This window comes from Rhinolophus sinicus, chromosome 4, assembly GCF_057876585.1.
Source record: "Rhinolophus sinicus isolate RSI-liver-muscle chromosome 4, RSI-T2T, whole genome shotgun sequence".
In the NCBI taxonomy this organism is placed as follows: Eukaryota; Metazoa; Chordata; class Mammalia; order Chiroptera; family Rhinolophidae; genus Rhinolophus; species Rhinolophus sinicus.
Window position 1 is genome coordinate 39487778 of NC_142504.1, and position 288358 is coordinate 39776135.

Here is a 288358-nt window from a genome sequence, read left to right on the forward strand (position 1 = left end):
TTATATGAATACATTCATATTTCCAAAATAAATTAGGATAAAAAGATACAATCATGCTGATTTTCTTACTAGCACACCCCTCCTCTTCTGGATGTCTAATGGATACTTCTGTTCCCTCCTCATTACACTCCAATCTTCACATCAGCTACTGCTCTCAATCCTACATTACTAAGAAAAGAGAGACAATAAGAAGATAACTTCCACAAGTGCACAGCAAAGCTTTGACTCAATGACTTGCTTGTCGGTGCACATAACTTTGCCTTCCCTCATTTTACCACAGGTAAACTGTCCTTGCTCTTATTAAGAGTAACCTTTCAACTTAGATACTGGGTCTCATCCTCTCTTACTTATGCAAGAATATCATTCCAGAAGTTCTCTCCTAGTTCTCCAGAATCATACATCTTTCTATCTCTGTAATATAATCCTCATAAGTCTAAAAACATAATGTAATTGTTTCTATGGAAAAAAAGACAAACCGTCTGGGTTTCTGTAGAATAATGGCAACCACCTCCATCAGAATTTCTCTCTATAGCCTCTAAAAACCCATATAGAACAAGAAGGGACACTCATTAAACCACTCTAACTCATGCCTAGCACTGAACTAGGAGACAGAAACTACCAGAATCTTTAACTCACATATGAGTAAGGAAATAAATATCTGAAAATGTGTAGGGCCAAATCTTGAACTGACACTGGAGCTAAGAGTGAGGAGGAGACTGAACAGAAACAAGGAGAGGGTGGTGGGGCCGAGCAAGGGCAGAAACATAAAATGACCCACAAAAGAATGAGTGTCACACTTAATACCGAGAAGAGGTCACAGCACAGACTGCTGGGGAATTATAAAGAAGAGACTTAGAAGTATATAGTATCAAAGCTAGTAGTTTTGGAAAAGTACAGTTTCTGGGGGAGAGGGAGGCATTCCTTGGGAGATTGATGCTGGTGGGAAAGAATGGAATAAATGGTGAAAACTAAGCACCCTATGGAAACAAAAGAGAATTGCAAAATCAAAAGACTTACCAATCCTCTCTTCCCCTGAAATGAAAGGAGCCATCTGTGAATAAAACTGCCTGTTACTGTACCAAAATCAGAGGATATCCTAGAACTAAGAAACTGAAATTTAACAATCCACACACCCAAATGCTCAGAAAAAATTACCTGTAATTCCCGGTCCAGAAAAATCTGTTCTTTCGAAAGGAACAGAAATTAGCAAAAAACATCCATATGTAACTCAGTGAAAAAAAAGCAGAAAAGGAGAATCAAAACATTTCAGCTAATGAAAATCAATCCCATTCAAAACAAATAGTATCAAAAAGAAAAAAAAAAAAAGGTAAAACAAAAGAAAACCAAACAATATAAAGAAAAAATTTTAAAAAATATATAACATTATATATACAGTGCATAGAGAATACAATAATATGACTGAGTTATGTCTAAATAAACTAGTCATGTTGAATGTAATTGGCTTAATCCATCTATTAAAAGATAAACATTTTCAAACTGGCTCACAAAGTAAAAGTCATTATAGGCTGAATTAATGAGATAAGCCTTAATAATGCTATTCAGAAAGCTGAAAATAAAAGCATGGGCAAAGACATATCAAGAGATGTAAATAATAAGAAACCATGGACTGGAGAGGTAGGATCCAAATTGGCGGAGTAGATAAATTCTGTGCTTGCCTTCTCCTGTGACCACATTAAAATTATAACCAAATTATAAAGCAATCAACCTGGAGAACCATCTGAAGTCTATCTGAACAAAAATTTTATAACTAAGGATATAAAGAAAAGCCACACTGAGATTGGTAGGTGGGGTGGAGACACAGAATGGGCAGCCCCACCCTTTCGTGTGGCAGTTGAAAATAAGGAGGGATATCTCAGCTGTGGAGGTCCCCTCCAGAGGAGCAAAAGACCTCAGCCTCACACCAAGCTCCCCATCCCAGGACTGGTGCCACAAAGAGGAAACCCGCACAATATCTGGCTGGGAAACACTGGGGATTCCGTCCATTCAGGTGGGATGGAAGGCTGAGGGAATACCAGGCATTTTCATAAAGGGCCCACACACAAACTTGGTTGCAGGTACTCACCCTTGGCTCTGGTGAATGGACAGTGACTTGGGAGCATCAGAGAAATATATGGAGAGAATAAGTTGTGTGGTTTCAGGGCCAGGACTGGAGGGATAGTCACCATTTTCTCAGTGTGGAAGCCTCCTGCTTTGTAGCCGGCAGGCAGGCACCTCTTCCCTGAGTTGAGCCCCACCCCACACACAAATCTAAATCTTCATTGGCCTAGTGAACTTACTTGCTGCACCTGCTTGCCCCACCCAATTTGCTAAATGCCTCAGGCAATTTCTCAGCACAAAGCTGGCCCAGCCTGCCTTGCACTCTTTCTTGGACAAGTCTTGAGAGGTCCGTGGGCTCTAGGTGGGCGGCAGCTGGCCTCAGTGTGCTCTGAGACTTTTGCTGAGTAGCTTCAGGCTCAGCACTGGCACCAAACCAAAATCTACATTAAACTGGTAAAAATTCATCCCACCCTGGTCGCTCCCTGAGACTCCTCCTCACACAATTGGCCTGCCACACAAGGCTTTATCAATGGCTGAGTATTAAGGGAGCTGGCAGGCAGCAGCAGGCCTTGGGGTGTCCTGGCCCAGTACCAGGGGCAGCCATCCTTAGTTCACAGTGTGGCCTCTCCCATATGCCTCCAGGTCCAGCACAGGCAGCAACCAACCATGGATTACTTTGTAGATCCTACCAGGTAGATCCCAGCTGGTCACAGACAGTGGCTGACCTGGGCCTGCACCAGAGCCCCTCCCAAGAGGTCCTAGAACCAATATACCTGGAGGTCGGCTTCAGAACACAGCACAGCAAAACCCAAGTAGCCCTATAAGCAGCACCCCCAAAAGGCGGTCTAAGCAGGCACCAGAATTCACTGGGGCAAATCCCACTTCGTGGGATAAGCCTGCACCACAGCCTACCCCAAACACCACAGCCAGTCAGCCTGACGGTCAATCCCACCTGCTGATGTGCCAACAGCAATCAAGGCTTTACTATAAAAAGACAGCACTTAGAACCCACACAAGGGAGATTCATGGAGAACCGGGTGCAGGTAACCAGAGAGACTGTGCCACTGGGTCCCAGAGGGCACCTACTACAGAAGACCACCCAGCCAAAACTGGGAGACATAGCAGATCTACCCAATACATAGAAACAAACACAAAGAGGCAGCCAAAATGGGAAAACAAAGAAATACGTCCCAAATAAAACAACAGTATTAAACTCCAGAAAAAGAACTCAACAAAATGCAGGCAGGCAACCTATCAAATACAGAGCTCAAAACAGTGGTTATAGGGATGCTCAAGGAACATAGTGTGAACATTAAGAAACTAACTTTATAATGTAGAAAAGTGATAAAAAAGACAGAAAACCACTAAAAATATGAGCCTACCGCCACTCTCGGTGCAATAGAAATCAAGTGTATGAAAAAGATAAGGTTAAAGAAGAATTAAGTAACATAATCTAGAGAATAGACCTATGAAAATATATAGAATAACAGAAAAATTGACTTCATTTCAAGTGCACAAAAAAATAGTCATGAAACTTGATCATATATTTGCTCCCTCACATTCCCCAAATTTCTGTAGAGATATTACAAACAACATTTTCATACAGGGATACAATAGGTTCAGAAAATAATACAATTTAAAACTAAACAATAACGTCAATAATCCTATCTCTTTTTCCTGGAAATAAAAAATAAAACTGTGAATTCAGGCAAAAAAAGAGGAATTGAGAAATAAAATTGTAAAATTCCTGAAAAATGATGATAGTTAAAACACTACACATCAGACATTATTGGCTAAAATTAGTGACAATCAGAAGAAAAGGTATTTATATTAATAAAAATCAGAGTGAAATGATTGAATTAAATTCCCAAAACGGAAGTAAAAGATAAAAGAAAACGCTAAAAATAGCAGGAAGGAAATAATTAATGCATTACAAAAAGTTAATCAATTTTAAAATATAAAACACTAAAACAAATTAATAAATGACTAAGCTGTTTTTGAAAAAATCAAAATAATTTCTAGCTTACCTAATCAAAACATAAAATAATGAAAAATAAACATAACAGAAAATTAGAACTAGTTAGAGTCATTGAAATAAAATGATTAAAAATTAAGTTATTGTTTACTCAACTCTAAGCAAATAAATTTGTAAACCAGATGAAATAGATAACATTCTCGGAAAATACATTTTACTATATTTATCTCAGTAGAGATAAAAAGGTTAAATTTCTATAGAAGAAAAAAGTTATTAAAGAGTTCCACTAAATTTTCATAGACCAGACAATAACAATTATATGATAATATTCATGAATAATACAAAATAATCCATGATAAAAGTAAGGAAACAATAAAGTAACTCAAATAATTATCAGAATATAAAATTGATGTATAGTAACCAATAGATTCTACATCTATAAACAATATCTACTTAGAAGGTATAATGAAAGATAAACCTCATTTATAATATGAGCAATAAAGTAAAATATTTAAGAATAATATTATTATAAAATTTAAGAAACCTATATAAAAAGAGCTTTGAGACATTACGGAAAAATACAGAAATAAACCTAAACCAATGGAATGATGCTCTTTATTACTGGTTTGGTAGAATGAAGATTAGAAGATGTGGTATATATACACAATGGCATACTATTCTGCCATAAGAAACGATGAAACAGTGCCATTTCTGGCAACATGGACGGATCTTGAGATTATTATGCTAAGTGAAATAAGTCAGACAGAAAAAGTCGAGAACCATACGATTTCACTGATATGTGGGATATAAAACTGAAAACAACAAAGGAACACGGTAAACAAATGAAGAAACAAAACCTCATCGACACAGACAATAGTTTAGTGGTTACCAGAGGGTAAGGGGGCAGGGGTTTGGCAGATGAGGATAAAGGGATCAAATATACGGTGGTGGAAGGAGAACTGACTATGGGTGGTGAACACAAAATGTGATATATAGATGATGTAATACAGAATTGTACACCTGAAACCTAGTTAACTTTGCTAACTATAAACTTTAATAAAGTTTAAAAATAAACTTTAATTAAAAAAAAAAAAAAGATTATAAAGTAAATTCTCCTAATTTTCACGGCTATTTTTTATATGAATTCTAGAGTCAACTTGTTTACCTCCAGGGGGAAAAAAAAAAGATTAACTATGAATCATATTATGCGGGCTTGTCACCTTTTACTTAACTATTGACTTTCCGAAATTCACATAAATGGTTGGTATAGTTGTTGTTTATTTTTATTGCTGTACAACCTTCCATTGTGTGAGTTGTCCACCATATATTATTTATTTTATTGATAAGGATAGTCTGCATGGTTTCCAAAGTGAGACCATTACAAATAATTTTGCCATGAACATTATTGTACATTTATTTTGATGACTACATCTATATATTTTTATTGGGCTCTATCTATACATCGAACTGCTGGTAATATGGTATAGGTATATATAGCATTCAGCGGATGATGATAAAGATTTTCCAAAGTGGTTGCACAAATTTATACTTCCACCCACCCACAGGGTATGAGAGTTCTGACCCTTCCATCCTTAGCAACTACTGGCATTTTGTCATTTTCAGTTTAGTCATTCTGGTGAGTATGTAGTGGAATCACATTGTGCTGTTAATTTGCATTTCCTTGATGACCATAGAAGTTATTGGCCCTTTGAATACCCTCTTTTATAAAGACTCTACTCAAGTCTTTAAGCCATTTTACTACTGGTTTGTCTGTCTTTTTCTCATTAGTTTGAATAAGTTCTTTACATATTCTGGATATGAGAGTCTGGGATATATGGATTGCATATATCTTCTCTCAACCTTGGACTTTTAATTTATTAATGGTGTATTGATGGCCAGGAAGTTTTTACCTAATACAGTCCAGTTAATCAAGTTGTTCCTCTATGGTTAACAATTGTGTGTACTGTTCAGCCCATCTTTGTCTACTCCAAGCATGAAAATGTTCTCCCATGTTCTCTGCTAAGAGATTTACTGTTTTACCTTTCATTTTCAGATCTGAAATACACCTGTAATTATTGTTGTGTAGGTGTGAAGTAGGGTTCTAGTTGCTTTTATTTTAATGCCGAATCTCCAAAATTTGTAGAACCTGTTGGTTCATTTTTATGTTTAAAATGTTAATGAAAGCATTCTATTTGGGGGGATATTGTAAAAGAAAATATGCTAAATTTTCTCAATATTTACTTAAGTATTATATTATAATAATTACTTATTATCTTTGTCTCATAATTTGAATACCATCTTTGATTTTATATAGGATATGTTTTGGGGAGAACATTTTGGGGGTACAAATTTTTTACCTCAGCAGTTCTTGGTTACCTTAGGACCATCAGTGAGTCACTAGCAATCTATGTCCTAATAGGGTCATAATTGAAAGGAAGACCTAAAGGAATGCAATGAAATAAAGAGTCAACTTCCAGCTTGAAGATTTCCAAGTAGACTTCTTAAATCTCCTAGCAGGGTTTCAAAAGGCAAGCCTTTGTATTTGCACAAAAAATTTAGGTTTGTTTTCAAGTTTGCAAATCCTGAGTACTAAAATACATGGCACTAATAAGAGATAACAAAGAGAATAGATGAAAAACCAGATTATCCCTACTCAGGAGCTATATGAAATTTGACTGTTCTGGGAAGTTGATGTTGAAAAATTCATATGATGAAGTCCTAGTACTTCTAGTACTTCATTCAGGATGTGACTGTATTTGGAGATAGTGCCTTTGCAGAAGTAATTAAGGTAAAATAAGGTCATATGGGTGGGCCCTACTCCCATATGAGAGATGCCTTATAAGAAGAGGAGATAAAGATATACACGTACACAGAGAGAAAAGACGATGTGAAGACACTGGAAGAAGATGGCCATCTACCAGCCAAGGACACAAGGAGAGAGTCCTTAAAAAAAACTAACCCTGCCAACACATCAATCTCAGATGTCTAACCTCCAGAACTATGAGAAAATAAATTTTTGTTGTTTTTCTGTTGTTTATGCTACCCATTGTGTAGTACTTGTTGTGGCAGCCCTAGCAAACTAATATTATCTTCTTTCAACTACTAGATTGATTTAAGCCCTTTCTAAATACTAACATTTGAGAGAAAGTGAAAAATTGCAGAACTCTGGAATTTAATGTTATTAGAATTTTAAATAATTGAGGAATCACTAATTCACTGAGTTTACCTGCAAACAGCTAAGTTCAATTTTCTGCTTTCAGGTAGAAATATGGGCTGATGTTGCTTATTTAACCATTATCTCTCAACCCCACAATCTGCCTTGGGCCTGGAAATCTGAAAATTATATTTCGTACTACTTTACCATCTGGCTCTTGGTTAGATTTAGTCAACAGAAGACATTTGCAGATCAATACTAAAGAGCAACAGAAAATGCTGTATGCTTTTGGCTCTCTGAATGAAGCAGATGATGGTAGTTTCTGGTAGTTTCTGGTAGTTGCAGGTAGAAAGGTAACAAGGTCAGGTGTTTCTAACTGCAGCACTGCAGAGAGATACTTTTCACTAGCCCATCCCCAAAGAATCACATTTTGGTAAACCAATATGCACTAGGACATCATGCCCAATGCAGCAGGTAAGTAAGATACAATTTGATCTATTTCAGCAGCAACTTGCTCAAGTAAAGGTGCAGACTAGGAAATGGCCCACTGGCCCACTTCATACATAAGTGGACCCAATAAATGGAAAAGTGTGTGATTTAAGTCACTTTACGTTTCTTTTTAAGTAAAATGATAATAAGGATGTTACTCATAATAATTATTATAAATGGATTAAGGATTTAGCAAACTGGCCTGTTTTAAACCTTTAACATTCACTTCATTACTAAGTTATTTAAACCATAGTTACTTGAAAGTCATTCTCTTGATCAGCAGAGGTTATTTCCCACTAAACCCATCTCATCTCCATTTTGCTGTTTTAGGAAAACATAGTTGGTATTTTTTTGTGGTATCATGAAATTAATTATATCTGCAAATCATAGGATGTAACATTTATTATATCCTCATTTCTGAATAAAATAGGGGGAAAGCAGAGAAAAAAAATATGCACAGAATGAAAATCAGCATTCTAACTGCTTTATCTTATATTTTACTTTTTAAAATGGGAAATTTAACATCATCCACAGTTAAAGAAATCATAGAGGCACAGATACAGTAGGAAAGGAAATCATGAATTTTCTTCTGTTTATGGAAACTGATGGTTTAAATCTGTCCAAAACAAACCTCACTATTTAGGAAAGAAATTCTATCTAATGCATTTATTTAGAAGGTATTTTTATAATATCTGTAAGAATTTGTGGGATATTTTGGATAATCTTCCCCTGTTTTTAGGAATACTGATTTCGTTGTGGCTAAGCAGCTGCGTATGACCTTGAACAAAGCAGAAGTCTTGGAATGCCTTCCTGCTGTCTGCATGGACCTGTTCTTTTCAGTTACTACACAAAGGAATAGTTGAATTCTACTTGGAATATAGGTATGCTTGAGTTTCAGGAAATAATAGAGTACTGTTGATTAGTTGTGAACTAGAACAAATAAGCCACAAGAGGGCATATTTTTCTTGGTTTCATCACTCTTATACAAATAAGGTTTGCCTTAATTAAGTATCATAGGAATCCCTCCCTTCCCCCATTTTCTTAGAAGAAAACATTATGTCTAAAGTGTGCTAGAAGGGTGGGGTAATGGTGGTATGCGGTATTAAGAAAAGCAAACTTTAAAATGGTACTTTTTAAATATGATGTATAGGAAAGCTGTTTATTTTTCTTTAAGATAATTCCTTGGGGATTGTTTGTTGCTATAAGAACATTGTTTTTTGTTTTCGTATTTTTTAAAGTCACTACTGGACTTTAAACTCACCATTCTGCAACAGCTATGTGGACTTCTATATCAGGCACCGAAAGCCATTCCAACCTCGAAAGAACGTTCATAGACAAGGAGGTTTTCTTTTCTGAGGTCTCAGGACTTAGGCCAAAGGGGTTGGGTTGTGTTTTTATTTTTATTTTGAAGTGCATTCCTGCTGAATTTAATTATTCACCACACCCCAACCCAGCTAAGTAAATATAACCTTAAGATTCTAGCTTGGAAAGGTTTTGAAAAATATCTGATTTTTTTTTTTTCCAAGAAAAGTTTCTATAGTAGGGTGCTGTATTGTAAATGGCATCGAGGCAAGAGGCAGAAGGAGCGGGGTGATCACGCCATCTCTTGACTTTGGTTTCATCATGCATAACATGAGGGCTAGAAGGTCTCTGAGGCTTCTCCTAACTTTGTATGTTTATGATTATTTATGGTGTTATCAGAGTTTAAAACTCAAAGACATTAAGCAAAGTTCTGACAGTTTTACATTTCGATTTACTAACCATAGACTATTTTCTGTTTTTATTTGATGATGAGAAACAGATCGGTTTAGTTGTGAGAGTTCTATGCATGTGTAGTTAATATTGAAATAAAGATAAAAGTCAGGTGTGTTCTTTTCAACCACTAAACATGATCTAATGATCTTAATATGTAATTACCTAATTATCCGGTGATGAGTGGATTGCCATAATCAAATGAAACAGATGGGAAAAAAAAAATATCTGAAGTTTGTAAGGGGAAAATACCTGATAAAAGATTAGGTGAGCTGCTTTCAACTCATGCCATCACTTTCCAATTAGACATAAACTAACATATAACATTTATCTATCGGTACTGATATATTAATGTGTGGGAAAACATTTATAAAGTAGTATTGATTATAATGCATGACCAAGGTATAACTAGTTTTATATAGGTGAACACTAAATGGCTTGGTTTTAGTGTTGTGGCTCCATTTTCCATGTACCTGTTCATGGAACTTTGCAATCTCTTCTATCTAACCTTTCTTCCCCTTTAAATTTACCAAATTACCACACACACCACCACCACCACCCCCCCTTTTTTTTTTTTTTTTTTTTTTTGAATAGCAGACTACAAGGAGAAATATGATAATAGGACTATAGATTTTGTTGGAAAAGAACTACAGGCCAGTACCTTCTGCTGCAAGTACAGCCAAATCCTCTGAGATCCTGCTAGATTTAAATTGTGCGCCCAGTAATTATCTTTCTCCTGTCTGCAGACCAGAGGTAGCTATATGTGGAGTTGGGAAAGCCTAGAATATACCCATTCTACTCTTGCACATCTGTGGGGACAGAGCCAGGAGTGCAGTTTCCAGGTTCTCGGTCTCATTGGAAAGGTGCTGGCTCAGGTAGTAAATGTCCATCCACTGTGATTGGATGGCCATCAGCTGTGGCTAGTTGGTCGTCAGCTGTAACCAGTGAGCCATTGGCCACTAATATAATTGCCATGGCTATGCTAGCAGCAAATGGGGGCTAGCAAGAAGATGGTGGCTGAGCTAGCAAGAGTGGATTGCAGTTAGCATGGCGGATTGCAGTTAGCAAGTGAGGTTGGTTGGCAGAGAAGCAGACGGGGGGTTGTGGATTGTGTGGCTCCTGTCTCCTGTGTCTCCAACCCAGCCGCCAGTGATACTATAGTGGTATGACTCCCCTATCTATGGCTCCGTGGGTGTTCCTTTTTGGCCTCACCATGTCCTGTGTTCTTATGTGGGGAGCGGGAGCAGAGACCCCGCGTGACACCCTGCATGACACCCTGCGTGACAACATCCCTGCTGACTTCCCAACATGGATTGATGATTCTTGAAATTCTACAATTAGAACTTAATTATTTGGCTTCATTTAGTATTTTAATATGATCCTTTGAGAAATAGTGTATTTCACATGATCTAACACGTAGCTACTACCATATAGTAAGAATAACCTACTCAGATTCTATATGTGAGCCCTAAGGGAGATGGGTAAAGGGTGGTATGTCACAGGGGAAGTGACTGGATCCTCAAGACAAGTTTATTTATTCAACACATTTTTCCAAGCACCTGGAAAGTTCTTTGTTTTCTTTTTTCCTTTTCTTTCTTCTTCTTCGTTTTCTCCCCCTCAAACTGAAAAAGGTATAGCAGTATTAGGTAGTTCTAACTGATTATATACACATCTCTTTCAGTGTAATTAAAGATCACTTGTTGAATCTCGACTAGTCACCCTTGGAGATAAGCTAAACTGTATAATACAGCTTACATTTTAACAAAACTTAATGTAAAACAGACTTCCCACGGGATGTTATTGTAAGGACTCAGACAAGGTACTAGTCCGACAGGACACATTACCGATTTGCTTTTGATGACAGTAAATCTCAAATTCTTAGGATGGTAAAAACCATGCTGGTGGGATCCTGAATAGTTAGTAGAAAATTCAAAATAAATTCAGTGACTGATTATCATCATCATAGTCACTGTTTCCATTAACTCGTTTAACACACAACTACTTCTTAAACACCTAACATATGCAAGACACTCATACAAGTACCCTGAGGATTACAAAGCCGTGGACACGACTGAGGCCATTCATTACAACTTTGTGCTGTGCAATTGATTCTGCCTGCTGTGTGCTCAGAGTAATTAAAAGGAAGAAAAGCACAGAACCCAGTTTCCAGATGTTGTCTCCTCACGGTATGTTCAGGATGCCCTAGGAAAGACATCTGTGAAGTCAGGGTATTTCAAGCTATATCAGTTCAATACATATTCAAAAACATTGTTTTAGGGTTTGGAGAAACAAAGACACAAAATAGCCAAACTCTTGTATGGGATACAGACACATACAAAACGATATGATATAACATGAAAAGGGCTTATAATAGTGCATTGGGAAAATAGGAGGGCATGATCGATTCTATAGGAGCTCTGTGGAAAAGGTTAAAATTTTAGCAAAAGTGTGGGGACAGAGCCAGGACTGCAGTTTCCAGGCTCTTGGCCTCATGTGGAAAGGTGCTGGCTCAGGTAGTAAATGGCCATCAACTGTGATTAGATGGCCATCAGCTGTGGCTAGTTGGCCGTCAGCTGTAACCAGTGAGCCATTGGGCACTAATATAACTGCCGTGGCTACGCTAGCAGCAGATTGTGGCTGGCAAGCGCGGATTGCAGTTAGCATGCTGGATTGCAGTTAGCTCGGAAGATTGAGGACGGTGGATTACAGATAGTAAGTGGTGTTGGTTGGTTGGCGGAGAAGCAGTTGGCAGGTTGCGGATCCTGTGGCTCTTGCTTCCTGTGCCTCCAACCCAGCCACCAGAGAGAATATAGTGGTATGATTCCCCCATCTATGGCTCCGTGGTTGTTCCTTTTTGGCCTCACTATATCCTGTGTTCTTATGCGGGGAGTGGAAGCTGAGACCCCCATGACACCCTAATGCATGACAAAAAGGGAGATGTTTGGTTTGAGTATACTGGGCTAGGAATTACACAGGAGGGAAAAAGGGAAAACCCAAAGTTTTCCCTTTTTAACAATTCTAGTTAAACAATAATCTGGGCAGTAAACTGACAAAATGATTAGAAAATTAGTAAGTAGAGAGTTAAGAAAAAAATATTCATCATGGACCCACCATGTGCAAAACCCTAAGTGATGCAGTGACAAAAGAGGTATTTTTTCACACTGAGCTTGCAATTTGGATTGAGGGGCAATGACATTAACAAATAAAAGAATATAAAAATAAGGAAATGCAATAAACACACCAAGGGTATGGTTGATTACAAAATGAGTGGTATAGTCTTGACTATAAAGCATTCAGGAAAAAAAAAAGTTGCCATAGGTGAAATAGTCTATAGGGACTTAAGTTTCCCTGTATCCAAAGAGGAAAATTATGGGGCTGGTTGGTTGACAGTCAAAACCAAGGTTATAGAGATGGGGCAGCATGAGACACAGGGAAAAAACCTTGGTCCGAGTTAGAAAACTTGAGTCTCTCCTAAGCCTGGCTCTGCCACCAAACCATCTGTAACTTAAAATGACTCATTCAGCTTCTGTGGCCCTCAGCCTTCTACTGCTGAGAGGAGGCTGAATGAAGAGTCTCCCTCCCACCCACTTTCCACTTCTTCCATTGTTGCCATTGTCTGCTCACTATTCCCAAACCAAAACACCCCTTGTCATCCCCCACGGAAGCTTTGGGACCTTACAAGCTATGCTCTTAAATCAAGCAGAGAAATGCAGTTCTCCGTGGCTACTTTCTTTTTTTTTTTTTTCTTCCTATGGCTCTATCTCAAGTCAGCTTTATATCTGGCACTAGTAAGTGCAAGGTGTGTGACTATAGATCTAGAGTTCCAATCACAGGATTTACCATGCAGTTAGCAAGGCTCAAGCTTCAGGAATCATCACTTGCACAGGCCCTTTCCATGTCCCACAGGGAAACCAGCCAATAAATTCCCATAGTCATATGTTTTGGCAAAATCTGTAGAATTATGCTATTTCTGCATTATTAAAAAAAAAAAAATCTCACCTCCAAACTGTGTTAAGTTCCAGGCTCCTCTAAATGTGGATCCCCTCCAGGTCCCCATATACTTCCATGTTTTCTGTTGTATGACCAAGATGTGTACAAATCTACAAAGAAAACCTCCTTAAATAGAAATAGGTGACATATCCCTATTGAGCTGGTATGAGGTACAGGGAAAGGAGACTTACATCTTCGTGTTTTGATTTTGGGTTTTTATTTTTTTATTTTTTATTATCTTCATCTTGGTCTATCCTGTGTATGTCACTCATCCTCAGGCCTGGTCTTTCAAGGCCAGAATCAGTGGATTGAGGTTTCACACACTGGACCATAGGTACTCTTTTGAGACTTAGAATTTTTATGACAAAGTTTGTCCTATTTCTTCCGAAGGAGGTCCTTAGAGACTTCATGGTATAGAATAAAACAGCTCCTAAGTCACGTCTCAGACGTGCAGGCTCAGACGTCAAAGGTCGTTTTACAGAGTGCCCTGTCCGGAAAAACATCCCTTAGCGCGGCGGGAGCTACATTTAATCCACGCTGCTGACAGCCCGCACGCCGGCAGGGATGGACGTCTGCCGCTGGGGAGGATTGGCGTGCGCGGAGGGCGGGGGGGCCGAGGGCTAGGGGAGGAGATCGGAAGGGGAGAGGTAATCCCCGGCGTTTTGAGCATCCCCGTTTTAGAAAGACTGAGTCTCTCCCAGGACAGCTGCTGCGGTCACACCACAAACTTAAAAGCCGTCCTTCTGCTCGGAGCGTGCCTTTCCTCACCACCCTCGCCTTCCCAAAGCTCCAACTGGTGCCTGGCCCTCCGTCGGTCCCGGCAGGCGCTCTGGGGCCAGCAGCGCCCCCTGCCTCTCGGCCTGGCCTCTGCGGCCGCAGCCTCCGCGCTCCACCAGGGCCGCCGGCGGCTCCGCGGCTCAGCCAGGGCAGCGGCTCAGAGGAGCTCGCGCCTTGGCCGGGAGTCACCGCCTCGCAAGTCCACATCCTGCATCCCCGTCCTCTCTCTCTGAAGGGACATCAGGCAAAGAGAGAGGGCGAGAAAAGGTCGTGGCAGGTAAGGCGGGTTTCGGGTCACCTGCTACTCCAGTGGGAGGGCGCGCTAGGGGCCGCGGTATTAAGCAGGGGTGACTGTATTTGGGGTTGGCTGTGGGTCCAAAGTGAGGATGCTGATCGGCCGGGACACGGAGAAAGCACTGAGAGCGGACAGGGAATGGGCGCGCGGGAGAGCCGTCGGCGAATCCGTGAGCTGAGGAGCGGACGGCCTTTGCGCGCCGCGCCTGGGACAGCGTGGCGGCGGGGCGGAGTCCCACCTCGCGGCCGTGGCGGGCGCCTCCTCAGCTTCAGCTCCTTGGGCGGCCAGCACCGCGCAAACTTTTCCTCCCCACACGCGCCCAGAAACTTCTCCTTTGCTTCCTTGCTCCTTCGCCCGCCCAGGAGGCAGGGAGCGCGTTTGAACTTGCCTGGTGGCTTCGGCCGGCTGCAGGTTCATTTGGAGACGCGTTGGTGGGGACCGTCTGGGGAGGACTAGAGCAGGGCATTTTCTCCTTTTTCCACTGGGCTGGAGGAGACGGGGAGACGGTGGTGATTGTTTTTGTTGTGGTGCTTTTGGGGAGGGATGGACGACGCCTTTTTCCTTGGGAGGGAGTCGCGATGCTCGGTGGGTCGGATGGAAGCGTGCATCCTTCTGAACCCAGAGGGAAAAGTTGGAGTCAGACCCCCGCCACAAAGCCGGCTGTCTGGGAAATGTGGTTGCGGCAAAAACACTCTTGCTAGAGCGGGACAGCCCTGGGTAGCCCTCAGCTGGACTCGCCCGAGAAAGGCCGGGTTTTAACTCCGACTGGAAATTTCACCCAGTGAATGTACGCCCCCAACCCCGGGACTTCGCTCCTGGCTCCCTACAGGCACTCCCCGAGTTGACCCGATAATGGGCTGCCCGGGCCGCGCCCGGGCCGTTTCCAGCACTGGCGGATTCCCCTTGTTCGTGACAGGCGTCCAGCCCCTTCAGCTGAATTACTCTGCTTCAGTCCCAGCGCGGAGGGGACTTGACAGGAGGAGGAGACACCGCGCTCCCGCCTGCAGGATGGTATCCAGGGGACTGGTCAGGAGCCGCACGCCCAACAGCTGGGACCGCTGAGGTCCCGGACTCCGTGTTACGGAGATCAGAGATTTAAATGGGCGAACTTTTAGCTATTTAGTGCAGCCGTAATCAAAAGCAAGAGTCCCTACAAGGACTCTTCTTTTTCCACCCCCCCTCCCCACCCCATTCCTCCTTGGCTTCTCAGTGCTGTTTGCACAAGCAAAAGAAGAGATCTGGGGTGGGGGTGAGGGGAGGGATTTAAAGTCTCATGTTTAGCAGGAAAGGATTCTCCTGTTGACAGTGAGTTTGTGTGTTTGTGTATGTGTGCCTGAGGGCGTTGGGGGGGGGGGATCCCTAACGGGGAGGAAAAGGCTGAGGGGTGGCCGAGGAGATGGGACCCTCCTGGGTCGCATGCTGCTGTTGTGTAACCGTGGCAACCGCCAGGGCAAGAGCGGTCACAGCCTTCCGGGTTCTGCACGTGGAAAGAACAAATGTGAAGGATGGGGAAGGGAGAGAGCCACTGTCATCACTCCAGTGATGCCTTTGCTTTCCCCGCTGCTCCGAGGCCAGACAGCAAGGAGGATGAGCAGCGAGGGTCGGGTTTGGAGTGCGCAGCCCCAGGCGGAAGTTGCTTTAACTCTGTCCAGCCTTGGAATCGCTTTGGCTTGTCCCAGCAGCTAAAGTTGGCCAGAGGAGCCATCGCTGACAGACTACAAAGTGATGGCCCAGGTCATGGAGATGGGAAAAGACCTTGGCCCTTGGAAGAGAAAGGCCAGGAAATACAGGAAGGTGATGTAGAAAGAGATAAGAATAGGGTCAAGAGGTAGCTGAGCTACAATAAAACGGTACTGATCTGGACTGGCAACATTTCAAGTGGAATTTGCCCATTTGTGAAATGGAAAATTGGTGAAGGAAAGGGACATTTATCAAGCACATATTGCATCCCAGGCGCTTTGCACATTATCACCATTAATATTACCACTAATACTACAGAAAGTTTCATTATTCTCCTTTTTTTTCTTTTTGATGAAAAAAGCAGCGATACAGAGTTAGAAATGGGAGGTGTCCCATTTGGCTTTTGCAATCTTAAGAAAGAATCATAATTCTTAAAAATGGTATTGATGGTTAGGAGAATAGACAAAGCAGTTATTCTCATTTTAGAGATGAGCATGATGAGATGTAAAGGTGTTAATTGATGTGTCCAAATATAAGCTAGTGAGGGGCAGAGAAGAGACTGGAACTGTATTACCTGGATGTGGGTCACCTTTCAGGGACTTCAGGCAGCTTTCTATGACCGCACTTAAAGGAAGGACCTTTATAATATCTGCATATTATAATTTACAGGGGGAGAACACCTAAGAATTTAAATGGATCCATAGTTGAGGATAGGTATGGGCCTCATCAAGTCTGCAGGCCAAGAATCATATGCACATATTAATCTATATTTATAAATGTCTTATTGTATCTTATAAGAATTATTAGTGGCTTAAATAATGTTTGTAAAGGAAAAATTAAAACAAAATAAATGTGTTTTGTCAAATAGTAACCCCATGCTACGTTGAGAAAATTTCCTGAGATTAATGAAGTTTTCCTTAGTCTACTTATTTGCCTCCATGACCCAAATACCGAAAAACTTACTTCATATTTCAGCACCACTGATTTACCTTTGTAAGAGTCTGTTGCCAATTCATTTAGGGGGAGTAATGATTTGACTTCTGTTACCTTCCTGCTGACTTTCTGAGAGGGAGGTCAAGGGAAAATGTCTGGCAATGTAAAATGTTTTGGAGTTATCAGGCAACCAGAATTAACACAAACTAAGGGTGAAAGGTACAGAAATAATTATGTGGTCTTTCTTTTGCCTTCTTGCAGAATTGCCTTTATAGGTACTTCTTAAAGAATTTGTTTTATATTTTTGCCTGTGAAAAATGCACAAAGATGAACTAAAATTTTAATCTTTTTGTATGTGTGTGTTTGTATGTTTGGTGGGGGAGGGCTGGTAGGGTTGGAGTGGGAATTATTTTTAGTGGCACGGAAGGTCTAGAATATAAACAATTACAAAGGCAGAGGAAGCACATGCACTGTTTCCAATGACAGGCTAACAGATCAACTATAGATCTGAACTTGAGTCACTGAGCTGAATTACTCTTACTTTTTTTCTTTTCTAAAAGCAGGAAATATATTGTTTGGGATTGCAGTTAAATTAAGATAGGACGTTTAATAGTACCCATTTATTATCCTCCATATTTTATTTTCATTCCATTGCATGGGCATTTGTTACCTATCAACAGATTTATCACAGACCTCAAAGTGTCTTTGAAGATATCTTCTAGAATTGGAAGGTGTTTCTGTAGCCTGGAGTTTGTTTATGCTTGTACAAAGTTACTTGGTTAATGGTCATCCCCATTTTTATGAAGTAATTGGAATATCAACTTCTCAGTCTCAAGGGGGAACACATTCCAATTGGTTCTGTTTTAATGAATGTTAGTATGTCTTCAGATTGCATGTTATAGTTCGTTATTTTGGGAAAAAACAATGTGACTCTGAATTTTACTATTCTGTTTGGGAGATATAGTGCTTTGATGACATATGTTCATTGGGAAGCATTCTTGTCAATTAATAAATGATTTATTTAATAAATAAGAGAAACCATAGCACTATTTTGAAAAGTTATTATTCTTTCCATAAATACCTGGAGCTATAGAGATTACTCAAATAAAGTAATAAGTATTTCAACACTCAATAACATATTCCGTGAAAGTAAAAAGAAATATTCACATTTGTGAAATAAGTAGTAACAACAATAATAATAATGATTGACCACGGGCAAAATTTGTTAGTCACATTCATTGTTACCTCAACACTTGGTTTAAAAAACTATTACCTTACTCCCAGCAACCTTGGTCCAAATCCCTTTTTATTTTTATATTTTCATTATGTCTTTCTAGCTGGTATTCTAATTTTCAGTCAGTTGTTTTCTTCTTTACTTTTGTCGTTTATGATTCCTGACTAGATCATAACCTTGAAGGATTCCTGACTAGATCATAACCTAGAACCTTGAAGGAAGGAATTTGTCTTCTCTAAAGTTTTATACCTTCAGATGAGTATAAGCTAAACATATCCTAGAAATTTAACACATATTGAAGTCTAATTAATTATCTAAGTAGTTAATAGAATGATTTTGAACTTATTTATTACCTATAAAAGGTCAGATTAAAGATCTTTGGTTTTATACTTTACTTTCTCTGAGATTTTAGGAAGGAGAGTTTTCTTCTATATCTGAGTTTTACCCTTTCATAGAAAAAAGTGGTGAGATGCTGAGTATTTTATCATAACGTATCACATACAGGAGCGCTGTAATGATCATGTGAAATAGAGTATATTACAATACTTAATAAAAAGTTGCATGCTACAAAAAGTTATTATTTTGTTTTTTAATTTCTTGAAGATCCAATTAACAAATGAGAATCTCTATCATATATGTCCACATTGTTCACCTTGACTAGATAATACATACCCAAATAATAATTAGGAAGAAGGATATAGTGTAAGCAAAATTCTTTATAAACAAGAAATACACTGATACGCAACTGCAACATCTTTGAGATTATTTTGAAATTTAAATAATATTGAGATATACTTAAATTATTACATATTTATAACATAAATGATGAAAACAGATAAACAGTGCATCAAAAACCTGGAATACATAATGAAATATACTGTTTCACACTTAAATTTGAAATGGTTTCAGTGATTTTATCTTCATTAATATTTGATCATTTATCTCTGTTAATAATTTTTAATAATTTCCGATAATCATCAGCTAGGATATCTTTAACCAGCTTGCTGATCTTTCACTGGTAAATTTAGTTTGCATGTCCTTTTGCAAAGCTTAATAACCTACAAATATTACCCTTGCATAGAAATGTATAAAATAAACTGAGAATTAAGTGACCAAGGGTTTTTAGAAAAGTTCTCATCTTTCTGAATATGAATCTATCGTCCCTTTAAAGATATGTCTTCTGCTTCAAAACTTAGGACTTACTTTATGTATGTGTGTTCCATAGTGTTCCAGTTTTAAAAAAACTTCAGCATTTTATATTTTTAAAACTGGTGGTTAATGTGTTCTCTTAGTGAGTTTTACTAGCAAATTATAGGCAAAATGGAAACATTTGCTATATTTTCTAATTAGAATTAAGCTCATTAACTGGGACCCTTACTATCGAAACCAAAATCAATAAAATAAGCAAAAATGTCTTCATTATTGAGTATCTTAAGAGAAATACAGTCCTATTGCTTTTATGGAAATAAAATAGTATAGCTATATGAAGGTAACATTAATCTACCATCAGATAAATGTTGAATTTATTTTTCCATTATTAATTATGAATTTTACTAAGTCTCCTCTTTAGCCAATCTTTTGCATATCTTAAGTGGATTTTAAGGATTGTAGTATCATATGTTAAGGATTTTGGTGCCTGTATTACTGGTTCCTAATCAATGAGTCAAACATATGTAGTTTCAATCATATTATAATAACAGAAATTAGACTAATAGGATTACTCAATAGAAATATTGTCTGGAGTTGCCTTAGTAAAGAGAGAAATAATATAATGCATAAATTTATTATTAGTCTGTATAGACTGCTTATAAACAATGTCCGGAAAAGAAGTAACCCTCTTAAGTGGCTTAAGTAGGCCCATTAGAAGCCTTTTATTCAACATACGGTATTGACAGCTGGGTCCATGCCTAATGGTGTCTAAATAATCTAGTTTTCTTTGATGGGATGTATAAAATCAGGTGTTTTTTTTGTTTTGTTTTGTTTTTTATCTTTATTGTAAAGACCAGTTCATACATATGAAATTCAGGCATTCTTGGGTTTTGGTATTTGTTATTGTTGTTACTTTCAGATAAATATTTGCTCTTCACATCTGAAATGATTGTTCTATGAAAGAAAGAAGTGTTTACTCAGGTGAAAAATGAATACTATTCTTATTTGGAGGAACACTTTCAATTTTGCTGAAGTGTGTGTGTGTGTGTGTGTGTGTGTGTGTGTGTGTGTGTGTTGTAGATCTTCTATTTTTGTAGTAATAATTTTCATTACAGATCTAGTTCATGATTATTACTAAAAATCTAGAAAATGCAGACAAGCATACAGTAGAAAATGTTAGTAAAAATTTATCCATAAAGCTACTACACACAAGGATATATGTTAATTCTTAGCTTAAACATGATCTTAGTTCCTAATACCACTCTCTGATGAAAAGGAATCAGGGATCTTTGGAGAAAGGGCTTGATTCTAGGACTGAGGTAGGAACTATACAAAGTGAGCCTGGATCATTTCGTAGTGCCAAAAAAATAAAGACCTGCTCAACACACACACACACACACACACACACACACACACACACTACCACAACACCACCACTACCATCACCACATACACACAATGATAGTGGTATATCAAACAGATGGGGAACCACTGAAAGAGCTCCCTGGCCATAGCTGGAACAATTTGAACCACAAAAAAATAGTAGCATTGATTATGATCCAAAGTATAAAATAAATATTCATAAGACCATGCTAATATAAATAAATGATTGAATATGACAATAAATGGGGAGATTAGACAAATCTCCCATACAGTAGAATTTAAAATAATATGTAGATACTCTGCCCTCAAGCAAGAGGAGCATAACTCCCTCCTTTTGATGTGGGAGATAAGAATGGTTACTTTCTCCAAAAAGTACATCATGGAAAGTGGGGAAAGAATACAGTGGATAAACCTGGGAATCACCATCTCAGCCAGGTCGTCAAAGTCAACATCAAGAATTATAAAACACATTGATAGTATGTGCCCTTGATAATGATGGGATGAAAATGACACTTTACCTCTGCAATGTCTCTCCCTAAAACCCATAACCCCAATAACTAAGACAAAAGTATCGAACAAATTCCGATAGAGGGGCAGTCTACAATATACATGACGATGACTCCTCAAACCTTTCAAGATCATCAAATAAAGGAAAGTCTGAGTAATTGTCCAAGGTAAGAGGAAGCCAAAGAAATACGACTAAATGTAATGTGGTATCCTGGATGGGATCCATGAAAAGAAAAATAACGTTGGATCAACTAAGGAAATCAGAATAAACTACGGACTATAGTTAATAATAATGTATCAATATTGGGTCATGATTTGTAACAAATGTCCATACTAATGTAAAAATGTAAAACTAACAGGAGAAACTGGGTGTGGGTTATATGGGAACTCTGTGCTATCTTCTCAATGTTTTTATAAATCTAAAACTGTTCTAAAAATAAAGTCTATTTTTAAAATTATATATTTCAAAGCATATAGATTAACTGGTGAGAAGCTATATAAACGGGGAACATTTCTCTGGTCAGCAAGGTTAATATCATTCGATTAAATGCTTTATTCCCCTAATTCTGCTATTTTGTCTTTTTTTTTTTTTTTACCGTTGATGCTAAATGTAATAGATCATATCATAATAAACAAATATTTTGAATTAACTTTTTCTCATAATTACTTATTTTCTAAATAAAATGTATTATTTGTATTACTAAAAAGTTCCAGATCACCATTATTATAGGTTCTCATGCAAAGAAAGCTGTGTACTAGTCATGTCCTATAAATCCATCTTAAATATTGAAAGAGAAGGCTAACACATTTTTTCTACTTCTTTCTTTACTAGTTTATTGATATTGACAAGATCTATCATCAGTGCCAGATGTCTTCAGGTCTAGATGATGGTTATGCTTCCAAAATTCTTGCCAAAATGACTCGATGACTATTCTTTTTTCCTCTCTTTGAATCTCAAGGATGTCTATTACATTAAATAATCTTTAACATAAATATTATTCACTATCAAATATTATATGTATAATACACATATCATTACTATTTTGGAAATTATAAGCATACCTAGGAGCCCCAAATTCCTAGAAGCTGAGACTTAACATGTGTTCCGGGCAGTGTAAGGTAGGCAGGGAAGATGGGCTGCCAGTTCCCTTTCTACCTATATGCTGACGTCTTATTTTTATTGCCTCATATTCATAATTATTTAGCAATTACTTGATTCTGTGCTATACAGTTAACTACAGTTTCTTCTGAATTTGTGTTCCACTGTGGTAGTTGTTGAGAAGTTTAGGCATGCTTTTTTTTCCCCCCTCTGTTTTTAGTTTATATGAGTCATAGCATTAAAAACACAATTTCAAGAACTTGTTTGGGAAAAGTCATGGAACCTAATCCCAGCATTTGTGACTAAAAGTCCTCTTTTTTGGTGATGCCCTACTGAATTTCCTGAAACAATGAAAATGTCTTTAAAAGACTCATCAAAATGACTAATACGATCTGGACTCTCATTGGAATCTTGGATTCAGGGTTTTCATTTTTGTTACATAAAATAATTTAATAACTTTTTTTAAAAAGAGACCCTGCCTGCAGTAATTTAACTCAATCAAAAAGAGGCATGAAAAAATGTAATATTCTGACCAAAAACTTTAAAAATATATACCTTGTTTGCATAATAGGAATATGGGCAATTCCACATTTTTGCATTTTTTTACTTCCTGTCAATATATTTTCAAGTAATTGATGTCTAGTGAATTTGTAATTATAAGCAGAGTGCTATTTTTTTAAAATGTCTTTGTTAATGAAAATAATCATCCCAAATCTTATCAATTTTGAGGTTTGAATTTCCATATGAGGAAAATTTCTTTAAATAGTCCAATTGTGTACTTATTAATTTTATCTTTGACATATATTCTGATTCAAAATTCACTCTTTTGGTCACATTAGCTTCTGTCGTATATTTCCATATTATAATGTAGTTACTGTGTTATAAGTTGCTCCAGAGCAGGTTATTAGAAGGTTAAGTAGCCCGATGATTCTGTCTGCAAAAGTATTTGCATGATGAAATAGTGTAAGGTGAGTTATTTGTAATTTTTAAATGGGAAGTTAATACAAATCAAGATTATCATATCAACTTTTGAAGTTAAGACTTATCACCTGTGAAGTAGCTGTTCAAAAGCATTTTTACTGGATATACAGACGAGAGAATAACATTTCCCTTTCTTTGGCTTGATTCACATTTCACAGAGCCATGGGGATTGTTGTCTCAGACTAAACTCTGATGAGGTTTGGCAGAGAGTGTTCATTGTTCAGGTTTTAAAAAAGGGCAAGTTTTTGGCAGGAGTCACTTGCATAGAGAAGGAATGCTGTGCTTACACATGTGCACTCAATAAACCCTTCAGAAAGCTTGAGCTAAGATATTACGGATTCCTCACTCTGTCCTACCCCCTGTCTCTGGATGTTGATTGTTTAGAATCCTTCTTTTGTTATGTCACTATCCATAGGCCTTTTCATATTTCAGGAAATGATACTTTTCATTCATATTTGAAAAGTTATTCAAGTACAGTGAGAAGTCATATCCTGTTAACTTTCACTTGAGATTTATTTAAAAAATAGCAATTTCATTTAATCTGCTTTCTCCTAATATTTATAAGTCACACAGCCATCATATGCATGACAGCCAACAATCATACTTTTTATATATCTGTAACCCTTGGTTATTTCTGAAATCAGAAATGAAGATTTAGAGGTTCCCTTTTTTCCCTTATGGTATACAAACAGTGTTGAAAAGTGTTTTTCTTTGAGTAGATAATGTATTAGGACGAACACAAACAAAAAGTCTTACAAATTCCCCAAATCAAGACAAAGGACAAACCAGTGTCAACCACATGGGCCAGCAATCTCTGTATTCTTTCCTCATGGAGCTTTGGCTTATCCTTTCACTTGGAATTTTTCTGTCTTTTATTGCCATCCCCTCACCTCTCCTGGCCCCCAAAGGATGCGTACTCCTCTTGCCACCCTCACATATGTTCATTAAATCCTGCTTGGAAAAGTGCTTTGCATTCAAATTCTCCTTACCTATCCTTAAGATCTTTTCCAGTCCCCAATAACTGTTACCTTTTCTCCTAGTATTATGAGACTAAGTTTCTCAAGGATAATGACCTAGCAAATGGTTGCCACTGCAACATTTTTATTCATATTCTCATAACATATGCCCAAGTATTGTACATAATAAATAATCTCTAGTGCTTTAATTGAAATGAATCCATTTGGAGTCCCAATACCTCTGTGTTTTCCTCTTGTGACTGCTTTGGATATGTAATTGATCACAAAGTTTATTTCACACGTATATTTCTTCCTCATAAAGATTATTTCACACATATTTATATTACTCTTGATGCCTTTCTATCTCTAATTCCCTTTTAATCTTTTATTTAATTCAAGAAGCATTCATTCAGTGCCTGCTTTGTGCTGGGCACTATAAAAGTCACTGAGGAAATACAGATGAAAAAACATGGTTGCTATCCTAAAGTAGACAAGTATAAAAGAATCCATTATCATCATGGGTCAAGTCAATCTCTTTGTGTTATTAAATCTAATGAACACAAGGTTCTATTCATAGTCTTGGTCTTTTCTCCCACAGCAGTTTGTTTCATTATGTCATCTTCTTCCCTAAACTCTACTTTTATCTCTGTGGAGATTATGCCCAGCGTGTTATTTCCAACCCTGACTTCTCTTTCAGGGCCCTGTTATTTACAACACCATGACAACACCTGCAGATTAGTCATCATTGCCCAATAAATTTATAAGGAGGTCAGTCTGTAGCTGAAAGCCTTAGAGTCTTTGATTAGTATAATTTTAAACTGGGGTCCTTAAAATGTGGGAGAGCATGTGGTGCAATGCTTAAGACTATGCCCTGTGAAAGCAGCAGGCTGGGTTCTGATCCTAGCCCTGTCAACTCTTGGCTGTGTGATTCAGACAAATTGCTTGACCTTTCTACATCTGTTTCCCATCTGTTAACTAGGGTGGGAGGGTTCATTAAAGTACTAACTTCATATGGTTAGTGTGAGGAATGAATGGGTTAACACAGTAAACGCAAATCCTGTACAGCATATTACACTTTCTGTGTGAGTATCTTTTCTGTATCCTTACACAGATTATGCCTTTTGCACATAGAACAGATTCTCATTCTGTCATGCAGGGTCTCAGCTCCCGCTCCCTGCACTAGAACACAGGATATGGTGAGGCCAAAGAGGAACAACAACGGAGCCATAGATAGAGGAGTCATACCATTCATTATATTCTCGCTGGTGGCTGGTCGAGACACAAAAGCAAACATCCACCAGTACCCCAACGAGGGGTCTTCCTGCACCCCTGTCTCGCTGGCGGCCAGGCGAGACACAGGAAGTAGGATCAAAATGAGCCACAATCCGCTTGCTAACCGCACTTGCTAGCTGCAACCCGCTGTCCGCTTCTCTGCCAACCAACCAACCCCCTAGTGTAGCCACTGCAGTTATATTAGTGGCTAATGGCTAACTGGTAACAGCTGATGGCCAACTAGTTACACCTGATGGCCATCTACTACTAAGCCAGCACCTTTCCACGTGAGGCCGAGAGCCTGGAAACTGCTCTCTGGGACTCTGTCCCTGCACATGCCATTTTCACACTGTTCTATGGCCTTCTTTTTCTTTCTCTGCTGAGTTCTGTTCATCTCATTCAAAGAACAGTCCTTTGGTGACCTCACTCAGTTATATTACTGGATAAGAGAATGCCATTTTAGGACTATTAACACCTCCGTTTTTTTGCACAGAAGTGTTTTTAAACAGACATAATTTGGGGAACACTGCAGCAGACCGTGATAGAGGGATATGATGGAGAATCCAGAGCAAAGGAACTCTTCATACAGAAGAAGCAACTATAGGGGCTAAGCAGCAAGTAATACAATCCTTAGGTGACCCATTTAAATTTCCAGCCTTATTTCTGGGCATCCCACCGTTCTCCTTTAGCTAACTACTGCTGAATTCGTAACATTGCATGATTCTTTGTTGAAGTGTCCTCATCTCCAAATACAGATTTGTTCACAACCTCCCCAACCCTGTCAGGTTTTTTTTTTTTTTTTTTTTGATCAACGCATAAACTTTTTTCCCCTTAACCCTCCAGCTGGGCCCTGCTGTCATTGTGATTCCCTTACCCACAGCTTACACCTCCACTGTTTGATCACTATCTTGCCCTTGTACCTCTCTTAATCACGCCATTGCCCTTGGAACCTCTCATTAAATGCTCTCACTATTCTTCAGTTTCGGAATATTCTATTTCAGTTCCCTTTTTACAAAAGTGTAGGGAAATGAGATGACCTAATTCTCTGTCTACCACTCGAGGATCTGGAAATATGCCCAGCAACATTCTCTTGCAGGACAGTCTCATGCCCGGGGACTAGACTTTTTCTAGACGATAGACCAATGCTGACCTTTTCCCACCTGAGCAGTTTAACTACTAAGAGAGCCTAAGGTCCTTACTCCCTAAAATTTAGGCTTCAGGGGACTTTGCAGAAACTGCAATATGGTTCCTGGGGAATCAAATCATCTAAGGGAAGCTAAGCTCTCATCTCTGAAGGAGGAAGTGTAGGAAGAGCCCAGAGATCAATGAGTAACTCCTGCATCTAAGTGTGAGCAACTGAATATGCAAAGAGCATCTGTATCCCGTGTTGCCCCATCTTCTTGGAAGGTCTCTGGAATATAACTAACTAATAGAAGCAGCAAGTATGTTAATCAATGATATTTTCCAGAAATTGAACTTAAAGGTCACTTTAGCTTCTGAGCAAGTGGAAGTGAAACTGAAGACTGTTCAAGTTATTTTATGGGAAAATGCTTTTCTAATGTCTTTCTTGGTAATGTTTCAGATTAGTCTTTTCCCATAATTGTCATTTTCGCTTATGAATACTCATCAATGTACTTTGTAGTAATTTATAAATTACATATCAATATTAATTATATATTTTATACATATGTTAATAATAATGTATAAAACCCTCTTTCTATTTCACAAAACATGCTATTTTTTTGGAGGTAAGATAAATAAGATTGACTTAAAATATTTTCTAAATAATCATAAACCCTGTCACTCTACAGTGTTCATCCTAGGAATATTAAATATTTTCATGGTTGCCAACAAATTGATGTAAATAGGTGTCAAATGTTTCATTTTTCTTTTCATATGCAGAGGGAAAAGAGATTGTGTGTGTGTGTGCCTTTAACATGTTTCACATTGAAAAATTCTTAAACATAATTTTTAAAATTTCTATTAAATTTATTGGGGTGACAATGGGTAATAAAATTATCTATAATACATCATCTATATATTGCATGTGTGCTCACTACCCAGAGTCAGTTCTCCTGCTACCATTATATATTTTTCCCCCTTTTCCACCCCCCCTTACCCTCTGGTAACCACTAAACTGTTGTGTGTGTGTATGAATTTTTATTTCTTCATTTGTCTTGCTCATTTGTTGCCTTCAGTTTTAAATCCCACATATGCGTGAAGTCATATGGTTCTCAACTTTATCTTACTATTTCACTCAGCGTGATAACGTCAACATCCATCCATGTTGTTTCAAATGGCAGTATTTTATCTTATCTTATGGCCGAGGAATATTCCATTGTGTATATGTACCACATCTTCTTTATCCAATCATCTATCAAAGGACACTTTGGCTGTTTCCATGTCTTGGCCACCGTGAATAATACTGCAATGAACGTAGGGGTACGTATATCTTTGTGGATAAATGTTTTATGGATAAAATATTTTTTGTGCAGATACCCAGAAGTGGGATTTCTGGGTCATATGGTAATTCTATTCTTCATTTTTTGAGGAAACTCCATACTGTTTTCCATAGTGGCTGTACCAATTTACATTCCCTCCAGCAGTATATGCGGTTCCTTCTTCTCCACAACCTCTTTAACACTTACTATTTGTCTTGTTGATGATAGCCATTCTAACAAGTGTTAGGTGCTATCTCATTGTGGTTTTGATTTGCATTTCCCTAATAGCTAGTGAAGTTGAGCATTTTTTCATATATCAGTTGGCCATTTGTATGTCTTCTTGGGAGAAGTGTCTGTTCAGGTCCTCTGCCCATTTTAAAATTGGATTGTTTGTTTTTTGGTTGCTGAGTTGTAGGAGTTTTTTATATATTTTGGATATACCCCCTTACTGAAGGTGTTGTTTGCTAATATCTTCTCCTGTTTGGTTGGTTGCCTCTTTGTTTTGTTGATCGTTTCTTTTGCTCTGCAGAAGCTTTTTGGAACAAAACAATAGAAGAAAACAGTTTTAAAGACTAGAACCATGAGCCAATTTAGTTTTTGTTTTCATAAATTCACTCTTATTCTTACCAGTTTTTTTTATTACTGTAGTGAATAAATATTTATAAATATGCTGGCTTCTCTCATGTTGGGATTTTAAGTAAAAGAGATGATTTATATTACTTTTCTGACGATTTTGCTGACGATTTTTCAAATAATTACTTCTAGTTGTCATCATGGGGACCAGCCAGGCTAGTAGTGGATTTTCTGAGTAGTTCCTGGGTCATTAAAATAAGGGTGATCTCTGTCAAGGTAACAATTCTTGTTTCAGGTTGTAGCCCAGGATTGAAGACAGGTAGGGCTTATGGGAAAATCCTGGGGCTGTCATGTATATTCTTATTTAGATTTCCTATAATTCTGGGGTTGTATCTGAATGCTCCTTATCTAACTCTTGTCACACCTTCTCCTTTCTCTTTCTTTTTCGAATTGCACTTTTCCCATAGTTCTGTTCGTTTTACAGATTTTCCTTACTGATCCATTCACTTTACTCTTTGCAGTTTTTATTTAAATGGGAAAGACACATAACCTCGGTGTGTTTCAGACACTGACCTCTCTCCTGGTCTTGATCACTCTGGCAGTGCTTTGTCCAGTAGGCACTAGTCGAAGGCAATTCATCATCTACTTAACAAGCAATTTAAGTTCTTATTGTGGAAGAGAAGGACATTTTTCTCTACCCGTCTTTCGACTGGTCTAATAATTAAACAAGACAGATTAACCAGAGAAAATTACCAAATTTATTTACATATATACATATGGGAACTCTACATACATGAGAGAATCAGAGACCCTACCTACATGACAGGTTCAGAGACAGAAAGTTAAAATGAGGTACATATGGCATCCTGAGCTAAGGAATGAGGTAAGAGCCTGGAGCTTCATTGGGGGAGAGGGCAATTCATAGGATGATAAGAAGAGCCAGTGTACAGTAATTAGAAGTTTGCTCTGCCATATAGATAGGTCATAAAAAGTTATTTCTGGTAATAAATCTTTTTATGGACAAGGCCCCCAATTTACATTTTTTAAGGGAGAGGTACTGGTTCTATTGAAGTTTTAACACAATGCACCATGTTTGTTTGTTCGTGTTTTTGTTTTGTTTAAGTCTAGTCTTGGAAATAATTAGGGTGTAAGTTTGATATACTGTTAGTCTCAGGATATCTATTTGGAAATACCTGTAATTAAGAAATAATAAATAGTAAAATAATTTTTATTTAGTTATCTTATAGACTTATGGTATCTCAGAATAAAAACAAAACAAAACAAGACAAACAAAAAACAGAAAACAAAAAACCTGAAAGACTGTCTAGTCTAATTTCTTTATTTCACAGAGAGGATTGAGGATGAAGCAATGTGAATTCTCTCTCCTCTCACGCTTTACCTTTCCCCCTCTGTTCTCCCTTCCCTCCCTCAGTCCTTAAGTTCCTTCCTTAAACGTGAGAGAACATCTTCTGTCTACTAAGACGGGTGCTGAATATTTGAATAGAAATGGCCCTAGTCTTGACTGATTCATAATCCATGTCTAAGTGACAACTCCTAGTCACAAAATGATGACCATTTCTGAAAGAACAAATTAATATTCTTATCTGATAACCAAAGACTCATGGTATTAGTGTCTAACTGCACCCCTTCCCCTCAAAAAATGCTAAGTAATGGATAGATTAGGTGGACAAAGATGGGTCCTTTTCTACATTTTTAAAGTAAGAAAGATGGTACAAAATGCTGTCAAACTATTCAACTATAGTGTAGACTTTTATCCAAAATAAATGCCTTCATCAAAAATATTCATATTAACAGTGCACAATGAGGCTATTGGTTTATTGTTTTTAGCTCTTTGTCTGTAGGAGGCATAGACTTATCTAAAATGTTGCCATTTTCCATTTATCATCTGGGTGTGAACAAAGAAAAAGAGATAACATTTTTTATACAATATCATGCTTTCTTGATGTGGTCACCTTTAATAATAGAAACCAAAAGAAACATTTCCCAAAGTATTCATCATAATTCTACCAGGAAGCAGATGTGCATGCCTATTTTTCTCTTAATCATGTATTTATTTATTGCATTATATCTTTCAGTAGTGGTTATTTTCCTGTAGAGGGAAATTCCATCCTTCCTGGAATAATAATTCCCCAAGTTTTTATATGTATTTTTTTAAGCTGGTGAGTTGATGTGAAAATATATTTTCCTTTTATATGTATATTGGCCTTTTGATTATATCTGTATACAAGTAGAACTTGAGTGCTTATAAATCTTCCTGAGGATATTTCTGGGTTATCATAAAAACAAATTGAGGGAATTTTAGGGGGAAAATAATGATATTCCTACTAAAATATAAACAAATGGATCGCCAACAATAGTATCCGCTTCTTAGAAAATTGTATCATCAAAATGATATCATTATATAATCTAAAACTGAATATTTATAATAATTCAACTTCCTATCATTTTAGCTTTTTCATTTATTTTCTTCACTCCTGCTGAAATGATTTATGTCTCCACCAGAACATCTCCACCCTTGACTGTCCTCCATATTACTGGGGACTCGTGGTTTCACTTGTCCATGTTCCAGCCTTGATTTCCAGACCAGGCATTTTATACAAAAATTGTCAGCCAATTATAACATCTCATATGCTGATGCTTTGATGTAGTTTCTTATGTAGTGATATATAATATGGCTTGAATTATTTTGTCTCAGTGTGGGTTGCTATTCACCTGTGTCTAATGTAATGCCTACTGATTCAGTAGCCACCCATGTTGGTGGATATTTCTCTAGGCCAATTCATTTGTGTTGGCTTCAGGTCATTGTTTAGCCATCTTTTGGCAAAGATGGTAATTTATACTCACCACACCTGTCATTCAGACAATGGTATGATGCGTTGCCTTGGCCATAGTTTGTTATACCCTCCAGTACAAACACTCTAACTCATTTCCTTATCTACCTTTATATCTTCCTGGCTTTGAAACACAAAATATATAAAATAAAACAGGGTTTATAAAAGTTTCATTTCCTTTACTGAACTTTTTAGCCCCTTTATGTTTATTATCATCATCCAACTAGTAATCTGAATGCAAGGTAGAACATCTGTTTTGGGCCTCATCAACCTGGATTCCCATCCTGACTCTGTCACTTATTGGCTTGTAGCTTTGGACACCTTATTTTGTCTCTCTGTTTTAGTTTCCACATCTATAAAATGTGGTAATAACATTTAATGGGTTACTGTAGGGATTAAATAAGTCAATATGAGTTCACAATTTAGAATAGTGTCTGTTCCTTAGTTATCCTTGCGTAAGTGTTAGATGCTATTATTATCATTTCCCTTTGCTCGGTATTTCCACTTAGTTCAGCAAGTTTTCTTAAATTCCCCACCTTTCTATTCTCACTGCCAACACCATGATTCAAACCTTCATGATCTTTTGCCTGAATTATTTTAATAGTTTTCTGTTAAATAGTTTCTAGTTTAATAACTCATATCCTTCTTCTCATTGAATCATAAACCCTAACTAACTGAGGATGTTGCATTCCAAAACCTTTATCTTGGTTAGGAATACTGTATTTGCAAGATCAAGGTCTTATAGAAAAATATATAATTTAAGCAAGACTAAAAATGACAGTAAGTACTATGTGTGTCTGTATGGGTATGTATATGTGTGTATGTGTGTGAAATCTGGCAGTAAATAAAAGTGAAAGCAACCTTATTCTAACCCAATTAGATAATCCAATTATCTAACCCAATTATCTAGCCCGATTATATAATCATGGTTGTTAAACCTGCTGATACTAACCATTTTCTTGGCACCTTTTTCGAATGATACAAAAACTACTGAAGCATGTAATATGCTCAGGTATATACTTATATAACTTTATATTATGGAGACTAACTGTCCTTTTGATATTTGTGAAGCAGTTTTCATTTCCTTCATATAAATGTATATGCACATACACAAAAACACATGCATGCGCACGCACACACACATACACACACGTACATTTTTCTCTACCACAACTTCTCTTCATAAATTAAAATTCCTTACATCACACACTTATTCCTATTTTATATGAGAAGGATCAGAATTAATTGATGCTCTTTTTTTGTTCAAAGGTGATGACCTGAAGTGAACTTAAATGTGAATTTTTAAAAATTGAAATACATATGCATCAACTTGTTGAAAAATAAAAAGTAGTGAAACCATTGAGGGTAAGGCATGATTTGCTCCTGGTAATATGATCCCCTCATTATCAACTGTGCTCAAATGCCACTGCTGTCATCCACTGCCTGCCCTTTGTGATGGCAGAAGCCAGTCGACATGCCTTAAGTTGGCATGATCTGGCTGTAATCTAACTTTGCTGCTTAGATCAGACTTATCTTAGACACATGAAACTATGACATCACCTCTTTTCTCATGCCATATCTTATGCGTCTCTTGAAGCATTACTCACTCTCCAATTCAAGCTTAAGTGACATCCCTACTATGAAATTTTGATTGATTCCACTCTACTCCCCTTCCATCTCAATCAAGAAATAATTTTAAACTATTTAGTTCATATGCCTATCTCTTTTATAGCACTTACCTTCTGCCTAAATTGTAGCTATTTGTATGTAGGTTTTCTTTAAGTACACTGTTATCTCCTTGAGTAAAGGATCACATTTTATTGACCAGCTGCAAACAAAATATACTAGAGTGTAATCTTATACAGATTCTAAATTCTAAAGTCAGTATTTAAAGTTGAATTGCATACTGTCAATATCATCCTGAAAAGTCACTAAAGTAATAATAAAATGTATTAGAGCATTTATGTGCCACATTAGGGGCTGATATTCAGTCTTTCAATAATATATAACACTGAAAATTTTTCCTCTGCGTTGGATTAAGTCACTGTTTCCTCACTTCAGCACAGATGAAGTAATTGGCTTGTATTTAGAGCTGCGTTGTATGAAGAAATCCATGCATCTTTAAACACGAAAATCAAAGACAGCTTGGTGAAATGCTCAGACTATGAGAACTGAGAATGACTAAGGGGACTTATTTTCCTTAAAATTATTTATTAAAAGCTAAGTAGTCCAAAAATGCTGTCTCCTTGGTTTTCACGAAATTTGGTTGCCCATATTCACAAGAGTTTGGGTAGATACATAGGCAGGTAGGAAGGTAGGGAGACGATCGATAGATACAGATTTAGGTAAAAAAATGTACTAGTTTTTCGGACTATATCAAACTTTAAAACTTCTGTGAAGCAAAGAAACAACAAAGCGATAATGCAGCCTTTGGAATGGGAGAACATAATTGCAAATCATGTGTCTGAGAAGGGTTACTATCCATAATATATAAAAAACTCCTACAACCCAATGACAACAATAAAACAAACAAGCAAACAAAATAACCCAATCTGGTTGAAAAAAAAGCAAAAGACTTGAACAGACATGTCTTCAAAGAAGATATATAAATGGTCAAAAAGCATATGAAAAGATGCTTAACATCATGATTCATTAGAGAAATGCAAATCAAAACCACAATGAGCTATCACTTTATACCAATTAAAATGGCTACCGTGCAAAGTTATAAAATACAAGGGTTGATGAGGATGTAGAGAAACTGGAACTCTTGTACACTGCTGGTGGGAATGTAAAATTACCCAGCTGCTTAGGAAAGCAGTTTGGAATTTTCATTAAAAAATTAAAAATACAATTACTACATGATTCAGCAATCCTACTTTTGCATATGTAGTAGTTCCCCTTTATCCACAGTGTCAGTTACCTGAGGTTAACTGTGGTCCAACAATATTAAATGGAAAATTCTAGAAATAAAAATTTCTTAAGTTTTAAATGACGTGCCATTCTGAGTAGCGAGATAAAATCTTGTGCCATCCTGCTCCATATCTCCTGGGATGTGAAGCAGCCTGTGTATATGCTACTCACCCATGAATCATTTAGTAGTTCTCAATTATCAGATCAACTGCTAAGGTATTGGTGTTTGTGTTTTACATAATAATGGCCCCAAAGTGCAAGTGTAGTGATGCTGACATTTCGATATGCCAAAGAGAAATTGTAAACTGCTTCCTTTAAGTGAGAAGGTATGTGTGTATAGTAAAATACATATGAGATATCACAATTAAGTTCACAAACTTGCTATCCTGAGCTTACATTGGCAGCACTGTACAAACAGCTCAGTAAGGTTTCATAACCTTCGTATATCAGTGTCTCTCAGCTGTATTCGTGTCGACAGTGTGGCCATGTCTTGCTGAGTGGCGTTCATTATTGTTGTTGCGTGTTTTTGTGTGCTGTCATGAGAATGTCTGCCCTTGAATTAGAGCAATGAAAAAACATTAAATTTCTTGTTAAAGCTGGCAGGAGTGGAAATGAAGTCAGGGATGTGTTAGTCCAAATCTATGGGGATAATGTCATGAAGAAAACGGCAGTGTACAAATGGATTAAATATTTTTCTGAGGGGAGAGAATGTGTCACTGATGAAGAGAGGTCAGGGTGGCCAGTAACAAGAGTAACTGACGAAAACATTGCAAAAATATGTCGAATTGTGTGTCAATATCATTGACTGACTGTGAGAAGCATAGCAGACCAAGTAAACATCGATAGAGAAACAGTTAGGAAAATCTTAACTGAAGATCTTGGCATGAGAAAGGTGTGCAAAACTGGTCCCAAAGGAGCTCACAGATGAACAAAAGCAAAGGAGAGTCAAAGTTTGCCAAGACCTTTGGGAGAGGCAAGATGATGTTTTGGGCTGTGTTATCACTGGTGATGAAACATGGGTGTACCAATATGACCCTAAACAAAGCATCAAAGTGCACAATGGAAGTGAGCCAATTCTGCATGACCAAACAAGTTCCGTTAGTTCAAATCAAGAATCAAAACGATGTTGCTAACCTTTGTTGATATCAGAGGGATTATTCATTATGAATTTGTACCAACTGGACAAACAGTTGACAAAGTTAACTATTTGGAAGTGCTGCAAGGGCTGCGTGAAAAAGTTAGACGATCTGAACTTTTCGCCAACAATTCATGGCTCTTGCATCATGACAATGCACCAGCACACACTGCACTGTCTGTGAGGGAGTTTTTAACCAATAAAGAAGTAACTGTATTGGAACAATCTCCCTGTTCACCTGACCTGGCCCCCAATGACTTCTTTCTTTACTGGAAGATAAAGGAAATATTGAAAGGAAGACATTTTGATGACATTCAGAACATCAAGGGTAATACAACGACAGCTCTAATGGCCATTCCAGAAAAAGAGTTCCAAAATTGCTTTGAAGGGTAGACATAGCTTCCCAAGGCGAGTACTTTGAAGGTGACCACAGAAATATTCAGCAATGAGGTATGTGCACTTTTTCTAGGATGAGTTCACAAACTTAATTGTCATATCTTGAATATATGTTTCGGTACTAGGGAATCCACTGGGTGTCTTAGAAGGGGGGAATACTGTATATTTCAAAGACTTGAAAAAGCATTTGAGATATTTGCACACCCATGTTCATTGTAGTATTATTCTTAATAACCAAGAGGTGGGAACAACCTAACTGTCGATCATTGAGTAAGTGGTATGTATGTACAATGGAAAATTATTAAGTCTTAAAAAAGAACGCAATCCTGTCACATGCTACAATATGGATAAACCTTGAAGACATTATAGTAAATGAAATGATTCTCTATCACAAAAAAAGAAAAATACTGTATGATTCCACTTACATGAGGTATCTAAAGTAGTCAAACTCATAGAAACAGAAAGTAGAATGGTGGTTTCAGGCTGGAGAGAGAGGGAAATGGGGAATTATTCAGTGTGTTTAGAGTTTCCGTTTGTAAGATGAAAACATTCTGGAGATAAGAACTCACAACAATGTGGATATGCATGAGAATACTGAGTTAATGTACATTAAAAAGTTGTTAAGATGGTAAATTTCATGTAACGTGTATTACCAAAATTAAAAATGATTTAAAAAAATAGTAGTTTAAATGACCAGTTTAAATCTAGGATGATTGGCATTGTATGATGTAGTGGTCGTACAAATTATTGTTCAAGAAAGTCTTCAATATAGAAGCACTGTTAAAAGAGTAGACCTTTACTTAGTAGATAGACTTTCATTCAAATGCTCTGCTGCTGACTGGTTATATGACCTGAAATGGTAGTTTCTCTGACCATAAATTTCATCAAAAGCTAATTTGGATTAAAAAATAATATCTACCTACAGGAGCTTGAAATGACATGTGTATGGTTTAGCACATGTTAAGCACTCAAAAATGGTTGGTTATTGTTACTATCATTATTGATGGTTCTATTTAAAAATAAATATTTATAACTTATAATGCAAGTTTAAGTCTGCTTTGTTAGAACAGGCATCTGTGACTTTACTTAATTCACTTCATATTTGGAAGATAGGCAGGAATTACTTTTTATTTTGAAAGGGAATTTAGACATGAAATGCTTGATTATTTACTTGAATCAGTATTGGAACGCTTGGCTGGTTGAAGGCAATTCTGGGAATGAGAAGAAGGGCGCCTCTCAGAATGATTGAAGCTGGATTTCTGAATTGGGTCTTTCAGAACTAAGGGGCTTCTCTGCCCATTTTCCATGAATTTTCATTTTTCATAGTAAATTGCCCTGGATCAGATACATTTTAAGTAACATCTCTCATTTTTCATTCCTTAAAAAAATGCAGCTTAGATCATTTTAATCTTTCTCAGTCTTATGTACTTTTTTTGGACATTTGATTCTTTCTTATTTCGTTTCCTGTCATGTTTACCATTTTTATAGCCTTTGTTTTTTTAGATTCCATTTCTTATTTTTCAAATAAAATAAATACTCTCATGAATTTTGGTAAAGTTAGCATTGTTTTACTGTTTACTCCCTCACCAAGTGTTCTTTGCTTTGTAAGAATTTTCTGACTGAATTACCATGATTCTGTTGTGTGGTGCGTGATATTATTTTCTACTTTTTACAGGTAAGGAAACTGAGGCACAGAGAGATTAAATAGTTTGCCCAAGTTCCCTCCCACCAAGTTGTGAAGAAACAACGTGGACCCCAGGCAGTTTGATTCCAGAGCTCAGGCTGTCAACTGCTACACAATATTAGCTTGCTTTCTTGGAGAAGGACTTTCAAAGGCGGCCTTTTCTTTTTCCTTCTTTTATTCTCTATACGTTTTACATGTCTGCGCATTTCTTTTAGGAATTTTCCTCTCCCTTTCAAAACGTAAATTAACATTTTAAAATACACTGCTTTTCCCTGTCCTATTCCTCCCCTTTAGTACCACATCTGTCCTTCCAGTTCATTAGCTCACTGCTTGGGATGTCCTCGGCCTCTAAACCTCTGCCCTGTGACAGTCAGTCGCTGACTCAGTTCCTTTACTTCTTCCAAAGAGTCTGAACATTTTAAATGTTATTTTTCTTTCAGTCAGTTCCAAAATGATGTTTGCTTCTGCTAAGTGTATTTTCCTTCAACTACTGGAACCTCCTGTTTTGCAGATTGCTCCTTGGTGCATTTAGGAGGAAGTTGCCAAGTTTCTTTTTGTCCATAAGCTTGTTTTTCAGTTCCTGGAGACTTGACAGAGCTCCCACCCTTTTTCTACATTCTTCTTCCTCAGTTTTGCCTCACTCTCCTAGTACACCTCTGCCATATTGTTTTCTCTCCACTCGCCTTCCACTTCAGAATATCTTCTTCCTCTGAATGCTTAAATCTACCTGAACCTTCCGTTGTCTTTTTTTCCTTATGGCAAGAGTTATATTTTAATCAACTATGTATGATATGTCATTCTGTGAATTCAAATGGCTATATGTTCTGGAAACTTAAGCAACTAAGTGTTTTTCTTGCTATATTTTACCTGATCTATTTCATCTGCTTTTTTCATTCCTCTTATATAATAATTGTACTTTAATGACTCCTAAAAAAGTCATGATGAAGATATGGCTTTACACAACAATCACTGTTATGGGAGCTCTGTTTCTTGGTGCTGCGATTGAGGGCATGCATCATGTAAGAAATCCAGGGCAGTAGAAAGAAAGATCACAGGGCATGTAGTCAAATGATGCCAGTGTTTGCTCTTGGTGGTTTTTCTTTTCAACTTGACGCTGGCTTCTCAGTAACAACTCTGATTCTCAGCTTTGTTATTTGTAAAATGGAGGATTAATAACACATACCACCAAAGGTGCGGTTCAAATGAGATAAAAAGCACATGTGTTTTAGAAATGGCAACAGCTACCTGACAGATACAGATTATTATTATATAATGACTCTCAAAGCACAGAGATGAAAGTTTGTCAAGCACACAAAAACTTAAATGAAAACAAACGGAAAATAGGACTAGAGCAGTATGCAAATTTCATTTATTCAGTTTTCAATTGAGCATCAAGAGTTTTCTTAAAATACTGAAATCTGCATTTTTATCTTTTATTTAATAAAAGAAAACTTCTGGGTAGCCTTGTCGATATTTGAGTGTGTGAAGCAGGTGGGTAACAGACCTGTTTTGCTAACCCAAATACATTAATCCCAAAATAATCTGTGCGTGGGTAGCTCAGTTTCTTCCTGTGATAGGATGGGTATGCCAGTGTGATTGACAGGAAAACACGTACGGCCCACGTGGGCGTGCAGCGGCCTGTGTGCTTATTGGTCACCTTCCACCTGAGAATCCTCTGCTTCCGTCTGTGAGGAGCCATCTCACTCCCACAGGAATGGTGATGTCAAGATTTTATATCTATCTACGTGTCTAATTCTGTACGTGATTCATTTACCTTTTGCCCTTTAAAAATACCACATTGTACACCAACACGTAGAGTCATTGGAGACAATATTTAAAGGAGTCATTATCCCATTTTAGTCTCTTCTGGAAACTGCTGAATTACTTTACTGTGTCAGGTCATTACTTAATGAAGACCATTGGATGAGTAAAATTTGGAGAGTAAAGCTAAATTTTTCAGTGCTTTTGAAAATAGAGCTTGAATTATTAATATTCCAGTATTTCTTTATTTTCTTCATTGTGTTGTCTTCTTGAATTATAGTAACCATCTGCATGGTTAAGTTTCTTATATCTTATACATGCAGCCTGATACCAGCTGTTTTCTGGGACAGTAACTTGTCTTCATAACCCACAGATATATCACTGTGTGTTTATACTTTCCTTTTTAATTTTAGGATTGCCTTCTTTTCTGCCTATTCCAGTTTTCTCCGTGCACCTCTCCTCCTGGTATGTGGTTAAATAATAATGTTTTTCCCCTGGATTATTTATGTCTTCTGCCTGTTTGTAGATAGCTATTTTGCCCATCAACTTGTTGCTCAGCCAAGCTGGGCTTGTTCAATGCTTTAATCTTTCATCACAAATCATTTTTCTCTACATCTTAATCATTCTTCCATCATGTCTCTGAACTCCTTCCAGCTTATCTGAACCTTTTGGATAATGAGATGCCTGGGTCTGAACACCAGGTGCAGTCCCACCAGTCCTGTCGAGGAGGGCCCACGGCCTCCACTGCTGCTAGGATGCATTGTGTTCCTCTGGGTACTCATGAGAGAGGTGATGCCTGGCTCTGCAGGCCACATCTCGCTCATTCTTTTGCAACTCTCTTCTGACTTATCCTTTTTCCACAGTAAAAATTCTTTTCTCTCTCTCTCTGTCTCTCTTTCTCTCTCTCTCACTCTCACTTTCTGCCTCTCTAGCTCTTATTAGACCTCTGTCTCTGTTCTTTCCTGTTTGAATTCTACTCTTCCTGCCTGACTCCTGATATAATTTATCCGTGTCTTTCCCTATTTCTCTTTTTTCTTGACCTAACTCAGCATCTTCCCAGTTCCACTATTTCATACTTGGTGCTAATAGCAATCTCTACCACTCTGACTGCAAGTGCATCCATCTCTTCATCATATCAACTTCATTCCCACCTCCATGGGAAAAGGTACACATTTCCCTTACATTTATCTAATGTCTTATCTTTTCCTTTTTTAAAAAAATCAAATTGATAAGTTAGTTTGGGATTCTGCTAGGCTTGAAAATTTAATTTTATCACAATTGATCAGAGAATTGAGCTATCAGTTATTTTCATACTACTACTTGCAACTTAACAAAATAATATTTAGTTCAGTTTTTATTGACAAATTATATGTATATATTGGGAAAAGATATTATACCTTTGAAATAGTTACAATGTAAATTATAGCTTACGTTTCTTAAATACTAGTTTGTCCTTTCTTTCTTCCTTCAGATCATTCCTTCCTGTGTTTCTTGCTTTCTTCCTCCAATCACATAATATTTACTGAAATCCTATCATTTGCAGGATAGTGTGAGGGAGAGAATACAGAACCTGTGTTGTAGACACTGCTCTAAGAATGATTAACTCTGCAGCTATGTCAAATCACTTACATTCTGTCATTTGTGTTCTTGTACATAACAAGTGGAGTTCAGAAATATGATGGTTAAGTAAGAATGAGACAGCATTTCATTTACAAATTATAGGAATAGTGAGAGATAGATCCCAAATAAAGTTTTGGATCAGAGTGAGGAGGACCTTGAAAACTCGAAAAGTTGTGTATAAAACAACAAAAAAGCTCCCCATTGCCTGCTAAAGAATTTTATAAAAACACCTTCAGGGTATAAATATGGTTTGTGTGTATGAATGGAGAATTGAAGTGAGGGAGTGTGTAAAAGGAACTAGGAAAATATAATAGTCCAATGAATTACATAATAAAGATAGATAAGCATTAACGTTTAGAGGAACATTTGAGTCTGATACTATGGATTTGGGAACCAACTTTAAAAATGGTGGCTGTCAAAAGTAGTTGGATTGATTGTTACCACTTGGGGTGTTTTCATGGTTAATCCAGTTTCCTGACGACCCCTCTGTGATTTGCTGAAATGGAATATTTGGAGATGGGGAGTATGGAAACTATATTTGTTAAATTCCCCTCAGTTGATTCATATGCTTATAATTGGTTACAAATTTTTCAGAAGAGACAGCAGTCATTGTCAACATATGTGAACTTTATGGTCTAGTGTGAGTAGGAAAAGAAGGGATAGCCAAAGCGGGTTCATGGACTAAGAGACTAGAATCACGGAGAGTAAAACCAGTAGTTGAAAGGAGGGAGTGATATGATTAATAAAGCAGGTAGACACGATAGACACAGTTGGTGGGAACCAATTAAAAGACATTAAAGGGATTTGTGAGAGACTTAGGAATTCTGAGCCCTTCTGCTTAGTGGAATAGCAAAACTTCTGAGTACCGCTGCAAATATCAGGATGCCTTGGGTGACTAAAGTGAAAAGTTGAGGACAGAATATTGTTGGGGAAAAGAAACTACACCTCTGGCCAGCAGAGATTTTGTTTTATTTGTTTCCTCGAAATAATAGTGGTGAACGTATAGTTATAAATTGATGTTTTTCATTTACTTATAAGTCTTGGGAATTAAAAAAATAAAGATTAAATGGCAGATTATATAAGGGCATAGTGCAAAAGACCCAGGCATAAGAATATCAGCGTGAGCACTTTAGATAATATGTGTATACAGGGTTTGGGCAATGGTCAAATAGTGGAGATAAGACACATAAATTGTATAGTGGGGAGCTGTTTAGGTATCCAAATTAACTTATTTATAGAAGCATCTTTTTAGGAACTTAGTCACACTTGGAGAAATTAGTTAAAAATCTTTCTGTTAATATTTTGAAAATAACCAGAATCTTTCATTCAAATTATTTTCATTTATACTACACCAGTATTTTAACATTAATATCAAATTGTTACCTTGTTTGATATTTACATTATTGATTTACTTACTGCCACATTTTTAGCATTGTCTGTCATTATTCATCCAAGAAAATAAGCCTGAATCTTTATTCTTATAAAATGAAGAAATAGAGTCAAAACCCAGATTTTTATTTATTTTTTATTTATTTAATCTAACTACAGATGTAGGCTTGTGTTAGGGATAATGACACTTTCTATATTTCAAAGTGGCATTAATCCCTGAAGCATTTCAGCCTCTATGCACAGTAATTTACTGTGTTTATCTTTATAAAGAGTAAAGTAAACTATTAATGCAAACTCGCTTCCATTTGGGAACTGTTGTGCTAAGTGTTAATGGCATCATTATTTCAAAATGTGTTAGAATCCTTACTTTTGGTGACAGGTTTCTTGTGGGAATTTCAATGAAATATTTGTGGTGCATTAGATATTTACATGGCATAACTACATTTTTGTTAATATCTATTATGCTAATGCTTTTCTTGGTTGAAAGGTTGATCATTTTACAAAAGTTGGTCAATTTCTTCACCTTTGCATGCTATCTTTTCATATGTATCCTCCATACTAAAGTAACATAGATGTGATAGCTTTAGAGGAAAATATAAACAACACATATGGGGATAGAGTTTGCTTATAAGTTGTTAACCATCTTAATACTTTTGAATATTTAATTAGAATGTTGTCAAGACCATAAGCCTTGAAAAGAGACTGTTTTTTTTCAGGAGAGAATTCTGGAACTTTATAGTCTTGAAAATCGATTTATTCCTTCAGGTTAGTAGTAGAATCAATGTCTAGCATTATATGAAATTGTAAAAGTTAGAGGCTGTTTTATTATATTAAGAATTACTTATGGCATAATATAAGATATAAATATATTACACCTTATTTTGTCTACATGTAACATTTCTAAGCATATATATATGTGTTACATGTAGACAAAATAAGGTATATATATATACACATATATATACACACACACATATAATATATATATGTATATATATATACATACATATATATATATATATATATATATATATATATATATATATGGTCATAAAAACTACAGATCTAAAGAAGAAAAATCAAAATAATTGAATAAATCCAGATAAATTTGGACTTAAAAGCATATCAGGTAAAAAATAAAGGGACTTGTATAAGTGTAATGATTCACATTGTTTATTCATATTTTCAACAACTCAGCATTAAATTGTTAAGATGCCTCAGATTTCTAATGAAAAATCAATGACTGCCTACTTGTTCTATGAGAGATGCAAACATCACAATATTAGACTTTTACTAATTTGCATTCTGTTGAAGAGCTAATCTACATTATAAATAAATAAATATCTAAAATAAAATAAAGCATTCATATCTGTACATAGGATACACCTACAGGGTAAATAGGCTATGATTATTTTATTATAATTTTTCAAATAGTAAATCTGTTTCACAGTCACTAACTATATAAATGAAACATTCACAAAATATCTTTAATTAGCACCATCAGTAGGATCTACTCACTGATTTGCCTATAACTTAAGATTTGTGTACTCTTGCAGGTTACTCCCTTGTTGAAAATACATTAAGTTTCAGTATTACTAAGTGTTGTTAGGAGTTTAATATGTACCTGGAAAAGCAAATTACTGATTGACCCATCAGGTCTTAAAACTAAGACCATTACCTCATAAGCACTTAATTCTAATGGACAAGTTAAATAGCCTCCCAGTGATTTTGTGCACAGTAAGAAATGTATTATGTTAAACATTATTATCTTTTAACAACGTATTTTTAAATTACAAGAGAAAACAGAAGTATTTATATCATTCTAAAGTATTTAGGGGTGAACTGATATCTTCATTTCACTTTGAAAAACTTTTTTTTTCTTAAATAGATGTATTTGGCTGGATGGATAGATGTGTGATAAAGTATATACAGAACAATGTTAATTGTAGCATCCGGGTATAGGTATATGGGTGTTTGCTGTACGCTTTATCTTTTATGGATATTTGAAACATTTTGTAATAAAATTTTGGGAAAAAAACATTTGCAACCTAAGAAAGGCTACTACATCATTTTGAAAACAATGTGATAAAGCATGAAGGTAGATGCCAATAACATGACACAATCCCCAGTAAGTATAAAGATAAGCATGCTATGTTTTGAAATGAGAAGTATATATTTTAAGTAAATGGGAACGTTAGCTAAATTCATTTCAGATTTATACAGTTTTTTGAAGAAAGATTTTACTCTAGATTTTGTGTTTAAACCTAATTATTTTTTATGGTTGTCTATTATTTAGTGCTAACCTGAAGTTATCACCTTGTGTTGTATTCTCGTCAATGGGCTTATTCACGTTTATGGTTCTCTCTGCTACATTTACAAAGTGCACTTTATACTGCACTTCTAGTTCCCTATAAACTAGAAACAATCTGTACTACTGTATTTCAAATTATTGCCATCCCGACCATTACTTCATTTGCAATAAAAAGCACAAATAAACTGAGCAAGTGTAGTTCATAGGTACTCATTTCCAAAGTGTTAATAAGTAAATGTCTGGTCAGCCTCAGCATAGAGGAAGTGGCAGACCCCCCACATGGTGGGATTTGTCTGAGGTTTGTTGGAATACCAAGGGTGTACCTCCCTGCCCATTAGCCCTTCCAGGTTTTGTTCATCTTATAAAAATAAAATTTTTAAGGGGTCTATGAAAAGGTAAATGTTATCAGCTACTATGACTTATTAATATTTGAGCTTTAATTAATGTATATGGTAGAGAGTCTTAAGATAACGGAGCATAGGGAGAGTTTGGAACTTAGATGTCTGTAACATCTGAACATTTCTCAGTTCAGTAGGCACAGAAGGGATAGCAGCTGGAAGGCTAGGCAGTCAGGCGCATCCAGTAAGGAAGGCACAGTGTGCTGCAATAGGACAAGAGAAAGGTCTGGGTTGAGCTGATAGAGAACAGATAAGTCTGCATGATACCGTGTTTCCCCGAACATAAGACCTAGCCAGACAATCAGCTCTAATACGTCTTTTGGAGCAAAGATGAATATAAGACCCAGTCTTATTTTACTATAAGACCAAGTATAATATAATTAATATCATATCATATCATATCATATCATATCATATCATATCATATCATATCATATATCATATCATATCGTACCGGGTATTACTATAAGACCGGGTCTGGAATTATATACTACAATATAAGCCTGGGTCTTATATTAATTTTTGCTCCAAAAGATGCAGTAGAGCCGATTGTCTGGCTAGGTCTTACTATTGGCGAAACAGGGTAGCTCTTTTAATAAAGAACTATAAACTTTCTGGAACTGATTTTGAAAAAACTTTATTACTGTTTGTTGAGAACATCACACTCTTTTTGTCTGTGTTTGCTGTGTTTTGTTTTAACTTGAGATTGGAAAGGATTTCCAGAAATTATTTGTATATGTGTAAACGTGGAGAAGTTTACCTAGTTTTATTGAAGATTCCCAAGTGAAGAATGAATGAAGGAAAGAAGACAAACTATGCAGAGCAAAAAAAGGAATGAGAAAATGAACAAACTTCATGAATGGCAACACTTTATTTTCTCTATTCAATTTTTATATAGGAGTTCTGTGGCAGTTCCTTTTTTATGTAGTTTGACTTGCCTTTTACTATCAGTAATGTGAGATAACCTCCCTAATTGCATAGGTGTGTGTGTGTGTGTGTGTGTGTGTGTGTGTGTGTGTGTTTTCTGTGTTGCAGGTAACAGTGCTATGTAAACATATATGTTACTTAGCATTTAAAGAAAGTTCAAGGTGATATTAAGCTTTTAAATATTATAACTGGGTTAAATTATTTCTAAAACTTTAGAAACGTTTTTGTGAAATATCATTTTGTTTATCCCACATTTGCAATGAAAGAAATTGACAGGAAACACAGAATAACACCATCACCACAGGAAGAAGTGAGTGTGAAGTAAGTCAGCCTTGGACTCTTTCCAGTGGGGATTAATTATGGTACTACAATAAAGACATTGTTATACCAGGCTTTTTCCTACCTGGTGAACACACTAAAACTACAGCAACATACAAGAGCTTCAATGACTATAATTTTCTGGCTATAAATCTAGCAAAAGCTGGAAAATATGGAAGAGTAAACACAGTATCAAAATGAAGCTTGGAGATTAAGCAGTAAATTGATTAGTAAATTGCATACACAAATTCTCCTTCAGATATGATTTGGTGGGTGATCTTCCATGCAGTAATACATTTTCAGATTTTCTAGAAAACACTTAGAATGGAAGTTTCCAAAGTTTATTGGTTCATAGTACCTTAAGAGCTCAGTAATAGTTTCTCAGCACCACTTAGGTCAACAAACAAGAACTGTGTTTATTAAATAGTTACAGCCAAATAACTTATTAGTTACAGCCAAACAATAAGTATTTATGTCCTGATAACCTAAAGTGAAAGAAAAATAGAACAGATATTTTTATTTTATTCTTAAATAACCACAGGTACTTATTAATGGGCGTGTGTGTGTGTGTGCGGGGGTGGGGGGGTGCCTGTGAGCACATGTTGGGAACTGCACAACTTCTCAAATCTTGGAAATGGATTGAATGCTACCAATTTTATTACCTGTTTCACATGAATTTTTGGCAGGTAATTGCTTTTTATCACATCACCTACTGAAAATTCAGCTTCACACATCTGTGATGTCCTTGATAGGAATGTTGCACTCTCTAATGCTGAAACTGTGAAATACCTTAACTAATAGTTTGTATTGTGTCTGACAGATGTTGAATGTTGTTGTATTTACCTGGAAATTTAAAAATATCCCACAGCAAGCCCTGTGAGTTCACTTAGCATTGCAGGGTGCCTTGCCACACAGTTATGAAATCACACATTTAAACTATTAGCTGCTAATGTGAATCATAGCCCCTGAATTTCAAAGTTGAAAAATCAGGAAGCCTCCACTATAATGAAAGTGAATGGAAAGCACTGTAAAACAACTGTAAAAGGCTCACATCTTGTTCTTCAGTCTGTGTTTTCTAGTTTTCTCAGTCCATTTATGACAAATATTTATCAGTATTCACACTATAATTTTCTGTGGCTTTAGAAATTTTATGTTAGCAAACAGTAGAAAATGGTACCATCTTCATTGCTTGAGATGTTACTTGTATACTTTTTAAGAAAACAGTATTATCAGTGTCTATTAGGACTTTTTAAATTTTGTCATGGCATTTTACGAGTTGGACTAAATGTTTTTTTCAAAGTTTCTAACTTTTTCCAACTTTTTCATTCAGAAGAGCTAGTTACTTTTTAAACAGCTCACATGAAATGTACTGAAAGCAGATGATCTATCTTCTTGTGTATCTTCTCATGTATCTTAACTGCAAATAAGTCTGGGGATTTGAATTATTAGGTTGGTGCACAAGTAATTGCGATTTGAAAGGTTAAAAATAATTGCAAAAAACGCAGTTACTTTTGCACCATCCTGATAATTTTCCATGTTATCTCATTTTTGCATTTCAGTAACTCAGTTAACTATGTAAACATGATTTTTTAAAAAAAGAAAAGTTTCTTATAGAAATATATATTGACTTTCAGCTAAGGAACTCAGTGGATCTTATCTGGATTATTGAAGGAATTAAATATGAGAATTTTAAAACTAGGTGACATACGTTTTCTGCACAATAAACTATGAGAGGTATCAGTGTCCCCAAGAGAAGGCTCAGAACAGAAAACTGAAGCAACAAAGTGAATTGTCAAGAACATAAATCAATGTTTAAGTGAAAAGAAAAACAGAGAGCTAATAGCATAGAGCTCTTCTTATATATCTCAGGCAGGGCTAATGATGGTTATTAATGGTGATACCTAGTTCCTGTTACTGACAGTCTTGAGATTTTGATTTCAAATTTTGAGTTTTCAGTTTTTTTCCCATCTCTTTATTTTTAATCCGAATTTCCTACCACTGACTTTCTTGATAAACTTCCCATACCTTTAAATAGATTAAGTCATCATAATTTCTGGCTGTGGTGACAAATTATCTGGCATTAGTAGCAGGGACAATTTGTTTAATTTTTATATTTATTATCTACTGGACAGTAGGTATTTGAGGGAATGAAACTCAGAACTAGTGCTGGGAGGGCTGGTTTGTCTGGGACCTTGTGAATTCTCTCAGCTGAGAGACTCCCAAAACTCAATAAGGAGACACAGCAGGGAGTTAGTCTTATGAATGAATGGAAACTGTAGGGAGGTAATGGAAAGGGCACTTCACCTATGATATATGAACAGGACTGACTGATTATTTCATATCCAACTGTAAAAGCAGAAAGCAATAAATTAGCTAATAATTGTGGTCTGCAATATCTAAGGAAGGGAAATATGAGGAGACAAAAATAATATGTCAGTCATAAGCTACTAAAAGACAAAATAATTTGATTTTTATCATTTCATGAATGTTATCACCTAAATGTCACAAACAGATGTGTGTGTGTGCCTGTGTGTGTACACGTGTTTCCAGATTTTGCCTTTAAATTAATTGTGGCATTATAGTTTTCATGATTGGCATTGAATTGCTTTCTAGCTAGGTAGCTAGTAGCAGGTGTACAGACAGAGGTATATTTAGATAGTTATAGATAGGGATGATTAGAAAGATGGACTGAAACTCTATCCCAATGACTGGAACTGTGAGGAAATGATGTTAACATTGTGGTTTGCAGCACCACGAACCCCATCCCTGGAGGAATGAACGGCATTTTCTTGGTTCACTTACTTCAGCCTAATTGCTATACCAAAGTGCCTTCATTTGGACTTTCTCTTCCTGAGTCTCTCTCCTTGAATTGTCCCTATAAATTTGCAACTCCCCTGAACATCCACACAGATTTATTTGCAACTTCCTTCTATAGCCAGCTTCAAAAGTTGGCTGCTGTGTTATCAGAAGTATCTGGAGATTTTTCTAGGTATTTCTCCATAAATATATACTTATAAATATATGAGAAAATTGGTTCTTTGTCCCTACTCCATTTCGTTTATCTATGATAACTGCCAATATGCTAGTATTTTTTTTAATATAACAAATTTCTTTTTACCAATATAATGGCTTGTTGTCATAAATGTAGAATTAAGTAAAGGATTTTAAAATAGCACGATACTTGAAATGTGATTGTGTGTGTATACATATATTTATAATGAAACTACAAAGTATTACACAAATATAAGCTCAATTAAGTTATTCATTTATACCAACTGTTTTTTCTTTTCGTATATATATTTTGAATCTCTCAAAGTTTTGTATTCATGTCATCCAAACTAACTTATTTTGCAAATACATTATAATTTTCCCCCAAAATAGATAATTCTTCCAACAAGATTTTTTTTCTTTTTTGTTATTAAACACATTTCATCATCTTGTTCAGTGAGAAGGGTTTCTCCTGATAATTTTCTGATCCTTTTATGGGAGTTCTTCCCTTTGAGTTAGTTGTATTTTCAGTACTCCAAGTTTCCAACAAGGCAGCTTTTGTAATGCCAAGTTCCTTAATTTGTCATACCGTTCTTAAATACCTCTAGTACTAAAAATAAAACAATAGAATAAAAATATGTCAATATCCTCTGATTGTATTATTGTTTGATTTAAGGATTGAACTTTTGTCTATAACCTTCAAAAACAATGAAACATTAAAGGCAACTCTGATATGTTCTTTAGACCATCACATCTGTGTCAATACTGCATAATTATATTTGGCTCCATTCATTCATGTACTCATTATTTCATTCACTCCATGTAAGAAATTGAACGTATCTTATGTGCCAAGGGTTATGTCACACTAGGAAATAAAATAAGTGATAAAAAGTAAAAGTATCCTCATAATTTCTATACTGAAATGGAACCATTTCAGGAAGAGGTTAAAAATTTGGGAGTTAGATTGTTGTGATGCTATCATTTATATTCAACAATTCAGAGCCTTGAAACACTCTTTTTTTTAAATTAATTTATTTTATTTAAATTTATTGGTGTGACAATTGTTAGTAAAATTGCATAGATTTCAGGTGTACAATTCTGTATTACATCATCTATAAATCCCATTGTGTGTTCACCACCCAGAGTCAGTTCTCTTTCCAACACCATATATTTGATCCCCCTTACCCTCATCTCCCAACCCCCACCCCGCTTACCCTCTGGTAACCACTAAATGATTGTCTATGTCTATGAGTTTTTGTTTCTCATTTGTTTGTCTTGTTCTTTTGTTGTTTTTGGTTTATATACCACATATCAGTGAAATCATATGGTTCTCTGCTTTTTCTGTCTGACTTATTTCGCTTAGCATCATACTCTCAAGATCCATCCATGTTGTCACAAATGTTCCTATATCCTCTTTTCTTACCACCGAACAGTATTCCATTGTGTATATATACCACAACTTCTTTAACCATTCATCTATCGAAGGGCATTTTGGTTGTTTCCATGTCTTGGCCACCATGAACAAAGCTGCAATGAACATTGGAGCATACGTGTCTTTATGTATAAATGTTTTCAGATTTTTTGGGTAGATACCCAAGAGAGGGATTGCTGGGTCATATGAGGTTTCAAGGATTATATTTTTCCTCCTTGCCTTATAAAGGAAGAAATTAAACCAAACTAAACACTAATAAAAGCCAAGCTAGGATTGTGTATATTGTCTAGGTGCTCCAAGATTTCCCTCCAAAACTTATTTGTTCTCCTTAGAAAAGTTTAGTGGCCACTAAAGCGATGCTGATTTCCAATGACAATTTCTCCCATCTTTGAAATGTTAATTAGTGGATCGACATAAAGTAGAAATCCATTACTATGGATTCCTAAACAAATCTTGTGAGATATTAATGATATCTGCTTTATGTTGATCAAATATTCAAAGCAGTGGTGAGGTGCACAGGACAGATAAGAATAAATGCAGCTTTAATTTTGAGCTTTAGACTGACTTCAAAGTGTCAGATATTGTAGGCTAGTTCTTTAAAAAAATAAAAAAAAAAATATTCTTCATATAAATGCTTGGAAACCTTGCTTAAAGATCCTCACAGAAATTCTGGTGGTTGTGTAAATTGTTCATTTTTCTGTCATGTAAAGTATAAGGCCATATATATATATATATATATATATGGGAATTCTATCTCTATCTCACATCAAAATAGATTTTCTACATCTGAGGACGAGGATGAAAGGTGCAGATTCCCACATGTTACCTAAGTTTCAATTAAATGTAAAAAGTGTTACTAGATTCAGTTATTAGAAAACTTTTAAATTTGTTTGAAACAACTTAATTGTTGGTTCAATTAAAGGAGGTTGATCTATTCAATCTCCTTTTTCATTTAAAATTTTATTAAACCTGAATAGAGACCACGTATTTCTAATGGGAATTTTGTATCCAAATAGAGAAGTGCTGAAAATAAAATGCACAGCTGATTTTGAAGACTTAGTATGAAAAAAAATAAAGTATCTGATTAATATTTTTTCTATTGATTACATGTTAAAATGATGATATTTTAATATAGTGGATTAAATAAAATCTAAATATTGTTTCATCTGTTACTTTTTACTGTTATTATGTGGCTGCAGAATTTTTTTTAAGTTACATATGTCTCACATTATATTTTAGTTAGACAGCAATAGTATATATTTTAGAACTGGATTGTACTCATATGCATTCTGCTTTTATCTTATTTTTTATCTCTAACCATCTCGAAATAACTATAATAATGAAATTATTAACATTTACTGTAGAGGTTATATTTCAGGCACTCTGTTAATTACTGTGCCCATTTAGTCTGATGATATATGTGTGCTCAGAGCATCTCATTTTTATACCCAGTTGCATGTAGCATCATGATAGGTATGTAGTAGGTGCTCATTATCATTCTTGAGAATGATTAATTTTTAAAATAATCTTTTTGGAAATAATTTTTGCCTAATGGGTAAAGGTATGAAATACAAGGTTATTGAAAAGAGGAGAAAACTTTTAGCAAACTGTCTGAAGCAGACTTGATTTTGATGTTATTTTTCCCAAGTAAGGTGTCAATCTCTTAACATTTGGCATTCCCAGAGAATTCATGATATAGCTCAAGAGAAAAATATTTAGTAAAAAATGTATAAGATGGGTGGTATTTATTTTGAGAAACCATTACTCAGCCAAAAAGAGAAAAGGTTATTACATTCACATCATATTGCTTGTCTGGGAATCTTTCTAGAGAGAAAGCAAAAGGAGTCATAAAATTAAAGAAAATATTGACAGGGTTTTCAGACATTAAGAAATGTCTTCCCCCTTTCCTTTTCCTATGAAGAACCTCTTTCTGGAATCTCTGAAACCAAACAAATATCAAAAGCCTTTATTCTTCTTTTTAAAACTTCTCTGTGTCCTGTTATGTAAGATCTATGATGAATGCAAATTGGGGAAAACACCTTATTAGCAGGGAGAACGATAAAATAAAAATAAGACCCCCATGAGATTCCTATTTCCCTGTTGTAGTCTGTCTTTTATCAATAAATTATAACATCTTCAGAAAGTTTTTATTATAGAGTTTTAAATAAGGTAGTAATTTCATGTCGAGAGAAATAAATTTTGACTTTTAAAACAATAAAATTCATATGGAATTTACTCTAGCTAATAGGGAAGTTGAAGATAAAAAAGCACTTTCTCAACATTTTACTAGGTGTTTTTTATTAAAAAATCTGTTAGATTGGTAAAGTAATGACTCCTTAAATTTTAAGTAAACAACTGAATAATTTAAAAATTGGAGGCGAAACAGCCAACAAATTATCTTTCTTTTAGTGATGTTGGTAGTATTGTAGCTTAGAAATTCTTACATACCAAAACCAACTAAAATTTGTTGCCAACTTCCATACAATGCACATAAACATATTTTTTTCTTTTCAATATTTTGGGGGGCTCTTAAATTTAAATTATTTATTAAAACTGTTTAAATGCATATTTTAAAACTCTTTTTCTGTTCTTTTTCTTTGAGTGCAAAGTGCATCCCACACATCATAAATTAATACTGAAAAGTCCAAATTTACCCCAATAGGGTCTCTCAGTGACGACTTTATAAACTCAGTCCTTGTTTATTCTGTGTGTGGCCACTTTGGTTATTAGTAGGGGTTACACTGACTGCCTTTTCCCAGATTTATGAGACTTGGCAAAAACCTTGAGAAAACAGAGCCCCGCTTCTCTTGATAGGAAACATTATTAGATACTAAATAAACATTAATTTAGGTAAACTGGTGCTACAATACGCCTTTATTTAGATTTCATGTTGCTGGGTGAAAGGAGACATCGTGGGGGGGTTGCTTCATGGACCACAAAGAAGGAACATTTAAGTGCTAGCTATGACTTTGTCCTTAGAACACCTTCATGTTCATTCATGAAGGGCAGTGCTCGTCTCCCAGGGAGGCATGCATCATGTCCTTCTCCCAGTGGAGAAAGATCAAGAGAACCCTCAATCTTTTTAAAATTAGCACAGCATCCCTGAAAGGAAAATGATTAATTTTCTCTGGATTACAACAGACGCTTTGAGAAATAGGCATGCCGTGCAGTTACTTAACACATAGTTTTCAAATAACTTATTAAGTCTTGATAACATTGAAGTTTATGAAGAGGTTGAAGCATCATTAAAAGAATAACTTGAACCTGTCTCTTGTGAACAAGTTAATGTCCTGTAAAAGAAAGGGGGGGGCAATAATTTGTGTGCTAGATTAAACGTTATAGACATGCAGCAACTAGGCACAATGTGTCACACTAAATTGGATCTTGAGTTGGACAAACCAACTATAAAGAACAGTTTGGGGACAATCCTGGAAATTTTAATACGGACTGGATATTTTAAAAAAAGAAAATTTATTGGCAAAATGGAGATATTAACAATTAAATTGCAACTAGGTTACATAATCCATATTTGTTATAATCTCATTGTGATAAAATATATTTATAAGTATGCATAGAAAAATATGGAAAGATGAACAAGATTTTAACAGTGACGATTTCTGAGTAGAGTGTGGATAGAAATATGATGCTTTTATTTTCTTCCTTTTGCCTTCCTGAGGTTTAACTATGTAGAGTGCAAACATACTACTTTTGTAATAATCTATTATTGATGAAATAACTAAACAGCAGTAAAATTGACCTTGCTGTTGACGCTAAGATATTGTGTATTGTGAAAAAATATAAAGAACCCCTATTCTTTAGTCAGTGCAGTAGGTAATGTCTTTATTTTATTGTATAGAATCCCATAGGTTTTTTGAATAATATCAAATTGGTTTTCCTGATACCAAAGTAGTTGGTACAAAGAACAACACTCAAACTTTGCTAGGAATTTCAAATCTCTTCTCTACAAAACAACCCAAAACAGACCTTTTCTTTTTTGAGAATTCTAAATGCATTTTGAATTTTGTCACTTTTAGGGTAACAAAAACCAAAATCATTGCTCTAAATAAGAGTTTTTCAAAGTGTTTTCACTTCCATCCCTAGTCATGTTATGCATTCATTCATGCAGTTTAGACCATTCCTTCAGGAAAACTTCTTGAAACTTGGATTAAATAGATTTGGCTCTTAATAGGGATCTTAATGGTGATAATCAGAAACTGTTAATAATGTGTTTGTGTCTTGCAAGTTGCAGACTATTGATTATAGGGTATAAATGAATGACAGAGTGAGGAAGTAAGAACTCAACTATAACGGGTTGGATCGAATTGTGTGCTGATGTTTGATGTGACTATGATGGAGAATACCTTCACCTTTGTTTTAAATGTAAGTGATGTTGCACACATTGAAACAGTAAGACACCTTAAAGACCACCTGCACTCGTGCTTTCATTCAAAGATGAGGAAACTATAATTTACAAAGATGGAGTCATTTGCCAAGAGTAACACTTTTTATTGGCAGATTTTAAATTAGAACTTAACTTACACGATTTCTAATACTATGCATTTTCGCTCTGACACACTAAAAAGTTTTCTGTATTGGAGGGAGAGGAGAAAATGCCGAAGTGTGATTTACTAAATCAATATGCAATCCAGAAAATCATATTGAAATTAGAAATGAAAGCATGATACTAAACTGATTTCTTTTGGGTGACCAAATAGCTCCCTTTAAAAATTCAAGAAAGAAACCTTCAACACATTCGTTGATTTCCATTGGTGCTACGAGTTTCCTCTAGCCCATTATATAATATACAGCATTAAATAATACCATTTAAGGAATTAGTCCTCCTGTTCAGAAATATGGAACTCTTGTAAGAATTGTAAGTCCAAGAAGTTACTTATTACTCATCTCAGGATTGATTATGGGTTGGCTGATTATATTTTCACTATAATTGGATTTCAAAAAGAAACCACTCTTTGCTGTGTTCTGCAAAAACTCGTTTTGCATTTCTCTTTTCAATATTCATGTCAACTGGGATATTACGGTTTTTAGCCATTTCATGAAAATACATTTGGACACTTACAATCTCACCTGCTATATCTAGAAAGGCTCAATGCTAGGTATAAAAAGAGAGGCCCAAGGCTACTTGACTTCAAAATGAAAATCATTCTAGTTACATTGAAGGAAACAAGACGTTGTTCTAATACTATAAGCCAGTAAGTACAAAGCTTCAAATGAGAATTAAGTCATTGCTTTGAAGGCAGTAATTCCGTTTAAAAGAGTATAAATGTTTTCAATGTTCAGAAGCTACTTAATGCCACTTAAATAAGTTGTCTTATTTAGATGGCAACTTCCGCATCCCAGCTTTTTGTCTTTTCCATTTTTCTCCATAGCACTTACCACATTCTAACACATTATATAATTTCCTTTGTTTTTGTTTGTTTTCTGTTCCTTCTTCTGAAATCCAAGCTTTTTGAAGAGAAATCCCTTCTTTTGTATTCACTCAGTATCTGCAATGCCTGGAAAGGTGCTTGACACTTAGAACAAGCTCAATAAATATTTCTTGAATGAGTAAATCAATTAGTAGTCATCGAGTAGTGGTTCAATTATTGTTTTAAATCAGATAAAATAGAATATTTTTCTCCTGATGTTAACAAGTATTATATATAAAAGATGCAATCATCTGTTAATAAATCATCTTATAAACTTAATTTACTAATATGTTAGCAAAAATTTTTCATATATGTACATTTAAAAATTATGGGGCACTTATTAATACTAGCTTGTAGTCATCTGTTAACTGCTTAGTAATTGATTACAGCCTACAACAAAATTATTTAATTTCACCTGTTTTGATAATTCTTCCTTGTCCTGGTATGCTGATAGTTTACAGAGTTTTGACCTTTACCTGGGGGTGTAAAAAGGAGTGATTCAGTTTATTTTTTGTTGTGTTGTGGGAATGATTTCTTATTCTGTAAAAGTACTGTGAATTATAGTGTTTACCATTTGTCTTACTTTTGATTAAAAAAATAGAATGTACCTCTTAGCATAACCAATAACCACAGAAAGGAGATGATTCTATGGCAGTTCATGAGTTCTAAGATGGGTATTTTTTTCCTATTTTAAGATCTCTGATAACAGGACGCATCTTACACTCAAAAGCATGCCATAGTTTGGCCGCATTTTTTCCTTAGTGAGACCTAATATGCGTATTGTAATAGCTTCTTAGGTTAGATTACATGAGGTATAATAAATAATAGTGGTTTAATTTTTTAAAAATGTTTTCACAATATGTTTAAAATCTTCATTCTTAAAAAAAAACACAGCTTATCTATAGACTCTGTGAGAAAGGCAGAGATATTGTCTGGTTACATTGATTTTAGGTTCTAAGCCTTAAATTTAAAGCATTTGCTCATATGAAATGGTATTTTTATTGGGAAAAGCACATAGAATAAATATCTGTTTGAATAACAGTTGATATTTTTATGTATTGCGTAACTCTTAATACCATTTATGTCCAATAGTCAGATCTCGCTTTTTGACGTATGCGTATAATGAAAATGTTAATGTGTTCAGTTGAGGATATTATTACTATAGTGTTATTTATGACAATATCAGAATAATGTACTTATGATAAGAGTATAATTGATAAATACTGTGAGCAAATATCCATTTTTAAAATGCAGTTCTGATCATTTTGCTAATGGCTTCTCAGGTTGACAAAAACAGTCAATCTAACATTAGATATCATGTCTAACTTTTTAAGAAATAAAATTCCAGTTATGTAGATCAACAATTTTCCTTCTGTTTTTCATTTTACAATTGCTTAATGTCCTTTAACACAGAAATATACCATGTTTGAGCACATGATTTTCTAGTGTTTCTATAACTGCCACTGGTGTAGTACTAAATTCATTTCATTTACAAGTTTAGGTCGAAACATACAATAATATCAAAAAAGTAAATGTATTGCCTTTTGTCACAAATAAATTTATTACAAATTCCTTTAACATTCTTGTTTATATTTATCTGTTCCTTTCCAACCAAAGCCACCCTCACTATTTAAAGATGCCCCTTTATTTTCTTTGCTACAAGTGTCCAACCATTTCAGATATGATTGGAGATTATATAATAATTTTAAAATGAATTACTGTATTTTAATTTGCATCCCATAGATATTTTTGTGAGAAAAGCAAAAATATTGTCACAATGCAAGCACAACAGGTATCTTGTTATGTTGATGTCATGTTGTTGTAGCTTTAAGTTTAAAGCATTGGAAAAATAACGTGTTTTCGTTTTTCAAAGCTTTATAGAAATGCAGTTTATTTGAATAATAGTTTTTCACATTTTGTGAATCCTTATTGAAACTTCTCATGGGGCTTTTTTCCTACCTGTCTTGAACTTCTTGAATAATTGTGTCTGTGATACACTGTGTTTTCTTGAGTAAACCTGACATTTTAAATCCTTCAAACATTTTGACAAAATCATGTTCAAACACTGCGGGCAGAATCTAAAAATAAAGGTTAGCACTTTTGTTGCTGACAAAGTTTTCTTTCAGACTGTCTGTATGGCTGTTTACTTTGGGGAAATTGGAGGCACTGCAACACGACTAGATCTGCCATATGGGGCTTTAGATTTAAAAGAGATCTTAATGTTCCAATAGTTCTAGCTTCCTCATTTTAAAGAAAAGGGCAGTAAAAACTAGAGAGGTCAATCTTACTCTGTTTAGGTTGCTATAGCAAAATACCACCAACTGGGTAGTTTACAAACAACAAAAATGTGTTGCTCACAGTTCTGGAGGATGGAAGTGGTTGCTTTTTTGAGTGAGAGCCTTCTTCCTGCTTCATAGATGACACCTTCTCACTGGGTCCTCACATGAAGGGCCCAGGGATCTCTTGGGTGTCTCTTTTCATAAGGCACTGAGCTTATTCATGGGGGTTCCACGCTCCTGACTTAAGCACCTCTCCAATGCCTACCAACCAATGCCATCACCTTTGGGGGTTAAGGATTTCAACATTAAACTTTTGGGGGACACAAACATTCAAACGATAGCAAGGTCACATAAATTATCGTAGGAGAAAAAGCTTTGGTGGCAGAACCTAGTCTTGAATTAATGTCAGGAATCCATGATGATACTGGTTTCTTGGGACTGATAGTCAAATGTTTGGTTATACCATGATGTTTTCCATTAAAGACCATTCCATCATTACAAAAAGATGTACTGATTGCTGTTAAAAGAATAGCAAATTCTAAGAGGGTGAAAATAAAATTTCCTGAGTTTACCCTTTGTGTGGGGACTATGCTGATTACACTATGTTTTAAAGTAATGGAGTTATTCAAAGAATGTGAGTGTTACCATACAGTCTCTCTCTCTCTCTCTCTCTCTCTCTCTCTCTCTCTCTCTCTCTCTCTCTCTCTCTCTCGTAATGTTATCCCAGATTAACTCATAGAGCAGTTTCATGGTGCACTTTTCACATGCATTTGTCATGTTTACAGATAAAACATGCATTGTCTTTCAGCCATGAAATGAAGTCATGTGTTATATTTGCCCATTCTTTCTTTTTAAATTTCTAATAAATTCTAAGTTGATTATCATTATCAGATTTTTGATCCACTTTTTAACACTTCATTAACTAGTACTTCCGCAGTAGCATTATCTTTGTAGTTACTATTATAGAACATGTCTGTGAAATTCCATAGCAAAAATAAAGAAAGAAAGAAGGAATAGCATCTCTGTGCTGAAAGTAAGATAGAAACATAGTAGGCTGTTGATTAAGTACTGCTGAAATATGTTTGGCCAAGAGAGCTGGAACTGTACAAAGAAGAAAGAAAATCTAATCTGCTAATTCTTAACCTCTGATCACATAAAAGAGATATTAAAACTTGACTTCTTAATAATTTTAGAGTAAATATCATTCTTTTTCTGCATTGTTTTAAAAATTATTTTATTATGAAATGTATTATAAATAATAGAGGAGAGAAAGCCTATCAATGGTTTTATATCTGTAGGTTTTAAACCAATATTTAAAATCAGTTTTAAGACAGTAAAAATGAACATTCATTGTTTTCCTGTTACATGAAGACACCCAAATGTAGTTCTCAAAGAAAACAGTGCTGTGTTTCTCTGTTTCACAGAAGGATTGATGTAATCAAGGGTTCAGGGTGGGGAAGTGGCTCTGTTATGCTCTCAAATACTTTCCGTCTCGTTGCCCTGAGTGTTGCCCTCAGCTGCAGTTTTCCCGCAGCTGCCTTTCAAGCACCTTGTCCATGTTCTAGCCTGTTTGAATAGGGAATGAAAAGAAAGGGAGGCAAGCAGTTTATTTTAAAGAAGTGTCAAGTGCATCATACACATCACTTTGAATTAGTGAGGCTATATGGACCCTGTCTCACCAGCTGTGAGAGGGGATGGGAAATGTAGCTTCTCCCATGTGCCTTTCTCAAATTCAGGGCTGATCCATTTCTGTTCCTAACATGAAGTAGGGATGTTGGTACTGGGGACAATTAATATTTTCTGCCGGACCCATGTGACCATTCCCATCATAAAACAGAAAATTTTAAAAAATAAACTTCTCAAGGAAAACACAATTCGTAATGTTAGAAGCTAATTTTTATATTTCATTATGATTTCATTACAAATTTTCAATCAAACCATACTTTACTAAAAACCACAGTAGTTGTTTTGTGGGTATACATGTAAATCATAACCATGACTGTGGTTATCTTGTCTGAAATGTGATTTATTCTTTACGGTGAATTATAAACCCACTAGATGATTTTTGAAAAATAATTTACGTAAAAATTTGTTTTAAAATAAAATCACCCTGTTAATGCCTAACATCTTATGGGAATAGATACTATTGGCATGAATTAAACAATGGTTCCACTGTACCAGACATCTTGAGAGTGTGATTTTTTTTTTATCCACACCTAAATGTTTTTTGGGTTTTTTTTGGTATTCATAAAGCATAATCTATGATTTTTCTAATTCCTTATAATAATTATTCAATTTTGTCAAGTTCTTCATCACAAATTTACATGTGATCTCCAGGTTATGAAAGAATATAATTTATTTTTCTTAGAAAATTTATAGCACCTTTCATCCCCCAAATTCAGTGTATACTACGACAGAACAGATATTTTTATTATGTTTTCCCTTTATAATTGTTTCTTATCTATCTAATAAATAATTATTAGGCTTCTAGTTTGAGCCTATTCAGCTTCTATGGGCCATTTGAGGTAGATTTAAAATAATATACATTTTCTATATTTAGCACACTTCAGTATTTTTGGAGAGGTAAGAAGTGCCTGCAATTCAGGCCACATACAAGATAATTTACTGTAAGTTAATGTGGCAGAGAAAAAATGTGCCATTTATCCTGATAGAGAGTGAATGTTTTGACCTGGAATTTATTCAGAAATGCTGTTTGGATGAGATTGGATCCGGGAGGGCAGGCCGTTATGCACAGGGAGAAGACAATGGACACGTGACTCGGATGGTATGTGTTTCATTGACCAACTTGACTGAAACATGGAATGCACATTGAGGAACAGAGAGAGGAAGTGATTTATGTAAAGAAGGAACTGGCATACCAAGCTAGAGAGTTTATCTTTTAAATTAGAGATGACATTTTGAAAGCAAACACTTTAAGAAAACAAATCTGGAAACATCAGGCACTCCCAGGGTTGGAGTCTACAGGCAGAAACCAGAATATCAATTGTAGTAACTCAAGCATGCAGTCCTCGCAAGTTGGGGCTCCATTAGTAGCCTTGAAAATGAAAATGCTAGAGATAAAATAACATGTACATTATTAAAAGGCATCATTGACACTGATGACAACCTTATTGGGTCTTTAAAAAACAGATAACCCCTCACTTTTCCCCCTGGAATACATATTATTTCTCTATTTGAGAAAGATAAATTAGAATAGATCTGAAAGTAGGCTTTTTGTTGCCTGGCTGCACTAGATAAGATCCAATGACAGTGATCCTCGAAAAAGCAAAATTGAATTAAATAAAAAAAGTTAATCTCTTTCAAGGAATAGGTTCATATACGTTGTCTATTAATCATTTTAAGAATATTTCCATGCACTTTACTGGAACTACATAATATCACTGTTAGGTTGATGACATATCAACACACTAAATTTACATAACAGAATTCTCACACTCTGAGTGGTTAATTAAATTCCTGGAGACAAAATGTCCTGTATGAGGCAAAGCGGGACTTTAGTCAGGTCTTTAGTCCCTTAACTCAAGTGCTCTTTCTGCTATAACATGATTCATCCTTGCTCATGATCTCTGCATCCTTTATAAACTAATAACTGGAGAAGCTGATGTATACTTAAAAAGTCAGATTTTAATACTTAAAGTTGTGTGACAAACTATTGTAAATAGAAACGTATTGAAAATGTCCTCTTCCAGTTGATGCAAATTCATTTTTAACAGCAATAAGGCACAATTTGCCTTCTGATGGTAATGATTTTACCTTTTTTATGGTATTTCAAGTAAAAATATATTGTCGACAATTGTATAATTTAATTGCTATAAACTTAACTAATCTTTAAATACTGTTTGTAGATTATAATTTTTCCTACAGTATATGAATTTACAAATTTGCACTGCATAGATGATATATATATTCTTCTTTTAAATGAATCAAATGCAATATTTGAAAAATCAAAATTGCATGTCTACTTAATACTGATACTTATCACAGTTCTTGGCAGTCAGCCCTTTTTGAGTGAACAAAGAAAATAATATGCAAGGTAACGTTTAAAAAGAAAACTCTTAATTTTATTAGAGTAATGCAATAGGAGAGTTTTCTTGAAGAAATGTCTGAAAAACTGATTTTTTCAAGTGCCCTGGATAAGAAGATATCTTTTTTCATTGTTTTATGATCAAGATTTTTTCAGTTTTATTGAGATATAATTTATGTACATTAGTGTACAAGTTTAAGTTGTACAATGGCCAACAACTTTTTGCTCTTCTTTGACATTCCAGAAGATGCGTGCATGCAGTATTACAATTGAACTTCACATTCTTTCTTGCCCAAGACAGCAATAATCTTTACATCTCTGTTTTTTTCTTTAAGTGGCTTGCATATTTTACCACTTAGACATTGCTCTTCTATTCCTTTTTAATCTGGATGTGCATTTACTTGGGAAAAGGTTTGTGCTGTCACTGTTCTTGGAATGTGGGAATTATAAAGACAGGATGAGTGCTTCATGAATTCTTAAATATATGCTTACTTTCTGTTAATGTTCAATTTTATGCTTCTTCTGGGGAAAAAAATCAACAGTTGACAGAGGGAGAGAAAGGGGAAGTATAAGGAGGCAGTAAGAAAGAATCACATTAAAATATAATTGTCTTATTATAAAAGTTTCTTTACTGAGACTATGGGGCTATTGGGGGGGGGGGGGAACTTAGAATTTCCCAAATGGCTAATGAGCATTTGCTCACTTCCAAATGATGGATATCAACAGGATTCTTTGGCAGACCACACCCAGCTGGGGTAATGGGACTATCCTAATTTGTAATAAAGAGTAATCACAATTGCCATTGTTTGTTTTATGCATACTATGTGGATTGGGATTTTAATATATTATTTCAAATTGTGTAACATAAAAAAAAGTTTCCATTATTTCCTAAATTTGGAAGAAATGCTTGTCCAGGAAGTGGTAAAACTGGAATTCATACCCCAAATCACCTGACTCCAAATTTCAAATTCTTCACTATGGCCCCTCTCTACATAGAGGAGTTTCCTGTAACTTTCTTAAGTGAGGTTAGAGAAAAATGTGATTCTGAAAATCCTTGAAAAAAAGAATCTAAAAATGCCAAGAATGCGCCTAACCCACTCAGTCATTTCTTATATTTTTCTTTGGGTAAGAATCTTTGTAGCGTCCATGGGTCATTCTAGTTTGATTCCCAGCATTTCCATATGTTTCTGGTACTTTTGAGGCTACACAAGTTTGTCGTGTCTTCGTGATCTCATACACAGGGATATAATACAGAGATTTTAGCTACCTCATCATCATACACCGTCAGGCTGATAATTGAAAAAAGAGATCGACTACTTTCATTTATTTAACAAATCTATGGCTCATCTCCGATGCTGTTAGGCTTGGGGGATACACTGTTGAATGTGATCGATGTCCTTGCCTTTGTGTGGCTTAAGAAAAGTATATGTGTCCATAGATGGAGATCACATTTGTTCTGGAAGGTACAAATGCAAATCTTATGAGATGTTGGCAATGATCTAAATATTATTTGGGACAGTTTTTTAAACTGTGATTTTACTGTACTATAACAGTTTATTGTTTGAATACTCTGTAAAAGTACAACGGTTATAATTAAAGCTAAAGTTTTTTATGTGTATAAATTCTTCTGACTCTTATAATATCCAAATAAGCTTTCAGAAGTAACTTTAGGTTGGCTTACTCTCAATCTGTTTCCAAATATTAATCTCAGTTCTAAAAGTTCCTTCATAGACTTTTTGTTCAAACATATTTAGTAACCTCAAATTGAATATTCTAAAATAAAAACATTTCTTTTTCACTCTTCCTTTATTTTTATTTTCTAACAATTTCCATATCCAATAAAGCAATTAAATGTGTTATTTTGTTTAGGATTTCATTTTGGCAGTGCATAGGCGCTCAACAAATTGGAAGTTCAGAGAAAATAATGTATTATTATTACTGTAATAGGGATCTTATCTAATTGTGCATTGAAAAAAATTACATTATGGAACGAATGTTAGGAACTTTAATGCCAAATTACACAAACACATTTGTAAGCGTGATAGAAGAACATGGGAGTTTCCAGGTTTCCTTTTAAATTTCATATTCACTTAATATCTTTGGAAAAATAGTTGCTATCACAGTCCATGCAAAAATGGAAGACCTTTAAGCTAACATTTTTTGAGAGCTAGCTATGTGCCAGACAAGGAACTAAGTGCTTTCCCTGAGTTATTTTATTCTCACAACCATCATATATGATAAGAACTGATAATCCTGTTTTATAGATGAAGAAACTGGATTTAGAGAAATTAAGTGAATTCTCTCAGGGCGTAAAGCTGATAAGTAGTAAAACAGGGATTACAATCCAAACCATCTCATAGCCAGGGCCTGAGCTCTTCCTAGGCTATTACCCCTGGGAGATTCAAGAATTTTATCCCAGTTGCCATAACACATGGTAAAAATAAATGAGTTCAATTATTGAGGATTTTGAGAGATTTTATCTAAGGTGAATTCTGTATTTTAAAATCCAGACTACAGTGCTAGTTTTACTCTTGAGTCAACTTCAGAGCTCATATACAATATGATATGACATTTTCTCTAAGAGGCAAATGCGTGAAAAATAAAAATGGAGAAATGTCCATCTGCAGCAGTGTGCTCAACTCAGAAATCCCCTGCTTATCTTAAGTGAGGCAGAAAGATTTGGGATGGCTGTTTCCATCCAGTTTTTTGGATATAACTGAGGATATAAAGATGGGATTAAACACAACTCAGAAACTTATTAAATTTACACAATGTTATATGTCAATTATATCTCAAAAAGGATGAAACAAATGATACTAGTAGATAGCAAACTAGATAAGGGTGATGATGAGGGTGGAAGGGGAAATTGGATAGCTACATATTCAGCACATGGCTTCAACAGAGTAATTGTGCACCCCCCCTGAAAAAAAGGGCAGGCTATGTTTACATAAGGAAGACCAGAAGGGTGTTTAGAAATATGGGGCTGCCTGATAAAGAAGGTAAAATTTCTGGTACATACATACTTTATCAGTCTCATTTCATACATCAGCATCCCGATCGATTTTTTTACACAGACATATTATTCATGCACTGTGTGGTGGCAGATTCCTTTTTAAATACAAATGTGAGTCCAGGAATTACTGTCTTGAATGTATTAAGAGTATATAAATAAAAGGGGTTAATTCAGCTCTACCCATGAGCTCTTTCACACAGTCTCCACTGTGCTTCTATACTGCATATCTAATGTGTCTTACAGTGTGTCTGAAAGAAAGTGCCATAAAATCATACTTTAAAATATAATATCTTCATATGACAATATGTATAAATAAAGTTTAAAACTTGTATTAATTATAAAACAACATTTAATTATTTTACAATAATGCTATTTGGTATTATACAACATATCATATTTATTTTTAGTTTTATTAGTTTCTGATGAACATGAATCGAGATATGCATTTTTAGAATAGTAAAGCTCATGTTATATAAACATTAAATACTTGTGCAAATATGTATATGAGTAATTATTAAATATAGAGGGAATTTTTAACATGTACTTTTAATATTCCATCGGAGGGCTAGCAGGTACATTAAAATGTTCTAAGAGGTACAATAGCTCTTCAAATCTGGGGAGAGACAGCCTCAAATGTTTGTACGTTATAAATACAGCAATTATGAAAACTGATAATTTTTTAAAGTAATGCTTGGCACGTTTACAGGTCTGGAATGGTTTAAATGTAGTTGAACATTGTTTTTTACTTACTAATAAACTAGATTGAATATTAACATAACATTTAATTTTACCCTGCTTTTAGTCATGAGCTATTGCTTCCCTGTTTTCGGGGTTAACCTGTTTCCCCAAAAATAAGACCTAGCCAGACCATTAGCTCCAATGTGTCTTTTGGAGCAAAAATTAATATAAGACCCGTTCTTATTTTACTACAATATAAGACTGGGTATAATGTAATAGAATATAATAGAATAACGGGTCTTATATTAATTTTTGCTCCAAAAGACGTATTACAGCTGATGATCCAGCTAGGTCTTATTTTTTGGGAAACACGGTATTGTAACCAATAAACTAAAAATTATTTTCGAGCTCCTGCTATATACCAAACAAAGTTTTGTGATATTATTAAAGATAATCATAGGATGTTAATAATAAAGTTAGATCAACCATGTTTTCCAAATTGGTATGAATTTAAAAACTACTTTGTAATAAAATGGCAATTTTATTGCAAATAAAAATATAAAAATACTTGTAAAAATGATCTTGAATAAAATATAACTTTTTAAATGTGATTATTTTTTCATGTGGGGAAATTATTTTAATTAATTCTTTAAATAATCCTACGCGTATATTAAAGGATGTCAGCAACATTTAAAAGTGTATAAACTTCTTAAGTGTCATCATATTTAGGCAGAGCAATTTGTTTAAAGAAAATAAAAAACAAAGAACTTTAATAAGAGTTAATGAAAGATCTTTATATCCATTTTAAAAATAAAGGGGGAGAGGTGGGAATGGAAAGTAGTACCACACTGAATTAAATAGGATAGCTGGATAGAGGCATAATAATTAAAAAAGTGTATGTGTATATATAAAATGTGTTAATATCCATTACAAAGGATATATAGAATTATAGATGTGTCATTGCTTTACTTTAAATATATCCTTCAATTCCACATAGCCCAGAAGGTTATTTAAATTCCCTATTTTTCCTCTTTAAGGCTAGTATCCTATCTGGAAAAGACACCAAGAGAAGTCTAATGCTTTTAATCTTTTTAATACAAGATAAAATTTTAATGTCAAGTATTAGACATATTCACCAATGTGTATTCTGTTTTTATTTTAAGGTTTTATATGAAGTTATTATTTTGGGGGGTATTTAGTTATTTCCCATTCTTGAAAAATTGCATGTTTCAATTACATGAGTAGCATTGGAAGCACTCCTTATACAATTATGTCTCATCCTTCATAACAAAATTGTAACTATTTCTGATCGTCTTCTCTTAAGACATAGAAATGGAGTCTATTTATTTGCTTGAATGTTCATTGGTTTGTTTGGGTGAGCTCTTGTAATTATCTTCCTCATTTGCATTCATACTCTTGCAGGTTATACAATATTTTTCTGAAACTTCTTTATTTTATGGAGCATATGTAGGCATATGTCCAGGTCATTATTAAATGCCTTTAAAACCATAATTTGCCTTTGTACTTAAAATAATTTTAAAAGACAATTAAAACAAATTGAATACAATAATTTTAAAATGGCTAATACTCATTGATCACTCACTATGTAATGGGTATGGTGTAGTGCTTTACATCATGGTGTTTAAAGCCTTAAACAAATGAGTTAAGTAACTTTCCCACTGATAAACGGGAGGCAAGTGAGAGACCTGGGCTTTGTGCCTCAGTGCTCAATTATCATGCTACTCTGCTTCTGACATGTACTGGAGGAATTACAGAAGATGTAACTGGAGACATTTAGAAAAGTATGGAGAAGTAATATAGCAATGCAGTCAAAGAAGGGTACCAAAATGAAAACTATAACGTCGGTGTTTTTTTTTTTACAAAAGTTATAACTTCATTTTAAAAATTATTTTTAGTGTTTTAATAACAGAACTAAACCAAATGTGAGAACTTTAACTGGGTTGGGGTCTTGGGGACTCTTGAATTTCTGGTAGTAGCTAGTAGATCATCTATGGCATAATTCAAAGAGCTCTGTTATGCATAATTGTCTTCCAGAGATCTAGCCCTTTTCTGGTCTAGCAGCCCCTACAACAGCATGGTCAAATTCATTTTGTAATAGTCACCTAAGAAAGACACAATTAAAAATATAAATGGTGAAATTAGCAGTAGTTATTATATAACCAAAAATTAGTCTTGTTTAGCTGATAAAAATTTGTTTCCAATGCCACTGAAATAAAATGAATAAAATGAAACAGTATCTTTGTCACCATCACACTCAAGTTTAAGAGGAAAGAAAAATGGAAAAAATTAAGGTTAATCTGTTTAGTTTTGCTTTCAGAAGTATAGAATAGGTGAATTTTGCCTTATAAACTCTTTCAATCAATGCCTATATTTTCTTACCAGGAAAAATAGGGGGGAAAAAAATTATCCACTATTTTGTTCTGTGCTTGCTTAATGTTTATGTCCCAGAACTAAGGTTACTATTGTTATTATTACGTAGTAATTACTACTTTTACTACTCTAGGACACATATTCTAGTCTATGGACCTGCACATCAGCAAGAGATGCAAAATTATTAAAAATAATAATCATAGTAATCATAAGAATAATAAGTTAAATTGTCAGAAGTTAGCAAAATTTAAATTTCAGTTTCTGGGTTGCATGCCTTTCAAGTGTTCACTTGCTACATGAGGCTCATGGTTACCATGTACACCGGGATACAGAGCATTGCCCTCATTGCAAATGTTTTATTAGGCAGTGCCAGGAGAGAGACTGGGGGGAGAGCCCATAGTCATGGCCACTAGGTTGAGAGCCTTACTCCACCTGCAAAGCATTCCCGGGACAATGTGGACCCTAGGAATGTGTCTCACCTGCCCCCGCGCCTCCATGGAGCCCCTCTCACCTGTACTGTGTTGCAGAGTTCCGTATATGTGGTCACACAACACTGTGTTTGATCCTGGCAGAGAGACCTTAGCAAGTGATGTACTTTCTCTTGGCTTTGGTTTCCTCATCTGCCAAGATCAAAACTGTTGAGTGAAAAGACACACACACACAAAAAAAGGAAGAAAAAAGAAATGCAAATAGATTGGAATAATCGCATATGAAGCATCCTGAACCAAGATGAAAACCATTACTAGATGTCATTATCACTAGAAATATAAACAACAATCTAAGTGCTGGACAATTTTTTTAATTTGTTGAAAACAGCGGCCTTATTAACAGTCATTAGTTGTTGAATTCAATATGCTAAAAATAAATAAGATAGCATTAATAATTTTTACATTTAATTAAATTCAATTGTTATTTATTTAATTTTTTGTAGCTGAGTTGGGTCAAATATCATGAAATTCAAATCTGATATGAAGATTGGGTTCCTAAATTCTACATAAGACACTAAATTCCTTTCACACACTGCCTACTCTTAATCCAGATAGGATTATATTTATGAAGTGAATTATTTAAACTCTTCTGCTTATACAGATGGAATGCCTCACCTTGCTAGAAATGTTTATTTCCCTAAGGTGTTTCATTAAATAGTGAAAAAATTAAACAAATAGTGTTAATAGGTTTAGCATATCTTTTTCCTTTAAAAACATAAGGCTACATAGGCGTCATTTAACCTATTATGTTTTTTTTATCTCAAAAGTACATACGTTCCTGGAGAACTTATGTGAATATGAAGTTCGAGGTCACATTTTTCCTGCTATACACTGTTTTTTAAATTCGTTTGCTGTTAAATATTGGAGTTACTGGGAGATTTGATTGAATTTCTTTGTCTGTTTATGAGTTTTAAAGAGAATCCTTATATTGTTCTATATCATACGTGTGTCTTAAAAACATGATTTTATTAATTCATCATTATTTGCTGATTCTCAATAGTTATAGCTTTAAGATTCTAAAATCCAGTGTGTATCCATATTATAACTTAGAGTTACTGTAGGAACTTATTTAAATACTATTTTCTATACGTAAGTGATTTTGTATAATAGGTTGATAATCAGTTTTACAAATGGCAACTAATAACCTCCGTATATTGTTTTTGAGGAGATGATGAAGTCCCTAAATCATAGTCCTATAAAGTTTCCAAGGGCACAGTTATTTCTTCTGATACAGAAACCATGGGGTCACTAAGTTATAGTTTGATGTACACTATTTTGTATATTTTATCACTGAAGAGTCAATTTTTAAAAAAAATTTAAATTCATTTATTGCCCACATTAGTAGAAATGTTAGATAGATATTATAAAATCTGGGAAAACTTTTGTTGGACATATAACTCAATGTTTAAATTAATAACTAAATGTGTATTTCAGAAAAGAAAGTTAAAATCTTTGGATATTTACCAAAACATCACTCAGTTTTGATAATAATGACGTTCCTAAGAGACATAAGGAATAAAATAAATTACAGTGAGAAACCCTTCAATAATAGACACATACTCAATTGTTATTTTATTATTCAAGAAAATATAATTGTTTTGCCTTCTTAATTTCAGTAAACCCTAATCTGCTTCATTCAACATTTTACATATAAACAAACAAAAAACAACTCTTTAAACAGTAGGCAGCACATAGATTCGTGCTGGAGGGTGTAAAGTTTTAAAAAACAATCAGGTTAAATAATACACAGTTCTATTTTGAATAGAAAAGGCAGACATTAAAATTTGACAAATTTTCTAAAATTTAAAAAATATTTGTATAGAACATAAATATTCTATAATTCTCAAAAAGCATATCAGAATACCAAAGGGTGAGGAATAAGAAAATCTTGGTCATGAAAAGGTGCATGGATTAAAATGCTCTCTACAGTGTGAGAATTTGAAAAGGAAAATCTTAAATCTTTGGATTGTGGATTAATTAAATTGAAAGAGAGACCAACTATTACTATGTTGGTGGTAAGTTCTCTCACTCACAAATTTTAATTATCAGTGCTCTGCTTTGAATACTAAATTTACATGATTTTTGAGATAAGGAGAATGATTAGTAATAAAATCATTTACAATTGTGTTTTATTTTTATTTTTTTGTAAATGTTAGTTATTTGAGCAGTTGGGACCTTAGGGACTATTGATTTGTTTAGGACCTCTTTACAATATAAATATTGATTTGTTGTTACTGTTATGTTCAGGAAAAAAAATGGAGTCCATGATATTAAATCTAGTAGGTTGCACATGTATGCTCTGAAATCTCACTATTACATTATTTTCTATTGAGATGGTTTCATTAGGGGTAAGATCTTGAATAATTTCATCTGGCTGTAAGTAGAAAGCTGTGAGGCATGCAAACAAACAACATGTAACAGTGGTGTTTTGTTGATTGGGTATTTACACAACAATACACATTCAGTGTATTTTGGAAATATAGATGTTGTGTTTAAACCACTACAAAATTAAAATTTATCTTTACTGATAAAGGGTTACTGACACCTGATTACTGATGATGTTCGTATTTAGTTTAGTATACTGTAAAATATCACTGGCTGTTATAAGGATGTGAGGAAGTAGATTAACATTTAATTAAATGTAAGTATCTTTATGATATCTGAAAAATCAGATGTCTTCCAGACTCCATGGGAATATATCAATTGATGAGGAATTCAGGACATGTGAAAGTAATGAAATCCATTAATGGACAGTTAAAATTTTTCAACCAAAAATTGCTGCCCTATAAATTCTACTCAGTGGTGACAGTACTGTACACTTGAGCAGTGATTGCATATCCGTGACTGTACTAAAGAGGTAGGATATTATGTATATTAGAAAACACACAAAGAGACATTTAGAAAGGATGAGATCAAATAAATGCATATGGACATTTTTGCATTCCAAACTGATCCCAGTGGGTGATGCAATTTGCATTCTGCTTTGACATCATTGCCCTTGATCAGTGGAATATAAAATTACCTTCTGCTAACGTGAAGCTTCTCTTTGTTTGCCTACATTTTCCCTTTGGCTCTCAAGTTTCTTCCATAATTTCTATTTGGTTTCTTGTCCATATTTGTATCATGAAGTAGTAATGTTCCTAATAATTCAGTCTTGTGTATCCTACAGGAAAACCATTTAATCAAACAATTACTTAGAAGTATGAGCTGCAATTTATTAGACAAAATTGAGTTTATAACAGGTACTAGCACTTTTAATTTGGGGGTGGTCATAGCACTTCGTTTCTCCTGAGTTCAAAAATATTCTCAGGTGAGCCCATGAACACCATAAAGGTATGAAGAATGAATAGTTCTTTATAAGTTAAAAATAAATCAAGGATATGTTTCTCCCTTTCCCAACTTAAACACACACACACACACACACACACACACACACACACACACACAGGAAAGAACCCTAAATTTAATTGTTCAAGGTTTTCATGTGAGAAGCCTATTGTGTATTTTAATTCTTCTTCTATGCATAAAATCTACTTTTTCACTATGATTATTATACATTATCTTGCCTTAATGCCTTTTAGAGCAAATGGATATAAATATATGGGGCAAATCAGTGAAGTTTGCATATAAAATTTTATATCCCTTGCTCTTCAGATAATATTTTTGACAAGTTATCATCCATTTAATAAGTTCTGGACTCTTTGTATTCCTTTGGGAAATGGCACAAGGTCTTTTTGAGTGTTAGATTATGCATTTGGATCTCTGATTTAGTGGAACAGTGTAAAAGTCTCTCATAATCAGAGCACTCCCTATTGGCTTCACATCTGAAGATCCCCAAGAGTGCTGTTTGTCCCAGTGAACATCTGGAATAGATTACATGCACTTAATTGGCTCCAGGTCGAGCTTTTTACAGACAGTAGCATGCAGTATAACCTATGCAATTCACCAAATCCACCCACTTTAGGTTAAATCACACCTACTTCTCTCTATAATTCCTCCCAGATGCAGGACACACACACACACACACACACACACACACACACACACACGCGTGCATACAGAAAACACACACACACGTACTGGAAGACAGCAAAATATCAATAGATTAGTGGAGAGGTTGGCAATACATTTAACCCATGAGTTATCGCAATTAAAAGATTAACTATTGAATTCAAAGGATTGTTGGGAAGAAAAACAAAGAATCAGGAGCAGCAGATTTTAGAGAGTGACTGTTTTATAGTAGAAAAATATTTAAAGTTTTAAAAAAGTTCCAGCAGTTTCGGGGTTTTTGTTTTATTTTGTCCCTCACCCTTAGCATATGTTTTAGCACGTGTAGGTACTTAACTGAATGTCATAGTAGAAAGGAAAGCAATGCTTTGATTTTTGACTTATTTAACAATATTAATGAGTTGGGTTACAAGGAACAGTATAACTACTGTTCATTGAAAACCAAAACATCAATCTTCTTAACTTATAGTGTTGGAGGCACAGGGCATGTCATAGCGATTAATGACCAGTTGGAGGAGTAGATATCTCAATACATAGCCAAGGGCCATTAACCCCAACTGGCCATTAATTTCCAGGAAATGTCCTGTACTGAGGTCATTATTGCTAATAAAATGCACACATGGAAAGTTTCCTCTCTTTTTTCCTCTGTACATAAACATACATCCACATTATATACATTGTTACACATCATGAAAAAAAGTAATATTTCACATAGCTAGAGGTTCAGAAAACTAAGCCTAATGAGAAATGTAGTATAGACTTATTCTCTACATTCAGTTTACCTTTCACTTTTTTTTCAGAGGGTATAGGTAGGTGGAAGAATACATGATTGTAGGTCAAGGCTGTGGATCTGCTGCAGTCAGACACCCATGTTCTGTTAATATGTGGATATAGGGGAAAGTGAAAGGGACAGGCAAATGGGATTAGAGAAATGTGATGCATGTGGATGGAAGCAGCACACATGACCTAGTACCAAAGCAGTGTGGGATAACAGCATGGTTTGCGTCATAATATATTAGGTACTAGAACAGGCCTGAGGCACATTTAAGAGTTAAGTCAAGGTTCCTCTTTGGTGTCTTCTCTTTCCCACCCTACTGGATTATGCTACACTCTCTGCCTTTGCCTCATAGCATCCTAACCAAATCCGTCCTGCTTCTTGCTTTTCAGGAACCTTTAACTAGGTTTCACTCTTTCCTTGAACTGTCACTTTGCTTTCCATGCTTCTTTATCTGTCTTCCATGAAACTATCCTTGTCTTCCTTAAAACAACGTGATACTCCTTTGAGCTGTCTTCCATAACATTGCCTTAAATATCTCAATTTTAGTAATTATTTCATGGTACTTTAATTATGTGTATATAATCAATTGCTCCTTTCTGAAAAAAAAAAAAAATCTTACCTTTTTTTTTTCACTTCAATAAATGTATGGTGTTTAGCTATGGTGTTAATGACTATTAAGAATATATGAACGCACACACACACACACACACACACACACACATATATATTATGCACTTATATATGCATAATATATGTATGTATAAGTATATATGAATGCATATATATAATATAAATATATATTTGTATATATTCTTATTTGCATACAAGCAGTATGTTTAAGGAGAAACTGAAAGTCAAAGAATGCCTCTGTTTTACTGGTATAAAAGTCAAAATGAAAAGTTACAAGGATGCATGTTTAAGAGATTAATTCAAAATTTACATAATTTAAATTTAATCCTGTTAAATTTTTCAGTAGGTCAGATACAGTGACTGTTTTGTGGCAATAGCATAAACATTTTGTCCTCCTAGATTTAAAATAATGCAATTCTTTGTTTTTTAAGTGTTTGCTTTAAATGTTATATCAATAAGGACTTTATTAGTGTTTTATATTAAAATATATGTTACTGAAATTTTAAAAACAAATTTTCATAAAGGGATCTTTATGGTCAGAAATACATTCTTGTTTTTTTATTAAATTATATCTTATTAGTTGAAACCATCAAGAAATATCATGTGTGAATAAAATATGTGATAACGTAGCATATTTAGTACAATATTCTTAAATGAATATGTAAATCAACTCTATTATTTGCATTTATAGTAACCTTCTAAATCAAAGAATTAAATATGCATAGATTACACACAAGACAATAGTTTGGTATTTCCTATAGGTATCTTTGAAGGTAATTAAAGTAATAGAAATAGAATTTAAGCATTCGTGATCAACATTTCATGAAAAAAAACGTAAAGTTTGTTGTCTATCTTTCAAATGTTCATCATGTATAAAAGTAAATTAATACATCCCTACATTTTATTTTATTTTATTTCCCTTTCCCAGATTGATTTTAACGTCTGAGATTTAAGATACTTGGAACCTTGATATAAAAAGTCTATGACACATTTTAGTAAAGAGTTGATCTTCCATAAGAAAACATCACTTGCTAGACCTTCTCTTTAAACTATCTAGACAGAAAGTATTTATTTTGATACTAAATAATTAGAAAGTTGCTTAAAATACAATCCTTTTTTTTTATATGGCCAAAGCTGTCACCAAAGAAGTACAGAAATTACTGGGATGGAAGCTATAGCTGGTATTCCATGTGGATTCCTCCTTGGAAGTAGGAATAGCAAATCCTTTCTGTGGGCATTTCTTAGAAAAATAGCAGTAACTTTGTGGTGAAGGAAGAGAAGGTGAAGGGCTGCATCAAGAGTTGAAGATCACTTGATTCTGCCTTAATGAAAAGCACCCAAAGACTTTGGGGTTTAGAAGGTCAATTTTAGCTGAAGTACAGAATAAAAAATGTTTTAATCTATTTATTGTTTTCCAAGTGATCCTTGGGAGACTTATTTAACTCGTACTTCATTTTCCTCATATGTGAAGTAATTATCTATCTTTCTTGGCTGCCATTGGCATTAACAAAAAATAAAAGGAAGCATAATACAATTTTTAAGCATCTATTTGAGCAAAACTCAATTTGAATTAGATGGCACCAAACTGGAAGAGGTTAGGAGAACTCCATCATCAAGAGTCAGGGGAAATACTTATATAAGGAAGGTGGGGAAGCAAATAAAGGAACTTATTTGATTGGCTATAGCTTAAAGGCTGTTTGTGATTGGTCATCTTTAGTGTTTTGAGTTCATAACTTTGAAGTATTCACAGGCTTAGATTTTGGCCATCATGTCATTAGAGCCACATCAGTCTAATGGCCTCCTTATTTAATTAATAGCATTATGCCATTTAATTTATGTAAAGCACTTTTTTTAAGTATCATATATAGAGATGCTCAATGAATATAACTTGTAATTATTATTATCAAGGTTAATTTGAAATATGTGAGTTTTGATTTACTCCAGATCTTAACAAAGACAATCAAGGCAGCTTATTTATGTCAACCTAGTTAATAACTTCCTCCTTCCTCTTATAATCCCTTTTATTTTACAGTTTGTTTTTCTATTCAGTGTTGCCCTGTGTAGGACAATCTAAAATGACCTGACCATATCCAATTTTCCCAAATTTAGGTAGACTATTACAATATCTTTTTAAGTCAGAAGCAAGAGAAGAATGCCCTTGAAATGCCAGATTTTATTTGTTTTTGCTTGGGAATCTTTTTTCTTTTTTTCTTTTTTTTTTTTTTTTTTTTTTGCCGGGGCTGAGGGGTGTGACAATGGGGAAAAGAGTAGGCTTCTACCAGTATTTTTATCTGACCAAAGAATTAATCAAGTTAGAGAAATAATTGGTTCCCTCTACAGTTGCATTAAAAGAAAAAAAAAGCTTGAGGAGAGGAAGGAAGAAATGCTGACTAACACAAATCGTTGATTTTAAGTTAGGTGCTCATCTCCACAACTGAGTAAAGCCAGAGCTGAATTTTAGACTCATTTCTGACTCATTTCCCTAGCAATAATTTGTAAGATCAAAATGGGAGAAGGAGCAGTTAGTTTTTAAAATCTATATACATTCATAATTTTATAATTTTGTAAGTCTAGGAAAATCTTCAAACTGCAATATTAATAGTTCCTTTCTTATTTTTAGATTAAATTACCACTGTGTCAAAGAGAACATTGTTTTCATCATGAATGCTAATAAAGATGAGCGACCGAAGCCCAGAAGCTACTATTTTTACCTTTTTCATGCCTTGATGGTGTTAAGCATGACCATGCTGTTTCTTCCGGTCATTGGAACTTCTAAGCAAAATATTCCACGACTCAAGCTAACCTACAAAGGTAAATATGTAAATGTTTTTCAGATTGTCTTTTTGATTATTGTATTTATTTTATTTAGAAATGCATATTGGTTTCATGGAAATGTTTTTAGTATTGGCATCAGTTAATAAAATTATTATTAGAGAACACAAAGCTGCATTGTTATTTTTGTGAGGAAAATAGGTGCCAAAACTGTTCACATACATACACTTTTCACCCCGTTATTCACAATAATCAACTACTGATTAGCAAAATTAGGAAATTTTGGTCTGCAAGTTGTAATCAATTTTGCGTTTAAACCAATCCATAAAAATAAAAAATAAAACGTTAATCCCATATAGTTGCCACTAATTACTTTATCACTCAAGGGGATTTTTAAAACATATTTTTATTAAAAATATAGTTAGTATATAATATTATATTAGTTTCAGGTGTACACGATAGTTATTCAAAATTTATATACCTGAGGAAGTGAACACCATGATAAGTCCAGCAACCCTCTGAATCTGTACCACGCTATCACAATAATATTGAGTATATTCCCTATGCTGTACATTACATGTGACTTAATTGTTTTATACTGAAAATTTGGACTACTTCTTGCCCTTCACCTCCCCCCCATTTAAAATTTTTCAGTTACAGTTGACCTTCAATATTCTGTATTAATTATTATTCTGTATTTTAGAAATACAGAAATACAGAAAATTAATTATTCTGTATTAATTTCAGGTGTTCAGCATAGTGGTTAGACATTTATATAATTTAAGAAGTGATTCCCTGACAAGTCTAGAACCCACCTGGCACTATACATAGTTATTACCATAATATTGCCTATATTCCCTGTGCGTTACTTTACATCTCCATGATTATTTTGTAACTACCAATTTGTACTTCTTAATCCCTTCACCTTTTTCACATATCCCCTCAACACCCCTCCCATCTGGCAACCAGATGAGTCTTTCTGTTTTGTTTGTTTATTTTGTTCTTTAGATTCTACATATAAGGGAAATCACATTGCATCTCTCTTTCTCTGCCTGACACACTCCACTCAGCACAATACCCTCCAAGTTCATCCATGCCACCAAAGATGACAAAAACCCATTCCCTTTCTTGGCTGAGCAATATTCCACTATATATACATATATATATATATATATATATATATATATATATATATATATATATATATATATATATATATATATATATATATAATCTCACCTCCTCTTTACCCATTCTTCTGTCGACAGACCACCAAGCCTGCCTCCGCTTCTTGGCCGTTGTAAAAAATGCTGCAATAAACATATGGATACACACATTCCCTCAAAGTAGCATTTTGGGTTTCTTCAGATAAATACCCAGAAGTGCGATTACTGGGTGCTTCTTTGTCTGTTGTTATAGCCTTTGTTTTAAAGTCTATTTTGTCTGTTATAAGTATTGCTACCCGAGCTTCTTTTTTTTTAAATTTCCATTTTCATGAAATAACTTTTTCCATCCCTTTACTTTTGGTCTGTGTGTGTCTCTCAACCTGAAGTGAGACTCTTGTAGGCAGCATATGTAAGGGTCTTGTTTTCTTATCCATCCAGCCACGCTATGTTTTTGATTAGAGCATTTAATCCACTTACATGAAAGCAATTATTGATAGATTTGTAGTTAATGCCGTTTTATTGTTTATATTTTTTATTTTTTCCCCCATCTTAAAGAAGTCCCTGTAACATTCCTTGTCATACTGGTTTGGTGGTGATGAACTCCTTTCTGGATAGAATACCTTTAATTGTAGGTTCTTGCTTTTCATCACTTTGAATATATTGTGCCAATCCGTTTTGGGCTGCAAAATTTCTGTTGCGAAATCAGTGACAGTCTTATAGAGGCTGCCTTCTAAGTAACGGGTTGCCTTTCTCTTGCTTCTTTTAGGATTCTTTGTCTTTAAGCTTTGCCATTTTAATTATAATGTATCTAGGTGTGGGCCTGTTTGGGTTCATCCTGTTTGGGACTCTGCACTTCCTGGGCTTGTATGTCTATTTTTTTCATCAGGTTAGGAAAGTTTTTATTTATTATTCAAATAGGTTCCCAAGCCCTTGCGCTCTCTCTTCTCCTCTGGTACCCCTATGATGTGAATGTTGTTATGCTTGATGTCCTAGCAGTCTCCTAAACTATCCTCGTTTTTTTTTTTTTTATTCCTTTTTCTTTTTGCTGTTCCTATTGGGTGTTTTCTGCAACCTTGTCTTCTAAATCTCTGGTTTGATCCTTTGCTTCATCTAGTCTTCTGGTGATTCCTTCTAGTGCATTCTTCATTTCAGTTATTGTATTCTTCACTTCTGACTGGTTCTTTTTTATGGTCTCTATTGCCTTTTTTATGCTTGCTATCTCTTTGTTGAAGTTCACACTAAGTTCCTTGAGCATCCTTATAACCACTGTTTTGAACTCTGTATCTGGTAGGTTGCTTGCCTCCATTTTGTTGAGTTCTTTTTTCTGGAGTTTAATCCTGTTCTTTCATTTGGGACACATTTCTTTGTTTTCTCATTTTGGTTGCCTCTCTGTTTGTTTCTATGTATTAGGTAGATCTGCTGTCTCCCAGTCTTGCCAAGTGGACTTATGTAGGGCCCTGTGGGGCCCAGTGGCACAGTCTCCCTGGTCATCTGAGCTGGGTGCTCCAGGAGTGTCCCTTGTATGGGTCGTGTGTGCTCTCCTATTGAGCCTCCATTGCTGTTGGCATGTCAGTGATGGGTTTGACCCTCAGGCTGACTGGCTGTGGGGTTTGGCCAGATCCATATCTTATAGGCTACTGTGCAGGGGGCTTACCCCATGGAGTGGGATTTCCCCAGCAGGCTCTGGTTCCTGTCGAGACTGCCCTTTGTGTGTGCTGTTTGTGGGAATAATTGGGCAGTACTCTGCTGTTGTCTGAAGCCAACCTCCAAGTATGTTGGTTCTGGAGACTCTTGTCAGGGGCTTGAGTCCAGCCACTGTCTGTGACTGAGGGGTTGGGGATTACCTGGTAGGAGCTACAAAGCTATCCACAGTTGGTAGCTGCCTCTGCTGGACCTGGAGGCATGTGGGAGAGGCCATGCTGTGAATGAAAGACGGCTGCCAGTAGTACCAGGCTGCCACTTGCTCCACAAAAAGCCAGGATACCCCGAGGCCTGCCGTCACCTGCCAGCTCACTTAAGGTTCAGCCACTGATAAAGCCTCGTATGGTCTTCAAGGTGGACGCGGCAACGTCTCAGTGAGTCAGAAGAGTGGAGCAGTGGAGCTCACCAGGCCAATCTGATTCAGGTTTGGCCTGTGGGGACGGGCTCATCACAGGAAATGTGGCGCCTGCCTGCTGGCTGCATGGGGGAAGGGCTCCACACAGGGCAAATGGGATGGCCTGTCCAGTCCTCGCCCTGAAGTTACACAACTCTGTCTGTCCCCATTTGTCTCTGGTGCTCACAGAGTAACCATCCCTACGCCAGAGCACAGGGAGAGTGCCTGTGTGGGCCCTTTAATAGCGTGTCTGGGTTTCCTGCAGCCTTCCATCCCACCTGGATGATCGGAGTCCTCACTGTTTTTCACAGCCAGAAGTTGTGGGGGCTCTTCTTCCCGACATCAGTACTTCGGGCTGGGGAGCCTGGTGTGGGGACTGGTGTCCCTCTCTCATTCATGGGGAACTTCTGTGGCTGAGATATCCCTCGCAATTTTCATCTGCCACATGGAAGGTTGAGGCCCGCCTGTTTTGTGTCTCTGCATGCCTTACCAGTCTTACGTGGCTTTTCTTTATGTCCTTGGTTATAAAACTTCTGTCCAGCTAGATGTCAAGTGGTTCTCCAGGTTGATTGTTCTCTAATTTAGTTGTTATTTTGATGTGTTCAAAGGATGAGGCAAACATAGCCTTTATCTATTCCACCATCTTGGATCTCCTCTGAAGAGGATTTTTTTTTTAAAACAGTAAAGTATCTTCAAAATGATTAACACAGTAAAATACTTTGACATCTCAAACAAATACATGTTTTAGTATTTTAAAAAGGCAATGTGAAAGGCTTAACTATAGAGGTGAAAAAACTACCCTGTTTCCCTGAAAATAAGACCTAGCCAGACCATCAGCTCTGATGCGTCTTTTGGAGCAAAAATTAATATATGACCCGGTCTTATTTTACTATACTATAAGACTGGGTTTATCTAACATTATATTATATAAGACTGGGGAAACATGATATTTAAGAAATGAAATCTGCTATTTGTTTGTAAGTGTTAAAAATAATATAAAGGCAAAGCTATGAGTTATATTTAATCATCTTGTGTATATGTATGTATAATATGTATTTGTACGTACGTGTATGTATGTATAATATATATATATATATATATATATATATATATATATGTATGTGTAATATCTTAGAGAGAGAGAGAGAGAGAGAGAGAGCCATTTTTGCACTCAAATATTTATTTCTTTTGTTTTCTTTTCTATGATATACGCTTGGCTTCTTTAATACTTAAATAATGAGAGGGAGGTGGGAGAATCAGACTTCTTTATTCTGAACTTGGCAGGTAAAAATTATGCTAGCAGTTTTGATATCCTCGATCTTCAAGACAACATATTTTCAGCTCAAATTGAATATCAATAATACAAGCTAATTTGATGACAAATGTAAGTGGAAGTGGAACTAACATATTATACTTACTACACATTTTCTATGTTGATGTTTGTTTGGAATTTATATCTCATGAATTAAAGAGTTAAGGACACATACTATTTTTGAGCTTTTATATTGTCTACAATTTCTCGAACAGAGAAAACTAATTTATGATTTAAAGAAATCAGAACATTGGCTTTGTCTGTTGAAGGGAAGATTGACTGGAAAGGGATGAGAGAGGAAACTTTCTGAGATTATGGAAATGTTCTCTGTCCTGATAGAGATGTGGATCACCCAAGTATATGTATTTTTCACAACCCATCATATTGCATGTCATATTTGTTTATTTTCCTGTATTCAAAATTACCTTAAGAAAAGAACAGAAAACAAATATTAAAAATCAAACAAAAAATATGGAGAGTTTGAAAATAAAGAGATTAAAGGAATAATAAGGAATGTTATCTTGTTTCTATGACATAGTGAATAACACAAGAATATTGCCTTGGTAAGGGTGAACAATGCAAAATAAATCAGACTTGCAAAGAAACTTTAATAATAGTTAATAATCAGTAAACCTAGATTCATTTTGAGTAAAGCATTGATATCAGTACTGTGTGTGAATTATGTCATTTCATCCTCATCAACACCCTGTGAGGCGTGAATTTTTATAGCATTCCCTTCTTATGTATGAGGATACTGAAGTGCTAAGAAATGGAGATATTTTTCCAAGGTCTCAAATTAGTTCATGGCTCAGCTCCTGAGTCAGTTCAGTGCTGCAAAGAACCTAGGAACCTAATCCTTATTCTTAGACCCTAGATTTAAGTAGTTCTCCCCTGAGGCATTTACCTACCAGAGTGAATTTTAAAGTTTACAGAAGCATCTTGCTGATGTTTGACTAACTGATGTTGATTTTCAATTGTCAAATTTAAATGGAGTTGAAAGACCACATGCTCTGTTTAAGATCACTTGGTGGCCAAAAGAGATTTATAGATTTCTGGGATTTTATGGCCTTTGATCAATTTATGGAAAAAAAAAAAAAGTAGATTGTCACTGTGATTATTTGTGTTCATAATCAAAATTTCATTCGATTGTAAAATATTAAATCAAGTGTGGTAAGCTGATCATTTGAAAATAACAGTTCAATCCTTAAAATAGAAAATCATGTTAATTCCTTATAGCTGCTACTGATTAGTTTATCCGTGTGTGTGTGTGTGTGTGTGTGTGTGTGTGTGTGTGTGTGTGTGTATGTGGTATTGTGTGAATATATATTTTGGACTTGTAGCCAATCCTATAAAAGTTCAAAATCTTGTTTTATTTATCTCCCCATAAAGTCTCACTGCTCTCGGCATCTAGTGCTTTTATAAAAGGAGAACTGTTACAGGTGTTGGATTAAACACAGTAAGAGCTATTCTTTTCAGGGCTCATATTCAGTATAGTTTCGAAATGTTACATTTTTTTTAGTTTTTATCTACAAGTAGGTTATCTACATATCAAAGACTGGTAAGTAGTAGCAGGGTAGGAATTATGGAAATGTCCTCCCAGCCTACCCTCAATAGACAAACACACACATGCTCATGCACATGCGTGCCCATGAAGGCATATCCAACATTTCTACTGGCTCTCCATGGCTGCTACTAGCCATTCATTTCCATAGGTATGCTAATAATAGAGGAGTCATTTTGGCTAGGAGAATTACTGACAACCCTTAGGGAAGACTCCTTTTTCTACTATAAAGAATGTGGGGTCCTCTCTTTGGAAATCATCAGTTGAGTAAGTACTATGAAGTCTACCTATCCCATCTACTTTCAAGAATTTCAACTGTTTCCTTATTCACTTCTTTTGTACCATATCTGAGAGTTTAGAAGGGAAGTAGTTCAAATCCTGACACACTACTTTTGAAAAGTGGTCTATTTCTGAATAAACAAAGTTATGGCATAAGAATTACTGCTACTTGAGGGTTTGGTGAGGAAAACTGTTTGCATTTTGACTTTTGAGGTAATAATCACAACTCTCCCTTGGCATTTTCTATCTTTCTTTCTTGTGTGACTCTAATGAATTGAGATCAGCTAGTACCACCCATTGCTTAGGTAGTTTTGAGAGAGTCTTATAAAAGTTTGTGCTTGGGTACTGAAACAGTGCCAAAATGTGAAGTAAGAAAAATCAGCCAAGATGAAAAATCAATTTTATTTTCAAAGAAACTAATTTTTATGGTCACAAAATCAGCTTTGTTTTTCTGCTTTTCACAATTCATACTTCCTTAGGTGTTAACCAAAGATACAGCCAGTACAGTATCAGAAGAGTTAGCTACTTTGAACAGCTGCAAGATTATTTTGAGGGATTTCTTAAAGGCCAACAGAAATGTAACAACCATTTTATCCAAAGAATGTTCTTTGATAAAGACTTAGCTTTGAACCTTTAAATCCACAGGAGCTTGTTTTGTTCTATTGTTGTATAAAGAGATTTCTATTCAGTTGCATATTTTGAATTCTTGCACATTTATTCATGTTAAATCTGTTTCTTGAGTAACAAGTAAGGAAACTTAGAGATCAGGATGTTTTATATTTCTGGATTTTCAGGATGCTCTATATTGCTGGATATATATATATATACATATATATATATATATATATATATATATATATATATATGTATAGCCATATATATATATATATTCCTACAAGGTGCGCTTCTCACAGTAACTTGTAAAGTTTATACTACAGATGTAGTAACAAAAATTTTTGAGATATGACCTACTTCAATCTTGTAATAGTGTTAACCTTTTCTATCTCACAATCATCAGGAAGGAACTCACATAGGTTAAAGATATTTATATGCAGGAATCATTAGTATCTGTAATGTTATTTGTTTGGAAAACTCCAGAATATAAGATAGGTGATATAGCTAAAGAGAAAATGGACAAAAACTTTGAAAAGGTAAGAGAAAATGGAAGTTAACCAATTTGCAAAGATTCATCCTTTAAAATTAATTATACTTTCGTTTTCTTTTTTATATCTTCTCTTTAGCCTTTCTTTTTCTTTCCTATTTTAGATTTTAGTATTAACTTACATTTGATTGGCTCATTATAGCTATATAGATATAATTATAAACCTGCCGTGTGTGTGTGTATGTGTGTGTAGTTTGTTTTCTTACTACATCCTTTTGGGCATAGCACAATGAGAATTCAGCTATCAATTACATGCGAATATTTTCCCCAAAAAAACTTTTGCTGTCTCAAAGAATCACAGTAAAGCTACAAAAACACCAGCTAGTCAGCATGGAACCTATGCATATGAGACATCAGGAAGGAAAAACCCACACGTACTATTTAATATATATTCACCCATTCCCCAAATATGTATTGCGCAACTACTGTGTACCTGACACTGTCTTGGTGAGGGAAGAGTCACTGTCTTCTTTGAATTTCTTTGCCAGATAGGGAGACTAATACTGAACAAGTAAACAAATAAACAATATCATTTTAAATAGTGGAAAGTTCTATGGAAATTACAAAGCAAGAGAGTGTCTGGGTGCAGGTACCCTACTTAGACTTTATCATGTCTAAGTTTTATGACTCCCTGAAAACCATTTTATGCCCATTTTATAGATAAGAAATCTGAGGCTCAGAGCCTTAAGGCCTGCCCCCAAACCAAGATGCTATTAAGTGGCAGAACTATATAGTGTATCTACATCTCTCTAGTTCAAGGCTCATGCTCTTGCCACCTTGTACCCTTGAGGGAAACTTTATATATTCAGGGACATAGTTATCAATATATTTTTAAAAAATACAAAGTTCAACTATTTTTGCTTTGGCAATATGCTGTTTTCAATAGTTACCAATAGTACTAATTCTTTTTTGCACCTCTAAAACTTTCATGTATATGCATAGAAAGGAAAAACTTGAAATCATATTTAATTTTTGTTTTTGCTACTGTATAATGAAACATTAATATATTTGATAGAGTGGTTCTTTGTTTAGTTGGAAGTTTTTGAGAAATGAGTGGGTAAGTCTATATACTTTTTCTTTATTTAAAAATTACTCTATCTGTGAAATCTGGCATGTGTCTCAATTAGAAATTCATGGCTATTTGAATCACCTAACTCATTGATTTGATTTGACTAATCTAATATTAGTTTGATTATCTCAATTAGGTATGATGTAGCAGTGGAAGAAAGCAGGTTTTGAAGTCAAACTGCTAGGTATTAACTGCTCTTACTAACTGTGAGGTATTTGGAGTTTTATTTTCTGTGCTGCAATTTTCTTGTTCATAACAGAGTAAATCTAACAGTAAATCTAAATGCATTCATTGACTTATTTCTTTTTACTTTATTTTATTTATTTTTATAACAGTTTTTTTTATTAGTTTCAGGTGCACAAAACCATGCAATAGACAGTTATCATTTATATCCCTCCCACAGTGACATCCCTCCTCCCCCCATCCACTACCCCTCTGACATTGCACACAGCCATTACATTTCCACTGTCTCTATTCCTAATGCTGTGCTCCGCTTCTTGTGTATGTATATATATATATATATATATATATATATATATATATATATATATTTTATATATATATATATATAAAATTGTAGTTGACATTCATTATTGTTCAGCTTCAGCGTCAGGTGCACAGTGCAGTGGTCAGGCATCTACATCATCAGTTTGGGGAATGCAATCAATAATGTTGTAAATATTTTGTAGGGTATCTGATGGACACTTGTCTTGTTAGGGAGACCACCTCAGGGATGATGTAGATGCCTGATCACTGCACTGTACACCTATTGCTAATGTATTTATTTCTGATAAGGTTGTTGTGAAGGTACATTGATCCATGTAAAGCACCTAAAACAGTGTTTGACATAGTAAGCATTTAATATGCTGTCAATATTTTTTTTTATGCAATGTCATTATCTTGCTAGATGTTAATGGTTGTTCCAAGACTGAAGGTTTCCCTACATAAACAAGTTTGAAAAATATTGCATAATTTCCTCTTGGAAATTTTCAACATATATTACAATTACTTTTGTTTACTCCCAAGGCATTTTCTACTACAGTTAGTTTCCCTTAATCAAATAACCATCCACAAATTGTTTATTCAAGGTACTTTCAGTATTTTTACCTTTGTTGTCTTCCAGTTGTTAACAAGCTCTTACAGTTAAAAAGTCATCATTGTTGACCTTGATTAAAGTTGTGTCTTTGAGTAGTTGGTAGTCCTCAGAGTGGGTAAAAATAAATCATAAAATCATTCAGAAGTTCAGACTACATGATGCTATCTAACGTGGGCATTTTGTGTGGTCAAATTCATGGGAAAGAAAATGGCTTGCTCTGAAAACCTCCCCCTAAAGTACTTAATGAAGAAGCATTATCAATCTCATAGTGCAAATTCCCATATTTTATATATATCAAGCCATTGATGATTTGATTTTGGTGAATGTAGTATGTTTGAATGGACTCACTTGTTTTCCCAGGCATATTTTTTCCTAAACTGAAGCTGTGCAGTTGGGCTTCCATTCGTTTGAGAGTTCAAAAATAATTTCATTTTGCATGTAATATTCAACTGTCTACAGTTTATAACAATAGCTTCTGAATGTTCACTATGTTTCTGGACTCATTCTGGCAACAAGGGGCCTATCAGTAAATAGAAGAGGAAAAATTTCCTGTCATCACGTAGTTTACATTCTGGTATAGAAAGGCAGACCATACATACGTATATTACATAGCAAGATCGAAGATAAGTACTATGGAGAAAAATGAATCACGAAAGTTAGCTAGAGAGTGGTGGAGGGTGTATTAGTGAAATGTGGTGGTCAGGGAAGAGATCACTGACAGAGTGATGTTTTCACAAATACTTAAAGAACAGTTGCGAGTCATGCAGATAATTGGGAAAGGAATATATAATGTGGGTGCCAAAAAAATGTATACACATCACTTGTATTCATTTTTTGTTATTGGTATATATTAAGTATTACAATTTTAATATAGTTTTTTCCTTTCTTAAAATGTGTATGCTTTTTGGCACCTTCTGTATATATGCAAAAGGAACAGCAAGTACAAAGGTCCTGAGGTGAAAAGATGTCCAGCATGTTCAAGGATCCTAAAGAAAACAGTATGGCTGAACAGCAGTGGGATGTCAGAAAGGAGAAGATTGTTTAAATCAGAGAGTTAGTAAGAGGGAAGAAGGATTAGTCCTTCCACTGTTGCCATTGTTAAAAGACTCACTTTTAGTCTAAGTCTTCTGGGAATCCACTGGAGAATTTTGAGCGCAGAGGTGACATGATCTGACTCTCATTGTAGAAACTTTAGTTCCTATGTTGTGAATGCACTGAAAGGGAGATATCTGAGAAATAGGGAACCAGGTTTGAGGCTATGGCAGTAATCCAGGTGAGAAATGATCATCTATGGACCAGACTGGTTGCAGTGGAGGGAGGAGAAGAGGATATGAAGGTAAAGCCAACAGTATTTGTTCATGGATTGATTGGATATGAAATAAGAGAGAAGTCAAATCTGACTCCATGATATATATATATATTTTTTTTTTTTGGTCTAAGGATGGAGTTACTATTAATTGAGCTGATGAAGACTGTGAAAGAAGTAAGTTTGGGGAGATCAAGTGGACATAATTTTTTGAGGAGGCTATTAGATACCTAAGTGAGATGTCAAGAAGGCATTTGAGTATATAATTTCTGGAGTGTATGGGAGCTATCAATTGGAGATATGATTTTGGCAGTTAGCCTATAGACATTTTTACATCCATGAGACTCTGTGAGATGACTAAGGGATGTAGAGGAATTTGGAGGATTGAGTTCTGGAATACTCTCAAGTCAGGAAATTAGAGAAAGGAGGAATGAACATCAAAGTCACCTGAAAAGAAATGCCCAGATTTATAGGAGAAAAATCACGAGTTGTAGTATAGAGGAAGCTAAAGGAAGAAAGTAAATGGAAAGGGATTATCAGCAGTGTCATATTCAGCTAATGTGTTATGAAAGATGCCAAGTAAAAATGAACATTAGATTTAACAACAAAAGTTCATTGTTGTGTATGAGAACAGTATCTCTGAGTGTGGGAGCCATAGCACAATTACGATGGATTCTTACGGGCTAAGGGACTGGAGACAATTATAGATAATTTTTTCAAGGACTTTTCCTGTAATGAAGATATGGACAGTGGTAGCTGGAAGGACAGTGTATCAAGAGACTTGTTTTCCTCTTGTGCTAAATAACAACATATTTATATGCTAATTGACATAATCTAAAAAAATAAATAATTGGTGATTTAGAAGAGATATGAGATGAAAGAAACTATTAATGAGACTTCATTTGTTTCTCTATAAACAGGATACTTTTAGAACATATGTAAATAAAAGTGGCTTATTTTGCATAGTAAACTGTTATCTGGTTCATTATCAGTGTAAACTTTTGTCTAGATAGAAAGAGAGGGTAAACAGATATAAAATATGTTTAAGGAGGGATGTGTTCAGTGATATAGGCTGTAAGTACTATATGTTTAGAAAATTGACATAAAAGGATTTGGAAATAAACCCAAAGAAGATTAAATAATCACTCCAGGATCACATAAATAAATAATTTAAAAAATTTATCCAAATCTCCTGCTTTTCAGTTCAATAGTGTTTATACTACAACTTACCTGTATCCAATCCTATTAGTTAATAATAATACCTATTTAAGTGTATGTGGAACACTGTTCTAGACATTATTAATCTGTGGAGGTTCACAGAGTGGTGGAAGTTACACAGTAATATGAGGTGATATGTGATGTCATATTGACATACAAATACCATACAAAAAGAATTCCTCGAATTAAGGAGCTACATAAAAATCACTGAGGTTTGTAGTGGTCAGTGGTGCTGCCCTAGCAGGGTAAAGAGAGCTATATCGTGGGACACTTTGGTTGTGTCTTTGGTTATGCATTAACGTGCAAGGGACTTTAGAAGTGTCATAGCTTAAGTCAAGTCAATATTTTCTGAGATTAAACCCAGTCAACTATTTTTTTGTTTGGTTAAAAAAAGTTTTCTTTGAGCAGATCTTTTATGTAGTTGGTTTACTATTCTATAAATTATTGAGGAGATAAAAAATTTTATATGAAACTGCTTGTTTTATGACTTCACTTACCTAAACTTTGGCTCTAATTCCTTGGGTCTTATTAAAGGAATTTTTACAGTGAGATTCTTTCAATACATGTGTAAAAATATAAATTTATGGACATTTTTAAAATGAATGTTGCTGAGTCTTTTTAGCACAAAATTTGACAAATGGCTCTCTGTTTGAGAACTGGTAATATACATTTTGTATTTTTGTAAGAGTCCTTTAACCATGTTGATTTAATCCTATTAATTCAAAAGACACATAAATTAGAACTAAAGTGCTTTTTACTTATAAAGAAAGATACTCATAAAGAGGCTTATTTGACTAAAGCCACAGTGAGCCAGACACCATAGAGAAAATAAGAAAAATATTTCGGTAATCCCGATGGAATGGTGAAGTGCAAGAAGTAATAGAAGTGAACTTGTCTGTGGGTATATTCCATAAATGTAAGTAGAGTTGTTTTGAAAACGAATATTGTTTTTCTAAGTAATAGTAAATATTAAAATATAAATTACAGCTGTAGTGGCTGATGGGTTTTAGAGTTAGAAGACCTAGATAGGTTTCAGCTTTTTCTTGGCCTGTACTGTTCATGCTCCATTAGAGTGATTATTTGTTCTTTCTGAGTCTAGGTTTTCTCATCTGGAAATTAGTGATAATTCTGGTTCTCCTTGAGGATCAAATTAAATAATATAGGGAAGGTTCCTTGGATATTATAAAGCACAAAATGGATGTTATAATGGGCTTCAAAGGGAGACCAAACATAATACATTATCGAATTAATTGAAGCAAGATATGAAGAGAATTGGTCTTTAAAAATATAATTATATTTAGGTATCATGGATGGAATTTCCACGCCAGATAACAGGAACTTTACTTGAAAATCAATAATTTATCATAATTTGTCACCTTTGCATCTTCCTTCCAGGTTAATGCATATTAAATGAATGTACTTCCTTTCTTTGTCAGGGGAAGCTAAGGGGGTGAAGTTTATATATCATTGGTTTAAACTAAGCAGGTCATTTATCACTTATAGCAATTACGTTATAACTTAATTAAGTTAGGGTTATATGGATTTGACCAATGTAGAATTGTAAAGGAAAAGAAAATAATTTGGCCATCTTGCATAAATTAATACATGCCATCATTTAAAGGTTTGAGAAAAACTCTAGTGTGAAGAAGGAAGGGGTCCAGTTCTTCAGTGCATTGGGCCACAATGCACTGTTTCAAGGACCAGTAATATCCAAATAACCTGGGAACTTGTTAGAAATGCAGCATCTCAGCACTACCCCCCCAGATTTCTAAATGAGCATTGTATTTTCACAAGAATTCCAGCTGATTTAAATGCATGTTAAATCCTGAGGAGCACTGCTCTAGAGTGTTTTGTTTCAGACCTGCTCCCCTCCCCACTGCACACATGAACATTTGGAGATCACAACAGGAACTTCTTATGATTGCAAAGCATAAGAGCCACAATTGGATCTCCAAATGGCAAGCACATTAACCTCTCTAAATTATTAATAAGCCTGTAATAAATCCTGATTTAGATGGAAGGTAGATAAACTAATGCAAACAAGAATCACTTGTTTGAAAAATCATTAGTTAAATGTGCATTAGATTTATGTGCAAGAAGTGGTGGTGGATTACGGCAATGGTTTAGACGTTATTCTTATCTGCAAGGGTTTTTAGTCTTTTTAAGGGACAAAATAACTGCAAAAAGATTCATACCTTGGGATTAGAGTAAATAAAAGCAAACATTTCAAAGAATTTCAGAGGTGGTTGGGTATGAAATTGAGCTTTGAACATTGGAGCTAACTTACTTAGGGTTTACTAAGTGAAGTATATGCTGGCATTGGGTGATTTTGATCATGAAATTGACCTAACTTAATTGTGATTTAGGGGAAAAAAACAGAATAGGCAGCATTATGTGGTAGGGATTGCCTGAGAGGGGCACACAGAAGAGCAAAGTTGTATAGGAGCCTGTCAGTTATTTAGAGAAGTAGTAATATGGATCTTAGCCTGGCTGACAGTGGAGATACATATTTGAGGAGAATAGGAAATTTGATAGAATCTACAAGGCTTTAAATTTAGCTGGATGTTGGTGTTAGGGAAATGAAATAGACTTAGAGGTACCAATAATTTAAATAAGGGGAAAAAAGAGTAAGGGGATATGGAAAAGCAACTAAAAATGATTCTGACATTTTGAGCCTGGGGACTAGGTCATGTCATTAAAGCCAATAGGATGAGTTGGCTGTGTGGAAAACAATACAAGCCAATAGGATGAGATTGCTGTGTGGAAAACAATACAAGCCAATAGGATGAGATTGCCGTGTGGAAAACAATACAAGCAGGCTATTGGAAATTCTGAACTGTGACTTGGGAGAAGCAATGGGATTTAGGTTTGTCTGTTTTGAAGTCATCAGTAGAAATGACAATTTATGAGAGAAAAACAATTTATGGGAAACATTATTGAATTGCTTTTGCCCTATAAATACTGCCTGAATTTCAGGAGAACATTGTTTTATGATGTACTTTTAATCTCCCTCTGGGAAGTCTATGTGTGTATTCTGATGCAAATTCTCCGGACACCTATACCAAGAGAAAACCTAGAGAAAAGTTCTACAGATAACTGACATCCTTTTGTTCTGAATGAAAAGCCAAATTGAAGTTTTCCTGAATCAATGGAAATTAAATTTTAGGTCAGACATCACATTGAGTGGCCCGCATGATAAGTGAAAACAAACAAATAAACAAAACCAAGACATATTCAGGACAATTATTTTAAATTTCATAGTAGCAAGAGGAAGTGATTTAAATAACTGCCAGGAAACATAGAAGACACATTTAAAGGCTTGGGATATGGATAACATCGGACTTCTCAAACGTGACTTTGGAAGTTGGCAGATAGTGTACAAATGCCTTAGCGTTGTGGGGATGAGTGCTGTTCAACCTACAATTGTATAGTTGGCCCAATTATCAATAAAAGTAAATTAGAAACATTTTCACACATGGAACGTTTCCAGAATTTAAATCTCAGTCAACCTTTCTTAGGAAACTTCTGGAGATGTGTTCACTAAAATAAGACATGGATTCCAGGAAAGATGGAATTCATAATAGAAGAGAGGTAGAAGGAAGTTTGAGATAGCTGTTCCTCAGGTCAGATAACAGCCAATCCAGACTGTAAGAAGAGGCAAAAGACAGGCACTAAAAAGGGCCTTTCCATCACCAGGAGAAAAACAAAAAACACTCACACGGAATTTCATTTGAAGATTTTAGGGAGGCATTTTTCAGAAAGTATAGAAACATTTGACCAGGATCTTATAGAAAACTAAGCAAATGTAACAATTGGGAAATTACTAATAAAAGCAATATTTTGTTTTCAAGAAAGTGTAATCAGAGAACACTACTTTTCTAAGTAGGGAAGAATATTTACTTCGCAATAGTAATGGAATCATTGAATACAGGTTTCATAAAAATTACATATTTTAATATTAGGAGCTTGGTTGGAGGGAAAGTTGGAATAAAAAAATCTAAAATTCTTAACTTATGTAAACAGGAATTCAATAGAAATGTCTAAAAATGACATTTTAAAAGTTAGTAATATATACATGAATAGAAAATAAACTAGTAAATGTGTTAACTGGGGGCTAGATTGGGGGACAGAGAAGAAGACAGGAGACAGATGGGCTTATGTATGCCTTTTAACATTACCTTTTCATGTGCATGTGCTTAATTTTGATTAATATAATGAATTTTTTAAAGTAATATTTTTTTAAAATACAGAGGGTACCAAAGAAATGTATAGACATTTTAAGAAAGGAAAAAATGTATTAAAATTTTAGTAATCAATATATACCAATAACAAGAGATGAATATAAGTCTCGTTTGACTTTTGCAATTACAAGAGGAGCTCAAAGTGGTTACCATCAGCGTCCAGACATTTCTGATTATGGTGAACTATTGCTTGAGCAAAATTGACCAAAGTGTCCATTTGTATACGTTTTTTTGGCACCTCTGGTAGTAGTTACCTTTTAAGTTATTCTCATAACTCTTTGCTCTATGCGTTAGTTTGTGGGGATTTTAGCTTGAGGGATTATTCACTGTCACGTTTGTGTTGCTTTTTAGAATCAGTAGTAGGTGGTGGATTAAGGTGATTTTCTGAGTCTTTTTAAAAATTAAATTCACATATTTGATTGAAAATAAACCTACATTCATTTGTGACATGGTATTTTGATTTTAAATATTCCTTGAAATTTGAAAAAGGGAGAAATTCTCAATACTTTGAAGGGAGTTAAGGAAATAATTGTTAAAGTAAAATCAATCTTCTCCTGAATTATCCTCTCAGCTATTTCTGAGAAGGTGTATTCTATTACGGCATTGTTCTTCTGGAAATGTACTAGGTATTTATAATGCTAACCTCTTTTTATAGGTCGAAAGGAAAAATTACTGTAGCAAAGCTTTTGAGAATTCAAAAGGAGTCATTCTTACTCAAAGTAAGAATTTAAAAGGTCTCATAATCATAAATTATGAATCTCATCTGTGATGGATTATAGAAAGCATCTACTATTGAAAACTAGCCAAATAAGAACAAACCTGTGATTTAAAAGCATGGATGTAGATGGAAATGTGACAGTTTAAAATTGCCCACTCCTACTCCATATCCTGTCCTGGCAAGAACACAGCTCTGATGATATAACAGCCTTTATTTGTTTCTAATTTATGTTTCCCTATGTGGTATCATCTGATTTATTATTGACAGAGATAATGATCTGTCTAAGACCTAAAAAACTGAATCGTCTCCAACATTCCATTGCAGAAGAGTAAATGAGAATTTTACTTATTTATTTATTTATTTTCTGATTGGGACTTGCATTTACAGGAAGAAAACAAGGTTGGACTTCTCACCTAAGGAAGTATAATGATAATATAACATAGACATATAATTTTGAAGTAGTCTTTTGTAGGGATTTTAGGTTTAACTAACATTTCTTTATGCACTTGATAATGTTTGAGCAGTTGGCTCTGGAGACTAAATATATATATAAATAGAGATTAATTGGTATTTTTGATAGGCGGAGGTAACCAGAATCATTTTATATGATCTCAAGCATCAGAAAACTAATTGGAAGTCATGTGGGGCCAATGTAAGATGAATTAACTTTCAAAGGTTGAATCCAAGAGAGATCCCATGCTTTGCCTTGTACCAAAAGCTGAAGACACAAAAACAAGTCCACAGAGAGCCAAAGGGGCTGAGTGAGCCATAGCACTGGAGACTAATTTTCATTTTGGAGTGAACAGTTTGCTCCTTTTACTTAATTCCTGATCCAAACTGAGAACAGGCTATTTTGGGGGGAACTGGGGGTGGAGGATGCTTTGATAGCCAAAACATTTCTGAAAACTATGGGAAGAAGGAATTCCATAGATGGAATCTTTGAATACTAACAGGCAGCATGGAAGCCTTGGGAATTCAAAGCTCAAGAAGGAAAAGCTGAATTTATGGTGAAGGCAGGAATAGAAATTCCTTTACTTCTTTTTAAAATTAGTTTCAGGTGTACAAAACAATGTACTAGTTAGACATTTACATGCCTCACAAAGTGATAACCCCCTCCTCCAATCTACTGCCCCTTTGACATTGTATTTAGGTGTTACAATGCCATTGACTCTATTCCCTATGCTGTACTCCGTATACCTGTACTGTATAGATATATATTAAATTATAGTTGACATTCAGTATTTTTCAGCTTCAGCTTCAGATGTATAGCACAGTGGTCAGGCATCTACACCACCCATGAAGTGGTCTTCCTAATAATACAAGTGCCCACCTGACACCCTACAAAATCTTTACAACATTATTGATTGTATTCCCCGAACTGTCTATTTTAGCTTTATAGGGAACACACTGGAGATGTTACTGTATTCAAGAAACCTCAGCACCGCCGTACTGATACAATGGCTATTTCCTTGATGAAAAAGAGGAGTGGCTGGGACAAGAACTTAGGCTGAATATCCTGAGATGGCAGGGAAAGGCAACTGGGTTTTGATCTGGACCCACATTAACTTGTCAGCTTTCTCTGCTGACGAATTCTACTCCTTAGATTGGAGTAGATTGGAAATTCACTTTCCTGAAAGGTGATTTTCTTTTTACCTCATAAAGTTCTGCCTTTAATAACCTTGATTTTCTTCTTTAAACACACACACACACACACACACACACACACACACACACATACACAAACAAACAAAAAAAGCAAACTCTTCTCTTTCACTGTTTTTTAAAGGTTACTGGAAGACTTTTTTTCTTTTTTTTTTTAACTATGTAGACTTCTATGAGAGAAACTCTCAACTCCACCCAGTTCAGGATATCTGGCAATAAATGCAGCATTTCAAGAGTAGGGGATCTCATTCATTTAAAAGTCAAACATTGAGGAAGTCTTTGTTGCTCAATCCTAAATTTATTAGATTCAATGTGACTAACCACTCCCTTCCTTTCTGGGGTGAAGAGGAAGAATGTAGACCATGAGATCAAATGTTTCTTCGGGCTGAAAACAATTGTATTAAAGGGACACTAAAAGGGAGATACAAAGAATACTCTTTGGAAGAAATGTTTATTTCCAACAGGAGCAGGGATTATGGGATCCTTAGCTTTCCCCTCACGTGGAGGGGCATCTGGCTGTGCTTGAGGACATTCGTGGTTCCTGTGCTTGGTCTCTAAGAGCAAATGGGTTTCGTGAAGCCCACTTAATTCTTCTGGGCTTCACCGAATTGGCACCATGTGAGGCAAACAGGAGAAGCTCTTCCTTTAGCCCTAATTGCTTTATACTGTATATTTGTTTTTCCCACGGATTAGAGACTACCTACTCCAAAGAACAGAGCAATGACCAGGAACAGATAGGTGAATGACAGTTTGCTAAATATTTAACATGTCTTCAGTTTTAACCAAGTTAAACATAAGGTTCTAATGCCGTAGAGCTCCAGTGTTGGAAGGAGCTTAGCGATCACTTGGTTTTTCTACCCACACGTATTGGTGAGAGAACTGAAATAGCATTATTTGGCTTGCTAAAGGAAATACCGATAGGAAGGTCTTTCCATTTTACCCTGAAAGATATGTAACAGCAGTCTACTACTTTAAGTACTATTATCCTTTGTCACGAGTATATTTTCATTTTCATTGTGGGTGAGCATTTCCTCTCCACTAGGCTGTGCAATCCATGAGAGTGGAATTGTTATCAGTCTTTGCAGCATGGTCAGAGTACCTGGTGATCTTAGATGAGTCAATTGTTTGCCTTTAAAAGTGAAGTTTTATGAGGGTAGTGACTCACTTTCTTGTGCTAGAAATGAGAAATTATTCTAAATAAGTTTATTAACTATATGTGAGAAACATACAATTTTCCCTGTGACTTTTGGTAAGACACCAAGAGTTGCTGATGAAGACTCAGGGCATACTACAGAAAAAATGTACACACACGTACAAACACATGCAGATATCACACTGCACATAGGGTTTTGGACCCTCAGGATCATCCTGTTGCTCTGTAGTAGTTTATTGATCATGGGTCCTGAACTCCATGTCTGTGTCATCACTCAATTAAAATCCATCACATGCATAATTTCCATATTGAAACCAGTGCAATAAATAAGTGATCATATCTTTGTTTCATTTATTTCAAAAAGAGTCAGCATGTAGATTTCCCGAAAGAGTGTATTGCTAGAAGAAGAGTGAGGATTTGAGAGTCTGGGCGATTGAGTGAGATGACAAACTGAGAAGAAGATCTTAGGACAAAGAGTTAGAAGAAGTGATCATGGTGGATTAGGTCACAGGTTTAGGTAGACAGAACAACGAATGCATTTAGGACCTGGAGATAAATGCTGCTGTCATCTGAGGAAATGTGGGGCTGGTTAAGGAAGTGCAGAGCCGGCCTCCACTGAAACGAGTCTGAGAAGCAACACACCTACCCACTACCCAATCCGGAAAAAAAGGGTTCCCATTCATAAAGGTTAAAAGTATGGACAGCCTTAAAAATACATGCCTGACAGTTGCCAGTTTAGGAGAAAAAAATAAAGTCCTGAAATATATTGCCAGATTATTAGTGTTTTAACTTTCATGAGTTTTCAGTTTGCAGAGCCAGCATCCATTGCTGATTGCTGAAATCCTGGGAGTGTATTCGCTTTAGGTGTTAAGATGCAGGCTATGGACTTAACCTTTTTTTCCCCCTTGGCTTTAGTTGATGATCCCGTGGAAACAAAAATGACTTTGCTTAGTTTGGCAGAAATGCAAGAAAGATAAGCTGCTTGGGGAAGAGGGAACCTGTTCCAATCCCTGTCCCAAGGTCTTTTCAAAATATGTGCGTCAGCCTGAGAAATTTTCATATGTAATGCCTAAGTCTAATTATTTTGTTTGGCTACAAAGGGTTGGCGAAGCATGCTTTAATCGTTTTGATGCTAACATTGTCACAAGGCAGCATTAAATCATTTTGAAATGATAATACTTCAGGTTATTCACTATTTTTGCAGCTGCTTTTCCTTGTCACATTTGTTTGAAACTAATAGAATCGGTTATGATGAAAGAAAATAAAGCAAAAGACTACGTCAACTTTATATTTCTTCCCTTCACTGTGTAAGTAGAAACACAAAATGACATGGGAAATTCTTAAATATCTTCCTCTTCTGATTGACATTACCATAATTCAGAACTCACCATCTTTTCAAAACTTTCTGGGTAGTTTCCCTTCCTCCACCTTTTCTGCTTCTCATCCATCATGAACACTGCAGCTAGACTTATTCTTCTAACATACAGTTGTAGTTTTTGTCACTTTTCTGCATAAAATATCTCAGTGGCTTCCAGTTACTTACACAGTATCCAAACCCCCCAGCCTGCCATCTTAGGCCCTGATTCTCTGGGGCTGCCTTTATGTCCAGCCTAACGGCTCACTCTCCCCACACATTCTCTGTGTGCCAGCATACTGAACTATTTCAATTCCACAAGTGTTTATGAAGTACTTACTTTGTCTCAGACTCTGAGCTTGGTGTTGGGTATTCAACGATACATATGATCATTGAACAAAAACCATGATATGGTTTTTGCTTTGAAAGAGCTCACACTCCACAATAGGAGAAATATTAAAAACACGGTGTATGAGTGCAACATACAATGATATATGCCCTTGTACATTCTAGTATTCTTCTGCCTTCAGTAAACTTTTCTTTATATCGTTCTTGTAAAGCTTCTATCTATCTTTCAAGACTGTTCTCAAATATCACCTCCTTTTGTAAGGTGATTGGAAAATGTTGATGTTTGTATATACTTCTATTAGAATTAATTTCACTTATGTTTTATTTCGTGGACATATCTATTTGCACATTGATCTGCGAGCCCCTTGGAGGCAGGACTCAGTCATCCCACAAACTTAGCAACACGCTCAATACCTAAAAGTACTAGATGCTTATAAATAGCTGTGGATTGAATAGCTTTATAATAGTCCAATATTCTAAAAAAAATAGAGATGTTCTAATCTCCATCAGCCATGTTTAATGGAAGATGAGATAGTATTTTTCTTAAATACAACATATTTGGCCCAAATGGAGTTTAATAATCATGTTCAAAATAACAGTTCATATTTTTTGAACATTTCCTATCTTCAAGGCATTTTCTAAGAATTTTATATAAATCACCTCCTTTACATCATGACAATTATATGAATTGGGAAATATTACTTCCTTTTTATAGGTTTTGTATAGAGTTTAAAAAATACGTCATCATCATCATTACAGCTGATAGTTACGGGGCACTTACTATGCACCAGGCACTATTCTAATGCTTCATAGATTAACTCATTTATTCCTCACACCTACTCGATTTCTTACATAGTTTCTATTATTATCCCCATTTTATAGGTGAGAAAACTAAGGTAAAGAGAAATGAATGTTTTTGTCCTAGATCACATAGCCAGAGTTGTGAGGATAGGCTATGATGATCCGGGTGGTCTGGACCTAAAGCTGCCTCTCTTACTCATTGGGCTAAGCCATGTTCCATTTTGTAATTAATATTGCAAAACATGGTTCAAAATAGTTGATTATTACCACTGGACACTGAAATAATAAGTATTTATATCATGTAACCTACTTTCTTCTCTAAATTGGGTCAATATATACTCTTGGAAATTCCCTTACATACTTTCCATGTTGTCCACTTAATTCTTTATTAAACAAGGGGAAATCCCATGGAAGACACAGAATTGCCTGATTGAATACAAGTTTGTGTGAAATGTTTTCTCTTGTTAATGCTTTGGATCATACCTGTCTTATCTATTCTGTCTGTTCCATTCTTCTTTCCTGAGTTCTACTTACAACTAGTATGGATTTTTTTTTTTCTTGATATTAGACCTGCAAAAATAGACTTACTGCATTTGGAGATGCTAAAATATATTATTCCAATGTGTTTCTAGTCTGAAAACCTATTAAAGTTATATTTAGCTTAATAGAAAAATAATTAGTATAGAGTTCATACTTCATCCAGTGTACACAAAGCATGATTCATAAATATTAATAAGACATTTATCTTTGGTAAAGCTATACTCACTTGAGAATTCAGATAGCATCATATCTTCTTCAGCATACAGCCTTTGGGTTTGTCAAAACTAAGACAAACTGAGACTAAGGAAAACAACATTTAACCATTGTAAATTAGAAAAAACGAGTGAAGAGAATTCTCAAAAATTTGAAATAAGAATAAAGCCCACAGTTGATGGATGGAATGTATAGGCTTTCAATTTCAGGGACCAAACTCTCCATTTTAGACAGGTTGAGACTGCTATGATACATTTTAGAAGTATCTTGATGCCTATTTCTGAGATATTATCTATTTTTATCTTATCAATTTATAATGAATTACTTGAAAATAATGATTAAGGTTTAATGTCCAGTAACATATAATGGAGTTTTTGAAAAAGTGATTAATGATGTTATTATCTTATTGGTATGTAACTCTAGAGTTGTGAAAATGAGAGGGTATAAATACTTGAGGTAAAATCTGTTGAAAAGATTTAGGTTCCTATAAACCCAGACCTAAACTTAAATAAGAGTCTGTCCATATCACATATGAATAAGATAAAGAATGAAGACCTATAGACAAGTCTTAAAGAGAAACGGAGAGTGGGACTGAGGTTAGATTATCAGCTTTATCATTACATAATTTTGTGACTTTAGAGCATGTGGTTCACCTTGATGGAATTAAACCTTCATTTGTAAAATCATAAATTTGTATTAATTGACTTTCAAAGTTCCTCCCGCTTTACAATTCTGATTCCATTACTGGTTCAGGATCACATCTCTTTCACAATCCGTGTCTTTGAATTGGGCTTTAGTTTACATCTTCCTGATAAATATGAAATAGGTACAGTGTAATCCTCCAAACATTGGCATCAATCTAAATACTACCTAAAGTAGGAGGAGAGAGAATGCTATGAGATTTACCACACACTTAGCTTGAGGCTTACTTTGCATATATTGATTAATTTAATCAGTTTGCAAATATCACTGTAGTTAAAGTAGTTAATTTGTAACTTGAGGTGAACACAGGGTTGTAAAATATTTCACGTTTAATTTCTTTGTATTAACATGTTTTTATATACATTTTAATATCATGCATTTTTCATGCGTTAAGATATTGTATCAATAAAATCAAATATAGTAAATTACATCTATTTCTAAATGAGAAAGTGCTAAAAACTGCATATATATATAAACTGGAGCTTTCATGCATTTACAAAGTGGGACAATGTATATGTATTGAGGTAAATGAATATCTTGGTTATTAAGAATGTTTTTCTTTTATTCCATTGTTCTTTTACTTTCCCATAGACTTGCTGCTTTCAAATAGCTGCATTCCCTTTTTGGGTTCATCAGAAGGACTGGATTTCCAAACCATTCTGTTAGATGAAGAGAGGAGCCGGCTGCTCCTGGGAACCAAGGATCACATCTTCCTGCTCAGTCTGGTCGACTTAAACAAAAATTTTAAGAAGGTCAGTTTATTTATATATATTTGACTGGATGCATTTATTTTGTGCCCTTCTCTGTTTCTGTTTTGTTTTAAATGACTCAATGTCCAAAGCAGTATAGTTCAATTACATGTCAAAAAGAATATATTGCCTCTGACAGAAGTGTTAGGTTGTATAAAGGGGGAGGGGTGGTAAATGAGGATTTAAGTACATATACGTGTTCTTTGTTAAGAGTGAATGAGTATAATACTATAACCTTTGAAAATATGAATGAAAGGCTTGGAAGAAGGAAATGGATTGTTTACATCATTCAAGAGGAATGCAAAGCTCCTGACTGAAAAGCTGGCAAATGAGTTCTCATCAAGTGTTAACATTTGCGTGCATAGCAATTATTGTAAACTTAATTTTTTTGTTAACTTTCAAACAACAAGCACACTTTAAATTGATAGTGTGACTATGGTAGTATTTTAACACCACACTGTTTCTCCACACTCTCATTTTATATCTAAACAGATTTCTCCTATGGCCCAATTACACTCCAACAGTGGAGATTAATAATGCCCCGACTATGGGCTCATTAAAAACAAATTCCCTTTTCTTAAAACGAAATATACACAAAACACAAAAGGCACTTGCTGCTGTATCCCACATTTTGAACAGCACCGTGATACCCAAAGGAAAGGGTGCAACACTTTAGGACTTACTACTAGCTAGTACTTTAGCAAGTATCTGTTTCTATGCAAGCAAATATAGACACGAAGACCGGAAGGGACTAAATGACTAATGAGAAGACATACTATATGACCTATTCTGCATCTATGAGGCGTCTGTGATTGTGTTTCTTCTTCTTTTCCATTTGTATCCCAAAATAAATACTAGGAGTCATTGCAAGGTTTCAGGTCAATAGTTCCCGTTATTGAGTTAGTAGAGACTTCTCCCCATTCAAAGAGTTCTTTATAGGTCATCTTAGGACAGTGAAGCTTCATATAGTATTCATCTACAATGACCACTTTAACTTTGTAATTTTGAGATGTTTTTAATAGCTAAATATCAGTTGCTTAATTATTTGAATGTTATCAACACTGAGTGCTTTAGTCTACATAGGAGAAATGTTTATCTCCATATATATTAATATTGCTTAATTAATGTCTGCGTGAGAAACAATTGTTTTTGCTTTTGAATCATTTTAACTTTTAATTTTTTTCACACATTTTTGATCGAGATCCACCAAAGGCAAAGGGGTTATTTATTTTTTACGAATGCTCAGACTTGATAAAGTAATAATAGTCTTTGAATGCAAATGCATATGTGCGCATTTCTTATAATCTATGTTTCTAGAATAAAAGTGAGGGTTAAAATACTGTCAGTAGTTGTTCCTGACTTGTTTTAATCCAAACATACTTACAAAATCATTGTTATCTTTTTAAAAAAGTTATTATTCTATAGCCTGGATATTGTTTACAGTAAAGTGAAATAAGCATTTGATTATGTGCTAGAATTGAAAAGCTTACCTTTACTCTGCCATTATTGCTCCCTTTCATTTATTTTTAAAGTTTATTTTTTTCTTTGGGATTCTTTTTGAGGACTCATACTCCTAGGAGAGCCTTTTGATGGTATCAACTAAATCTCAGCCATCAGTAAATATCTTAGCAGGGGATGAATCTTTTTATAAAAGAGTCCAAAGAAAATCTTAGTCAACTTTGCTCTTTTGCTTTAAGGGATGCTACATAGCTAACAGCATTTTTCCAAATATGTCTCGGTTTAAGTATAATAGTAAAAAGCAATTCATACTTTTAAGGAAATTTGTTTTTGTGCTGTTTTCTGCCTTCAGGGATTGGAAGAAAAAGTCCATTTATCTGAACGGAGTGTATTAGATCATTGCTTAAAATAAATTCTGATAGCACAGCTTCTTTCTGTTACTATTTTAAGCAAATTTCTCTTTGGCCATATTCCGTGTTTGAAATCTGCTAATATTTAATAAAATAAATATTTACGAAATATTGATTTCCCTTATGATGTTATTGAAATAAATGGTTATTTATACACATTATAAAATTAGGGTCTGTACTTGAGATTTCCTGCCTAACTGATATTATTTTATGTCTGTATTACATGTATAATTCATAAAGGGGTTATGTACGTAAAGGTATGAATTTATGTTTGTGTAGGTATCCACCTTTTGAAATTTATATAAATCACTCCAGTGTGAAAAGGTACTCCACAGCAGCAAGTAAGTGTCAAGATGTAGTACTTTAGCAGTGTTTAGACCTACGTGGTTTGAATTGGCTCCGTGCCCCTCGGCAAAAATCCAGACTCCTCTGTGGAAGAAACCACACATGTTGGGACTCTGTGGGGCTGAAGGATGTCCTTTGTATTCCTTGGAGTGAAAGCAATATACAACACATAATTGAGTTATGAGTGACTGGTTGGGATTTTTTTTTCCCCCTCTAGGAAATTAAAAAAAAAAAAAAAAAAAAAGAAAAATTCTATAGAACTTGTTCAATTGAAGTACTGAAATTTAGGATATATGTTTACTTAAAGTTTTTGTTGAAACAAGACTATGCCTATTGAAAAATAGCCATTGTCATTTCATATTGGCCACAAGCCTTTAATAGGGAATGACCAGAAATTATAGCAAAATCATGCATAAAGCTAATTCAGTAATAAATAGTTCATAATACCCTTCTGATTATCTTTACTCTGTTCAGAATCAATTTTAAGTCTACAATGAATGGTGCAGGTATATGCTCAGTAACTTTGATGCGTAAATGACTGTAGAGGAAGAAAGTTAAAACCAGACTTATTAGGGCATTTTCACAATCCAGAAAGTAAGTAAAAATCAAGTAGACTGAGGTTTTTTGTTTTGTTTTGTTTTGTTTGTTTTTAACTTTGACATTTATAAATACACATAAGAGGGATAATAACATTCTAATTATTTTATTTGTTGTTTGTTTGTTTTTGAGGGGAAGGACTGTTTCTACAGGGACATAATAGGCTTAAGGGCAAGTTTAAGCACACATCATGGGGGATGTGATACCTCATAGTTTAAGAGGCTTTTCAAAATTTGCTTCATAAAGCCTCTCTCTAGTTAAGAAATGCCCTGTGGATTCCTCTCTGGGACAGGTTTGGGACATTTATGCACACTGATTTGACATTCTCTTCCCTGAACACTAGACCAAAATGGAGCGTTCAGAAGCAGCCATTCCAAGGGAAAGACGTGGATCTGGAACTGCATTTATCACTCCTGACTGTTTTGTTGTAGGTTGAGTTCCCTCAGAAACCAACTATGAGGTGAAGATTAGCTTATAGGATATTTGTAAGGTAGTATTTTTGGGATCAACATGTGTGAGAGGGTCGCTAAGGAAGTAGTATTAGACAAAGGGAGAGCTGAGCCGTGATGCAATTCCAACAAAAGCCTCAGCTGACAGGCCAAGCTGATAAGGTGGAAAACATTTCAATATTTTCCTCTAGTGTAAATGATAATACCATTATTTAGCTGGGTTAATCTTATAAAAGAGAATCTCCATTTTCTTCCTATCTAATCCATTCACCATGACCATCAATGTTATCTCTTAAAAAAATAAAAATTTTATATTTCTTCCTGGTTTATACACTTCTGGCAGTTCCTGATTTCTGAGGAACTTGAATAAACTCCAGATTTCTGCTGGCTTCCAAAGCTCTTCTCAACACATTCCCCCCCTCCCATGTTTTTATCCACTGTTTATATTGTTCCCTCACTCACATTTTATGGAGATGATAATATCATCTGCTTGATGATGTTATCAAGGACCCAGTTCTTTCTGTCTCTCTGTCTGCCACTCTAGGTGTTGGCCTTATCCTTAGGTTGCCAGCAAGATGGCTACAACAGTTTCATCGATCACATGCTAACAATGAAATGTAAAGAGGTAAAAGACCATAACTTATTATGTCTCTGTCTTAGGAGCAAGGGAACCTTTCCTAGAACCCTCCCACACAGTTAATTGGCCAGAAACATGTAAATTCTGATTCTTAAACTCAAAAGAGGAGTGAAGTAACTACAATTTGCTTACACCTGTCAATTACCTTCAGTGGCAGAGATGTTCAGAAATCAATCACATTGATCACTTACAGGGAAGGAATAGATAACAAGCTTTCTGAAAAATGTAATTAGGGGACCAATCTTTTTTTTTCATTAACTTTGGTTACCTGAGACAAACATAAATTTTTCTCAGCCAATGGGAAAAAAACAAAACAAAAAAACACACACGTATATTGTCTATTTGGAGAGAATTATCAAGATTAGCTAATTCTATAAGTAAATTTTCTGTAAGGATTCATTTTTCTTTCAGGAGATAGACTTGGGAAGTATTCATTTCAAGTAAAAATCCTTGAAATAATTTATTTTTCTCCACCTCACTTTGTAAAAGTTGACAAATCTGCTAATCTTTACAGATACTTCTCTTGTTTATGTAAGAGTTTATTTACCTCTGTAAAAGTTTTCTGCGATTTTTAAAATTTTAATCTAAGCTTTATGAAATCTAGTGTGCAGCAGATCTCTTAAAATTTGCTGATACTCTCCCTCCAATATTGTTGTTGGGGAGTGACATTGTCAAGAGGGAGTAGATTGGAATTTGACTAAAAGAATTAAAGACTATATTATTATTCTAGTTCTAATATTTAGCATTATACACTAAATATTTAAATTCTAGTTCTAATATTTAGCATTATCCACTAAATATTTAATATACAGAGAATATATTTTTTAAATTAAATAACTAAACATAATTTAAGCATTATTGACTACATTTCCTAGCAGAATCATATCTAAAATAATGCTGCTTTGATTCATTTGGATTTGTCATTGTCTGGGGTTGGAACCAATTATATGCATTTGTAGAATAAAAACTTGAGATACTTTTTTAGTGACTGAACTTTGAAATTTTTTTTTCTTGTTCTACTTTAGTCAGTGGTTTTTTTTTTTTTTTGTTTTTTTTTGTTTTTTTTTCATTAAAAATCATGATTATCTTCTGTTGGCACTTAGACTATTGTGATACAAGGTCTGACAATTAAGTTCACAAACTTATTGCAATGATGTTGCTAACATTTTTTTGCTATCAGAGGGATTATTCATTATGAGTTTGTACCAACTGGACAAACAGTTAACCAACTTTACTACTATGTGGAAGTGCTGAAAAGGCTGTGTAAAAAAGTTAGACGACCTGAACTTTTCGCCAATAATTCATGGATCTTGCATTGGCATTGTCTGACGACGATGCACCAGCTCACACAGCACTGTGTGTGAGGGAGTTTTTAGCCAGTAAACAAATAACTGTATTGGAACACCCTCCCTACTCACCTGATCTGGACCCCAATGACTTTCTTTACCTGAAGGTAAAGGAAATATTGAAAGGAAGACATTTTTATGACATTCAAGACATCAAGGGTAATATGATGACAGCTCTGATGGTCATTCCAGAAAGAGTTCCAAAATTACTTTGAAGGGTAGACTAGGCACTGGTGTCAGTTCATAGCTTCCCAAGGGGAGTATTTCGAAGGTGACCATAGTGATATTCAGCAATGAGGTATGTAGCACTTTCTCTAGGATGAGTTTGCGAAGTTAATTGTCCGACCTCATAGAATATAAAACTCAGGTCTTGTCATTGCTCATGCCCTAGTTAGGGAGACAAGGCATAACAGAGTGAAATGACTTAGAAGACAAGTCAGAAAATCTTTAGAGATCCAAAATAATGAGACAGATCACATGTCATAGGAATTCAGGGATGGGGAAAAATCACATATTTTGCATGGGATATGAACTAGTTCACGGTGGATGGGTAAAATTTGGATTGTTGTTAATTAGCTGGTTAATTAAAAATGGCTTGCATTTGGATTTGAAACTTGAGGTTTATTGTTTCCTTTTTCAGTTAGGGTGAGGGTCAACATGTTTGAGAAATGGAGTAGAACAGAGTTGTTTCTCCCCTCCATGTGTATATTTTTCCTAGTTTAAGTTAAAATAGATTCCCCTACCCTTGCCTTTAACATTCTACCCCCTCTCTAGAGTTAGAGAGAGGACATATAAAAATGATTTCAGTAGTCCTTGAGAAAGGTGTTCAACTGTGGATGGACATTTGCATCCATTTGTCATTCATTTATAAGTGATACATTAGGAACCTGTTCAGGATAGACATCATAGTAATGAAAGTGTTTGACATTTGTGCAATATGGTTTAAGGACCTATGATTTCTAAACAAATGATTCTAAACTACATGTTATCTGTCACTGTGACTGCAAATGAACATTCTGTACCTCAACCAGCTCTATGGAATCCTAGAAATAATTCATATGAAATCAAGAGTCCTTTCTATGTAAACTTCGGGAGTAATATATACAAGCTGAAAGTCTCTCCCTTTCTCTTTCTCTCTCTCTTTTTAATGGATTCGTAGTTGACATTAAATAAAAAAAAGCACAGTACTCTCTGTTTGGTTATGTTACTTAGTTGAGCTTCTGAGTTAATGAATTGTTGGGATCCTTCCATATGGAAATGTTACTCATTTTGGAAGCAGTTCAAAGCGTGCATGGATGTAGTGAATTTCTAAAACAGGATGTAAGCAAACAGGTCACAAAGGGAATGATTTATTAAACTAAGCGCTGCTTTTGTATCTGTTTTAGTCAAGCATTTATTTCTTGTTTTTCTTTCTTTTTTCTTCTTTATCCCTGTTTTTTTATTTTTTTTTTCAAGTGGTCTATAGAGGCAGAAAAGTGGATCAGTGAGAAATAAACTTACTCTGAGACTATGATTATTATTTATTTCACCTATTAGTCTAATAGCAACCAGTATGTCAACTCATAGAGTATAATAATAAGCAACTTTATTTTACTTTCCACACTCCCTTTCAATCTACTGTGTGGGACCAGTTCTGGACTTGTTCGTTAACTCCAGCAGGCCCCTTGGCTTTCGAGGTCAGTTTTAGGTAGTACAGATCATTGTTATCCAGCAATTAAAAGTTCCCATCTAATGTGATAAAACTTCCAACATGACCTAAAATCGAACCTCTGCTCCCTCTACCTATCCCCGATTGGGCATGCCATGGGAGAGAGTAGGGAGATGTTCTGAGGCTTCTTCTCTCTTGTCCCTACCTAGCACGCTTCCTCTTCCCTAAGCTTGTTAAACACCGTATATGACATCTCTGGCATCCAATCAAGAGAAGGGAAGAGGAGAAATGTCTACTGTCCTTGTCAGAGGGACCTCTCAACTTTTTGGTCTTGTCAGACATTTAATGGTGACTTTTCTTTCATAGGCACTTTTATGAGTTTTTGGAATTCCCTCTTTCTGAAATTCTTTCCCTTGCTGTTTTCTGGATTAGCATGACTGCCTTTCTCCTTGGATTGGTATGTTCTCACTCTGTATCCTGTGACAGATTGCAGTTCCTCCAGGTGTTAACTTCTGAAGTCTTTTCTCAACATTCTTGAACAGGACCTAACATAACCTCATGCCATCCCATTTTTGAGCGACCGTGGCTGCCATCTGTTCCATGGGAAGCCATCGTGTGGAGTTTCCTGCACACACTCTAGAAGTTCAGGCTGATATGCATGAAGCCATTGAGCCTGTCCTCTGTTTTCCCTGCAGCTTGTCAGTCTCTCTCTCACCTTTTAGACATTAGTCCGCCATGTCCCATGAACTGTAAGTTCAACAGCAAGTGCGTCTCGAGGGCCCGTCAAAGCCCCTTCCCTGGCACCTACCCCTCACCCTGTGGGTTGTAGGACACATGATTCCACTGTTTCAGACGAAATATTCTTCTCAAGGGAAAGGAAAACCATTCTCATCTCCAGTTTCTAACTATTTTACAGTTTAAACATGGGTGAAATCATCTAAATGGATCTTGGCTACCTCCTTTGAAAATTTTTGCATCTTGAGCTTGCATCTCAGTTTGAATGTTTTCTCAGCTAAAACTGCTTTTCACATCTCGCTATATTATCAAAGCCATAAAATGAGCTCTCAAAAGAATGTTTGCTTTACCTCCAAATGTAATGGGCCAGCTCATTGTATATCATTCCTGAAGTATACACAGTAGAATTATGGACGTAAGCAAATGGAGAATGTTAATATTCTTATTAACATTATTCACCTTCTGGATATCAACAGCCTCAGTCAAAATGTTTGCTGTTCTACATCTTGTTTCCTGTGCTTTTCAATAGTATTTCTGTTAGGCTCCAGCAAGGTTAAGCTAAAATCAAGAATCTAGATCTGTATTGATTCATTTTTAAATAATCTTCAAAATTAATCTTTAAATAGTTTAGTATCATGTTAAGATGATACTTAATCATCTTTATTCCTTTTTATTTGATTAATCTGTTTCTCTTGAAACTGATATGTGTCAAAATTAAATATTGCATATAAAATGATCAAAGAATTGCAATGTTAGCTAAATAGAACTGAAGGGCTTTAACTGGGCCCCAACAAAAACCTATTAGGTAACCTTATAGTGTTGAAGGCAAAAACAGCATAATACTTAAATTTTTCTGTTTAAAGTTATTTACATTTGTTTTTAATGTAAAAAATCATCAGTGTGTTTCTGGGGTTAAAAAAAAGGAAGTTTTATTATGTTTTTTAAAATGAGAAAGCAATGTACTGAAGCAATATATACATCATACAACCTATTGTACTCATTTTTATGGAATAATTTTTATGGAGACAATTTAATTTCATCTTGCAAAAATTTAGGTCCCCGTATTTGCTTAAGAACTTTACTCTGAGAAGATAAATAAGTTCTGGGGGTCTAACGTACAGCACTGTAGCTAACAATACTGTATTATGTACTTGAAAGTTGCCAAGATAGTTCATCTTAAATGTTCTCACCACACACACACAAAGGTAACTATGTGAGGTGATAGATGTGTTAACTAACCTTATTGTGGTAATAATTTTGCAACATATAAGTGTATCAAATAATCAGGTTGCACACCTTTAACTTATACAGTGTTATATGTCAATTGCATCTCAATAAAGCTGGAAAAAATGCAACATTAAAGTATTTTTCTTGTACCTCTTTTCTCCTATACTGAAAAATCTTGGTTCTTAGTAATGTCAAAATAATGATTTATTTGCTATATCTTACAATGTACATAAAATGGTTTTGAAACATTAAAACCAGTAAAAAAAAAAAAGTCAGAATTATTTAAAAGGAAACAGTGGATAAACTTAAAGATGAAATATTTAAGCCAGAAGTAGGATATTTTAAGAGGAATGACTTTTTTTTAAAGCAGAATGTTAATAAAACAATTTTATGTTTACAAATATGATCTTTTTTTTCTTCTACCTAGCACTGGTGATTTTTGTATTATTTTTCTCCTTATTGAACACGAACAGTAGGTCTATAATTACAGCAGTTAGTCAGATTACTTGAAATTCACCAAACCGTGCCTCTATTTTAAAACACTTTTATTAGGAAAATAAAATAAATGAGTTTATAATTTTAAATATAATAATTTTAAGTGGATTATTTAAATGCCCTTTTTGTGTAGCATGAAAAGGACTTTGTTAATAGTTTTCCTTTTCTCATGGAAGTCTAAAACAAGAGGGTTTTCATACACGAGGATCCTGTACTTGCTGGGTTTATATGAGTATAAGCAGAAATGCTTTTATAAATCAGAATGACCTTCTGACTCTAGCTCATTAACTTGCTTCATGGCTGAATAAGATATTCCCATCTAATGCTTTTACCCTGCAAGGCTATTATTTAGGGGGAAAGGCTCAGAATAAATAATTTCTCATTTAAAATCCTGTTATTGATAAAAGAACATTGCCTTGCTTTTTATTCTTAGTTCATACTTGAAATTAAGAAAATATAAACACTTGGAAGCCATGTGGACATCCCAATAAATTAACGTTTTGTATAAGGCACCCTGCTTAGTTTCATGGTGATTAATCTGTTCTTACGGCCTGCGGAACACATGCTGTCTAGTAATCACAGAGGTAAAACAATTGCCTCGTTCATGGATGTGCTGGCTCCCCAGCCCGGGTGCTGATGTGCAGGTCCCATCTGGTCACTGTAACGGGATGTCAGGATGTTGTTAGACGGCTCACACTCCTGCCAGAACTCTGACAAGAACTCTTTCTCTGTCTCCATTTTAAGGGATTCTCTGCAGATCACTTTGTTATAATTATGGAGTGCTTATTGTACATGTGATACTGTGCCAGGTGCTAAAGAGGATAGGAAGAAGAAGCGATGTCCCTTGTCACTCAAGAAAAGAGGCCAGTAAACCTCAATGAGTTATATGCTCTTTTAACAAGATAATGGAGCCTCTGACCTGTATGCCTTATGAAATTTTGAAATCTAGACACCAGCATAATTGTACCACAGATTCAAAATTACTAATTCATTTGTGGATTCCTTAAATTTTCGTTTAATTTTTACGATGCAATAGCATTTCTCTCACTTTCTTACAGTACATATTTATTGAAGCCCTGCTATGTTCCTAGCACTTGTCTAGAAGCTGGGAATATAATGGAGAATACCTTTAAATTGGGGAGTGGGGTGATGGAGAAGAAAAAAAGGAAATAAATAAAATATCACTTAATGCTGTGTTATTTTAAAAACCATGTTATTCTTGGCAAACTACTTGAGATTGGTCTTCAGAGAAGGCTTTTCTGGGGAGATGATATTAACATGGACACTTAACTTTTAAGAAGGCACCATCCAGAGGAGGTCAGATATATTCCAGGTAGAAAACATTCATTCTGAGGATAACACTGATGTAATATTTGAAAGCACAACATTAGTTTTTAACAAGTGTATTAGAATTCTGAGATGGTTGGTGGATGAAAACTAAATGTGAAAGAAGCATTGAACTGAGTTCTAAGGGGAAAAAAAGGAAAAAATAAAATAAAGAAGGGAGAGACTATTCTCACTCAAGACTTCCGGAAGGAAGCTACATGGGCAGATCAGACCAAAAAATTTGAGAGTTTAAACTTCTCATCTGTAACAATTTGTGCCCCAGCCAGTTTTAATTATATAGGCTTTCCCTTTGGTGTTCCTCTCCTTATTTTTCAATACTTCGTTCTTTGATTTCAGATATCTTTCCTCTCTCTGTCCATGGAACCCAAAGTAGTCATTGCTCCTTTGATTCAAATACTTGTGCCATACAACATTTAGAGCAAAGTTTATCCAACTTCTTTGCAACTGTTCAAAACTCGAATCCTGTTCTTTGATAGAGATGGCCTCTTGCATTTTTATTTTTTAGGGCTCCGCATTTTTTGTCTTTAATTAGGTTTTATGAACAAGTTGTAACTTCCTCTTGTGTACTCCAGTCAGTCGTTTTGGCATCTCTGAATTAGGCCAAAGGGCATTTGACTGACCTTGGACTTACTAACTTGAGTCAATCAAATTGCTTCTCCAAAGTTGAAACAAGGAGCAGATATAATTAGAATTTCCTTAGGATGTTGTTATAAGGCCTTATCACTATTTGAATGTTTCTTGATTAAAATTAAATAATTAAAAATGAATTGCCTGACACTTTCATCTTACCAAATGATAACTTAAGGAATTATATAAATTAGGAATGAAACAATAATTTTTAGGGACATTGCAAAATTTAATTTGTGAGTTCCTCCTACCTATTTGTATTCAAAGTGAAATAAAAATGCTTCAACAAACAAACAAACAAAAACATTTTGGATTTAGATAAAAATAAGCAAATTAAATCAATAGATGATAACTAGATCAAAGGTGGTGTTTTTAAATGAATGCAGTTCCCACTATATTTTCATCAGAAAATAAATATTAAATCTCTTTTGCAAAAATGTGTTTAAAATATAACTATAGCAAATGAATACATGTAAAATGATTGGGAAACAATTTTCATTTCATTAGAATGAACTCTTTTCATACTGGTAATCTGTATTCTATAACTAAAATAAAAAAAATATACATATATATTTGTACTCTGATTCTTTAAAAAAAAAAAAAAAAATGGACTGCTTCACAAATTTGTGTGTCATCTTTGCTCAGGCCAGGCTAATTTTCTCTGTATGGTTCCAGTATTATTATATGTGCTGCTGAAGAGAACACTATATATACATATATATTTAGAGGTTAATATTTGATTCTTCCCAGTATCACATACAAAAATTAATCCTTTGGAAATAATCAATTTCAATTGTGAAATAATATGAAAACAGCATCAACATACTAACAAGATTAAAATTACAGAATGTGGGGACTGACTTATCAGACATACTTGTTTTAAAACATTAACCCCATAAATGATCACTTCCAAGTGGAGAAATCTTACAAATTTATTTACTTTTGTTTCCCACAGTACTTTTCTGTTATCAACTTGATTAGCACTCACATCAAAACCAATTTACAACCCTTTAATTATTTAACAGTGGTTAAAACCCTGGATAATTATATTGAGAGGGATTCTTGGGCTCATATGGATCTACAGAGAAGATCTGTTTGATTTATATGTCTGTCCTGCGTGTAGGAGGAGAGAGCAGCAGTAAGCTTTCTGCATATTTGAGATCCTTGATTTCTAAGCTCCAAGGTCCCAACAAGTAATCCCCACCAAAACGATAGCCTTAAAACGTGTATCTGGTACATCATACATTAGTTAAGAACTAGTGTTCCGTGGGAATATTTCAGGACAATTAAATACGGCAATTATGCAAGTGGCATCTCTGCTTCTGGTATTCCCTCCTTTGATAAGTGAAAGGAAAATATCTGTGGGTCAGTGTCTAAGGGAGTGGTGCAGCTGTATCAATCTTCAGGAAGGGGGTATGTGTCTTGTTTTGTCCTGCGTAATGTAAACTTTTAATGAGGCATGATACTGCATGTGCAAAGCTCTCAGTCCAGGAAAACTGTGTGTGTCATTTTATTGCTCATGAATTCCGAGAGAAGTGAGAATATTGATAATCACTGCCTTAAAACTGTACACATTACCCAATGACCAAGAGAATTTCTTATAGACACCATGGACATTGTATTTTCAGGTGAGAGGTGTGATTTCTGTCTGGGAGTCAGGCAGTCTCAAAGGTTACTGACTGGGCTACTGAAATAATATCAGGACTTTAGGTATTTCTTGGGCATTGTGTAAACTGTGCTGAAACCTGAGACCCTATGTGAAATGTGTTATTTTATACCCAGAGTTGACATGTCTATATCTTCCTCTATGTAACTGCATGTCTCTGTCTTTCTCTATTACTGTTTCGCCCCTTTATTTATCGAAAAACAAATGTTACTTGAACATATTTCTTCAAACCTTATAGAAATATGAAAGTGTATCATTTTTGTTTTTTTTGCTTTCTTTTGTTTTTAGATTGAATTATGGAAAATTCTGTTTCTTTACATTCTTTACTAACAAGGAATCAAAAGGAATATTTAAAAAAAAAAATAAACCCTTTATTCTAATGACTAGGTGCAAGTAAGAGAAAATCCTGCCATAAATCATAGCTAAAATTATATCTTTTAAATATTGGCACAACTACAATGATTTTTTTTTTTTTTTCTTTTTAAGTAAATGTTTAGAGTCTGGAAGATAATCAGATATCTGCTAGGTTGTTATTATTAAGGTAATTCTATTTGTGACTTCTAGATTCTTGACAGCATTGTGTCAAAATAAGCCAATATATAATCCCAACTAATCTTTATTTTTAAGGCTTGAATGTTACCTTAAGAAGTAAAATTATCTTTGTGATACTATTTTAGAGTCCTGCGCAATAATAATAATAATAATGATCCAAGGATAATTTCTATTTTTAACAGGTTCTAGACTTTATGGATTGAAAGTAAATGAAGAAAAATGAGATAACATTTCAAAAAAAAATAAAAAAATAGAAAGCCTGCTTTGTAAACAGAAAAGAGAAGATTTATTAAAATTGGTTTCTGGAGTCGATCACATTATGTAACATTTACCCACTGTTCAAATCCTGATTCGCTGAAGTGTGTAATTTTAGTTTTATTGCTTCATTAACTAGGATGACACAAATCAATTTACAATTACATGACTTACCATCAATAATTGAAAATGTACAAGAAAACCATTAAAACATCTTTCAGAGACTTATATTCCTTTGCAAAGAGAAAAAAAAGAAAACTCTACAATTACTATTTTAATGACGAGTCCTTAAGACAAAATTAGAATTGAAACTTCAAATTATTACATTACAGTTGAAATTATTAAGAGAAAATAATTTAAAACAATAGCTCAGAAGTTGGGACAGCTACACACTTTGTTTACTACTCTGCTGTTGAGGGCTCCGAGAGGGGCTCTATCCTCTGTGCTCTCTTCTCACTTCAGAGCTGTCTCCCTGACTCAAATCTTAGTGTGTCAGTGCCACACCTTCCTAGGCATACAGAAAACCCTTCATAATAATGTGCCTAGTGAACAAATGATTAATGAACAGCAGTTACTCTGTGCCAACGTTGGAAATTTCATTTAGATTTCAAAATGGTATCAAGATTGCTTCCACATTTTGTCTATTTTTAACTAACTACCTCTCTTTTGAATCCCCCATATATGTATTCAAAATAAATTTTAGAAACATTATTTATCTCATAATTTACTTTAACTCAATCATCCAACACACAGGTTTAAAGTAAAAAAATACGATGCTGTAATGACTTTTATCTTCTTTAAGTCTCATTTACTTAATAAGGAGGAGTTCTATATTCTCGTTTTCTCTTTTTTTCTCTAGTGTTAATACCAATAAGATATTCAGGTTTCAACAAATCTATAAATATTTGTTCTAAATTTATTTCTGAAATGTGATTAAATCTGACCATCTTCTAAAACAACAAAACAAATAACAGGATCTGGCATATCGAAAGGATTCAAAGAAATGTTAATCTAGATTAGAGGTAGAAGAAAATGAACTAAATATGAAACCAACTGATAGATCATGAACATGCATTCTTTGTACAATTTAATTTCATTCCAATGATACAAAGTTGCCCTTTGTAAGATCACTTATAATATTCATTAATCAACAAGTATACCTGAAGCTAACCTGAATAATAATGAATGTCAATTACAATTTATATATATATTTACAAGAAGCGGAGTACCGCATTAGGAATACAGGCAGTGGAAATTTAATGGCTCTGTGCGATGTCAGAGGGTTAGTAGATAGAGGGAGGGAGGTTATCACTGTGTGAGGGGTATAAATGATAAATGTTTAACTAGTACATTGTTTTGTACACCTGAAACTAATAAAAAATAAATAAATAAAATAAAATACAAAACGAACAATCAAACAAAAGAACAAGTATACAGTTGCAGTTTGCAAGATGAAAGAATTCTAGAGATTGGTTGCCCCATGTGAATGTACTTAATACTGAACTGTATGTTTATAATGGCAAAGGTAGAAAATTTTATTATTTACATTTTACCACAATTGAAAAAGAAAAAAGAATCGGCCAGAAAAAAATGTGCGAGGATACCTTGAGCTCATTAGCTCAAATATGAAGCCAAAATTTCATAAATTCACAATGGAATTTTTAAGGAGAAATAAAGAACACTTAGTTCAGTATTTTTGCTACCAGTGCTTAAAAAAACAACACACAAACAATAAAAACAACTTGAAGAAACTTCCAAATTTCCTGCCAGGTGCAGTTTTTATTTACTATTCATTTATTCATTTATTTAGGACTTCGTGATTCTAGGTTAATGACAGACTATTGTCAATTGGCCTATGCATGCTCTATTTTGGCATATTTATTTATTGACATTATATAATTGTTTTTAATTATGTATTAAACACCGGAAAATGCCCCATCCAGAACAAAAGCTAAGATCTGGTAAATAATCTACTTCTTAACACCAATTTACCCCTTTTCTTTTTCCTAATCTTGAGTAACCATCTTTCTGAATCCTGTTTATCACTCTCTTGCTTTTCTTTTTACATGTCTATTGCATTTACATATGCACCTAAAAAGTGTCTGGTTTATTTTAGTTGTTTATTTTTAACATTATTCTAAGAGGATCATGCTGTTTGTAATTGTAGGGAATATGCTTTTTTCATCTAATAATGAATTGTTCAGATCCATCCATATTGCTTTTCATTGCTATAGTCCATTCATGTTTTACTGCTGGCTACTATTTAAGGTTGCGTGAAAGTATAATTGCACTGATTTAAACCATGTCTGAATAAATAGCATCTTTGGGTCCTTATTGTAAACCACATCAAAGTTAGCTTGTCATTTGAGCTTGCTGCTGTTTCAGCCACCCTGCCTATGTACACCTTTGGATTGTAGGTTGTTAAAATGTATGCAAAAATGAACAACCTTGCTTCATTGAAAGTTCTCAATAATTTCATTGTATTTATCTAATTAGAGAATTTGTGTGCTATTCTCTGTTCTTTATTATTCAGACATAAAACCCTAAAATTTCACTGTGAAGATAATATCATGTAAACATAGGCAACTTCTAAATCATTTGTTAATTCCAGGTTTAACAAGTCTTTTTCAGTGTATTCCCTCAGGATATTTTCCTTTTCCTCACCTATTAAAACATTTTCTGTTAACATTGGTGAGAACCATAATAAAAGTTTGTGAGGAACTCTTGGAACATTATAAGCAACTCAGAGCTTGCTTTTCTTGTTTCTTCTTGCCTATAGCTTAACAGAGGGCATTTCTTTCTGTAAACTAATGGAGTAATGTAGCTGAACCCTATTTTGCAAAAACTTCCAGACAGAATTCCTAAATTTTGTTAGTTTTTACTTTCTGACAAATTCAAGACTGTTAAAGCATGATTAAAAGCTATCAACCAAGGAATTTGCTGCCCTTGTCCTTAATTATTTGCCCAAATAATATTTATTGTGCAGTGGTTGAAACCCCTCCCCTCTACACACACACACACACACACACACACACACACACACAAGTTCAGGAGACGGACATTGGGTCATATTTTGGCTCTGCTGTGAACTAGCTTCATGGTCCTTGACATGTTATTTAATGGCAATATGAGTGAATTTTCTGACTTGAAAATGGGGAGAGTAAATACAGCTAACTCATAGGGTCATTGTGAGATAAAATAAGGTAATGCATACAAAATGCTTAACTAAGTCATAGATGCTTCTGAGCTCCGTGAATGTTAAATATTGTCAGCAGATTCACACTGGTCTTTGACTTGGAGTGATAACTTACGCTTGTGAGGAAGAGCTCTTTCCCACACCTCATTGCACATGTTTACAATGCACTACCACTCTAAGTAAACATAGAAACACAGAATAAAATAGAATCTCTTACTTAAGTAAATGCTAATCTGAAATTTTATTGACATCACAATAAGAATTTATATCTTTCCCAACATAATTTACCTATTGTTAAATGGATTTAAAAATAAATAAGGTTACCGAATGAAAATGGATAATTGTGTACAGTTTTTCTTAGAAAATTTTTTTGGTGACTTTGGAAAATACTTAAATCTCAAAATTCTTACATCATACCTAACAATATGTTCTTGGCTTGATATCCACTCTTCAACCTCACATGCTCACTTCCCTAATGAGAATTGTAGGGTGTTTTAGATATTCAGATTCTAACACACCTTTAAATGTTTTACAGATTTATTGGCCTGCTTCAAAGGAACGGGTGGAATTATGTAAATTAGCTGGGAAAGATGCCAATGTAAGTATGAGACTTAAAAATATCTTTGTTAAACTGGTACTGATATGATAATATACATTTATATTGGATTTTATTGAATGAATGGCATTAGTGTACTAATGTTTAAGATTACACTAACTTATTCTGTGACAAGATTATGGTATAAAATATTTCTACCTTGTCAAAAGGAATAGCATCATTCTCAAAAATTTAGAATTACTATACTTTCTATAGTGTTAATTCTGAATATTACTATTTTTTTACAAAAAAAATCTCAGAGTACATTTAAAATATTCAAAAATAAACTATCAGCAAATATTGTATTTCTAGGGTTGTGTACTTTTCATTTACATGCATGTATTTTGTGACTGTACACAAGACCATAGTTATTTTAGCATTGTGAACATACAATTGTTATTTAATTTGGGTTGAAATTAAACTTACAACATCTAGAAGGATTCTTTCAAAAGCTGACGTTACAGAGGTGTTAAGAAGGATTGGTTGAAAATGAATGGCCCACATTCTGGAATCAGAACTAGAAATAATTTGCTTTCAAATGTACTTAAGCCTAATTATATGGAATAACTTATAAAGGATAAATAGTGGGGTTCTAATATAAACATGTAGTTTAAGCTGCCTTAAGGACCAGAGACAACCTTTCGATAGGTGTGACTAACCTAATTGCCGTTGGGGTGTCCTGTCTGGATTGCTTTGGCATTGTCCAAGCTGTCCTGCGTGCTCCCCCAAATTGTGTTGCCTGTTTTATCTCCAGCGATGACTGCAGCGTGCTGTGGCTCAGCCTGCCTCTTCTCCTCATCCAAGTGCTCTGATTCAGGCCAGATGCTCTGTGTGTTGCCCTGACATTTTGCACTGTGGTGATAGGGAGAACTGCTTTTTTCCCCAAATAAATCACTTCCTGAATGTAACTCAAGATGATAAAAGGTTCTAACTTTGGGTAGAAACGTGGACGGATGTCTTGAGGCTGCTTTTGCAGCATCCCGTGGTGTTGCCTCTAACCACAATACCCAGGAGGGTTAAACAGAGCACAGCCTCTATATTTAATAGCAAATATTGCATGTTTTATGAAAGCGCAATTAGATTTAAAAGTTCTCATTTTATTAATATGATAAAACTACATGATGCTTAATGAATCAGAAGACTAAGAACCTGATTTGTTCACTCATTTGTTCAGTCATTTATTCAACTAATAGTTATTAAGAGCCTAAATATTTGTACAAATATGTGTACGATACTGATACAGTATCTGTTCACCAGGAGCTTTCAATCTAATGAGGGATACATATATTACTCCCATGATGACTTATACACAGGGTACTACAAAACAAAATAATTAAAACAAACTTTTGATTATGTCTGATTTTGTATTCAGTTAGTGTTAAATGTGATCTTTTCAGGCATTTATCTTAGTAGAGATACATCGGGGAGTGTTAGCATCAAATGCAACAAAAACCAGTTTTAACATTTATTTTACAAGGAATGGAAGAGATTAAACTATTGTAGAATACATTCTTCTTTTTCCCATGTCTCTAATCTCTTTACCCTGTTCAATATTCCATCTCTGAGCAGGTGCTCAGCTCTGCAGAAGCGTCAGTATTTTTTTGAAATCGTGGGGAAGAAGATGTTTTAGCTATGAGTATTTTCAAAATTATTTTGTTGATTAACAGTAGAAGCATGTCATAAACAGTATGAACACTGTAATATTTTGTGTTTCACTAGTACTGAGTGTGTGATATGGAGGCAAGTAGGAAAATAATGTTTTAAATTTACTCCAAAAAACTAATGTTAAGTTTCCCATGGAGTAGATGAAGGACAAACACTCAAGGTCAAACAGTCAGTAGAGGTTTTTAATCGTGACAGTGTTCTCATTTCAGTATGTTCACTAATTCTAGTTATATAGTAACTCAGTTGCCTGTATTGTTAAGTTAAAGCAAAGTGTGATAAACCTTTCTGGAGGTGGCATCCTAGAGCCAATAGGACCCTGTAAATGGAACCTATTCTTCCAATTCAGTTGTGTTTGGGAACTAGTAATAACCTCTAATCTTTAAACTAACCACCTACTGCTACCCAGGATTAGAGATTTGGGGAGCTTTTCTCTTTTTACTGAAGTCTGTAAAGTTTGATGTTGAACCATGAAGGCATAATACAAATATTTGTCTCCTTTTTAATTTGCCCCTTTAAAATAATATTATATTTTAGAGTTACTAAGAATAGCTAACACTTTTATAGCATTTACCCTGTTCCAGGAGCTGTGTTTAATAATTCATATTTATAATCTCGTTTTATCCATATGACAATACTATATGATATATTCATTATTATTATTATTATTATTATTATTATTATTTCTCATTTTCCAGATGCGAAGAATGAGGCTATAAAAATTAAATGACTTACTCAATATCATAGGTCTTGTAAATAGGGAAGCCAGGAATTGAATCCAGAAGTCTTGTCCCCACAATATGTGCTCTTATACATCACTATGAGCTATACCTAAAGGTCTGAACTTTACAAATAAGGTCTGCAATCTGTATCCCTCAAAGCATTTCTCTCTTCAGTGTCAGCATAGTGTAGATCCTCCTCAGTCAGCGTTGCAGAGATTTTGGCTGACAGAAAACGGAGACAAATGTGTGTGGTTTTATTGACATTTTTTACTGCCTTTGGCACTACCCTCTCTTTTCCCTTCTCTCTAGTAATTTTTACCTACTTCCCAAGAGTGTGTTTAGGATTAACAAGTGTTTGGAAAGGCTGTCCCTTTACACAAAGGTACTATATAACTGAAAAATAGTGAATTATTTACCATAATGAAAGTTAGCTAATTGGGGTTGGGAGGGAGTGGAAGATGAGGAAACAAACGAGAACTATTCCACTTTCTTGAACACAGTGCCCAGTTTAATCCATGCAAGGAAAGAGATGACAGGAAGCTATTTGGTAGAATTTTTTGCTAAGAATGTTTTTCAAAAGAAAGTCACTAAAGACATGTGTTTAGTCCTGGCTATGAAGAGTGTGGTAAGCAGGTCGGTCCAGGCAGAAGGGTGCACAGCGTGTGGGTAGCCGGTGCTGTTTGTCCGCTTAACCGCTGAGGCTCATGACCTATCAGTAGAGACATTACACAGAGTTGAAGGATCTTGCTTCTCTACAGTTCTGTGATTACATTTTTTTCAGACTGTCTAAAAGTAAAACAAAGTGTTCTCTGTAGAAAATTTGCAAATTATATAGAAATCGTCTGTAAATATTTCCTCCTCCATGAACATTACCCAGAGATAGCTGGTGACATTTTGATGTTTACTCTTCTATCTTATCTATTTAGTATTTTTCAGAATGAAATCATTGTATACATAGTCCCTTAAAACACTTTTTTTCCCACTTCACAGACTGCCATGAGCATTTTCCCATGTCATTAAATTCCTTTTTATAACACTACTTTTAATAGCTACACTGCATTCCTCTATATATTATTTCATCAATCCCCTATTGGTAGAAGTTTGGTATAAGTCCAGCTTTTACTATTGTAAATGATGCTGCACGTGATAAACCTTATATATAAATATTGTGAACATCTTTGACTACAGAGTAGAATTACTGGTGAAAGGATATAAATTTGTTTTATACACATTGCAAAATGGCTCTCCAGAGCTTATGCCTCTTACACATTAACCAGCAGTGATGCTTATGAGAAGGTATATTTCCCTATACCCTTGCTAATATTGGACACAACATAGAGTTAATATGTAATACTAAAACATAAATTAAAAAAAAAATATATATATATATATATATATATATATAATATTTTCCAACAAAATAAAATGTTTTTTTTGTGTATCAGCTTGAAAGTTTTTCATTAATATGAAAACTAAATATTTTATGTAGTTGTAAAATGACTATTTTTTGGAATGACAAATTTGTTCATTTTTAGATTTAACATGGTTCCTTTCCCTTACTGATTATTTTCAGAGATTTACAGATTATATATAATTATATATGTATGTAATATAAAATATATTATCTCTTTTGATCACTTATGTAAAAATGAATATTTCCCAGTTATCCTGTTTGATATAGACTCTCAAATATTTAAGTAAGCATATCTCTCATTTTTTAAAAAATGTTTTTCATTGCTCTTCTACCACAATTAGGTTTAGCTCTGTAGAAATCTCCACTGTTAGATCTTCCACTTTTAAGAGAGAAATGTGATATTTGTTTTTTCATGTGTTTATTATGAAGTGTTAAAATCTTTTCAGCACTTTTGATCTAAACAGATATCTGTGCAGACTGGATTCTGAGGTCTGCTAGTCAAACCTAACATGCAGTACAATGATAGGCATGTGATGAATGATCAAAAATATTTAATGATCTATAATGTTCTGAAAAGCATACTGAAATAAAAAACGGATCAGATTCCTAAATCATGAGTGTCTTTCCATATATGACCTAAATAAATTAAAATTAGCAATTACAATTCAGTTATCAGAAATACATGTAAAGCTCTATTGGATTTAATTGTACTATACACAAGTCCAGAGAATTACAAGTACTTCTCTTTTGTTAATACGAGATACCTAGGGAGAGACTAAAATTCCAAGTGTTAACATATAAACTAATTTATACTTGTCTTTTCTCCAAAAACTAACTCAGTTTTATATTTGTTTTAGTTATATAGATGTATGCATATATGTGAGAAGAAATACTGAAACAAATAATATCACTTGAGAGAATTTTTAAAAGTTGATACTAGTTTTTAATCCTCTCTCCGTCTCTCTGTCTCTAATAGTGAGGGTGGGGAGTAGTTACAAAGAATAAAGGAAAGAAAAATAAAATCTTTTTCCGAAGATGAATATATTACTCAATGAATTGAACTGTTTGGTCAGATGCAACAACCCTTGTCATTGTGGGCAGTAGGTGACAAATTAGCCAGCTTTCAGGGAAAGTTAAAAAGCTGCTTCTAAGGTTAATTTTCTTCATGCCTCACAGAATTATGCTCCCATTAATAGCCATGCAAGTCGCTATGTGAATTAAATCAAGTTAATTATTGCTCATGCTATTTAAGTAAAACATGAAATCTTTGTACGTAGAAAGCAAACAGCACAGAATCTTTGAGGTAAAAAATAAAAATAAATACATACATACATACATACATACATACATACATACATACATACATAAATAAATAAATAAGTTACACAGTAAAAGGAAAATCATTGTAAAGTTTTTGCCTCACTTCACCAGTTTGGCTGAAATGTCTACCCCAGGCCACATTTGAAGTAAAAGATCTTATCTTTTAGGATGGCTGTGTCTTTCCTTCAGGCAACCAGTGCCTTTTCATTGCCCCTAGGCTGCTTAGAGTATGACCCTTTATCAACTTCACTGCAGAAAAGTTTGAGCAGAAGTGACTTTTTTGTAAACTGTATCAGATAATTTAGGACTCATCTATACATTTATATAGTCCATGCCAGCCCGAGCTGAGAGAAGAGAGGGATTTCATAAATAAACCCTTGGTAATATTGTACCAAGTCAGAAGCTAGTGTAATAGGTTACTTTCCCTGGCTGGCTGCATTTTAATAAAGTACTCCTAGAAAAGTTAAAGCATGCGAAATGCTTTAGGTATGATTCAGCGCCTTTTCTTTATAATCACTAAACTTGTATCTCGTGTGTGTATGAAACTTCATCCTAGACCTTGCTGGCCTTTTTAAACAGTGCTGTGTCTCTCAGAGTCCTTAATCTTTCTGACTCCGTAATTTATAATCTGGAAAGGGAGTTGTTTTATTTCTTTATACAAATATTTAGTTCAGAAACTTGTAAAATTAATGTCTTTCTTATTAACCTTGGACTACTATAACAAAATACCATAAACAAGGTGGCGTAAACAACAGACATTTATTTCTCATTGTTCTGGAGGCCGGGAAGGCCAAACTGCCGGCTAATTTTGTTCCTGGTGAAAATTCTCTTCTTGGCTTGCGGGTGGCCATCGTCCTGTGGTATCTTCACATGACCGAGTGAGAGAGCAGGTGCCCCAGTCTCTTCTTAATCCCACCAGGAGGATCCCATTCTCCTGCCTCTTAAACTGATTACCTCCCAAAAGCCACATCTCCCAGGACCATCACACTGGAGAGTTGGGGTTTCAACCTGTGAATTTGGGGAGCACACAAATACTCAGTCCATAGCAATTACCCTTAAATTATATGACTATTTGGTAAAACTGAGCTTTTAAAAAAATGATGAAATGACTGGCAGTAGGTCTAGCCCACCTCACTTCAATCATATAATTCTATTCTTTCCCTCCCCGTGTACTGTTTCTTGTGTAGATCCCACCCGTGCATAAATCTCTTCATTGGGGAAAGACCAGGAAATGAAAGTCCCTTCACTGAGCATCAGTGAGCAAAATAAAAGGGAATATTAAAACCTCTTACCATTGCAATGAAGCCATCATTTCAAACTTATCTCGTGACCATGTACAGTTTTAGACTTTACCCTTGGTGTTTCTCACACTACCGTCTCCATTATTTGTTCAAAACCATTAGCATGGCATATTTACTCTGCATTAGGTTTTCTTCTGAGATTGTGGAACGTGATGTTAAAGACCATGAAGCTAGTTCCCTACGGTGCCTTTGTGCAAATAGAAAAAAGTTCTCTTCATCAGACACCTCGGCACAAGAGAACTGACAGAATATGATTTTATTACACAATACTATCTGCCAGAAAATATTCTTAGTGAATATAAGACGTTCCTTTTTAATGAGTCTACATATAATAACTATATGAGAACATATACTAAACGTATGAAAATATTCAGGATAATGAAGACGTCTGTAGTGTGATTTACACATCCTTAGATAAGACTGTGGGTTGTTTGTTTGTTTGTTTTGCGTACAACCTAAGCAACCACATGCAGTGGCCCTGCTCCTATTAGAGAAGCTGATAAACAGGCAGAAGTGTAAAAATCTCTTCAGTGATTGGACTTGGTTTAAAAAAATATTCATGGGAAACACAGAAGATATTCTGGGAATAAGCAGGAATTAATCTGACTCTTAGTCTCTGTAACACTGAAAATAAATGGAAATAAAGTGATAAGGAATTCCATCCAATTGTAGTGGAGCACATATATAGGAATAAACACCTGTGTTCAGTGTTTTGTTCGGTATAGCTGAGACAGTTGGTGTTGCAAACAGTAGAATCTATATGGGATAGACAATATGGGAACATCAGAACATGAAGGGTTTTGTTCTCTGGGTAATTCTTGGAAGAAAGTATGGATACCTCATTAACATTCTGTGTATATTCATTCTCTAGGCCCCATTGAGTACTAGTACAGAGATGTGCATTCTAGCACTCTGATTCATTCAAAACTTTTAAAATTTCAAAAAGCTTCAAAGTCCAGTTTCTAATTTGTTTTGCCTCCTTTGCTAAGTCAGATGTTTAAACATTTCTTGTAAATCATTTTTTTTTCTTTTTTTTTGATGACATCTACTTTGAAGACAGGTGGCATGGATGATAATCTTTTAAAAACTTGAATTGTGTGCTAATAATGCTTTTATTTTATTTTTTTATGCCCAATAGACAGAATGTGCAAATTTTGTTCGAGTACTTCAGCCTTATAATAAAACTCACATTTACGTTTGTGGAACCGGAGCATTTCATCCCATATGTGGATATATTGATCTTGGACTCTACAAGGAGGTAATATGATAAAATCACATGAAAACAATTTATTATAATACCTTGTTACTTAATGCTTATGGCATTAGACAGGCATATTTGAATATAAAGATGGAATCATATGTGAACTGTATAAGAACTCACGTTCCCAACCACTTTAAGGGTTACCATTTTGATTATACACTTTACCTAATTAAAATTTTTTCTATTAAAAGTTTTTTTTTAATGAGATGATCAAAATTAATAGTGCAAAATGTTGAAAGTGCTTGTTTTCTATGGGCTCTATGTATGTCTTCATTTTCTCTTGAGGTTCCTTTATACTAGATCTGTATGGTATGTTGCTGTTGGTAAAAATATATTTCCCATAAAACCTTGCAATGGAATTATATCTTATAAGTAATTTCATTTTTTGTATCCAACAAATTTAGCCTGTTACTTATGTTTACAATAGCGAATGTTAAGTACAATAAAATTTAATGATTTCTCTTTTTAAAATTGTACAGATAGTCATATTAGCACATTGAACTCATGTGCTAGAACAAATTACCATAGTGGAGATAAAGGATATATTCATTAGGAGTAATGTATCCCTGCTATCAATGAGCATTTCAGTAAATGAGAAACATGCAGATTTTAGTAATTAGTTAATAGTTTAATAGGTTAGAGTGGTTTCTATGTGTCATGGACTATTCCAGTCACTTGGATTGTTTCTTTGGAATTTCACAACACTCTTAATGAAGCTGGTACCTTTATAACTCCAATTTACAAGTTAGTAAAAATTGTCTCAGTGAAATTAAATAACATGCCTAAGATCACTCAGCTAATAAATGGTCTAGCAAGGAACTGAACCGAAGCAGTCTGTCTCTAGAGCAAGCATGCACAACTGCATTTTAGATCATGTGGTCTTAAGTGTATCTTTGTATGAGTTGATGGGTTGCACTATCATCCTTATGTTTATGTATATACTTATTTGAATAACTGCCCATATTTGCAGGATGATTGGCAGCGTGTTTGAACTTCAAGTCTGGGTTTATGGAACAGGTTTCTTTACATTGGGTTAATGGAGTCATGCAGAAATGAAACCCACAACTGTAGCTGGGTAAATTTTCCTCTCTAATCGACTTGTCTAACCAGCCCAGATTCAACTATTTGAAAATAAGGCAACCCTGATAGTGAATTCTCTGAAGCAGTAGGAGACTTCACAACTTGAATCCATCATTCTTTGTTGCTTGTGTAATGTTCTCTTGCCTAGCTTTGATGAAGGGTAATATATAATAGTAGCTCACAGCATTATGGTGTAATTACATGAGATAGACCCACAGTTTGGATGTGTTCTGAGGCCTGGGGCTAAAGGCCAAACTCACAACCTGCTGAAGGGTGAAAATAGTGTTTTTTTAGCTCCTAAAAGTCACAAGTGCTAAAAAGGAATTTAGATGGAGCTAATTACTTAGCTTGGGACTGTCAAGAAGCCCCGAGGCAGTCAAATTTACAAGTTCTGTGAGTAAGAGAATTATGAGTGAGCAGGGGTATTGAGCCTTGTGAGTTTGCTGCTGGTCCGGGGTACAGGTAATTGTATTCAGCCCTGCTTGAAGATTATTAACGTTTTAAATGAATTATTAGTCCCAGGAATTTACTGTCCTTCCAGAGGGAGTTTAGAAGGCCCTTGGATTTTCAAACAGCTAATGTTGCTGTAGTGTGGTAGGGAAGAGGGAACAGCAATAAATATTAGGGACGGAGGAGAGAAGTATGGGAAGTCCCCTTTCTGGGGACTCCTGTTCAGTGTAGCTGGGGCAATGGGAAGAAGCATAAAAAAGCTAAAATGAATCCCAGATTTCTGTCTTTGGCAGTGAGTTGGAGAGAGATGTTATTTATTGAGGTGAGAATAGTAACATTGTGGGGAGCATGGTGAGTTAGTTTTGTATGTTTTGCATTTGAGAAATATTCAGGAGGTCATGCCAAGTGGGTAGTTGGATCCGGATTTCAGGACGGAAGTCAGGGCTGTTGTCAACAACTAATCATTTGAGCATGAGGAGCCAGAGTGAGAATTACGGCCCCAGTCATTTACCAGCTCCGTGCTCTTCTGTACACGGCATATGCTTTCCAAGCTGCTGTTTATTCAGCAAAACAATGATGATAATACTAACTACCTCACACTTATTTTGAGGCTAAAATGAGAAAATGGTAGTATAGGCTTTGGCATAGCACTTGCTTCATTCCTGTCACTTTATATTTAGCCATGGTAGGCAACAGGAACCCATAAAGGTAAAGAGGCAAGGATTTCAAAAGTGTCTGTGTGTGTGTGTGTGTGTGTGTGTGTGTGTGTATACACATATAAATTGTGTATAAAAATAACGTCTGCAATGTATATATACTATGTGTGTATATATACATATATACATATATGTATATGTGTGTATATATACATATATATGAATATATACATATAATTGTTAAATAATTAGGTTCAAAGTATTGATATGTTCTTATGTTCTTCCCCCTGGAATCTCCCCTGTGCTACTGCAAACTCACATCTTTAACTAGGGATGATATTAATAATAACTTTGCCTAGTTGTGATGAGTAAAAGTCTCCTACAACTCTCCTTATCACTTTATTTCAACAATATTTCTCTGTGTGCAGCTTAGATAGATATGTTTTGCATATTTAATTAGGCTTAAGGAATGCAATGGGAAAAACCTTGTAAAATTGAAGTGTCATGTAATTCAGTCAGTTTATCTGAGGCAGTCCACTTAATCAGCTATTACATTTTACATCATTTTCCTGTTGGTGTCCTTGACTCTGGCTCAAGGAAACTTGCTTTCCTGCTATCTTCTTTCTCCAGGAGATTAGAAGGGAGACCTTGTCCTCAGCCTCCACAAATACCAATTTTATGGACTTATCTTGGGAATTTAATGAAATGTTGCCTTTGAGAACAGAAGTCTATACAGTTATGGGGTTTATCCAGTACTTTGCATCAACTCTGACATTCTCTCAGATAGTTTCTTGGTTTTGTTTTTTAGCTTTTTACTATGATCTTCTGGCACACCATGATTCAGCTTACTTTTCCCCTTTACATTAACTCCATTATAGGCTTTGGAGTCAACAGTTCAGTTTGATCTGTGGAGAATAATGTTCCTTTAATGATATTTAAACATCCTGAAGAGCCACTGTCTACAGATGTTTGTTTTCCTGACTTATCTCTAGTCGCATCCACAGTTGGGAAGAATATCCTAAATGTGTTCTCGCTGGACTTTTTACATGCCTGGGCTCCACTGTCATAACTTGTCATTAGCTCACCTGTTCTAATTAAACAGACATCAGCATGGTCATGTTACATGGTCATGGCGAGTCTAGTATAAGTTGATTTCAACACAATTTTCAAGTTCACGAGTTTGAAATGTTGGGACTAGATTAGTTAAAAGCACAAAATTTGGAGACAGCCCTGAGTTCCAGCTACTGTTTTTCGTCTTACTGACTATGCAATAACGAACAAGGTACTAAACCCCTTCGATCCTCAATATTCCTCTTGTAAAGCTGGAGTTCTTAAAGTAGCTAGATCGTTAGGTTCATGGTGAAGATTGAACCTTCAGAGTTCATGAAGTTCCTGGCCTATGGTCAGTGCCTATTAACTGTTAGGTACCATTACTATTAGTATTAAAGTGCATTTACTGAGAACTATGAAATAGCAATTGTTAACCATGCTATTTAAATTGCTATTACTTTTTTTTTTTTTTTTTTTAAAGCAGTGGTTACGGTCCGTTCTGTTCATAAGAAAAAGAGCTGATGTAATACAACAGATGATCCAATTCCCTCTATCCCTTTTTGCTTCATTGCTTGATTTCTAGATAAGTAGCACTGAATGGTCCTTTTTTATTATATGTATGTGTGCTCTGATAGAACTCTGTAGATGTGTCATCTAGAGAAAATGCCTGAAATGCTGAATTTCTCTAACTAGTGCATCGGCAGGGTGAGTCATCAGCTGTTTTGCTGGATGGTCGTGTTGTCAATGTTATAAAATACTCAAGCTCATGGGGCCATATTCATTATACATTCATATTTTTCTTGGAAAGTCCAACTTAAAATGTTATTTTTTCCTGAATATTAAAAGCCTGCCAGTGTCACTCTGTCTGTGGTCATTATTGTAAAAATAGATGTTGCAGCCAATAAAACTATGTGGTTTTTAATGTGTACAGTGTTTTCATAAAAGTGAAAATACAGCAAGATTTTTTTTTCCCCACATGTATCAACACCTCTGAAAATGAACTGCCTACCTTAGAACACTTTTATGTCATTGAAATTACAAAATATCACATAGCTTAAGTAACTTGGAAAAGTTACAGATGCTTAGGTAAATAGACCATAACAGCTATGAAAAGTAATTATTGTAGTAAATTTATTTCTTAGATGAAGAAATTGGCTTATTAAGGCTCAATAAATTAGTTAGGCTTAAGACATATATGTTTGATGGTGATATTGATAATGATAGTGATCCAGACTAAATTAAATGACAAACATACTACTAATTCTGATCGAAAATTTAATTCAGTATTATCATTACTACTTCGGGCAAATGGAAACCAAAACATGGGAATTGAGTCTTGATGGAAATGGTGTTTGCGAAAAAGGTAAAGGGCACAGCATGATGCTCATGCTGGATGCTCAAAAATCAATTTGCGTGGAATTAGTGAATTAGAATTTAGTTCTTATCTCGTATGTTCTTGCTGACTCTGGTATTTTAAGAAATCTCATTTGTGTTAATATTTCTCATAACAGGAAGTTATATTCAAACTAGACACAAACAACTTGGAGTCTGGCAGACTGAAATGTCCTTTTGATCCTCAGCAGCCTTTTGCTTCAGTAATGACAGGTAAGATCAATGACGGGTACTTCTTGTTTTAGGTGTTTTTCTAAAAAGGTATGTGTAAATTAAACTACTTTTATTATTTTTTTTTTAATCAAGTAAAAGATTATTTTGGAATCTCTCACTGGCTGTTTGGTTACAGTATTTTAGTACCCAATCTTTCTATACTTAGCATCCTTATCAATAAAAGGAGACCTCAGCCAACCTTAATGTCTGCAGTTACTTTTTAAAATGAACTTCTGGTTGAATTCTTTTGAATGCAGATGACACACACTCACTTGTTCTATAATTTTACATTTAGATGGCTCAGATTTCCTTATACTAAGATATGTCCCTATTTCGTTCACTGTGGAAGTTAAATTTAGCAGTTTCTTTAAACACTAATATGTTGAAGATTTAAGTGGAAGTATTAACAAGACATAAGTGGATAGATTGATAAAACAAATGAATCAAACTATAAAGTACAAGTAATAGAATGTTATAAACCTTTTCCCCCAATTTCACCATAACCTGATTATTTTAGTGGAAATGAGAAATTTTTTTCTAGCACGTTCAGGCTTCTCTTGTTCTTTATATATCTTAAATTCTCTTATAAAATGAGGCTCCTGTTTAAAGAAGGCAGTTCTGTGTGGTTTGAAGTTTGTTCTGAGGAATGTCTGCACAACCATAAGGACTCCTTTTGTCTTGGTTTGGTTCATGACTTTAGTCTTTTTTTATTTAACTTGTCTATCAAACGTTTGAATAGACTATAAGAATGAAGCACCATGACGTTTTAATTTTCACTTAGTGAGACCCACTGATCTTCCTTTGAAGTGAAAGCGTGTGCTTTTGTGTTTTGAAAATCGTGACTAATGTACAGTCATTATTCTCAATAAAATTAGATAGATGATTTGTGATTCTGATCTGCCAAGTAGGGTGGACACACCTTTGATAAAAAACAATAGATTGTAGGCACTGGTAACCCCTCTTTGGAATCCCTAAGTCTAAGTAGTTTAAATACGACGGAGTCAGCTTTAAAGCCTGGATATACAGAACCCATTTTGGAGTTGAAACATACAATTTTTTTCCTGACAAAATGTTCAAAAGGTCCACAAATTTATGTTTCAAATTAGTCATGTGTTTCCTTTACTCCTGCCAAACCTTTTTTCATAATGTCTTTGTTGATGTTGTTACTTTTGCACTTCTACGTTTTAAAATTTTCCCTAAAATTAAATTTTGCCATTTACCATATACTTTAGGCGAATGCTTTAAGAGATGGCACCAGTGCCATATCCACATTTACTTCACATAACTGGATTTCTCTCTTTTGTGTTTCAGTTTTTTCTCCTTTGAATGTTCACTATTGTCATTATTTAGGTTGCTTGTCTCAGGTCGTTCAGTAAGAGGTTTATTGAGATGGATTTTATTGAGATGGATATAATCAGAGGGTTAAGAAAGTATCTGAATCATGTATACAAAGGCAGAATTTGAAAGATGTTTCTGAGGAAAACTGGAAAACTGGATTTCAGTGATAAAACAATGTCTTTAGGTTGTTCTTCTATTTAGGCATAAAACAAACAAACAAACAAAAACCTAAACTAAAATAAATGCTCTGTAGAGAATAGCCATTTTTGTTTATTTGTTTGTTTTAATTTTTGTCCATTAAGTGTAGCCCATAATAGTTGACTATGAAGATTTCTTGAAATAGATGCTTAGCTCTCTGAAGGGCAACACATTCTACCGTAGGAACAGCATTTTTTTCTGCCACCGCCCTCCACCCCAATAATGCATTAATAAGCATTAGGGAATATTGACCCCCATCCCCTCTTTTTTATCCTCAATCCTTTTCTCTACCTCTCCTCCCCATCTTCCCTTCTCCCTTCTGTCCTTTCCTCCTCTCCTCTCCTTCATCTTCTTTTCCTCCTTCCTCTATCTGTCTTCCCACCCACCTGTCCCTTCGCAGCCTCTTTCTCTCTTTCTTGCACCTTCCTCTTCCTCCTCTTTCTCTTCCTCTTCCTCTTCCTCCCTGCCCCCCACCCCGGTAAAACATGGCTAGGCACTTTAAATAAATAACAGGACAAAGAATTTTGGTATGCTGTAATGGCAACATCTTTCCTTTTTCAGGAATTCCTGTTTATCAGAACTATTAGAGAACATGACTAGCTACAAGGAATGCAACATGTTATAATTACAAAGAATGACTTCAGTGCTGAAAGCTCCCTTTCAGCAGAGATTAGGTAAAGAAAAGTTGTGGCCATTGAGGCTGTGCTGGTTAAGTAAATACTAATTATACAATCCATTCCTCATTATGGCATTTGCTTTTTAATATTTGTGTGTGTGTGTGTGTGTTACTACAAAGAGGAACTCCTAATTATGATATATCCTTGAATTGTTAGTGAGGAGAAGGAAAAGAAGAAGAATTCATTCGTAAGAGAAGCCAATGCATGTGTAGTTATTAATTCAGAAGCCTTTGGCCCCTTTCATATTCAAGTATCTAGAATCAGCTTACCAAAGTTCTTTGCGTTATCTTTTCTTCAACTAAGCAAATTTTTCAAAATCTGAAGGTGAAATTTATGAATTATAACATCAGTACACTCTGGTGTTAAGCAATAAACATCTTTGGTTTCATGCTGTGAAATTAGTATATTGTAAATAGTTTCTGCTGGTAAACTCTTAGAAGTCCTGTGTATTCTTTTCTCCCACCCAGATGAGTACCTCTATGCTGGAACAGCTTCTGATTTCCTTGGCAAAGATACTGCATTCACGCGGTCTCTTGGGTCTACTCAAGACCATCATTACATCAGAACTGACATTTCAGAGCACTACTGGCTCAATGGTGAGTGACTTTCTCACTTTTCATTGTTTTGCTTTTGCTTTTGGGAAGATAAGAAACTCATTATTATTTATTTGGATGTGTTATGAGAGAAGTGATTTAGCTCAACATTATAAAGTAGGTTTGAAATAATGCTCACCAAGTTAGACGTACCTCCAGCGCCTGTTGTGTATATAATAATAGCTGACATATATTGAGTGTGCGCTGTTGTCCTTGACAAGTCTATGCTCTAATTGATTATTTTAAAAATATTCACAATGACATATGAGGTACATATTTTTCTTATGCACTTTTTAAAGAGAGGTAAACTGAGGTAGAGAGAAGTTGAGTAATTTGGTCAAGGTCTTACAACTTGTCTCTTGCAGAGCTGGTGTTCAAGTCAGCAATTGTTTCCTTCAGTCTGCTTTTTGATGACTAAGCCAAATATTCTCCAGGAGCGAAGGGAAAGGGGTTAGACTATAATGCTAACTTCCTTTGTTTACAGATAATTTATGTGTGGATTAATAATTTTAAGCATATTGATATTGAAATTAGTTTGTCTAATTACATTTTTGTTTAGGGGTCATACAGTATTCCGAGTTTTAAAATCAAAACAAAACAAAAACGAAACCTAAATTTATGTATGTATGTATGTATGTATGTATGTATGTATGTATGTATTTTAATTCAAGTTTATTGGGTGATCATTGTTAGTAAAGTTACATGAGTTTCAGGTTTATTTAATTCAAAGAACAATGCAACGCTTTTCATTTTCCCTACTGCCTACAACAGTTAAGGTTTTATCATGATTTTCTAAAGTTTTCTAATTAACAGGACTTTATTCTACTGCCTGACAGAGTAACATAACACTGCTGTTTAAACAGACAGACAGCATTTCTCATTCCCACTGTAAATATTGGGTTTTAGAGGAGAAGGCAGGGCAGAGATATCCTAGAGGCTATCTTTCTATCTCTCCGTAAATGACAACATAAACAAAAGAGGGAAACACTTGAAAAACATTTCTTTAGTCAAAATATCCAGATACATTTGTTTACACAACAATGTGATCTTCATTGACCAAAAGAGAACCCTAATAGAGAGAACAAATTTAGAATATCTCCAAATAAGTGATTATTTGTTATTTCTTACACTAATGCAAGATAGGACTATCTTCTTGAGCTTTGTGCGGTTTTATGGAAATGATTGATCTGAGAAGGACTCCAGACATTGTAATGGTGGAAAACCATTATCTGCTTAGGTAATAAGATATACTTTTCAAATTAAATTTATTGAGGTGACATTGGTTAGTAAAATTGCATAGATTTCAAGTGTACAATTCTATAATATATCATCTATATATTGCATTGTGTTCACCACCCAGTCTGTTCTCCTTCCATCACCATATATTTGACGCCATTTACCCTTTTCTGCCACTCCCTTTCCCCGTTACCCTCTGGTAGCCACTAAACTATTGTCTGTGTCTATGAGTTTGTGTTTTTTGTCTTGTTCATATGTTGCTTTCAGTTTTATATCCCACACAGGAATGAAGTCATATGATTCGCCACTTTTTATGTCTGAATTATTTAACTTAGCATGATAATCTCAAGATCCATCCATGTTGTTGCAAATAGCAGTTCATCTTTTCTATGGCTGAGTAGTATTCCATTGTATATATATTCCACATCTTTTTTATCCAATTATCTATAAAAGGACAATTTGGTTGTTTGCCATGACTTGGCCACCATAAATAATGCTACAGTGAACATAAGGGTACATACTGTGTTTCCCCAAAAATAAGACCTAGCCGGACCATCAGCTCTAATGCATCTTTTGGAGCAAAAATTAATGTAAGACCCAGTCTTATTTCAATATAAGACCAGGTCTTAGAATAGAATAGAATAAAATAGAATAGAATAGAATAGAATAGAATAGAATAGAATAGAATAGAATAGAATACCGGGTCTTATAGATAATAAGACCTTCTCTTATGTCAATTTTTGCTCCAAAAGACTCATTAGAGCTGATGGACTGGCTAGGTCTTATTTTCGGGGAAACACAAATTTTTTTTTTTTTTTTTAAAGATTTTTGTTTAAAAATATGGCTACATACAGCATTATATCAATTTCAGGTATACACCGTAGTTATTCAACATTTATATACACAAAGAGATGATCACCATGATAAGTCCAGCAACCATCTGACAATGTACCATTCTATCACATTGTTATTGACTATATTCCCTATGCTGTATATTAAATTGCCATGACTTATTTGTTTTATATCTAGAAATTCGAACCACTTATTTTTCCTCACCTTCCTCCCTTTAAAAATTTTTAATTGCAGTTAACATTCAATATTATTTTGTAGTAATTTCAGGTATACAGCACAGTGGTGAGACATTTAGATAATTTAAGTAACGATGCCCCTGATTAGTCTAGTACCCACCTGGCACTATACAGCTATTACCATATCATTGACTATGTTCCCAATGCTTTAGTTTACATCCCCATGACATTTTTGTAACTACCAATTTGTACTTCTTCATCCCTTCACCTTTTTCACCCTTTCCCCCCATGCCCCTCCCATTTATCACCCCGATAAATCTAGTACCCATCTGAAACTATATATACTTATTGCAATATTATTGCCTATATTCCCTACGCTATCACCTACATCCCCTTACCTACTTTGTAACAACCAATTTGTACTACTTAATCCTTTCCTATTTTTCACCCATGCCCCCAACACCCCTCCCATTGGCAACCATTAAAATGTTCTCTTTATCTATGAGTGTGTTTCTGTTTTTATTTTATTCTTTAGATTCCACATATAAGCAAAATCACATTGCATCTGTATTTTTCTGTCTGACACTCCACTCAGCACAGTACTCCCCAGGTCCATCCATACTGCAGCAGATGGCAAGATGCCAGTCCCATCCTGGCTGAGCAATATTTCCTTATATATGTACCACCTCTTTCCTCTTTATCTATTCTTCCATCAACCGACACCCAGGCTGCCTCCACATCTTGGTCATTGTAAACAATGCTACAATGAACATATGGATGCATGCATCTTCCCGAAATAGCATTTTGGGTTTCTTTGGATAAGTACCCAGAGTGGGATTACTGTGTCCTTCTTTGTCTCTTCTTATAGCCTTTGTTTGAAAGTCTATTTTGCCTGTTATAAGAGTTGCTACCCAGCTTTTTTTTTTTTCTTTTCCTGTTTTCATTTTCATGAAATAAATGTTTCTATCCCTTTACTTTCAGTTTGTGTGTGCCTTTCAATCTGAAGTGAGTCTCTTATAGGCAGCATATGTAAGGGTCTTGTTTTCTTATCGATTCAGCCACCCTGTGTTTTTGATTAGACCATTTTATCCATTTACATTTAAAGTAATTGTTGATAGATATTTAGTTAATTGCCATTTTATTATTCATATTTTTAATCTTTTTTTTTTTTTTTTGTCTTAAAGAAGTCCCTCTAACATTTCTTATAATACTGGTTTGGTAGAGATGAACTATTAGCTTTTTCTTGTCTGGGAAGCTCTTTATCTGTTCTTCGATTTTAAATGATGTCTTTGCTGGGTAGAGTAGTCTTGGTTGTAAATCCTTGCTTTTTTATCCCTTTGAATATTTCCTGCCAATCTCTTCTGGACTGCAAAATTTCTGTTGAGAAATCAGTGGACAATTTTATGGGGACTTCCTTATAAGTTACTACTCGCCTTTGTCTTGCTGCTTTTATCATTCTCTCTTTGTATTTAACCTTTGCATTTTAATTATAATGTGTCTTGGTGTGGGTCTGTTTGGGTTCATCTTGTTTGGGACGCTCTGCACTTCCTGTGCTTATATGTCTATTTCCTTCACCAGATTAGGAAAATTTTCAGTAATTATTTCTTCAAATAGGTTCACAATACTTTGCTTTCCCTCTTCTCCTTCTAGTACCCTTATGATGCGATTATTGTTAATGCTTGATGTTGTCCCAGAGGTCTCTTAAACTATTCTCATTTTCTTGGATTCTTTTTTCTTTTTACTGTCTTGATTGGGTGTTTTCTACAACCTTGTCTTTCAAATTGCTGATTCAACCCTCTGCTTCATCTAGTGTGTTGGTGATTCCTTCTAGGGCATTCTTCATTTCAGTTATTGTATTCTTCACTTCTGAGTGGTTCTTTTTCATGGTTTCTATGCTTTGTTTTGTTTGTTTGTTTGTTTGTTTGTTTGTTTGTTTTTTGCTTGCTTGCTATCTCTTTGTTGAAGTTCTCACTAAGTTCCTTGAGCATCCTTATAATCAGTGTTTTGAATTCTGTCTCTGGTAGGTTGTTTACCTCCATTTTGTTTAGTTCTTTATCTGGAGTTTTCTCCTGCCCTTCATTTGGGATGTATTTCTTTGTTACCTCAAACTTGGTTGCCTGTCTGTGTTTGTTTCTACCATGTTTCCCCAAAACTTAGACCTAGCCAGACAATCAGCTCTAATGTGTCTCTTGGAACAAAAAATATATATTATATTATATTATATTATATTATATTATATTATATTATATTATATTATATTATACCCGATCTTATATTAATTTTTGCTCCAAAAGATGCATTAAAACTGATTGTCACATAAAACACAGTATGTATTATGTAGATCTGCCACATCTCCCATTCTTGCTGGGCGGCCTTATGTAGTAGGTGCCTTGTGGGGCCCCATGGCACAGTCTCCCTGGTCATGTGTGCTGGGTGCTCCATAAGTGTTCCTTGTGTGGGTTGTGTGTGCCCTGCAATTATATTTGAGCCTTGGTTAGTATTAGTACATCAATGGGTAGGATTGTCCCTAAGGCTGCATGACTGTGGGGGTTGACCAGGTCCACTGCTTATGGGTTGCTGTACATGGGGTTTAACATAAGGAGGGAGATTCGCCCCACTGAGCTCTGGGGCCTGTTGAGACTGCTCTTTGGGTGTGCCACTTGTATGGCTAGTTGGGTGGTACTGTCCTGTGGTCTGAAGCCAATCTCCAAGTATGTTGGTTCTGGCACCTTTTGGGAGGGGCTCTGATGCAGGCCACTGTGTAACCAGCTGGGTACGACCTGCTAGGAACAACACAGCGATCTGCGGTTGGTCACTGCCTGTGCTGGACTTGGAGTCGCATCAGAGAGGACATAGTTTGAATGGATGACAGCTGCCACCTGTACTGGGTCTGGGTAGCTCCACAAAGAGCCATTACTTGTACACTTTGAGGCCTGCTCCCAGCTGCAAATTTCCTTAAGGTTCAGCCGCTGATAAAACCTTATGCATTATGGAGTTGGGTGTGGTGGAATCTGAGTGAGTCACAAGGGTGGAGTAAGCAGAGCTCACCAGACCAATTCAGATTCAGATTTGGCCTGTGGGACCGGGCTCAATACAGGAAAGATGGTGCATGCCCACTGGCTGCATGGGAGAAGGACCCCACACAGGGAAAATGGCAGCTGTCCTTCCAATCTTTATCCTGCAGCCATGCAACTCAGTCTTTCCCTGTATGTCTCTGATGCCCCCGAGTCACTGTCCTTCCACTGGAGCTCAGTGTGAGTGTCTGCAAATGAGTCGATGCAAGCTCTTTAAGAGGTTGTGTGGGTTTCCCGCAGCCTTCCATCCCACCTGTAGGGTTGGAATCCCCACTTTTTTTCACAACCAGATGTTGTGGAGGCTCCTCTTCCTAATACCAGTAGTACTGGCTGGTGAGCCTGCTGTGAGGCTGGGGTCCCTTGTTCTTTCGTGGGGAAACTCTGTGGCCGAGATATTCCTCCCAATTTTCATCTGCCAGACGGTTTGAGACCTACCTGTTTCGCATCTCAGCCCCTCCTACCAGTCTCAAAGTGGCTTCTTTTCTATACCCTTAGTTATAAAACTTCTGTTCAGCTAGACTTCAGATGGTTCTCCATGTTGATTGTTCTATAATTTAGTTGTAATTTTGATGTATTCAGTATTTATCTACTCTGTCATCTTGGATCCCACTCCTTACATATTTTTACAGATGTTTTCAGATTTTTGGGGTAGATACCCAAAAGAGGGATTACTGGGTTATATGGTAATTCTATTCTTTTTTTTTGAGGAACTTTTGTGCTGTTTTCCATAATGGCTGTACCATTTTACATTCCCACCAGCAGTATATGAGGGTTGCTTTTTCTCCATAGTCTCTCCGACAAATGTTATGACTTATCTTGTTGATAATAGCCACTCTGACAAGTGTGTGGTGATATCTCAGTGTGGTTTTCATTTGCATTTCCCTACTAGCTTGTTAGGTTGAGCATCGTTTCATACATTTGTTGGCCATTTGTATGTCTTCTTCAGAGATGTGTCTGTTCAGATCCTCTGCCCAATTTTTAATTGGATTGTTTTATTATTGTTGAGTTATATGAGTTCCTTATATATTTTGGATATTAACCACTTATTGGAGGCATTGTTTGCAAATATTTTCTCTCATTTGGTTAGTTGCCTCATTGTTTTGTTGCTGGTTTCTTTTGCTGTCCAGAAGCTTTTTAGTTTGATACAGTCCCATTCATTTATTTTTGCTTTTACTTCCCTTGTCTCTGAGGTAAAATTCATAAAATCCTCTCTGAACCCAAGGTCCATAAGTTTACTATCTATGCTTTCTTCTATACAGTTTATCACTTCAGATCTTGTTAGGTCTTTGATCCATTTTGAGTTAATTTTGGTATATGGTGACAGCACTCTATTTTCAATCTTTTGCACATGGCTTTCTAATTCTCCCAGCACCATTTATTAAAAAGGCTTTCTTTTCTCTAATGTATGTTTTTGGCTCCTTTGTTGAAAATGATCTGCCCATATGTATGTGGGTTTATTTCTGGGTTTTCAATTCTATTCTGTTGGTCTGTGTCTGTTTTTCTGCCAATACCCTGCTGTTTTGATTATTGTCACCTTGTAGTATAGACTGAAGTCAGGGAGTGTGATACCTTCTTGTTCTTTTTCTCTTAGAAAAAAATATTTGGCTATTCGGTATCTTTTGTGATTCCATACTTATGGTTTTAAAATGAAGTGCAGATTGTATTTCCCAGTCTTAGGATTGAAGATATAATCATCTTGCCATTTAAAAGATTATTCTATTTTTTTCTTAACTGTCACATGTCACTAAAAAGGTCTGAAGCATCGTTAAAACAATAAATGTAGGAAATATTTATGAAACTATTATTTGCCTAGTATGCTGTTGTTTGGGCCACATGAAAAGAATTACAAAGTAGGAAGACTTTGAGTTGGTTTAACATTCTCTTGATAAACAACTTTTTAGGTCTTATGGAATACTGAATGCTACTCTATACACTAGGCTTGTAAAGATTGTACAGGAGGGCTGCTGACTTCATGGATGACAAATTTCTGGAGTATAAGAAGAGAGTGGGAGATGGGGCTGGAAAGCTACAAATACTATCCTGAAACCAATAGGAATTATGTGTGGTTTAACTTTTTTTTTTTTTTTTTTAGGTATAATTGACACATAGCATATTAGTTACAGATATACAACATGATGATTCTATATTTGTATATATCACAATATGTCACCACAATAAGTGTAGTTAACATCCATCACCATACATAACTACACATTTTTTTCTTACGTTGAGAACTTTTAAGATTTACTCTCTTAGCAACATTTATATATGCAATACTGTATTATTAACTATAGTCACCATGCTGTACCAAGATGTAATTATTTTATAACTGAAAGGTTGTACTTTTTGATCCCCTTCACCCATTCCCTAATCATAATTAGAAAATCAGATTTTTTTTAATAAACATAATTGACAGTAGCATGAATGGAAGACTAAAGGAGAATGAGGACAGAGAGAAGAGGCCATTGCACAAAAACAGGAAATTTAGGATAGAACAGGAGCAAAGGTAGTGTCAGTGGAGGTGGACATAAATATATACAGGAATGCTTATTTGAAATGAAAGATATTTTTTGGGGAATAGAAGAATTTGAGGAAGAATTCAAGGGAAGATTTTAGATACTGGGAAAAATTTGCAAGTAAAGAAGTCAGTAGAAAGAAAGAAATTGAAGGTAGGAGAAAGTATACACAGCAGAAGAAGTCTCAATTTATTGAATGCAGACAAATAATTGAGAATTAGGAGAACATTTTTGGTTCTAGGATATTCATGGCAGATTGTTTAGTGGTTAATGACAGGGGGACCATATAACCTGGTTTATCTTGGAGATTTCTAGTTTACCTCTGTTCTTCTTTAACTCTCAAAAGTGTCCCAGTTTAAACAAACATTATAGCTCTGTTTCTGTGGAACTTAATTGCCCAAGTTGAAATACTGACTTTCACTTATTTGTGGCCTTGGTCAAAACTTTCTGTTCATCCAAATTCTTTGTCTAAAAATTTGGCATAATAGTAATATTCACAGGGTGTTGTCAGTATTAAATTAGATCATGTAGGGAGGTCTGATGGAAACCATTTTAAGAGCAATTAAGCGTTAATATTATCACCACCATTGTCATTATTCTTGAAGGTGAGAGTGGTAGGGGATGGGACGAAAGCCTTGAATGCTCTGATTCTCTGACATACATTTATCATTTTTAACTGTTGACCGTCTTTCCTTTTCTCTCTCTGCAGTTCATAATTCTGTCAGTTCATCCATTCTACAAGTTTCAACTGTTTCTTGTGTTCTGGCACTTCCTAAAACTATATTTCCAGCCTTTTCCTGTAACTAAGTGCTCTTAAAAAGTATTTATTTTGGATGTCTTACATTTTCCTCTTAGATTAGAAGAAAGAAAGTGGTTGTTTAATATGGGAATAAAGATATCTAAGCCTTTGCCTTGATTGTACCATTAAAGTGCTTTGAGATTTTTACAAGTTATTTAGTGATCCTTTGATTGAGTTTCTTCAAATATATGCAGACTTAAATAAATATTGAGATATATAAAAGACTAATTGTATCTAAAAATCCAATGGGTCTAACTTATCTTATTTTCTCTTTCTAACCTGTCCTTCAGTACCAGCTTCCTGATTTTTATCTATTTTAACCTTCTTAACTCATCGACCCAGTTACCTTGAAGTTAGTTATCTTTGATTTCTTCCTCTCCTTCACCCCTTTTATCTAATCTATCTTTAAGGGTCTTTACATCCTCCAGAATATCTATTGACCTTGTTATTTCCATGACCACCATCTTCCTGTAGGTCTCCATTACCTTCTCTCTGGTTTGTCGCTGCAATTTTATTGTTTGTTAAATCATTTCCCTATCTCTGGTCTCTTCTGCTTCAAATTTATTTTACATAGCAGCCATCCTGGTGACTGTATTAAGTACTTTTAAAGTATTGTCTTATTTACTGGTATTATCTTGAGAAATTACTATTTCCACTTTACAGTTTGGGATAGAATAGAAGTCAGATAAATAGTACATAGTTAGATAGCTATTAAAAGTCAAATTGAAATTTGGGTATGTATATCTAGTTTTAGACCCTTTATTCTTTCCCTTGTGTGATACAGTCCATCAGCCTAATTCTGCTCTTTTGACTACACATCTCTTGCTCTTACAGCCTCACTACAAACAGGGTCCACATCTCCATGTCATGCTGGGCAACAGCGAACTGAGGATGTGGGTTTGGTTGCAGAGACCAGGGAAGATAGAGAAAGTGTGGTTAGGAAAGTTATGTGGAAGACATAGGTGGTTTAGCTGGAGTCAGTGTGAGTGCGAACATCAGGACAGATGTTTGCTGAAGGACAGGCAGGCCAGAATTAGATGAGCACAATGCTTCAAAAGACCCAGTTAGTTAGGAGCTTCTGGATCCATGGACTCTAGGGCAGAGCAAGGGAGAAATTATAGAAACTATATGAGATTTTTATGACAAGGAAATACCTGACATACTAAGGGAAAAGAAAGACTGTATGCCACAAAATTCAATAACCTAGTAGAAATAGATGATCCCTTCTCCTGGACTGAATCGTGAAGAACTAGAAAATCTAAATTGACCTATCAACAGTAAGAAAATTGAAACAGTCATCCTAAAGCTCCCCAAAAGCAAATGTCAAGAACCAGATGACTTGGGTAGTGAATTCTAACAAACATTCAAAGATATTTTAATACCTGTCCTCAAACTCTTCCAAAAATTGAAGAAGAGGCAATACTTCCTAACTCATTTTATGAGGCTAACGTTACCCTGATATCAAAACCTGGTAAGACTAACACAAAAAAAGAAAAGTACAGATGAGTGTCTCTAATGAATACAGACACAGAAATCCTAAATAAAATACTAGCAAATCGAATACAACAATGCATTAAAAAGATTATTCATCATGACCAAGTGGGGTTCATCCCAGGGACACAAGGATGTTTCAACATATGCAGATCCATCAATGTGATACATCACATAAACAAAATAAAGGAGAAAAATCATATGATTATATCAATTGATGCAGAAAAAGCATTTGACAAAGATGCAGCATCAATTTATGATTAAAACACATAATAAATAGGTATAAAAGGAAAGTACCTCAACATAACAAAGGCCATATACAACATACCCTCAACTAATATCATACTTAATGGTGAAAACCAGAAAGGTTTCCTCTAAAATCAGGAACAAGACAGGGATGCCCCCTCTCATCATTGTTACTTAACATAGTATTGGAAATCCTAGCCAGAACAAGCAGGAAAGAGAAAGAAGTAAAAGGCACCCAAATTGGGGCTAAAGAAGTTAAATTGTCTCTTTTTGCAGATGACATGATTCTTTATATAGAGCACCCCAAAGACTCTACCAAAAGAACTATTAGAAACAATAAACAAATACAGTAAAGTTGCAGGATACAAAATCCATTGTATTCCTATATACCAACAATGAAATTTCAGAAAAAGAAATGAAAGAAACCATTCCTTTTGCAATTGCAATGTAAAGAATAAAATACCTATGAATAAACTTAACTAAGGATGTGAAGGACCTATACCCTGAAAACTGTAAGACATTGAAAAAGAAAAAAAATTGAAGAAGACACAAAGAAATTCAAAGATATTCTGTGTTCATGGATTAGAAGAATCAACGTAGTTAAAATGACCATATTATCCAAAGCAATATACAGATTTAATGCTATCTCCATCAAAATCCCAATGGCATTTTTTCAAGAAATAGAACAACAACAACAAAAAATCATCAGATTTGTATGGAATTACAAAAGACCCCTAATAGCCAAAGCAATCCTAAGAAAAAAGAACAAGGCTGCTGGAGGTATCACACTCCCTGACTTCAATCTATACTACAAGGTAACAATAATCAAAACAGCATGGTCTTGGCAGAAAAACACAGATCAATGGAATAGAATTGAAAACCCAGAAATAAACCCACATGTATATGGGCAGATAATTTTTGACAAAGGAGCCAAAAACATACACTGGATAAAAGAAAGCCTCTTTGTAAATGGTGCTGGGAAAATTGGAAAGCCATGTGGAAAAGAATGAAACTGGACTGCTATCTGTCACCATGTACCAAAATTAATTCAAAATAGATCAAAGACCTAAGCATAAGATCTAAAGCAAGAAATTGCATAGAAGAATGCCTAGATAGTAAACTTATGGAACTTGGGTTCAGAGAGGATTTTATGAATTTGACCTCGGAGGCAAGGGAAGTAAAAGCAAAAATAAATGAATGGGACTATATCAAACTAAAAAGCTTCTGCACAACAAAAGAAACAAAACAAAGTGGCAACCAACTGAATGTGGAAGGTATTTGCAAACGACACCTCTGATAAGGAGCTAATATCCAAAATATATAAGGAACTCATAGAACTTAACAGCAAAAAAACAAACAATCCAGTTAAAACGTGAGCAGAGGACCTGAACAGACACTTCTCCCAAGAAGACATACAAACGGCAAACAGATATGTGAAAAGATGCTCAACTTCACTAACTGTTAGAGAAATGCAGATCATGACCACAATGAGATACCAGTTCACACCTATTAGAATGGTGTGGGGACAGAGCCAGGAGTGCGGTTTCCAGGCTCTCAGCCTCACGTAGAAAGGTGCTGGCTCAGGTAGTAAATGGCCATCAACTGTGATTGGATGGCCATCAGCTGTGGCTCCTTGGCCGTCAGCTGTAACCAGTGAGCCATTGGCCACTAATATAACTACTGTGGCTACGCTAGCAGAAAAATGGGGGCTAGCAAGAAGATGGTGGCTGAGCTAACAAGAGCGGGTTGCAGAGAGGCGGATGACGTCAGAGAGGATATAGTGATATGACTCCCCTACTTATGGCTCCGTGGGTGTTCCTTTTTGTCCTCACCATATCCTGTGTTCTCTTGTGGGGAGCAGGAACAGAGACCCCGCTGGACGCCCCCCACGACAAATGGCTATCATCAAGAAACCAAATAATAACAAGTGTTGGAGAGGCTGTGGAGAAAAAGCAACCCTCGTACGCTGCTAGTAGGAATGTAAATTGGTATAGACACTTTGGAAAACAGTATGGAGATTCCTCAAAAAATTAAAAATAGAATTACCATACAACCCAGCAAATCCACTTCTGGGTATCTACCTCAAAAATCTGAAAACCTTTATCCATAAAGATATATGTTCATTGCAGCATTTATTCACTGTGGCCAAGACATGAAAACAACCAAGGTCTCCATTCATAGATGATTGACTAAAGAAGATGTGGTACATATAGACAATGGAGTATTACTCGGCCATAAGAAAAGATAAAATACTGCCATTTGCGACAACATGGATGGATGGATCTGGAGATTATCATGCTAAGTGAAATAAGTCAGACAGAGAAAGTCGAGAACCATATGGCTTCACTTATATGGGATATATAAAACTGAAAGCAAATGAACAAAACAAACATAAAATCTTAAACACAGATAACAGTTTAGTCGTTACCAGACATAAGGGTCGGTAAGGGTGGTGGTAGAAGAGGGAAACGGGGTCAAATATATGGTAAAGGAAGGAGAACTGACTCTGGGTGGTGAACACATGATGCAATATTTAGATGATATATTACAGAAATGTACACTTGAAACGTATATAATTTTACTAACCGGTGTCACTCCAATAAACTTAATTTTTAAAAAAAATTTAACTTGCTTAGGGAGCATTTCTGTCCTCCATTCTGAGAAGTGGACATTTTTCAAATATAGTCAACTTAGGGTCCAAATACAGAGGTCAGTTTGGTCATCAGGCTAGTGTCAGGAATATAGGAAGGTAAAGTACAGTGATTGTTAGAGGAATTGTGGTGATTATTCAGAACGGAAGTTATCTTAATCATCGTATTCAACCTCATATTCCATAAATTGAGACTTAGTATGAAGAAGAGGTATGTCTAGGTCTCCTAACCACGAGGCCCACCCTTCCATTACAATACCAAACACCTGAAAAGAGTAGCATGTCATGTCTTCTGGAAGCTGGAATCCCATTTTGGTGACAGGTATGGGGATAAAGTTTCAGTTTCTTCTTTAGCACTGGACCTGACACAGTACAGTTATTGACACAGCCTACTTGGTCTATAGTTGCACTATCCAATATGGTAGACACAGCCATATATAACTACTTAGGTTTAAATTAATTAAATTTAAATAAATTTAAAATATGTGTTTTTTTTTAGTCATACTAGTCATATGTAAAGTGCTTAACATCCACATGGGCTGGCTTTACCATATTGGACAGCACAGATATAAGACATTTCCATCATCACAGAAGTTTCTATTGAGCAGCACTGATCTAAAGTGTATTTGTTTATTTATGATGTCCAATAGCCCAGAATAACATAATGCAATGTATGTATAAATTGTTTTTATTATTCATTTAGAACATAGATGTAAAACTCACTCCTCGGTTTCATAAAATTGTTGCCGGATGGAAAGAACTGAAAGATATTTGATATTTCAAGTAATGGGGTCGATATCTAATTTGTTTCTCATATATTATTACCTCATTGTATTATTTATTTTTAGTTAGACAATTTGAGAATGTTTTTCTGTTCAATTTTGCTTTCCGTACTTTCATTTTCAATTTGAAATCCTTCTTTTTACATTTCTGTGATCAACTAAACTTTTATAAAAGTAAATTGATATTATGTGTATATTAAGTGAAATAGAAAAATTAAGTTATAATTGAGTATTTAACTGTTATGATGCAGGTTTTAAATAATTAGCCTTTTTAAAAATATGGTACTACATCTCTTATAAGTCCATTTTTATATCTGAACAACTTTGAGAATTTAAAGTCCTTGATGCTTGGGTGTATGCCATATTTTGTTTTTTGCTCTGCCTAGAATTAACCAGAGTGAAATCAGGTAATATATTAGTCCAAGGATCCTTGTTATAATCTCTCTAGGACTTTTTCTAATCCAGTTCCGAGAGACTGAAGAAGTATGAATCCCGATTCCTCCTTTGAGAAACTAATCCACGTATTAAATACCTCATCCGGATGATGAAAGATTGCAAAAGTGAAATACTATGGGCAGTTCTAGATGAAGACAGATGATTCCACACTTTTCTTTATCAGCTTAATCTTAGGAGTGTATAAATAAGAATATACGAATAAGTTCCAGTGGTTACTCAAACACCTTGGCATTTTTGAGTTTATGGAAAATGAAAACAAATGATGATGCCTCAGATACATATTTTTTTTGTTTGTTTTCTTTCCCTGAATAAATAAGAACTTTTGTTTTGACTTTTTTTTTTCCGTTTTAACACATGGAGGCAGTTTTCATTTGAAATTTCTCCTGTAGTGCTCTGTTATCTATAAATTCTCCTTCCACATAAAAAGGTAACACTTTTCAAAGTAGTAGGAAAAAGATATTACAAGAAGTAAAGCAAAGTAAGGAGCTCACTATGTATTAAGTCATAATATAGGTGAGCTCATCTGGGTGAAAAGAGGTTCATAGGAAGAAATGAAAGTGTTGTGTGGTGCAGGCCCCGTGGATTTATGCTGTTTTCGTTTGGCACTGACTCTTGGTGTCATGCTACAAGTTCATTTGTGAAAATGCACAAGCACAACAAACTCCATCCCTGTTAGGACATGTGTTTCAAACGCCAAAGGGGAAAAATGTGGTATAATAAAGCCCAGGTGTCTATTGGTATAATTTTAAATGATTTAATTCAACTAGGATGCATGTCGTACACTGATTAAATGATACCTATTTTTACTCAAAATTGGCAGCAAATCAGGAAAGAGTTTCTATCATAACATACTAACATCAATGTTCTAAGACAGGACCTCAATTGAAACTGCAAGAAATAAACTCTCTATTTTTGAAACATATATATATGTATATATATATATATATATATATATATATATATATATACACACACACACACACACACACACATATATATATACACATATATATACATATATACAAACATATATGTATATATATATAATTCATACATATGCTTATTTTGAAAATCACAGTGTAGAGTACTATTTGATACTAACTTTTTTCATAATTAGATTTCTTTATGTAGTAACCATTTGGCTTAAACACTTCCACCATTTGATTTTCTCCAAACAATAATTTTATCCAAAAAATAAGTACTCCAAAATAATTTTCTTTAGTACTGGAAAAAGAATTAACATTTAAAAGAGATTCCAGTAAAACAGTCACTGAATAAACACAAGAAAATCATCTATATTATATGTTAGTTGAAAGTTAAAATAAATATAACTTGGAAAAGTATCTGCTGTTTTTCCCCATGGATGTCATAATGAAATTCCTGAAATGTGGATTTTTGTCAGACTACCTTTTGACCATATTAAATGACAATACCGTGTTTCCCTGAAAATAAGACCTAGCTGGACCATCAGCTCTAATGCGTCTTTTTGAGCAAAAATTAATATAAGACCCGGTCTTATAGTAAAATTATAAAAGTACAATTATATTGTAATATAGTAAAATTAATATAAGATCTGGTCTTATAGTAAAACAAGACAGGATCTTATATTAATTTTTGCTCCAAAAGACTCATTAGAGCTGATGGTCCGGCTAGGTCTTATTTTCGGGGAAACAGGGTATGTGGCGCACCTGGATAATGTTTTGCATAGCCAGAGTGGTTTGTTCTGTGTATTTCTACTGTGGATAACATGAATTATCATATTTATTTGTTCTATTATACCGTGTACATTCTGCTCTGTTGTAGAATTCTGTTTCTCTTGATGAATTCTGTAAACAAGTGGAAAACAGTTGACTCATTTAACTACTTTTTCCATCTGAGTGTCTGAGGAAAGCTTTACGAGTAACTCTCTTCACACTGAAATTCCTTTTACCTATATCTTGTTTCAAATCACTGATATATCATTTTCTCTCTTGAGAAAAAAGATTGTGCAAATTTTGTACCACTATGTCATTTTTAAAATTATAAATTCAACTCAATCATTAAGCAGTTCTGGTAAAATATTGACATTACAAGGGTCATCATGTTGTATGCATAACTTCTACTTAAATTGTATTTAAGTGCTATGAAAATTCTACTTATGTTAATCCCCATTTTAAGCTTACATATTTGTTAAGTAAAATAAGCCTATAATATTCCTATAATTTCTGTGTAATTTCATTTATATCCCTTTTCTGCCGTGCTCTAATTATTTAAAATTTCGTATTTTATCAGTCCTAACTCTGCATATCCATCCATGTATTTGCATTCTTGACCTTGGGTTAATGAGTCCTATCTATAGCCTTTTTCCCACATATGAAATGGTAGTCTTATGTCAGTGACTCTTAATCTTAGATGCTTATAAGAATCACCTATAAAGGTTTTATTTATTTTTATATTTCTATGTTTTAAATATACACATGCCAAGCAACTGGTATTTCCATGCAGGTCAGTAATATTTAGTTGAGACATCTCTAATTTCAAAAATGGTCTATAGATTATTATCCATTCCTGGTCTATATTTATGGGAGTCCACAGTTGGTTGTCTTTTTCCCTACACATTGTTGAAATCTCATTTTAAGTCATTGGAAACAGATAGACTGGGCCTTCTTCTTGGCCAAATCTCGTCCATATGTTAATATTTCCTTAATCTAAATTGAAATTGATTTGAAGTGAAGAGTCAGTTCTTACTTGTTTTTATATTCTTTGATCCTACCAGTTTTTCTTCTACGTGCCTTGAATAGAGTAGTAATTAAATATATGCTTTGTTTTCATGAGTTTGCTAAAATCCTAAGGCCACATCTATAGGAAAATTTATTTCCACAGAATTTTCTTTCTAAGAAAACAATATATTGAAATAAAAAAAATAAAAGTGTTTCTTTGTGACTATGAAAAAATTTTGCTTTGCTCAGAAGTTCAAAACCAAGTGTTTGTGATTTATCAACAATTTAAAAGAAGGGCTGGAGGGGGAAAATAAACTTAAAACCTTGAGTGAAATTGTTAATGGAATTTCCTCATTTAAGATTAATTAGAAAAGAAAATTTTAAATGTCCTACATGGTTTTCTTAAATTTAACTTTTATGTAATCTAGGATCACAACCAAGTAAGATTATCGGGATTATAAGAATCCACTGGCGTTCTAGAGCTCAAGGAAAAACAGGGAAATAATGAACCCAAGGGGAGAAAGTTCATGCACATAGTTCCCTTTCTCTTTTCATCTTAAGGCTTCTCATTTAAGGAGAGATTGAGTGGGAGATCAGGGCTGGCCCAGAGAGGGTGGGATGATAAAGACTGAACTACCCATCACTCGGAATCAAACATTAATTTCTGTCTGTTTAAGGTGACTGTGAAGCCTTGTTTACTGGACTATTGACAAAAGCCTCTGCATTTGCAGGGAATGATTTTCAGTACTCCTGGGGTACACAGGCATCATCAGGTCTCTGAGCAGAACTCTAGAAAAGGCACCATTGATCTTTCTTTTTCTCCTCTCACCCCCACCTTGGGGTGGTGGGGGGAGAAAAGGGGGATTGCCTTTTGTCTTGCCTTGTTTCCTGCTTCTACTTCTTAAACAGTGCTCTATGCTTCCTTCTTATGTTCTCTATTTAGTAGAAGTCCTTCCTTCATTTCTTAATAATCACTCTCTTTTTCTGTAGTTTTTGCTTTAATCAAAAAAGATTATTTCTGAAACTAGTATAACCCAAATTACAGATCTGTCACCTGGTTAATTCACAGTTATATACAACCAGGATATAATGACCCAATACTTTTTAAACAAGGAATTAGTAACTCAGATTGACTTATCATTGATACAGTACAAAGGGTTAAGTGTATTGCCAATATTTTTTCATATAACGTGTATTATGGACATCTTTCCTTGGCAGTATATTTAGAACGATTTAATTTTTAACAACTACCTATCATTCTAACGATTGTATGGATATGGTGATTTTTTTTATCATTTTCTTGTTTGTGGTCATAATAATAATAATGATTATTATCCCAATTATCATCTTAATTATAAACAACATTTACTGAACCCTTATTTTGTGTCAGATACTAAGTGCTTTACAAATGTTAATTAATGTCTCATGTTAGTTTTGAGAAAATTGAGGCATGGGAAAAATAAATAATTTGCCTAAGGTCACCTTTTCAGCAAGTGGCAGACACATGATATAAACCTGGAGAGAATGTCTCCAGAGCCTACATTGATGTTGACCCACACACTATTGTTTTGTTTCTTTAATTTTTCCTCTTTGGCAATTACACAGAATGCAGCAAATGACTTAATAATATATCAGAATGTGGGATGTGTTTATAGTTTTTCTTAAGCTTTTCCATAATAGACATTGTGGCTTAAAAGCAGTGACTCTATCATATTAAAGGAGAATATAAAATGTCCAGGTTTGAAAGGACTTTCAAAGGAATATAATCAAGTTGCAACAATTGTGCGTAGCAGTCAGTCATATTCTCATCTGCTCTCGGGAGTTTCTAGAGAACTTGTTCAGGAGCTCTTCATGCTTATACATGTTTCTACATGTGTCATGTTTATTTTGTGTGTATGTCTCATTTCTCACATTCCACTCATTTTCATTTTCTGCTAATTGTTTTACATATAACAGATGTCATTACTAGTGTGGTTAAATTATTTCAGTATTTTAATTTAAAGCTTCTTTTCTTTCAAACAGGAGCAAAATTTATTGGAACTTTCCCCATACCAGACACCTATAATCCAGATGATGATAAAATATATTTCTTCTTTCGTGAATCATCTCAAGAAGGCAGTACTTCCGATAAGACGATCCTTTCTCGAGTTGGAAGAGTTTGTAAGGCAAGATATATTTATTTTACTTAGGTATATATGTATGTGTGCGAATGATTAACCATGTAATGTGGTAGGATATATTCATACTACTTCACATGTATAATTTTTGAGATCCAAAAGGAAAAAATAAAAAAAAAGATTCAGTATATTACAGTTTGTTTTTCCAGTGCCTGAGCTTTTGCCCAGGTATGAGTTAGATCTCTTAGGCAGCTCGCTCCTTTTACTGATGGGTTATTCCTTTGCTATTTATTGAGATTCCAGTAATATCTCTGCATTGTGTTATTCAATTAGGTTAAAATGATCTTATACATTAATCTTATTTTGAAATAGAAAGCAACTTAATGCAATCACTAGAGTAATTTGAACCCTTAACAGAATCTATCTTGTATTTTTATTGAAAAACACATCTAAAATTATGGATCTTTACGTGGATCAAATAAGCTGAAAATATAGTTGTAGTATTACTATAATAAATACCTGTAGAGCATTAATATAGATTAGGTTCTAAGAGAAAATGGGACAAAGAGAAAAAAAACAACACACAAATAAACCAAAATGCAAGCGTTTATTTTGAAGGATATTGCAATTCGTTTTTTAATATAACCATTTTATGTAAATTATGGGAAATCATGAACTCTATGAGATACTTCCATTTTGTGCCATCAAAGCTTTCGTTTAAGTGAATACAAGCTTGATATTAATAGAATAATAATGCTTCTGGGATTATGCTTTTGACTTCAGTATATTTTTTTTTTAGTGGGATTTATCTTCACTGAAATAACTTTTCTTAACTAGACAGAGATCTTCAGCATAAATTCAGTTATTAAGAGGAATTGCTGTTAAGTTAATAAATACTCTCAGTGGGAAGCTTTCTTTATTCTTGTACAAACATTTCATTTTCTTCTATTTGAGCCTATCACTGTTTTTTGTCTCAATTTGTGCCTTCAGGCTTTTGCATACTTCCAGGGACAGAAATACAAACCATCATTGCACTTAAAAGTGCTAATGAAAACATGACTTTTGAATAAGGCTAACTTGTGAGCACAGATCTTTCTTTACTTAGCGCCCTAGCTGGTGATGTCTCCCGCTGATCCTTTCGCCCTCAGGGAACAGTTTCTCTAAAAAGCACACTTCTGTCAGAGTCCAGGAATTCACCGTCATTTCTCTTGAATCCTCTCGCCTAGAGATGAATGGCTGTTGCTTGGAGTAGTCCTAGTGTGTCAGTGTACTGAAGGACGCCTTCTAACAACAGAATCCTGACCCTGACAGGCTCTGCTGTGGATTGACATCCTTTGTATAAATTAGCTACGTTAACTATGTCCTGAGAGACTTACAATCAAATGCATTTCAAGAGTCACTTTCTAATGAACTTATGTAGCAAATGTGTGTTTTGTGAACCAGTGCAATACTTTCTTCTCGATAGGTTCATTCAGGTTATAGAAATTTGTTTATAACAAAGTATTGTATTTACCTTACTATCAATTCACTGAAAATTAATCTTAGAGGTGGAGAAATATATTAAAGAAAAATTTAGTTGCCCTCATCTATAGATTTCTGTGTTAAAAATATAGTGTAGACTTTAAGTTATCAGCCATGGGATATTTTATTTAAATTATGAACAAATTCCTATAGAAATGAAAAGACGGGATTCTAGTAGTTGAGTCTTCCCCCTACAAAACCTCTGGGGCCACACAGGAAGATTTTGTCATTCTATTGTTTCTGGATAAAAAGCTAACAAATTGTGAGATCAAATAAGGACATGTGATGGATGAATTTTCTTTTCAAAAAGGTACAATAGAGGTTCTTCTCACTTTAGTGTATCGCTTTACTCATTAGAATTTCCCACTACATGTATGACATTGATGAAACTTTTCGTTCTAAACGCTTTCTTTGTAATTTCTTAATTGCACCACACCCTGCCCATTTTTTAACTTTAATCATTTAGAATTAAAGTGTGTAAAAGTGAGCACTTCTAAGTGGAGATATGACTAGAGATTAAAATTAGTTTTTAAAATGTCATGTCCTGCCAAAAAACAAAACAAAATTAATAATAATAATAATAATAATAATAATAATAATAAAAATAATAAAACTACTCAGCATTATCATTGTTACTGTCACACTTTTTTTTTTTTTAATAGAAAAACATCGGGGACATTATTTGGAACATGTTATTCCTCTCTGTTGTTTCTTTTTTTTTTTTACCCCCATTGGGTTATTATAAGACAAATAATAACAGGATGTATCTTTGCTGTGAAACAAAATTGAGTTCAATAGGTATAAGTAAAGATCTAAGAAGAAAGAGATCATGTCAGAGATTAGAGTTAACTGTATACACCTGAGTTTACAAAGCTTTTCAGAAAGTAACATAGGAGTTCTTTATATTATTTTTTCCACTGGAATATCCTCACGGACCCTGTTTATTTGGAAATATTCAGGTGTTGTTGTTCTTGCTGTTAATTCTTGTTTATTTGTTTTCATTTTTAACTGATAACTTCAATTCAGTGAAAAACTATTGACAATCTTAGAGCTCCCTAACTTTTCAGCTCCTAAACTAAAATAAAAGTTGTTTTATTGACTTGTCAAAGACATTACTATTAGACTAAGTAGTGTACAGTGATTGGTGGGGAGGAGGTTTTAAAAATAAGTAAAACTTACACAAAAATGACTAAAGAATTGTTTACAGAATAATGAGAGTCTTTTTTTTTAAATTTTGTAGCCCATTCATTCATTATTTCATTATTTCAGCAACAACAATAAAATGTAAGTTCTGTGCAAAACGCAGTACACTAGACACTGGGAAATAAGTAAGCTGTTGTCCCTTTTCTTTAAAACCTCATAGTATATTGAGGGTAATAGAGATACAAAAAGATAACCCCAACATAATCTGTAGAGGCAGAAGGAGCTGAGAACTCTCCGCACATTCAATGAAGCTCAAAAATTGAGTCCTATGGGGGAGGAGGATAGGCATTTAGGGCAACATTGTCACAGAGTATATTTTGTTTCCAGAACACTGAAATCTTAAGTGGACCTCAGGCGTGTGTATGGGGAGCAATGTCATTTGAAATTGGGGTGGTAAGTTAGAAGATAAGAAATCTTTCCATGTTCAGGTGTTTTAAATTCTATTCTGTAGACAGTGAGAAATTATAAATGTGTTTAGGCAGAGACATGACTTGATAAATAGATATACTTAGCAATAATTTGAGGAATTCATCTGTGTTGAGAACTATTTGTGCCTGGGAGACCTGGGAGGTGGTTCCCTAAAAAGAGTAGGAATGAAGATATATGGGTGAGTTCAAGAGGTATTTCTAAGATAGAATCTATGTGTGGATTCCTAACAGGTCCTTAATGCATTACCAGTCTTTTATGAATTGCTTAATGGGTACTCGTGCTGTCCAATAGAACTTTCTGGGGGTGGTGGGAATGTTCTCTGTCTGCACTCTCCTACACAGTAGCCATCTGGCTGTTAGTGTTGACATATGACTAGTATGTTATGACTGAGGAATTTTCTAATGTTACCTAATTAATTTTAATTTAAATAGTCTCATGTGGCTAGTGGGTACAATATAAATAGAGACTACCAAGGCATTCATTTACTTAACACATTTAATGGTAACTGATCTTGTGTATGACACTATATGTAGCACTGTGCTAAGCAGTCGTTTTATCGAAGGTAAAAACAAAAGACATACTTGTCCTCACTGAACTTACACCTTGTAGATGATATATGCATTAAAGAAGAAAACACACATTAATATATATATATATATATATATATATATATATATATATATATATATATATATATATAATTGGAAAGTGTGATACATGCTATAATGGAAAAAATCACAGGGTGCAATGAGGAAACATCAGAGAGCATTCAATTGGTTTTGGACGGTATCTCTGACAAAGTGGCTTTTGAACCAGAGGTTAAAAATGATTAGGAAAATGTAGGGCAAAGGTGGCAGGGATACGGAAGAGGATTCCAGGCAGAAGGAAAGCACAGGTGAATCTCAGGTGTGGGGCAAAGCATTTAAGGAATTAAAAGAGGTTCACTGTGACTGGAGTAGAATGAGTGAATGGAAAAAGTAGCACGGTACTGATGGTTTTCTCTTTAAAAACGTACATGAAATTTCATCAGTCTTTAGAAACCTTACCTTTCTTGTTTATAATTAGGACTTACTGATATTGTAGATATTGATTCCACCGTATACATGCGAGGCTGCAACAAATTTCTGTCCTGTTAGGTTCTCGATGCATTTTAATTCGCCCTTATACCTATGTCAGAGACTTTGATATTTGCCCTGTAGACAGGGACTCCTATATTCTTAGTAGTTGTGGTTTCCAGAAGATAAGGAAGAGATCAAGAAAATGTGCAAAGACACACACTCTGATATTTGAGACAAGAGACAAACAATTTATGGACATAGATTTTATATTTGCATATGTTGACCTTGATGTGGCTCTGGGATATGCTGCTGTAATGTCTAGTTGAAAAACATGAACCAGAGTCTCAATAGTGTCTGAACTCATGAATTTGGAAATTACCTGTACATTGGGGTTTCTTGAAGTCAAGAAAGTGTCTGAAATTACCCAGAAAAATTTGTAGTGCCAGATCAAAGAGAAAGGAGAAAATCCTGAGACAATGACATTTAAGAATGGGTAGAGGGAAATGTCTACAAAGGCAATTGAGGAGAAATAGTTTGATAGCTAGTTGGAGAACTGAACAAAATGTTGTCAGAAGTTAGGCAAAAAAGAAAAGTGTTTCAAGAAAAAAAGCAGTTGTCAGTAATGTCACACTCCAAAAGGAAGTCAGGTAAGATTATGATTAAAAATCTGGTATTAGATTTGGCAATAAGGATGGTAACTTTTGCCCAAATGGTACTAATATTCAACTTAAAATCATACAGACACACACACACACACACACAGACACACACACACACACACACGTCATCCATGCACACTTCTGGAGCCAGATCAACTAACTGCTTAGGTGTGGTGGAGTGTGTGTATTGTGGGGGTTAGAGACAGGTTAGTTACCAAAGGCTGCTGGAAAGAGATGGTATTTTATTACTTTTAAAAGTTGAAATTACTATTACTGTGCCCTGATTTTTAGCAATATTTGTACTTTGAGGATAGACCTTATTTCTGGACATAATGAAAATAATTTGGAGACACATCTAATGAAAATTGTGTGAACAATTTGAACAAGGACAATTTTGGACAAGCAGTATGCACAAGGAGAGACAATCAATAGTAAAGAAACTGATTTAGAAGTTATTTTCTTAACTCAGTATGCTTATCATTGTACATGGCATAACACATGTACTGATTAATTTTTTTTCAGTAGTGTCATTACTTTTCAGTCAGACAACTTACTCAGTTTTCTCACATTGAAAATAAGGTGCTTAGCCCAGAATGATTTCTAAAGTTTTGCTGCGAACAGCCAGTATGTTCAAGCACTGAATGGTGCACCTTACATCCTGGACTGCTCTCATAGATGGTAAATTACACAGATCTTCTTCGTAAGTTAATAAATGATGATTTTTATGAACAGGTGAAACAGCATGAAATAAACCTGAAAAGATTTGTGTCCATTACTTTGCAAGTTACTCCTTTCAAATACTATTATTTATGTCTATGTGATGTCTATTACCGTGTGTGTGTGTGTGTGTGTGTGTGTGTGTGTCCTTTCAAGAACCACCCTGTCAGTTAATGTGTAGAAATTCCAGTCACTTCAGTGAGGCTTGCTTACAACTTTCCGCCTCAAGGCTGTTTTGCATTATTTTTGGATTCTATCCGTTTTTGGAAGTGCTGTCCATTAGCTTACTTATGCTAGCCCACTGCGGATTCCAGCTGTAGGTTATGCCAGTTCTTTTTTTTTTTCTTTCTTTCTTTTTGTTCTGCAGTATTTCCTTTGTCCATGCCAGGAATTTAGTTTGGATAGCCTTTTCACATAACTTGCCTGGGGTGGGGTGGGGTGGGGGGCTAATTAATAACTCTGCTTCAATTCCACTTGCAGTGTCTATTTTGATATATGGTCCTATTTGGACAATTACTGCCTTTGAAGATTTGTGTTTGGGGGCTGATGACACTTTCCGTATTTATTGATCTCTGCCAGGTTGTGGGGTTTTTTGTGCTTACTTTCAGCGTGTCACTTACAACCTAAATGAGAGATTTAGAGCCCACGAGTTACAGATGTGCTTTTGCTCCACTTCCATCTGTTTTCCTGTCAAATTCCTAGGCAAGGGTTTATAGGGTTGGCCTTAGACTTTTTTTTTTTTTTTTTAATTTAATGAACTCCGATCCTACCTTAAAAAGACTGCCTAATATGCCTAGATTTACCTAACATTTATCTGTTAAATCTTAGAAACTGAATTTTTAACCATTGTATGTTACCTAAGTCTGGCATTTCTAATAATCTTTACAAGTTTTTGTAGTTAGAAAAACATGTTCTCTATTTCGACTCTCCAATGGCAAATCAAAAGCAGTCATCTCTAAACATTAGAGTTCTCTTTAAGACACAAATATTTTGCCTTCAAATCCTCTACTGAACTTATCGTTTAAAAACCACTGTGTTCAATGCCTGCCATACAAGTTTTTTTCTTTGCTTTTTCTTCTGTCCTTTGCCTGAAATGTTTGAGTTTGTTTCTTCTACTATTGAGGTATTTAAAGATTATTAGTAGATGAATAGAAGACACATTGTTTTCTGGTTTTGCTTTTATATTTTGGTGGTCAGAAAAACACTTACATGACACATAGTTATAGCATATTGCAAAAGAAGACACATCGGCTGAAAAGGAAAGTGCAACATAGGAAAGGAAAGTGCTCTCATTTGATTCAGTGGGTATAATTCACTAGCTTCCATTAATTTATTTAATGTATTAAAATATCCTCATTTAAGCTCTTCCTCTTCATATAGCATTGTACTTTAATATATATGGAATCCCTTCTAACAATGCTCTTGATTTCTTACTCCAGATTTTCCTTTTCGTTACTCTTACAACATGATAAAATATATTTTTTTCTTTTTTATAAATTAAGTTTATTGGGATGACAATAGTTAGTAAAATTACACAGGTTGCAAGTGTAAAACTTTATAATATATCATCTCACCCCCAAGAGTCAGTTCTCCTTCCATCACCATATATTAGACCTCCTTTACCCTCTTCTACCATCCCCCTCTCCCTTTACCCTTTGGTAACTACTTAAACTGTTGTCTGCATCTATGAGTTTTTGTTTTTTTATTTGTTTGTCTTGTTCCTTTGTTGTTTTCAGTTTTATATCCCAGTTTTATATATATCAGTGAAGTCATGTGGGTCTCGACTTTTTCTGTCTGACTTATTTCGCTTAGCATAATAATCTCTTATTTCGCTTAGCATAATAATCTCGCTTAGCATAATATTTCGCTTAGCATAATAATCTCAAGATCCATCCATGTTGTCGGAAATGGCACTATTTCATCTTTTCTTATGGCAGAATAGTATTCTGTTGTGTATATGTACCACATCTTCTTTATCCAATCATCTATTGAAGGACACTTGAGTTGTTTCCATGTCTTGGCCACTGTAAATAAAGCTGCAATGAACATCAGAGTGCATATCTTTATCGATAAATGTTTTCAGATTTTTTTGGGGTAGATACTCAGGAGAGGGATTGCTGAATCATATGGTAATTCTACTTGTAATTTTTTGAGGAACCTCCACACTGCCTTCCATTAGCAGCTGCACCAATCTACATTCCCACCAGTGCTGTATGACGGTTACTTTTTCTCCACAGCCTTTCCAACGCTTGTCACTATTTGTCTTGTTGATGATAGCCATTCTAACTGGTGTGAGGTGATATTCTGGTTTTGATTTGCATTTCCCTAATAGCTAGTGAAGTTGAGTATTCTTTCATATATCTGTTGGCCATTTGTATGTCTTCTTAGAAAAAGTTTCTGTTCATGTCCTCTGCCCATTTTTAAATTTTTATTTTATTTTATTGGATTTTTTGTATTTTTGTTGTTAAGTTGTATGAAGTCCTTAATATATTTTGGATGTTAGCCCCTTATCAGAAGTGTTGTTACAAATATCTTCTCCCATTTGGTTGGTTGTCTCTTTGTTTTGTTGGTGGTTTCTTATGCTGTGCAGAAGCTTTTCAGTTTGATGTAGTCCCATTCATTTATTTTAGCTTTTACTTCCCTGTGTAAGATTTATAAGGACTTATAAATTTGACTTTGAGGTCAAATTCATAAAATCTTCTTTGAACCCAAGGTCCATAAGTTTAGTACCTATGCTTTCTTGATAATAATTTCAAGGTTCTAAATAGGCCATCCTGTGTTTGGATTATCCTTAGTATTATTATTTACTTCTATAACCCCATATAGACCATCTGAATGAAGTTTACAAAGATTCTAAAAATCTGTCCGTAGAATTAACTCCGTGAAGATTAAGGCCGCACAGAGAAAAATAGATTGGACAATTGCTCTGAAATGTCAATTGCTATGATTATCTCTTCAGTATTTCCTGGTACGAATGGGTATTTCGGCCATTTGAAGGCATATCTCAATACAAGACTATTTAAAACCTTCAAGGTACAGCTGTTATTATAAATGACATATTAGATAAAGAATATGAATAATGTATCGAAATATAACAGGCATTACATTGAAACCCCAAGAGTATTAAATTGTCCTAGTCTTATTGGTTAAATTTGTAACAAGGGTCAACCGTGTGTTTGCCTCACTGTGACAGTTACAGTTAGGGAAGAACATTTCATTTAGATTACTGTAGTATTTTGGTCACACTTCAAAAGAAGGTGGTAGTGTTTAAGTTAAAATATCTGAGGTTAAATTTATTGGGTAAAACTGTGGAGAGGATCCACAAAAGATTCATAGATTACGAATTTTAAAGTGTTTCAGGGAATTCCATTATCTTGCCTGCACAAAGATATAGAAAAGCAGCATTAAGCAAAATAACTAAATTTTAAGCAAAGGAGAATTTATGACCTCCAGCATCAAACTGTTTTTTTTGTTTGTTTGTTTTTCTTAAGTGCTTAAGGTATGTTATTCTCAATGGTTATTGATTTGAAAAGCCTGGCGTCCTTCAACTTAAACTCATCAATGTGGGTACAGATTTCTGAATGCACATCCATATTTTAATAGAATACAACATGTTCACAAATGTCTTGGAGATTTCATTGATTTATAAAATCTTCAGGATTTCAGAGCATAGGAACTGATAGTCAATCATTACGTTTTCCATGAGCTTCTGTTTCTCAACGCATAGGTGAAATGACAACATTTATAAAGTGCTGAGAGATCCTCAAAGAGAATGGTATATGTAGATAAAATCATGTTTAACAGATGAACCCAGCATAGTGACCTGGAGGTCAAAAGACACACTCAATAAAAGTTCATGTGTGACAGCTTGTAGCTACTCTACATGTCTGTGTAAGATTTATAAGGACTTAAATTTTCTGGGAAAATAGAAGGAAAATGGAATCACCAGTAACCTGCCTGGTGACTGATGTACCCATTAGTAGTTACTATGATTCGGAGATTATAGTTGTTCTTAACATGCAGCCATCACCCCGATCTAATGGCTCTGAAATACTATATTTCAAAGCTGCTGAAAGATTTTAAATTATATTTCATTTCATCTTTACGTTTTTTTCTGTTTTTATTAATCACATTAAAATGTAAAATACTGCAAACATATAAAAAGCTACAGAGAATAAGAAAACAGGTTACCCTCTGCACTCACCACCCAGACTGAACACATGTGTTCGGGCTTGTTTACATTTAATTTCTTTGTTACTTTCATCTGCATCTTTGTGTAGAGGATGTCAAGGCTTTTGGCAAAGAAGCTGTGATAAATAGAGTGGAGACAAATAGGAGTGACCGGTGACTAAAAGCTGCTGATTCTGACAACTCAATAATAAATCTATTGTGTTAGTGAGAGGTTGAGTTCTTTAGACCTTCACAAAAATAAGCAAGGAGGTGACACTTTAGTACAAAAGTGGTTACCTCCCTTTCAGCCCTCTTATGGGCTTAAAGTTCTCAGGGGGGATTGTGTAGATTTGCAAACAAATCCGGGGACTGAGAGCTGGTCAACAAAGTCAGCCAACTGACACTTCCCTCCAGGAGAAATACAACCCCTTGTGAATTGAACTTTGCCATCCAGGTCATGCTTCTGGATGTCTGTAAGAGTTACTATCCAGTCATTAAATGCTTATGATCCATCCCTGAGAGCTATTATCCCAGAAAGTATACTTGTTTCCTTGCTGACAGCAGGTGGCTTTCATCTTTGACCTGGATTTTTCTTTTTTTTTTAATCTTTTTATTCCTTGAGGGACCAGGGAATGCTGCTAGATGCGTAGGCAAGAACATTTAAAGAATCTTTAGTTCAAAGGATTGCAATTCCCATTTGTCGGTTTAAAAAATATGCAGGTATGGTATAAATCCCTTTTCTGTCCAACAAATTTGGAATTAGTAGAATACTTAGAATTTTGTCATGGCTTGCCTTAAATATGGATGATAATTGCAACTAGAAAGGGGGACAATGTTTGAAAATTGACATTTCTTGTCACTTTTACCTAATAAAATATTAAAAAGGTAATGTGACTGCTCATTTTTATGATGAAGTAGTGATGTGTACACCTGTTAAAGGAAGGTCGTCAAGCCAGTATTTGATGTATCTATTCCTTTAGAAAAATAATTTGAGCAACTACTCTGTGCTAGGGGTAAAACAGTAAACCAAATGCATTCCCTGGCATTATATTCATGATAGCTGATATGTTTCTTTATGTATATCGAGTCAACACTTTTTAATATTTATTTTTGACTCTCAAAATATACAATATAGGCAATCAAAGTTTAATAAAAATCAAATTATGTAATAAAATACATTGAAATAAAAACGTTTTAGCTAGAGCTCTGCTTAGTACGACTAGGACTCTGTAAAAAATCTCTTTCTTTTTGAGTAATTCCAGATAACATATTTTTTCACTGGAATCCTACACAAAATTTACCATTACATTAAGAGAAGCATCAATATTTCACCCTTTATATTAACTTCTGGATTTATATTTATTAAATAGCTGAGGATATAAGCACTACAAATAAAAGTCATATCTAGATAAATCTGCCTTCACATCTGCAGACATCTGAAGTCATCCAATAATTAACTGATATATTAATTATTTTTATTATTGAGCAATGATACTCAAATAATATAAGCATTATGTACAAAATACAATTTTAAGAGCAATTGTAGACATGTTTGTTTCTAGAAGGTTATTGCATAACATATATTATGAATTCATTTCTGCAAACTCTTAATTCATTTATTTGCCAATTATCAAATATTTTAGCAATTCTTTATTGTGTAGTAAATAACATACAGATGCTTTGCCTGGTATTAAAGCCTTCCTCGATCTTATCCCAATTTACTTTTATAACATTTTCCTCCATTTCAATTTATCCCAGTCTTCATCTAAACTAAATTTGTCCTGGTCCTCCATACATGTTCTGAATTCTTCCACCTCTTGTCCTTTTTCACGTAGTTTCCAGCACCTAGAATGTTTCCTGAACCAATCTTTGCATGTCTGAACCCATCTATCATTTTAAAGACAGTGTTAAACTCTTCAATGAATCCTTTCCTCAATTTCCTATTACAAAGAAATTTCAGAGGAGATTCAAATTCTTTGGTATATATCCATACTTTTTTTATACTTTTCTAAAGATTTTTATCAATTGTATCTTATGTTTTTAGTCACTAATTATTAAACATGTATTTATCAAACATCTGACAAGCCAGGTGATAAAGACATATCTGGAGTATATATTGGGTAAAAAGAATGAGAAAGTGCATTTTCTGGTGAGAATTAAAAATCATTACAAAATCAACTAGGTGTTATTTTGCTTTTTATTATCACCATGTGCCTGCAATTCTAAACAATAACGATGCCAAAATACTACTGCCAGAAAAGTGTTTTGTTTGTCTAAATTCTAAACAATCACTGTGGTTACCACTGTGTTTCTGCTATGTATATGTATACATATATGTATAGTCAGTCTCCAACACACATGAACTTAGCTACACACATGTTCCAAGAGTAAGTTGACAATTATTTGGAATCATTTCAAATTTAAAACTGTGAGACATAGTACAAACTGTGAGGTGTGATTTTTTTTAAGTATAAATTTTAGTTCATATCTGAAATATTTTATTCCATTTGAATGTCTTTAAATTTCAAAATTATTCTTTTTAAACTATGTTTTATACACCTAAAGAACAACTCAAGAGAAATAATAACTTATTCATACAGAGCTATTACTGAAAATAATTCTGTTGTTTAGGTGAGAGAGAGATAGAACATGATTCACCCTGGGTGTCGGGGTGCATCCTTTTTGTTAGTACTAAGGCTGTAAAACTAGCTGTGGTCTCGAGGATCTTCCTTGTCTTCTCAGCTCTCTCCCAAATCTAAGAAGTTTCTGAGATTTGCTCTGTTACTATCATTATATCATGTTAAAAATTGGATTTCCATGTTACCCATGTTAATACTAAAATGGAACACTCTCTTTTTCTCCCTTCTCCTCCCTCTTTCTTCAAGAATAACAACTATTTATATAACTTTTTAATCTCCCATTTGAAGTAGTCATTTAGATGTATTTCTCTAATTTAATTTTCAGAAATAAAAGAAACACCAGGAAGACAGTTCCTAAATATTCAGACTTGAAATTTGACTGGGAACTTTTTGTTAACTTTACAGAACATAGATTGCATGAAATATAAAATTATTTATAGAGTTTATATTTAAAGGTAAATACATTAACGGAAACAGTGACTCCAAAAGTAATTGTTGAAAGTCAAAATTAAGTACATAATATATTTCTACCATAAAACAATCTCTTTTTTATTATAAGCACAGCATATTTAGTTGAGTCAAACAAAAATCATTAATTTATCTATTTTGAGTTAATTTTGGTGGTATAGAAATATATACTTGAAACATATAATTTTGCTAACCAATGTCACTCCAATAAATTTAACAAACATTTTATAAAATCATATTAATTTAGTGTTCATAGGGACATATTAAATTAAAAATAAGAACTATATATTTTTATGTTGACTTATTTAATAGCATAACCCTGTTGTGTTGGATGACAGAGAAACACTTAAAGACAGGTGAGAGTCAATAGTAAAAGTTGACAAAAGCAGGCTTACAATGAATTCTGAATGAAGTTTTTCAATGACTATCAAGTAGAGAAAAAGAGAACTATTACAGTAGTCGATGTAAGGAGAGAGAAGAAAACACAACAACAACAAAAGGAAACACAAGAGATCTTTGCCAGGAGACTCAAGAAATTAAAGGGAAATTCAAATCCAAACTAGGAATGCTAAATACCCACACGAAGCACATTATCTGACCAGGAGAAAATAAAGGGAAGGTTGAAAGGGAAGATTTTCAGTATGTTGAAATCTATACAGAAGAAAAAAATTATGACAGGTGCCTCTGAAGAAGATTCCTATGAATAACATCCTGTAAATCTAGAAAATGAGGTGAAAGCTACCCTGAATGTATTGGGAAGAAATAAATCAGGATTAGATGGGATATCAACAGAATATTTCAAGCCACCGAGATGGAATCTGTCAAAATTCTAACAAGAATATGTCAACAAATATGGAAAACAAAACAATGACCTACAGATTAGTAAGTTCAATATACATCCCAATTTTCAAGAAAAGAGATGCCAAAAAGTACAGTAACTGTAAAACTATTGCTCTAATTTCCTACGCAAGTAAAGTGATGCTCAAGGTGATGCAACAAAGGCGTTTAACTTACATGGATCAAGAAACGCTGGATGTTAAGGCTGGATTCAGAAAAGGAAGCGGCAATGGAGATCGAATTGTGAATGTGTGTTGGATACGGGAGTGCTCCAAAGGATTTCAGAAGGTTAGTTTATATTTTATAGGATGCAGTAAAGCCTTTGATTACATGGGTAATGAAAAGCTACAGTTTGCTCTGAAAGAAATGAGCGTGCCTCAGCACTTGATTGAACTGACATATAACCTGTATTGTGGACAGGAAGTCCCTGTTGGGACAGAATATTGAGAGACTGAATGGTTTTCTACAGACAAAGGTGTCAGACAGGGGTACATTTTATCTCCCTATTTGTTTAATCTGTACTCAGAATATATTATTTGAAAAACTGGGCTATACTCAGGGGAAGCATTGGATATTGGAAGAAATATCTGTAATTTAAGATACACAGATAATACCATCTTACCAGACAGAAACTAGCAATGATTTGAAACAACTTCTGATGAAAGTGAAAGAAAAAAATGCCAAAGTGGGATTACATTTAAACATCAAGAGGACAAAATCATGATTCCAGAAGAAATACACAACTTTAACATAGGCAATGGAGACATTTAAATTGTTAAAGTTTGCTTACCTCAGTTCAGTTATCAATTCAAATGGAAACTGCAGCCAAGAAACCAAGAGAAGACTGAGACTCGGAAGGTCAGCAATGGAAGAATTAGGGCAGATCATCAAGAGCAAAGATGTGTCATTAGAGACCAAGGCTAAGGCCACCCACACCCTTGTATTTCCAGTTACTATGTATGGATGCAAAGATTGGATGAAGAAGGCTGATTGGAAAATAAAATGATTCATTTGAAACATGGTGTTGGAGGAGAGCTCTATGGATATCCTGGTCCTCCAGAAAGACAAAAATGTGGGTCCTTAAACAAATTAAGCCTGAAACATCACTGGAGGCAAAAACAACAAAATGGAAGTGTCCTACCTTGGGCACGTCATGACAAGGCAGGGTTCTTTGAAAAAGATAACAATGTTTGGAAAAATACAGCACAGCAGGAAAAGAGGAAGACCAAATAGGAGATGGATTGAATCCATAAAAGAAGCCATAGGCGAGTCTACAGGAGCTGATCAGGGCTGTTGAGGACAGGACGTTGTGGGCGTCAGTCATTCATAGGGTCACACAGTATCAGAGCTGACTCAGTATAACATAACTCTGTTTATTCTATTTAGTTGATTTAAATGCTTATATTTTTCTTAATATCTAAAGAACATTTTAAGGAAATGTTTCAGAGTAAAATAAAACATGGAAAAACAAGATTGCTTTTATATGTACATCATAAAGTACATGTTTATGTTGCCTGGGTGATTAATTATTAATAGGGCACTAAATTTGGAAAAGACTATTTTTAAGTCTATACCAAGGCATATTTCTAAAGATGAAAATATTGACTTAAATCATATGCATGATATACAAGTCAGGGCTAGCATTTGTTGAAACGCAAATTACCTGGCCTTATGCTAAGCACTTTACACAAATTTTTCCATTTAGTCATCAAAACAACCATATTTGAAAGCATTAATCATATTTTATAGATAAGAAAACAGAAACTTGGAAAAGTAAATAGCTTTTGAGAGATCCTGGAGCAAAAATTGGGAGAGATGGGAGTTGGTTCCAAGACTATCTTAGTTGCTGTAGCCTGACATTCATCTGCTCATTCAGTAGAGCTGTGCTGCTTACATTGCATTCATTTAACCATGAGAAAAGCATTTAATATTGAGGGACAAAACTGCCTTTTCCCTCATTTGAAAGTACAAAGACTTACATATGTAGGCTTTCTGCATTTGTAAACAAGGACATTAGTAAGACACTGTCTATAATAACCACCAGTTTTAGTTGGTGACAGAATCATGATGGTAAATCCCTATCTTTATTTCCTTCCCTCTTCGCCCACCCAGAATGATGTAGGAGGACAACGCAGCCTGATAAACAAATGGACAACTTTTCTGAAGGCCAGATTGATTTGCTCAATTCCTGGAAGTGATGGGGCAGATACTCATTTTGATGAGCTTCGTAAGTCACATGTTCCATTTTTTCTAAAAAAGTCTTACTGCCTAAGTAAGTCAGCATTTATTTTATTTTAGCCTCAAATGCCTGATTATACCAGGGGTGCTAAAAAATGTATACATATTTTAAGAGATGTTATCTATGTATCACTTTTTGAAGTTGAATTGAATTATGTATGTAGCAACGTATGCAGTTCGCTCAAAAGATGGCATTAATCAAATGAATGCCAGCATCATTCATTGTGTTACAATTTTAATACAGTTTTTTCCTTTCTTAAAATGTGTGTACATTTTTTGGCACCCTCTGTATAGACCAGTACAGCTTGCAGGAGTGGTTCTTACTAAATATGCACACACAAAGAACACGAGGTGCAGTAGGTCAAGTGCCCATGGTTATGAAGCAATTCCTCTTTTTGTAAGTACCCTCCGAGTAAGAGGGAAACAAGACTATAGTGAGAGACAGAAAGATTCTAGCTCTGGGACTACAATGTCCATCCATTGTCCTTGCAGTCTTTCTCTTTGGAAGGGAGCAAGACCTTGGGTTCCTTATTCTGTGGATGCCCTCTACTGGAAAGCATAGAAGATTTGGTGAATTCAGTCCCCTTTTGTCAATAAAAAGAATACTCAGAGAAGCATTAGACAGCTTCTTCTTTTTCATTTCCCCTTATTACTCCTCTCAAAGCTGATTCTAGAAACAACATTTTCAGTTTCGTATAAAGTTAGTAGCATCATTCGCTTTTACCTTCTTTAACTTGTTTTTGTTGGAAATGTGAAAATGGTTATATCATTGATGAATTTGTCAGTATTGCATTTTACATTATTAAAGTATATATTCAATATTGATGGATGATCTCTAATGCTGTGTATAAGCATGCTTCCATCTTAAATAATCTTTTAAAATATTATTTACATGTACTTTAGTATCAATACTGCATAATTACACAAGTAATTAACTTGTATAGCTATGTTCATACTGTTACCAAATAGGTAATTGAATTGAACTAGTAATATGTTGACACAATTACAGAACAAACTTTTTTACACTGGCAGATAAAAATAACCTATGTTTTTAGTTTCTATTCTATGTGAAATTACATATTCCTTATTGGAAATCGTCATGGAGATTATGAAGCAAGCCATTCCCTGTATAGGTGATTGAAGTAAACACCTAAGAGGTTAAATGTCCAGCTCAATGTCACATAGTAAGAAAACCAGTCCTCTACCCTTAATTTCTTACGTAGTAATACAATGACTATCACTGTTATCTTCATTTTATATAGTCTCAGAAATATTGTGTTACTAAAGCAAAAGCAAATATATAAACTGAAAAATAAAAATGTAGTGAATCATTATTTTTTTCCCATTAATAGAAGATATTTACTTACTCCCCACAAGAGATGAAAGAAATCCTGTAGTATATGGAGTCTTTACCACAACTAGGTAAGTTTAAAAAACAAAAACATGTTTGTAATTCTTCCAGGGAATTGATATATATATATATATATATATATATATATATATATATATATATATATATATATATATAAATACAGTTATATGTTCTTTGTCCCTTTTGTATGAAGAAAAAAAAAACTAAAAAAATGTTTTCATATAGTGTTTCCTAGAACTATTTTAATATCAGTACATAAAAAGTTTCTTTGTTCTTTTGACACCAGCAAAATTATACTGGTTAACTAAATTTAGTTGACACTGGTTAACTAAATTGTGGTAATTGATATAGGGGATACTATATCAATTGCCACAATTTAGTTAACCAGTCCCCCATACATAGATATTTCCATTGTTTCCAATCCTTTGCTGGTACACATAATACTTCAGTGACTAACTTGTACATATGCCACTCCCTGTATCAGCAGACATACCTTTAAGCTAAATTCTCAGATGGATTACTGTGTACAAAGACATATGCATATACTAACCATAATAAATCTATTAAGCTGCATGACATAGAGGTAGCACTAAATAAATATATGTCTCAGTCTTTGGCTAAGCTATAATCATGAGATGGGACACTCTTGACTTACAAAATGTCATCATATGCTATCTTATTTATACTGCCCCATTACCCTACACAGATGGGTGTTTGGCTGTTGCTATCACCATATCATCACTGTTCTACTAATATAGGCAAAGAATGTTTGTATACTTGCCACAAAAAGAGGAGCCAATTGGTAGTAAAAATGGGACTAGAATTAAAGGTGTTTTCCTAATTTTTATCCCTGTATTCTTTTCTTCCTTGTGCATAATACTGTCCTGTAATTGTCATTGAATCTCTGTGACTTCCTTAAAAGTCTTCCTAGCATCTGTGAAACTTTTTCAAGTACTATATGGACTGTACTTAATTTTATTTAATATTAATTTTATTTCTTTAAGTAACTTACATTTAACAATGTTCAAAATGCATCTTTATTCCTCTTACATATTATTGATGACAATACATTCTTTGAAATACCTTTTACTTTTTCCATAGCTCTGCTATCAATTTTATCAGCGTTATATTGATACTAGTATTGGAGGAATTGGCAGCATTGGTATTGGTATTAGAGAAATAGTCTTATTGTCTCTTTTGATTAAATTATTAAAATACTTTTGTAGGCAAATTATAATTCCTTTTCTGTGTCATTACCCTCATTTATGTATACATGATATTTTATGTATAACTCAAATGTACTATTGGCTCAGAATATATCAGAAGACAAAATACTGTTGGTTCATTATAAGACATAGAATGTGAATATTTAAATGTAAGAATAAAGAAGATACACTAAGAAGCTGCTGTTTGGGGCTCCATGTTTTCTAATTTATGTCTGAATTAAAAAGGTGCAGGAAGAGCAAGTGCCTGTACTTAGTCAAGTTAAGTATCTCAGCCCTAGTCCTCTTGGCATATTTCCAGTCACAGAACTGCCTTTGAAGTCACTGTGTGTTCTACACACAAGGCATAGATATGTGCCAGGGAGATGTAGCCCCAAGATAGTTCTTTTTTTCTCCTCCCAAGTTTCTGCCCACCCAGAGTGTGAAGTTACAAGTCAGGTCTTTGTTCTTGGTGTACTTTATTATCGTATTTTTAATGTTGCCTTGAAGACTGAGGTAATGTCGGAATGCATGTCACAGCCTTTGTACAATGAGAAGATGTAGTTAATCTGCAGCAATAGCAATGCCATTAAGCCTGCTACACCGTTCCTTTAAAATATCATACGCAGAGGAGGTGATTTTAATGGGAACATCACCTCCCATAGCAGATAGATTTCTCCCAGCTGTCTGTTTACCATCAGCTCCCAGTGTTTTCCATTAATGGCATTCCAAGAATATTAATGATTGACTTACTCCTGCTAGAGAATCCTTAGCTCATTTATGTACTACTGAGATGATATGTCTCTTAGATCATAAAGGGTGATCTTGGTTCTAAGAACAAGAATAATGGAAAGTTTTAGACTCAGAGAAAGCATCTTTTAATTCTCAGAAATAAAACAAAAACAGAACATCTGATCACTATGTTAACAGTTTTCATCATTAGTTTGCAAAAATTTGCCAAATTCCCATAGAGTTTTTCTGCCTCTTAATTATATGTGCTCCAATCCTATGTAATTCAGAATAATTTTAAGCATCGGATAAGTGACATACATGAACTCAGATTCAAGAAGGAGCAAAAATTTTGTTTCAAAAATCTTAAATTAACAATAATTATATGAAGAAATTAATAGCCAGTATTTATGTACATTCACTCATGTTAAGAAAACAGACACATGAGATTTTCTGGTCAAGATGATGGAGTACACAAATGCTGTGCTTAGCTCCACTCACAACCATGTGAAACATACAATTAAAGTGCAGAACAACCATCATTGAGAATAGTCTGAAGTCTAACTGAGCAGAAGTCCTACAACTAACGATATATAGAAGAAGCCACGTCAAGACTGTTAGAAGGGGCAGAGATGCAGAACAGGCTGGTCCCACATCCACATGTAGCAGTTAAAAATTACAAGGGATATCTCAGCTACTGAGGTCTCACCTGAAGAGCAAGAGATCCCAGCCCCACACCACACTCCCCAGCCCAGGCTTCCAGTGCTGGGAAGAGAATTCCCCGTAACTTCTGGCTGTGAAAAACAGCAGAGATTGTGGCTGGATGACACAAAGGGCTTCTGGAGTCCCAATCATTCCTCTTAAAAGGCCCATGCGTGGACTTACTGATATACTCACTCATTGAGCTCCAGATAGGTCAGCAACTGGTAAGGCACCATGGACATATGGGGAGAAACTGAATTGTCTGAATTCAGGGCAAGGGGTAGGTTTCTTCCAGACAGAAGTGCTGGCAGAAGGCATTACTCCTTTGTTACGTCCTCCCCACTCCCACAGTGCAGACTGTGATAAGCACCATATCTGAATCTCCATCAACATAGCTGACACCATTTGCCCCACCCTAGTGATTCCCTGACACCCTGTACTACCTAACTTTCAGGCACACCCAAGCCACTTCCAGTGGCTTTTCCATAAAACGACCTTTCTTGCTTTGAAATTTGCTAAAATCTTTCAAAGTTTCACAAACACCAAACAAGCAGCATCTGGTCTCAGCATGCGCCATACCTCTTGCTAATCAACCCCAAGCCAAGCACTAGTGGCAGCTGGCCTCAATTCACTGCTTAGCCTCTCCCAGGTGCCTCCAAGACCAGCACAGGTGGCAGCCATCTGTGGATTGCTTTGTGGCTCATTCGAGGTGGCCCCAGGCAGAGCACAGGCTGCAGCTGAACCTGGCCTGCAGTGACACCCTTCCCAGGAGGTTCAGACCAAGCCCAATCACCACTCTGCTGCCTCCACAGACAACTTACCCAAAGGGCTGGCTGGGCAGATGCCAGAGCCCTGCTAAAGTGAATCCTCCTGCTTAGAGTCAACCCCTGCACAATAGCTCTCCACTATAGTTATGGACAGTCCTTACAACCAATTGGCCTGAGGGTCAATCCTTCCCATTGATGTGCAAACAACAACCAAGGCTCAACTGCAACAGGAGGGAACATACAACCCATACAAGGGCTACACCTGGAGCACCCTGCTCAGGTGACCAGAAAGACTGTGCCCTTGGGCCCCACAGGACACTTACTACTTAAGACCAATATACTAAGACTGGGAGACATAGCAACCCGATATAATACATAGAAACAAACACAGGGAGGCAGCCAAAACGGGGGGAAAAAAGAAACATGTCCCAAATAAAATAAAAGAACAAAGCTCCAGAAAAATAACTAAACAAAATGGAGACAAGCATCTACCAGATGCAGAATTCCAAACACTGGTTATAAAGATGCTCAGTGATCTCAATGAGAACTTCACTAAAGAGACAAGAAGCATAAAAATGGAGACAGAAAACATTAACAGGAACCATTCAGAAATGAAGAATACAATAATTGAAATAAAGACTACATTAGGGAGAAGCAACAGTAGATTAGAGGAAGCAGAAAATTCAACTGGTGATTTAGAAGATGAGGTAGCAGAAAACCCCAATCAGAACAGCAAAAAAAAAAAAAAAAAAAGAATTAAGAAAAAAGAATGAGGATAGTTTAAGGAGCCTATGCGGGAACATCCAATGCACCATTTACATCATAGGGGTACCAGAAGGAGAGAGAACAAGGAATTGAAAACCTGTTTGAAGATATAATGATGGAAAACTTCCCTAACCTGGTGAAGGAAATAGACATACAAGCCCAAGAAACACAGAGTTCCAAACAAGATAAACTTGAGAAGCCTACACCAAGACACATTATAATGAAAATGCCAAAGGTTAAATATAAAGAGAGAATCTTAAAAGCAGCAACAGAAAAGCAGTTTGTTACCTACAAGGGAGCTCCCATAAAACTGTCAGCTGATTTCTGAACAGAAACTTTGCAGGCCAGAAGGGATTGGCAGAAAATATTCAAAGTGATGAAAATCAAGGACCAACAACCAAGATTACCCAAAAACTATTGTGTAGAATTGAAGGACAGATAAAGAGCTTCCCAGGCAAGAAAAAGCTAAAAGAGTTCGTCACCACCGGTATTGCAAGGAATGTTAGAGGGACTTCTTGAAGAGGAAGGAGAAAGAGATAAAAAATATGAACCATAAAATGGCAAAAACTACATATCTATCAACAATTACTTTAAATATAAATGGATTAAATGCTCCCATCAAAAGATATAGGACATAGGGTGGTTGAAAGGATAAGAAAGCAAGACCCTTACATATGCTGCCTGCAACAGACTCACTTCACACACAAAAATCTTCTCCCATTCCAAAATACATAAGGAACTCATGAAACTCAACAACAAAAACATAAACAACCCAATTGAAAAATGGGCTGAGGACCTGAATAGACATGTCTCCAAAGAGGACATAAAAATAGCTGATAGACATATGAAAAAATGCTCAACATCACTAATCATCAGAAAAATGCAAATAAAAACCACAACGAGATATCACCTCACACCAGTTAGAATGGCTGTCATCAACAAGACAAATAATAACAAGTGTTGGAGAAGCTATGGAGAAAAAGGAACCCTCATACAGTGTTGGTGGGAATGTAGATTGGTGTAGCCGCTATGGAAGGCAGTGTGGAGGTTCCTCAAAAAATTAAGAGTAGAATTACCATATGACCCAGCAATCCCTCTCCTTGGTATCTACCAAAAAACTCTGAAAACATTTATCCATAAAGATATATGTGCTCCAATGTTCATTGCAGCTTTATTTACAGTGGTAAGACATGGGAACAACCAGTGTCCTTCAATAGATGATTGGATAAAGAAGATGTGGTATATATACACAATGGAATACTATTCTGGCATAAGAAAAGATGAAATAATGCCATTTGCAACAACATGGATGATGTTGAGATTATTACGCTAAGCTTTATAAATCAGACGGAAAAAGTTGAGAACCATATGATTTCACTGATATGTGGTGTATAAATCTGAAAACAACAAAACAGCAAAGGAACAAGACAAACAAATGAAGAAACAAAAACTTAGACACAGACAATAGTTTAGTGGTTACCAGAGGGTAAGGGGGGAAGAGGGTGGCAGATGAGGGTAAAAAAGGGTTCAAATATATGGTGATGGAAGGAGAACTGTCTCTGGGTGGTGAAAACACAATGTGATATATAAATGATGTATTATGGAATTGCACACCTGAAGCCTATGTAACGTTAGTAACAATTGTAACCCCAATAAACTTTAATTTAAAAAAAAATAGAAAAAAGAAAGGTACACACAGACTGAAAGTAAAGGGATGATAAAAGATATTTCATGAAAATGGAGCTAAAAACAAAAAGCTAGAGTAGCAATTCTTATACCAGGCAAAATAGACTTTAAAATAAAGGCTATAGCAAGAGACAGAGGAGGTCCCAGTAATCCCACTTCCGGGTTTTTATCTGAAGAAACCCAAAAAAGCTACTTCGAAGGATGTGTGCATCCATATGTTCCTTGCAGCATTATTTATGATAACCAACATATGGAAGCAACCTGGGTGTCTATCAATGGATGAATGGATAAAGAAGAGGTGGTACATATATACAAAGAACTATTACTCAGCCATAATAAAGAATGAAATCTTGCCATCTGCAGCAACATGGATACCTTTAGAGGGTATTATGCTGAGTTGAGTAAGTCAGACAGAGAAAGACAAATGCCATATGATTTCACTTATATATGGATTCTAAAGAACAAGATCAATGAACAAAACAGAAATCAACTCATAGGTACAGAGAACATTTTGATCGTTGCTAGATGGGAGTGGAATGGGGGTGGGTGAAAAAAAGGGAAGGGATTAAGAAGTACAAATTAGTAGTTACAAATTAGTCATGGAGATGTAGGGTATAGTATAAGGAATATGTGTAGTCAATAATATTGTAATAACTGTGTGGTGTCAGATGGGTACTAGATTTATCACGGTGATCACCTCATAAGTTATGTAACTGCCCAATCACTATGTTGTACACCTGAAAATATTATAATATTGTATGACAACTGTGATTGAAAAATAAATAAATAAAATATTAAGAAACAAACACATGAATTAACTATGATTAAATACCTAAAATTCCTTTTCTTAAAAATGTAGATAAGGCACCTTTTTATTTTGCAAGTTCTTTAGAAGAAAACTTACCAGAGAGCCCTGTGGGTACCCATATGTATGCTGTTTAACTTACTGTAATTACCTGTAATGTAACTTTTATCATACTTTATTCAAGATTACTTGGCTATAAGCTCCTTGAGAACATGCCCACATTTTGTCTTCAGCACCTTTATATTTGTCTTCAATAAATGCCAATGAATGAACCAGTGAGTGGATGATTGAATCATGGTGCTTTCTTTCAGCTCCATCTTCAAAGGCTCTGCTGTTTGTGTGTATAGCATGGCTGACATCAGAGCAGTTTTCAATGGTCCATATGCTCATAAGGAAAGTGCAGACCACCGCTGGGTGCAGTATGATGGAAGAATCCCTTATCCCCGACCTGGCACAGTATGTATCCAACTTATTAATCAAATGATTTTTCTCAAGCCTATTTTCTCTTCCTAAATCTATTATAATAAACTATGCAACTCCCCACAGTAACATGTACTGTGGTTTTTAAAATAACTATTATTTATTTACAGTGATGTATTAGCCTTCCCATCCTTTAGTGGAGCTCCATATTTTTCTTTTGAGTAAGAATGTTAAATGCTACAGGAAACAATGGACTCTATCGAATGTGAACACAATGCTGATAATATAGTGCTTATCCTCAAAAAGTCTACAGAATCATCGAAATGATTTAGTATATAGAATGATACATATTTTAGGTTAGATGGAAATGCCAAAGTATTTATTTATTATTGAGTATTTTTTCCTCACATACAGCACTATATGTAACTAGATTTCCCAACTTCTGCTTTATTTATTTATTTATTTATTTATTTATTTATTTATTTAAAAGATTTTATTGGGGAAGGGGAACAGGACTTTATTGGGGAACAGTGTGTACTTCCAGGATTTTTTCCAAGTCAAGTTGTTGTCCTTTCAGTCTTAGTTGTGGAGGATGCTGTTCAGCTTCAAGTTGTTGTCCTTTCAGTCTTAGTTGTGGAGGGCGCAGCTCAGCTCCAGGTCCAGTTGCCGTTGCTAGTTGAATGGGGCACAGCCCACCATCCCTTGTGGGAGTCGAACCGGCAACCTTGTGGTTGAGAGGATGCGCTCCCACCAACTGAGCCACCCAGGAGTTCAGCGACAGTTCAGTTCAAGGTGCCATGTTCAATCTTAGTTGCAGGGGGCGCAGCCCACCATCCCTTGCGGGACTCGAGGAGTTGAACTGGCAAACTTATGGTTGAGAGCCCACTGGCCCATGTGGGAATCGAACCAGCAGCCTTCGGCATTAGGAGCATGGAGCTCCAATTGCCTGAACCACTGGGCCGGCCCCCACAACTTATGCTTTAAAAAGACTACATCAGTTATAAAGTTTCCTTTCTTGTTATGCATTTGTCTTTTCTTTGTTATGTTGTACTTTGGAATAATATGCATATTTTAGATTGGGAAAAGATCTAGAGAATCCCGTGTCCAAAATTTCATTTAAATAGTATAAATCGTATTTAAAGCACAGATGAAACAAGTAAGAAATGTTTTCTAGTGTTTATGCATCTGTTTTAAAAAGAAAAAACAAAACTTTGCAGTTTAAAATCCATATGTGCATTATAAACAGAAGGCTTCTGTTTTGTTGATGTGATTAAAACCCTTTTAAGTTATTTAAATATTTTAGGATTGGTTATTGAACCAATATTATATTGAACAAATTGAATATTACAAATTGAAGTAATATAAAGGAAAAATGCCTTTTTTAAAATTTAGGATTCACTATGAATATTTCTACCAAGAAATCTAAAATGATCATTAAAATCTCTGAGAAAAATTGACTTAACTTGTCTAATTCTACTAAGTTTTATCTTTTTATATTTTTGGTCTTAAAGGGGATACAGCTGATAAGCAGGCTTTCTGAATTCTCTTTTCATCTTCCTGTTATACAACCTAATCAAATTTGGGAAGCACACTTTACAGCCATGTCTATTTCCCCTTCATTATCCCTCAATATAAATATGTTTCAGGGATGTTTCTGGACTGATATGAAGATAATCACAACTTTTGTGGCAATAATTTTTTTTTGGCAAATATCATGATTTTTAGGATTCACTTTTTTATTTTTTATTTTTTTGAATGTCAAAGCTGTACTTGGTTGTTTCATTTTTATACTTTAACAGTAACATAGGGTGTAGGTATTCTTAGGGTGTGCAGGTACTCTTCTAAAAGTTTTATAAACCTTAATTTTCATATGACTCTGTGAAGCAAGTGGTATTATTATTAATGCCATTTTGCAGGTGAGGAATCTGAGGCACCCATAGGTGACGTGACCTGCCCAGTGTCACAAAACTAGTGAGTGGTGCAGTTGAGTTGTAAACCCAGACACACTCAGGTGGCAGAGTCCAAGCTCTTGGTCCTTGTACTATGATACTTTATTACAACTTTTGATGTTAAAGTATATTTATTTTCCCCTTCCATGGAAGGTCTTTTACCGAGTATACATTACACACACACACAGATATAATGATTATATCATATATATTTGGGGGAGTGGTTGAGGAGGATGGCGAAAATTCAGAGGGAACTCTAGCTGGGGTTAAGTATCATAGACTATCACATTTTGAACTGTTTTTACATAAATTTGTTTTAAAAAATCAACACTGTGACAATGCAGGCCATTTAAAAAGTATTTTCAATTATCTGGATGTTACAGAAGAAAGAATTTGAGACAAACCATCCACATTAATTGCAGAAAATAACTTGCATACATATACACAGCAGTTGATTATTTTACTGCTAGGAAATTTGAATTAATTTCCAAAATGGTCATGTGCTGAGGCATCCAGATTGCATTACATTCTAGTTATAGTGTCGGTTAGGGGTGCTGTAGAGGTAGTGGTTGTCACCACTCCCCTGCTCTTGCCTGAAAGAGCTGTGAATGCTATGTGAAGCTTAAAGACTATGCACATGTAACGTGGCTCTCCTCAAACGTACACAACCACTTCTATAAAATGTCCATAGGTGATCTTCCCTTCCCAAATAGTAAACACATATGTCAGTGAGGAGGGCTTTTTTATCAATGAGAAAATAAGTACCACATTATGGTAAACAGACCAGTCTTTTGCTGTGGAAATACAATTTACATTGTAGATATTTTTTCTAAGAGTTCAACATTATCTAGGAAGTAGGCTGTATCCACACTACCAAAGAAATACTTAACGTTAAAAAAAAAAAAAAAAAAAAAAAAGTAACAATTTAGAAAAGGAAAAATATTATCAGGCATAAGAAAGGGCCATTTAACAGAGTTATGCCTTATCTTTAATAAACATCTATATTTCTCATCTAATTCCTATGCTTTTTAAAAATGTGTAAACATATTTGCATCTGAAGCTGAGCTTTGAGAATAATGCCTTATAAATAATCTTTTATCCATAGCCCATTCTCAGGCCACTATTAGTAGTGGAGACAGAAAAATAAAGTCTCCCTCAGGAAGACTCCAGTAGAACACTCTCTTTGATCAGGTAGATTATGTCCTTTTTATAGAATTTGGATTAAAAAAAAAATCCTAGTTACTGTCAAAAGTTTTATATATATATATATATATATATATATATATATATATAAATATTGCTTTATATATATATACATATATATTGCTTTATATATATATTGCTTTTTATATGTATTGCTTTATATATATTGCTTTATAATATGTATATTGCTTTATATATATATATGCATATATATATATATATATATATATATATATATATATATATATTGCTTTATAGTTTTGGTTAATTCTTTCTTGTTGTTCTGAACTAAACTCAGATTATGTTAGCTAGTTTTACATGGGGAGTAACCATATAAGCCTGTCTAAATAATTTATTTATGTAAAACAAAAGATACTGAGGTATTTTAAAACGACTTTTTATTGGCTAACCTTTCTAATTGGTTCTGTGTAAGAATAATGATGACCAGTCCTCCTGAAAGGTTTGTAGGCAGTATCTAGCCTAGAAAGCTATAGTATCCAGAGGATATTAATTATTTCTAAGTCACTAGTTACTTTTATATTCTCTTTGAAATTACTATGACCAAATTTGAAAATGTCTAAAATCATAAATAAATGTGTAACTTTTTTGCTTCACTACTTTAGTTCTTTTTTAATATTTACTTTTTATTCGCATACAATTAAATTAGTCATATTTTCCACATCACATTTTATATTTGGAGGGCTGATATTGAAGTTAGGAACATCGTATATTTGATGTGAAAATCTGTTACACAAATGTGCTTTTTATAAACTAACTTTACCATTTTAAATAACTCTGTGTTCATAAAATCATTGAAATTATATTTCCCAGTGCATCAAGTAACTGCACTTGTAAAATTTGAGAATCTAAACCAGAATGGATGTTAGAGACCTCCCAATTCACCCTCCATTTATAGGAGTAAACTGAGGCCCAGAATAATTAAATAACTTTCCAAACATTATATTGCCAATCACAGCAGAATGAAGAGGAATGTTGGAGTTTTCTGACCAGTCTTCTCTCCTTCATTCTTTAATATTCTCTAACATGCACCTGTTCCCTAAATTAACCTGACTGATATACTGCCTAATGCTCTATCTAAAATTAACAGCATTTATTTTTACAAAATCTCCTACATTCTCTTTTAAGTGTATTTTTTTAAAGTAGCCTAAGTTCAGTAATTTTTGTTTAAGTGAAGCTATGAGTCTTCTTATTTTCTACAAACTTCCAGTTCAGAAATTTTAGTCAAAAGCCATTATTGAACGCGCGTCATGATCCAGACACAGTGGTAAAGCCTTATATGTTATGTCAGTACATCCTTACAACATAATAATGTAGATATTTTATGGAAAAGAAACAGCCCAGTGAGCGTATGCTCATGCTCCTGGTCTCATAGCTTGTCAAGTGGTGAGACTGGAACTAAATTTAGACCTACTTAACTGCAAATCAGACGCTGTTAACCTCCGTGTCTTTCTCCCTTCAAAGTAAAAAAAAGCAAACAATGGAACTGAACCTGACATTGTTTCCCCAGGGATCGATCTGTTCTCTGCACGAATAATAACAAAGAAGCTTTGAAGCCTTATTGCACTTATTCCTTTTTCTTGTAATTCCAGGTAACACATCGTACTTTAATAAAAGCATTGCCGAATAACTGGCTTTCTATGAAATGTAAGAATCTTTACTGAAAGCCACTTTACACTCAGGTTAAAAAGCTTAAGTGGATTCTTTTAAAAACCACCTTTGCTTTTACATTTTCTGCATTCATACTGCTCTGAAGGCTGAGTTTAGGTTCTTCCAGGAGTGCCTTTTGTTGACGTTACCAGTCAGACAAATAAACACTTTAGTGCACCATAGCTGCTTTAATTTTTATTTTAGTTTTGACATAATTATGTACTTCCTGTGACCAATCAAACCTATACTCCTAGACTTACAATGATATTACCACCCTGTAATGTTAATAAGTCTGGAAACTCAAGGATGCACTAGGATACCTTTCCAGAATTCCATTACTTCAAGGAATTTTTCTGCCCTCTGCTGTCCAAATAGCATGTCTGAACAAACTACATTTTGTTCAGATAGACTTTTACATCATACTGAACTGAGAGTCTTGGTAATAAGAAATTTCAAGTGAAATGAAATACAGCAGAATCCACCATACACTGAGTGGTAGAGGTCAGATATGGAAACCAAACTGACTTCAGGCCAAAAATGACAAGCTGCTAGGAAAAAAGATCTGGGGAAGATTTTTAAAGGCAGGAGATTTTATTTTTTATATTTGATGTATTATAAAAGATTTACTCTGTAATTTCATTCTGTTGATAAATAATTTTTAGGATTTGTGCATAAATAAAAATATTAATGATTCAGTTTTTAAAGCATTCTCTTATCAAAAAAATGAGAAGAAATACTTTTTAAAAAATTTTTGTTGTGGTAGCATTTAACATGAGCTCTAACATCTTTACAGACTTTTTTTAACTGCACAATACAGTATTGTCATCTATGGGAATAATGTACACTAGATCTCTAGAACTTGTTATCTTGTGTAACTGAAATTTTATACCTATTGATTAGTAACTTTCTGTTTTCTACTCCTCCCAGACTCTAGCAATAATCACAAATCTCTTCTTTACCTCCATGAGTTTGACTACTTTAGATACCTCATATAAGTGGGATCATACTGTAATTGTTTCTTGTGACTAACTTATTTCACTTAGCATATAGTGTCTTCCAGGTCCATCTATGATGTCACATATTACACAATTTCCTGCCTTTTCAAGGCTGTATAATATTCCATTGTATGCATATACCACTTTCTTTTTTATCCAGTCATCCATTGATGGACATTTAGACTGATTCCACATTCAATATGAAGGTTCCCCGAAAGACTAGAACTAGAACTACCATATGGTCAATCAATCCACTTCTGGGTGTTTATCCAAAAGAATTAAAATCAGGATCTGGAAGAGAGATTAGCACTCCCATGTCCATTGCAGCACTATTCACAATAGCCAAAATGTAGAAAGTACCTGTTTTTGAAGTTAATTTATTCAGAAATATATCTTTTGCTACTCTTGAATCATTTTGCCAGTGTTGCATATATATATATATATATATATATATATATATATATATATATATATATAATTTCTAAACCTCTAATTTTGTAAAGATAGCAATTTATTTTTAAATTCCACCCCCCCCCCCAAATAGTTACTGGTTTTACTGTTAAACAAACTTTAATTTTAAAGGTCAAAACTTGCATATGAATTTCCCAACTAAGGGTCCATTTTTGGTAGGAAACAAAATGAGACATTTAGAAGAATTGTTTTTTAATTTTATACCTTAATTTAATTGACTTTACTTTGTGTACTTTGGTGGATGATAGATTGTAATTTCACTAATAGCTTACACACCAAAACCTTATTTTAGTGAGAAACAAAGAAGGAAAATCAGTATATCCTATAAAAACTTTAGTGAGAATTGTTAAATCTCAAATAGTCCATAGAAGGGTCTGCAATTGTATTTAAGGAATTCAGATCTTTAGAAAATTTTAAAGTCCTTTTTTGTAATTCATATTCATATATTAATCAATTAGCTGTTTGATTTAACCAGCCCACTGCAAAAGCAATCTTAAGTGATTTTTCAACTACCACTAAATGTAAAATAATGCGATAGCTTCCTCTCTGTAAGAAGCCCTACCATGCACAACTCACGCGGGTTTTTCTCTAAAGAGACTCAAAGGTAAACCAAAACAGTTTCCTTCCTTTACACTAGGGCCCTTTTTGTCCCTTTGCTATAGGATAAAATCTGAGATACAGTTCACATGCCATAAAATTTACCTTTTTCAGATGTACAACTTAGTGTTTTTTTAGTATATTCACAATGTGCAACTATCATCACTATCATTCTAGAACATTTCCATCACCCCGAAAAGAAACTCTATACTTATTAGTAGTCATTCCCCATTTCCCTGTCCTCCCAGCTGCTGAAAACCACTAATATTTCTTCTGTGTCTATGGATTTGCCTATTCTGGACATTTCAAATAAACAATCATATATATATAACATCTTCCAAACTCAGGATGTGGATGTATGATAGTCCTTATTTATTTCCCACAAGACTTTCTTTTTTTTAATTGGACTTTCTAACATAGTAAAAGACATTGAGAAATTGCAAAATTCTTTTGATTCCAGGTCCACTGGAAAGTTCATCATACTAAATATGCTACTGTGGACCTTCTCTGGGTCCTGGCATAATTTTTCTAGAAAGACATTTTTTTACTTTAACATATCAAGCCATCACGGTCTTAACTGAGAGTGGTTTATTATTTTGCTTCAACAAAGCAAACCATGGAGGGATTGCGTCACAGAATAATGATGTTTAATGTCAGCAACTTGATCTACCTAGCAGACTGGATATCTGTAATGATGCTTAACCTAAAACTGGAATGATTGCTGAGAAATTCCAACTTTCATCTTGGAAAGAGCAGGCATTTTAGATGACCATGTAATCCACAAGTTCCAAAAGTTTTTAGGGAACCCGTTTTATCTTCTTGGTCTACCTAAAATAGTTGGCTTTTGAGCTGATGATTCTCAGAATTTTATGTCTTCATTAATCTCCTAAATTAGATCTGGGTTGTAAAGTAGTCTGGCCCCATTAAATAAGAATTTTCTAGACTATATTGTAGATAAGAGGTGCTTTGAGGTTGATTTACAAACATAGGTGTACCTGCCCTAAAATAAATATGTCATTTAAAAATAGTATCCTAAACTTGCTTTTCATTTGTAGATGTTAGACTGATAGTCTTACCAAAGGGGACTGAAAAATAATGGAAGAATTTCCTCACAGTGTCTCATGCTAATCTTCTCATTTATGCAACTGAGGAATATGACTAACATTTTTGTTGTTGTTATTTGTTTTCTTTTATTCTGTTTTAAGTAAGGCTTTCCTAATTAATTTAAAATCTTAGAAAAACTTCTTAGAAATCTCATTTTATGCATCACTGGTTCATATACAAATTCCCCTCATATACAAATTCACAGTTTTATTTTCTCCTCAACATTTGTTGGCTTCCACTTATTGGATAACAAACTATTACTTTGTGACTGCTTCTCCAAATTACTGAGTGTATCTTTAATTCTATTCATTTTAGGTTTTTGATTCTAGAAGGGAGAAGCAGAGGCAGGACTAGATTCCGGGCCTCTAGATTCCAAATTCCTAAAACTAATTCCACCGAAGAGGGTATATGACAAAACATCACTTTAGTTTCCCTTTAACTTTATATATAGGTTGTGTTTCTCTGAAATGATGAGAGATATCTGATTTCTAACATAAATCAATATTTCCCACTGGCTTTTAGCTTTCTTTTCCATAGGGCCAACGTTCACTCTTAAAATGAGTTTCTCCAAATCCCACGCTGCTTATTTTGTTCAATAATGTTTTCCTTTTTTTAGTACAGAAATTCCCTCTAAGAGAAATTGAAACTTTAAAAAAGAGAGAAAAAAATTTACCTCTGTGTTTGTACCCCCAGCCTTTCTATCTCTGATATTGAATATGAGTTCTTTCCTTGCCCACAGTTGTAAACTGACTCTTAGATGAATAAGCAGGGGGATAGGATGGCACTTATTAAATTTGCATTTTTTTACTTTATAAATAAAAATCGGACTTTCTTTGCATAGTTAGTTTATTTTTCCCAGTTTGCTAGAAATGAAAGCCTGGTTCAGTCTTTCCTTGTGCCAATTCTTCCCTCACGTTAGTCATTTTTCTGATTTGTTTAAAAGGAAACTGCAACCTGTAGAGAATAGCCTAAAGCAGCAGGGGAAGAAAACTTTTAACAGCTGTCTGGTGCCGGGCCAAGGGGCAAAGTTCTCCCATTGGATAAAATCCATTTTTCTCCTCTTATCCACCCTTCCAATTGCAGTAGTAAAGGCTGCATACAAACACGTAGATTTGTCAAGCATAACATGATCACACCTAGACAGCCATGGCCGCCAGCCATGGGAGATAGGCCCTGGACCAGGGCTTGTTGCTATAGGGCTTACCCTTTCATCTCAGGGTTTGTCTCGGCAGGTCTCATTTCTCTTCTGCTCTTGTGCTGGTATTATTTCCATCAAGATAATGACATTTAAAATTTTTGGTAACTGTTCTCTTTCTCTCCCCCCTCAATTTTAAACCATCTTAGAGTTTCTCAAAACAGGTGGAACACAGATAAGTTCCTTGATTTATTTCCAACAGTCATAGGAGCTAAATTCATGGAAGTTAGGCAAATGTTAGAAAGCTGGAGGCAGAAATAAATAGCCATCTACAGTACATTCAGGTGGACTGTTATTTTGTAGAAATTAAAAGTACAGCCATGCGGAGAAAAATCCACTAGATTTTTCATACCAGGGATATAATATAGCTGCAATAGGAAAATTTTCTAGGATTTTTATTTAATTAAAGTATATTAGGTTGACAATGGTTAGTAAAGTTACATAGGTTTCAAGAGTACAATTCTATAATATATCGTCTATATATTATATTGTGTTCTCACCACCCAGAGTCAGTTCTCCTTCCATCACCATATAGTTGATCCCCTTTACCGTCATCTACCACCCTCTCCCCCCTTATCCTCTGGTAACCACTAAACTATTGTCTGTGTCCATCAGTTTTTGTTTCTTTTTTTTGTTAGTCTTGTTCCTTTGTTGCTTTCAGTTTTATATACCACATATCAGTGAAAGCATATGGTTCTCGACTTTTCCTGTCTGACTTATTTTGCTTAGCATAATAATCTCAAGATCCATCCATGTTGTCACAAATGACACTATTTCATCTTTTCTTATGACAGAGTAGTAGTCCATTGTGTATATATACTACATCTTATTTATCCAATCATCTATCGAAGGACACTTTGGTTGTTTCCATGTCTTGGCCACGGTAAATAAAGCTGCAGTGAACATCAGAGAACATAGATCTTTACAGATAAATGTTCTCAGATTTTTTTGGTAGATACCCAGGAGAGAGATTGCTGGTTCATATGGTAATTCTATTCTTAATTTTTTGAGGAACCTCCACACTGCCTTCCATAGAGGCTGCACCAGTCTGCATTACCACCAACAGTGTATGAGGGTTCCTTTTTCTCCACGGCCTTTCCAACACTTGTTATTATTTGTCTTTTGATGATAATCATTCTAACTGGTGTGAGTGATACCTGAAAATCACAATGCAATATCACTTCTAGGATTTTTTTTGAAGGAAAATAATTGAATATCATCACTAGCTTTAGATGGAGCATTTTCCCACACTTTCTCTTTTCTCCTTTATGGAATTTTTCTTTCCTATTTCACTCTTACCTGCATGCATTGCTTGGCATTTCACGTTATTTTTAGATCTGTGTGCTACATAGCTATATGATATCAAAGGAAAATTCCTCTGGTTTTTAATGTACTACAATAACACTATTTGATTCAAACGGTACTATCTTAAACCACAGGGAGTAATTCTACCAAATCACTTTCATTTGTGAAAGCATAGAGGCCTGATCCTGAGAGATCATGCACGGCAACCTAGAGGAAAAAGATCCTATGCAAACACGGGAAGCATGCCATGAGGAAAAGCTGCCATAAGAAAACAGACATATTCAAAGATTATTTTATAATAGTCAATAGAAACCAGGTTTTCCTTCTTTTTCTTATTAGATTTTATCATACTTAAACCTTTTTTGTCAGTAGCGAGCAATGAGGGAAATGGTCGTATCTGTTTCTTTGCTAACTGTTCCTATCTTCATTCATCTATACTTTCTCACATTAAAATTTCGAATTATTTGAAAATTCGATACCATAACCTGTGGCTTGAATGTCATGATATTATTTCTTTTGAAATTTTGGCTACTGCATAACTGCAGCTGCAAAGTCAAAAGAGATTTTTTTTCCCCTTAAGTTGGAGGGCTGTTTCAAAAATGTAATGTCGGCAAAATCCTGCTTTTGCTTTGATTTTAATGATAGACCAACCAGATTGTACCACAGGCATTATAAGCTGTAAACCCACTATGAATCGCCTTTGACTGAGCCTCAAACATGCAGCCTGTAATTGGGCAAGAGCTTTGAATCATTTGAGCTCCATATCCATTTTGAGTCACAGCTTAATCTATTTAATATAGGGTTCCTTCCATTATAGAGTTGACAGATTCCACTTGACTGAAGCCTAAGTGCTAGAAACAATGACTAAAGACACAGACTTAGATCTTTATCCCAATATCCAGTTAAGAGTATTCTAATTACCAAATGGCTAATATTCTAGGTCATTTCTAACCTCTTTAGTGCAGACCTGGGACAAATGAATAGATGTCAAGAAAAGATCCATTTCTTAAGACCAGACATGCAAGATTTGGGGGAAAGATAAAGATATTTTCAAATTAAAGTAATTTAGAAAACCATTAACAGATTTTTATTTTATACAACTTTTTTGATATTTCTTCTGATTTAGTCAGTCATTGTGCGTGTATTGGTATAAAATTGGGTCAGGGTCACATACTGTGACTTTAAAGATACCGTAGTATCTTTAGTTCCCTGAGAATGACCCTCTTTGAGTGCGTTGACTAAGAAGTACGGTATGTTTTGGAGTCTTCACTGGATTCTAAATACGGCCTAGTCAGAATTGTTCAGTTCAGTGGAGATTATTTCCAACTTGTTTAAAAACTGAAATATGGAAAACAGCACTTTCTTACAGACTTTCCTCAGTGTTACTCATTTCCTTCTCTATGCCTGCATCATGTTGCCCAAGTTTTCCATTCCAAAACAATGTAATTAGCCCATTAAGGACTCAAATGTGACAACAGAATTATTCTGCTGTAACTTCCTAAATTCCAGTATGTTGAAATCATAAAACATATTTAGGATATACGAGTGAAGATATGTACTAAAAAAATCATAAAATAACTCTGTTCATATGCTTTGGATAAAGTCATCAAATTCATTTAATTTGTACTAATATGAGTTTTTTACTTTGTCCACCAGGGGGCAGGGTATGTTAACTGTTGAATTAGAGGACAGTAAAAGGCACACGAGGTGTTTTTAAACAAAAGTGAGAAAGTTTCACAGATCTTTTAGGGGAAGAGCTGTTGAATGGTTTACAATATAATTTTCACATCAACTATAATTATGGTTTTAATTTAAAACTGAAATCTTAAAAGAAATAGAAAATAATAGTTTCTCATATATTCCCATCTTTATAGATTACTTTCTTCATAATTATTTCAACTCAAATGTCATGAATCTTTAGAGTAAACAATAATCTTCATAAGAAATGAACTTCTGTAGAAACTTTAGATAATAGAGACACATAGATATAATTTAGGATATTTTTGATAGAGAAAACTGGGTTCAAATATACCTGAGGAAAATTGCACTTATTTACAAGTACATGTGATTGCATATTGATCCTGCTGACCATTCCTTTAATATTATCAATGAGAAGCCTTAACAACAACTTTACTAGAAGTAAGTGTAAATTTCTAAGTGCATGAATAATACTCCTCTCATTTCTTTTCAGTGTCCAAGCAAAACCTATGACCCCCTGATCAAATCAACCCGAGATTTTCCAGATGAGGTCATCAGTTTCATCAGGAGGCACCCTGTGATGTATAAATCAGTATATCCAGTTGCGGGAGGACCAACATTCAAGCGAATCAATGTCGATTACAGACTGACACAGATTGTCGTGGATCATGTTGTCGCAGAAGATGGCCAGTATGATGTAATGTTTCTTGGGACAGGTACCTAGAACTGGATTATGCTTTCTTTCAAAGGCATTTTTTATGATTAGACAAATAAGACAAAAATATTTATTGTCAAAACAACATAAGTAATTATTAGCTAATGTCTAGTCAGTAAGTTTTTGTTGTTGTGTTCAAATGTCTCAATCTTTATAGGAAAACAACCCTTCACCCCTTTCCACACACACACACACACACCTGACTCTTTTTCTCATTCGTTGTTTTTTGGGGTTTTAAGTACTTAGGGATTTTTGAGGTACCCTTCCTGGGGAATTCCCCAGATCAGGATACATGCATCTTTTTCTAGGCAGGTTACTTATTAGTCATTATTTCTTAAAATTGCATAACATGTGCTTTTAATTGACAATCCTAAATATCTCCCAGCCTTCGTGAGTGTTCTTTGAGATTTCAAAATATATTTGTATATTTTGACTGCAATGGGCCTGCTATAGATGAGGTGCTTAATACATATTTGTTGAATGACTATGGACTAAAATTAAACAAATAGGGTAAAGCAATGTTTCTTTATTTTCAAACTTCACATTTCCCTTTCCCTACAGAGATCTTTGGAAAGTCTTACCCCAAAGGATCTCTTCACCCACTCTTGAGAATCAGTGACTTAAGATGACTTAAGATGGCTTTTCAAAAAAGTTAAGCATTGCTTTGTAAAGCTCTTTCAGTAGAAACTTCTTGGACTTTATTTTTCTCTTCCTTAAATTTTGTAGATTAGGTATCACTTTCATCATTGGAACCTATTTTGTTATTTTTTTCCTGCCAACTCAATAATTACAAAATTATGAAAAAAAATTTTTCAGAAAGAAAACTATTGCTTATTTAGTGTATCTCAAGAAGAAGAAACGTATTATCTAATAATATCATGTGAATTCCAATGGTAGTAGATATGTATCATTAAAACAAAAGCACTGCATCTTACGTATGTAATTTAATGGATCAAGCATTGCATGAAGATAGAAATAATACGTTTTCAAAGAACAAATATTTTTATTGGGATAGTTTTTTAGGAGTGCAGATCAACTTTAGAATAATTTTATCTTATAAACTATATTAATTCTACAGAAATAAGGTTTATTAGAAAGCGTGTGTGTGATAGGGTCCAAGCAAGAGCTTTCGAGAAACTGATCAAACTTGGTTATGTTGCAGATGGCAATTCTGAGGCCCAGAAAAGAAGTTATGTTCCCAAGGCTACAGAGGTTACTACTGATGCATCAAAACGTGAAATAATTAGGTTGTCACTGATTCCAATGAGTTTGCCACTTAATTTGCATGATCCACCCAACGCTGATTCCTAGATCTTGAACATTTCAGTGTTATAAATGCCACTCAGCCACTAGGTGGTACTGCCTAACTTTTACTGAAAAAATTACAAGGATACTAAGATAGACAGCTAGGTATTGAATTATGACATTTGGAAAAATGTATATTTAACATTTTTCAAAGATCCTAGCATCATTTAAAAACAGAGATGAACACTCCAGACTATTTTGTGCAAACAGGATTATTACCATCCATGTTAATATGCTCCCATCCCGGTGCTCAGACATTCAAAAGCATCTGTTTTTATTATTTCAACCAATATTTAAATGAGACATATATAAGTCTTTTGTTGAATCTACTCCAAGCATGTGTCTTTTAATATTTTCTTTATAAACCTGTGTTTTTTAATGAGATAAAAGCTGTAATATTTCAGAAGGGGAGAATCCTATACATTAAGCTTCAGTTCTGGCATGATTTAATCTGATTTCTTGAAAGGCATTTAAAGAAAATCTAGGGGAATGATGTAAAGGTTCTTAGGAATATGCTTACAACTAAACATTGAAGTAGAAACAGTAGGATAAAACGGGTAATGCATTTTTTTCAGACATTGGAACAGTCCTAAAAGTTGTCAGCATTTCAAAGGAGAAATGGAACATGGAAGAGGTAGTGCTGGAGGAGTTGCAGATATTCAAGGTAAACCTCAGTCAAGAGTTCTGGGGAAAGAGATGGGGAAATTGAGCAGCCCTTGATATACAACACATTTATTTTAATACATCAACTCTTTTCCTGGAGAAGTCTTTGCAAATAACTCCTTTATTTTCCTTTTCCTTAAGCAATGGAAAAAAGTTTTAAAAGCAACTAAGCATAGGGCTCACCTTTCCCTGTAGAATACCACTGAATTCAGGGCTCATGGGGCTGCCCCTCATTATTGCATTCTCTGAGCATATGGTCAGACAAATTGCCACAGTAGATGAAAGTCTGGGGTCTCTTTTACTATCCAGATGCTTTTCTACTTTATAAATTTTACTTTTCAATTTTTCCCCAATTGAATTTGAGAAAACTGGAAGAGTATATAAATCACGTGTCCCTGTTTTTCTGTAAGGAATATTTTTTAAAACAAAGGTTGTATGATAGTAAGTCTTCATGTATGCTAAACTCCCCTCATCCCCCCAAAGAGTTAGTAGATCTAAAATAATAGTTCTCCAGATTTGAGCAATGTCTTCGACTTTTAAAAATACGTTTGAATTGTGGCATTCTTTGTAGATCCTCAGTGGTACTCAATTTAAAAATATTATCTGAAAATAACATTAGAAATACAATTGTATTTCTTGAAGAGCTTCTAAAAATATGTTGTGCTTTTTGTAACATTTTTGTTGAAACAGTTTATTAAATGGACTGTTTCCCTGTAAACCACTGTTGCCTTAAAAGAGAGTAGAGCCCTCATGTTAATTAACATGCTGGGTTCCACAGAATCCTGTTTACACTGTGAGGATAATAGTGGTCAAGGAGTTAACAAGAACAAGACCTGCTATCTGGCGTCTACCAAAAACAAAATTGTGAGTGGTTCCTAAGGGAGACTCCAGCTGATGTCAAATATAAGTGTGAACCCAGAGGCCAAAAAGTAAAGTCCCCACAACTCACGCAGGCACATTAGAATAAGTCTCACTCAGTGGTTGTTTGTGGTCAAGAGGAATTCTTTGGATTCCACTTCTAAGATTAAATAATGAACCTGTTTTCTTAATCTATACCAAAGTTATTGGCTAGAATTTTCTCACTTAAAAAAAAAAAAAATAGCACATGGTGACAAGTAGCAGTCTAGTTTCATTCTTTTTCATGTGGCTTTCTAATTCTCCCAGCACCATTTAAAGAAGAGGCTGTCTTTTCTCCATCGTATGTTTTTGGCTTCTTTGTCAAAAATTATCTGTCCATATTTATGTGGGTTTATTTCTGGGTTCTCAGTTCTATTCCATTGGTCTGTGTGTCTGTTTTTTCTGCCAATACCATGCTGTTTTGATTATTGTTTCCCTGTAGTACAAGCTGAAGTCAGGGAGTGTGATACCCCCAGCATTGTTCTTTTTTCTTAGGATTGCTTTGGCTATTCGAGGTCTTTTGTGGTTCCACACAAATCTGATGATTTTTTGTTCTATTTCTTTAAAAAAATGCAGGGTAAACAGGGTCAAATATATGGTGATAGAAGGAGAACTGACTCTGGGTAGTGAACACACAATGTGAGATATAGATAATATATTACAGAATTGTACACCTGAAATCTATATAACTTTACTAACAATTGTCACCCCAATACACTTTAATTTAAAAACAAATAATTTTAAAAAATTCCTTCACATATATTTTCTTAAATTTTTGTTGTCTGTTAATATTTGTAAATATTGACTGGCGAGAAATGAATGATAAACAGATGATAGATAGATAGATAGATAGATAGATAGATAGATAGATAGATAGATAGATAGATACATTTTAAAACATTTTAGTTAAAAAGCTTTTGTGTTCATGTTTCTGATTTTATATTACATACACATAGCCATACTTTCTACAAATAAAACTGGCCGCAGTTTATATCAAGAAACCACGCCCATCAGCATCTTGCTTGCAGCGTGCTGTAAAGAACGTGGTCATCCACAAGGAGCATTATAACTCCTCAGAACGCTGCTCCTTGAACAAGTTTTTGAACTACTGATCTAAGTAAGAGCAGAAAGAGGTAATAAATAATTATGGAGATGTTCTTGTCAACACTAGTTTGAATTATATGGAAGCAGTTAAGATAAGCAGATTTAGAAGAAGGAGAAAACTTGTAAGTAACTAGGAACAGTTTTCAGTGTAGTGTTTCTCATAAATTTAGATGATTTTCTTTTAATAAGATACTTTAAAATAACTATTTTGATCATTTCATTAAGGTAGAATCGCTACACATTGGAGGGAAATAGCAAACGTTAAGATATTTTCCTCCCCTCTATATCAGAGTCTTGAAGTTTACTTCAGTGATCTTTAGTACACGATAACATACTGACTGCTATAAAAGACTGTTAATGATTAATAACATTTAACTTCTATTTTCAGCACTCATCAATCATCTTGAACATGGAGTTGTCTCTGAAGCAGGTACTTTTCTAATTTTTGTGTAAAAATTAACCACAAAAGCAACAGGTTGCTTGAGTCAAAGTTCATTTTAAGGGAAAACCCAATGAAATTGGAAGTTAAAAATGAATGTCAATAATATAAAAGGCTTAGATTATGTGTTTCTTTTATAACTGATTAAAGCCTATTATTTCAGCCTTGCCTTAGGAGAAATGAAACCAAATTTCATTAATTGAATAATATATTCTCCCCTTCCCTTGGCTCTTGAAAATGGAGCTCACTTTTCTAGTCCCATGAGGATGTCTTTCTGTCAAGGCCGTAAGTAATTCATGTAGAAGACCAACCCTAATCATTAAAAATGGTTTTTAATCAGGGAGTCTAGGAATTAGATTATGAACTCTGTGGTGGCAAATAGCCCAAGAGTTAACCTCCAACCTACCCTTAATATTTGACTCCCAGAATTAATTTCCCCAACAGCAAAGTTAGAAAAATAATATGGAAGCTGCATGCAAAATTCTGGGTGGAGAGCTTGAACATTACAAGTGTGAAGTAGATGGTAGCTAGTAATAACAACACTAATATTTATTATGATTTCAAAGTTCTTGGATATGGTACTCCAAGTCCCAACTGATTCAAGAATTCAGACTTGCACTCCCGTTTCTATATGTACTTTCTAAAATTTAAGAAAGTCATGTGATAATATGTTTAACATTAAGGTGTTGCTAAAAGTATCTTAGACTACTATGCCTTGTATGGTACAGGGATTATTAGGGAAAAGAACTCAAAATGAATCTGGGGAGATAAGGCAGAGCAAGATTAGGTACATCTTTGTATGTCCTCCTAAGAAGTTTAACAATTTTATCTAAGGACAATAAAATCGTTACAGATTTTAAACAGGGAAATGTTGTGATAAGATTTTCCTTTTAGAAAGATCAGTCTGGTGTGGCAGTGTGGAAGATGGATTGAGCCTCAGGTTAGAGGTGGGGGTTGCTGGCAAACAAAGCTGAAGCTGACAAGTAATCCAGGAAAGAAATGATAAGGACCAAAACGAAGGCAGTGGCAGAGAAGAGGGAGAAGAGGCAATAGATTAGAAAGTTCTATATGAGAGAATGGAAAAGATATGGTGACAGACTGAATGGGACAGAAAGATTCAATGTCAACTCCAGCTCTCCAGCTTTGTGTCTTGGGTGGCTGGGAGGGAGCCTCTTACCAAGTTTGAGTAACAGGAGTAGATTTAGGGGAATCCGTGTGTCTACATTTATGTTGTTTTCAAGATACCTCTAAGTCTATACAATAAGAAGGGTTCAGCAATGAGAATAAAAAAGAGACCCCGCATTTAATGAAAAGAAAGGAAATCATCAAAGAAAACAAAAGATGGGCAGAAATAAGGAAGAAGAACCAGAGAAAGTGAAGGGGGTTTCAAATCCTTAGTGTGAAACACTGTAGAAAATTTCAGTAAAAACAAATACCAAACAATGTACATTGCATTTAACCACCGGGAAGTCTTAACTGACAGTTTAATGGGTGGTACATGTATAAGACAAATTTCTGTAGGTTGAGTACATGTACTTGTATGTTATTTGTGCCAATATCTATTTTCCTCATTTTTCCCCCTCCATTTAAAGTTACACTAGAGTTGACCGTGAGTTCTGTGAAGGCACAAACTATGGCTTATTTACTCGTATCATCCCTCCAACCCCACTCAATACATACACTCAAATGAATACAAGTAGGGAGCAGTGCATTATTCTGAGGACTTATTTTCCAAATGTAATTAATTCTATTTGCTAGGTTTTTCAGTATCCTGCAGCCTTTCATTTGTGATGTGGCATGCCTCAAGTCTCCTTAATATTTTCTTCACAATGATACCAAATGCTTTCTCTCCCACTTAAAACCCACTTTCCGTTAAGGGTCAGTAAATACTTTGTTAGCAAATGAAACGTTTAGTTAAAACCTCAGGAAAGTTTTACAAATGTCTTTCTAGTCGTCTCTCTTTTAAGAAACCATGTAAGGGGAAGACCATCAGTATTGCCTATAGCATCTGTGCGTGATATAATCTACAAAAGAGTATTTTCAACTATTGGGAAAGAATTTGACATTTTATTCCTCAGTCTAACAGCTGGTTTTTGACCTTGTTAAATCACTGCCAAGGTTACTCTAGTTCTATAGGATGCTGTCCATTTCAGTATCAACATCTTCAAACCACCATCTTACCAGGGGTGGAAGTGATTGACTTATCTTACTCTTTGTTATGTGTCTGTACAAATGTTTATTATGGGCAGGGCACCTGAGGAGACAGATTTAGATTTGTGATGTGGTATTCAAGAAAGGGAAGTTCTTAAGACTAGTCTGAAAGATGCTTCTAATTCTATTTGTTTTGCCTGCTTTGCAGCAACAATTGTACATTGGTTCCCAAGATGGATTGGTCCAGCTCTCCTTGCACAGATGTGACACTTATGGGAAAGCTTGTGCAGACTGTTGTCTTGCCAGAGACCCTTACTGTGCGTGGGATGGAAACGCATGCTCTAGATACACCCCCACTTCAAAAAGGTAAGAGGCACACAGTTAATATGACACCTTCCTTTCTACACAATGAATATTTCACACAAATACTTTGCCTTATAATTTAAATTAAAGAGAAAAATATATAAAAAACATGGTATATAGTAGGAATATTAAAATTAAAATATTGTTTTATAGTTTTGCATAAAACCAAATTTTGAAGGGGAATAAAAAGAATGTTCTGAAATTCTGAAATGTGGAACTTTTAAAAATTCTGATAAATTGTTTGCATTCTGTTCCTTCATCTATATTAAACACTAATAAAAGTTTGGTGTTTTTTACTACTTTATCCTTTCTACAGTCCTCCCTTTTTCCCTTCTTATTTATAAATATGTATGTACTCACTGTTTTGCATATAATGTATAGTTACATGTGTTTGTAAAAATGTAGATTATATACAGCCCAACATATCCAGTGACTTGGTACAATTTCTCTTTTATAGTAGTAACTCTAACTTGCCCAATTCCGGCCGCTCAGCTATACTTAAACATCAAACTGTGCCCTGCTGCTTGTAGTTCATTGCTTTATGTGCTCTTAAAAACAATGTTATTTTGTGTCAGTAATTCCCAGCTAGGAATTTATGCTACACACACATGGGCAAAAGCACCACAAAGTTATAGGTTCAAAGATGTTCATTTCAGCACTGTTTTCAGTAGCAAAATTAATGGAAGCAACCTGACTGCCCGTCAATATGACTTATACTGGCTAAATATATTATAATTATTATTTAAAAAAATGTGGATTATAGTAACTCTTTTCTAAAGTATTGTTCAAAGTATATTTTCCTCTAGGTAAAAGAATCAGCAAATTGTATACAGTATTTTTTTTTAAATCTTTAAGTCTTTATTAACAAAATAAGGTAATGGGGGAGTGTGTGTTAGTCCCACTACTACCTATGCACTTTTTCTTTTTGAAATTTTAACAATTTGTCAAAGTGCAAATTTTAGGGATCACAGAGTGAATGTGTAGTACAGCAACAGATACTGCTTAAAATTAGGAGGCATTTAATATTCCCTGAAATCTCTGAATTAAATGTGAGTGGGGATTATTATAAATTGAAAGTAAAAAGTCACCAACATTTTGTTCGTTTTTGGCCAACATATGCTTATCACAGTGAGTATTTGGGGAATGCTTTTCTGTTCTACAAGCTGAAAAACAAGAATGCTCATTAGTTGGTAATGAACCTTCAGTTTGATGAATTGACCCTGTTCCTTAAGAAGTCAAGATTTAAAAACATTCTTGACCTGTGTACCTTATACCATCATAATTCTTTCTCCTTGTATTTCACAAGACTGTTTCTATGATCTTGCAGACATGCCACTGTGATGTTTTCCCTTACCTAGCATAATGTCCATGTGAGCCCCCAAAAATGTGTACGCTAGATAATTTCTTATACAGCGTTGTCATCCGGTCAGCATTGCCCTCAAGGAATACCCTAGATACTGCAGAAGGTTTACTGTGACTTCTGTGCTCTCAGAACTGGGAACATAAAATAGTCAAAGCAAGTGAAGACATACTGCAATTGTGTAATACATGTTTAATTCAGATGTAGCAGATTCTTTTTTATACAATAGTTACTATTCTCTCTTAAGAAAAATATGAAACAATAATGCAGGAAACCATTTATTATTATTATTATTATTATTATTACTACTACTATCAAAAAACAATGTGAAATATGTATCAGCAGATAGGAGTAACATCTAGCCATTCACACCATATCAAACCTGTACTTTTATTTCAAGTGATAATATGTAACTTACTGCTTAATCAAATGTATGTAATACTGAATCTTCATACGATAAGGTGTACTTTCCTACCCACTAACTAAAGCTCGTTTATATCTTATTACTTTCCTAATGACTGATGGAGAAAAGAGGGTAGAGATGGTTACCCGCATTTGATGTATATAAAAATCTGGATTATATTTATAGTTAACCTATTCTATTGTCAAAAGTCAGAGAAAAAGAACAAACTGTAGTGGTTAAATAAAATTCAGATCATTTTAATTGGAAAACAGAATTCATTCTATTAGGACTCTACTACTACTGGTATTTGAATTAATGTTCGAGTGGTTAGGACGTTGATGTGCACTTAAGTGGAGCAGTAAGGCAAGCATAGCTCTGCTTCTGCCACTGTTATTAGTATTAGACGGAACTTTTGTATATTCCAGGTTTCATGCTTGAAGTTCTAAACAGTTTAATCCCTTCTCCATAGGCGAGCTAGACGCCAAGATGTCAAGTATGGAGACCCAATCACCCAGTGCTGGGACATAGAAGACAGTAAGTATAGGCTTAATATGCTTTTCTCCCATTTAAAATTTTAAGCCTAGTCTCTGTATGTCTTTTTACTATATGACTTAAACCATCTATTGTAGAGGAAGATCTCATTTTGTGGAATGCTTATGTTCTGGGAAAGCAATAGGCGATTTTACAAAGCAACATTCAGCCTATGTGCCTAAGTGAATGATCCTTTGTTATTCGTTTCACTTGTCTTATATATAATATATATACATATATAATATATACTTAATATATTTATATATATATATATTTATATATAATTTATATATATATATATATATATATATATATAATTAATATAAAATATATATTTCTTTTTTACTGCCTTATCCTATCCATCCCTATAAAGTTTAAAACCTGCCATTAGAAATAAAGCAGGATATAGTCCACAACATATGGACATTTACAGAAAATTCGAAGAGACCCTCCCAAAAAAGTCTGATCAAAGTGTGAGCACTTATGAGAAAGAAGTCTTAGGTAAACTATGCATTATTTGTATTCACTTGCTAATTCAGGTATTCATTTAATCAGTAAATATGAATTAGTGACTTTCACGTGCAGAAACTTGTCTCAGGTATACTCCTTAGTGCGCTTACAATTCCTTGGGGAGGCACAGTTAGTGATATGGGCACAGTTAGTCATGAGGCACAGTTAGTGATATGATATGGCAGTTTAGCGAAAAGAGAGATTACCAGAGGCTCTGTGGTTCAGAGAAAAATCTCATAGAAAAGTGAGAGTCTGAGTGTGAGAAGCACAGAGTGAAGAATAGAGAGGTTTGTAAGTGTGGAAACAGAAAAAAATTCTATGAAATTACATATTCCAGGGCTTTAGTTACTTTCCACTGCTAAGCTCTGCCATTAGTTTGTGCACTCACACACACATCACACACACATCACACACACACACATCACACACACACACATACATACACACACACCGCACACACACACCACACACACACATCACACACACACACACCACACACACACCACACACACACCACACACACACATCACACACACACACCACACACACACAGCACACACACACATCACACACACACATAACACACACACATCACACACACACATAACACACACACATACATACACATATACAACACATAGCTGGAGGAAGAGAAGAACTACCTTACTTTAACCACATTGTTAGGAACTATCCAGTATGAATAAACAACCCAAATTTCACAGTCTATAACTGATGGTTCCGCAGTGTTTTCATAATTTAAAAATGGAACAGTTATTTACAATTTATAATTTCATTCTTCTGGAAAATAAGCTCCGGTCTAGAATCCTATTTTGACGTCTCATTCTTATGTGGAGGTGATTTACTGTCATGTCCAGGGGTTTATTTGGCACTCATCACTGTGTGCAATGTGTGTGGTTTTCACATATCCATATGAGATGTATCAGCAACTGTTATAGGTATTGACAATATATCAATATCTTCAAAAAAGATATCAACAAAAAGAAAACAATCTGTGCATTCATGGAACTTATATTCAAGCATATACTAGCGGAGAGAACAGGCAATAAACACAATAACAAGTAAAAATATGCGATGTCAGATAATAATAAATGTTACAAAGAGATACAAAACACAGTTGCTGCCTAAGGCACTCACAATTATTGCACCTACTTTACTGTAGCCCATTCTTTCTGGAACCCATTGCACACAGGCTTTTCTAATCGTCACCATCACTTTACCCAGTTCATTTTTTGTCAAGGTCCTCCTTGCCAAATCCAATGGCCAATTTCCTCCTTGCCAAATCCAATGGCCAATTACGGTTCCCATTTTTACTTAATCTCTACCTCCTTCTTCCTTGAAACATTTTCTTTAATTGACTTCCAATGCAGTGATGTGCTGGGCCAAGTTCTCATAATTGCTGATTATTTAGGAATTTTGCGAGCTGCTTTTAACTCACTGGTAGTTTGAATTAGCTACAATGGGTGTTTTTGCACCAGGAAAATCAGCAGGCCCTACGAATCAGGGTCTTTTGTTTTCAGAGATGGTGTCCCAACACACCTATGCTTCATGATGCAACATCCTTTTAGTTTTCCTCTCACCTTCCAGGCTGCTCCTTCTGAGTGTTCTTAGCTTCCTTTTTCATCCCACCATCTAAATATCTAATCTCTGCCTATTTACTCCTTAATACTATCAATTTCAATACTATCGTACTCCCAAATTCATAGTCCACTTCTGAATCCTCTCCTTTGTGTAAGTCTTGTAGGCTTACATGCCTACTCCAGAGCCCTTCTTAGATGTCTAATAAGCATCTCAAATTATATCTGAGAAATAATTATTGTTCTTTCTCCAAAGCTTAATTGTTCTGTAGAATTTACCATATTCATAAATAACACCACCATTCACCCAACTGCTTAGGTCAAAAGGAAGCCAGGAATCATCTTTTGATTCTTGTCTTCCTTTCACCTGCTATCACCAACCTCTCTGTGGCCACAACAGCTCCTTCTCATCACCTTCATGGATGCCGGCCCAACCGAATCTACCTACCGTACCTCTCCAGTAGCTGCGGGCCGGGTCGCCCTGCTTCCATGCGTGCTTCCCTGCAGTCTTTATCCCACTCAGTAGTCAGAGTAACCTTTTTAAAAACTTCAGTCAGATCCTGTTATTCCCTTACTCAAAATCTTTCACTACCTTCTTAGAACAGTTAGTAAAGAACCCATAGCCTTTACCATGGCCAAGAAGACTCTTGTTCTTGCCTTCCTTCTTCCTTCCTTCCTTCTTTCCTTCCTTCCTTCCTTCCTTCCTTCCTTCCTTCCTTCCTTCCTTCCTTCCTTCCTTCCTTCCTTCCTTCCTTCCTTCCTTCTGTTATTACTTTCTTATATACTGTGATACTGCATAATTACTAATGATATAAACCAGAAATGCATGTAGATGAACTGTAATTAATAATGTTAAACACATCTGATATTGCTAAAGTGACTAATACTTGATTTCAGTGCTATGTCATATATTTGTTATAAAGAAGTATTCCAGATATATCATTACAGTCAAAATTTTTTACTGTAATCTGGAAGATTAAAATATTATCTTCAAAATTATTTTACACTTAATGAGGAGATAGTCTACTATTTTAAAACATTTTAAATAATTTTTGCACCTTTAAAACTGATAGTAATAGAATATTATATGATGTGTGTAAATGTGTATATTATACATGCATATACACGTACCTACATATATTTTTAAATAAAAAAATAGGAAATTTAAAACTTAGAAATGAAACGCAGATTAGTGGAAGCAACAATAAAATTTATTTCCAGTCAAACTGATGCAGTGATGACTTGATGTCAGTGAGTCCCTGTTTTTACTGATTTGAAAAAGGATTTCATGCAGGTCAGCTCACTATTTCACTTCTCTAGTTGATTTTACAAATATATCTTTCTCTAAATTGACAAATACTTGGGTTGAATCAGTCTAATTGAGTTTCCCCTGAGCCTTTGCCCCTCACCTAACAATCAACCTGCATTTTCCCTGCTTTGTCCGTGACTCTGTTTGCTCAGGAAAATGGAATCTGTTACTATGAAATGATGTGTGTCTGTCTTCCCGATCAGCACTGGTGATCTTTCTGTGCATTAGAAATTCAGTAACTGTGAAAATTGTAGTTATAGTCTGCTGAATTGGCAGAGATAGTGGATAGATTACAGGTTTCAAATGGAATCCACACATTTTGTAGGTTAGACTAGACAGGCAGATCATAATGGTGACAGCATGCTTTACTTCACCATTGTTGATGAAACACAAATAAGCTCAACAGAAGTTGCTTGAAAAGAAGCCTAACTATTGGGTATATATGCATTTGTGACTTTTGCTGATAATTTTGTGTGCTTAGATTTAGGATTCACTTAAGTCCCTTAAGCCTTGCTCTGGTTTATGCCTAAAATGCTAAGTAGGCCCATCTGCAGAATTGAGACATCTGAATATATGATGAAAAAGTACATGTTTGGGCCAAGCTGTGCAGCTGTCATTTTTTATTTGATCAAATTTGAGCTACAGATCTTAGATCACACATGGGACACAGCCTCTGGCTACTCTGGATGGAATGTATTTCAGATGGTGCAGTTGATTTACGAGAATAAGGTGTCTGAGACACTGCTCCTTGAGCATCCCACTAACTATCCTATAGCAAATGCATGTTGGGCTAAAGTATCCCTCTTTGAATAAAAGAACACACTTCTGTAGATAATATAGATAAGGTCCTGATTATGAGTATTGAAGCATGTAGCTTACTACCATCACTATAAAATTTAATCAAGTCTAGATCACTGTACTTACTTTTCTGATATCAAAATTTCTCAGTGTTTTGTGGCCAGTTCTGTGGACAATTTATGATAGAATATCTCTTTAAAGGTGGAGTAAATTGCTCTTCCAGAACTATCTACAAAATTGGTTATATTTTATACAAATTAAAAGATGTTAAAGCATTAAAATATATTAATGGTTTATTCTATTCAGCTCAGAGAAAGAGACTCAATGTTTAGACTTAGATCTTGTGACTTCTCATTTTAAAAAACCAATTGCAAATAATTGCTATATTGATGAGAGTGAAAATTGCAGTGCTGGAATAGAGTTTTAAAAATCAATCCATTAGATAATATTTGACTTTTAGGTAACAATATTATAACATGAATTTCCTTTCTCTTTAATAATGTCTATGAATTTTTCCCCATGGCATCTGTTCTAAATCAGTCTATTTTCCCATTGCTTTTAAAATCAGGTCAAGGTTAATCTCCTATTCCATGTTTGCTTTCCAGGCATTAGTCATGAAGCTGCTGATGAAAAGGTGATTTTTGGCATTGAATTTAATTCAACTTTTCTGGAATGTATACCTAAATCCCAACAAGCATCTATTAAGTGGTATATTCAGCGGTCAGGAGATGAACAACGAGAGGAGGTAAGTTACAGCCATCATAGAATCCTCACCTTGAGGGAAATAGTATAAAACTTAAATCAAGTTTTGGTTTAAGAGATGTTCCACTTTTAGAGCCATATGGTGCTCTCATCACTATTTGATAAAAAGGAAAATAACAGCTTAAACTAACACCAAAGGTAACAATACCTTTGAGATAAGAGTAGGCAAACTTTAATGCAAATGTGTTAATAAAATAAATTAAAAGCAGATTAACTGTTTAAAAATAAATCTATAGGATATTTTTCAGATTTTTATTTCCCATAGATTGTCTCTATATTTTAGAACTTCCTGATCAAGAACAAGAACACATCTCCCCCCACCATAGCACGGTGACTAAATTTTAGCTCAACTTGTGTTCAATTTAGATCATAAAATGAAAAATGTCAAGTATATATAAAAAAATAAATGAAATATCTAACTTTATCATATCTTATGAACAGTTGGATAAGTATCTGGACATATGTACCTTTTCACTCTTATGTATTTAAATTAACAGAGGGAAAAGAAATATGGATGTTCCCTTTATCTTTTGACTTTTCTGTTTCTGGCTTTCTAACACATATGTGTGATTGAAACATATCACAGATTTTGCGAGGTACATAGATATTAATATAATGGGATGAGTTTGAGTAATCTGAAAAATCCCATATTAATATTAATTGAATGTTATGAAACAAAGGTTAATTGGCAGAATTTTTATTTTCCTACTTCAGGACCTAAGAGAAACCATTGATACTCAATTTTAGTTCTGAAATTCCCAATATTAAACTAAGGACACTTAATGAGTAATGGAATTAACATAGGATTCAGATTTAGATGTCTTGCATCAAATAGTAGTCCAAGGACACTTAATGAGTAAGGGAATGAACATGGGATTCAGAATTAGATGCCTTGAGTTGAATCATAGTCTTCTGTCCTTGGGTAATATCATTGAGCCACTGTGGGCCAGAATTTCATAATTGTGAACAAAATAAATTCAAAAGTTATTGAGAAAATACATATAAGAATGTAAATTTCAAAGCAAAAAAGTACTCACAGGTATAAAATACACATATAAAATTGCTTATTCTCCCTATCAAGGAGGATGTATAAAATAGGAAATAGCACTGATCATGTGCTCAGCTAGACTGCTGAGGATTTATGGGCCGATTGTAACTTCTCTGATGTTCAGTTTCTCTGTCATATTAAGGAGATGGACCAAATGTTTTCTAAAACACCAGCCTCCTTGATAAGTCTACAAACATTTAAAATATTTTATGTAATTATTTAAATATTAATATAAAACAGTGGTTCTCAATGTTAGGCAATTTTGCTCTCAGAGCGTTCACATTTGGCAACTTTTTGGTGGTCACAACTGGGTGGGTGGGTAGAGGGTCCTACTGGCATCTAGTGGGTAGAGGTCAGGGACGATGCTAAACATCTTACAATGCACAATCCCTCACAATAAAGAATCATTCGACCCAATTTCAGTAGTGCTGAGGTTAAGATACCTTGGAGTAGAAGAACCACATTTTATCATAATAAATTGGTTTAAGGATACATGCCACCATTATATTAAAAAGTTATATCATTCTTTTCATCGATGATCTTCAATGAAGTCTTCAATTTATTCTATCCAAATTATGACACTCAACATACTTAATACCCAGGGATTAACTTCATTCATTATTATGTCAAATTTCTCCAATAAAACTTGATTTTTCATTATTACTGATATCCATAAATTCTAAGATTATGGCATATCCACATTTATACTAAATGTTTATTTTTAAGGGTCCTGTTTTACCAATATATATTAAAATGTATTTGACATGCAAGTTTACTGTCTTTCAACACATGAAGCATTGACATTTTATCCAAGAAATATTAGCATATTATTTGATTTTTTTATAACATGCAGATTATCTTTTCGATACATTGCAACACTTTATTCTTAAATGTCCCAAACCAGCATTTTAAATCTTATAGTTAATAAAGCTTGATAATTTATTTTCAGTTACATATAATTCTTGAATAATGATTTTTCCTCCATGGTAAATTTAATCTGACTTTTTAAAAAACACATGTTACTCTGCTTGGGGTAATCTCCCAATGATAGATACATATATTTGCCTCGGCATGTTTGCATTCACATATTTTATATTCCTGAAAATGCTATGCATTACTTTAGTTTACCTTTTAACAGTATATTATACAGTCATAGTGGTACCGTGCTCCATGAATTTCAATGGAATGGAGATAGCGTACTTATTGAATTTCACTTAAAAGTATCTTAGCTCTAATATTTCAACTGGTATTTTCATGTATCTTTGTAAATAGGTAGTTACACATTATCCAGGATATGCAATCCTGCTTCCTGAGCTGAGGAAAAGGGCCAAATCCAAACTAGGTTTGAAGTATTTTTCCCAGCAGGATACCTGGTGCTCCTTACTAAGGAGGTCACAGCTTGGAATCTTTCATCCACTCAGAAAAAAGCCTGAGGGAGGGTCCAGATCTCCTGTGGCACAGAGGCTGTCACCAGATTATTCTCTGCCAGGGGGAGAACATTTCCTTAGTGAGCTGTTTCACAGTTGGGTGCTGTTGGAAGGTCATGAGTCAGTTATCTGCTGACTTTCCTATAAAGCTGTGCTTGAAATTGATGATGTTTATGCTGTAACTAGTGAGTTAATCGGCATTCCCCAAGCTTCTGCTGAACTCTTGAGATCTGAATGAGTAAAAGAAGCAATACCTCATCACATTTACGGTAGAAATTTTTTTCTGTGGATTTCAAAAATAATTTAAAGGCATTTTCAAATATTTGCATTTTTCTCTTTGTAGATCTAGTTTTGTTTTTGTTCTTTTTATTATAAAAGTAATATAAATGGTTTTGAAAGTATGATAAGATGCACAGAACTGTGAGGCCTCTAAGCATAGATAAGCACAAATACCATTTTGATGTCTACCCCAGCCTTTTTCCCACTAACCATTACATTATGAATGTTTTCCATCCTCATTCAATTTTTTTTATTAGTCTCAGGTGTACAAAATAGTGTAATAGTTAGACATTTACACCCCTCTCAAAGTGATAACTCCCCTGCCCCAATTTACTATCCCTCTGACATTGTATATAGTTGTAACAATTCCATTGACTCTATTCCTTATGCTTTTCTCCACATCCTGTGACTCTCTCTCTCTCTCTCTCTCTTTATATATATATATATATATATATATATATATATATATATATACACATATATATATAAAATTATAGTTGACATTCAGTATTATTCAGCTTCAGCTTCAGGTGTACAGTGTAGTGGTCAGACATCTACACCGTCCATGAAGTGGTCTCCCTAATAACCAAGTGCCCATCTGAGACCCTACAAAGTCATTACAACATTGATTATATTCCCTAAACTGTCTTCCATATCCCTGTATCAATATCGTGGTTACTAATTTGCACTTTCTAATCCTCTCACCTTCTCCCCCATCCCCACCCCCATTGTCATTCAATGTTAATACCATGCTTTCCCTGTCTCCCACTTCCACTCTTCTGAAGCCACAGTCATCAATGAATTTTCCATGTTTTATTTAAGTAGCTCTTACTTTCTCCTAAAAAAAATGTAGTCAATTTCCCTATATCAAAATCTTTCGCCACTTTTCTAACTAGGACAAATACTTTGAAAAAAAATAAGTGAGTTAAAGGCTTTAATTATCTTTATGGCTTGGGAGAAACAAATGTATTATTGCTAATTTCCCACCAAAATCACCATATTATTGCCTTTCCTGAACTCCTGAGGCAAAATTGTATATTATAATTTAAGAAAATCATTATTTTGACATGGAAAATTATCACAGTGTGTTAATGTCTATTTCTTTGAGTATTACTGGGTGTGAACTTATACTCTCATGTTTCTTGTCTACTGGTTTCAACTGTAATTGGTGAATTGCCTTACCTGTCATTTGCTTAATTTACATCAATGTATGTATTTAAAATTATTTTAACAAACCTTTATATTTTACATATATTAATATTTTGTACATATAAGTTTTTATTATATTCTATATCTCTAAAACTTTTTGTGTGTTCCTACCGTACAAAAATTTTATAATTTATATAACCAAATCTATTGATTTATATCTACATGATCTCTATTATTATGCTTAGAAATTCATTCTCCAATGAAACAAAATATATTTTTTCTAGGTATATTATGACTTTATTTTTACAGTTATACTTCACATTTAATCAAATATATTAAATTAATCTAGGAGCTAGTCATGTATAAATTAGATTTTTTTCTTTTAAATAATGAGCCGGTTGTCTCAGCACTATTTTTAAATAAATCTTCCTTCTGTGTTTGTTGAAGAAACGAGATATTCTTGAAGCCCTAGTCACTTCTATGACATGTGCAATGCTTTAGCTATGGAAGAGCAGACAGGTGAATTATCTGCACAGGAATTGCCATTAGGCTGCTATTATCAGAGAATGAGGTCCTTGACCTTTACCTGCTGCTTAGTACCTAAATGTCCTTTGTCCCTTTCCATGTTACTCTTCTCATTTTAAATGAATTGCCCTTCACTGAAGATCTACATTTAATAATGCCAAATATATTATCCTTGTTCACATTAGGCAAATGGATAGTCGACCCCAGTTCAAGCATGGTTTTGATTTGTAAGGTTGAGCAGTTTTTACTTATCATTTCTAGAGCGGAGAAAATTCCAAGAGTTTAAATTAGTGGCCAGAGATTACATTATCTCTTTGTGGAGGAGCTGAATCTTCTAAATTGACTGTGCTGACATTTCATTGTGGAGATACCGTCTGCATAATGCGTCCTATTTCAGCATGGAATGAAAACATTACAAAGAATGAGAATGTAAAGTAGGCAAATATTACTCAACCACTTAATTTCTGGGCCACAGATTCCTATCTCTAGATTACAAAAATCCTATGAAAATATGTCAATTCAAAACATATTTTGTTATAGATAGCATTTAATTAAAGGCATATTTTTGAAATTTTAGAAAGGAAAAAAAAGCACTTAAATGATCTGACAGACATTAGATAAATCCACAAAGCCTAAAATTTATTAAAGCAAGTTTTATGTCTATAGGTCAACAACCAAAGAAAAATTAAGCATTCGGTGGAAGAAAGGAAAGGTGAAGGATCACAGTGGAGTAATGAAATGCCAGGTGTCCATGAAACTCTTCCTCCTGTGGGGACAGAGGTAGACTGGGAAAGAGGGACAGGAACCAGACTTCAGAGGAAAGCAACATAAACAGAATAGAAGAGAATAGCAAAAATAATGACAAAGTGTGGCATATGTGTGAAATCAAAGTCATAATTTCTTCCTGTCAGAAGATTAAAGAACAGTGAAAAGTAGTGAGTCAGAGCTGTGACAATCTTTAAAGCCACATGAAACAGTTTAAACATTAGCAAGAATACCGTTATGCAAAGGAAATCTACGGATGTACTGGAAATGAAGTTACCCTCTTTGATTGTCGTGCTAATAACCATTGGCCTTTTTCTATTAAGAGAATTACAGAAATAAAGGTTTCAGAACATCACCTCTCTAGCAAACTGACAGTAGTCCATAATGTTGCTAATAGTACTTCACACTTTAACCTTCAAAGAGCTTCACTTTTACCACCCCCCAAAAAAAACACACACACAAAAACACACCATATGCTATGTCATCAACTTGATAAATGAGAGACAAAGCAGGGAAGATAAATGAGTCATCATAGGAGGCCTAACGGATAAGGACCAGAACCTACACTACAGAGTCAGTGTTTTATGTTCTATGATGTATTTACATTAAAAACAAATAATAATAATTTCTATAGTAAAATCCTTTAAAGGAAAAAAATATATCCAGTGTGTTAAATTTCAGATTGATGTTCCTGTTTCAGATTGGCCTTTTAGAATCCTACCAATTCAAACACATATTTATTTTAGGCATGAAACTCCTATGGTTACTGCAAATGTAAGTGAATTCAAGGTTAGTTTGTGTTACAATAGAATTTAAAAATGTCTGATCCTTTAGAATAAAACCCTTAAAAAAAAAAAAAAAAGGACTGCACACCCAACTCACCAAATGGGCCAAGTTAGGGAAACAAACAAACAAAACCCGATGGTGGGGATTCAGTGTAGAGCAAAGGCAGGGCTGGAGACCATTCGGCCTCATTAACCAGGAATCCGAGCTGTGACCTGCCTTTGGCCTCACGTGGTACCCCGCCAGCTGTGCTTCTCTGGCACAGAGGGTGGTTGGCCATGTACTTTTTAGTTAACTGGGCTGGTAGCCAGAGATGTTTCTTTTCCTTTTCTCATATTTCCAGAATTGAGGGATTTTTCCTACATATTTTTCACATAAAGATGCAGAGTTTCGTCCACCCACTGTGAATAAATTTAATTTAGCCGTCTTTATGCCTCCTTGATTTCCATCAACCAAAAGTCTCCAATACAGGGGCAGATGTATACACTGGGAAACCTTCCAGACGGCTTTGTTGTTGTTGTGAGCCACTTAACAATACTCCACATTAAACAGGGCTCTTGTGTCGGTAAATATGCCTTTCGTTTGACTGAAGATAGGTTCCCTATTCACACCACCAGACTGGGGGCCAGGCAAGCTTACACGTTTGAATTGCCTTTCAGTAGTGTTGTTTCAAAGGGTAAAGTGCATCACATTTCAGGAGAGGTTCCTTTTGTTCATGGAGTGTTCTCACACTTGAAATCACATTACTGTGCTATAGTATATCAAGGTATGGCAAATATTTCCACAAATGACATAGTCTAAAGTATCATGTACATAGCACACACAGTATCAAAATTCAATCCAGGCTCAAAAGAGAAATTCAGCTTTCAGTGTTGCTAACCTTCTGACTATGGCCTGCTCACTTACAGCTCTAACATCCAAAAGGCTGTTTCCAGGCCTTTTCGTTTGCCTTTTAACAAGTCACCACTTACAGTTTCCATGTGCTAATCAGATCATTTATTTGGTGATATTTAAAAAAAACAGAGTAAATGCCTTTGGAATCATTGTTCTATTCTACGTTACAGGTAGGACACGAATTAGTATCTGAAATCTCTGTAAAGGTGGTCAGTTGGTAGTTTCCAGTTTTCATTAATTTTTACAGTTTTCCTTTCTTATCTGTAGACTGGGTGGGGGGGAAACTAACTCTATACTGTATTCTAAATGTTCAGTTAGATGTAATAAGATGCAAACATGCATCTTTGGGAGCTATTACTTTAGTTGAATTTTTTTCACTGTCTTGAACTATGGCTGATTATGTTATGCTTGATGACAGAGAGATGGGGAATGTATCTCTTAGGTTCCTATAAGTAAAACTCTGTAGGCTGTTATCATTTGCTCATAGCCCTCTCTGTTTTTCATTTATTACCTACATTTTTCCAATTCTGCAGTTGAAATCCGATGAAAGGATCATCAAAACAGAATATGGGCTACTGATTCGAAGTTTGCAGAAGAAGGACTCTGGGATGTATTACTGCAAAGCGCAGGAGCACACTTTCATCCACACCATAGTGAAGCTGACTTTGAATGTCATTGAGAATGAACAGATGGAAAATACCCAGAGGGCAGAGCACGAGGAAGGGCAGGTCAAGGATCTGTTGGCTGAGTCACGGTTGAGATACAAAGACTACATCCAAATCCTTAGCAGCCCAAACTTCAGCCTCGACCAGTACTGCGAACAGATGTGGCACAGAGAGAAGCGGAGACAGCGAAACAAGGGCAGCCCAAAGTGGAAGCACATGCAGGAAATGAAGAAGAAACGAAACCGAAGACATCACGGGGATGAGCTTCCTAGAGCTGTGGCCACGTAGTTTTCTATTTAATTTAAAGAAAAAAATTATTTTCACTGCGAAAATACTGTCTTCTGTTCTGTACATCCCTTATACTAACTCATAAGAGTTTTCCATGGAGTTTTGCTAGGGCACAAGAAAAATAATCTGAGTAAGACTATGTATGGTAGATATGGCATAGTGAGGGCAAATAGTTCATCTGAACCCATTTTCCAAGAACTAACCTTGTACCTGCAATGTGTCAGAATTATCCTCAACACAGGAACTTAACATTTGTAAATGTTTTATGTTGTCAGGTTTTGAATTTATGATGCCATGTAAATAAGTGAGCTAAGCAAGTATCATGTTTGATATTGTACTGAGGTGCTTTGTTTTCCTTGCATGGCCATTAAGCATGGAGTTTATCATGCTGTTGTGTTATATGTTCTTACGAACAGATATATCATTCCATTCTAGAACTGGCTGCCTTGTGGTAGGAATCGGAGGGAAGACACAAATCCAGACTGCTCACATTATCAACAGGAACTTTCCCAGTCAGCCATTCACTCTTGGTGCATGGTTTAGGAATTTGGAGAAGTGCATTATTTCTTTCAGACCACAGGGGTTTTTTAGTGTGGGACAGCACTGATTTACTGAAGGGTATAAATGCTCCTCCGAGGATTCCTTGTGACTTGTCAAGAGGAACAGGTTCACAGAGAGCGGTGGGTGCTCAGTTAGTTATGTGTTTTTAGATTATATGCTGAGATTTACATGGACAGAATGCTTGATAAATATTTTAGTATGATGGGGAGAACATTTTAATAAAATAAGGGAAACATCATGATGTCTACTGCATCCTAATGGGAAGACATACAGATGGGATCTGTTAGGAGACAGAAGGAAAGACAGCCATAAATTCTGGCTTTTGGGGAAACTCATATCCCTATAAAAAGAAAGAGCAGTCACAAATAGAGTGAGGGAAATGTAATGTAGCTTATTCACCAGAGTATATGTAGCTGCCAATTTATAATCCATCTGTTAAAAAATTCTAGATTATAACAAACTGCTAGCAAAGTCTGAGGAAAAGTAAATTTTCTAAAGGATCTTGGGAAGAATGAACACAAATTTATTTACAACCAATGGGATTTCAGTATGCACTTTCTCTCTTCAAAAAAAAAAATAATAATCATACTCTATAAATTATTTCCATTTACTGCCTTTGTTCTCTCCAGAATATTGGGTCATTGGATTTTATTTGCGTGAATAAAAAACAATATATACATATAGAGAGATAGAATTAAGTAGACAACAGTGGTGGGGGAGCAGGGAGGTATATTTGTTGAATAACAGAACAAATGCAAAAATTTTGACAACGGGAAGGGTTAAATTAACTCTTTGACATCTTTTTTTCTCACAATCTTTTTGCATTTCTGAGATTATAGGCTGTAACTCAAGTAGCATTGATTTAGTAATTTAATAATAAATAAGCCTAATGCATGTAAAGAAAACAAACAGCATAAACATTTTTTATACTTTGTTAGCACTTTCAAATATTTACAATTTGACTTTACCTCTGAATATGCATGGTATGGTTCCTGCCTGTTTGAGCAGGACTCACCTTTCCTTTTTAAACACAACTCTTAGCCTTCTTCTGTTTTGCCTTTTCACGCCCTTTTTAGTGTGAAATGAAAAATTAGTCACTTCCTCACATGGAAGGCAGCTTTTCAGAAAACTAAATAGCAGACATTTCTCATTTCTCATGCATTCTACGTGTCTTGAAAGAAAAGCCTCTGAGAACCCGTGTGATTAGTACAGAGTTCAATATCATGTCCGTAACTGGCTTTATGTTCAAAACATTCTATCTTACATTTCACTTTATTTACATCGCTTACCTATCTCAAAGTAGTCACACTGATAGATGAGGTTAAGTATCCCTTTTTGATATGAAACTCATAAATATTTGTAGATGTTTCAATATAAGGAAAACTTAAGGATTTAAAAAGAAAAAGCAAACCAGAACAAATGACTCTTTTAAAAAATAATGCATAATAATAGTTGTAGTAAGATCAGACCACTAATTGAATATTGTAACAAGAGTATTTGTAACTACTGATTTGCTGGGTTAAAATGTTCCAGGAATTCATAACAAGTTCAAAGCAAATAAGTGGGAGCATGTTTTATTTTTCAAAGATTTCCAAATATTTGTATATCAGACGGTAATGATCAAGTTAAGGATGATGGCTTTGAGAAAATTACGTGGAGCTTAAATGTTAGGATGGATTTGTGAATATAAATTTGGTTTTCATCCAAATATGAGTGTCCAAGCCATTTTTAAATTACTTCCTATCATATTCAGACAAAATTTGGGGAACCTATTTTACTCTACAGCTAATAATCTGGCTGCTTTGGATCTAAAACTATTAATTTATGATAATTAAATATATATTTGAAACATTGTTAGTAAAATAAAATGTCATATGATAAAAAACAACATATGGAGAAAGATTTACATGTATTTATAAAGATAGAGGACATCTAGGCTATGTTTATTTTTTTTAACCCTTTAATTACCTAGAACACTTAGAGGAACAGTATGAATGTATTAAATCTAGAGATGAGAGACACAATATGCGCTTCCTCACAACTGAAGAGTTTATCAAATTCTGAAATAATGAAAAATAAAATTATAGGTAATAGTTTCAGATACATTTGCCTAGAAATCAGCTCTCTATGGAGAAGTCTTAAAATGTATATGTTTATTCTTGAATTGATAGTTTTCTCCCCTGTTTTGAGTACATATGTCTTTGACTGGCATAGTCTCATCTGCATTTCATTTCAGCTATTTATGCTGCTAAATGCAATCCTGCCTGTCTGCATTCATTCACATTCAATTTATTGGGAATTTTAGTAGCTTGTTTAGAAATGGATAGTTAAGTAATTAATTTATATAGAACCCTTTACCATCCCCTCCCATGCCACCCCCATCCCCAGAGAGCTGAAAATGCTACATTCACATTGTTGAATAAAACATTTTTGGAAATCAACCAAATTAACAGAAGGAATGATAGTCATAAAGAAATTTAGGAATTTGCGAAAGCCACAACAATAGTAGAAGAATTATAATTCACACAAAATCTCATCAATCTGTTGGCTCAGTAATATTCATTTACAATATGCTGCATGCAGAATTGCCTTACTTTTGATTTTCACCTTTGGTCTGTATTTTGGTTCTTCATATTCTATCAAGTTTTGTTCCTGCTGAATGGTATAGATTAAACAAAAAAAAAAAACAAAAAAATGTTTGCACTGGCCAGTGCCTCTTTCTTGAAACACTATCAAAATTAAAATTTTAAGGACAATTTAATACCATCTAGATGTCCACAAAATATTAAAAACATAAACACATATTAATTTAAATGTTTTAAACTTAAAGACTTATTTCATATATATCATCAATAAAAATGAAAATCAAAACTGAAATAGCTTCCCTTTAGAATGTTACACTTTTCTTAGACAACATGTTGGAATTGAATTGTCTTATTCAGAATGGGTAGTTTAGAAAAAAGATATTTAAAGTGTTTTTATAGAAATATATATTTTTGTCACAGAAAATGACCACAATATTTAAATAATTTCACTAACATATGAGGTTAAAAAATAAGATCTAAAATACCAAGATGCTACACATTGACAGTGCAAAGACAAGAACATGTACATGACTTATACCTCTCATTTAAATATTCTGTAGTATAAAGTATTTATAATCAGTTTGAGATAGATGATTTTGGGGGAAAGGGCAAAAATCTGTCAGTTAATTGTGTAATTTAATTCTGGAATTGTAAGTGGTTAGCTATCAATTTTGAATTAACAGTTTTGCTATTTTAAAAGAACTGTAGTCTTGTAATCTAAAATAATTGAAATTTGTTAAATGTATATTTTGATTGTACTATAATAAAACACAAACATTAGTATTCTATGGTTATAAACAGAATATTGGCTTGTGTGCAAGTTTTGTTTTCAAACCCTAAACACAGTAACTAAATTTCATATATAGAATTGCACTAAATCAAATACCAAAGAAAATATTTCCTGACAATTTTCAGTAGATATATTTTGCACTGTAAGTTTGCAGTAATTTCCAAAGAAAAGAGAATGTCTCTAATACAATTGTATAGTTAAGCTTTACTGTGATATAAATTTACACTTTGGTGGACTGAGATGACATTATTACCACAAGTAACTACTTTTAAGACTTCCAATTATTATTTTACAAGTGAGATTTTAAAATACTCATCTATATATTTAGCTGTATGAGTATAATTAGGAAAGGAGTAAACTGAGGGATTTTTTTTTCTTTTCTTTTTTTTTTTTTTTTTTGCTTTATGAAGACAGTTCTTGAATTCCTTTTTGAGGAAATTGTACCTCTCTTGTCAATTTGATACACACACGAAGGATACTTAGTATCAGCCAACAGATGATATTATTATAACACCGCCCCAACCTTGACAGTGAAATAATTTGTACAGATACTGCATAGAGAAATGCGAAGTTTTCTCAGTGCTCTGACAGGCTTCAAAATGAGAGTTTACAGTAATGCATAATCTTTAAAAGAAAAAATTGCATAGGGCATTCTTAGGTCCTACTAGATCATGCCAAAGCTGTCATTTTAAATAAAATACAACACAGTATTAATAATTGAGGAAATTACAATTGTATTTATTTGAATATAAAAAGACACATGGGTGATTCTCAGGACAAAACATAGAAGAGTTTAACATTGAAGTTGAGAGTCTAAAGCATCTATGACTACCAAACTTCTTATTTGCATTAGTGTGACTTGACTAGTCCAGGAAACACTTGCCCTAGAAGGTGAAGCTGCAAATACTGCTGCTACAGGACAGAAAGAGTTTGTCCACCTGACACTGAAGAGCTTGTCCACCTGGCAAAGCCAAACACTAAACAATGAGAATTACAGTAGAGAAAGATTGGCTATTTTACTATGAGTGGCACCAGCCATGAGAACAGGATGCTAACGCTCAAAAGGCAGAACTCCAGATTCAGAGATTGGAGAGAGTTTTTTGAGGCTGTAGGGGGAACAGGTATGTGCAAGCACTGGTGGGCAAGTTTTGACTGGAGGACCTTGGAGCTCGGCCATTTATGGTAAAGGGGCTTACCACACAGGGCAGGATTCACCCCAGGAGGCTCTTGTGCCCGCTGAGACCGCCCTTTGGGTAAGCCACTTTGGGTATGCTAATTTGGCTGGTGCTCTTCTGTGGTCTGAAGCCAACCTTCAAGTATGTTGGTTCTGGAGCCTCTTGGGAGAGGCTCCGTTGCAGGCCCAGGTCAGCCACTGACTGTGACCAGTCGGGCTACCTGGTAGGAGTTATGAATTAATCCATGGTTGTTTGCTGCTTGTGCTGAACCTGAAGGCATGTGGGAGAGGCCACGCTGTGAACGAACGACGCTTGCCACCCATACCGGGCCTGGAGTAGCTCTGCAAAAAGCCGGGAAACACCGAGGCCTCCTGCTGCCCACTACCAGTTCCCAGGTCCAGTAAGGTTCAGTGGTCAGTAAGCCTCCTGCAGTAGGGAATTGGCTGTGGCAGGGTCTCAGTGAGTCAGCAGGGCAGAGCTGCAGAGCACACAGGGCCAATGAGATTCAGATTTGGCCTGTGGGGGCTGGCTCAACACAGGAAAGATGGCACCTGCCTGCTGGCTGCATGGGAGGAGGTCTTCACACAGCAAAAATGCCGACTGTCCTCCAGGCCTCCAAGGCCACACACTGTAGTCTGCCCCCTGAATGCCTCTGACGCCTCCTGAGTCACGGCCCCTCTGGAGAGCCCAGGTGAGTGTATGTGAGCGAGTCTGTGTGGGGGCTCTCTAAGAGGATGTCTGTGTTTCCTGAAGCCTTCTGTCTCACCCTGATGGTCAGAATCCCCCGTTTTTTTACAGCCAGATATTATGGAGGCTCCTCTTCCCTACACTAGTACTTCTGGCTGGGGAGCCTGGTGTGAGGCTGGGGTTCCTTGCGCCTTCAGGAGGAACCTCTGTGGCTGAGATATCCCTCCCAATTTCCGTCCACCACGGGTAGGTTTAGGGCCAGTCCGTGTCATGTCTCCATCCCTCCTACCAGTCTCCACGCAGCTTCTTTGTTATATCCTTAGTTATAAAACTGGTGTTCAGCTAGACATCAGATGGTTCTCCGGGTTGATTGTTCTATGATTTAGGTGTAATTTTGGTGTGTTTGTGGGATGAGACAAGCACAGAGTGTATCTACCCCACCATCTCGTATTGTTTCCAGAAGTTTAAGTGAAACAACAACAAAAAAAAGAGTTGCGTGCGTCAACATAGAAAAATCTCAGAAACACAATGTTGAAGGAAGGGAATTAAAGGATGCAGGAATGCAAACAGAATTATACTGAGTATATCAAGTTTAAAGAGGCAAATTATGCTGCTTGTGGGTACATACATTCATATGCAAGTAGAAAACATATAAAAAACAGTTCTGGGAAAGTTAAACACCACATGCAAAATATATTTCCTCTTAGAAATAAGAGAATGAGGACATAGGAGCTACAACTGTTTCAATCATGTTTTGTTTATTTTTTTAATCTAAATTCAATATTATATTTATTTTACATATAGTTATAGGAACTAGTATATTTAAATGTTAATATTTGACCAAGTTGGGCATTGGATTTCCACTTAAACATATTACTGTCAACATAATTTTGTGTGCTTGACTTATTTCATAATAAAAAAAGCAAATTAAGGAGCTAAATCTCAATAAAAACAAATTACTCAATAATAAATTCTAAAGAGAGAGAGAAAGAAAAAGAGTGGGAAAGAGAGACGAGAATAACATAGAAATATTAGATATTCAGCCATCATAATAGATGCAGCCTTCCAGTTCCAGTTACTCTTACATTATGGACTTTCTTAGACACCCTGATTATTTCTAAAACATGACAGTTAGAACCTTGTTTGGCCTAAGGGACCCTGGATAATGTCAAAGCAATGCCTTATTGTTATGGAAATGCCTGAGGCATCTAGGATGTGGAACTATGTGCTTAATATGCAAAAAGACTAAACAGCTGAGTTGGCCTTTCTTGGATTGAACACTGTTCAAGATTGATAGTTAAAATATAGAATTTCTTCTTTCTGGCTTACATATCAAATGTATAAGCCAACACGTGCTCTTGAGGTAACCTGAAGAGAGAAGAGAAAATATTTATATCTAGCAAAATGTCTTCAAATGATCCCACAAATCATTATTTTTTATAGGAAAGATTCTATATCAATTTAATTTACACTTTTAATTTGCTGTTTTGTTCACATGCGGAGATAGGACAAAATTTAGCCCATAGTTTTGCCCTTTTCAAATTCTCAATTTTATTAAGTCCAGTTAGTGAGGGGCTAGCATATTAAAATATGTATTGTAGGAATATAAAGGGTCATATTCAGAGAGTATTAATTTAAAGTACATAAACTTGGATAAGAAGAAAATGATACCAATTTACCAGCTGGGAAGTTATCATTTAGAATCAGGAAAAGAGTTGTTTAATGGCCCATATCCCACTAAGCTTTTAATATATTGAAACAAATTACCACTGGGTAATTATCTCCAATGACTGAATTGTAGTAAAATTGTAAAAATTGTAGTAAAATTGTAGTCCTTTCTAACAGGCCATTTTGACTATTGAAAAACAAATAAAAACTTAGACTCTCCTGTGGTCACTTGTGTTGTTGTAGTTAGTCTTTATAGACATTTGGAAAAAGTTTTAAATTTCAGTGATCACAGGCAACATTAAGAGGAGAATCACCATATCATATTCATGTGTGGAAACCATAGAAAGCTAGACAAGAAAGTAAGGGCCTGAATAATAGGAGCTTTATGATTCAGACTAGATAGAGATTTCATGTTGTAGGCTCAGGAAATATTCTGTTATTTTTAAGCAAAGAAACGATAATGAGATTTTCATCAAATCTGCATGTGAGAAATACACATAAAGTGAAAAATGACCCCTTGATTTCCATGTTTTGCAACTGGTGGATGACACTAAAAAAAAAAACCAAAAAATACTAGCAAGTATATTCAGGAAAATGGTTAGAGTGGGAAGATCGTAGTTTCAGCTTTGAACACTGGGAGTTTGAGATGATGTGAAGAGTGTCTGGTGGGCAGTTTGATACATGGGTTGGATGCTCAGGACAAATGAAAGCTGGAATTATTTTTGTGGCCACTGGCATAGATGACAGAAGCAATGCAGTGATGAATGCAGTGAACGTAAGCAGAAGTGGGTGGTCAACATGGGACCTAAATTACTTTATTTTCTGGTGTAAGTTATCATTAATTTCTCTGTGCCTCAATGAGATAGCTCCAAAGTATCAACCAGCTTAAAAATGTAAGAGTTTTCCTTATTTCTTCCACCAGCAGCTAAATTTCTTAAAGACAAAAATCTCTATTGTTCACGTCTAGTACAGACTCTAGCAACTAAAAAAAGATTATGATTATGATTCATTCTTTAAGAAAAATTCCACCAAATAAGAGCATTTTCTAAAATTCCTACCCCATATGCTTCTTTTTAAATCAAACTGGTAAATTGATAAAGGTCTGTTTTCATTTTGAATGCTCATCTGTTTTAAACAAAAGAATTACAAAATGGTGTTCGAGTTTTTTGTTTTTTGTTTTTGTGCACTTGTTTGATTCAGGTCGACAGAGTGCCATAAACTACAAGGTTTAAAGTGTAGAAAGGTCCATATAATTTGTAATGGGTGTTCTGTTTCAACACAAGGACTTTGAAAAGGTCTTTAAAAAAATCTTCAAAGATTTAAATTCTTAGCACAGATTATAGATTTCTCTGACAGATATTCTTTGGTTAATAATAGTTTAAATTATTTTATTTGTGCCATAGTATTTCCCTGCTAAATTTACATTAAAGACCATTTAAGTCTTAAATGGAATCTTCTTGGAAATACATTCTGCTAGACCTTTAAAGTCCAGTGCCGAGAGCAAACCAAAGTTACAACACTGTTTCTTTGTATATTTTTGACCCTGTTTATATTGTTTCAAAAAACGTAGTTGTATTAGGCTTTAGGGATATCTACACATTTTGTCTCTTAAATAGCAAAATAAAGTTAATTTCTGTCACTGACTCAGAGCTCTTAAAATGCATTACTTAAGATGCATTAAATATTTTAAAAAGTGAAATACTGATATACAGAGTTGGTTTTAATTTGAATCCAGGATGATATGTGTAAATTTAAGATTTCTATTAAAATATAGCTAACATAGAATATTAGTTTCAGGTGTACATCATAATACATCAACAGTACCCATCTGGCACTATACATAGTTATTTCTATATTATTGATTGTATTCCCTATATTAAAGAAGTGATCACTATGATAAGTCCAGCAACCATCTGACACCATATCACGCTATCACAATATTATTGACTATATTTCCTATGCTGTATATTACATCTCTTAGAGTTATTTGATTTACCTTGAAATTTGAGCCTCTTAATCATCTTTGCTTTCATCCCTGCTTTTAAATTATATTCCCTATGCTTTACTTTACATCCCTCTGACTATTTTATAACCACCCACTTGTATTTCTTAATACCTTCACCTTACTTACTGCACCGCAAAAGCCCTCCCATCAATCACCCAGATAGCTCTAGTACCATCTGACACCATACTAGTTATTACAATATTATTAACTATATTCCTTATACTATACCCTACATACCCATGACTACTGTGTAACAACCAAACTGTATTTCTTAATCCCTTCCCCCTTTTCACCCACCCCCAAGTTCCATTCTATCTGGCAACCATCAAAATGTTCTCTGTATCTATAAATTAAGTTCTGTTTGTTTGTCCATTTATCTTGTTCTTTAGATATAAGTGAAATCATATGGCATTTGTCTTTCTCTGTCTGACTTATTCCACTCAGCTTAATACCCTCTGGGTCTATCCATGTTGTTGCAGAAGGCAAGATTTCATTATTTTATATGGCTGAGTAATATTCCACTGTATATATGTACCATCTTTTTTTATCCATTCATCCAATCAGGGACACCAAGGTTGCCTTCATATTTTGGCTATTATAAATAAGCAGCAATGAACGTATGGATAAGCACATTCTCTCAAAGTAGTGTTTAGGGTTTCCTTGGATAAATACCAAGAGTGGGATACTAGGTCTTTCTTTATCTTTCCTTATAGTATTTGTTTTAAAGTTTATTTTGTCTAGTATAAGTATTGTTACCTCAGCTCTTTTGTTTGTTTCCATTTTCATGAAATATCTTTTTCCATCCCTTTCAGTCTGTGTGTGTCTTTCAGTCTAAAGTGAGTGTCTTATAGGCAGCACATGTAAGGGTTTTGTTTTCTAACACATTCAGCCCCCTTATCTTTTGATTGGATCATTTAATCCATTTACATTGAAAGTAGTTGTTGAAAGGTATGTAGCTATTGCCATTTTATTATTCATAATTTTGATTTTTTTTTTTTTTGTCTTGAAGTCTCTCTCAGATTCCTTATAATAGTGGTTCGGTGGTGATAAACTTCTTCAGCTTTTTCTTGTCTGGGAAGCTATTTATCTGTCTTAAGATTCTAAATGATAGTTTTGCTGGGTAGAGTGATCTTGGTTGTAAGTCCTTAATTTTCATCACTATGAACATTTCCTGCCACTCCCTTCTGGCTGCAGAGTTTCTGTTGAGAAACCAGTTGACAGTCTTATGGGAGCTCCCTTGTAGGTAACAAACTCCTTTCCTGTTGCTGTTTTTAAGATTATTTATTTGTCTTTAACCTTTGCCATTTTAATTATGATGTGTCTTGATGTTGGCCTTTTTAGGTTCATCTTCTTTGGAACTCTTTGTGCTCCCTAGGCTTTTATATCTATTTCCTTCACCAGGTAAGAGGAGTTTTGTTTTTTGTTTGTTTGTTTGTTTGTTTTTTGTCATCATTTCTTCAAGTAGGTTTTCAATCCCTTGTTCTCTCTCTTCTCCTGGTAACCCCTGTAATGTGAATATTGGTATGCTTGATGTTGTTCCAGAGGCCCCTTAAACTCTCTTCATTTTTTTTTTTTTTGGGGGGGGGAAGGGAATTCTTTTTTCTTATTGTTCTAATTGTGTGTTTTCTGCTACCTTGTCTTCTAAATTGCTGATTTAATCCTCTGCTTCACCTAATCTATTGTTTATTCCCTTTATTCTTTATTTTAGTTATTTAGTTAAATGTATTCTACATTTGTGACTTGTTCTTTTTTATGTTTTCTATCTCCATTTTAATGTTTTTTATCTCTTTATTGAAGTTCTTCCTGATATCATTGAGCACCCTTATAGTCAGTGTTTGGAACGTTGTGTCGGGTATATTGCTTGTCTCCATTTTGTTTAGTTCTTTTCCTAGATTTGTGTTATGCTCTTTTATTGGGGATATGTTTTTTTGCCTCCTCATCATGGTTGCCTCTTTGTGTTGGTTTCTATGTATTAGGTAGGGCTGCTAAGTCTCCCAGTTTTCGTAGAGTGTCCTCATGTAGTAGGTGTCCTGTGGGGCACAGTGGTGCAGTCTTCCTGGTCACCTGAGCTGGGTGCTCCAGGAGTGTGCCTTGTGTGGGTTGTGTGTGCCCTCCTCTTATATGTAGGGAGTTGTCTGAGGTTTATATTATAAAGATGCATATCTGGAGAATCTAAGAAGGAACACTATATCACACATTTAGACCACTCTTCTTTGTTTTCCACTTTATCTCACCAAAAGAGTGACTAATACCAAGAAGTGGTTTGTGGCACACTTGCCATGATGGCAAATTGGATAAGGTTGTTGTTCATCCCTCTCTGTGTCAATGTGATGGTGTGACAGGTGATAGGGACCATAGGGAAATAAAAATGTTTTCAATTCTTATCTTACTGGGGAAATATTGATAAGTGTGGGGAATCAGTGACAGTGAATTAGCATGAGTGTATTAAGTTAAAGACAAGCTCTATAAAAATAAAAAATAAAAATAATAATAACAGGTCTCAATTCTGAATTCAACATAGGCAAATGGAGATTTATAACTAAGAAACAGATGGGAGTCAGTGGATGGGAAATTACTCAAAGAAAACGTCAGTGGATGGGATAATTCTAGTAAAACCAACTTGACAGGATTCTTGCTAAAACAGGGTGATGCAGTCCCAACAAGGATAGACACTGGAGTCCAAGGTCAAAGCCCTGTTGAGAATAGGCCTTAGAGGAAGCTGACTGAAGTTTGGTTAAGGAAAGAGTCTTTGTCAGTGTGACATCTGAAGGCCTAAGAAATGGATAGTAGTGGAGGATGGAAGATAGATGTGTAGTTTGCGGTGTTCACATGCCCGTGTTTGAGGTCCCTTGAAGCAGAGAGAGTGAGTCACTGGCCTGAGGCCTCCATTTATACTTTTGCCCTAACCCTGCCATTATAGTGGGCTAGCTTAGGTATGGGGAGAAAATAAACAAGCAGATAAACAAAGACAGATGATTTTCATGAACCAGTGATAATAATGTGTGCTGAACTGTGGACTATAATCAACTCAACCTTCTGTCGCTGAGATTAGGAAAGAAGAGAAGGAACGTGGCTTTTGTGCAGACCAACAAGACAGGACAGCTAAGGAATTCCTGGTCCACAGGAACATCTGCCCCTTTGTGGACAAACTTTCCACCCTGTATGTTACTGCAAGGAGAGGCTCCCTTTTGTGAAGGTAGCCATAGTCCAGGTTTCCTAAGTGAGTACTTAGATTGCTATGTTTTCATTGAAATGTTGCTTTTGTTTTCATTAATATTGGAGTGAAATATTCTTATATGGACTTTTCTATATTGACCATAATTTGAAATATAGCTTCTTGGGGAAAATGCGATTTGAGTTTCAAGCCATGGGACACCACAAAAATGGAGGTTGCTGATACCCAGCAATTATTGAGTGCATACTATGTGCCAGCTACTTTGCAGACATATCTCAGTACATGCTCACAATAATAGTTAGGCATAGAAATTATTATCCGTATTTTTCAGAAGAATCTGAGACTAGCAGAGAATAAATGTGTGCCCTAATGTCATCACAGATATTACAAAGCTGCTAAATGGCGGACTCTATATACATCTACCTGTCTGATTCTAAATTTCAAGTTGTTAACAATAACTATATTGTCTCTTGGACTACATGTAAATTGGAAATGACCATAGTAAGTATTCTCATTACTGCTACATGGAGATTTAATTTTGTTTCTAGCTTTAATAGCTAATCATTATAGAAGCTGATATTTACTTAATGCAATCTGCATTAAATATTTTAACAATCTAATAAAATAAATATTATTTCAATTTATATTTACTAATGATAAAACTCAGAATTCCAGAGATTAAATAAATATACTAATGATGCTTTATTTATTTTACACATACTAATAGAGACAAAGTTTGTACCAGTTCTAAGTGCTGTGGAAATATTAACTCCTTTAACCTCCTGTGAACTTATTACTATTTTCATCTAGATTTTAAATATGAGGAAAACAAGGCACAGAGAGTTTAAATAACTTGCCAGAGACCGCATACAGGCAGAGATAGGGTTTGAACTCAAATCATTCAGCTCTGAATAATTCTGTGTTGCCTTCCAGTTGCAAATTGATAAAAGCAAGACTATCAAACCCAATCCTTAAACTCTCTTCGAAAAACAGATATTACATTATCACAGTCAAGAAATTATACTTCGATGACTATTAGGTGAAAAAAAAAATGAATAGTCGTACTAATTTTCCATGTTGCAGCCTAAGAATTCTTGTTAACTGAATCTGCTCTCTTGTTTTCTGAGCTGAATCTCTGAATTAACACATTCCTAGAGACTTAGAAAATACAATCATGGAGTTAAGAGATGGCATTTGAATTTACTGGGTGATACTTGTGGCACCAGTTAAAATACTCATGTTCATCAATTAAATTAATAGCATTCTAGTTATTCATTCACATTTGTGAAATTGAAGCCTTCCCTTTCATAATCGTTAGTTACATTTGTGTTTTAACATTAGCCTATCAGCTAAGGTCGATTGTGGTTTCCAGAGTAAGTATCAAGTAAATATCAAATTCAGGCTCTTTGTTAAGCCTGAGAGGGTCTGCTGGTCAAAAGTTATTACCATTCTTCTTAGAAGTAAGGAGTGATAGTGTCTTTAGAACTTAAGTGAATTATGGCTCCATTTTTGGAGGCATATTAGACAGAAGACCTCTGCTAGAGGCTCGAGGACTTCATTCCATTTTTTCTTTTGGCATAGATCACTTTCTCTCCAGGAGCCAAGTTTGTAATCAGGACACATGTCAGGCAACACTATCAATCGGAGCAGCCTGTGCTTTTCTCCAGAACAGCATTTGTATATTCTGTGCTGACCAAGGTGCAGGACTGATTACACCCAGATGATTTTACGCAGAAGAGTGGATTCCAAAAGAAAGTCACAGGCAATTACTATAACGGGTGTTTATAAAAATAATGAACTAGAGAGAACACCTTGTCCTAAGACTTTGACTTAGTAGAAGCAAAAATGGAAGAAAAAAAAAGATAAGGGAGTGCTGATTAATAACATTCTAAATTGTAAGTTATTAGTGGCTGGAAACCTGGCAATTTCCCACCAATATTTTATTCTTTATTTCAAATTATCTCCTGTCATTTTTTGTATTTATAAAGGATTTATTTTGTGAACACGTTGTGAATTAATAACTACTGTATAATTGTGCAATATTACAAGAGAGAGTGAAGCAACTCAGACAGGTATATTAAACTGTATCTTCCCCTTCCCCTTGGACTTTGTGGAAGTTCCCATGTCACTGTTGAAGTAAAGATATCCCTAAAGCAATAGCATCAAACATATATCATTAGGACAAGAATCTCTTTAAAAGCAAAATCTAAACTCTCCAGATTTATTATTTTTTTGAGTGTGTGTGTGTGTGTGTGTATGTGTGTGAGTGTGGATGAAGTCAATCTTTACTCATCATTCTGGATTTTTCTGCTTTGAATATAGGTGAGATAAGAAATTAATCTGGCCAGGAAAAAGGAAGCAAAAAGTACATGGAAAAATGCTTTTCTACATGGATCTTACTGTGTTTCCCCGAAAATAAGACTGGGTCTTATATTAAGTTTTGTTCCAAAAGACACAGTAGGGCTTATGTTCAGGGCATATCATCCTGAAAAATCATGTTAGGGCTATTTTCCAGTTAGGTCTTATTTTCGGGGAAGCACGGTAGTATACTAGGAAAATCATAGAGGTTCACCTCTTTTTCTTCCTGGGATTATCTCCCATATGGTTTCCTTATTTTTTTTCTAGCCTAAGTAAGACTCCACAATGTCCTTCCTGCCTGTGTCTCCACAGTTTAGCCAGCCCCAAATGTTCAACCACACACTCATTTGATTAATATATACCCATCCTGGCCAGGCATCAATGCATGCACTAAATAATAGGCATCAAGTCCACGTTTAGTTGTGCATTATTCACACACACACACACACACACACACACACGTGTCCACATCTAGCAAGTTTTGTGAGATTTTGATACATCAAGAATTAAAAGAAGTGAAGGCTAGAGAACAGAGCAAGGGACTGAAGATAAGAGAAAAAGGAAGGTTGAATTGGTAAGCCAAATAGTAGCAGAGACTGCAGCTAGACAATTAACAGGGAATAAAACCTGGATGAAAGCCAAGTGAAAGGCCTGAAAGAAGGCAGATTAAAAAGCTCAAAAGATGACACTCAAATTCTGATATTGATTTGGAAGTAATATAAACATCAGAATCTGGGATTTTAGAGAGACAGAGATTTACATGAACTAAGGTGGGGTTATGGTGAGCAAAGAAGTCTGTAGCTTCTTCTTATCTTTTTTTTTGAAGGATTTTCTTTTTAATTAAAATTTATTGGGGTGCTCTACTTTTTCTGTTAGGCTTATTTAGCTTAGCATAATAATCCCAAGATCCACGCATGTTGTCTGAAATGGCATTATTTCATTTTTTCTTATGGCAGAATAGTACGAACCATATGATTTCACGGATATGCGGTATATAAAACAGAAAACAAAAAAGGAACAAGATAAACAAATGAAGAAACAAAAACTCTTAGACACAGACAATAGTTTAGTGGTTACCAGAGGGGAAGGGGGAATGGGGGGGCCATAGATGAGGGTAGAAGGGATCAAATATATGGTGATGGAAGAACTGACTCTGGGTGGTGAACACACAATGTGATATATAGATGATGTATTACAAAATTGTAAACCTGAAACCCTTGTAACTTTACTAACAATTATCACCCCAATAAACTTTAATTAAAAAAATTATTGAGGTGACAATGATGAACAAAACTACATAGGTTTCAAGTGTACAATTCTATAATACATCATCTATGTCACATTGTGTGTTCACCACCCAGAGTCAGTTCTCCTTCCATCACCATATATTTGACCCTTTTTACCCTCTTCTTCCATCCCCCTCCTCCCTTACCCTCTGGTAACCACTAAACTGTTATCTGTGTGTATGAGTTTTTGTATCTTTGCTTGTTTGTCATGTTCCTTTGTTGCCTTCAGTTTTATATTCCACGCTAAGTGAAACAAGTCAGACAGCAAAAGTCAAGAACCATATAGTTCCTTATCTTTTCTACTTAAAATTTGACATACCCCAGGGAAAAGTCTAAGTAATCTGAAGCCATATTTTTTTCAGTTAAATCCAGGTTCTACTATTTGAGAACTATTTGACTTTGGGAAAGTCGTTTATCCTTTCTGCTGCCCATCTGTAAATCGGGGATAATAACAGTATCATAAAATGTTCTATGTAATTGTTCACTATAACTATTATTTTCCACAGACAATTTATTTCTTGCCTTCATCTCTTCCTGTCATTATTATTCAGAAAGTTTGTAAATAAGCATCTTGTACTGAGACTCTTTTCCTAAATTCCAGACTCTTACGATAAAATTTCTATTAGCTTTCACTTTCTAGATTTATCATTCATCTCAAAGTAACATAACCAAATCTAAACACATGACCGTTTATTGTTTATTTTGATGGATGGCAATATGCAAAAATTTTCCTCTCCCCATTTTCGTCCCAAATCTGACATCAATTATCATTAATTTATTTTAGTTAACTCTTGTTTACTAACTCAAAAGAGAACCGAAACACTTTTCTCATCCACCTTCTCATTATCTCATTTATTTTTGCCTTACTGTAGACACCTCCATTTGTCTCCTGAATGATTACCAAATCATTGCAACTTGCTTTCTGGGTTCCCTGACTCTTACCTCCTGCCTTTCCAACCCATCTTTCACATAAATGCCAATGAAATTTCTCCAAAGGGGAAATCTGATAATTCCAATTCTTTTCCTAAGAATTCTCCAAATCTTTATCATTCACAAATTCCAAATGTTTGTCACAGTAAACCCTTCTGGGTTCGCTCCTTCTTACCGTTACATCTCATCTCCCACTAGTCTCTCACCCCATCTTTTCTACTAAAAAAATACATGCAGTTTCCCTTCTGTGTGACCATATGCATATGTTGTGCCATCCATCTACACTGTCTATTTTCTGTGTCTACTGGCAAACACACATCTTTAGGACCTCGTATTAAGCAATGCTACCTGGATAAATCCTGCCCTGAATCTAGCCATCAGCCTTAGGGGCTCCCTTCTTGTCTCCCAAAATATCTGTATTTATTGAATTATAGTTCATCCTTGTGATTTTGGGATTGTGTATTTGAGAATTTTCCTTCTCACTAAAATTGATTTGTAACCCTAAAATCCATCGCCACAGTGCTCTTGCAGTCAGTCATTCACAGACATGATGTGGATAAGCTTTGTACAGGCATGGATTATAGTGCTATTGGCCTTATGTTCAATGTTAATGAATCAGCAATATATTTGAATAAGGTGTGTTTAAACAGAAACATGCATAAAACCAAGACATGTATTAATTGGTTGATCAAAATGTGACTAGATAGAGACTTGCAGGAACCTAACTGTTTTTTCCCCGTAGGAGCAATGGTTCAGTATTCATAATTCAGTGTTTGCAAGGGCTTTATAACACATTTCTACAGCCAATACTGAGAATCAAGTGTATATGTATTCATTACCATGCCCATATGTAATTTTCTGAAGACTGTTAATCTGTTTTTTTTTCCATAATATCTGTCTCCAGGGTCTTGAATACTTCTTGAAATGAAGTAAATATCTAATAAATATTTGTCTAATGAATAACATGCAAATATATGTATGCAGGGATTAGAAGATATGGCAGCATTATTTATTGCAGTGTGAGTATAATCTCTGAAGAAATAGAATAAACTGGGTAGGTTTCAATGAACAGAAAGGAGAAAATAATTATTCAAGGACAAAGCTGGGTAGGACAGTATGGTCCATATTTATGTGTCCTAGGAAGGGGTCTAAGATAAGTGAAAGAATGAAAGTGCTGAGGTGGGAGTCAATGTCTCTCTCTGGGTGAGGGGAGCTTTAAAATAAGTGACCAATGACAGAATGATTACATGGGAGGCCACTGAAGCAAATCTTACCTTCCTTTAGATCTAGTGATGGTTTCTATCTTCCCTTTCCTGTCTCACCCAAGGTCGTTGGTCACCCTGTTTACAAACTACTGTATTTTGAAACATAACATATTTTGCAAATTAAGACAGTACCTACTTAGTTTAATGTTCATCCATTATACATTGAAACTATAACTGTCATACTTCAATTACTAGGCACTGTTTAGTTCTTGAGGACACAAAGATGAATTTGATATTACCCTTTTCCTCAAGGATTCCTGTGTAACATCTTAAAATAATTTGCATTTCAAATTGTTTTCGTAAATATGTAGTCAGGCTGGAAATTCACAGCAATAGGTACTTTTTATGTAAACTCTTTTTGTTTTTTGATTAAATGCTTATTTTAAGAGACATTTTAGGTTTATAATAAAAATTAGAGGATGGTGTAGAGATATTTCCCACATACCCTCTGCCTCTACACCTGCATAACCTCCCCCCTTGTCAACATTTTTTACTAGGATGGTGCATTTTTCACCAAGGATAAGCCTACATAAATATATCATAATCACCCAAAGTCCTTAGTTTAACTAAGGGCACACACTTGTTGTTATGCTTTGTATATGTTTGAACAAATCTATAATGACGTAATTATATTATAATGAGTATTTTCACTGTGCTAAAAATCCTCTGTGCTCTGCCTATTCTTCTCTTCTTCCCACCACCCCCATCCCTGGAAACCACTGATCTTTTTATTTTCTCCATAGTTTTGCCTTTTCCAAAAAGTCATATAGTTGAAATCATACAGTATGTAGCCTTCTTGGATTGGCTTCTTTTGCTTAGTAATGTTCAATTAAGAGTTTTTATTTTTTATTTTCATGTTTTTTATTTCTTTATATCTCATTTATTTTAATGCTGAACAATATCCCATTGTCTGGATGTATCACAGTTCATTTATCCATTCACTTACTGAAGGATAGCTTGGTTGCTTCCAATTTTTGGATATTATGAGTAGAGCTGCTATGAATATTTGTGTGCAGGTTTTTATGTGGACATATGTTTTTAAATCCTTTAAGTAAATACCAATGAGCATGATCGCTGGATCATATGGTAAAAGTGTGTTTAGTTTTATAAAAAACTGACCAACTGTCTTTCAAAGTATCTGTACCATTTTTCATTCCCACTGCAAATTAATGAGCATTCTTGCTCCACATCCTCACTAGCATTTATTGTTGTCAGTGTTTAGGATTTGGGTCATTCTAATAGATGATATCTCATTGTTGGATTCTTCATAAGGTTGAATAACCAAAGTCTATTTCCAGAGAAATGTATATGTAAAGGCTATAGCCATTTTTAAGTTGAAATTAGGTGGGATAGGTAAAAGAACTTCAAGAAAGAAAGCTTGTCACACTATATAGAGGAGAAACATGCTAAGGAGTAACATTCTGGGGAAAAGATAAAAGAAGAAATGTCTGTTCCCTTATACTGCATGATATCAGGTTTCTCGAGGACCCAGAAACCTATGGGTTTAAATCATGAGAAAGATAAATAAATAGGTTCTTTTTATATACAGCTAACCTTCTATTAGAATTTGATAACTTTTTTCTAGAATGTTTCTGATACTGGAATCACAAATTCTTTTTACAATAATAAAGTCATAAACACTTGCCCTGTGGAAGGAAGCATAGTAACAATGAAATTATTGTACAAGATAGTTAAATTTTTTACTCCAAATTTTATCTTGGTTTAAAAATAATAGTTCTTACTAATGGTAATAATTAGATTTTCATGCATATTTTACTTTGTAAGTTATTTCTAGTGTGGTAAAGTTATACTTACTATGTAGTTTACCACATAGTTTAAAAGACCTCCAGAGGGAAGTTCCGAAAGACCTTTGCATAAAAATGTTATTACTTTTTCTCCTGATTCAATCTGTAACAGTTACAACATCATTCTAGTTTTGTTTACTGATCAGAGTGCTCCCAAAATAGCTTTACCACTAATACTTTCCTCCAAGAAACTAATATATTTTGTATATTATTGAAACGTGTAACTTGACTAATAGCAAAACTGCTTATTTATTAAAGGGGTTCAATCAATGCTTTATTCTGAGTATGCAGTAGATACATAAACATTAGATTCAGGTTCGATTTAGTTGTGCCAATGAAGAAAAACTAAATGGTAGGCCAACTTGAACTATATTTTGCTTGCTATAATGAAATATTTAAACAATATCATCCAACTTATATTGATTCCCATCAGTCTTGTATCATTTGATTTATACTAAAAATATGTATATGCTTTTGGTAAGATAGTCAAATATAAAAAAATAAAATAAAACACAGCAGCTTTGGCAGTTTAGAATTACTTACTTGATTATAAATTCATTAGACAATGAAATACATCTTTAATATATTCTACAATAATAAAGAGATAATACAATTTTATACAGGTAAGTGTGTCTAACAGTGATCATCCAGTGGAGATACAGATGCATATTTGAAGTGTGTGATGTAGTGGAAAAGCCTGGAAATCAGGGTCTTGGGTACTATTCTGGGGATTGACAGTAACAGATTATGAATCCCTCACTTAGATTAATCTCTGCCAGTTTTCTTTCATAACAATGAGAAAGTTGGAATAGATATGTTTCCCAAACAGTGCTTTCTGAAATATTCTTCTAGAAAATTTTAACAGATATGGCATTAAAAAAGGGTTGATTGATCACATATGTTTGGGAAATACTGTTTTTCATACCCTGTCTTGAAAATTCACAGTATATACATGTAAGTGAAAGACAAAATAAATTAAGGATGTAATTCACCTTTTTGGAGGACTATATTTAATATGGTTAATTTAACTTATTCACATTTTTATGTTAGTTTTAGACATAAAGCTAGCTGACTTCCAAAGTCTCTCATTTTTAAAAGTCCATGATTATATCTCTGAAAGCTATGAAATAACATGGCAATGAAAAGAAATCAATCTTTATTAATTTCATCTAAGTTAGTTTGCTTTTTTATTAAATTAATTGGGGTGACATTGGTTAATAAAATTATATAGGTTTCAAGTACACAATTCTATAATACATCATCTATATATTGCATTGTGTGTTCACCACCCAAAGTCAAACCTACCTCATACTTCTGTCACCATATATTTCACACCTTTAACCTCTTCCACCTCCCCTTCCCCTTCGTCTCTGTCAACCACTAAATTGTTGTCTGTGTCAGATACTGATGGATACAGAAAGTGTAGACTGCCTATTTTACTTGTAAACTGTATTTTTCATAGCACAACATCAAAAAGCCTTCATTCCTTTATTCACATTCATGGGGTCAAAGGTCAGTGGTTAGTATTTTCTGGGTGAGAGGAGGAATGCAGTTGGAAGTATATTAAATTAATTTCTATTGACTGAATCCTTCCTTAAAAATAGGTCAGCAGGCTTGTAAGTTGGCTAAATGTTCATCACTGAGATATGTTTGCATTTGAAATGCTGGTCTGTGTGGCAGGACACCTGAGGCTTTCCTTACCTAAGTGTACTGAGATCATCTTTAAGTCTATTTTTTGTACTGTCTTTTCCCCTCTCATTTGGAAAGTAAAGTTCTGAAAATTTTACGTTGATGAAATTTTGTATAAATTACAACCATTTGCATATTAAAAAATAAGTACTCAATGGGACATATCTTCTCTCTTTCAGTCTTTGGAAATCACTACATTTCTCCAGAAAGGAGAGTAAAACGACTACTTCCCAAAACCCTGTCTTTCCTTCCTTGCCAGTATCCATGGAAATTACCAACAGGATATAAAAATGAGGAAAAGCTACATCAGTACAGAAAAGTAAAGAATTGCATAGTAGTAAAAATAATAAAAGGCCTCCCAGAAATTTTAATCTTTGTTATAGCTAGTCAGATGGGATAAATTTAAGGAATAGCATGAAAAACAAGCCAAAGCAAAGCAAAACAAAACAAAACAAACAAAAAAACCACTTGGGATTTCCCCTGTACAATTGCATTGTGGACACAATTCTGACAGAAGTCCAGTAATATCCTTTATGCAAAATGGAAACCACCAGAAGGGATTTAAAGTTGGTGTGATCCTCAGTCCAAAAATGAGATACTTGGGAGCTATCCTTTGAATTGTGTGTCACCTACGACACTCATTTATGCCACAGGATGGCTTCACAGGAGCAAAACTCCGTGCTGTGACTTCTCTGACTCTGGCTGTCCTTATTCAGGAGCTGAGAGCTTTGATATTGCAAAGTAAATTCACAGTAGCTCTATTTTCCTTTTCTCTATTTTGTAGATTTGAAGATTGCAGGAAGGGTCCCACCTCACTATCTGATGGGATCTATCACACCTTCTGCTTGATTATAAATCAACAGTCTCTAGTAAAAAGACCCGTAGGGAGAAGTGTGAGCAAATATAAAAAATAAGCACATGAATAAAAAGATTCCTCATGAAAAAGTTGAAGCCCTGCAAACTAGGCCTAATATTTCCCACTGAACATAAACAATGCTTGCAGCATATCAACAATATTCAGATCTAGCCATCTGGTGAGTGTGGTGGAGCAGAAAGACAAGGCTACTCCATGACTATGCCTGAAACCAGACAGAGACAGGCTATTTTACAAATACGAAAATAACAGCCCTTCTGCTGATTAACATGAGGGACAACTGCTCCTTTATCAATGACAACTTTAGCTTGGCTTTAATCCTCTCACCTTCTAGATAAAAATGACTAAGACACTCAGTCCCTGAACTGCCCCTGCTTCCTGACAGCACTCAATCCAAAATAGGACTCCACTCTCTCTATCCCTTCTTAGGATTGTATAGCCCCCAATACTATAATAAGCTCCTCTAACAGGAAGAAAGGTAAGTGTGTGTGTGTGTGTGTGTGTGTGTGTGTGTGTGTGTGTGTGAGATGTGTGTCTCGCAGTGTAGGTCACCTCAATTCTATTTGTATATTGAGTACCTCTAACAAATTTTTTACTGCTCAGTCTGCTTGGTCAAATTGAAAGCAATCAGTTGTTCTGCTGAAACCTCTGCAGAAATCCACCCAGATTTAAACACTTAATAGCTTTTCATAAACTTCTCTCTTACTCCATAGGTCCTTGAATAAGGCCCGACATTCTCAAATTTTCAAATCCCTTTTTTTTTTTTAATCTAACTATTCCACTCTCTGTTTTCACTTCTAATTTTTTCTTCAATCTCTCTAGCAATCTCTAAATAGAATTAAAATATTCTCTATTTGAGTTTCAGGTTTAAATCTTTGTGTGTGGTAAGGGAAGAAAATAAAACAAAATCAATATCAAACAACACAAAACACAAAGCCAATAGTGATTACGTAGCTACCTCTTTGACCATCACTGTTAACCTTCCCCTTGTTCTCCTTCAGAAATCCTGTTTTCTGGCTAATTTCTCATTCCAGTCCCTGATATAGGCCTTGTACTTAGCATTAAATCCTTCTAAATATTCTTATCCTCTATTTTTTTTCCTCCCTCTCCTTAAGCGATTTCATTATGTACTAAACCTGTACTCTTTACTTAGCAGCTTTTATCTCAGGTCCCTACAGGGATCATATTCCCAAAACAAAAGTAGGAGACGTTGATCAACAATAGCACACAATTTCTAAAACTGTGATGGTGAACCAGTATCAACTCAGAAAACAAACGAGCGAAACACTGTGGATAACTTCAGCAGATAGGGAATGAGTGAATTGTAATAAGTGAATTGGGGAGCTCATAGAATTGATAAAACTTAGTCAATTGCCTGGCAGTAGGGAAAAGCTTTCGGTCCTCACTTAGTTGGATATGAGAGCTCTACGGTTCCCTCATTATAGGATTTTATGAAATAGATGTTATATTCTGATTTTTATTTTATTTTATTTTTTTTAGTAAATTCTACATTAATTCGTCATTTCAATGCTGCTCTCCTTTTCTATTTTACGCTCTGCATTCTAGCTCCTTTTCTTGGCCTGCTATTTCTACTGTTCAGATTTCCTGTCTATTTTAGATATACTCAGCACAGTATTTGACACATAATAGATGTTTGATTAATATGCTTCACTTTTCTTACATTTACTGTTTTAGTACATCTTTTACCCAAGATTTCCCTCTCCCATCTGGTCTACTAAAATACTTTTTGTTCACACTTCATTCTGTGTATAATCTGGGCTGACACTGTTCAGAATTCTGGACTTCATCATATTTGTATCTTAGAGGCAATGCCAACACCAGCTACACTTTGAAAATACTAAAGGCCCAGTGATTCTATCTCAAAAGAAGTATGTTAGGGCCATTGCTGGGAAAATCTGTTCAATCCCTACTTCTTCTACTGGGTATTATTCTAATACTGCCCCCTCATGTGAAAAGTCCCAACTTATTAGACCCAGTGTCTTTTCCTTTCATATATCTCTTCATTTACCCACTAGTCCAAATTTTATATTAGGAAAGAAGACCAAGGGAACAGAGGTAAATGCCTATTTCTAAGTTTTCCATTTTTTCCGGGTTCCCTTGAGAACTAGGACTCAAAATTATATAGACACTGTTCCCTTTAAGATAAAAGGAGATACTGTTACCCCACATGGTGAATAAATCATAATAAATCTAAGACACAGAACAAGATGAGCATTAGCAGGAGACCAGAGAGCAAGTCTGGAGAATCTGAGGATTAGCCAATTGCTCCATAATGTCAAACCAAGATCCAGTAGAAATAATCATTCTGGCATCTGACAGAAGAAGTCAAAGGTCAGGATTTAATGTCACCATAGACTGATTTTCCAATTTCATTGAGCAGGTGCTTAATAAGGCATGATTATTTGTTTTGCTTAAAGAGTTTCGAGCAAAGGAAGATGTAGTCATAAAGGAGAATGACTCCCAGCTCTCTGATTCTGGTGAGAACACTGTAACCTTTTTGTTAACAACAATTATGTTGAGGTCATTACTTTGTCAGAGTTGATTTCTTTGCCTAAAAAAAAATATAGAATACAAACATATTATATTACACAGACCTACTAATGTCACTGATGAGTCTTCAGTGATTACAAAGTAGAAGAGTTTAAGGTCAGCACAAAGAGTCCCAAATAGTGGATGATTAGATAAAAATGTGTCTTACTGTGACTTCTAAGTGGAAAGGTTCTGTAGAGCTGGCAGAAATTTTAACACAATCACTATGATTTATCTGTACAAAGAGAATGAGAGCAAGAGCTAGATGGAACAAGATGGAGAGAGGGAGAGAGAAAAAGAGAGATCTTTTCACAGCAAATGTAATTAATGCTGACTGTAAGAAGTTTCAATTAGTAACATCTTTAATCATAACAAGCATATCATCCAAGATTTAAAATGTAACTTAGTGGGCCTGTTTCATTCTCTCTGTCTCTGTCTCTGTCTCTGTCTCTGTTTCTCTCTCTCTCTCTCTCTCTCTCTCATTCTTGCAAGTTGTTTATGTCAGCAAATTTAACATTTAAACAATTAACAAAAAGAGCAGAGCTCAGGAAAGAACAGCTTCTGGGTTTGAATCCCGTTTTTTCCCTTCTTGAGGCATCTTTGCTTGAGCATGAGTCTTAACTTCTCTGTATCGCTGTTACTTTGAAATAACACAATTATGAGAAATAACAGTGACAATCTTTGTGAAATAAATGCTTTTTGAAAACTTAACATTCAAGGACACTAATCTTCATTCCTCCTGGTATTTATGCCCTCGTGTATTTCTCTTCCGCCTTCACTCCTCTGGGGGAAACCTCTATAGCTAATATATCCCTCCTAATTCTCAACCGCACAGAAGTTTGGGGCCCATTCTGTGTCTCCGCTCGTCAGTCTTGATGTGTCTTCTTTATATCCTTGATTACAAAAATTTCTGTTCATCCAGACTTCAGATGGTTTGCCAGATTGATTGTTCAATAATTTAGTTGTAATTTTAATGAGTTCATGGAAGGATGTAGGCACCATGTTTATCTCCTCTGCCATCTTGGATCTCTCTCCTAAAGTCCATTCTTTATTCAGATTTCCTTAGTTATTACCTACTGTCCCTTATTTATCTCAGTATCTTACCAGGATATTACATTTAGTCTTCATATCTTCTTAGGCTCTTCTTGGTTGTCCCCGCTTCTCAGAAATTCTGTTTTTGATGACTTTTAGTGGGTTGAATGGTAGCCCTCAAAAAGATATTTTTATGTCCTAATCCCTGAAAACTGTAAATGTGACTTTATTTTGGGATGTGAGTTTTATATGTCATTAAGTTAAGGATCTCCAGATGAGATTGTCCTGGATTAGCTGGGTAGACCCTCAATCCAATTACAAGTGTCCTAATAAGAGAAAAAGGAGGGACTTACAGACAGAAGAGGAAGAAGTGATGTGATCACAGAGGCAGAGACTAGAGTGATACATCCACAAACATAGAAGATGGAAGAGTCAATGCATGGAATCTCTCCTAGAACCTATGGAGTGATCCCAGGGCTGCCAATACATTTGGATATTTAAAACAATGACCTTGACAGTTTTGATAGTATGGGTCAGGCTTTTTCTCAAATACCCCCTATTGGAATTTGTCTGATGTTTTTTGATGGTTAGACTGGGGATACACATTCTTAGGAGGAGGACCACAGAGATAAATTACCATTTTCATCACATTATGTCAAATGCACATACTACCAACATCATTAATCACAGTTGGTATTGAACTTGATCATCTAATTCTCCACTATGAAGTTACTTCTCCATATAATTCCCTTTGGAAGGAATTTTGACAAATCAGAATAAAACTTATAGTCAAATTCATAGGAAGAAATGGCCATGAGAGCTGCTTAGAAGGAGGGATAGATACTGAGTGGTTACTGGTCAAGGAGAAAAACAGATCAACTAAAACCACAGTGCAAAAATGGTGAGGCTACATTTGAAAAGAAGGAGAGATCTCTACTCCTCTGAGACAAGAAAAAATAAATAAAAGAGAGGTAAAGAGAGAGAAATATTGAATAAGTAATGAAAGTTAGAGAGCTCATAGACAAAGAACTCTTCTAAAGAAAGTAAAATTCAATTCAATTCAACAAACATTGAAACTAACTATATTCCAGACACTGAACTTAGACCCTAAAGAAACCAAATTTAGCAAGAATTAGTTTCTGTCTTAAGATATTTACCATTTGAAAATGAAATATATCATATGAATAAGATATAAAAATAAATACAGCAATGTAGGGATATTTTAAAGGGCAATAGAAAAGTAACATTCTCATTAATCTGAAACTCAGGAACATTTTCAAAGGTTAGCTGGTATTTGAGAGAAAAAAAACCACTAACCACAAAAACTGACATGGTAGCATGACCTAAAATTAATTGTCAGAATAGTTCTCAACTTTGCAGTTTCCGAAATCCTATTTGTCACTGAACCAGAATTGATTAGACTTGGGGATAGAATTCAAGCCAAGAAAAATTATAAAAACATAAACCAGAATGAAAAGTATTAATTATATTGAGAACTAAAACTGCCAGACAAACTCAGTGTGGAAAAATTATATGAAAAATTGAAGTATTAAAAGATTGTTTGATGAGCCTTGAATGGGCGAATGGGGTATCAGTTATTTACATGGGTTCAGTGTGAAAAGGCATTAACCTGGCAAGCTTCAGTTCCATGGCCTGTAAAAAATGAGAATAAAAATAGCTCCTAGATCAAAGGATCAAGTGAAGTGAGGCATACTAAGCACAGGGTCTGGAACGTAATAAACTCCCAGGAATTATCAACATTACTATGACCGCTATTATTTGTTTAACCATTATTTTCCTTCCACATCCTGGTTTCCTTCAAGGTGGCAGCCATATCATACTCATTATATCCTCTAGTGTCGAACAAAGTGCTTGTCACCAAGAAGAAATAGAATAATGAGTTTAAAGAGGAGCTGATTGTATCAAGGATTAAGACATTTAAAAGTCATTTAGAGGTTGAGAGCAACAATGTGCTTCAAACTAATTTTGTCCTTAAAAAAAAAAAATTATATATATATATATATATATATATATATATATATATATATATATTAAATGTCTTACTAAAATCTATTTTAATGCTCATGAATATATATACATAAGAAAGTATGTATATGAAAAAGCTTTAATTCTCATTGCAGCCTTACTGTGTCCTGTTCTTGATTACATGGAAACAATTAAAGACAAGCACAAAGGAGTGGGGGGTTAGGGTGTCTGTGGTTTGGAGTCTTGATTGCTATTTATAAGTAAAAAATGGAAAATAAGGTGTCATAAACTTAAACTAGGGAGGTCCAATACTAACTAAGTCACAAGATTGTCTCTACGGGCTGAGTTAAACCCCTTAACAACGTCTCTGTTTTATTCTCTCCATCTGTTTTACCAGACTATTGGGAGGATTATTTAGTTAATGCTGAAGACTATATTTATCAATTCCACAAAATGTCTGTTATTTAATGATGAGAGAGCTCTAAACGACGCCGTGGGAGTATCACAGGGGCTAGCAACAGCGTATTGTCAGTTGAGTCCTTCAGAGACCCACAGGACAAAACACGATACGCTGTTCTCAAAGCCTTTGGAATTGTGTTTCAAAAATTATTTCCTCCTCGTACTCCTCCAAGTCAATTGAGTGTTCTACTTCGCGGGCTTGACAAGCAATTTGTTTTTTATGATGGTGGAAATTTTGAGTGGTCTCAACATTATCCTGAAAATGATTCTTCTAAGCAGAAATTATAGTGGCACAATGCACTACAAGGTGAAAATCTCTTTCTATATATCCAGGAATGTGAATACTTCACTTTAAGTCCACCCGAGATCTCTCTCTCTCTCTCTTTTCCTTTAAGTGAAAGAAATAGTTTAATGTGTAGTAACTTGATCCTAAACTACAGGCTGGGAAGCCCTCAATATATCACATTTAATTACAATTTTTTCTATAGGATATACAATATAGAGAAACTCAGGAATTTCAAATAATAACATATGCTGAATACCTCATGGAGAAAATAATTTCCTTTGTGAAGCACGGTTTATAAACAATCTGCATTTTAATAATTCCATAATAGGTATCATTCGGATTCAGTGAACATGAAAACACAGCCCGATATTCTTTAGCATAACTCTGATTTTCAGTTCTAGAATATTAACTCAACACCTTGTAATTTGCAATCAAATATGAATCTTTCTATTTCAAAAAAGGACCATAGGGTAGAAAAATATTCCAATACACTCTTAATCAGCATAAGACTGTGTCAGTCTTACAATAAGGTCTAGTAAATAAAATCCCCCTCTAAAATGAAACCTCCATATGAGGTAAATTTGTTCTTTCAGGTCAGTGGGGTACCATTTGGTAAATTACCTCTGTTCCTTCCTACCACAAGAGATTGATATTACTTCACATATGTGGGCTGGTAATGCTCACCACACATCAAACTCTTCTGAATTGCTCCAAGGATCATGCCCGGTTTGAATAAGACTGAAAATATTACTAATGGATAATTTAGACTTTAGCCCTAAGGCTAGATTCATGCTGTTACTCGGTCAGGATATTAGCACTTTCCCTTCTTTAATTTATGTTTGCACAACAGTCACATGAGCTAAGCTCGAATATCCTTCCAGAAATCTGGCCCCAATCCCTCTTTGTGTGGATTTAATTTGCACCCTTCATAGAATTTCTGTGCATTAGAGTTGCTTTCATACTAGGTTGAATGGAATTTCAGACATGACTGAAAGGAGTTCTATTTTCATAATTCAAAATTAATTATGCCCCAGCAACGTGAACGTAGCTCTCTGGGTGGTAATCCTGGAGTTAATGTTCTCACTTGAAAATGAAAACACTCATTTGTGATCTATATTGAAGGTTATCATGTCTACAAAGCATGTGTTTGGCATGACTTCAGAGTGTGGTTCCAGTAATTTCTACTGTGCTGCATGTTAATCATGTTAATGCAGGGCTTGATTTCATGTCAGAATCACAAACAGAGCTGGAGTCCCCATTGCTTTCTAATGTGGAGGAGGGTGGTGGTAACCGAGACGTCTGGAAAGGGTCAGCAGGGGCCCAGAGGTGGCTTTATATAAGGTTCAAGTTGAAACAGATTCCTTGACCGGATTGCTCTACATTTCTTGTCTTTTTTTCCCTCTGTACTACTGCAGAGGCTTATAGTAGATAAACACTTACTTACTTGGATTGGCAATCACGCCTGGAAAAGTTAGGAAGCTTGAGCTATGTTCTCCAACATAAATTTTGCAATCCAGCATCCTCCATTCCTGCTATCTTCTCCAATCAACTCAGTTCTCCTTCCTACCTCCTCTTACTCTCATGTAAATCCAGCCTCTTTCCTGACCACTCAAAAAACCTGCGTGGATTCTAACGCAATACTCAGCTCTGGATCATCGCTCACATCAGTGATCATTTGAATGGACTGCAGGTTGACTACAAGTTTAACAGTCATTTAAATTAGTGTGTGCGTGTGTGTGTGTGTATGTGTGTGTGTGTGTGTGCATGTATGTGTGTGTGTGGTTTTCTAGGCAATATTCACATTTTAATAGTGTCCCTTAATAATTTGAACTAAAGGAAGTGGTAGATAAATTATGAGGTGCCTGCCTGTCTCACATCCTACTTCTAAGAAAACCAGTCCTGTCTATCACTTTACATATCACAAAAGACATTCCCCATATAGCCTTGATGGATTGCGTCAGGGGTGGACACCTAAGGTGCAACGAATCAAATTAGCTCTTTGGAGAATTAGGATTTGAGCATCAGAGAGGGAATTCGTTAGCTCTATGGAGTACAACTGAAAAAAAGGCCAGGTAATATCTTGTATTAAAGGTAACATTTCTTGATGTCCATTTTTGAGTGGATTACTAAAGGGAGGTTAATCTGTAAAGAGAAAAAGAAAATAAAGCAAGTATGATAAATAAGATAAAGATGAGAGTCTCCCTTGTAAATCTAAGAAATAGAATAAGTGTCTTACTTTTCAATTCTTTTGAGACCTGGTTTTCATCTTGTATGTGGGTTTTACAAGGTAGGTATAAAATTTCCTTTCTCTATCTTCCCTTTATCATTCTTTTTTTTTTCTCTAGTGCCTCTTTAACTTTCTTGTTCTCCCTCCTTCCCTCTGTTTCTCTTACTCTCTTGGTCTCAGAATCTCTTGCTTTGCCCTTCCCTTTTCTTCCCCCTCTCTTTAACTCTTTGTCCCCCTCACGCTCACTCTTCTCTATGGAGGTTCTCTCTCTCTCTCTCTCTCTCTCTCTCTCTCTCTCTCTCTCTCTCTCTCTCTCTCTCTCTCTCTCTCTTTCCCCCCTCACTTTCCCTCCCTCTCATTTTCTGTCTCTGTTTCCTCCTCTCCATTTCTCCTTAAACTTGATTTTTTCTAGATTTATTTTCCTTTCAATTAAATAGGACCATGAATTTTCTAAACACCTTGGTAAGACTGGTGGAGAATCCAAGTTTATTTACAAGTGACTATGTTGTTTTGGGAAACTTCCTCTGTGCCCCTCAAATAACGTCCACTCTACCTAAGTGAATGCAAGAACAGCATTTGTGGCAATGCCTTCTAAAACACTGGATATTAAGCGCTCTGCTGGCCCATTTTGAAAAGTAGTGTGAACTGTTAACAGAGCTGTGATCTATTTTCAGACATGAGAATGGCAATTGTGAACTCTGAGAAGCATGGTGGTGTTAACTGTTAAATCGTTTGTATACGATTAAATATTATGCTGATAGAGGCTCCAGTACCTTCCACAGTATTCCCTTGGTATTTCCAACTCTAAATTGGAAATATCAAGGGAATACTGTGGAAGTAACTTTTCTAAAAAGTTCCTTTCATGACTGCCTCTTCTAAAAATTGCTGAGTAAAAGGGAGACATCAAATGTAGAAATTTGAAATGGAATCTTTAGTTTGGGAATTCACTGAATAGCAAAGAAGTGTGGATTCTTTCAGCTATTTTTTAAGTTCTGAGGACAATATAGGAGAAATAAAACCTCACATTCTCTATGATGCTGTCATTTTACACATGGTCATTTTAATGAGACTCAGGTATCACCTGCCTAAAAAACATAATAGGCTTAAATAACCTAAGGTTATTTCCTTACCTTTACCCCAAGTAAGTACTCTGTGGTGTTGTTTCTCTTGAATTAGATATTATTTCAAAAATATGCATGTTTCAAGAGTTTATAATGTTACATCTACATGTTAAACTATAATAAGGAAACCAACCTCGTGTACCCACCAAGCAGCTTAAGAAATAGAATACTCAAATATAATGCAAGTACTTCTGTAACTTCTGTAACTCAGTAATGGAGATTGAATTTTATTGAATTATTTTGTTTTACTACATCTGTTGAATGATCTTGTAATTTCCCCCCTTTATTCTGCATTATGTACTATAAATTCGAACTTCTGACCCAAAATTATCATGAGAGAGTCTGATTGTTCCAGTATCAGGTGTAAACATGAGCCCAGCCCGCTCTCCACGGAGGAGACATGTTAGGTCCCTACAGGTCATTCCTCATTCAATAGAGGCTGTGGTTAGAGCCCCTGTGACCAAGGGTATGATATGTCCTATAGCACATCTGGGGTGGGGGTGCTGAGAAGAAGATGACTGTTACATCTTCTATACCTCCTTTCTCGGTATCTTAGTTTTACTAATTTTATTTGGAATCCCTTTTCCAACTAAAGGCAGTTGTTGAGTTAATAAAATATAAATGTACAGTGTCATCAGCATTCACTAAAAGTTGTAATAAGTCACAGACAAAAACAGTTTTTTACATTACACACACACACACCCCTCCAAAAATAGAATCAATAAACCATCATTTTTAAACAAAGTATTTTTTATTTCTTTGTGCATATTTTACTATTGAAAAAACACATAAAAGCCTTGTTGCTAGATTAAGGCCAAACTGTTAAACTAATTTATAATTAATTTAATACACTCAGTATACTTAGGAGATTATCATAAACTGGCAATATTTTATTTCTCATTATATATCTTGGCACAATGCCAAGTTTGACATTAATTTACAAGTTATTCTGACATCAATAAATTAGCATATTTTAAAAACGTACTCAGTGACAAAGTAATATGCCTGAGTGCATCTGTGCACGGATGATAAACATGCTATTGATGTCGTGTGCAGAAAAGGAAGGGATATCATGCAGGTTTTGGCAGGGTGAAACCACAAGGGATAATGCAAAGAAGCACAGCAAAATTTGAAAGCCAATTATTTGATCTCCTCTGCAGGCTTGAAGTGTTGGTGAGATTTTCTCTCCACCAAACATTTTAAAAATAAAGCCAACTGTCAATTATCAATTCAAAATGCTAAGTATGTTTATCTCAACGTGGTAACTAAGAACTTTAACTATTCATATTTGAATTATTAGCCTTGGCAAAGGTCCTCTTCAGGGACTGGGCCTTAAAAGATGCTATAACTTCTTGATCCATTTGTTGGATCCAAGAGGCAATATTTGTAGGGTGCAGACCATTTTGACACTAGGACGAAGATCACCCAAAGAAGGAGGACGTCTGGGAATATTCTCAGTAATTAGCAAAATCTTGAAATATATGTTATTCTCCAAAAAGTACTTCTCTATTTCACTGGCGTAGCAATTGAGGAAGGCATCTTGAAGAGAAGCTGGATCATCCATCACTTTTTATTGTTCCTTTAGTACAATGGCAGTGTGTGCTAATTGACATGCTTGAAGGTCCTGGGGTTCTCACGAAGGGTTTCAATGTGTAACCTGCAACACTGCTTCCAAGCAAAACTATAATCCTGTCTTTAAATCCCTGAAACCTAGAATTGACTTGGCTGTCTTTATGGATGAAAGTCCTTCAGGCATCCATTTTCATTATAGGGAGATTTCATCTATATTAAATACCCGCGCTGGCAATTAATTTTCCTCCACAATCAACTTACCTAGAGTTTCCAAAAATTCTTCAGGTGCCTTCACATCAGCACTCGCTGACTCACCAGTCACTTTCATGTTACATAATGAATAACGAATTTTGAATCATTTAAACCACCCAGAACTCGCAGTGAAGTCAACATCGTAGTCAGGTCCAGACTTTTCTTTGAACATCACACATGTACTTTTTGCTTTGGCCATGATTGTCATTGTGCTGGCAATCCAGAACCTTCATTCCAGAAGTTTCTCCACATCTGATATAGGACCTTCTCAAATTTTTGTCATACTGCCTTCAATAAAGCAGCTACTTTAATAGCTTTTGTCACTTTGTTCTTGTTCTTCACGATTGTAGCTGTGGTAGAACAGGACATATCTGACTGGAAAACAATAACCCTCACTGAGTTTTCACCTTAGTCACTTTTAATTTTGTTTCCAGGTTAAGCACTCAACATGGTCTCTTCCTGGTAACATCAGCAGTGTATTTTGTGTGCTTAGGGGACATGGTAAACAAAGATTAAATCAAACACAACAGAAAATGATTCCATCAAAATACTTAGTATGGCTGATGCTGGTGTAATATGACGGACTGTTTCACAGCAAACTTTTCTGATAAGTAAAAAGAGTACATTCTAAAATAATGATAAAAAGTATAATATAGTAAATATATAAATCAATAGCAGTCATTTATTATAACTATCAAGTATTATGTACTGTACACAATTGTATGTGCTCTACTTTTATATGACTGGCAGTGGAGTAGGTTTGTTTCCACCAGAATCACTACAAACATGTGAGTAAATGCATTGAGCTATGACATTAGGACAGCTGCAACATCACTAGGTGACAGGAAGTTTTCAGTTCCATTATAATCTTATGAGACCATTGTCCTATATGTGGTTCGTTGTTCATTGAAATGTTTTTATGCTGTACATGACTGTATAAGATACAGAAGAAAGTAATATTTTGTCCAAATTGTTACTGAACAAACCTGTATCTATTTTCATACTGAGAAACTGGATATTTAAAGGGACGGTTGTCGCCAGATAATATATAATAGAACTCTGACTCATAATCTGATCAACCAGCATATAAGGCAAATGACAGCCTCTGCAGCAATCATCCCAGAATAGACCTGACTTGATCAGTGACTGCCAGCTTCCCTAATTTTTGCCCCTGTTGCTAACTGAGGACCAACTAGTGAAAGTCAACTGTGCTCCCCAATCCAATGACACAGGATGACTCACTTCCAGCCAATGCCTCTAGCTTCCCCATGACAAAAACCTTCAATCAGAGTAGATATGAAGCCTTCTTTCCTTTTTTTTCTGCATATAGCTTTTCACTCTCGTGACCGCATTTGGTCTCTGCGAAACCCAAGTAATGGTGGCCGACTGCCTTGTTATAGCAGGCTCTGAATAGCTTCTGTTCGTCCTGTTTTGGTGGTCTTCATTTATTTCAACATATTCTATATCAAGGTACATTAAGTATTCACTAAAACTTTTACTAGAATAGTTATTCTCATTTTAAAAATATATAAAATACTTCATGATATCTTTGAGGAGATACCTAGGGACAGTGAAAGACTGATCACACGCATTGTGTACTTTTAACGACACTGATGAAAATAAACCTCCATCAATGAAGAGAATAGTAATTGAATATTAGTGGACATGATATCTCAATACATTTCTAAAGGACAAGGTTAGTTATCTGATAGATAATGTGGAACAGCCTGAAGTACAGCAAGGAAGAAGCACATCTTCTCTGAAGAATCACAAAGAGAATTAACAAGAGGAGTGAGGGTCAGAAATGTCTTTTTTTTCTTCTATAAAAACAAAGTGAATTTTGCCAAGAAAACTAGAGGATCTAGTGTTCCAAAATAGAGATACCCGGGTTTTGAAGCTTTCAAAAATAATACCCAACTCTCTGCCCTCTTACTCTAAAACACCAATCAAGATGCTCCAATTGAAAAATACAGAGTTCCTAACTGGCGTAGGCAAATGGGTAATTCTGCTCCTGAATAAGACATAATAAGTCTAGGCAAAACCAAAGTTCCATTACAACAACTAGAAAAAGCTCATTAAACGACAAAATTCATATTCCTTTTTAAGTTATCATATAACTGTTGAGGGAAAGAAGTCCTGACTGGCTAACCGTTCAGAGATGGGGTCATCATTCAGACATGAAGTAACAGGTAGCTTTTTCTCCTTTTGTGGTACTTGGTGATCTGAGGCTTGAAACAAGCAGCAGGCATTTAAAGCGGGAAGAGAAACTCCGCAAAACTTTTAGCAGCTGTACACAGAGGGATTAACAAAACTGGATATTTGAGGGGCCCCTACAGCAAGCTGAATTTGCTGAAGACTAAGGTAACAGGAAGACAAAAAGCATAGTGGACTAGGCAGAGTGTAATCTACAGTCTCACAGTACTTAGGGAAAAAAGACTTTCCTGAGGAGGTTCTGAAAACAAGAGAAATAAGAGACGAAAGCCCTACAGGGAATGATGAATTGCCACTGTGTGTCTATAATCACTTTTCTCCTTGAGGGACTTCCTGAATCTGGACACTGGCTAGTGGCTAAGGAGGAGGAGAACTCGGCTTGGCTTTGGCCAGAATGCTGCTGCTCAGGACAGGGATTTGGAGACTCATGTTACTGACTAAGCAAGAGGTTTGAAGAGGCCCAGTCCCAGTAGACTCCAGATGTAAGGTATAAACTTCAACTCAGGAGGACCGGCCATAAACATAAAAACCCCACAACATTTTGACAATATACATTGTCAGAAAGTAAAGGGACATGTGTAGATGAGGGTGGAGGCAAAATAATGTTGGATCAGTCTGAGTATATTGTTATCTGTGCACTAAGCAGAGATTCTGGATTCAGTGTGTTAACTCAAGCGAGCGGACCGCTCTGACAATTTGCTTGATCTACACCAAATGAAATTGAAATTGCAGAACTTTCTTGGAATACTATGGAGGCAGGTATGGAAAAGCTCACGGAGACTGGAATCTTAGAGGAGATTTTTCATTTAAGACCTACTCAGTCAGCCCCTTAATATGTCCCCTGGGAGAGTGTAGAGGACACTCTCATTACAAAGCTGTTTAGAAATGCATTGAGGAGCGTCCTGGAGTCCTGGAAGAGCTCTGTGGAGGCCCTTCTCCACAGGTTTGGAATATAGTCACAATGCCGCTGAACTGCACTCTCTGAATTCAGTGTGGATGATGTGCTCCTGGGAGATCAGAAACACAGACGTGGCACTCCATCACCAGAGGAAAGGTGAGTGTGGTTGCTGTAATGGGTAGCACAGGCAGTGCAGTAATTCGAATGGTTTTATCTGCAGAAATTTTTTCCATTCGTTAATTGGTCACGATCTCCCTAGAACTAAAATAGATGGTGTTCTACAAACATTTTACTTAATTTATATATTTAAAAAAGTTCTCAATTTGGATAATGATAATAGAAGTCTGACTTGAATGACCAAAATAGAGAGTTATAATCCCTTAACCAATTCCCATACTTGATCTTGTTTTCAGACTCAGAACCCCTAGAGTATATGGGAGGCCAAGATCCCTTCAGGAAGGACCCTGTTACACTGCCAAAAACAGACTATAATTCTTCTTCCTTCTTCAAAGAACGTGTAGCCAGTTCTCAGAGTGATTGTGAATTTGGGAAAGGAGAATAAACAAACTATTCATGGATTACTGGTCACTGACTCTGAACTGACCATAATTCCTGGAGACACCAAACCGTACTCTGGCCCAGTATTCCAAATGGGGGCTTATGCAAGTTGGGTGATCAATGGAGGTTTGGATGAGGTCAATTTCAGAGTGGGTCCAGTGGGTCCATAAATCCACCCTATTTTTTTTTAAATTAATATCTGGAATTCTTAGTTGAAATAGATACATTTAGCAACTGGCAGAATCTTCACATGTGTTCCTTGACCCATAGAATAGTTGGATATTGTGAAACTTCAGCAGCCAAAACTCACAGCAGATGGGGGGTAGCCAGAAAATGGGATCTGGGAGGGATATCTATAGTACCCACTGCTACAGACATCTCTGGGAGGCTGGCTAAGAGAATTGACCCTAACATTTTAAATTTGCACATAAATTTCATTTTAATTCCTTCACATTTTTATGTAATTCCTTTCCATATTTGAACTTCATTTTCATATGACATTTTATACTAACTTTAAACAATTCAAAGAAGAGAAACTGAATTCTATTTTGGATTTGCCCTTAAACTGTTAATACAGTAATGGCTTAAAAGCATTTTTAAAGAACAATTCCTATGGTAAAACTTGGGGATGCCCATTTTTCCTTAGTGTGTGATTTTATTCCAAAGAAGGGAAAAGAAGATTGAAAAAAATTAGGACAGGAATTAAAATTTTCCATTTTGAACATCAGAATATGGGGCAAGGCTTTGTTTATCCCAGAGATAGCGAGTTGCCTATAAACAAGCAGTCAGTTCCAAGGAGGTCAAATAAGGAGAAACATAACTTATGGAGAACAAAAGTCTAATAATAAGCAAGGTACACAACCCTATACATAGTGTTAAGCATACTATATGGCCACATATGTAAAAGTGAAGACTACTTTTATATTTGCCTGCAATTATGCAAAATATTGGAAGGATATAGAACAAATTGATCATGAGTTCTCTTGTGATAGGAAACTCATTCTTTCCTGAGAAAACAAGGCAAATGTGTTGCCTACACTAATTTTTAATATTATGAGATGAAGGTAGAGTTCCAAATTCTAAAAAAAAAATGATGATGACAAAAATAAATAATATTTAATAACACCTTACATTTATTTAGCACATCCATGTGTTAGGCACTTTACACGCATCGCCTCATTTAATCCTTATGTAAATCCCTTTTCTCAGATTTTGGGAAACTAAAGTTTAGTGAAGTTGTCTTTCTAAGTTTTCTGAAGATAGCTAGAGCAGTAAGCATTTACCTTCAATATGAAACTAAGAAATTAATTAAATATCCAGATATACAAATTAGTAATGCAAGTGTTTCTTGATACGCATTGCCTGTTAGCATATCTATATTCTAAAATTTGATTGAAACTGACTAAAAAAGAAAAAAAGAAAATACTATGCAGTACAAAGTCAGAACTGCGGATCCAAAATCTTGTTGATTATAATTGCAGAGTCTGAATATCTTCTGAAGCCACAAAGCTACCTGCAGATGTGAACCTAGACTCACTCTGCCCTTGGTGTCTTCCTTCTCTGCCACTGCAAATGAGCTTCAAAGCAGAGGGTCAAATCGTGGCATGTTCAAAGCCATGTGGAAAGCATTTTCCTCACTGACTGTTGAGATTGAATGTGAGCTTAAGTTCACCTTTTGAAAAACCTTTATATCATTTTAGTAAATTGTTCAGTATCACACTTTGCATGCAAAGTTGCCCAAACTAATTCTACATATAATTCAAATACCTTATATTTGTAAGAGAAGGAAAGCAACAACCTATTTGAGATCAAATTGGACTCTCATTAGTATTACATTTCTAGAATCCTGATTTACAGTTTGTTGAATATTTGAAAGAGGAGCAACAAAGACCTGCTTTTCAAAGCTTGTAAATAATTTCTAAAATACAAAAATGTATGCTATCTTCACATGTAACATATTTATGAATCTCTCAGTGCTTCATATTTTTGTGCTGAATATTAGTAAGTTTATCTCTATTTCACACAGGCTTGAAAAGAAGCTGTCTTGTATAAATGAATGTTAATTTTATTATTTTACTTTTCCTGGTCCTCAAACTATAATTTCAGAATTGGTCCCTTAAACTTAAGCTAATTACTAAATGTTTACTTAAAAAAACTTCATGTATTAAATCTCTTTTTTTATATATTTAGATCATATTTGCCTCAATACCAGCTGTTTATTCTATTTTAAAATAATTTCAGAGACAGGACTCTCCAAATAATTATTATGTACTAATATAAATGGCTCTTTTATAGTATGAACTCAATAAATTGCATTCCATACATTATTTTTAGTGACTTAGTATGATTCTAAAACAATTCAAATTTAGAATTATGCATTTCACAAATCATTAAGGTTAGTATAATAACTGCAGCATTCTAAGATTACATTTCATTTCCTATAAATGGTTTTATTTTAAAAAGAACTATTACTTTTAAGAGCAAGCTCAAATGTCCCTGATACTGAATTTTATTTGAAACTATATTCTTTGGAATGATAATATACTGTATTTAACAAATCCTCAGTGTTTCTAGATTTTTAATCATTTTATTTTTCTAGCAAGGGAACAATTGGCTTCTAAATTGCACTCTGACACCTGTCATTTCACTAAAACTCCATAACCACCTGAAAATAATCTGGCACAGGGCTATACCTCACCAAGTCCAACAGAGATGGAAACATTTAGGTATCTCTTTGGAGGGAAGGAAATGCTATCTGTAATGTGCCTCTCTATATACTGTGTCAATCTCATAGTTAAATTATACTATGGTCTCATACCAAGACCTACTCCTGGTCGCACTTTTTATCCCTTTATTAACCTTTAGGATTTTATGATCTGTAAGGCATCTGTTAGGCATCTGCTTGACAGACAAAAATCATATCTAGCCACCTGCCTAAATTATTTCAGAGGTTCTAGTAAAAATACCTCAAGCGTATAAACAGTGCCTAGCTCCACTGTAAGGGGAACACATTTTTTATCTGCCACAATCCTCATGGCCCTGTTTTCAGCAACTCACATGGTTGACACCTGTGGCTGGTTGGTATTGGATTTGAGTGAGGCCTAACATCTCAGGTTCAAAGTATGTTGCATCATGTAATAGGAGGAGAGTACAAATCAACCATGGACCATATAATGAAAACTCTTTAAAAAACATTCATGCCCAAGTATAAATTTATTTTGGATTAAATTTTCTGGGTCCTGATGACATTACAGGAAGCTCAAGGTTTTTAAAAGCAATATTAAAGAACTTAGAAATATCTCGATTTTTGTCCCATTTATTTCAAGTCTTAGCTAGAAGAAGTTAATCAGTACAAGATGAACTGATTTAAGTATTTTTCATTAACATTTTCTAGTTTTTTTCCTTAAATACTCTACCTCAACAAATTTTAATTTATGTTGAAAAATAAGGAATGCGCTCAATAATGAATGAATCTAGGTTTAATTAAAGATAGTGACATACAAGAAGTTCACCTTTAACTAGAAAAAAAGTCTTGATGTCTATCAAATAGTACATGGAAGTAAAAAATAAAGCTATCGCTAAGATGAATTAATTATTTTTCTATGGCAAGCTACAGAATTTAGAAACAGTAACAAGGTAGAATATAATATCCATCATATAATTGATAAGTTCATATTATAATATAATGGAGAGAAACAGTATTTAAATCACAGCATGAAGCTGAATTGGGTTTTACCTAAAATGGCACTGACCATTGCTATGATAAGTGTTCTGTTGTTGACATTTTAATAGGTGATTTTTAAGGGAGTATTATTTGTAAGCCATGAAATTTACAAATCAGAAAAAAAAGGTTTTATAAAATGCTATTGATTCTAATTATGGAGTTTCATGCTGTCTTAATAAATTATAAATTTGATTTGAAAATGCAATATTAGTTATTGGTATGCAAATAGGAACTCATTTTATTTTGTTATTGTTATTATTATTATTATTATTATTATTATAACTTTCTGTAGGAAGAATTCCATTAGAAAATATACAAATGTAGATTTTTTACCAGGAGCTGTCTCCATAGTATATGCTTCGTTTTCAAGTGCCTGTAGAATCTCAGCAGATTTTAAACATGGCTGCAATTATCAGCAACATATCTCTTCAGTGAATACATTATAAACAATTTTTAATATTTTAAATTTAAAGTGTCTTTTTGTGGTCTGTTTTTCCATGAATTCAAGAGAAGCCAAGTTGTTTAAAAGTATATTGTTGGATACATATGAAATCTGTTGGCCTTGAACAATCAACATTCATCTCATTGTGTATATTTACAGTAAAAATAACACATAAGATTTGTGGCTAGAAACAATCTACTTATTGCCCAAAGGTATCTAAAGAATAGATGATTTCTATTACATTTGGTGTCATATGTCTTTGTCAGCTTAAATTTTATTTCATTATTTGAAAAATCATACTAATGAAAATTATATCAGAGTAAATGATTTTAAAATAAGATGGAAGCAAAAATGATATTAGCTATTGCACATTTTCATTTGCTACTATATCTTTCTTAAAAAAAAAACCAAGATGCAACCATGAAAAGGGTTTGGTATGAGTCCATAGTATAACATAATTCTCTATACCTCTCTTTCTGTGTGCACCATTGTAGGTGAAAGACATGGACACATATGGACACAGGTGTCTTCATGATTCTTTTGTTTTGGCTTAACTGGGTGTTCCCCAGTACTGAGATTAAAATATCAGCAAGTAAGATACAATTATATTGTCAAGGAATCAACAGTGAACATAAGATTTGTTGTTGCTTCATTGCTTTTCATAATTCTCAGTGGCTAACCCTTTAATACTGGTGTTTCTGGTTATAAATCACTGAGAGAATCTCTAAGCTTTTCTCCTCTATCAATCAACTTTCACTGACTTGTTGATGCAAAGAGTGCATTTGCCTCAAGCAATTGGTTTAAAAGCACTTGTAATTTAGAGAGGAACATTTTATGTTGTCTCTGTTAAAACATTACAATTATAACTTTCTGCCAAATTTATGGATGGAGATAGAAACCAACTTATGGGTTCCTGGTGGAAATTATTGGTATCATGAGAGGATGGAACAGATAATTTTGCAGTTATCAACAATTTCAGGAAGATATGTTTCCATTCTTGTTTACCTCTGCATTTGAAATTTGAAGGTATTGTACTACTGATGACAACTATTATGAAAGCTGGAATGTGAACAGCTTGTGTAACCAGTATTTCCTCAGACCACCCTAGGCTTAGGATTCAATAGTGTTGCAATAATAATGAAAAAATTTCAACCTCAACTGCAGAGCTGTGAGAATTATAGTTTCCTTCAAATCCTTCTCAGCTCTCTTTTCAGCATTTCCTGTTAGGAAGGGGTGTTAAAAAGCTCCCAAGGATAACTGTTTGAGATTTCATAAAATATATAGTTACAATTTACCCCTCATCTTCCAAGCCTCAGATACAAGTGCATGGAAGTTGAATTTAGGAATCACTTCAACGACACGCTATTCAGGAGTTAATATTTCTATCTCTCTTCCATAATTTACCAGATGTTTTCTACTCTGTCTCCTAAGGAAGGTGTTCTTTCATCAAGTATCACAGTTCACATATGCTGGTCCACATTGCTGGCCTTTTTGATTTTCTGTTGCAGATCTCTTGATATTTTAAAATAAGTGTGTTTGTGTGTGTGTGTGTGTGTGTGTGTGTGTGTGTGTGTGTATGTATGTAAAATATTCATAAAACCTACTATTTAAACCATTTTAAGTGTGCGGTTCAGTGGCATTAAGTATATTCACATTCTGTGTAACCATCACTACTCTCCATTTCTAGAACTTTTGCAGCATCTCAAACTGAAACTTTGTATCTAATAAACAGTAACTTCTCATTCTCACTGCACCTCCAGCCCATGAAAATCACCCTTCTACTTTCTGTCCCTATGAATTTGATTACTTTAGGGAACTCACAAAAGTAATCTTTAGTGAAATCATAGATATTTGTCCTATTGTGTCTGGCCTATTTCATTTAGCATATTGTCTTCAGGGTTCATTCATGTTGTTACATATATCAGGATTTTGTTCCTTTTTAATACTGAATACAAATCCATGATATATATATATATATATATATATATATATATATATATATATATATATATATATATATATATATGCCACATTTTGTTTATCCATTCTTTTGGGTACATACCCAGAAGTGGAATTGCTGGGTCGTATGTTAACTCTAGGTTTAACTTTCTGAGGAACTGGCACACTGTTTTCTCTAATGGCTGCACCATGTTACATTCTTGCCAGCAAAGCACAAGTGTTCCAATATCTCCACATTCTGACCAATACTTATGATTTTTTTTTTGACAGTAGCCATACTAATAGGTATGAAGTACTATTTCATTGCGGTTTACATGTACATTTCCCTAATGATTTGTTATTAGCATTTTTCATGTGTTTATTTGGCCTCCTGATTGCTATTTTAAAGTCATGCTACCATATCTAAATTTAGAATAGTTCTATCATAAAGTAAGTACAGAAAGCAATAAATGTAGCCATTGAACTGAAGGCCAAGATAACTAGTTCCTGTTTCTTAAATTGAAATTCACTTCTAACAAATTTGGGAATCTTTTCAGATAGCTAGTGACTACCCTACCATATATTGAAATTGGTACCTTGAAGAAAGAACAGCCATGAACCAAAACTGATGTATGGGCCATAAGCTTAGTGGTCAAGCAGCAAATGGCTGAGATATAGATATCCTAGAGTTGAAAACTGGAACTCCATTACGTGGAAAGGCAAAAGTTTTGTAAAACTGTTTTCTCTACTAGCAGGAATGGAACTAGTAGATTTTGGGACTTCTAGGAATAAGTCTACATGAACTTTTCTCTTTAAAAAATGAAACTGGTGCCATTAAAACATAGCCTCAGAACAAAGATCAAATCCCAGGTGCTACTGTTATGACAAAGCCTCAAGGTATGACCTATTCAAGGACGTGGCTGGCACAACCTTTGTTAAATCTCTGAAAGAATTAAAGCAGTACCTTGTATATCCTTTGAGTTGGACAAAAGCAATCCTAAAAAGACTAAGTGCGTGGTTTACAGGAACCTGATATATCTAAAACCTCAGTAAATAAGTCTAGATGAAAAGATATAGACCAAAAAGACCTGTGGCTTATGGATTGACTTGAATCAAAAACATGGAATACCTACAGAATTTTTGACAGAGCTCTATTGGCAAAAAAATTACTTCAGTATACAAGATACAAAAATATCTTTAGGATTCTAACTTTATGGGCACAAAGTGGGCTTGGAAAGCTATTTAACCACGGAAATTATGTTCTCCAGTGCCTTTGTTAGATATGACTGAGGTAGATGATGTAAAAAAAAAGTACATCTTGTGTGGTAAAGCCAAATTCCTGGAGACAATGGACCAGCGAAGTAGATAAAGGGTCTGATCAAGGGACATATCCTACCCATAAGTTAGGTAAACCTTGCAACTTTTGGCCTCCAGAATTTCAAAATTACTGTGGAACAATACCTACTATGTGACTCATTTTCTTGCTTTTTAAATGGGAGTGTTTATTGCAGTTATTCTCTTGTATCAATGTCGTATGGAGAACGGTTTACTTGTATTTTAGCTCATAGGTCTTCATAGCAAACAAATGCTTGTCTGTATCTAAGGTAGATCATAAGGTCCTGGACTTCAAGCCTGACTTTGTGATTGGATGAGGATTTGGGAATTACGACAGCGTAAGTGAATTGTACGGTGGTACATTGGATATTTTCCATCCAATTCTTCACTCTTCTTCTGCCATAAGATATAAGATAAGTCTCTAAAATGAAAAGATACATCTCCGCACACCACTAGTATTGGCATGACCACATAACCAGTTTTGGCTAAAGAAATTTTAGTGGGATGTGATGCAAGTAGGGGTCTTCAAAGTATTTGCATGGTTTAGCTTTGCCTCTCGTACTTCATTAATATATCATGGTATGAACATGCTTCAGGGAACTGCTGGTCCAAGGGGAATGTAGAGAAACATGGGCTGAATGGAACCCGACCTGGAGATTGAACCCAAATTGATCTGGTAAGTAACCTGAGGTAGGGCCACCTTATTCAAATTGCAAAGCTGTGAGTGAGAAAAATTAATGCTCTTTGCTGTAAGCTACTGAGATTTTGACGTATTTTGTTTCACATCATTACTGTGGCAATACTTGACTAATAACACGATAATTAAAATAAATTTCTAATATGAAAGGGATTTCTCCTTTTTGAGTTCATCTCAAAATTACTAATAATGAAGAATAAATCACTGAGGACAACCTAATTATATTACTTTTGGTATCTTGGTTATGTTATTCTTAAAAAAACAATTTCCTACTTCTCCACCCACTCCAAACACTTATTTTAATATATTAAATGGACATTCTTATAATCTACTGTCTATACATTTATTTAGAGTTGTTGTAAAATACAAACTGTATTGTGTCTGTATGTGTTTACTCAGTATAAATCATAATCGACTTGTGCTTCTTTCTATTTTTCATTGAAAATACTACATTTTTGAGATCTATAATGTTGACATATGTACATCTCTTTCCTTGACTCTGAATAGTATAATAGTGTTCCAGCACAGATATGTAACAATCTTGATTCTCCTGTTTCCCTAGTTATGACACCTAGATGATACTTTGCTTCCACAAACACTATTAGGATGAAAAGCTTGTTTATATTTCCATATACATCTGCATGTAAATTTCTTTATGTTATATAGTGAAGGCTAAACATGCTTGGGTACCCTAAATTCTAGCAACTTTTTTCTAGAGAATAATTTTGAGTTTACAGTATTATCTTTATTATTTTAACTTACACTTATATGATTACTTGTGAATTTATATTACTTTTCCTTTTTTTCTTTCCTATTGGATTTAATGTATTTTGTCAACTCTTCCCAGGGTGAAGTAATGAATCCATAAAAGGAAAACCTGTTTCTGAATCCTGTTTCTCTTTGTTGTTGGCTGAAGTTCCTCCCAAACCACTTTGGTCACCCTGATGGTTTTCCCAGTGTTGAGAGGTGTTGAACATAGCACTGGGATCCATTAACTTCACTGTCTCTCTATGGCCTCTTCAAGCTTAGGATTCATGCCATTTTCTCGAAAACCCGAAGTCTCCATAATTTCTTAACCTTTATCATCTTGTCATATTGGTACTTTCTGATATTTAAGTAACAATTTAGAAAAAGAGAACACATAAAATCAAATAACGTATTTAAATGTTTGATTATGTACTGAATGTGTATGTCCTCTAAAAATTCTTATGTTAAAGGCCTAATCCCCCAATATCATGGTATTTGGAGGTTGTCCCTTTTGTAAGTAATTAGGTTTAGATTAGTCCACAAGGGTGAAACCCTATGATGAGATTAGTGTCCTTATTCTGTTTCCCTGAAAATAAGACCTAGCCAGACAATCAGCTCTAATGTGTCTTTTGGAGCAAAAATATTAATATAAGACCCAATCTGATTTTACTATAATATAAGACCAGGCATAATATAATATAATATAATATAATATAATATAATATAATATAATACTACGGATAATACAATACTGGATGTAATATAATATAATATAATATAATATAATATAATATAATATAATATAATACTGGGTCTTATATTAATTTTTGCTCCAAAAAACACATTAGAGCTGATTATCCAGCTAAGTCTTATTTTTGGGGAAGCACGGTATAAGATGAGGAGGAGATGGGAATGCAAATTGGTGCATCTACTATGGAAAAAATTATGGAGCTTCCTCAAAAAATTTTAAAAAATAGAACTATTGTATAATTCAGTTATCTCCCTTCTGGGTATGTATCCAAAGAAAATGAAAACAGGATCATGAAGGGATATCTGCACTCCATGTTCATGGTAGCATTATTTACAATAACCAAGACATGGAAGCAATCTAAGTCTCCATTAGTGGAGGAATGGATAAAAAAATGGATAAAGAAGATGTGCCAAAAAATTTACACACATTTTAAGAGAGGAAAAAACTGTATTGAAATTATAATACTCAATATATACTGATAACAGAAGATGAATACAAGTCACATTTGACTTCTGCAATTACAAGAGGTGCTCAAAGTGGTTATCATCTATGTAGTTTTAATACAGTTTTTCCTTTCTTAAAATGTGTTTACTTTTTTTTTTTTTTTTTGCATCCTCTGTATAAATAGGATTATTCAGCCATAAGAAAGAAGGAAATCCTGCTGTTTGTGACAACATGGAAAACAGGCTTTGAGGACATTTTGCTAGGTAAAATAAGTCAGACAGAGAAAGACAAATACTGTATGATATCACTTACACAAGGAACTAAAAATTGTGAACTAAGAAACAAAGACTAGAATGGCGGTTACCAGGGGCTAGGTAGTGGTGTAAAAGGAGAGATGTTGGTCAAAGAGTCCAAACTTCCAGGTATAAGATGAATAAGTTTTGGGGATCTAATGGAAGTGCAGTGGTTTTATTTAATAATACTCTATTATATACTTTGAAGTTGCTAAGAGAGTAGATCATAAATGTTTTCACTACAAAAAAAAAAATAAGTGGTAATTATATGACATGATGCAGGCAATAACTAACACTATGGTGGTAATCATTTTGCCATACAAGGTGTGATCAAACAATATGGTGAATGTTTAAATTTTAAAAAAGAATATTATAGTAAAAGACACATTGTCATCCCCCTCAAAATATTCCCTCTCGTTTTGAACATACTTATACCACCATTCTTGCCACTTTCTGAAGCCGTTCTGGAAGTCCTCCTTCATGATTGTCTTTAGTTGTACTGTCGTGGCTGCCTCAATATCTTGAATTGATTCAAAATGTTTACCTTTCATGGTCATTTTGACTTTGGGAAAGAACCAGAAGTCACATGGTGCAAGATTCAGTGAATAAGATGGATGAGGACACACCATCATGTTTTTATTTGATAGAAATTGCCATATACCAGAAGTGACGTGTGACACAGAGCCTTTCCACTGTGATCAATAAATATGGTGAATGCTGCTGCCAAGTGCCATTTAACAGAAAGGCAGGGACCTTCAACATGAGAAACATCGCATTGAACCATAGTAACAGTGTGTGACAAGTTTCAACTTGTTTGGTGCAGTCAGTCGGGTGTGAGCTATGGTTGAGAAAAAGTGCATTTTAAAGTGTGTAGTAAATCATCCTCCATGATGACAATGCTCTGTGTCACACATAGCTTCTGGTATACAGCAATTTCTGTCAAATAAAAACAACATGGTGTGTCCTCATCCATCTTATTTTTCAGATCTGGCACCATGTGCTTCTGGTTATTCCCCAAAGTCCAAATGATTCAGAACATTGAGGCAGCCATGACAGCACAACTAAAGACACTCACAAAAGAGGACTTCCAAAACTGCTTCAGAAAGTGGCAAGAATAATGGGATAAATGTGCTCGAAGCAAGGGGGAGTGTTTTGAGGGGGATAAATGGTAATGTGTCTTTTATTCTAATAAGTTTTTCTATTTAAACATTCACCATATTATTTGATTACACCTCATAAGTATATAAAATCAACATATTGTACATACATGTTAAACTTACACAATAATATATAACATTGTGATACACTTATACAATGTTTTATGTTATTATAGCTCAATAAAGCTAAAAAAGAAAAAGAAAGAGAAAGACTAGAACTTTCTCTGTCCTCAATGTGAGGACACAGTGAGAAGTGAGCAGCATGCAAACCAAGAAGAGGGTTCTCAGAAGGAACTAAATTGGCACGCACTTGATATTGGACTTCTCAGCCTCCAGAACTGTAAGAAATACATTTCTGTTATTTAAGCCACCCAGTCTGTGGGGTTTTATTATGGCAGCCTGAACTGACTAAAACAAACCTCCTTCTATGAGCAGATTTTCATGCATATATAACATCTAAGGAATATTTGCTATTTAGTTTCATAATGTGTCAGAATTATACTATAGAAAGATAATCTGTAACACTTTCCAGTACTTCTCTTGAATTATTGCTGGTATTCCTTCCCAATTCTAAGCACATGTGTGAGCAAGTATTCTCACTTCCCTCCAGGGTATAATTGAAGGGCAGCCATATTTTTGCCTTACAGCATTGTCTTCACCATTTTAGAGCATAATGAAATTAAAAACAAAACAACAACAACAAAAAACCTAAAATAAAAGTTCTTACTTAAATAAAAAAAAAAGTTAAGTTAACCTTAATAATATTAACTGTTAGTATTACATATTTATTGACATACAGAAATAAAGTATTTCAGATCATTCAGTCTGCTCTGATTTTCTAAACAACTTGAAAAGTAAAGTTCATAATTCAATGTGCTTAATTCTAAATTTATAGACAACTAAATTCAGTGTTTAAACTTAAGTGATATATAAATTCCTAACAATAAGTTATTTGTCTCTCTACAAAGAGAGAATATGAATTATATTTAAATCAGGAAGGAAACAAAAGTAACTTTTTAAAAAAGGGTGGAAGTTCTTTTCCCTCTCTTTCCTATTTGAAAATGCAAACTAGTGGAAGATTCATAATATAGAATATAAACATTTAGCAAATCCAAGTGACAAATGCAACATGAAACAGCCAAGCACGGCTTTGTTTCAAGGGTTGTTGTCATTTTCTTTTGTCATCATAGCCATCATTTACTTTTTCATTGGCATCTATACAGTGTTAATTAGGTCAAGGCTTTATTGATAACCATTGGATATAAATCACATTAATTGTGGGGTAAACATAAACACTGAAATTTAGAATAAAACATTTTTCCAATCATGTTTAAGGAAAATCTTGCAGATGGTGTTTTCAACCCCAGATCCACTGGAACAGTTTAGCAAGGGATACACATGTTGATATAATAATATGGATTTGATGAAATTTTAACGATGGTGGATTTTGTTCATCTTGCAATATATTTCAAATCACTATTTTAAAAAATATTTTAAAGCATATGACTTATCAGAAAAGAAAAATATAAAAATTCAGAAACTATAAGACTATAAATATGTTTTCCCTTTTATTGATATATTTCCTCTTTAGTCATTTAAAAGACTTCCATTTCTTTTTACTTCACTTGGCTTTTTAAAACAAAATTTCAATGACCTTTATTGTAGCTTATTTGCCTGCGATGTAACTATATTCCAAGGGGAGAAAAATAAATTAATGATTAACTAGCTACTCAGTAGTAAAAAAATATTTCTACAAAGTGTACTCATTTTGCTCATTATTAATATGTATGCGATGCTGTACTCAGTGATATAAGTCCCGAATATAGTGAATGTCCTTCTATGGAGCAAAACGTGCCTATAGTTAGCACTTTATTGCCAACTTAGAAATTCATATCCACTTTGCTTGACATGAAAACATTCGAGTAAGGAATCATAAAGTTAATCAAAGAAATATTTTTTTTTCTTTATTTTTTTTTCCTTTTTCTTTCTTTCTTTTTTTTTTTTTTTTTTTTTTAATGTCAATCACCCACTAGTATGAGTTGTACGTGTGGGGGCATAGAATAGGACATTTAGACCAAAAAAAAAGAAGAAAAAAAAACCCAAAACAATGAATGTTAAAAAAAGATTTCATGGACTTTAATTCCCACAGTATTTAGCAAACATTGAATTTAATCGCATTGTAAATGTCTATGTAAATGCCCTAGACTCTGAGAAAGGAGGGATAAGATTTTATTTAGGGTAGAGAGAATCAATTTAGTTGGATACAGTTTGAGAAAAACTGCACTTCATTCAAATCAATTTTCCCTAGGCTAAAATAAAAACACCCTTTCTCTTATGGACTATTATGCAAAATTCTTTGACTTTTATATTTACTGTGAGACTGTTTTTGACATAAGTAGATACAAAAACAGTATCATTTGAATCTATTTAGTGTGATGAAAAAAGCTATAGAAATTCCAGAGGGGAAAAAAAAAACTATTGAGATACAAATTAGTATGTAAGAAAACATCAAAAGAAGGACACTTAATTGATTCTGTTGAATACCTTGTCTTTAAATCTCTGTATAATAATTATTAAATTAAATTCATTTTTAAAAGGAATTGTAAAAAGTCTATTACCTTTTTATTCCAAAGACATGTATGAATAGTTGAGTCAGTCCATCTTACCAGTAAAATCAACTTAGTTTTGAAACCAGGATATTTAATACTCTTATGTGTTTATTTTGACATAAAAATCTCTCTATATTATAATATTTAAATATACTAGAAGCCTAGATAATAAAATCTTATATTTTCCTTAAGAATAACTGTTCAGTTAGAATTTTTACTTAGTAAATAACATTTTTCCTTTACATGCTTACTTTAGATTTGATCGAAAGTTATGGTCATGTGTGGGAGATGGAATTAAATATAGAGAGTTCCACATAAATAAATTTTTATTTGAAAGTCGTTTCCTCCTTCTCCACAGGACAGAGCATTATTTAGTTTTGAAGATAGTACACATAGAAGTGCCTATTACTCAGATGTTGAAGAATATAGATAATAATCACTTTCTTTGGGATTCTGCTCTATTTGAGGGTGAGGGAAAGCACCTGGATTGGATCCAGATTTTGCTTTTAGGGATTAATTCCATTGTCCATTTTTCTCCATGACTACTGTTCATTTTCTAGAAGATTCTTCCTTGCTTATTGTATTCTGCGGGAACACCTGAAATGGGCTTTTAAGAATAAGTCTTCTTGGGTACTATACAAATCTAATAGCAAACATCCTAATCCTATAATTTTTCTTTTTTTTTTTAATTTCAAATGTTTGTTTTAGGTTTCAAAGAATCACATGACTTTGAAATACAAGCTCATGGTTTCTTTGGAATAAACTTCACTCAAAAATTCTGTAGGCTTCTGGTCTACTGCTTTTCTTGAGTATCATGCCCAAAGTTCTTCCTTAGAACTAATTCTCAAGTATAAGGTATTTCTTTGCTTCTTCTCTCCCATGGCATCCAACTTAATGCTCACCACTTTGTAGCTCTCTGGAAAAGCAGGTTGTTGGGAATGGGGAATCCCTCTATTACCTTAAAATTCTAATTGCACACTCGCTGGTTTTTTCTCTGAGCTCATCTCTCTTGAGGCACCTTATCACATGCAGCAGCAACAACCCTTTCATGCTATCAACATTCTGTCTCAAAACTTGCCCAGTTCCAGAAATTCTTTAGGTAGCTTTTTTGTCTACCAGGTACCAGATATATATATATATATATATATATATATATATATATATATATATATATATATATATATATTATATATATATTTGTTTGTTTATTTATTTATAACACAGATAATAATTTAACCCAATATTTTACTACTATATAATGTGGGTTACCATTTTCTCAGTCTCTTATAATCCTTGCTTTAATACTCACTACCCAATTGCGAAGCCAGCTATTGTCACATATTTGGGGTTTTGTTTATGGCACCATCCCACTTTTGGTACCAACTTTCTATTGGTCAGCTAACACTGAAGTAATGTTGCACAGCAAACCACCCCCAAATTGAGGGCTCATAATAACAAGCATTTGTTTTTTCTTCATAGTTCTGCAGACTGGCTACAGGCTAGGTTCCAGTATAAGACTATAGGTTGGATTCAGGCATGTTTCATGTGTTTCTATGTATCTTTGGACAAACAGCTACCCAGGACATACCCTTCTCGGTAGCACAAGGGGCCAAGACATCAGAACCAAACCATTCAAGCTTGTTTATGGCTTTTGCTTTAAGTCATGTTCCCTAATATTCTATTGGCCAAAGTGAATCCCATGGGCAAAGCCTTACATCAATCATGTGAAAATTGTACTCAACCAACGCTAATGCACTGCAAAGTCATCTGGCTGAATGAGGTAGAGAAGATTTAATTAAATTAATCTAATTTACATGTATCTATCTGTCTATCATCTATGATGTATATCATCTATCTATCATCTATCTATCTATCATCTATCTATCTATCTAACTATCTATCTATCTATCTATCTATCTATCTATCTATCTATCTATCATCTATCATCTATCTACTATGTATCTATCATCTATCACCTGTCTTGGCTCTATCTTCTTTCCTCTATGAAAAGCAGTAGAGCCATAATTTAATTTAAAACAAGATATTGTGATCTATAAATTAAACACCCATATATTGGTCGTGTTTAATTATCTTCTACCCCCATTTACGTGATAATATATATATATACTCATATTTCTTTTCCCTTTATATTATCATGTAAATATTATATATATTTCCCTTTATATTATCGTATTATATATATATATATATATAATGTGTATCTATACAGACATTATATATTATAATGTATAATATATACACACATAATATTAATATTATATATACAGAGGGTGCCAAAAATGTATACACATTTTAACAAAGGAAAATGGTATTAAAATTGTAATATTCTATATACGCCCATAACAAAAGATGAATACAAGTCACGTTGCAATTGACAATTGACATCTGCAATTACGAAAGGTACTCAAAGTGGTTATCATCAGCGTGCAGACACTTCTGATTATGGTGAACTAGTGCTTGCGCAATGTTGACCAAAATGACCACTTGTATATATTTTTTTGGCACCCACAGTATTATATATACACGTTGTGTATATTATATGTATAATATAATATATTACATATACATATTATATATTATATATGCACATATAATATAACTGTAACGCTACTACTTTACTGGTAAAGTCCTGAAAAAGTGAAGTTTTTAATTGAAATCTTTGGATAATTTCCTGCAGAGTCCTTTATTCACCCATTGCTTCATAAAACATTTAATGATCTTATTGTGCTCGGCGTTGTGATAGTAACTGTGATAGAGGTTCATAACCATCTTCCATTTTTTTTTTTTTTTTTGGTTTTCTTTTTTTATTTATTTATAGGAGCTCTTCATTGAGAAAAGAAATTACCTCTTTGTTTATGATATCTTACAAGTAATTTTTTTTCTTAATTTATCATAAGTGCTTCGTTAGGTGTATTTTCTATTTATATGTATTTGAGTTTATCATGTGTTTGATTTATACGTAATTTAATTCATCCATCATATTTTATCAGTTATGGTTTCTGAATTTTAGTCATAGAAGAAGTGTATCTTTGAGAACTTGAATAAATAGTACATGTAAAAAAGTCAATGTGAAATCTTGGATGTGTTATTTTATGAGTCTCTAGGGAAGATAACTACCATAAAAACAAAATAAAACAAAACAAACAAAGACAGAAAATCATACACCTTTTGAATTTATGACTCATAGGAGTGAAGAAAAAAACAGAAAAGGGAAACATGGAATTATAAAATGATTAGTTATTTTTATACATATGAGGAATCAATAGTCTATGAAAAATTAAGGCCTGGAGTATGTGTCTCATTTTATTTCTAATCATAGGCAAATTTAAAAGTGAGCAGATTAATTTGAAACTCCGTTGTAAAAAGGACTCATATTTTATAAAGAAGGAGAACACTATGCACAGTCACTTTCCTGGAACACATAAGACACCTTTTTTTGGATGTGATTTGCAACAGCAAAGCAGTTTTGAAATCTGAATCTGTTAGAGTAATCAAAGCTTTTCCTGATAACTGTGTACAGCATCATCAGGCATCCAGGTGCTAAGCATTCCTCACAGTATAAAGCAGTTGACATGTTGAAAATAACCAGACCTTTTGCAGAAGTCAAAATGTGGTTTCTAGCCAGGACAATAAGAGTACTGTCCATGTGAGTGACAACCTAAGACACAGGGCAGTAGCCAAAATGAATAGTCACCACTAGAGTGTTCTATAGTGACAGATAACTTTTGCTTTTGATTAGAGTTGTGATTGTATGTGTGTGTTTGTGTGTGTGTGTGTGTGTGTGTGTGTGTGTGTGTGTCTGTACGTGCATGTGTGCATGGGAAGTGAGGGTGCTAATATGTTTAAATAAGGAGAAATAGATCATTTTTATCTAAAGTTCTGCTAAAAATATGACACTTGTGCAAGTAAGCACATTTTTGTTCCTGACAGTAGCTGGCTTTGCTATATTCGATGCACATTCCTTCTATTCATTAGGAAGCTATAAATAGATCAGTTTATATAAACATTAATGCAAAGTTATTTCACTTTAAACATTTTTGAAAAATGTTTACTTTAATTGTCTCCCTAGACTTGTAGTAGTGATGGAGGTGTTTGAAGATCCAGTGCTAAAGTAGAAAAAAATCTGGGCCAGTTATGCCATTAAAATGTTCAAGACAGTGTACTGTAAAATAATTGGATAGTGGAGAGTCTTGAGAATATGGAAAAAATCATTAAGGTAACCAAACATTTATGATTTTACAGTGGAGAAGCTAAACATTGCTTTAATATCAAGAAGTGCAAGAAAGAACATCTGAGCAAGATAAAACATATTATTATTTAATCCCACAACACTAATTCATATCATTATCACTATTTTATAAATCATTAAGTCACTCCCAGTCCATCCCTGTCTGCCCTTTCCAAACATTTCTTTTTTTTTTTTTTTTTTTAAATTAAGTGTATTGGGGTGACAATGGTTAGTAAAATTACATTGGTTTCAAGTGTACAATTCTATAATACATCATCTATATATCACATTGTGTGCTCACCACCCAGACATTTCTAAACACAGGTATCGTTCCCTATCTATTATTTGCATGCATATTGAGAAATGTAATGCCAGGTCTTCTTGGATTTAATATGTACATGATGTTGATATTTAGGTGAAACGATGAAAGGAAAGTAAGAGAAAAAAAATATCTTTGCAACAAATCCTTTGATATTTTGGTAATTTCACATGGACAAAAAAATCACACACTTAGGCTACCACACATTTAAAACCGAGGCACAGAATTATGGAAGGTTTGAAATTCACGTACAGTAGAACTTCATCTTAACATGATAGAACATCACATCGATTCAGAAATACCCTTATAAAATTGGACTACTCTTTCCTCAATTAAAATGGAATAAACACAATTTATACGCAAAGCAGTACATATAATTATATTACTGTCCTCCGAAATTTAGATATGAGTCCGGCTTTACAGCTCCTGAATTTATTATAAAAGCATCCCGTTGGACTATTATTGGAAAAATAATATTCATACTTATTGTGAACATTTCAAACAATTGTTTTGTACCAAATAAGTAAAGGTCATAGTTTGGAAAACATAGTATTTATATTTGCTTTACTAGTATTGATTATCATTTTAATGTGAAACTATTACAGTAAAATAATATTGGAGTTAGAATTTTATCTGACCACAAATCAACAAGTCAAAATTACTTTGTCTTTTCCTGACAGCTTTGTGATAATATATTAGTAAGATAATAAAAGTCAAAGTGTGGTTTACATATTTACACATATTATTAGATATTTTAAAGTACATATTTTCTAAAAAGTTATAGTAAATAGTTTAAATAAACTTGGAGACTAAGGAGGATATATATGTTCAGTTTTAGGAAAAAAAGATAAAATTGGGGTAGACAATTGGTAAAGAAAATAGATAATTGGGGAGCATTCCTTTAAATATCATATGACTATGCAGTGACTTGATCAAATAAACTAAGTGCAGTTCTTTCAGGTAACATCTCTAAATTTGGTGTCAACACCCTGTAATTGAAGTGAGTCTCTTTTTTCATCCAATAATACCTGTTTATTTGGATAATATGAAAATTAAGCATTTACATTATATAACTATATTCAGTTCAATAATCACTTTGTGAAAGAAATATAATTGGCAGCTCAGGAAATATAATTTTTTGGACAGTCTGTCTAATAATATAATAATATAAATATTGGTGAAATATAAAGTCTCCCCTTATCTGAAGCACTTAAATTATCACTTTAATTCATATTTTTTAAAAAAGATTTAGCATGACACCAACTGTATGCTACATTTAAAAGATCTAATTTTGTTACATGAGAATATTATTTCTGCCCGAAAGAACAACGACCCTTATGTTTTGGAAAATCAAGATGTACCTGTGGGCAATACTTTTGAAGCAAGAAGTCAATAATTTGTTTTCCATGTGGCCACAAAATTGCATTTTCCCAAACCTTACTGAGCTCCAAGTCTTTTATAGGACAAAAAGTGGTGCCAAATGGATATGATTATTCAGGACAAATAAAAAGTCCCAAAATTACCTTGTTTTAGTATCTCAGTATCTTATTTCAATTTAGCTACTGGTATAGGGGAGATTTGGGAGAACTTGGTCACTAAACCTACTAGTCCTCTGAATGGAATTTTGCTATTTTATTCTTGGGCTAGGTATTTAAACCCATTCTATTCTGCCTGAATGTGTTGTTCTGGTAATATACAGAAATTTGGATGACTTAATGGATTTGAAATTATAGCAGAATTTTGCTGTAACATTTTTCTTGTGATATATGTGACAATTTATTTTTATGGATAAAAAACTAAAACTCTGACAGTTTGTCAGTTCAATAAAGTAGTAGTCTGATATGAGAATTAAGATAGTTTTAGTTTAAAATAAATTTCATATATTGTCTGTTTTTGAGCAATAATGTTTCAATCTTTGTTTTATAAAAAGATATTAGAAAAGTTTGAATGAGCAAAATCTAGTGAATAGTAAACTAATAGGCAAGAGTTAGCTTTTTTCCCTAGTATTTTTGGTCTTTATTATAAATCTTTCAATATTTTATTTAATATTAACTTTTCTACTATTTTTCTTTTATATTATCAGGATAAGCAAATTGACAAGTATTATATAGGAACAGAAAAAAATATATAATTACCTTTTAAAACATTTACAGTTTGAATGCCACATGCTGAAAAAAGTGGTAACGATCAAAGTCTGATTCTAAGAACACAATAATAGCAAGTAGATTACATATGAAGTGAAAATCAGTTCAGAGTATTTGATGCCATGTTAACTCTGGGTCTGTGAATCTGTGGGAGGTGGGTGACAATCTACTGATGAAAGCTGGGTAAGGCCATGTGTAAAATGCTGAGGCCTATTCTTAGTTATGTCAACAAATTGCATAGAATGTGTGTAAGACCCATGGAAATGATTAAGAGACTGACAATTCAATTCATGAAAAAGTATCACAACGGAATTTGGAAAGATTAAGTAAGCAACATAACTGTCCATGTGAATATTAAGAACATAATACTGGTAATTACAGAAGGGGATTTATTTGGTTAGCCTGAGAGCAAATTGTTAGAGATGATAAACTGAATATGGTCAGATGAAGTAGTTGTGTCCTAACTTTTATATAACTTGTTAGACAGAAACTAGTATTGTGCATTTGCCACGGCTGCTGACATGTGATAGAATTGGATGTGAAAAATATTTGCTCATTCTAAATCCTCAGTTCCTTGTTAAGGACATTTTGAGAAGGACCATGCTAATATTCCTGGACACGATGTTTCTGGAGCTACAAAAAGGTGCCGTATTCAATTAAAACAGGCAATATGGGTAGGTTAAAATTTAGTACATACGCATGGGTCATTTTTCTCAGTCGCTCAAATATGTAATTTTTTTACTGTAATATTATTTGTGGAAATAATCTGATTAGAATACTAATCTTGATTAATGCAACTTAATTTCCCACAATTAATTTTTATCTTCAAGTGAGAGTTTTCTTAAGGGCAAACTAATCTGCAAAACTTAATGATATTCAGACTAGTTTCTATTTTGTGATCGTGACCTGATTTTGTGAAATTATCCATATTTTGGACACACTTGCTTTTCTCTGTTATAGTAAATGTAGTTACCATAGAATATTCAATGAGAATTGTCCCCAAAACATTATATTATAGTCATTAAAAACAGTTCCTTAGGAAAACAAAGTGACATTTGAACATTCTTCTTTTTGTTTTTTTTCTTTTAAGTTGGATAATGAATTAGATGAGAGGGTGAAAAAAATGTGAATACTATCTAGCCACTTCTCAATCTTTCATTGATAAGGAACTTCTCTGACAGTTCAACTTAGATTTGCTGGTTGTTTTATCAGTTGTTTGATATACAGTTATATGTCTGATATGTATAGGAGATATGGAAGGAGAGCAGATTGAGTTAGGTGGTAGAAGGAAGAGATTCATAAAAGTGAGGAATGAATAAAGACAAAACTAGGAAAAATAGAGTGAGTAAGAGAGAAGGAAAGATTTATATGAGTTATTATTTTTCCCCATTGTTCACAAGGTAGCTTGAGCTTCTAGATTAGAATTTCAATAAGATAAAATTTTCATGTCTTTAAAGAAACTTCTAATACACCTTTCTAATTTTAGGCACTGCAAAAACACAAGGTGAATTGTATCAAATCTTCCAAACTTCCTGGATTTAAAATGAGAAGGGTGAATAATCTTAATCAGGGATGGTTGGTCCTTTTGAGGGTAATTTATAAAGGTAGGTTATCACTCGCCAAAATGCAAAAAATAAATAAATAAATTTATCTTCAATATGTACCTAAATTAGAAGTAGGCACTTCCAATATCACTTTCCTGTGATTTGAGATTGAACTTCCTATTAATAATATCGTAGTTGACTAAATAAAACAAAAGCCACACAATAAATCTCTTTCAGAAAGCATATTCTCTATCTTGGGCCTTATGTCAGGTTGTTGTGAAACAATTCCCTTAAAATCCTTAGGACTCTATTATTAACAAGAGATTCAATAAGCTATGTCATTAAGATAAGACCCTTAAGCTATTCTGAGTAGCAGAAATTTTCTGTGGGGCCACACCATTGATCTTAATAAGGAATTGACTGCTTAATTTTGGAATTTATCTTTGCCCATTTCTAACTTTGAAATTCTTTTCTGAGGTAAAGACATATTTTAATTTTTGAACACAGTATTTCCTGGTTCCTATATATGTCCTCTAAATTACGTTCAAAAAAGAACTACTTTTTTCTATAAGGCATTTTTTTCTCTTCCATATTATAAATATCTAGACGAAAGAAGGTAGAACTTTCAATTTTCAGTGTTAAAATCTCCTTAATTATCCACAAGATCATTACAATCCCTTTGTGTTTTTTACATTACCACAGATAATAGTTTCTGAAACTCTTCTATCAGCATGTAATTGGAGACTTTTCATCATTGTCTTTCAAGCCCTTATCAAGAGTCTGCATGAGTCCCTCCCAGCTTATAATAACCTTTCTTCAGTATCCTTCCAGCTTCTGCCCACTGCCTGGTGGGAAAGCTAGTGTCACATACTTTAAATTTTTTTCATTCAACTGCCCCACTTCTAGGAATCAAATTCAGTTCGTTATTTATTGCTGCATAGTGAAGTATCCCAACATTTAATGGTACAGAATGACAACCATTACATTTTGATTGAAATTCTATGGGTTAGGAATTCAAGCAGGCCACAACAGATATGGCTCATCTGTGAAGCCTTACCTAGAGTGGGACAAGTGTCTGGACATGGCTAGGAAGCTTAAATAGGGCTGTAATTTTGCAGCTTTGGTTATTTTTCCCTTTGAGATCTGCTGGAGCTGGAATATACAAGATATGTTCTTTACTGATATGTCTAGCAGCTGAGCTGGGATGGTTATTTCTCCATATGACCTCTTTATCTGGCTAGCCTGCGAATTCTCATAGCATCGTGGTCTTCGTGTTTTTAGACTATTTACGTGACGATCACAAGTGAACATTCCAAGAATCCAATATAAAGGTTTCAGGGCTTAAAAACTAGCTTTAAACTCATGCATCATTATTTATGCCACTATCTTTTCATTATATAGGTTCAGAGCAGATTCAGTATTGCAGGGGACTATATAAGGGTGTGAATATCAGAAGGCATGGTTCATAAGGGAAGCATTTGGGAGACTTAATTGCCACAATTCCTATTACCAAAGCCAAAGAAGTGGCCAGAGACCATACAGAACACAGAAAATTATAAGAGTATTTCTCGTAAGCTGGAATTTAAATTATGATAGAATTTATGAATCTTAATTTACTTCCACCCCATTGTGTAATTTTCCTATTCTTTCCTTCAGATTTCAACATACCAACATTCATTCTATTGGGATTTTTGTGACACCTTCATGAAGATCAGTACAATCTCATATACACTTTGTAGATATCAAACTGAGATAATGTTAGATTTCTTTTCCTTCTGAGGCTGTCTAACAATCTTTTCTGATTGCTTTACAAAAATTAATGGTTTGTACCATTAAAATAATTTTCATTGAATCCAAAGATTTAGTTATGATAATTCCTTTCTTCAAAATTTTAAACTCTGTCATGCCATAGACAACATGTGTAATTAAAACTGAGTCAGTTTGAAATAATGCATTTGAAAATTCTCGCCTATGTAAAATTTTTCATTGCTAACCTCAAGCGTTTTTTTTTTTTTTTTAAATGCCTTTTTCTATTGTTAACCTTGAAAAATTGTCAGTTGACCAAAACACATTTTGGGAATTCTAAAGAGATAAATGCTGTCTGTATATGAAGACTTAGGTTTTGGAAAGAATAACATCACAAGGGACAAATTGCGTGGGATACTGATACTTTGTTAGTAAAGCAGAGACGCAATGTGCTCTTTGAGTATGTCATTATCAGCTGAGACATTTTGGGCACAGCATGGAACACATACTGTGACTAATGATCCTAAGGATAAGAAGTGTGGAACAGTGCATAAAATGGTATTTGAATACACAAACCTTATGTCGCCCATCAAATTTGAGCAGGGATATTGTGTCTGGGAACATGAAACAGACCACCCGTTCATAGGGTCAGGGAACCGGAAAAAAGAAGATAAGATAATGAATTAAGAGGGGAAAAAAGGAGGCAAAACACATAGCACAGATGGCAAATGAAGTATGAGATAAGGGGGAGGAGGGTGGCAGTGATGCTCTAGTTACATGGTTTTGTTTTTCACATTTTTAAGGGAGTAAACTAGGATAGATTATTTTAATAGCCTGGTCATAGTTTATTTTCTTTTCCTTTTTTCCCTCTCTGTGTACATCAGTTCAAATTATTTCCATATTGGAATAAATGGCACTGATACAGATACAGGTGGGGGAAATAGTCCTCTGCTAGTTTTTGTATTAATTCAAAACAGAAACAATCCTTCTCTATCCACCTTCTCCTTTTCTTCTTTGGATTTCTTAACATATCTTCTTCCAGCTTTCCTCAGACTGTTGCAGCTACAGCTGCAAAACACACTGAATAGAGCACATACATAGGGAGAAGGAGAGAGAAGTTAGAGGGGCTTTGGTTCAGCGAATGGTCTCCAATGTCTACCCTTTGTAATATCTATGGACAATTATCATGTGATCTGATTGTGAATGTTATCATTTTAATGGAGAGAAAGTGCATTATTTCCCCTTCCTTCCTTCCCTCCTTCCTTTTTTTTTTGAGTTCATTTTTTATTCTTGACTACCAATGGAGTAAGTTTCTGAAAGGCATCAGGAACCACCCATTACAAACCATAAATGTTTTCACAGGGAGGTTTCTGTTTGAACAGAGGTTACATTTAACAAATAAATATAATCCTGGTAATTCTGTTCTATAAGTTTCATTTCCATTAAGATTGAAGCTTAAAATTGAGTCCTGTAATCTGTTTATTCTTATGTTAGAGCAGAAGGGGACATGATTAAAGAGAATTTCCTTTTGATCCTTAATGTTTGACAGATAGTGAATGGTCAAGACCACACAAGATTAACTGAAGTTGTCGGAAGTAAACTTTTAGAAGGGAAACGATTAAACTGCTTTCCTACAAATATGAATTTTTGGAACTGTGTTCTGAAAAAGTTGTATACAACTCTGCAATTTTCTTCCAATATGATCACACCTGGAAATATGTGTGTTTTGCTCAAGGCGTTTCGCTAGAAAGGTATTTGAAAGGTATCAGAGATAAATGAAACCACCTGGAGACTGTCGCTGCAGTGGCAATCATTGGCTTCCCTGGGATGGAGTTATGTTCTCTTTACTGCAGCTGTCAGGCTGCTGCTACTTTGTTCTTTAAAGCTCCTCTCAAAACAATATTCAACAAAAGGTGTCAATTAGGTTTTATAAGTGGCAGCAGCTCCACTTTTATGAAGGGTTGTTATTGACTAATATTGATAATGCCTATTTAAATATTTATGAGGATAAACTCTATGACCCAAGTCCTGGAAGAAGATAAACTGCTCAGAAAATCAGGAAGCCCAGGAAAGCAGAACAAAGTAACTTCAAGTTGTTTAAAATACTCATTTCCTCACCTCAAAATATTATAGTCTAAGAGAAACCCAGGAGGGGAGATAATCAATAAAGAGAATATAATAAAAAAAAACCTTGAGCAGTTCTGCTGAAATTATTGTCATTATACAGGTGGAAAGTCAATTCTCACATAAAATGTTCATAGTGTGTTGAATCTACTTTTATAGTTACTTCTCTTCAGGTTTGGAGAACTTATAAAAACACATACAAGTACATCCTGTGAAACAGGAGAATTTTGAAAATCACATGTTAATAATACCCATATATTTCTTCAGAATGACCAAGAGAGATAACACTATGTTTAAAAGAAGTGTTTTTAATGTTTTGTAGCCAATTGTTTTTTAAAGATTATAAACAGCCTTTTATTATTATAAGTTGTATATATTTATTTTAGAAAGATAGAAAACATAAACAAAAATAAAAAAAGTAAACTCTATATTATGACCACACATACTTTACTCATAAAAAAAACCTTATTGATAGCCTTAAAATATTGTATCTATATTTATATCTTCTACATATGTTTATACATACTATGTGTGTATAAAATGAGATCAGACTGCCATGTTTTGCAACCTGCTAATTTTCATTAACAATCACGACATTTACATCGTAATATACATGTTCATTTTATCAGTAGATTTAAGTCCAATTTTACCCAAAATATCCTTAATAGCTGGTTTAGCTAAACCAGGATTCAATCCAGGCTCATATGTTGCATTTATTTGTTAATATCCCTTATGTCTCTTTTAATCTAGAACAGATTTTTATTGTTGTTGTTGTTGTTATTGATTGGTTTAGTTTTCATTTCAAAGACCTATTAAAGAGACTATCCTGGTTTTCCTACAGAATGATCTGTCTTCTTAATTTCTCTGATTCTTATAACATATTTTTCTATCCCCTATATTTTCTGCAAATGTGAATGTGAATCTGAAAGCTTGATTGATTCAAGTTATATATTTTTCTCTCCAGAATGTGTTGTAGATAATGTTGTAGACTTCATTATTAATCAGTTCAGGAGGCTCTTAATAGATGCTTGAACCAACATTATGAATACTAAGCTTGACTATTTAATACCCTACTGCTGTTTGGTGCTTCCCTCTTTAACTTTAAAGTCACAGGTGCAGTGATATTTGGTACTGTGTTTCCCTGAAAATAAGACCAACCCCAAAATAAGCCCCAGTTAAGATCGTCAGCCAGATGGACGCATTTCATACATTATGATGATGTTCCAGAAGAAGATGACGTGACTGTATTTGAATAAATGTTGATTGTTGTACATGAAAAAACAAGACATCCCCTGAAAATACACCCTAATGTGTCTTTTGGAGCAAAAATTAATATAAAACCCAGTCTTATTTTCAGGGAAACACAGTAGTACATACATGCCCGATTCCTCATCTACTGTCTACCTTAGCATTGTCATTTCCTTTGATCTTGCTGATACTGTTTTCCATCCTAGAAGTTTTTTGTTTTAACGTAATCAAAGTTATCCATCTCTTTTTATGATGAATTGTTTTGTGGTTTTGAGATTTGCTTACAGTCTTCCCCTACTACAAAATTAATGACTTTATAGTTTCTCCACTTTTTCTTTTTAAACATTTAAACATTTTATTCATTTGTAGTTTATGCTGGTATATGGTATGAGGCACAAGTCTAACTTGATCTTTTTTTTTTTTTAACAAATTAGTCATTTGACCCAATACCATTTATTTACTTATTTATTTATTTTTATTTATTTGCTTTTGTTACTTTTTGTTTGGATGGTTTTTATTATTATTACTATTATTAGTTTCAGGTGTACAAAAAAATGCAATAGTTAGACATTTATACCCCTCACAAAGTGATAGCTCCCCTCTACCAATCTACTACCACTCTGACATCATATATGGCTGTTACAATTCCATTGACTCTATTCCCTATGCTGTGCTCCACATCCTGTGAATATAAAATTATAGTTGACATTCATTATTATTCAGCTTCAGCTTCAGGTGTACACTGCAGTAGTCAGGCACCTACACTGTCTATGAAGTTGACCCAAAACCATTTATTTTTTAAAATCCGTATTCGTTTACTGATTTGAAAGGTTGCTTTTAACATACACTAAAACTCCAAATGTGCATGGTTATATGTCTGGCTTTGTTGTTTCATTTCCTGTCTGTCTTTTTGTGTGCCAATACTATTAAGTTTTGAGGCTTCATGACATACTATAATATCTGGTAAGGTTAGTCCTACATCATTTCTTTCTCAGACTTCTCCCTGCTATCTATCTATCTATCTATCTATCTATCTATCTATCTATCTATCTATCTATCTATCTATCTATCTATCTATCTATCTCTATGTATCTATCTATCTATCTATCTATCTATCTATCTATCTATCTATCTATCTATCTATCATCTATCTATCTTCCATATAAACATTAGAATCTACTTGTATACTTCCATAATAATATCTGTTGGTAATTTGTAGGAGTCTATTTTGAATTCACAAATTGTTAAAGATAATGGATAACTATATGATTTTTGTTCTTCCTATTTAACATGATGACAAATCTTTACATCCCAATACACTCTTGTGCCCTTCAGGAGTGTGTTAACATTTTCTTCAAATAAGAATCATTCTTTTCAAAAGGGCCTGTTTTATGTTTTATTACTACTGAACCTATAATTTGGAAAGGGTGTACATATCTATAACCTGATATTAAACTTTCTCCTCTTTTTGATGGGCTGGCATACCTTTATCAAATGTCTTAATTTCTCAATTTCCTGTAGTTTTCATTCTTTTTAATGTGTGTTTTGTCCTAGCATATTGCCATTGCTTTAAATTTATTGTATGTTTGAGGAGAGACCTTCTGTCGTTACATATGATGACTCCCTTCTGTGTTTCTTCTTTTAAAAAGACATCTTTATTTTAAAACAAGTCTGAGCCAACTTTTAAGTCATCTAAATTTCATTTTTGTGTTCTTCAAGACTCGACAGCTTAACTGGAGAATTTAATATCTCAAAAAAGATATAAACTGATATTATTCTGAAAAAAATGCCTACCATTTATTTAAAGATTTTTATTAAAATATAGCTAACATACTATATTATATTAGTTTCAGGTGCACACCATAGCTATTCAACATTTATATACCTAAAGAAGTGACCACCATGATAAGTCCAGCAACCATCTCACACTATACCACACTATCACAATATTATTAACTGTGTACCCTATGCTGTATATTACATCACCATGACTTACTTGTTTTATACCTAAAAATTTGAACCTCTATTCCCCTTCACCTTTTCCCTCCTTTTAAAATTTTCAATTACACTTGACACTTAATATTATGTTATATTAATTTCAGGCATACAGCACAGAGGTTAAACGTTCATATAGTTTAAGAAGTAATCCCCTGACTAGTTTAGTACACACCTGGCATTATACATAGTTATTATCATATCATTGACTATATTCCTTATGCTTTACATCCCCATGGCTATTTTGTTAGTAACAATTTGCACTTCTTACTCTCTTCAACTTTTTCACCCTGTCCCCCAAACCCCTGACACCATAACACGGTTATTATAATATTATTGACTATATTCTTTACGTAATACCCTACATACCCACAACTCCTTTGTAACAACAAATTTGTACTTCTTAATCCCTTTTCTTTTTTCACCCACACTCCCAAACCCCTCCCCTCTGACAACCATCAAAATGTTCTCTATATCTATGAATTTCTTTCTGTTGTGTTTGCTTATTTATTTTGTTCTTAAGATTCCACATATAAGTGAAATCACATTGCATCTGTCTTTCTCTGTGTGACATACTCCACTCAACACAATACACTCCAGGTTCATATGTGCCACTGCAGATGGCAAGAACCAATTCCCTTCCCTAACCTAGCAATACTCCATTGTATATATGTGTGACCTCCTCTTTATCTTTTCTTTTATCATCAGGCACCAGGCTGCCTCCACATCTTGGCCTTTGTAAACAGTGCTGCAATGAACATATGAATGCACACATTCCTTCAAAGTAGCTCTTTGGGTTTCTTCTGATAAAAGCCTAGTAGTGAGATTACTGGGTCCTTCTTTGTCTCTTGTCATAGCCTTTGTTTAAACTCTATTTGTCGGGTACAAGTATTGCCAGCCCAGCTTTTTTTATCATTTTCATTTTCAAGACATATCTTTTTCTGTCCCTTAATTTTCTGTCTGTATGGGTCTTTTGATCTGAAGTGAGTCTCTTTTGGCAGCACATGTAAGGGTCTTGTTTCCTTATCCTTTCAGCCACCCTATCTTTTCATTGGCTCATTTAATCCCTTTACATTCAAAGCAATAGTTTAGATATGTAGTTATTGCCATTTTATTATTCATATTTTTATCTGTTTTTCCTTTTTTGTCTTAAAGAAAGTCCCCCTAACATTCCTTGTAATAGGGGATTGGTGGTGATGAACTTCTGTAGCTTTTTCTTGTCTGGGAAACTCTTTATCTGTCCTTCAATTCTAAATGAAACTTTGCTGGGTAAAATAATCTTGGTCGTAGGTCCTTGGTTTTCATCACATTAAATATTTCCTGCCAATCCCTTCTGGCCTGCAAAGTTTCATTGAGAAATCCACCAACAGTTTTATGGGGGCTCCCTTGCAGATAACTAACTGGTTTTCTCCTCCTGTTTTTAAGATTCTTTGTCTTTAAGCTGTGGCATTTTAATTATGATGTGTATTGATGTGTGCCTCTTTGGGTTCATCTTGTTTGAGACTCTCTGCACTTCCTGAGCTTATGTCTATTTCCTTCATCAGGTTAGGCAAGTTTTCTCTTATTATTTCTTCAAATAGGTTTTCAATACCTTGATCTCTTTCTTCTCCTTCTCGTATCCCTATGATGTAAATGTACACTTGATATTGTCCCAGAGTTCCCTTAAATTATCATCACTTTTTGAAGCTTTTTTCCTTTTGGCTATTGTGATTCAGTGTTTTCTGCTACCTTATCTCCTAAATGGCTGATTTGATTTTGTGCTTTATCTATTGTACTATTGATTCCGTCTAATGTATTCTCTATTTCTGTTATTGTATTCTTCATTTCTGGCTGGTTCTTTATTATATGTTTTCTGTCTCCATTTTTATGTTTCCTACCCCTTTGTTGAAGTTTTTACTGAGATTGTTAAGCATCCTTAAAACCAGTGTTTTGCACTCTGCATCTCGTAGATGACTTGTCTCCATTTTATTTAGTTCCTTTTCTGGAGCTTTGTTCTGTTCTTTTATTTGGGACTTGTTTCTTTGTCTCATATCTTGGCTGCCTTCCTTTGTTTGTTTCTATGTATTATGTAGAGCTGCTATGTTTCCTAGTCTTAGTAGAGTGACCTTATGTAGTAGGTGTCTGGTTGAGCCTAGTGGCAGTTTTCCTGGTCACCTGAGCTTGGTGATTTAGGTGTGTCCCTTTTGTGGGTTTTGTGTGCCCTCCTGTTCTAGTTGAGCTTTCGTCACTGTTTGTACATTAATAAGAGGGATTGACCATCAGGCTGATTGGTTGTAAGAACTGGCCATGACTACAGTGGAGGAGTTGTGGTGTAGCAGCTAACCTTATGGAGCAAGACTCACTTTAGCAAAGCTCTGGTGCCTGATAAGTCTGCCCTTTGAGTGTGTCATCCTTGGAGATGACTGGTTGATGCTCTGGTTCAGCCTTATGTAGCCTCTAGGCATGCCAGTCCTGGGGCCTCCTGGGAAGGACCCGACCACAGTCCAAGTTTAGCCAACACTGTGTCCTGCCCTGGCCCACATGGTGTGAGCCACAAAGCAATCTGCAGATGGCCACTGCCTGTGCTTGGCTTTGAGGTGCCTTGGGAGGCCAAGTTTTGAACCTAGGCCTGCTGCCACTGGTGCTGGGCTTGCAGCTCCTTAGCAAGAGGTTTGGGACATGCCTAGCTAGATGCTGCTTGTTTGGGTTTTGTCAACCTTTGAGACATTTTAGCCAAGTCTGTGGAATGAGTCAAGACAGGCTGTTTGTATTGAAAAGCCAGTTGAAGTGGCTTGTTTGTGACTGATAGATAGTTAGGGAAGGTGGGGGGGTCTCAGGGAATCACCAGGGTTGGTGAACAAATGGTGTTAACTAGGTTGATGGAGACTCAGATATGGTTGCCACCTATGTCTGCATGCTGGGAGGGGAGAGTGCTCAACAAAGAAACAATGAATTCTGTCAGAGCCTCCCTGTAGGAGAAAGCTGCCCTTCCAGTCCTAGTTGTGAAGCCAAGCAACTGAGTTCCTCCTCGTATGTCCCTGGCACCTTTGGAGGTGCTGTCCCAGAGCTGGATCTCAGAGTCAGTGAGTCTATCAGGAAGTAAGTTCATGCACAGGCCCTTTAAGAGGAATACCTGGGACAATAGCCACACTCCATCTCCCTCAGCATAATCTCCTTTGTTTTTCACAATGAGAAATTATGGAAATTTCTCTCCTTAGCACTGGACTCCTGGGCTGTGGAGCCTGGTATGAGACTAGGATTCCTCACATCTCTGGGGGAAACCTCCACAGCTAAGACATTCCTCCTGATTTTTAACTGTCACACATGGGTGTGGGATCCGCCTGTTCCCTGTCTTTGGCCCTCCTACCAGTCTTGAGTTGGCTTCTTCTGTATGTCTTTAGAGGTAAGACTTTGGTTCATCTGGACTTCAGGCATTTCTCAATAATAGTTATTTTGTAGTTTAGTTGTAATTTTGATCTGATCATGAGAGGAGGCAAGCACAGCATTTACCTACTCTGCCATCTTGACCAGACAAATATGCCCACCGTTATTAAGCCCACATATAATACTTTAAAAAAGTTATAAGTATGTTGTGGAAAATAAACCATGCTCACCTGTTTTGTTTGTTGTTATTGGAGAATATGGGCTATTGCTAAAAATTCACAAATGTATTATAAAGTAAAAATATGGACATATTAGTGATAATTATATTATATGTCTTTTAGAAAAATACATTGTGCAAATATTAACATTAACCTTAATATTTTCAATATTTATCCTTTTTAGTTGATCTGAGAAAAGAAATAGTGTACTGGAGACAAATTTAGACAGAGGTTGTACTCATAACTTTAAAGTAATTCATGAATCGATGAATTGTCTAAATTTTCTAGTTCTCTGTAACAATAAATATGATATATTACTTAGTCCTGGAGAAGCTAAGCTATTCTAAGGGAATTGGTAAAACACAAACAAACAAACAAAACAATACCAAATGAAAAATGATGTAGTAAAAAAAAATAGGCAACAATAAAATAAATTTAAAAGGTATTGTAGTGAAATAGTAAAATATTCTAGCTGCCAAATATACAAAGTATAAAAATATATGGCTTAACTGAGAACAACTACAAAACTAGGTCACCAATTATAGCAGAGTACACCGAAACTAATATGAAAAATTTCAACTAAATAGTGGACACAGAAAAACTGATAATCTTAAAGCAAATAATTTTAGAAATATGTGAGAATTCATTCTTATTTTGCAGGTAAAGAAACTGATTTTTAGAAGGATGAAGGTCACTTGCTCAGAAAATCCATCTCCTTATTTCAAAATTAGAATTATAATTCAAGTTTTCTGAAAATTAGTCTATAATATTTTTTACTAAAACATTTTCTGATTTACATGTTTTGCATATTAATATTGCTAGCTATCATGACAAATTTTATGCACAAGTAGCTCATTATATAATAGTTTCTTGATGGAAAATGCTATATTTAGTACTTCTAAGATAAGCTTACTTTATTTAAGATAACCATGGTTAATATAGTGTTGTTTTAAATTTTTTTTTCCTTAAAAATTGGCATTTGAGAAAGTTCTATTTTATAAATTTATCATATTATAATGAATGAGATAGGGAAATTGACAATACTGAGTGGCTAGGATGTATTAATTAATATGATAGTCTAAGCAGAAGATAGAATACATGTGTTATATAAAAACATTAATTTATATTTTCCTTGGGAAGAGAAAGTAACACATATGTTCAGGCTCTAGGTTTTTGAAAGCATGCAATTTAATATTCTTTGGCAAAATTTTATTGGCACAAGAAGTATTTTATAGCTATAAAATAATTTTATTGAAAAGTCCCTTATATTAACTTTTTAAAAACTTTACTAATACAGACTTTCAAAAAACTTTACTACTATAATATATAACCACTTTACTCCTATAATATAGAAATGTAACTGGGAAATTCTTTTAAAAAGAGTAAGTAAATGGCACATAGTTTACTCAGATAACATCAAATATAAACATTCCTGTGTTTATCTTTTTAGACAAATACATACATCTTATATGCCTTCCCCCCCAAAATAGGTTCATTTTATAAATATTGTTTCATAGCTTGCTCTTTATTTTTTTTCATATCTTATTTCATTAGTGCCATAATTTGTAATTATGGACTATTTAGATTTTCTTTCCATTGTTTCTCATTATATATTGACAGGAACATCCTTGTTGCTAAATCATTGTCAACTGTATTATAATTAGAGTTGCCATGGTTGCTAATAGATCTACAGGCTTGATGGTATTGCTGTTGTTGGTAGATTTCAAGACATAAAACTCTATAGTATTCTGGAGTGGTAGTATTTGAGAACCCTGGCAAGCTTAACTGGGAAGCTTTGGCTATTCTATTAATATTAATATATTAGTGTATTAACCTATTAAGTATAATATATTAATGAAAGGCATATGTGGGAGGGAAGCATCACATAGACTATTTCACATGAAAAGCTGTTCTGAAGGTATACATGTGGTTCATTCTACTCAAGAAAATTGAGATGACTTGCCATATTTTTCATATGCAGCTGTCTGAAGAAAAATTCAGGGAATTTCTACTGATCTCTTAATGTTCTCTTATATTGTAGAAAAGTGAATGGAAAGGAAATATTCAGAGCAACAGGTGCGTTTACATAGGTTGCTAGGTTTTTTTAAATAGTAGGTGAACAATAAATCCCATTCCAAAATGGGTTATAGGGATTAAAACATAGTGAATGAGTGGGTACACAGTTGTTAATCCGTGATCCACTATAATTAAATATTTTAATCCTTTTTGACTTTCATAAATTACTAAGAATTCCTATTAGTCTCATTGTATTTATAGTTATTTTATACGTCAGAAACAAAAATCATGTTCTGATTGTGAATTGGCTTAAAAAGATTCAGATCTGAAAACATATTTAAATATGTCAATATGTGAATAAAGATAAAATTATTATATCATAAGATTATGAAAATAAGATCATCTACAATGGAATAAACTGAATCATATTACACTGCAGGAATTTCTTAATAATCTTTGGTGTATGAGACCTGTGTATTTTTAGTTCAGGTTATCTAATTTGACATGATTTTTAGAGATTCCTGAATTGACCTAAAACCAGAAATTGGTTTAAATATTTGGAAATACAACCTTCACCATAAGTTATATCAACTTCCTATGGCTATAAGTAATGATGAATACTCATGATATTGATTAACATGAGTTTTTCTTAATATAAAAAAGGTGTAATTGGATTGATTTTAAATAGAAAATTGCTGGGAGAAGGGAGATATGTAGATTATAATTGCTCTAATTCTAAAGAAATCTAAATTCTTCTGACTGCTTAGTGAAATGAAAGGTGGCTTCAATTTAATATAAAAAATGTTATAATGTCTATGTCCATTAAAGTATAATAGGCATGTGGAAATAGGTTGTGACTCAACTGGAACTTCTATATATAATGCATTTATTCTATTTCTGTAAAATGCCAAGATCAAAAGCAATCTTGATATTGGCTAATCTATGAACTATTATAGTTATAGGAGAAGAATTCTATTATTTACTATGTTCCTTGGGACTTCTTTCTTATGTTTAATGCATTTAGGCATTATCTTTTCAGATTGCAATTTATTCAGAGTGCCTAATAGAATTAATTTTGATATTCTAATAAGTTTTCCTCCACCTACATTTTGGTTGGCCCCAATGTATGTCCTGTGCTATTTTATCTGATGCTAGTTAACTTTTCAAGAACAATGGACTTTCTTTTTTGTAAATTTATTCCATAAAGCGTAAGTGATTTATTGACTTCCTTTTAAGGGTTGCTGAGAAATCCTAGGACAATTTTTTGGACAATTATGTTATGAAACCAAGACTTTCTAAATTAGAGTGAGCTTTCCAAAATCTAGTTGAAGGGGTATTGAAACAGCACATTTTTATACTAAAATGCTGTCATAAAATATATGACCTATCATCGCTCTAAAAGTATGATTCTGATAAATTAATTTTTAAAATAATTATGCAAAACATTAAAAGGTAAAATAAATTTTGAAATAATTGTTTAACCTATTGGAGTAAAGGCAAAACTATGATTAGACTTTCAATTCTGTAAGAAGCCATGACACCAAATAAACTCTTATGAATATCTTATGATAATTAAAAACAACAACAACACGTAAATCATGACACCTCTGAACAAATCACACTATGTGATTTACCTATGAAAACGTGTTACCACATGAAAATTTTCATTCTAAAATTTTACCCCAAAACCTCAAGGGCTATCCGCTTAGGCAATAGTACAGGTGGTGATATGGAAGTCTCTTGTGATAAGCAGCCTGAGTCCATTTTCCTCTCTTTAGGATCGAGACTATATTCAAACCACCAAACTCTCAGTCTCAGGGGCTTAGAACCATGCTGAGGCTCCATTCAGTGGGGCCAGGAAAGATAAAAAAC

At 34.7% G+C, this 288358-nt stretch overlaps 1 protein-coding gene and 1 non-coding gene across 2 annotated transcripts; one reads left to right on the top strand and one right to left on the bottom strand.

Annotated features, from left to right (window-relative positions):
• The first annotated feature begins 14097 nt into the window (after window positions 1-14097).
• SEMA3D (semaphorin 3D) lies at window positions 14098-213519 on the top strand. The gene is made up of 18 exons (XM_019753571.3): window positions 14098-14472; window positions 77176-77366; window positions 101915-102075; window positions 119598-119660; window positions 127215-127334; window positions 132085-132178; window positions 134859-134987; window positions 153984-154126; window positions 169892-170006; window positions 171370-171439; window positions 178357-178501; window positions 191144-191366; window positions 193246-193334; window positions 195723-195764; window positions 198133-198290; window positions 200520-200584; window positions 205399-205538; window positions 212959-213519. The coding sequence occupies exons 2-18, from the start codon at window positions 77216-77218 to the stop codon at window positions 213376-213378; spliced, it is 2328 nt and encodes a 775-aa protein (XP_019609130.1). The 5' UTR covers window positions 14098-14472; window positions 77176-77215; the 3' UTR covers window positions 213379-213519.
• LOC141567063 (U6 spliceosomal RNA) lies at window positions 113994-114098 on the bottom strand. Its single transcript, XR_012489459.2, has one exon. It is a non-coding gene; the product is annotated as a U6 spliceosomal RNA (small nuclear RNA).
• Window positions 213520-288358: the final 74839 nt, after the last annotated feature.

Bases quoted from the DNA above. Each gene is read 5' to 3' on its own strand.
- SEMA3D (XM_019753571.3), top strand. From the start codon at position 77,216: ATGAATGCTAATAAAGATGAGCGACCGAAGCCCAGAAGCTACTATTTT. The intron at 77,367-101,914 runs GTAAATATGTAA...ACTTTCCCATAG, and splicing joins ACTCAAGCTAACCTACAAAG to ACTTGCTGCTTTCAAATAGC. The intron at 200,585-205,398 runs GTAAGTATAGGC...TTTGCTTTCCAG, and splicing joins GTGCTGGGACATAGAAGACA to GCATTAGTCATGAAGCTGCT.